General features: G+C 31.1%; 2 protein-coding genes, 2 long non-coding RNA genes and 1 pseudogene across 8 annotated transcripts; 2 read left to right on the forward strand and 3 right to left on the reverse strand.

The window, feature by feature from the left end:
• The first annotated feature begins 24628 nt into the window (after positions 1–24628).
• LOC148176330 (uncharacterized) lies at positions 24629–208058 on the forward strand. 2 transcript variants are annotated; one of them, XM_088034284.1, is made up of 6 exons: positions 24629–24909; positions 91356–91561; positions 100196–100331; positions 113520–113653; positions 132923–133172; positions 207800–208058. In XM_088034284.1, exons 1-6 carry the CDS (start codon positions 24861–24863, stop codon positions 208030–208032), a joined length of 1008 nt encoding a protein of 335 aa, XP_087890410.1. In that variant the 5' UTR covers positions 24629–24860; the 3' UTR covers positions 208033–208058. The 2 variants fall into 2 exon arrangements, with proteins under 2 accessions (XP_087890410.1, XP_087890411.1); XM_088034285.1 differs by lacking the exon at positions 207800–208058 and adding an exon at positions 149849–150351 and having other exon boundaries at positions 24636–24909.
• LOC148176331 (uncharacterized) lies at positions 147984–148815 on the forward strand. 3 transcript variants are annotated; one of them, XR_015769961.1, is made up of 4 exons: positions 147984–148076; positions 148136–148235; positions 148284–148484; positions 148638–148815. It is a non-coding gene; the product is annotated as an uncharacterized LOC148176331 (long non-coding RNA). The 3 variants fall into 3 exon arrangements; XR_015769959.1 differs by having other exon boundaries at positions 148136–148484; XR_015769960.1 differs by having other exon boundaries at positions 147985–148076; positions 148115–148484.
• Positions 148075–149444, reverse strand: LOC148176332 (uncharacterized). Its single transcript, XM_088034283.1, has 2 exons — positions 148803–149444; positions 148075–148743 (listed from the first exon to the last, which is right to left on the reverse strand). The coding sequence occupies exons 1-2, from the start codon at positions 149217–149219 to the stop codon at positions 148096–148098; spliced, it is 1065 nt and encodes a 354-aa protein (XP_087890409.1). The 5' UTR covers positions 149220–149444; the 3' UTR covers positions 148075–148095.
• LOC148176333 (calcitonin gene-related peptide type 1 receptor-like) lies at positions 164834–167046 on the reverse strand (annotated as a pseudogene). Its single transcript, XR_015769971.1, has 7 exons — positions 166928–167046; positions 166273–166666; positions 166106–166231; positions 165593–166057; positions 165341–165548; positions 165105–165291; positions 164834–165057 (listed from the first exon to the last, which is right to left on the reverse strand). The product of XR_015769971.1 is annotated as a calcitonin gene-related peptide type 1 receptor-like (transcript).
• A 74972-nt stretch (positions 208059–283030) lies between the features above and the next one.
• LOC148176334 (uncharacterized) lies at positions 283031–283916 on the reverse strand. Its single transcript, XR_015770060.1, has 3 exons — positions 283817–283916; positions 283357–283757; positions 283031–283206 (listed from the first exon to the last, which is right to left on the reverse strand). It is a non-coding gene; the product is annotated as an uncharacterized LOC148176334 (long non-coding RNA).
• Positions 283917–288358: the final 4442 nt, after the last annotated feature.

Below are 288358 nucleotides of genomic sequence, written 5' to 3' on the forward strand. Positions count from 1 at the left end.
GACTTGTTAATTAACTCTGCCAAATATCAATGTTATAGATCAAAAATAAGTTATTTTAAAAATTTTTATTTTGAAGACGAACAAAAATTCTCGATTAATTTTTGTAAAGGTTTGTAAATAATTAGTAGTTTTGAGGCTTTTATTATAAAATAATAGAAAATTATTAACTTTGATTAAATTAACACGCTCAAGTGTCAAAGTTATAGAACAAGGAAAACAAATTTTACAAATTTTTATTTTGAAAACGAACTAAAATGTTGAATATTTTTGGAAAAAAATTGTAAAAGCGGTAGTTTTGGGATTATTATAATAAAATTTGCAATTTTTAAATTGCTTATTACTTCTGTTAAACGTCAAAGTTTGACAAAATTTTTATTTTTAAGATGGACTAGAATTTAGAATATTTTTTCTAAAACTTTATAAAAACGGTGGTTTTAGTACCATCATAATAAAATTTGAGAACATTGTTTAATTTACTTTTTTATCGACTTTATTAAATAACAAAATAATAAACCAGAAAAATTTTTGTAAAATTTCAAAATTTTTTTGTAAAATTTTGTAATTACAGTCATTTTGGCGACATCACAATAACATTTGAAAAAATTGCTCCTTGACTTGCTTATTGACTTTGTTAAAGTTCAAAGACCAAAAAGAACCAATTTTAAAAATTTTCATTTTTAAGACGCACGAAAATCTTTGATATTTTTTGTAAAAATGTTTCAAATGGGTTGATTTGGGACTATCATTATGAAATTTGGAAGAGTTGCAATTTTTTACTTTGTTAAAGTTGTAGGCCAAGAGAAACAGATTTTAGAAATTTTCATTTTTAAGACGAACTAAAATTTTCTATATTGTTTGAAAAAAATTGTGAAAACGGTAGTTATTTAAATAAAATTAGGGAAAATTGCAATTTTTAACATGCTAATTAACTTTATCAAATGTCAAATTAGTGTACCACCAAGGACAAATTTAAAAAAAAAAAACATTTTGAGTGTTTTTGTAAAAATTTGTAACTACGGTCGTTTCAGCAATATTACAATGTCAATTGTCAAAATTAATGACTACAAGAAACAGAATTGAGATTTAAAAATTTTTATTTGATTTGCTTATTGACTCTGTAAAATGTCGAAAGTCATATTCAAAACAAACCAAAAATTGGATATTTTTTTTGTATCAATTTGTAAAAATTGTAGTCCATTATTGCTTGTATCTTTCAAACTATCGGTCAAATCAAAAAATACTAAGAGACCAAAACTTTTAAATTTTACCTTCGTAGTGTTAAGACAAAAGCACCTTTAATCAATACATGATTGTCCTCCGCATTATTAAATTGCGCCTGTTATCTTAGACTTTTCGCAATTTCTTTGCATTGTAAAGTTAATTTGAAAGTTGTGCACTTTTCGCTCGCAGGTACAGAATTGTCTGGAGAAGGCGGCCATAAATAACATTTTCCATTTAAGTGAGTTGCGATGTAGAATAATAGATGCAATTTTCTTTTGCAAAGACAATATTGGTTTTGGGAACATTTTTATTATAAATTCTCTTCCCGATCCAAAGTTTGTCTTCACCCCGGAAAAATTCCCTAGAAATTAAGCCTCTGATAAGAATATGGTTCCTCCCTCGTGCTCTGCGTGCCCCTTCGCTAATACGTTGTATTAAGCGCGCTGTTCATTTAACTCTGGGTGTTGATGTCACGGTGTAGGGTTTCCAACCACCGCCGCCGCCGCAGCGTGATTGCTTATTGAATCAGTTTGGAAATTTAATATTTCAAAATAGGGGTAGCAATAATCCCAACCCAATTACAGGGAATTCTTTCGTTTCTCGCACTTAATTATCGCAGTGTCACCACCTGCTCTTATTTAATTTGCAAGAAGCTGAGAATCGACTTTATTAGATGAAAAGAATTTCTTAATTTTGATGGTTTCGGTATTTATGTGGAATGGAACTGCCAAGCTGCTGCAGGGCTGATTGGCTCCCCTGAGAACAGTAGCATTTGCGTCACGTCATGAACCGTGCTTCTGTGGAATTGATTGCGGACCTTAAATCATACAAGCAGTTAACCGCAGACAGCCGAAACCCTCTCTGCTTACAGATATTCCAGCCTACAAACTCTTCCAAATCAAGACACCACCTTTAAATAACTCCACGGTGACTTATCAACCCAATTACTCACTCATAAACAAAAACCAAACTAAACATACACTCAGCCGTGAGTTATCGCGCACATAACTCACTCATAACGAAAAACCATATTCAGCTCCGAATATTCGATACTCCTTAGCTCTATTAATAGAAATCGGTCCAACTTTCCCCATTTCGCCATATTTCATAAAAATTTTAACGTGTCAACCAAAATAGACTGCCTGAAGATGTCATGAGTTACCGCGATGATTAACTAGGGCGTAGATAAAGATTAGAGCAAACAAATTTATTTTTGGGTGACAAGATTTTTACGCTTTAATTGGATTTAAGTCGGGATCTATGCGTTCAAAATGGCAGAATGGGGAACATTAAGATTATCATAAGGAAGTTCTAAAGTTGCTAAACTATCGAGCGTACTTTTGTTATCTTGCAGGGGTTCATGCAGAGCGTTGTAAATAAATTTTCGCTAGCGCTGCAGATAGGAGAATACCTGTGTAGTATCATCGGGAAATTTTCAAATTGGATTATTTGTGTAATTATTAATTAGGAAAATTGGGCGAGCGTCTTAGGGCGATTAAAATCGTCGACTTTGCAAATTTTACAATTTTCATAATTTTTACTCTAAAACAAGATAGTTGGGAAGTGTTCAGAATGTGTATTAATTGCGGTGAGGAACGAAAACGATAAAGGTTTTTGTGTTTACACCGAATACAAAATTCTAAATTTTTGTCAACCGTTTAGTAATAAGTGTCATTAATGCACGATTTTTTATGTACTACTGGCGACCACATAAAATAATTTGAGCCGCTATTTTTAAACTTCATCGAAATTTCTGAATCTAATGTGGTCATCTAATCTCAGACTTTTCCAGAAGACGTCCTCGCAAATGCTCGGAAAATTCTAGGAATTCTTAAATAGGTTAATTTAGAATTTTCCAGGTTGCTGAGGTTTTAAAAGACTTTTGTGACGCTTTAAGTTTAAACCATTTGAAAACGTCTGAAATTTTCTGGATTTTCTTTTAGGATATTCTAGTAGAACACACTTTTTATGGTTTGCCTCTGAGATGGGTTGAGATTTTTTACATTTTCTAAGGCTTTACAAAGATTTCTTGAGAACTATAGGATTCCTGAGAATTTTTTGAGAATATAAAATTTTCTACGGTTTTAAGAATTTTTAGAAATCTCAAAATGTTTCCAAATTTTTTGGGATTTTTCAAGATTTTGTGGGATTCTGCAGTATTGTTAAAATTTGAAAGTCCTACAATTTCTTAAAATCCGGCCCTTAGGATCTCTTAAAATACCGCTCAATTTTTCTGATTTATTAGAATTTGGCAAAATGCACTAAGTGAAGAATTTTTGAAATGTTTGGGATCTCTGGAATTCTCCAGGAGTTTTGAAAATTTTACGGAATCGTCACGAATCTTCCTGAGAATCTCTAGGATTTTAGTAAATATTTTTACATTTTTTAGGAATTCATGATTCCTGGAATCCTGCAGGATAGACAAATCAGTAGTATTAACGTGCCCTAAATCCTTTGTTTTTTTTTTTAAAATGATTCCCTAAAATTTTTGAATTTCTAAAAAAACATTGAAACTTTAGAATTTTGAAGAATTAAACTGGATCCTGTGGGATTCTGTAAATCTAGAAATTTTAAGCTGCATAGATTTTAATGAGAACAATTTTATAGAATTATTCTGAGATCCTTTTACTGTTTATGAAATTTAATGCAATTTTCTCGTATCTTTTAGAATTTCTCAAAATTCTTTGGGGTTCTACAGTGTTTGTTACGATTTTCCAGAATATTCGATCCGAGGGACAAAAGTTTATGGTATTTTTTAAATTTTTCTACGATTTTTTACAATTTTTTAGAATCTCCTGGGACTTCTTAGAATACCTATCAATTTTTGTGAATTTTTAGAGTTTTGCAAAATTCACTTAGTGTATGTAGTATTTTTGAAATGTTTGGATCTCTGGAGTTTTACAGAAGTTATTGAAAATTTTTCGAAGTTGTTACTGATCTCCCTGAAAATCTCTAGCAACTCATGATTTTTTTTATTTTTAAGGAATTTGTAAGATTCTGCATAATAAATAGTTCTTTAGTGTTTTATAATATACTCTAAATATTTTAAAAAAATTTCGAAATTTTAAAAGACCCCTTAAAATTTTCTAATTTTTTATTATTCTGAGGAATTCAACAGGCGGAACGGTTTTAATCTAGAATTCTTTAGCCACCTGGTATTAATTGGGTCGAGTTTTATAGAATTATCCTGTAAGGATTTTGTGAGATTTTTTTATATTTTATAAAATTCAAAGCGATTTTCTCGTATCTTTTGAGATTTTTTTGAATTTCTAGTGTTTAACAGTGGTTTGTTACGATTCTCCAGGATTTGCAAAATTATTTTATACAATTTTGTGAGCTAAAAGTTTATGGTATTTTTTAAAATTTCTCTACGGTTTCCTACAATTCCTTAGAATCCCTTGGGATCTCTGAGTATACCGTTCTATTTTAGTGATTTATTAGAATTTTTTAAGACTCACTAAGTGAAGAATTTTGGAAATATAGAATTTTCCAGGATTTTGAAAATTCTATTACATTGACACAAAACTTCCTGAAAATCTCTTGAATATTATAGAATTTTTTTAATTTTTTAGAGATCCGTAAGATCCTGCAAAATAAACAAATCTTAAATATTTTATAAAGTGCCTCATCATATCCTATAAAGTCTAAGATTTTATAACTGCCTAAAAATTTTACATTTTCTGGAGAGCATTAGGGACTTTCTGAAACTTCTTATTGTTTTGAGAAATCCAACAGGATCCTGTCGGATTCTGTAAATCTAGAATTTTCATGCTACCTGGACTTTAATGAAAAGAATTTTATAGAATTATTCTGTTGAATTCAGTAAGATCTTTTCATACTTTATGAAAATATCTTCTGGAATTTTTCAGGATTTTGTAGGATTTTACAGTACGATTCTACAGGATTTTGTTTTTTTATTATTCAGTGAGATAAAAGTATGGTATTTTTTGAAATTCTTCTACGATTTCCTACAATTCTATAAAATCTCCTAGAATCCCGAGAATTTTTGTGATTTATTAAAATTTTGATAAACCTACTAATTGTAGAATTTTTGGAATGTCGAGGATTTTTCGAAAAATTTCAAGGCTTTATGGATTTTTTTAAAATTGTTAGAAAACCGTGGGATCCGGCAGGATAGATAGTCTTTTAGTATTTTACATGCTCTAAATTTTTTGATAATAGTTCTTTAAAAATTTATGAGAATTTTTAGAATTCTCGAATTCCCTGAAAGGTGTCAGGGAGTGTGTAAAATTTTTTATTATTTTGAGGAATTCAACAGGATCCTGAGGGATTTAGCAAATCTATAATTTTAAAGCTGTCTAGAATTAATTGAGATTTTTTTTATAGAATTATCATGCAGGATTCTTTAAGATCCTTTCATATTCAATGAAATTCAAGGTGATTTTCTTAAATTTCGGGTTTATTTTTATTATTCCGTCGATTAAAAATTGATGGCTTTCTTTAAAATTTCACTAAATTTATCAAGGGTCGAATTGAACGTTTGGAATCCCTGAAATTCTTCAGGATTTCTTAAAAATTTTACGGGATTAATACGAATCTTCCTGAAAATTTCCAGGATTTTTTGATTTTTTTTTAATTTTTGTAGGATTCTGCAGGATAAAATTCTAGAAGATCTTTATTCTTGAAAATTTTAATATTCTACGGATTTCAACTGGATTTTGCAGGATTTTAGAATATTTTACGCTGCCTGAAATTAATTAATATTTGAAACTTCAATGCGATTTTCTAGAACTCTTTTCGGTAAAAATTTTTAGAATCTTATGGGATTCCTAGAATGCTCTACAACTTTCTAAGAATCTCGAGGTTCTTGCTAGCAACGTTGTTTAGATTTTATTTTGATGCTTTAAACTGTCTGGAATAATTCAAATTTTTTTGGAATTTTTGCATATTTTGTTTTATGCGATTTTCAATCATTTTTTAATCTTTTAAAATTTTCAGATTTTTCTTCAAATCTCTAGGATCCCTCGGAACTCTTTAGAATACCATGCGATTTTATGAGATTTATTAGAATTCTAAAGAAATTGCAGGATTCTGTGATAATCTAAAAACTATTCTATGGCATTTTAGTATTTTTAAAAAAAATTTTGTTCGGTCTATAATATTTTTTTATGCTCTTCTAGGCTTTATTAAATTCATTAGTTTTAATTATGCTGTGATAACAAATAGGCCGAATTAAAGAAATTTCCGATTTTTTCTAAATTTGCGAATCCTTCTTTAGTAGCTTTAAACGAAAGTATCTCACTTTTTGAAACACGTCTCGGAGCCATACATCTTGTCAGAATAACTTAAAAAATCGAGCTTTTTTCCTTTGAAAGCTCCCTACCTGTCTCAAGATATAAAAAATGATTTTCCTCCAAAGTCCTAATCAAAATTTAATTTTCATAAGATGACTTTAATTCAATTTCGTTGGAAGGAAACTTGTCTCAGAGAAAATCCATTGTACACATTGATTTTCCGTCCGGCACAGCCATATTGCTTGAGGATGTCATTTGTTTTCACATTATAACTTGTAATAAACTTACTTCGCTGGTGCATACGTTGAACATAAAGTTTCTTGGCGAGATGTTTAATTAAATAAAAAGTTTAAGTGCACGCTGGAGGGCGGCGACGCCGCAAGTGCGAAATTGGATAATCCAAAGAGGTTTGAAGAGTTAAATGTGACGCAGTTTTATTTGTTTTTGACTGCAACAATTCGGCAAAAAAAATTTTTCGAAAGTTTATCGTATTGTGCGGCTCTCTCGCACATGCCGCCGCCGCGTCGTAAAACCCCGCTTGCAGCAGCTCGAACGTAAATAACTATTTCTGGTGTAATGCGAATTGTATCGATTCCTCTTCTTTGTTTCCATAAGCACATGTAGTTTCCGCAATTCTCGTTAGTAAGATAACTCTTCGACTTTATTACTGAAAGCTCCAAACTGTACCGCTTTACGTTCAACTCTTAATCCCAAGACAAATATCGTTATAAAACAGTTTTGAGTAATCCAAGTACTGCAAGTTGAAAGCATGTTCCGTGCTGCACTGCTCGTGTTGATCGAGTGCATTAAAAGATTTTAACTTTTGGTCATGATACGTTCAACTAACAACGACTCTTGAACTTTATCAGCGACTCTGAAGTAGTGGCAGGCTTCGAAGAACTTCCCTCTACGGAAACACATTTCTCGCCACCCTATTAACTCCCTTACACGTGCCACTAAATCGATTAAGGTTTATTTAATCTATTAGAGATATCGACCGTACACAAAATTAGTCCCACTACAATTTCTTTCACGTCGTTAAAGCCGATTTCATTATTGACATCTTGACTCAGTTGAACTCGCCGAAAATCGTGAAATTTTAATTCGAAATTGCTGGGCCAAAATGTGCTTTCTCTTATATGCTGTAAATTTCAGATTTTGTAGATCCTGCAGGTTTTTTGGATCAGATTCTCAAAATACTAGATGTTCTCTAATTTTTTCTAGGATGCTTTTCAATTTCCAAGCTCTATTACAACGCAATTTCAGAAGATTGTTATTTTTGACAGGCTAAGGAGCTCGGCCAAATTTCAAATTAATAAACTATGATGGGTAAATTTTAGTAATTTTTGTTTTAAAGTCAAACTAAAAATTTCAAATATTTTTGTACATAACTACGGTAGTTTTAGCACTATTACAACAAAATTTGGAAAGATTTCTATTTTTGAGATGCCAATCGACTTTGCCAAATTTCAAAATTATAGACAAACAAGAACCAATTTTACAAAAATTTTTGACTTCATTTTCTGTTTTTGTGACTATGGTAGATTTAGCTCAATTACAACAAAATTTGGGGAAATTGCTGTTTTTGGGTTGCCAATTAACTTTGTCAGATCCCAAAATTATAAGTCAAAAAGGAAAATTTTAAGTTAATAAACTATGATGAATAAATTTTTGTAACTTTCTTTTTAAGCCAGATTAAAACTAGCATATTTATTTATTTTAAATTTGTAACTGAGGCATCAGTTTTAGCACTATTGCAAAGAAATTTAAGGAGATTGCTAACTTTGACATGCTAATTTGCTCTACTAAAGTTCAAAATTATTAAGGCAAAGAGATACATTTTAGAAATTTGACAAACAATTTTGTATATTTTGGTAAAAATTAGATTTAGCACTATTACATTGAAATTTGAGGAGATTGTTATTTCTAATATTATAATAATTAACTTTGGTAAATTACAACAATATTAACCCAAAAAGACAAAATTTAAACATTTTTGTTTTTAAAACCGCCACATTTTGTTTAATATGTAACGGATTTTCTTGTAGGGCTCAAAGAACAACACCAAAAATTAGAATAATGGATTTATTAACGAATTTGCCAATCAATGATGTACACTCTTCCGGTACTCGGGTGGTACTGCCTGTTTCCCGCGTCCCGTCAGCAGTACCCCTTCCATTTCGGGCGCTCGTATGTTAGGGTTAGGGGCTCCGTTTGGGTTTGTCACAAATATTTGTTAAAATTTGTAACTACGATAGTTTTGGCACCATTAGTCAAATTTTTGGAAATTGCGACTTTTGACATATTCAATAATGTTTGCCAAATTCCAAAATTATAGACCAGAAAAGACAAATTTTTGAAATTTTCGTTTTCAAGTCAGATTGAAAATTTTGTACATTTTAGCTAAAAATTAGTAACTACGTTAGATTTAGCCCTACTTCAATAAAATTTGGGGGATTGCTAATTTTGACCTGACTAGAAGCTGGGTTATAATTTAACATTATTGTGCAAAAAAGACATAAAAGTACGGTAGTTTTAGCACCGTTATTACAATAAAATTTGGGGAGATGGTTTTTCTAGATACGTCAATTATCACTGTTAAATTTCAAACTTATAGTCGAAGAAAAACAAATTTTTGAAATTTTCGTTTTTAAGTCAGATTAAAAATTTTGTACATTTTATCTAAAAATTATTAACTATGGTAGCTTTAGCACTACTTTAATAAAATGTGGGGGATTGCTAATTTTGACATGGTAAGTAGCTGTGTTACAATTTCAACATTATTGTGCAAAAAGTACAAATTTTAGAAATTTTCGTCTCCAAGACTGACTAAACATTTCGTACATTTTTGGAAAAAAAAAGTAACTACAGTAGTTTAAGCACTGTTATTACAATGAAATTTGGGGAGATGGTTTTTCTAGACATGTCAATTATCACTGTTAAATTGCAAACTTGTAGTCTAAGAGGAACAAATTTTTGAAATTTTCGTTTTCAAGTTAGATTGAAAATTTTGTACATTTTAGCTAAAAATTAGTAACTACGTTAGTTTTAGCACTACTTCAATAAAATTTGAGGGACTGTTAATTTTGACATGGTAAGTAGCTGGGTTATAATTTCAACATTATTGTGCAAAAAGAACAAATTTTAGAAATTTTTGTTTCCATACTGACTAAACATTTCTTACATTTTTGAAAAAATTGTAACTACGGTAGTTTTAGCACCGTTATTACAATGAAATTTGGGGAAATGGTTTTTCTAAATATGGCAATTATCACTGTTAAATTTCAAACTTATAGTCGAAGAAGAACAAATTTTTGAAATTTTTGTTTTTAAGTCAGATTGAAAATTTTGTACATTTTAGCTAAAAATTATTAACTATGCTAGTTTTAGAACTACTTCAATAAAATGTGGGGATTGCTAATTTTGACATGGTAAGTAGCTGTGTTACAATTTCAACATTATTGTGCAAAAAGAACAAATTTTAGAAATTTTCGTCTCCATGACTGACTAAACATTTCGTACATTTTTGGAAAAAAAATGTGACTACAGTAGTTTTAGCACTGTTATTACAATGAAATTTTAGGAAATGGTTTTTCTAGACATGTCAATTATCACTGTTAAATTTCAAACTTATAGTCGAAGAAAAACAAATTTTTGAAATTTTCGTTTTTAAGTCAGATTGAAAATTTTGTACATTTTATCTAAAAATTATTAACTATGGTAGCTTTAGCACTACTTTAATAAAATGTGGGGGATTGCTAATTTTGACATGGTAAGTAGCTGTGTTACAATTTCAACATTATTGTGCAAAAAGTACAAATTTTAGAAATTTTCGTCCCCAAGACTGACTAAACATTTCGTACATTTTTGGGAAAAAAATGTAACTACAGTAGTTTTAGCACTGTTATTACAATGAAATTTGGGGAGATGGTTTTTCTAGACATGTCAATTATCACTGTTAAATTGCAAACTTGTAGTCTAAGAGGAACAAATTTTTGAAATTTTCGTTTTTAAGTTAGATTGAAAATTTTGTACATTTTAGCTAAAAATTAGTAACTACGTTAGTTTTAGCACTACTTCAATAAAATTTGAGGGAGTGTTAATTTTGACATGGTAAGTAGCTGGGTTATAATTTCAACATTATTGTGCAAAAAGAACAAATTTTAGAAATTTTTGTTTTCATACTGACTAAACATTTCTTACATTTTTGAAAAAAATTGTAACTACGGTAGTTTTAGCACCGTTATTACAATGAAATTTGGGGAAATGGTTTTTCTAGATATGGCAATTATCACTGTTAAATTTTAAACTTATAGTCGAAGAAGAACAAATTTTTGAAATTTTTGTTTTTAAGTCAGATTGAAAATTTTGTACATTTTAGCTAAAAATTATTAACTATGCTAGTTTTAGCACTACTTCAATAAAATGTGGGGATTGCTAATTTTGACATGGTAAGTAGCTGTGTTACAATTTCAACATTATTGTGCAAAAAGAACAAATTTTAGAAATTTTCGTCTCCAAGACTGACTAAACATTTCGTACATTTTTGGAAAAAAAATGTAACTACAGTAGTTTTAGCACTGTTATTACAACGAAATTTTAGAAGATGGTTTTTCTAGACATGTCAATTATCACTGTTAAATTTCAAACTTATAGTCTAAGAGGAACAATTTTTGAAATTTTCGTTTTCAAGTTAGACTAAAAATTTCATACATTTTTGGAAAATATTTGTAACTACGCTAGTTTCAGCTTTATAACAATAAAACTTTGGAAAATTGTCAATTTTGACCTATTAATTACCTCTGATAAATTCCAAAATTTTTTATCAAATTTATAAATTTTTGTTTCCAAGACTAAATTTTTTTACATTTGTGGTAAAAATTTGTAACTAGGGTAGTTTTAGCACTACTACAATAAACTTTAGGGAGATGGCTATTTTAGATATGCCAATTAGGTTTGTCAAATTTCTAACTTATAGATCAAAAGGAACAAATTTTAAAAATTTTCGTTATTAAGTGAGACTAAAAATTTCGTGCTATTTTGGATAATTTTAATAATAAATTTTGGATAAATTTTTGGAATATTGCAAAATTTTGATCTGCTAATTAGCTCTGTCAAATTCCAAAATTATTAATCAAAACGCACCAATTTTAGAAATTGTTGTTTCCAAGATTGACTAAAAATTTTATACATTTTTGGAAAAAATGTGTGCCTGCGGTTATATTAGCACTATTACAATATTACAATGAAATTTAAAGATATTGCTATTCTGTATAATACTATGTTAATTAACTCTGTCAAATTTTAAACTTATAGACTATAAGAGAAACAAATTTTAGAAATTTTCGTTTTCAAGTCAGATTAAAAATTTTGTACATTTTTGTTAAACGTTTGTAACTACGCTAGTCGTAAGGAACAGGGTATTCTAGATATGCCAATTCGTTCTGTCAAATTTAAACTTATAAACAATGGCGAACAAATTTTAAAAATTTTGGTTTTTAAGACGGATTCAAAATTTGGTATATTTTTGGTAAAAATTTGTAACTACGGTAGTTTTAGCACTATTACAACAAAATTTACGAGAAATGTTTTTTTCAGCTGCGAATTAACTTTGTCAAATCTCAAAATTATAAATTGAAAAGAAAAATTTGTAGAAATTTTTGTTTTCAAGCCGGAATAAAACAGGCATATTTTTGAAAATTTGTAACTAAAACAGTTTTAGCACTATTACAACGAAACTTAAAAAGATTGCTAACTTTGAGATGCTAGCTCTGTCCAGTTCCAAAATTATTGACTAAAAGGAACAAATTTTAGAAATGTTCGTTTCCAAATTACGTAGTTTTTTGGAAAAAAATGGTAACTAATTGTAGTTTTGGCACTATTACAATGACATTTAGAAAAATTGCGTATTTTGACAAGCTAATTAGCTCTGCTAAATTCCAAAATTATTCAGCAAAAGAAACAAATTTTAATAATGCTGGTTTTTAAGTCAAACAAAAATTTTCTAAAATTTTTTATAAAAATTTGTAACCACGGTAATTTGAGCTCTATAACGATGAAATTTGGGAAAATTGCACATTTTGACATACTTATTAGCTCTGTCAAATTCCAAAACTATTGAGCAGGAGAAACACATTGTAAAATTTTTTTAAGACACAAAAAATTTCGGATTCTTTTTAATTTCAACACATGCCAAAAATGAATATATTTGTGAAAAAATGTAACTACAGGAGTTTTAGCAATACTATAATAAAATGCAGGAACATAGGTGTCTCTTAACTTATACAGGGTGTAACAGAAATAGGTACATCAAATTAAATTAGTCGTAGATCTTCCAAAAACAAACAAATTTTTTCTTTGCGGTTTTCCAAAATTCGAGCTCAGTTTTGGGTTATTAATAATTTTGGAAACTCATCAGTTTTCAACACTTTGAACACTTTTTTTTTAATTTCATTCATGGACGGTTTTTTTTAGCAGTTGTTTTTTTATTCAAATTTAATTTTTTTTACTTATTTTCTGTTGTGAATTACTCCATACATTTTTCATAAAAACGGCACGTGTCTAAAAATCGCCTTGAGAGAAATTTGTTGTTGTCCATAATTTACGAAATAATAATAAATTCATTTAAAACATGAAAAGGAACGTGAATTCAACAAGTTTCAAATCACAATTTTTTTTGAAAATACTTGAAAATTTTGGAAAACCGAAAAGGAAAAAGTTGTAATGAAACTAAAATCTAAAAGCTTTTTAAATAAAAATTTTTGAAAAGCGATTTAATACATACATAGATTCTCTAGATCCAATTACTTAAAAAGGGTGCATATGTCATAAATCCCTCTTTTAGTCCTTATCATTTGACGCCCAATTTATTCCATCCTGTACTGAGATTTGTCCACAACTTTGCCCTTCTCCGCCTGGAAATGTTTCTCCCATTTAAATAGCTAATCAAATGAAGAAGGATTCTTCAGCGGGAGGCGTCCCAGAGGACCGGCGACATGAGTAAGGGTCACTTTAAACGAAATCCTCTGAAATTGAGGCTATCGCTTAGAGATTGGATATTGACCAGAGAATCAAACCCGCTTAAATGGATATGTTCGGGCTCATTTCAGGAATGTTTTCTATTAAGGATTTTTCCGAAAGACGTCTCCGGGATTTATCAAAGCAGAATATTAATCATTTCATAAAAAAGAGTGTAACGGACGTCACGACAATTAATGTCAGGTAAATGTCAACAAGATTTAGCTTGGGGGATGAAATTGAATCGACACAAAGAACGCAAACTTCATTATGTAGAATGTATAATGAGTAGTTTGTGTCAAACCACCAGTTATATTCTGTCAAAATGGCTAACCGACGTTGCTTGTGGAGATATCGCATTAAAAGCTAATGGAAATTGCCTCATGCACGAGATTGAATTAGACGATGTCACGGTGTCTCGATTTTGTAATAATAACGCAAGAAATTTAATTAAAGCTACATAGGTCGAAAAGCGGTGCGTAGGCCGTGGCAAAACAGGCTTTTTTGCTTTTAGCACGCGAAAAATATGGGGGCCGTTTGCGGATAAATTTTCAAATAAAGAGATAAAAGAATGATAAAACATGTTCAGGTTTTTTTTTGTAATAATGCTGTGATGTTTATCATGTTCAGAAAATGAAAATTTCTACACAATTTTTAACTTGTTTTATTAGTTTGAAATTTCGCAGTAAGGTAAATTTTAATGAAAATCTTTTGTTCTTTAACTTTGACATTTAACAGAGTTAATAAGTAATAAAACGCCAACTATTTTTCCTAATTTTATTATGATTTTTACAAAAAATACTTTTCTTTTTAAGCCAGATTAAAATTAACATCTTTATTTATTTTAAATTTGTAACTTAGGCATCAGTTTTAGCACTATTGCAAAAAAACTTAAGGAGATTGCTAACTTTGACATGCTAATTCGCTCTACTAAATTTCAAAATTATTAAGGCAAAGGGATACATTTTAGAAATTTGACAAACAATTTTGTATATTTTGGGAAAAATTAGTTTTAGCACTATTACAATGAAATTTGGGAAGATTATTTTTAATATTATGATAATTAGCTTTGGTAAATTACAAGGACAAAATTTAGAAATTTTTGTTTTTAAAACCGACACATTTTATTTAATTTTTGTGAAAAATTGAAACTACGATAGTTTTGGCACCATTACAGTCAAATTTTTGAAAATTGCGACTTTTGACATGTTCAGTAATGTCTGCCAAATTTCAAAATTATAGACCACAAAAAACAAATTTTTAAAATTTTTGTTTTTAAGTCAGACTGAAAAATTTGTACATTTTAGCTAAAAATTAGTAACTACGTTTGTTTTAGCACTATTTCAATAAAATTTGAGGGATTGCTAATTTTGACATGGTAAGAACTGTGTTATAACTTCAACATTATTGTACAAAAAAGACAAATTTTAGAAATTTTTGTTTTTAAGACTGACTAAACATTTCGTACATTTTTGGAAAAAAATTGTAACTACGGTAGTTTTAGCACTATTATTACAATGAAATTTAGGGAGATGGTTTTTCTAGATATGTCAATTATCACTGTTAAATTTTAAATTTATAGTCTAAGAGGAACAAATTTTTAAATTTTCGTTTTCAAGTCAGACTAAAAATTTTATATATTTTTAGAAAATATTTGTAACTACGGTAGTTTTAGCTTTATTAAACAATAATAAAACTTTGCAAAAATGCTAATTTTTACCTGCTAATTAGCTTTGCCAAATTCCAAAATTATTGATCAAATGGAACCAATTTTAGAAATTTTTGGTTCTAGACTGACTAAAAATTGTGTACATTTGTGGAAAAAAATTGTAACTACGGTAGTTTTAGCGCTTCTATAATGAACTTTAGGGAGATGACTATTCTAGATATGCCAATTAGGTCTGTCAATTTTTCAACTTATAAATCAAAAGAAACAAATTTTAAAAATTTTCATTTTTAAGTTAGACTAAAAATTTTGTGCTGTTTGGGAAAAAATTTGTAACTACGGTTGTTTTAGCATAATTACAATAAAACTGTAGAAAATTGCTAATTTTGATCAGCTAATTAGCTCTGCTAAATTCCAAAATTATTCATCAAAACGCACCAATTTAAGAAATTTTTGTTTTCAAGATTGACTAAAAATTGTGTACATTTGTGGAAAAAAATTGTATCTACGGTAGTTTTAGCGCTACTATATTGAACTTTAGGAAGATGACTATTCTAGATATGCCAATTAGGTCTGGCAAATTTACAACCTTTAGATCAAAAGAAACAAATTTTAAAAATTTTCATTTTTAAGTTAGACTAAAAATTTCGTGCTTTTTGAAAAAAATTGTAACTACAGTTGTTTTAGCATAATTACAATAAAACTGTGGAAAATTGCTAATTTTGATCTGCTAATTAGCTCTGTCAAATTACAAAATTATTAATTAAAACGCACCAATTTAAGAAATTTTTGTTTTCAAGATTGACTAAAAATTTTGTACATTTTTGGAAAAAATATGTTATAACTTCAACATTATTGTGCAAAAAAGACAAATTTTAGAAATTATCGTTTCCAAGACTAACTAAACGTTTCGTACATTTTTGGAAAAAAGTTGAAACTACGGTAGTTTTAGCACTGTTATTACAATGAAATTTAGGGAGATGGTTTTTCTAGATATGTCAATTATCACTGTTAAATTTCAAACTTATAGTCTAAGCGGAACAAATTTTTGAAATTTTTGTTTTTAAGTCAGACTAAAAATTTCATACATTTTTGGAAAATATTTGTAATTACGGTAGTTTCAGCTTTATTAAACAATGATAAAATTTTGGAAATTGCTTATTTTTACCTGCTAATTAGCTCTGCCAAATTCCAAAATTATTGATCAAATGGAACCAATTTTAGAAATTTTTAACATGTTTTATAAGTTTGACATTTTGCAGTTAGGTACATTTTAATGAAAATCTTTTGTTCTTTAATTTTGACATTTGACAGAGTTAATAAGTAACAAAAAGGTAGAAATCTTCCCTAATTTTATTATGATAGTGAAAAAACCACCATTTTTACAAATTTTTTAGTCTTGAAAATAAAAAATTTTAAAATCTTTCTCTCTTTTTCTATAACTTTGACATTATTTAACAGAGTTAATAAGCAAGTATTTAGTAACCTTTTTTAATTTTTTTATGATAATGTCAAAATTACAATCTTTATAAATTTTTACATAAAGTATTCCCAATTTTTAGTGTTTTGAAAATGAAAATTTGTTAAATGTGTCTCTTTTGGTCTATAACTTTGAAATTAAACAGTATTAAAAACCAAGTTTAGTAAAACAAGCACACCTAATTTTATTATGATAATGCCAAAACTACCGTATTTACAAATTTGTGTCCAACTTGAAAACAAAAATTTCCAAAATCTGTTCTTCTTGTTCTATAGCTTTGACATTTCACAGAGTTGATAACCAAGTCAAAGCAAGCAATCATTCCAAATTTTATAATGATAGTGTCAAAACTACCGTGATTACAATTTTTACAATAGGAATTCCAAACTTATAGTTTTTCTTAAAAATAAAAATTTCTAAAATCTGTCTTTATTGGTCTTTAATTTTGAAGATTTGCAAGAATAATAAATATCAATTTTTTCAAATTTTATTATAATAGTTCCATAATAACATATTTTATAAGTTTTTACAAAAAAATCTGAAATTTTTAGACTGTTTTTTTTTAAATTGGTTTCTTTTTATCTAATGTTTTGAATTTTAACAATGTTAGTCATCAAGTCAAAAATAGCAATCTGTTATAATTTCATTATGACACTGTCAAAACTAACATACAGGGTGTAACAGAAAAGTACATTGAATAAAACTAGTAGTAGATCTCCATAAAACAACCAACTTTTTCCTCTTTGGTTTTCCAAAATTCTCAAATATTTTCCAAAAAAATTGTGATTTTTTAAGTGTTTCTCGTATGCACATTTCCGAACCCAACAACGTGGCACAGGCTTTGTTTGCAAAAACACCTTGTATTTACAAATTTTTCCAAAAGTGAGTCAAAAAGTTTAGTCAAACTTGAAAATATATATATTTTTTAAATCTGTCCCTATTGTCCCATAATTTTGACATTTTACAGAGTTCATAAGCAAATCAAAAATTTCGTTATAATAATGCTAAAACTATTCCATTTACTAGTTTTTACAAAAGTAATTTGAAAATTTTAGTCTCTCCTAAAAATGAAAATGTCTAAATTTTGACTCTCTTGGTCTATAATTTTGAAATTTGACAGAGTTAATAAGCAAGTCTAAAGTAACAACTTTCTCAAATTTTATTATGATAGTGCCAAAACTACCGAATTTACAAATTTATCCAAAATTTCTAAAATTTGTATTTCTTGTTCTATAACTGACACGACACTTGACAAAGTTAATAAACAAGCTAAAGCTAATTTTTTCTATATTTTTATAATGAAAATGTTAGAACTGTCGTATTGACACATTTTTACTAAAATTATTTGAGAATTTGAGTGGATTTTCAAAATAAAAATTTTCAAAATTTGTTATTTTACATCTATAACACTGACTTTTGGCAGAGTTAATAATAAGATAAAATAAGAATTAAAATTTGATTGTAATACGGACAAAAACACCGGTTTTACAAATTTTTACAAAATTAGCAGAATTTTTTCAAAATAAAGTTGGTATTCCAAAATGTTTGTTTCCTGGTTTACAACTTTGACATTTAACAGAGTTATAAGCTAGTCAAAAGTAGTAATTTTGTCAAATTAAGTCCTAAAACTATTGATTTTACACATTTTTAGATATAATATTGGAAATTTTAGTGCGTTTGGAATATGAAAATTTTTAAAATTGATTCCTTGTGATCTATACCTTCGTTTGACAGAATTAATTAGCAAATAAAAAGTGGCAATTTTCTCAAATTTTATAATGATAATGCTAAATCTGCCGTTTTTATACATTTTTACAAAAAATATCTGAAATTTTTGAGCGTCTATCAAATGAAAAAAGATAAAATCTAGCGCTTTTTGTCTATAATCTTGATTTCAAACAATAAAATTAATAAACAAATCAAATACATATAACAATTTCCCCAAATTGCATTAAAATGGTGCGAAAACTACGGTTTTTACCAATTTTTATAAAAATTATTCGAAAATTTTAGTGCGTCTTGAAAATAAAAATTACCAAAATTCACTCCTTTCGGTCTACTATTTTGACATTTAACAAAGTTAATAATGATGTAAAGATAACAACCTCTTCAAGCATCATTCTGAAATTTTCCGAAGTTTTTGGTCTGCTATCAAAAATATAACGCTTTTGTTCAATAATAACACTAATCAACAATGATTTTGTTGCCCTTGATGTAAGAGTGGTTTCAAATACTTCAATGCCAACAATTCACCAAACTATGGATGGTTTTGAAAGATTGGCTCAGATTTTTTTTTTTTAATTTTCACATTTTACTAAAAATATCGGTAAAAACGAGAAAGAAAAAACAAGAATATTCTTAAATATATTTTTTTTTGAAAATTAATAAACATTGTTTCGTTTAAGTGGTTAATTAATGTACATAGAAGTTGAAAAAGAAAAAAATACATAAAACTAATGTTAAACTTTAATAAAACGCATTTTATAAGCGCGTCTCTTAAATTTTTTGGCAAAAAACTTTTTTTAAAGATCAGCAGTAGTCTGCCATCAAGTGACGATCCCATCTACCCTGATACCATTCTTTTATCACTTTTAGAATGGTGCAAACTTTTTCCTGTTTGTCACTATAATTTCCTAGATTCTCAGAAAATCTATCTAGATGACTAGAGAAAGTGTAACTTTATGCCCATATTTACTGAAACTCTTGGAAAATTCCAACTTTTGTTGGTCACGTGGCGTACACAAAGCGAATTTTAACATGACAATAAACACTTTATTATAATCAAGTCGGCTGAAGAACCGACTCAAAGTCTAAATTATTGAAAATATAAAATACGCCAAACTCAAAAAAACCAGAGCCAGTTCAGTGCATTCAAGAATATATTCGAAAGCTATGGTCTTGAAAACATAGAAATCCGCAGAGATATTCTGGGCAGCAAATAAATATTTTTTTCTATTTCGCGTTCATAATGAAGATATTTCGATACGCGTTTGAGCGTATTTCGGTATCGTAATGAACCAATCCCGTGCCAATATTTCCAGGAACTTATATTTTTCTTAGGTTTGCAGCAGACAAACCGTCACCCTGCCGTCAACGTTGACAATTTAGATTTTGGTTTTGAAAAACCATGATAAATCGATCAATACGCTATTATTTCTTGTTGTACTTGGCTTAATAATTCATCAGAGAAAAACCCTTGGATGCAAGAGAACCATTATGATCATGATCAACATCTTCGCTCTCTTGGCTCTCTTGCGCTCCGGTAACCTCAAAACGTCACACGTGTCAAACTGACTGAAATTAGATTTAGCTACTTCGATTTTTTTTCCTGAACATTTTGCAAATGCCAACTATCCTAAAATTCCCTAGATTTCGAAATCAAGATTTTTCGTTTAAAATAAGGTGAAATAGAAAAAATAGCGTGCGATACTTGTTCATAATGCATTTTGCCGCACTTACTAGTTTATGACACTCCTCGCTGCGCTCGTCGTGTCCTAAAAACGTGCGTGCGGCAAAATGTTCATTATGAAACGCGCTTCATAATATACTATTTTTTGTTGTGCTGTGTAATCTTTCTTAAAGAACTCAATTTTGTTCGCTAGACACGATAGCACCCACGGCGTCATGACTCATAGAAATTCAAAAAGATGCAATTCCACCCACAAAGAAAACAAATGGGGTCGATCTCCAACAACGTGAAGTGACAGCTAAGGGGAAACACATAATGTACTCTAGCGCATCAAAATTGCCAATCACCAGGGAATAGTCAATAAGACGGTCAACCAAAGAGACCTAAATATTGTATTAAGCAAGTCCGAAAAAATCCCACAAACTTAAAAACTAGATTACCTAGTTAAACTAAATATCTGTGGTATTTTTCGCTAAGTAACATTCCGAAAGCTCTTCGCACAAACCTTGTTAAAATGCAACATATCCTTTAAGTGAGACAGTGCGGTATTGTTGCGGGTGTTGTAGATGGGACGTGCAAGTGCCGTGTGACATGAAATAGGCATTGAGTGAAGGCTTTGTGGTGTATTTCCGTCTGAATACATTATTCAAAAGATCGAACTTGGGAGCTTTCATGTTTTGCAACAATCAATCTGAAGTGTCAATTGACGATTAGATTGATCTTCGTATGGACTGGAAACAAGAAATCGGTTGATCACGTTAATTAGTTAGTTTTGCGCGGAAGTGTATTAGGAGCGAGCGCAGCGAGCGAGCGTTAACGAACGACACGTAAAATATACCAAATCGATTTCATCGGAAAATCCTTAAAAACTCTCCGTTTTCCTTCGCTTTCCATATGCATGCAAAACAGTATCAACTCCACAAGCTAAGTGTAAAATAATCATCCAGTTAGTGATCGTATTGTCTCTATGAGAAGAGATGCTCGAGATCCTGCTTTTACAAAATCATGAATTATTAATGCCTCGAGGGAAATTCTGTTTTCTTTAGCTAAAAATATTTACAGTAGAAAACAAACTCATAGATATATGTAAAGTAAATGTACGTACATTAACTTTATTTAATAAAGTCTTTGAATCTCAAGTGTAATGTTTAATTTTGTTATTGGGCTTTTGTGCGGGGTACCTTGAGAATTATTTATGACTTCTTGGATTGTTGATGTTAAATAGAGTGAAATGCAAACTACGAGAGCTAATATTGACAGGCGGAGGAAGCAATTGGAAAACATGAGTATGGATGTAAGTTTTTTATTTTGTCATTTTGTCACGAAAATATTATGAAATATCTAGTTTAAGAGTTTTTTCTTTATACATTACGTATGTACACGCTTCTAATTGTAAGTATGTAGACAATTCCAAAAAAATTAATCTTTTTTTTCTTTCTGATTTTGAATTATTTTTTAATAAAGCCTCTTTGGAAATTATGATTCAAAATACTTTTTTTCAAATTGTGAGCAATCGCTACTTTAAATTTTTTTTGTATTGCCTTTTTACAGTTATTTTTTAAACATTCCAAAATTTTAAAACTCCAGACGCCTCAGACTGTTTTTCATTTTTAAGTTCTTACTGAAGACATAAGAAAAATTCGAAAAATGTTACAAATCCAAAATAAGCGGATCTAAGAATTTTTTTTAATTAGTAAATTTGGCACTTTTGAGTTATCAAGTCAAATTTCAAAACTAAGGGTCAAAAGGGACAAATATAAAAAGTACTTTTAAAACAGATTAAAATTTTCAAATTTGTTTAATTTGTATATTGGTAGTTTTGGCAGTATCATATTGAACTTTGGAGAAATTGCTATCTTTGGCTTGCTCATAAATTCCAACAAACTAGAATATGACGGACAGATTTTAGAAATTTTTAGCTTCAAATCTATCTAAAATTTTGGATACATTTTTACAAATTTGTAAAAGTGGGAAGTAGTTTAAGCACTATCACAAATATATACTATTCACTCTGTCAAATTTCAAAGTTATCGACAAAAAGGCACACCTTTTAGAAATTTTCATTTTTAAGAGAGACTAGTATTTGTGCATATTTTGTTTTTAAATTGTAAAAAAAAGATAGTTTTGGCAGTATCATAATGAAATTTGGAGAAATTGCTATCTTTGGCTCGTTTATAGACTTTATCAAATGACAAAGTTATAGATTAAAACGGACAGATTATAGACATTTTTATTTTCAAATTAAACTAAAATTTTGGATATATTAAAAAAAAATGTAAAAATGGTATCTCTAGCACTATCACAATGAAATTTGTGGAAATTGTTAATTTTTACTTTCTTAATAACTCTGTCAAATGTCAAAGTTACCGACAATGAGGCACAGATTTTAGATATTTTAATTTTTAAGACAGATTAAAATTTTAAATATTTAAAAAAAAATTGTAAAAAGGGTAGTTTTGGCAGTATTATAATGAAATTTGGAGAGATTGCTATTTTTGGTTTGCTTATAAACTCCGCCAAGTGACAAAGGTATAGAATAAGACAGACAGATTAGAAAAATTTTTATTTTTAAGACAAACTAAATTTTGGATTAATTTTTAAAAATTTGAAAAATTGGTACTTTTAGCACTATCACAATGAAATTTGTAAAAATTTCTAATTTTTACTTTGTTATTAATTATGACAAATGTCAAAGTTATCGACAAAGAGGTACAGATTGTAGAAATTGTTATTTTGAAGACAGACCAAAATTGTGAATATTTTTTGAAAAAAAATTATTATCATTATGATAATGTAATTTAGAGAGAATACTGTTTTTGATTTGCTTATTACCTCTTTCTAAATACCAAAATTATAGACCAAGACAAACAATATTTAAAAAATTTTCTTTTCTGTTCAGACTAAATATTTAAATTTTTTTATACTAATGAAATTTGAAGAGATTGCTATTTTTGACGTGCTTATTAACACTGTCAAATGTAAAAAATGTAAACCAAAAAAATATATACATATAAGAAATTTTTATTTTTAAGACAGACTAAAAGTTTAAATTATTTTTCAAAAAATTTGTAACTACATTTTTTTTGACACTCTTATTAATTTTGTCAAATGCCAAAGTTATAGACTTATAAAAGAAACACAATTTCAAAAAATTTGATTTGAAGGCTGTTTAAAATTTGGGATATTTTTTGTAAAGTAGCAGATTTTTTCATTTTCTTGGAATTTGGGAAAACTACTATTTTTGACTTGTTTATTAACTCTGTTAAATGTCAAAGTTATTGACTCATAGGAACAAATTTTAGAAATTTTTAGTTTGAAGACATTTTCAAATTTTGAATATTTTTCGTAAAAGTTTGTAAAATCGGAAGTTTTCGTATTATTTTTTAAAAATTTCAAGAAATTACTATTTTGACTTGCTTATTAACTTTGTTAAATGTCAAAGTTATAGACCTAGAGGATCAGATTATAGAAATTTTTATTTTAAAGAAAATTTAAAATTTTTGATTCTTTTTGTAAAAGTTTGTAAAAACGGTAGTTTTGGCACTATTACAATGTAATTCAGAGAGTTTGCTGTTTTTGACCTGATTAGTAACTCTCTCAAATTCCAAAATTATAGACCAAGAGGAACAAAATTTATAAATTTTTCTTTTCCAGCAGAGAGCAGATGAAAATTTGCAAAAATAGTAGATTTTTTTAAGTTAATTTACTTAATTTTTAAGTCAGACCGAAAATTAAGGATTCAGACTCAAAATGAGGGATTTGTATTCTAAACATTTGCAAATCTGATAGTCATAGCACCATCACAATGAAATTTAAAAAGATTGCCACTTTTGACTTGCTTGGGAACTTTGTCAAATGCCAAAACGATTGAGCAAAAAAAAAATTTTTGTTTTTAAACGGAATTAAATTTCAGACATTTTGTGTTTAAATTTGTAAATCTGGTAATTTTAGCACCATTACAATGAAATGAAGAAAGATTGTTATTTGGGACTAACTTTTTTGATTTGATCAACAATTTTCATATTTTTAATACAACAGCGATTCCAGGAAAATAACTTTTTCATTGAAACATCTGATATTTTCCACTCTTTAATATGTACGTGTATGTTATTCTGATTTTTTTTATTGTGAAATGAATACAATATGATTGTACAATATGCGAACATTCAAAACAATAAATTAGCCTAATGCATATGCATAACCTGATAGCCTGGAAAGCTCCTAAACCTTTCCAGTTTATTTGCCTCCACAGATCTCCATATTTTCCCAACACACATCATCAGAAATCGCAATTTCCTCCCCCCAAACCGTGTTAGCACTCCATGCAAAGTGCAAATTCCCGATAATTTTCCCGCTAATTTCCCATCCACTTCCCAAAGCGCTCCTTTGAAAACCTCCGAAAAATCCCACGACTCCCATCGTCAGTCAATCAAAACCACCGCCGCCACCCCCAAATTCGGCATTGTCGCCGCAAATTGCCTTCTAAATTAACAGCAGTGACACCGCAAATTCCGCCGCCTCGGACACACGCATTTTATTGAAAAAGGCCTCGACGCCGAGGGCGAGATTTCAGTACGGCGGCGGCGGCGGCGGTAGGAGTGGCGTCGCTCTTGCGTCTGTTGAGATGTGCGCGGCGCAGCCTCACCAAACGCTCTCTTTCCAGTTTCCGCGCGCTCTCGCCAACATCAACACGTTGACTTTAAATTCGACCGCGACAATTTCCTTTGAAAAAGTTGCCGAGGGAAAAATGCACACTCTTCCTGTGGGATACGTGAAGTGAAACGTGACAGTGTGTGACCACCTTTAGACGAAATGTGCGACGTGGGACGATGGGTCTTGTTGGGGGTGCTCCTCGCCACCGGTTAGTGCAAAATCATCCCCCGAAAAAAAGGGGGAAATTCCGCGGAAAAATGCTAAAGAGTGTTGATTTTCAGGGCTGTAATTAAGTTGCATGGGAGGGTGGGACAAATCGGGTTAGCTTCAAACAGTATTAACATAGTAAATAAGTTGGAAAGTAATTAAAGGGGGAGACGGCGCGGGAGCGAATTTGAAATTTTAAATAGCCGCGGTTTTATTTTATGAATATTTAATGGTATTTTTATGACGCTCAATCAATGGAGACTTTATTAAACTTTGAATTTAGAAAAAATTATAATGGAAAAGTTCGGAGATAAACATCGGGCGACGCTCAACACACGTCTGAGATGGAAATTTCGACCAAAAAAATTCTTTTCAAATTCCATTTTAGCCTGATTTATTTAAATTAAAAAAATTTTTAGTCTGACGCCAGCTCATTTCTTCTAAAGGTTATCCAAAAGTCAGATAATTATAGTTTATTTAATCATTTTTGCTTCAGCTAATAAATTCTCGGACAAGATTTTGAGGGATTGTTTGCGAAATTAGCATCTAAAATTGGCGGACCGGAACAACTTCCTGTGCTCCGAAATCATTAATTTGAATTAGAATGTGCAGTAATGAAGAGTAAAGAACTCGCATTACTGTATTACTGCAACAGGTATTTAATTACACAACTAGAACTACAATTCTAATTAATTTTTCTCGTGCAGTAACGTCGCTGTAACTTTAATTAAAATAATAAATAAATAACTATCTCGCAATTGTTTGCCTCCAGAAGTTTTATTTTTCGTTCTCATCATCTCGTTTAATGAAAATATTGTCTTAAGAGCTCCTCGTTTCGGTTTTAATTATGTTTAACTGCCACTGGAAGTAAAATTTTTCTAATTTAGAAACGGGATTAATATTTCAAATGTGTGAAGACTGAAATCTATTTATAGGGTGGAAAAACGAAAAAATAAAACTTCGGGTCTGGTTTTGAAATCAGCTTTGAATTTAATTAAAATTTCAATGAAAATGCTGAAGGCTTGTCCGTTGCTGTAAGGAACTTTAATGTGGCAAATGTACGACTGTTTGTTAATTAGTTAGAAAAATGTGTGGAGAAACTGTTTATTTTGGATAGTTTCTGCGGAAGTTTTAGCCGAGTTCCGGTCATTTTAGAAAATGTTTATAATTGTTCTTAACTTACTTCAAAAACTGAGTTTTTTTTACTTTGGGAATTTAAGGTTTTGGTTATTCGACAAACTCTCTGCGGTTATCGCATTCCTGAAAAGCAGTTTTTGTCGAAAATATAGGTGAAATGATAACTTAACTTTGAATTACCAGTGCGCAAAATGTGTTTAGATTGGGAAGATAAGTCAAATACCGTCGTACGCAGAATTTTATGAAAAATAATTTTCGTTGGTTGACATTTTTAATTGAGTGATGGTTCGGAAGCAAAAGCGAAAAACGCTCGACGCCTCTTGCCAGAATTGTTTTTTTTTCAGAAGTGAGACGACGCGGAAACTTAATTTTGATTTGATATTCCGTAAATTGTATGAGGATTAGGAAGATAATTTATACATAGTCTTACGCAAAATTTCATGAAAAATTATTGGTGTGTCTTGGCATTTTTAGATTTGATTAATAGTTTAGAAGCAAAATGCGATAAATCGTGGATATGCCTGGCGAAATGAGGCGATGCGGTTAATAAATTTTGACTTATTACAGCATCAATTCTGATAGGACTAGAAAGATATCTCAACAGTGTTTCACGTGAAATTTTATAAAGAATATTTTTTGTCTTATGGCATTTTTTGATTTGACTGATAGTTAGGAAGCAAAATGCCATAAACCGTCGGCATGTCTCGCGAGAAGTGCCAGAAATGAGAAGGCGCGGTCACTTAACTTTGAATTAATATTGCGTAAATGTTATCAGAACTAGAAAGATGACTTAAATACAAGCTGACGCAGAATTTTATGAAGAACGATTTTTGTCTCTTGACGTTTTTTGATTTGACCGATAATTCGAAAGTAAATTGCGACAATGTGAGTGTTTGATTGTCACTAATGAGGAGAGGCTGTAACTTAATTTCGACTTATTATTGTGTAAATAGAGATCGCACTAGAAAGATGACATGCACACTGTCTTACGCAGAATTTTATGCAGAATGATTTTTGTTTCTTGAAATTTTACATTTTATTAATAGTTCGGAAGCAAAATGCAAAAAACTCTCGACACATCGCGCGAGAAATATTTTTTAATTAGTGGGACGACGCAGTAACTTAATTTTGACTTAGAATTAGTATTACTTAACTTGTGTTAGTACTAGGAACATGGTTTAGACACCATTTTTTGTAAGAAACAATTTTGGTTTTTGGACATTTTTTGACTTGACCGATGGGTCAAAAGTAAAATCCAATAATACGAAAAAAATTGTAAAACTGGTAATTTTGGGACCATTATAACAAAATTTGGGGAGGTTGTTACGATTGGGTCACTTATCAACTCCGCCAAATGCCAACATATACAGCCAAGAGGGATAAATTTTAGAAACTTTTACTTTCAAAACAGACTAAAAATGTGGAATATTTTTTGTAAAAAATTGTAAATTTGATAGTTTTAGCACCACCACGAACAAATTTTGGTAAATTGCAATTCTTGACTTGCTTATTAGTTTTGCCAAATGTGAAATTTATTGACTTAAAAGTACAAATTTTAAATTTTTTTATGTGGAACATTGTAAAAATTTGTAAATATGGTACGCTTAGCACCATCATAATGAAATTTAGGAAGATTGTTATTTTTGATTCGTCTATTATTTTCGGTAACTGTCAAAATAATAGACCACGGAAGACAAATTTTATAAATTTTATTTTCAAAACAAACTAAAAATGTAGAATATTAAAAAGAAAAATTGTAAATTTGGTAGTTTTAGCATCATTACAATAAAATTGGAGAAAACTGCAAATTTTAACTTGCTTATTAATTCTATTAAATGTGAAATTGTAGACTTAGAGGAACAAATTTAACTTTATTTTTTCAAAATGTGGAATATTTTTTGTAAAAATTTGTAAATATTGTAGACTTAGCACCATCGCCTTGAAATTTGTGGCGATTGTTATTTTTGACTCGCTTATTATTTTCGGTAACTGTCAAAATTATAGACCAAGAATAACAAATGTTAGAAATTCTTATTTTAAAGACTAAAATTTACGATTTTTTTTTTAAACTAAATATGGTGATTTTAACACAAAAATAATGTAATTTAGAGATATTGCTGTTTTGACAACGCCAATCACATTGCTCATACCTTGAGAACAGTTGCAAATTTGCGTTGCAAATTAACCTGTTATTGGCTAAGAACAGAATTTAGAAAAAAAAAATTTAAACGGTCTAAAAGTTATAGTTATTTTTTGTAAAAATGTGTAAAAACGGACGGTCTAAGAATGTGGTTCAAATACCATCATGCAAAACTTTATTAGAAATAGTTTTAGCCTTTTGGCATTTTTGATTTGGCGGATAGTTCAAAAGTAAAACTAAAAAATGCGAGTGTTTGTTTGTCGCTAAAACTTAATTTTGACTTATTGCTACGTATGTTGTATTACGCCTAGATAGATGATTCAAAATACGTCAGACGCAGAATTTCATGAAAAATAATTTTGGTCTTTTGCCAATTTTTGATTTGACTAATAGTTTGCAAGAAAAATGCGAAAAATGCACGGCACGTCTCGCCACAAGTAGTTTTGTGTCAAAAGCGACGCCGTAACATAATTTTAATTAAATTGCTTAAATTGTAGCACGACTAGGAAGATGGTTCAAACATTATTTTACACAGAATTTTATGGAGAAAGTTTTTGATTTCTTGATATTTTTTGATTTGACTGATGGTTCTGACGCAAAATGCAATAAACGCTCGGCACGCCTCGCGACACGGTTTCGTTGAGTAAAGCGTCTATTATTGAGAGAAAAAGTTCTCACTTCCTATCCTGGATGCGCAAACGCCATTAATACTAATTTTTTACTCAGATTTTTCAAAATCCTATAAATTTGAGAGTTTTTTCGACATTTTCTAAGATCTTATGAAATTCTATCCAATTTTCTATTTTTCAAGACAAGAAAAACTTGAACTAGAAGTTATTTCCACACGCCAAACTACAAAATCTGCATCCCTCTTCTAATTGAACGAGATTTCCAATAACTCCATGACCTGCTTTCAGTTTCAGTAAATTCCATTTGATAAATTTTCCTATATTTGCTGAAACACAGTCGAGTTTCTCCCATAATCAACCTACACAATTTACGTTTAAGCCAATATTACCAATTTCTGTGTACTCTCCCACAGCTGTCAACAGCAGAAACACTGCAACATAAAGCCCCCATTTTACTCCTCTTTCAGTTTTTCATCAATTGGTAACAAACTCATTTTTCCAATCAATTCACCCGTGCATCCCTCAGCTGTTTTCAATTAATTTCACCCCACGAACATGTTAATTTTTTTTTTAATTTGGGTCTCCTGATTCTAAATATGACGTCCGTTTTGCTCTATCAGGCCCGGATTCAAAGAGTCCTGACCTGAAAAAAACTGTAGGTGAGCGAGCTTTCGCTATGAGCGGTTCGCGAGAGTACCGTACATATTTTTTCCTGCTTTTCATTGTTACTAAGTCTTAAATGTCAAATTCTAAATAAATGGAAAACGTGGAAATTGGAGAATGTTCAGGCTGTGATTATGTTTAGAATTAGAGATAGAGGAATTCCAAATAGTTGTGGCGTGGTATTTGCTTTGATAATAACGGCACGTATCTGATGTAGCAACCGATCAATATAATTAGTGATTGCAATTAGAGTGTTAGATATAAACTCACGTCCATGCTAATCACGTTATCCGTTAACACGCTAACGTTAACGTTTATCACCAAACAGTAAAATAATTTCCCGCTTTTCCTGGTCATAAAAAATCAGAGCGTCCATATTTCGCGTCTACATGCCATAAGTGGCATTAAACCGGGCCGTAATTTCCATAAGTGCTTGTGAAATAAAGTACCCCCTTTAGGTAGCAACCCTCTAAAATTCGCAAAGATAAATTCTAACACCACATAATACGCCCAAAATATGCACCTATTAAGTTGTCGGAAGTGGGGAAATTTGTAAGTAAAGCTCTAAAGCAACAGTATACAATTCTTAAGTGCGCATCACGCGAATTTTTCTTCCTTGATGGAGATGTCGAGTCTCGTCTCGGTGGCCCGGGGCGTCGCGACGCCGAGTTGAACAGTCGACGACGGCAAACTTCGCGTTCATCTCGAGGGACGCGTCACGGCTTTTACGAAAAGCCAACGTCGTTGTGAATATAATTAGCTGAGATTTCAATGTTTCCAAAACTATTGTTACGTACTACACTTTTTCTACCAACTGAATTAATTGCGTGACTTTTGCGAGGCGAGTGTTATTTTCTAATATCCATCTCCATCTAACTTTATGAAGTCGTAAACTGTAAGAAATGTAAGTTTTTACGCGCAAAAACTTAATCACTTTCATTTTTTACAGCGCCGCCACAACACTAATTTAAAATTTTTATTGTCGAAGTTTAATGAAAAGAAAACTGTGTTGGGCTTAAAAAAGCGATCGATGTAACGAGTTTGTATCAATTAACTTAATTAGAAGGGGTAGTAATGTTTGTAGACGCTAAAATAGAGTTTTTCTAGGGGTAATAACCTCCGAACTCGTATATTGGAAACATCTGCACTTGAAGCGAATTGCGGGTCAGAAATTATTGGGTAATTAAATTAATTTGTAGTGTACGATGTCGCGAGATAATGTTGGCAACACTTTTGTTGTGTTTTTCTCATTCTCAGTGTTGGTCGCCCTGATGTGATCGTATTCACCCAGTTAGACAAATCGTGAATTAATTAAAATTGCATTTTTTATTTTTCCGTCAAAATAAAACCAGAAACACGGATCAGAAGATGATTGGCTAAAATTGTCATAAAAACTTGAAAACCTGTCAAATCTGACGCGTAGCAGCAACCTGAAAAGCCTAGAAATTGAACCACCGGAATTTGCGTCTAGGGGAGTTTGGGGATCTTAAACCTAAAAAACCCAAAATATAAACGATTTCAATTTGAATTATAATCTGAAAACTTTTTTGGAATTTTGCAATTTTGCAAGAAACCTAATCAAACCTGAAAACCTAAAAACTTAAATACTTTTCAGAGCCAAATGCAAACGCAGTCGGTAATAAAAAGTCTAAAACCTGAAAGAAAATCTGGAAACTTGAGACATCTAAAAAACAGAGATCTTTATACCTAAAAGCCTGTGAGTTTAAGAGTTTAGAAACCTGGTAGTCAAAAGATCTTAACCTAAAAAATTAATAATTTTAGTAACTATAAACCTAAAAACTCAAAAGTCTAGGACCTAATAACACCTGAGAAACCAACCTAAATAGGACTTGACAGCTGAGAAACCTTAAACCTTAAAATTTTATACAATACAAACTTGAAAAACTCAAAATCTAAAAATTTGCACTTTTGAAATTGGGGGTTTGAGAACCTGAAAACTAAAATTTTGAACGAAATCTGCGAAATAGAAAGTTTAGGAATATAAAAAAAAAATCGAAATTGTAAAAAAGAACTACAAAAGTGATAGTTTGGGATCTTCATAACATGAAAAACACCTGAAAAAACACACCAAAATAGAACCTGACAAACTAAGAACCCAAAAACCTAAAAAATTCATAAAAAACAAAATTGGAAAAATAAAACCTGAAAACCTAAATTTCAAGAATCCAAAAAACTAATTATTTCAGAACTCTAAAATCCAAAAACAGTAAATTTTAAAATCGTGAATAGCCGACATTCTAGTTAAAAAGCCTAAGATTGTGAGATCTGCGAAATCCAATGTTTAGGAACATAAATTTCTAATTTAGGACATTTATAATTTAAAGAACCTGAAAAACACACCAAAATAGAACCTGACAAACTGAGAACCCAAAAACCTAAAAATTTTATCAAATACGAACTTGAAAACTTGAGAACCTGAGAAATTTAAAATCTGATAATTTGCACACATATGAACCTGAATCTGAAAACCTCAAAACCTAAATTTTCAATAATTTGACAACCTAATAATTTGAGAACTTTGAAACCTAAAAATTTGAAAATATTGAAACCTGAAAAACTAAAAACCAAGAAACTTGAGAAGCCTGAAATCCTGAAAACTGAGCAATCAAAAGTTTAGAGAATTTGGGAACTTCAAAGCCTAAAAATCTGCGCCTCTGAAACCGTGAATCTAAAAACCAGAAAACCAAAATTTTTATTAATGTGAGAACCTAATTATTTAATTCTTAAAACCTAAAAATTTGTAAATTTTAAAAACGAGAAAACAAATAAATCTGAAAATTTAAGAGGCCTGAACGCATTCTGGGATTTACGAAATCTAAAGTTTAGCGACTTGAAAACCTTAAAATCTAAAAAACTTGCTACATATTTGCAAAAGTGAAAAATTTTGTATTTCTAAAAGATCAAAACTCTAAAATTTTCATAACTTTTAAACTAGTAAATCTAAAATCTGAAAAATTTTAAAAATAAAAAAGTGGGATAAATGATAAAATAGATAGAAAATTGCAAGTAGGTTTTAAAACCTAAAAATCTAAAATTCAAGAATTTGAGAACCCGAATTAAAAATCGTAAAATCTTCTAGGCAGACCTTAAACCTAAACCTTGAAAAACTTGTGTAAAATTTGAGCGTCTGAAAATTGAAATTCATGAATTTGAGAACCTAATTGTTTTGAATTCGTAGACCAAAAAAAGAAAAATTTTAAATTATCAACTCGAGAGTATATCTATTTGAAATATTGAAAATTTGAAAAAATCAGTAGTTGCAAGTCCAAAACCTGAAAAAAATAAAAATTGTAAAACTGAGAAATCTGAAAAGACTGAGATTGTATATTTGCAAAATCTGAGACCTTAACGAATCAGAAGCCTCAACTCCAAAACTTGCAAACCTTAAACCTGAAAAACTTGATTTGGAAATTTTGGGAGACCTTAGAATTTTAGAACTTGAAATTCAAAGCCTAAGAGTTTGGAAAGTTAAAACTTAAAACCTAGTGGTTTTGTAATTAACAAAACTTTTATAAACATGAAAAACCTGACCTGACCTGACCTGACCTGACCTGACCTGACCTGACCTGACCTGATCTGACCTGACCTGACCTGACCTGACCTGACCTGACCTGACATGTGGAGACCACGCAAATTGCAGCTACAAACCACAGAAACTAAAAATGTTGGCACTTGCAATGCAGAAATTGAAAGAATTCGAAGACTCCAACAAATGCACAGATTTTGTTGAAACCGTGCGCTTTTAGCAATGCAACAAAAATGATATTGCGAACGAAATTCCGCCATAATTTCCCCACATTCTAAATCCAATAGTTCTCCACCCCCATTCGTGCATTTCCCTTTTCACCGCCGTCACAATTGATTCAGCTTTGTCACAGCTCAATCCTTTTTTTTTCGCTTTTTTCCCATTAAAATGCACGATTTGTATGACTTATTTGCGTTTGCGTGCCCCGAATACTTACCAAATCGTCGCGTCGCCCTCGTAATTGGAGTGTTCTGAATGGTGGAGGGTCAGATGACAACCGGAAGTGTCAATATACGTTTAATTACTTCAACTCTTCGACACCACTCGTGATAGTTTTAATTAATTTAAAACTTCAACATCCCACATTCAGTTAAAATTCTTGACTCTGCTGCGCATTAATTAAAGCGACCTCTTTTGAGGGCGTTTCTGTGTTTTCCACCACGCCGTGTTCCATTACGATTTTACAAGTTGGTAAGCTTCCAGTTTGGGAATAAAAATAAAATACCTATGGAATCGTTACGCCAAAACGCCGCAGAGGACTTGTGTACTTTTGCATGCATGGCTAATGGGAGCCGTTTGCTCTCTCTGGAGGTTAATGTCGATGCGGTGAACGGCTTTCAAAACTGCTCGTTATTTTTGAAGGATGATTTTCCACGAAAATCGATTACCAACTATTTTAACACGAGTTCGGAGTAGTTCATATTATGCACGACTGCAGAGTAGTTGGCTTGACCTCCGCGAGAGGCTCTACCACTGCCTATTCCGCAACAAGTGCTGTAATGGTCGTACAAAATGTAGAATCCGCGCCGGTTTTCATTTAAAACCGCCTCACGTGTATCCAACTTAAATACCGAGCACAAAGGTTTTGTTTAAAGTTGAAATTACCATCGATGTTCTTATAATGAAGCCGACCTGGGGATAAGTAAATATCAGAGGGCGCTCGCATAAATTTCTTTACCGCGTAATTATAAACCGACGTTTAAATTCATTTGCATTTCTTCCGTCGTCGTTTAATTTGGCCGACTTGCAATCAAATCTAATTTACCTTTTTTCGTAAAACAAAGAGAATTGTTGCATTAAATCAAATTCAACGGGGCACGCGAAAAATTTCCTTGGAGAAAATGGAAAATTTTAATTTATTTAAAAGTCGAGAATACGTTGGAAAGTCAGGATCTGAAACTGAAAGCCTTGGGGATATGTGTAGTGTAGTGTAAGTTTTGAGATATTAAAATTTTTACAAATGGAGAAAAGCTGAAAGTATTTTTAAACTTAATTCTTTTTAACTTCAGCTTTTAGTTCTTTAATCCAACTTCTGTTTTTTGATTGAAATTTATTTATTTTAGCCTAATCGAATTTTAAATTCCCTAGGGATACTCGACGCATCTTGACAACTTTTTTGGTAATAATTTTGAAGCCATCCTTAGAAGAAATTGCAAAATTTTCTAAAATAGCATGTTGGGTATCAGATTTACAAGTTCAAATTTTTGGTTTTTCGAAGGTTTTTGAATCGTTATGTACAATTTTAATAAGAAATGGTCAAGTAAAATGTTATCATAAGTTTACAATTTGATTCGAATTTATTATGTATAACAATTTTAGATACATATTATAAAAATTTTGGTTTTCTTAAAAAGTGAAAATTTCAGAAATTTGTGTCGTTTTTTGATAATTTTTGTTTTTTAAAAGGTTGTAGTAAGAAAGTTTCAGGCAGTTTTTTTCCTAAATTTCAAAATCATGGTCCAAGTTCAATTTTTTTTTCTAAAAGATTAAAAAATTTCAAAATCTGTTTTTGTAATTCGGTAAATCTACTGAGTAAGATTACTCTTATTAATTTAACCATACTCAAAACATTTCAAAATTTTGATTGCTTAAGTAACAAATATTTTTAAATCTTGTATCGCTTATTCAAAATTTTAAAAATTTTCTGGATGTATTAAGCAAGTTTTATGGAGTATTTTTAAGGTCATACTAATGATTGATTTACAAAACTTTTTTTCAAACTTTGAAATTTTGATTGCTTAAGAGATAAAATTTCTAAAATTTGTCGCAAATTTGTTTTCAATATTTTTGCAATTTTATAGATGTTTTAAGAAAGCTTCTGCCGTCATTTTCCAAAAATTTTGAAATTATACTTATTTTGTTCCAATGTTTGAAAAATTGCAAATTTTGACAAACCTACTGAGAAAGGTTAAGACAGTGATATACCCAAAGTTCAAAGTCAAATTCCAAGGAACAACTGATCTACAAGTTTTTTTTGGGATTCAAAATTTTGCCACCTTTAAAAGATAAAAATTTTCAAAATTTGTTTTGATTTTTCAATAATCTTGAAATTTGGCAGATCTATGGAGGCAGACTTAAGGAGTATTGTCTCCAAAATAAAAAATTATGCATCATTGAATAACCGATTTACAAAAGTCTTCTTGGGAATTCCAAAATTTGCGTCTTTCAAATTATAAAAATTTTACTAAAAAAAGTTAATACAGCATTATTTTCAAATTTCTAATTAAGTTACAATGGACAAGTGATTTACAATTTTTTTTTCAGCATGTTCAAAATTCGGCTTCATTTCAAAGATAAAATTTTTAAAAACCTTTTTCGCTTCTTCAATAATTTTGTAATTTGGCAAACCTACTAAGAAAGGTTAAGAAAGGCAGCATTATCCTCAAGGTCATACTTTAATGAATAACTGATTTATACATCTTTTTGTAAACTCAAAATTTTTACTTACTTTTTACTTTGCTTCTTTAAAATATCAAAATATCCTAAATTTGTGTAAATTCTTCAATGATTTTTTAATTTAACAGATCTACTGAGAAAAGTTAAAACATTTATATCCTCAAATTTCAAAGTCAAATTTTAATGGACTGAAATTATTTTTACAAATTTATTTATTTTTTTCTTTTTAAAAGAAAGGTTAAGAAAGGCAGCATTATCCTCAAGGTCATACTTTAATGAATAACTGATTTATACATCTTTTTGAAAACTCAAAATTTTTACTTACTTTAAAAATTAAAAATTTTGCTTCTTTAAAATATCAAAATTTCCTAAATTTGTTTAAATTTTCAATGATTTTTATTTTTTAATTTAACAGATCTACGGAGGAAAGTTAAAACATTGATATTCTCAAATTTCAAAGTCAAATTTTAATGGACTGAAATTATTTTTACTAATTAATTTTTTTTTTAAAGACAAAAAATATCAAAATCTGTCTCAATTTTTCAATAATTTTGTAATTTGGTAGAACTACTGAGCAAGGTTAAGACAGTATTATCCCAAGATTTCAAAGTCGAATTTCAATGAACAACTGATTTGCAAACGTTTTTTTACAAAATCAAAATTTTTGTTTCTTAAAAAAACAAAAATTTTAAAAACAATTTTTAATTTTTCAATACGTGTAATTTGGCACATTTACTGAGCAAGGTTAAGAGAGTATTGTCCCCAAATTTCACAATCATGCTTTAATGCATAACTGATTTATACGTCTTTTTTTTTAGAAACTCAAAATTTTTGCTTTTTTTTTAAAAATTCGAAATTTGACTCGCTTTTTCTACAATTTAGTGGTTTAGTAAATTTACTAATAAAAGTTAAAACAGCATTATTTTCAAACTTCAAAGTCATGCTCTGATGAACAATTCAAAATTCAAAATTTTGCTTCTATGAAACATAAAAATTTCCAAAAACTGTTGATTTTTTAATAATTTTGTATGTAATTTGACATTTTTACTGAGAAAAATTAAGAGAGTATTATTTCCAAGTTTAATAGTCAAATTTTATTGGACAACTAAATTACAACTGCTTTTTTTACAAATTCAAAATTTTGTTTCTTTAAAAACCCAAAAATTTCTAAAATTTGGTTCGATTTTTCAATAATTTTGTGATTTGCCAGATCTACTGAGTAAGGATAAGACAGTGTCTCCCCAAATTTCAAAATCATGCTTTAATGGATAACTTTAATGGAGTATAACAATTTCCAAAAGTTGTGTTGATTTTTCAAAAACCTTGCAATTTTTTGGATGTAATAAGCAAGTTTCAATTAGTCCTTTTTAAAGAATATAATTTTTCAAAGTCTGTATTTCTTTTTTAGGATTTTTGAAAATTTGTTGTTGGAATCTATTGAATATGAAGAGTTTTGACAGAAAATAATGGCGGTGTTTACTCATCTCGTTTGCGAAGAGCACGTTCTCGTCTAAAATCCAATTTAGATCTCTTTTTAAAATTATCACTTTGACAATAAAAAACAATTTAAAGGATTCGCAGAAATGGACGTCGGAAAACTGTTCCGAGAAAATTGCGCTTTCCATTAGCAAAATGTCTCATTGATTACATAAAGGAAATTTCCCTTATCGATATTGCTATTACGTCGAGAATTCAAATAAGATTCGACAAAAAGCCATATTGCTGACAACACCGAAGGAAGTTTATTACATTTTCCAGGCTGGCCTCTATCGATGCGCATTTTTCCATCCGGTGATATATTAAATCTGTTCTTTAATGATACCGGAAGGATCTTTCAAAGTGATTAAACACAAAAATGCCTTGTATACAAACAACGCTAAAATTCTTATCTACTAAAATGTTAACTACATTCCCCAAATTGGTTGTAACCGATAACGGGAACGCAACCCTCAATTTTGTTTTAAAATACCCCGGAGAGCAATGTTGCGTGTACAAACTTGTCCATTCGCTATTACTGACCAAAAGCTATTTGAATAATTCCATCCCCGTTGACAGCACCCTCAGAAATTAATTGAGTCTATAAACTTGGAATATTGCTGATGTCGATTCGATTTTGAATAGTTATCAATGTATATCTAGGACGCCCGTTTAAGCTACAAGTAGCTTGTTAGTCTAAGCTTGGCAAAATATTTGCTTGACTGAGTGTTGAATGAGAAAATATTCGAGATTCCCCGGTCAAGGATAATAGTTGAAAGTTATTAAAGGACGAAGTTAAGCCGATCGGACACTTTTGAAAAAAAACTTGCATGTAATCCAGTCGAGACTGTTTCGTCGCCGATCTAATAAAGAAGATGAGGAACTAAAGATTAGAATGATTGCTGAACATTCCACACGCCGATCTTATCATATGCCCAGCCGTTCTTTGTTGAGAGTGAATTATCGACTGAGCTTTTCTGAATGGTCCGGAGGAAGAGATTTCTACTCAACGAGAATGAAATTTTCTAGGATCATCATATAGAGGCGAAGGTTTAATCCATCATAAAATACATAGAGAGATAACTGTTAAATTGGGGCTCTATTTTTCATCAGATATGAATGAAAGGGATTTTATTGCCGCGACATGGAAATTTAGAAATGAGGACTAAAACTACACTTTTACTAGTGGCTTGACAACATGTGACGTCTGCTTCCAAACTGTGAAATTAAATTTCTCTCCTACAAGTGTATAAAGAAAGACTATGTTGGATTGCCTATATTAAGTTAAATAAGTGGTTATTTCGAGTCTTTTAAGAGCCAAAAATTTCTAAGCCATATTTAATAGGATAACCAATTTACTCGTCATTTTAAAAATTCCAAATTTTTACTTTTAAAATTCAGTGTTTATTTCGCTTTTTCTACAATTTTGTAATTTGGTTTATATACCTAAAATTTTCCCCAAATGTCAAAGTCAAGCTCCAATAAACAAGTGCTTTACAAAAGTCCAAATGCAAATTCAAAATTTAGCTTCTTTAAAACTTGAAAATCTCCAAAATCTGTATCAATTTTTCAAAAATTTTGTAATTTGGCAGATCTAATGAACAAGAATAAAACAGTGATTTCCCTAAATTTTAAAATAATTTTTTAATAAATTACTGATGTACAAACGCATTTTTGGAAATTCCAAAATTTGCTTCTTTTAAAACATAAAAAATTTTAAAATTAGTCTTGTTTTTTCCATAATTTTGTGTGTGATGGTTCTACTAAGAATAATTAAAACCGTTTTTTATTCAAATTTTAAACTTTGTACTTTAATGGACAACTGATTTACAAAAGTTTTCTTGAAAGTTTAAAATTTTGCTTCTTTTCAAAGTTACAAATTTTCAAAATTTGGCTCGTTTTCTTAATAAGTTTGTAATTTTGCACATTTTTTCAGGAAGGTTAGGATAGCATTTTTCTCAAATTTTAAGGTCATACATTAATGGATAACTGAATTACAAGTTTTTGTAAAAATTCAAAAATTTTGTTTTCTTAAAAAAATTCAAAATTTGTCTCGTTATTTCTATTATTTTGTAATTAAGTAAATTTACTGAAAAAAATTAAAACAGCATTTACACTAGACTTCAAAATCATGCTTCAATTAGCAACTCATTTATTTTAAGTTAAATTCTCAATTTTGCGCATTTAAAACCTTCCAAAATATATGCTGATTTTTCAATAATTTTGTAATTTGGCAGATTTAGTGAGCAAGGTTAAGACAGTATTCTCCTTAAACCTTAGGAAAATGCTTTATTGGAAACTGACTTGTACTTGTCTTTTTGGAAACTCAAATTCTTTGTTTTTTTTTTAATTCAAAATTTGACTCGCTTTTTCTACAATTTAGTAGTTTGGTAAATTTACTGACAAATTTGGCATGATAATGCTGTTTCAACTTACACCATTATCATGCCAAATTTGTCATATTGTTGCCAATAGACAACTATTTTACAAAAGCATTAATGCAAATTCAAAATTTTGCTTCAATAAAATATGAAAATTTCCAAAATCTATGTAGATTTTCAATTATTTTGTAATTTGGCAGATCTATTGAAAAAAGTTAAGACAGTATTAACCCCAAATTTTAACTTCAAATTTCAGCTGATTCACAAAAGTTTTTTTTTACAAATTCAAAATTTTGCTTCCATGAAAAGCTAAAAATATCTAAAATTTGGCTCAATTTTTGAATAATTTTGTAATTTGGTAGATCTTCTAAAAAAGGTTAAGACAGTATTCTCTTCAAATTTAAAGATCATACATTAATAAATAAGTGACTAATAAGTGTTTTTGCAAATTTTGGTTCCATTAATAGATAACAATTTCCAAAATCTGTTTCGATTTTTTAATAAGTTTGTAATTTTGTGGACGTAATAAGCAAGTTACAAATAGTATTTCACGAAACTTGCAGGTCAAATTTACAAAATCTGTGCAGATTTTTCGATAATTTTGTAATTTAGCTGATTTATAGGCTCAAGTTAAGACATTAGTATCTCCAAATTTCAAAGTCAAAGTCGAATAGAAAAATATTTATTTTACAAATTCAAAATTTTGCTTCTTTTAAAAGACAAAGATTTCTAAAATTTGTTTCGATTTTTCAATAATTTTGTAATTTGGCAGATCTATTGAAAAAAGTTGAGTATTAACCCCAAATTTTAACGTCAAATTTCAACTGATTTACAAAAGTTTTTTTTACAAATTCAAAATTTTGCTTTCATGAAAAGCTAAAAATATCTAAAATTTGGCTCAATTTTTCAATAATTTTGTAATTTGGTAGATCTTTTCAAAAAGGTTAAGACAGTATTCTCTTCAAATTTAAAGATCATACATTAATAGATAAGTTACTAATAAGTCTTTTTGCAAATTTTGGTTCTATTAAGAGATAACAATTTCCAAAATCTGTTTCGATTTTTTAATAAGTTTGTAATTTTGTGGATGTAATAAGCAAGTTACAAATAGTATTTCGCGAAACTTTCAGGTCAAATTTACAAAATCTGTGCAAATTTTTGGATAATTTTGTAATTTAGCTGATCTACAGGCTCAGGATAAGACAGTAGCATCTCCAAATTTCAAAGTCAAATTCGAATGAACAAATATTTTTTTTACAAATTCAAAATTTTGCTTCTTTTAAAAGTCAAAGAGTTCTAAAATTTGTCTCGATTTTTCAATAATTTTGAAATAGGGCAGATCTACTGAGCAAGGCTAAACCAGTATTTTTTTCAAATTTCAATATCATACTTAAATGAATAACTAATTTATACGTCTTTTTAGAAAGCCGAAGGCTGCGCTATCATCGTTATACAGAGTGAAGTTAGCTTTTGTAGCTGTACAAGATGGTGTTATTGCTATATGGTGTGAAATTAGGCTGAGTTTATAAGACACTAGCTCAGTCGAAGGGTGAGGTTTTGTAGCTGTATGACATCTGTCTCTTGAGTCTCTAAAATAAAAGCTCAGCCAAACTAAGGCTAAGCGTTGTGAAGACAAGCTCATCCAAAGACTGAGCTTTAGTGGTTGTTGACAATGAAGTTAGATCGAGTCTTTTAAACACCCGCTAAAGACTGATCTTTAGTAATTTTACTAGACGCCATTATTCTGAGCCTTTTATAAAACGCAAGCTCGGTCGAAAAATAAAAAATAGAATTCCCTCCAGAACTAAATCCTAAGCCCGTTTTGCTATATCGCATTGTCAGAACTTCACATTTTTGCAACAGTCGCAAATTGCACGATGAAAATTTCCAGTAACAAGCGAACTAAAACAATATTAAATTTATGCAACTTCTCGTAGTGAAGCGTTCTGCAAATTCAATTCAAATACTAAAAGCCCTTGTTTCAAGAGTCGACCTTTAATAAATAAGTAGAAAATAATGAACGAACTGATATTTACCTAAATAATTAGAGTCCAGATGCACGTCTTTTTTCCTAGAATTTATGAATGATCCTCCAACTCCAGATGTTCGTCTATTAATAAAATTAAATTCCTGAGTGGAGTATGAATGAGCTCCAATGGGACTCTTCAGAAATAGCAGCGAGTGACGGAAGAGGTTGTTGCAGATATGTTATTCCTGTCAACGATGTTGCTGGATGGATACTAATGACATATTTTAAATATAATCCGCCAACGTAACCATCCGGTCGGGTTCAGAAACCCAAGATATTACATAATCACAAAAAGAGAGTCTTATTGCCGCATCATTTTTTAGAGCGATGAGATTAAAAACGATTGATAAATGTAGTGCAGGAGAGATTAAAGGGCATAGCCGGATTAATATGTGAAAGCTGCCCCCGTGGCTTTTTTGACTCACACTTAGTCGATTGGGTGTCAAATAAAAATAATTCACCTCAATTTTTAGCTCTTTAACCCAAACGGTTTTCAAGATTTTTTAAAAAACTTGTTTTTTTGATTTTATTTTTATTTTTATAGTAAAATTTAAAATTAACTAATGGTGTTTTTTTTGCTAATTCTTAGACGTCCAAGACGTGAAAAAAATAATATGATAATTTTTAAACGAAAAGCGGATTTTTGGCGGACGAAAGAAAATTAAAATCTATTTTTTTTAGTCTTCATGAAATATGTCAGTCACCAAAACTTGTCAGAAAATGTCTTCCATATTACTCTACACTCAGGAATTTTTTCGAATTTTCTGAAGTGGTGAAACAATATAAAAAAAATTAAAAATTTTTTTTTTTTAAATCTCGCTTTTTAACTTACATTTTTCTTAGTTCAGAAAAAAACCTACAAAATATTTTTTTTACCAAATGTCTTAAGCTGTCTCGTATTTAGCTGAGATGATGGATCAAAATGAAATAATCACGTTCCATTACTTAAAAATTGGACTTTATATTATAAAGTTTTAAGTCAGATCTCGACATATTAATTCGAAAACATATCGTTGTTTTATTGAATATTAACCAGATAAAAACCAAATTTTTGGAATATGTTGATATTGTTGTGATTGTGCAATTCTGCTATTATCTATTATTTATCTGATGCTCGATACTTGGCGAAAATTGTAAGACCTGCTGAGATACTGAGTCGTCTGTTCATTGATGAAAAAATTAGTGTCGTAGTAAATGAAGATAGTGATGAAGACTAATCTAAAGTCCAGCTCATTGTTATCAGTCCACTCTCTTGTGTAAATTTTCGAAAATTTTTGGGTGTAAATCTAGCTTTCAAATCTTTAGGGAGAAAATTAGGTCAAAAATTGTCAAATTTGAGTGTATTAATCAATAACTAATTAAACATTTGTTGCAACACGAAGTTTTTAATAGAGATTTACCAAGTTTTGGCAGTGTTGTGCAAGACGATTGGCTTGTTGCGTCAAGGTCAAACGCTTTTACTGCCAATTGTTACCGATAAAAATTGCTAGAGGCTGTTGCCACTTAACTTTTGACTGAGTGGACCGATAGTAGTGAGCTCTGGTGTACTTACATTTTCTATTATTATTTTTATTTTTGTTGTCAGGATTTAAAATATTTTCTAATAGTATAAAAATAAAAATGTGTCATGTTTAGGTGTCTTTTCAATCATCAATAACCCTATCAGTTACCTTAAAAAGAAAGGCTCAAAATCTACAAAACCATCACTTTTTATCAAGATTCAACGGCTGAATTGTAAGAAAACAGCAGAAATCTGCACGAAATCATCAAAATATTTAGAGAAATCCGCTCATTTTGATGCTAAACGACGATTTCTCGGTAATTTTCGTTGTTTTCGGGCTTGAATTTGCAAAGAAAGGGTCGAAATCTAAAAAACCGTCACTTTTTATCAAGATTCAACGGCTGAATTGCAAGAAAACAGCAGAAATCTGCACGAAATCATCAACATTTTTAGAGAAATTCGCATATTTCGATGCAAAACGACGATTTTTTGTTGATTTTCGTTGTTTTCTGGCTTGAATTTGCAAAGAAAGGCTCGAAATCTACAAAACCATCACTTTTTATCAAGATTCAACGGCTGAATCGCAAGAAAACAGCAGAAATCTGCCCGAAATCATCAAAATTCTTAGAGAAATCCGCTTCTTTTGATGCTAAACAACGATTTCTCGCTGATTTTCGTTGTTTTCTGGCTTGAATTTGCAAAGAAGAGCTCGAAATCTACAAAACCAACACTTTTTATTAAGATTTAACGGCTGAATTGCAAGAAAACAGCAGAAATCTGCACGAAATTTTCAAAATATTTAGAGAAATCCGCATATTTCGATGCAAAACGACGATTTCTCGCTGATTTTGGTTGTTTTCTGGCTTGAATTTGCAAAGAAAGAGTCGAAATCTAAAAAACCGTCACTTTTTATCAAGATTCAACGGCTGAATTGCAAGAAAACAGCAGAAATCTGCACGAAATCATCAACATTTTTAGAGAAATTCGCATATTTCGATGCAAAACGACGATTTTTTGTTGATTTTCGTTGTTTTCTGGCTTGAATTTGCAAAGAAAGGCTCGAAATCTACAAAACCATCACTTTTTATCAAGATTCAACGGCTGAATCGCAAGAAAACAGCAGAAATCTGCCCGAAATCATCAAAATTCTTAGAGAAATCCGCTTCTTTTGATGCTAAACAACGATTTCTCGCTGATTTTCGTTGTTTTCTGGCTTGAATTTGCAAAGAAGAGCTCGAAATCTACAAAACCAACACTTTTTATTAAGATTTAACGGCTGAATTGCAAGAAAACAGCAGAAATCTGCACGAAATTTTCAAAATATTTAGAGAAATCCGCATATTTCGATGCAAAACGACGATTTCTCGCTGATTTTGGTTGTTTTCTGGCTTGAATTTGCAAAGAAAGAGTCGAAATCTACAAAACCGTCACTTTTTATCAAGATTTAACGGCTGAATTGCAAGAAAACAGCAGAAATCTGCACGAAATCATCAACATTTTTAGAGAAATTCGCATATTTCGATGCAAAACGACGATTTTTTGTTGATTTTCGTTGTTTTCTGGCTTGAATTTGCAAAGAAAGGCTCGAAATCTACAAAACCATCACTTTTTATCAAGATTCAACGGCTGAATCGCAAGAAAACAGCAGAAATCTGCCCGAAATCATCAAAATTCTTAGAGAAATCCGCTTCTTTTGATGCTAAACAACGATTTCTCGCTGATTTTCGTTGTTTTCTGGCTTGAATTTGCAAAGAAGAGCTCGAAATCTACAAAACCAACACTTTTTATTAAGATTTAACGGCTGAATTGCAAGAAAACAGCAGAAATCTGCACGAAATTTTCAAAATATTTAGAGAAATCCGCATATTTCGATGCAAAACGACGATTTCTCGCTGATTTTGGTTGTTTTCTGGCTTGAATTTGCAAAGAAAGAGTCGAAATCTACAAAACCGTCACTTTTTATCAAGATTTAACGGCTGAATTGCAAGAAAACAGCAGAAATCTGCACGAAATCATCAAAATATTTAGAGAAATCCGCATATTTCGATGCAAAACGACGATTTTTTGCTGATTTTCGTTGTTTTCTGGCTTGAATTTGCAAAGAAGAGCTCGAAATCTACAAAACCGTCACTTTTTATCAAGATTCAACGGCTGAATCGCAAGAAAACAGCAGAAATCTGCCCGAAATCATCAAAATTCTTAGAGAAATCCGCTTCTTTTGATGCTAAACGACGATTTCTCGCTGATTTTCGTTGTTTTCTGGCTTGAATTTGCAAAGAAGAGCTCGAAATCTACAAAACCATCACTTTTTATCAAGATTCAACGGCTAAATTGCAAGAAAACAGCAGAAATCTGCACGAAATCATCAAAATTTTTAGAGAAATCCGCATATTTCGATGCAAAACGACGATTTTTTTGCTGATTTTCGATGTTTTCTAGCTTGAATTCACAAAGAAAAGCTCGAAATCTACAAAACCAACACTTTTTATCAAGATTTAACGGCTGAATTGCAAGAAAACAGCAGAAATCTGCACGAAATCATCAAAATTCTTAGAGAAATCCGCATATTTCGATGCAAAACGACAATTTCTCGCCGATTTTCGTTGTTTTCTGGCTTGAATTTGCAAAGAAAGAGTCGAAATCTACAAAACCGTCACTTTTTATCAAGATTCAACGGCTGAATCGCAAGAAAACAGCAGAAATCTGCCCGAAATCATCAAAATTCTTAGAGAAATCCGCTTCTTTTGATGCTAAACGACGATTTCTCGCTGATTTTCGTTGTTTTCTGGCTTGAATTTGCAAAGAAGAGCTCGAAATCTACAAAACCATCACTTTTTATCAAGATTCAACGGCTGAATTGCAAGAAAACAGCAGAAATCTGCACGAAATCATCAAAATATTTAGAGAAATCCGCATATTTCGATGCAAAACGACGATTTTTTTGCTGATTTTCGATGTTTTCTAGCTTGAATTCACAAAGAAAAGCTCGAAATCTACAAAACCAACACTTTTTATCAAGATTTAACGGCTGAATTGCAAGAAAACAGCAGAAATCTGCACGAAATCATCAAAATTCTTAGAGAAATCCGCATATTTCGATGCAAAACGACAATTTCTCGCCGATTTTCGTTGTTTTCTGGCTTGAATTTGCAAAGAAAGAGTCGAAATCTACAAAACCGTCACTTTTTATCAAGATTCAACGGCTGAATCGCAAGAAAACAGCAGAAATCTGCCCGAAATCATCAAAATTCTTAGAGAAATCCGCTTCTTTTGATGCTAAACGACGATTTCTCGCTGATTTTCGTTGTTTTCTGGCTTGAATTTGCAAAGAAGAGCTCGAAATCTACAAAACCATCACTTTTTATCAAGATTCAACGGCTGAATTGCAAGAAAACAGCAGAAATCTGCACGAAATCATCAAAATATTTAGAGAAATTCGCATATTTCGATGCAAAACGACGATTTCTCGCTGATTTTGGTTGTTTTCTGGCTTGAATTTGCAAAGAAAGGCTCGAAATATACAAAACCATCACTTTTTATCAAGATTCAACGGCTGAATTGCAAGAAAACAGCAGAAATCTGCACGAAATCATCAAAATTTTTAGAGAAATCCGCATATTTCGATGCAAAACGACGATTTTTTTGCTGATTTTCGATGTTTTCTAGCTTGAATTCACAAAGAAAAGCTCGAAATCTACAAAACCAACACTTTTTATCAAGATTTAACGGCTGAATTGCAAGAAAACAGCAGAAATCTGCACGAAATCATCAAAATTCTTAGAGAAATCCGCATATTTCGATGCAAAACGACAATTTCTCGCCGATTTTCGTTGTTTTCTGGCTTGAATTCGCAAAGAAGAGCACGAAATCTACAAAATCATGACTTTTTACCAAGATTCAACGGCTGAATTGCAAGAAAACAGCAGAATTCTGCACGAAATCATCAAAATTTTTAGAGAAATCCGCATATTTCGATGCAAAACGACGATTTTTTTGCTGATTTTCGATGTTTTCTAGCTTGAATTCACAAAGAAAAGCTCGAAATCTACAAAACCAACACTTTTTATCAAGATTTAACGGCTGAATTGCAAGAAAACAGCAGAAATCTGCACGAAATCATCAAAATTCTTAGAGAAATCCGCATATTTCGATGCAAAACGACAATTTCTCGCCGATTTTCGTTGTTTTCTGGCTTAAATTCGCAAAGAAGAGCACGAAATCTACAAAATCATCACTTTTTATCAAGATTTAACGGCTGAATTGCAAGAAAACAGCAGAAATCTGCACGAAATCATCAAAATTCTTAAAGAAATCCGCTTATTTTGATGCTAAACGACGATTTCTCGATGATTTTCGTTGTTTTCTGGCTTGATTTCGCAGATGTTGAAAGAAATGAGTTTTTAATTTTTTTCATATTCCACCATTTCAAAAAATTTCTGAGTGTAGAGGAATATGGAAGACATTTTCTGACGTGTTTTGGTGACTGACATATGTCAAAAAGGCTAAAAAAGAAATAGATTTTAATTTTCTTTCGTCCGCCAGAAATCAGCTTTTCGTTTAAAACTTACGATCATATTATTTTTTCATGTCTTGGACGTCTAAGAGTTAGGAAAAAAATCATCATTGATTAATTTAAAATTCTACAATAAAAATTAAATAAAACCGAAAAAGCAGGTTTTTTTAAAATCTCGCAAACCGTTTGAGTTAAAGAGCTAAAAACTGAGGTAAATTATTTTTATTCGACACCCAAAAAAGCCACGGGGGCAAAGTTCATATATTAATCCGGCTATGTCCTTTTCAATGAAATGTCGTGTCGCTCCATTGTCTATTTGGGTTTAAGTTCGACGTGCACTTTATTTTCTTGAGGTATAAAAGCCGTGCCAATGTCAGTCATGCTCGAAAATGCGCAACTCCCAGCAATATGTCGACAATTCGTATGTCGACAGGTCTTCCAGAGCTCGTTTATAAATCAGAACCTGTGCAAATGGCGCATGAAAACATTCCAGTATCAAGGGGTAACAGTGATAAAAGACTGTTTCCATTTTATGCACTCGAACGCCCATTTGATATAAAAGAAAGTCGATTGGGTCCACACGCCCAAAATAAAAATTTCGATGCGGAATTTATGACGAACGTGCCGAGAATCCGCCGTTTTTTCTCCCCGGTCCGAATAGCGTTTAATTACCGACGTTTGATTGAAGTGTTGTAAAGAATCGTACAAAAACAAGATTGTTTCGAGCGACCAATTTAATTTATTATCGCCCTTAGTTTTTGCTTTTACTCTGATAACGTCATTCCAGAAAATGCGAAAGGAATAATACATGAAGACAGAGGAAAGGGTTGATGTCCCTAAAGGAATAACTTTGATGAAGTTATAAATCCTTTCCGTCTAATCCTTTTTTTGAGTGAAATGCAAATCTTGCAAGTTAGAGCGAACTCGTGATCGTTTTCCTTCTCCTCATGCAGTTTTTCTCTTCCGCCATTGTTTTATAATCAATCACTCCCTTGGAATCTGTACTTTATATAAGTCCGTCCACTTCCATTAATCACTGTCTTTGTTTTTGGTGATCCAATTTCGATTCCTTTTGTTTGCTGTAATGTCAAGGAGATGTGATTCGCCACTCCACTGGTTTCCCTAATTTAAAAAAGTTTGACGACTTTTCTGATAGTTTAATTCCTGCAAGATTAATTTTGTAAGTGCATTAGCAGTAGACCTTATCTCACTTCGGTGGACTCTGTATCGATCTGCACACTTTACAAATTAGAAAACTTATTAACAACTCCGGTTAAGCCCATGGATGGGGAAAGAGGGAACGGTTTGTTCCAGCATCGATCAAAATTTGACTAATGGAAAATGATGTTTGCCGAGACACCACTTTTTCAGCAAAAAACGCTTTTATGAAATATTTTTCTGTTAATATTCACAGCGGTAATTCCACAAAGTCATCGAATTTTCGCTTTTTGTATCACTGCAATTTTCAATGATATTGTTCATGCAATGGAGTAGAAAAATTTATGGATTTACAATAAAAAGGTTTATGTAAAATCCACTCCTGGATAACAAAGGTTTAGCATTTATTCATTGTGTAGTAACAAAGTGGAATTTACCTGAAAACAAATAGGAGTATGTTTTAATTCTGAATTTTTGAAACTAGCATTTGGTCTACCCACTTAAATTTTTATTACAAGTGGTTGCAGGGAATTTTAAACCTTAATTATTGAAAGAGTTTAAAGAATTTTAAAGGATCCACGAATGTCTAACAGTTTTCAAGATTTTCGGAGAAACTCTGAGGAATTACGAACTCTAAAAAAATTACAAAAAATTGCAAGATTTAATTGTTCAATTTAAAAATCGTTTTTCTGGCCATAAAATTTTGTAATTTAACACTGTCTATAAACCAGCCCAAAGTAGTAATACATCCAAATTCTACTGCTAAATTTACGAACTTACTTAATTAGAAAATATCGAACATTTTTGGTTCGTTTTAGAACCGTCAAAAATTCTACTTTTTTTTCTAAATTTTAATAGGTACTTTATTACAATTCATAAATAAGTCAGTAGTCCTGTGTTTAAATTTTATTGTTCTATGATTGAAACTAGCAAAATTATGGAATTTAATAGAAAATTAAAAAAAGATGATACATCGGAATAGTTATTTAATAAACTAGTTTGTTAATGAAGGCGATTAATGATCGACACTGTTTAAAGCACGAACGAGCGAGCGAAGCGAGTGAGTGTCTTTAATAGTGGAGATCATTAATCGCCCATTAACAAACGTGTTTATTACAGCGTTTTATCGTTGACCACACAATACCTTTATTTGGGTGACAAAATGGGCAAGAGTTTCACGGTAAAATCATTATGATAAAAAAACATAGTTACCATTGAAAAAAATGACATTACTTCTTCAGTGGAACTGAACATAACCTCAAACTAATTCGATAAAGTGCAAGTGAATGATGCTCACAGCGAAATAACTCTTCCATTTTTAACCTTAAATAATTGTAGTATTAATAATTTCGTTGTAAATATTCAGAAATAGAAACATAGTTGAAGATAATGCCGTAGTTTTTGTTTTATTTCTGGTTGCATATGTCAAAACGTCAAAATTACAAAAAGAGCTGCATAATGAAAATGAGAGCGTTAATGACACCTATTAACGCATCCTTTTTCAGACAAACTGATTCATTAATATCGACATTAATAAGAGGTCAACGATAAAAATTATTATTTTTCACAATTTTATAATTTAGTACAGTCGATAAACAAGTTAAAAGTAGTAACGTATTGAAATTCTACTCTCATTAGACTGCCAAATTTGCGGAATTTATTAGCAAACGCTGGAAAATTTCGAATCGAGTTTCAAACCAAAATTTCTTCCTTGTTCTAAAATTTTGAAATTTGGCACAGTTGTATAACAGAATTATAGTAGTATTACCTCAAAATTCTACAGTTTTGGAATTAATACTGTCAGAGTTAAGACATTTTTAAAGCATTATTGAAATTTTTTGTTTTATTCTAAACATGTCAAATTTTAAAAATTCTCTTTTTTGTTTTAAAATTGAGTAATTTAATACTATAAATAAACATGTCAAAAATAATAGATTAAACAAGTTTTACTGTCTTTTGATTAAAACTGTCATAAATTATGGAATCTAACAGAAAACTATCAAACATATTTCTAGTTCCTTGTTTTTTTTTTTAATTTGATTTTAGTTTTACAATTTTGTACTTTAGCACAATTGATGAACCAATTAAAAGTAGTAATACCTCTAAATTCTACTGTCTTAAGAGTAAAACTGTCAAACTTACGGTATTCAATAGGAATATTTCGAATATATGTCTTCTAAATCAAAATTTTTGAAAATTCTCCCGTTTGGTCTAAAATGTTATATTTTGGCAGGTTAACATTAATATTAACAATTTCACTCTTGTGGGGTTAAAACTGTCAAAGTTATGAAATTTTTTGGAAATCGGTTAAAATTTTTGGTTCGAGCTGAATAAAACAATTTCTAAAATGCTACTAAAATTGAATAATTTGGAACACTCAAAACACGTGTTGAAAGTAGTAAGGCCTTCTAATTTTATTGTCGTACGATTAAATTTGTCAAAATTATAGAACTTAATAACTGTCAAATAAATATCTTGACTTTAAAAAAATAAAAAAAAATTGAATTGAATTTTTTTTATTTTATTATTTAACTATAGGTTAACCATTCTAAAGTAGTAATACTTCTAAATTCTACTGAATTTAGAAGTATTACTACTTTAGTAGAATGTAGAAATATTATTATATATTATTACAAAAAAACGATTTTTCAAAATTTGTATTTGTCTACTGTGTTAAATTATAAAGTTTTAGAACAAAAAAACGATTTTTCAAAATATGTATTTGAGTGAACAAAAAAAAACGATTATTCAAAATATGTATTGACAGTAGTCAAATACATTTTTTGAAAAATCGGTTTATAATTTAACACAGTAGTCAAATACAAATTTTAGAAGATCATTTTTTTTGTTCTAAAACTTTATAATTTAACACAGTAAACGAACCAGTCTAAAGAAATATAGTAATATTTCTACATTCTACTGTTTTTGAATTTAAACTGTCAAATTGACAAAATTTATTAATTATTAAAAAGCGATAGTAATTTTCAGTTCATATTAAAAATCAAATTTTCTCAAAATAAAGTTTTTATTTGTTCTAAAATTTTAAAATTTAGCACAGTTAATTAACTAATCGAAAGTAGCAATATCTTCAAATTTGGCTGTTCTGGAGTAAAAACAACTGACAAATTTACGACCGTTTTAGAAAAATCGATGGAAATTTTTGGTTTTCACGAACAATTATAAACAAACTGAATTTAACAATTTCTAAAAATTCTTTTGTCTGTTCTAAAATTAAGTAAATTAGTACAGTCAATAAACATGTCTAATGTAATAATTTCTCTAAATTTGACTGTGATTAAAACTGTCAAAGTTATATAACTTAAAAAAATTGCTGAATTAACAGAAAAAAAATTTATTTGTCTTACAAATCAATAGTTCTAAAACAATTTCTTCTTGTTCTAAAATTTTGAAAATTATCACAGTTAATTAAGTAGTCAAAAATAGAAACACCTCTAAGTTTTGGTGTTTTGGAATTTAAACTACCAAAGTTATGGCGTTTATAAAAATCGATGAAAAATTTAGGTCTTTGCTGATTGTAATATGCTTTTATGATTTCTAAAAAAAATTTTTTGCTCTGAAATTGAATAGTTTACTATTCTCAATAAACATGTTGAAAGTAGTAATGTCTTCACATTTTACTGTCTTATGATGAAAACTGCCAATGTTATGAAATTTCAAAGAAAACAGTCAAAAACATATTTTGAATACTATATTTTTTTTTTGGTTTGAAGCGTTAAAATTTAGCACAGTAGATAATCCACACAAAATTAACAATATTTCCAAATTCTACTGATTTTGGAGTAAAACTGTCAACTGCAGAAACATTAGAAAATTTTAGTGTTAAAATAGTGGGATTTTTTGTTTGTCTTAAAAATAAAAATTTGTAAAAACTTTAAAATTTCTAAAAACCTAAAAATTAGAGAGACAATTTTGAACGTCAAAAATCTCCAAACCTGAATCTCCGACTTTTGGCTTTTCATCATATTTGTATCACTATCGTATTTGTGACCACCTGTAGGCATAAGAAAAACCGTCAAGACCAGAGCAATTTCTAAAATTTCGATCAAACAACAGAAAAATCGCTCCCAAGCAAGGATACTTTCGCCTTGTTCCCCGCCGCCGCCGGCGGCGGCATCGAGGCCGCCTATCAATTAAAACCAAGTGGTTGTTTGTGCAACCCCCAAAAACAGGGTGTGGTTTGAGCTGGAAAGTAGCTGTTGTGCTATTTAAGGTGATGGAGCGTCGAAGCGTAAAAGGTGACGCTCGGGACTGTCTATGCATAACTAAAGCGTGAAAGGCGTCGAGGCGCACATCAATTTTAAGGAACAGGTGAAGAATTGATTTAGCATCTCGGAGCCGTGCGGTGGGAGAACAGCCGACGGAAACTGGAATGTGTTCCGGATCGAATTCAAATGCGAAAAAAAGAGGGTTTTGGGTAGTTTAGGGATGCGAGGCAAATAAGGTCTCGTATCAAAAGAAAACAAGAGGGAAAATGAGAAAAGATTCGCGATTTAGACAATGTGTATCAACATTTTTAGGGGTTGCTGATGCGAGCGCAGTTTAAGTTTTCATTATAATTTCAGGATTATAAAATTAAACATTGAAATATTTCGGGAGCCATCTCCGAAATTTTCCCTAATTCCGCTTCACTTCCATATTCCCTCTATAATTGTCATCCCTTCCGATTCCACCCTTATAAATAATTCAAAAAACCCCAGTACAGATTCATAAAGCTTGACCACCTGAAACGTTGCAGGATTTTTTGCAAGGCGCGATCCTGCAAGCAATATTTTTGCTCCAGTTACGATTTTAAAATTGATACGGTCGTAAAGGCATATTACCGGCCCGTATAAACGTTTATATTGTTTTATTGATGTCTCTTTAAAAAGTGAAACCGATGGATATTTCAGGCTGTTCTTCATAAAACGTTCATCTCTGAATGAATAAAAGAGAAGTGACATTGAAACTTTACTATTTTTCATTCGAACGGTTTTGTTAAAGTTTTCAAGTATTTCAATTAAAAACTTTAGAAAATACGGATAATCGGGTTGGATGTCTCTTGGAGAGCTGATCGGAGTAATTGAAGATGGCTGAACAGGTTTTATTCGGAATTTGAATGTAGAAGGGTTAAAGTACTCGGGTAATATTCTCAAGAAGGAAATGGAAAATATTTGCGTTTGAAAAAGTTTTCAGCTTTTTTTCGTTTTTTTTGTCTTTTGAAACCTGCAATATTTATTACTTTTTTTATATCTAGAAAATGGTTTAGCGGTTTACTCTAATCATAAACAGTCGTTGCAAATAATTCTATCACGTCTGGGATATTTTAAAACCAAAAAATTAGAAGTATGTACTTGTTATAACTTTTTCTTTTATTTTCAAAAAATTTTTTGTAGCATAATTTATGCTTGTTTTGGGCTACTTTTGGTAGAACAAAATTTTACTATTTTTATTGTACACCCTGTATCCATAATCAAAATTTGAAAAAAAATATAATTTTTAAATACAAAATTAAATTCCCTTTCAAAAAAGGTGTCACATGATTATACTTTCTACTTGATTTTTTTTAGATTATAGTGCCCCCAGCGCCTCCTATTACCCTTTTATAAAATTATAACGTTTATGTAAAAATGTAGTTCTAACAATTAACACTATTTTTACTTAAATTTTAATATCTGCATTTATTTTGAAAAAAACAAAACTTTAAGTAATGCGCCCTGTATAATGTTTGACACTTTTTGAAATAATGAGTTTGTATTAAACCAGTTCTATAATGATTTTTGGATTTAAAGCTCTAAAATTAATCGAAAATTATCAAATTTGATCGTAGGGTCGATTTGTTTTCATTTTGTTCCCTTGAGAAACAATTTTTATTTTTTATTAAATTTCTCAAAAACAAGACGTAATAGAAAATTTTGGTTTTCAGATTTAAATTTCTCAAAAAGTTCGTTCAGATTCAACCAATTTCTTCATGGCATATGAAATCTTCTAATCTACAACTCCAAAGTATATAGTAGAAATAAATTTCTTTAGCCAATATCAAAAATTTTAAAAATTTCGATTTTTTGAGATCCAGGGCCTTCAGAACCTCGTCTTCAGATCAATATTGAATTTATTGAATTGCGAGTGTAATTGGTTGCCTATAAAAAACACATTAAATCATTCATTAATAGCCCACTTTATTGCATGATTTCAGCCGACAAATCATGCATTAATAGTACCTAAAAACAAAGGATCGCCGAAAAAGATTATTAATGTACGATTTTTCTGCAATTGGGTGCAATCGGACAAATATAAAACAATTTTTCGTGAAAATTTGAGAACTGCCTATGTAAATTAAATTAAAAAAAAGTTGAAAAGTGACGTGAGAGTGCGTAAAAATATTTGCCACTTTGACAGACCATGAGTTTTTGAAGATTTCACGCATATTCGAGCCGACTGTTCAAACTCCAACCCTTAAGCTTGCATAAACACACAGTTTATGTTAAAAAAAATTGTCAGAAGTGTCACTTAAAATGTAATGCTGCTCGTTGATGTTCATTAATGAACGATTTTTCTGCCAGACAATACATAATATAGCTTATTACTAAAATGAATGATAGAAATGTTATATTATAACAGAGTCGTAGATAATTAAATTATTAGAACGTCATTTAAAGTATGTACTATTAAATTTAGGTCGATTTTGCTGCAACTGGGGACAAAATCTTTTTTGCTCCTTGTACAAATTGAACGTTACGCACGTGATGTGTTGTGGAAACTTCAATTAATGGTTAAAGCAGTCCCATTTTGCAACTTGTTGCAATAAAAACTATCAACTGTTCATTAGGAAAGTTTAATGAACGATTAATGAACGATTTTTTAATATTCCCTGATTTTGCTGCACATCGCTTGTAGAAAAACTCTTGTTTGCTACTCGTGCGAAATAAAATGTTACTCACACGATGTGTTATACAAACCCTATCTAGTCCGTAAAACTACCATTTCGTAACTTGTTGCGCTATTACTGTCGACTATTCATTACGCAAGTTCATTAATGCACGGGTTTTGATCGAAATGATGCTCATTAAAAGACGATTTTTTTATTACACAAATACATAATATAGCTCATTGGGCAATTAAAATAATTGATAAAAATGTTATATTATAACCCAGTCGTAGAAAAATTAATTAATAGAACTGTCATTTGTATTCATCTTTAAAAATTGCACGCGATGTTTAGTACCATCAGTACTAATTTGAAGCCCGTTGCAAAATATTTATTTTCGTCAACCCTTCAATAATGTACGATTTTTGGTCGAAAATCTTTGATTAATGACATCTATTAATGAACAATTTTTTATGTACTTTTAGCGGCAATTAAACGGATGAAAAATAATTATTTATTATTTAATCAACAAGGATGATAATGAGTGTTTAATAATCTCAATTTATTTACTCATCACTACGTTCGTGTGTTTAAGTATTTCGATTAACAACCGCCTTTATTAACCAACTTGTTCGTTAAATAACTATACGTGGTCTACTACTACGTAAGAAATCATTCATTAAAAGATGTCATTAATGAACCATTTCTGGTAGACACGTTGTACAACTTTGAACGTTTTCTTGTGGAGGTCCATCTTGCTGAAGACAGTCGCGGGAATTCTTAGAAGCGCGAGATTTATTTTCTTCCAGTGGCTCGTCCTCGCTCGTTCCAGATCATCAATCAATTTTCCTTTTTTCTGGATCTTGGACCGACCAAGAGCTCCTCTCCGCCTGTAAAACTACATTCCAGTCCGTGCAACTTGTTAGTCAATATTTCCCACCCGTCCGCGAAGTATTTTTCCATAAAGAAACTAATAAATCGTCACATTACCAAAAAACCTGCGAAACCTCCCCGTGCCATGTATATCGAACCCGCGCAATAAATCAGTCGTTGTCAATATCCCGGTAAAAAATGTGCCTCCGCAATTGCATCAGAAACTTTTCCTGTAATATCCCAGCTCAGATGTGATTAAACTTTTATTGCGCTCAACGTCGAAATTAGCTTTGTAATTTATCACAGAGCGCGATAAACAATTCTTGGGATTTCGTTCCGCGAGTTTACTAATTATGACACAAATTCGTTGATTTTTTTGGCGGGGAATTACAAAGAGTCGTAAATAATGCAGGGTATCAGACGATTGTGCAAGTTTCTGGAGCGGGAGCTGTATCAAGATTTATAACTTGTAAAATACATTAAGCAGATGTCCGTTATTACATGACCGTGATGTAGATGGAGTTGAAATTATGTGAGTTGGAAACAACGATGGGGAGCGTGCTGGAACATCAAAAAGAAGAAAGAAAGATTCGCACTAAAACATGAAGCTGCGCGCTCGGGCTTATATACCCGCGTCCCCACTCCAAGTGGAGTGGGGGCAGCTACCACGCCCCAATGACCTTGCTAATTAATTCCTGACCAATTCGTAGGATTATTGGCTATTTGTTGTAATTACTACGTAGAGATTACACTGTTTAGCCACCCCAACCGTTCTTAATTATTACTGACATTCTGTTTGACGTAAACACACAAACCGGATAATCCGGCGGCTATTTAATCCTCCTAATTGGAAACGAAACAAGTGATCAGCATTTTTCTGGGTCACTTATTCAATGATTTAGATGTCGCGGGGATCCCAGAGACTATTTTAATTCGTCGCGAAGCTCCGAGAATTATGCAAATTCCGGGAAAAAATTTGCATTTGTATAATCTTGGCCGCGATAAATCAAAATTAAATGGACAGCTCTGTTTCTGTTTAGAAAAGGGGATGAAACCGATATTTGCACTTGGAAATTGTCATTCTCCTGTCCCTGAAGGGTTTATTGATCAAAGAGACTCCGGAGTTGTATTTTTTGGATAATTTTATCCGGAGAAACTTTAAGATGTCATCTTTATGAAAGGAGGAAACTTCAAGTGTACACAACCCGAGTCCGACGTAATTATCGGCAGTGTTGACACAATCAACGTCCATTTGTAGTTTACTAAATTTCATCAAGGTATTATTAATTCGCTTATTATAATCAAAGTGTTTCGTTAACACACTAACTTGGACGAGCTTTAAAGTGAGGTCACATCTCGTTTGCATAAATCAATAACTTTACCAAATCTCGAGAAGATAAAACAGAATGAAAGGATAAAAGTTTAAATTTGTTTGTAATATTTGCTGTAAAATGTCTAAGCGGACCGTCGACATCTTCATTTAGAGCAGCGGTTCTCAAACAGAACGAGTTTACTGATCGATTCTAGGCGGCGTTTGCTGGAGAACCGTAGAATATTTACGCTGTTATTTGTGGTTATTGATTCTTCTAATAGATGGCGCCACAACGAAATAATTCTGAATTACTCTAATTTTGTGCGGTAAAGAAGTCAGATTACACTGACCGCTTCGAGGCATTAAAGCAAACCCAAAATCGCCAAATTGTTTTTTAAAATAGCATTTTTAGTAATTTTAGAGTTGCAACGATGACATTTTGGTGGCTTACTCAATGTACGATTCTTAACAGTAGCGTTAAATGTCAAAATTACAGAGTAAAATACTCGTTTATTTTTTGGCTAAAAAATATTTTTGTTTAGAAATTTTGGTTCAAAATTGTTGTCTCTATAAGACTTTTTTGTCTGGGCCACTAGTTCTGGGACAACCTGTATACATTAAATTTTCGAAAATTCTTTCATTCGTTCAAAGTAACTGTGTTAAATGCCAAACTTATAAAGTAAAAAACACTGTTTTTAGAGATTTTTATTTTTAAGACAAACCAAAAATCGTCAAATTTTTCAGTAAAATTTGCAAAATTGGAGATTTTAGAGTTAGACATGAGATTTTGAAAGTTTTCTCCGCCTACGATTCTTAGTAACTGTGAAATGTCAAAAATATAGAACAAACAAGACTAATTTTAGAATTTCTTGTTTTTACGGAAAACCAAAAATCGCCTATATCAAGTAACAATCTGCAATTTCGGTAATTTCGGAGCTATAGATTTGAAATATTGGAACTTGGTCTATGTACGATTTTTAGTAGCTGTGGTAAATATCAAAATTACTGAGCAAAAAAAAAACAAATTTTAGAAAATTTTGTTTTTAACCAAACTAAGAGTCGTCAAATTTAAAAAAAATAATAATTTCGGTAATTTTAGAGCTATAGACATGAAATTTTGGGAGTTTGTTCCATTATTCATTTAAAATAACCGTGTTAAATGTCAAAGTTATAGAGCAAAAGGAATATATTATAGAAATTTTTGTTTTTAAGCCAAACCAAAAATCGTAAATTTTTCCATAAAAATTCATCAAATTGGAGATTTTAAAGTTATAAACATAAAATATTTGGAGTTTTCTCCATGTACCATTCTAAGTAACTGAGGGAAATGTCAAACTTATAGAGTCAAAAAAACAAAATTGAAAAATCGTTATTTTTTTTAAATCCGCAATTTTGGTAATTTTGGAGCTATACAGCTCGTTCTATGTACTATTCTTAATAGCCGTGTTAAATGTCAGAATTATAGTGCCAAAAAGACAAATTTTAGAAATTATTGCTTTTTAGAGTACTTAATCATAAATTGTCAAAATTTTCAGAAAAAATTGCAAAATTTAAAATTCTTTAGCTATGGACACGAAATTTTAAAAACTTGTTTTATGTATTATATTCAGTATATTCAGTCAAATGTTAAAATCATAAAGCGAAAGATTTATATTTAAGAAATTTTTGATTAAGTTAAACCAAAAAGCTTAAATTTAAAAAAAAATGTAATTTTGGTAATTTTGGAGCTATAAAGATACAATTTTGGTAGCTTACTTCATGTACTACTCTTAATAATCGTGTTAAATGTCCAAATTATAGAGTAAAAGGAAAGATTTTTAAAAATTTTGTGAATAAAACATTCGAAAAATCGTAAAATTTTTCCTAAAAATTCGTAAAATCGATAGTGTTATAGCTATATACATGAAATTTTCGGAGTTTGTTTCATATACTATTTAAAGTAATCGCTTTAAATGTTCAAATTATAGAGCAGGAAATGTAAATCTAAAATAAAATTTTGAAAGAAAACCAAAACGTTTTTCGAAATTTTTCGAAAAGTCTGCAATTTGGTAATTGCAGAGCTATAGACATGAATGAAATTTTACGATCTTGTTCCATGTACTTACTATTCTTTATAATTATAACGTAAAATGTCAAAGTTATAGAGGAATAGAGACAGATTTAAAAAAAATCTTTTAATGGCAAACAAAAAATCTCATTTAGTTTTAGAGCTTTAGAAATAAAATGTTAGCAGATTTCTCTATGTACTCTTCTTAATAACCGTATCAAAATTGTAGAGTTATAAAAACTTTATTTTTTAAATTGTTTTTTTAAGGAAAACCAAAATTTGTCTGAATTTCCATAAAAATTCGCAAATTCGGTACTTTTAGAGTAGAAGTAAAAATTTTGGCAACCGTCGAGACGTACAATCTTGCTTATAGTTTCTCGATTGTAAATAACTATTTTGGCCTCATGAATCGTCAACGTCAAATTAACATTCAATTGACATCTTCGGAAACATTATATTTACAAGCGCCGTGGACGTTTACACATGCCGTGCGGTAAAAATTGCCCAAATCTCTGCTCTTCAGATGCGTTTATAAATTAAAATCACTTTACCATAATGAAGATTGATCACCAAAGTGGAATCTACCTAAGTTATTATCTCAATTAAGACAATATTTCTATTTTTAAAGTCATATTAAAATATTTTTTATACAGCGCCATCTTGTGTACTTTTTGTGCACCAACTACAAAATTGACAGAATTGACAGATGATGAAATTTATAAATGTCAGATGTGATCGTTCTCATGAATTTTCGGCCAAAAAGTTTAATACAACTCTTGTGCGTTAACCATTTTACAGCGCTCAATCATTAAAGCACTCCGATTTTGCGCTGTAAAATGTAAGTTACCACACGCGACTGTAAATAACTATTTATTTTGATGTTCTTAATGTAGCCAGACTGCTAGAGCAAAATCAAGTTAAAAAAAAATCAAAATTTGTTAACTTTCCTTCAAAAATTCTAACATCGAATAGAAGCAGTGTTGCCACAAATAGCGTAATTTCTTGTGTCTGAGCACCATCAGACCCATAATCTTGTTTGCGAATTTTCCCTCAAATCCTTTGCTAGTTCCTAATCCTCGAACTAGAATATAATCCACTCATAGCATATTAATTGGATGCAAGAATCCATAAATCTCGTTTACGTGTCAATATCAGAGCCAAAGTGGCTGCATAAGCACCGCTTGTGATTATCAAAACATAGAACCATCGCTGATATTCTAGTTTGAGGGTAATCCGACGCGGAAGAGGTAATTTCTAAACGCTGCTCACTATCCCACATTACAAAGGGTAATACCAGAACACTCAACATGGGAATACTCTCTAACCGGTAAGCATTAAAACATTTACAGAATTCTGTAAATACGTGGTGTACATTATTGTAGAGAATGGGGTTAAACCAATACGAAGTACCGTTAATTTATAATTATTTCAAAAGTTCAAACTAAACGCGAACGAGGGAATTTACGATGATTGTCCACCCGAGGCAAATTCATATTGTCATCTATTTTTTTTATTATTTGCGTATTCGAGGACAAAGTTAAAAATATTCCTATTCAGATTTGTTTCAACAGTATTATTTCGTGGTGTCGTTTTTTAAACTCCATTTGCGGGAACACAAATTAGCTTGGTTCATTTGCTAAACGATTTGTTTGGCGGCAAAAATTTTATTTGACTTCAATACGTCGAAGCTTTTGTTTGTGATTTTACCATTTAATTAACAATTGTTTTAGGGGATTTATTCGTTGCTCATTTAAAATAAGGTCGAACCGTTTTACTTTGACTGAGACGTGCCGAGAGTTTATCGGCTTCAACGAGGCGCTCTCATTAACGCACGCCTCGCTAGATCGGAAGAATTGCAATTATTAATACAAGCAAACCAAAAAATTTTTGGCTGAGCTTTCATATTCAAAACTTGGAGTCAAGCATCTAACTGACTTCTAAAGCTTAGTCTAACTTTAATCTCTGTAATGATAAAAGCGCAACTTTTGACTGAGCTAACATTTAACATCAACAAAAGCTTGTGTCTAATAGACTCAGCCACACTTTACTTCATGTAGCAATGATAAGATGATGATATTATAAGTACCAAGTTTCAACAATTTACATAAATAGGTACAATTTTTGGAAATTTTTATTTTAGGAGCTTTAAAAATTTTTTGTTTTTTTCTACATACTGTAGTATGTTAATTTTTGGTGTTACGATAACAAACTTTGTGGAGGCTACTAGTCTTGAAAGACATATCCAAAATTCCAAATTTTAAAAATTTGCATCAAAGGGTACAACTTTTGGAAATTTTTATTTTTTGAGCTTTGAAAATTTTTTCATTTTTTTTCAACTCTAGAAATTTTTTATTTTTTGTGTTACAACAACAAATTTTGTAATGGCTATTAGTCTTGAGCAACGTATCAAAAACACCAAATTTTAAAAATTTACATCAAAAAGTAGAACTTTTAAATATTTGTATTTTGAGAGCTCTGAAACTTTTGTTTATTTTATTTTTAACACACTGTATTTTTTTTGTTTTTGGTGCTACAGTTATAAAATTTGTAAAAGTTATAGACTTTTAGCGACTTATGAAAAATACTCAATTTCAAAGGATAAAAAGCTTTTGTTTGTGATTTTACCATTTAATTAACAGATTGTTTTGAGGGATTTATTCGTTGCTCATCTAGAATAAGGTCGAACAGTTTTACTTTGACTGAGGCGTGCCGAGCGTTTATCGGTTTTAACGAGGCGTTCTCATTAACGAACGCCTCGCTAGTTTGGAAGAATTGCAAATCTAATTATTGTTGCACTTAAAATGAAAAAATACATATTGTTAAAAAAACATGTGAAAATTTTCAGACCTCTCAATATAAAAATTTCTAAAAGTTTTACCCTTTGATGTAATTTTTTTTGCTTTGGTACTTTTAATAAGTCACTTAAAATTAGCCACATTGACAAATTTTACCACTGTAGCATTAAAAATAAAAAAATACAGTGTGTTAAAAAAAACATGTGAAAATTTTCAGAGCTCTCAAAACAAACACTTCTAAAAGTTTTTAACCCTTTGATGTAAATTTTTGAAATTTGGTATTTTTAATACTTTACTTAAAGCTAACAACTTTGACAGGTTTTATCACTGTAGCACCAAAAATGAAATAATTACAGTGTGTTAAAGAAAACATGTGAAAATTTTTCGAGCTTTCAAAATAAAAGTTTCTCAAAGTTTTACCCTTTGATGTAATTTTTTGAAATTTGGTATTTTTTATAATTCACTTAATGTTAGCAACTTTGACAAGTTGTATCACTGTAACACCAAAAATGGAAAAAAATACAGTGTGTTAAAAAAAAACTTGTGAAAACTTTGAGTTCTCAAAACAAACATTTCTGCAAAAGTTAAAAACTTCTAAAAATTTCATACCTGTAGTAGCAAAAACTAAAAAAATTAGTGTGTTGAAAATAAAATCAGAATAGTTTCAAGCTTCAAAATACATATTTTTAATAGTTTTATTCTTTGATGTAATATTTTTAAATTTGGTGATTTTGATGTGTCGCTTAGACTAGAATTTACCACAAAATTCGTTGTTGTAACACAAAAAATAAAAAATTATAGTGTTGAAAAAAAATTAGAACTTTTCCAGACAACCGTGAATACAAATTTTACCCATTTAAGTAAATTTTTAAAATTTAATATTTAATAGTTGCTTTAAGCTAGTCATTTCCACAAGTTGGAAGTAAATTCTTATAAACGCTCGGCACGCCTCGCTCATTTGTATGTAAGATTTGATGAACGCTCGGCATGCCTCGCTCAATCGAATGAAATATCTTATATGCCTCGCTACTTTTAGTGCTAAAAAAACATTCGAAATCTTTCGGACCTAGCAGTTTTTGATCGCGCGTCTTAATTTTCGCACCCCTGACCCAATTTCCAAGTAAAATTTTCCCCGAATCTATAACCAGTGGAAAATAAATTTCCTTTCTACCCCACCGCGCCATAAACGACGCTCTAAAACCTCCCAGCATTACATTTTTAAACAGCCCCCGATATCAATATTTCATTAAAATCTCTCCGAAAATCGATTTTTATGACAGGGTGCTTTAGAGGCGTTCCGAATTGGCGGAATTAGACAAATTGGTTAAGTATGACAGAGTGACGACCATTGAATGTAATCTCCTGTAAAAAATTGACAGCTTCTAAATAGAAAGCACAGTAATTTCAGCAGCTTTTGTTGGTAAAAAATTGACGCTAGTGAAAAAATTATTTTCAATCTCATGGATTAAGAAGCCGTAAAAAGTAGCTATTGTGTTTTCGTGGAAAACTCCACGTATTCCACACAGCACTCGAAACCGAGGAGAAAAACCACTTCCGTTTCCTGCTCGTAGAATTCCTCCAGAAAAAAGTGCCAAAGAAACGAACGGCGGTGTCATTAAAACTAATAAATCGCCCTGATAGCGGGCGCCTTATCGCGATTAAAAGAACAAAGTTTCAAAATAGTTTGTGCTGTGATAATTGTGCTGTGAAAGGATTTGTTAGAGGACTGTAAATTATTTCACTGGGGCCGTTAAGCGTATTTTCTAATCGATAGACGCTAATTTATTGCTGCTACAGGGAAATTTACAGTTCGGAGAAGTAGGACGAACAACTGTTTGGCTCTGACACTTTGGTGGGTTGCTAGTTACTGATTTTAGCGAAATTGCAACTAATGGAATTGTGGAGAAGTTTGCAAAGTTGGCGGAAAGATGAAGAGATTTATGCCAAAGTTACGAAAGAAAAAACTAGGGACGGATCTTGGATTAAGTCCTAAACTGGCCAGATGGTCCTAAACTCGATACAAACGAAACTGAATTAGTATTCTCTTATTGTGCAAATTGTTCAAGTGGTAGAACAAACTTCATTTCAGCACGATTTTTAGTGTCACAATGAAAATCTCGGGTTTTCACTACTAGATTGAGAACATGACATATTGTCCGTTTTCAAACTGGAAAATTGATTTCGTTCCAACAAGTAAATAAAGAAAAGTGTATGTTGGGTTGCTTAGTAAAACTGAATGCGTGGTTTGTCTGAGCTTTTCAAAAGCAAGTTCAGTTGAAGGCTGCGCTTTCTTCGTTATACTGAATGAAGTTAGTTTTTTAAACATAAGCTCAACCGAAGGCTGAGCTTTTAAATTTTTACCAGATTCTGTTGTACTAAATCTCGTAAATTGCCTGAGTCTATTAGACACAAGCTCAGCCGTAGGCTAAGCTTTTGTTGTTGTCAAATGCTAGCTCAGTCAAAAGCTGCGTGTTTATCATTACACTGATTAAAGCTAGACTAAGCTTTAGCAGTTAGTAAAACGCTATTACTCCAAGCTTTGGATATAAAGCTCAGACAAAGTTTTTTAGGTTGCTTATATCAATAATTGCAATTCTTAACTAGCGAGGCGTGCATTAATAAGAACGCTTTGTTAAAACCGATAAACGGCTTGCCTCAGACAAAGTAAAACAGTTCGACTATATTTATTCTTAATGAGCAACGAAAAAATCCCTCAAAACAATCTGTTAATTAAATGGTAAAATAACAAACAAAAGCTTTTTACCCTTTGAAATTGAGTACTTTGCATAAGTCACTAAAAATCTATAACTTTTACAAATTTTATAACTGTAGCACCAAAAACAAAAAAATTATAGTGTGTTAAAAATAAAATAAGAAAAGTCTCAGAGCTCTCAAAATTCAAATATTTAAAAGTTCTACTTTTTGATGTAAATTTTTTAAATTTGGTGTTTGATACGTTGCTCAAGACTAATAGCCATTACAGAATTTGTTGTTGTAACACAAAAAATAAAAAAATTCCTGTTTTGAAAAAACAATGAGAAAATTTTCAGAGCTCCCAAAATAAAAATTTTCAAAATTTGTACCATTTGATGGAATTTTTTGAAATTTATAATTTAGAAATGTCTTTCAATACTATTAGCCTCCATAAAGTTTATTATCGTAACACTAAAAATCAACAAACTAGAGTATGTGGAAAAAAAACAAAAAATTTTCAAAGCTCCTAAAATAAAAATTTCCAAAAATTGTACCCATTTATATAAATTTTTGAAACTTGGTACTTATAATATCATCTTATCATTGCTACATGGATTAAAGTTTGGCTGAGCCTATTATACACAAGCTCAGCCGTAGGCTAAGCTTTTGTTGTAGTCAAATGCTAGCTCACTCAAAAGCTTGAATATGAAATCTCAGCCAAAGGTTTTTGGGTTGCTTATATTAATAATTGCAAAAGTCGCTAGCTTTAAGTGACTTATTAAAAGTACTAGATTTCAAAAATTTACATCAAAGGGTAAAACTTTTAGAAACTTTTATTTTGAGAGCTCAGAAATTTTTTTAATATTTTTTCAATACACTGTATTTTTTTCATTTTTGTTGCTAAAGTAATAAAACTTGTCAAAGTTGCTAGCTTTAAGTGAATTATAAAAAATACCAAATTTCAAAAAATTAAATGAAAGGGTAAAACTTTGAGAAATTTTTATTTTGAAAGCTCGGAAAATTTTCACATGTTTTCTTTAACACTGTAATTATTCCATTTTTGGTGCTACAGTGATAAAACCTGTTAAAGTTATTAGCTTTAAGTAAAGTATTAAAAATACCAAATTTCAAAAATTTACATCAAAGGGTTGGAAACTGTTTGTTTTGAGAGCTCTGAAAATTTTCACATGTTTTTTTTAACACACTGTATTTTTTTATTTTTAATGCTACAGTGGTAAAATTTGTCAATGTGGCTAATTTTAAGTGACTTATTAAAAGTACCAAAGCAAAAAAAATTTACATCAAAGGGTAAAACTTTTAGAAATTTTTATTTTGAGAGTTCTGAAAATTTTTTAATATTTTTTCAACACACCGTAATTTTTTCATTTTTGGTGCTACAAATAAAACATGTCAAAGTTGCTAGCTTTAAGTGAATTATAAAAAGTACCAAATTTCAAAAATTTACATCAAAGGATCAAACTTTTAGAAATTTTTATTTTGAGAGTTCTGAAAATTTTCTAATTTTTTTTCAACACACCGTAATTTTTTCATTTTTGGTGCTACAGAAATAAAAGATGTCAAAGTTGCTAGCTTTAAGTGAATTATAAAAAGTACCAAATTTCAGAAATTTACATCAAAGGGTTAAACTTTTAGAAATTTTTATATTGATAGCTCTGAAAATTTTCACATGTTTTTTGAACGCTCTGTAATTTTTTTATTTTAGGTGCAATAATAATTAAATTTATAAAAATCGCTAGCCTTAAGTGACTCATTAAAAGTACTAGATTTCAAAAATTTACATCAAAGGGTAAAACATTTAGAAATTTTTTTATTGAGAGCTATGAAAATTTTTTCAACACACTGTAATTTTTTCATTTTTGGTTCTAAAGTAATAAAACTTGTTAAAGTTGCTAGCTTTAAGTGAATTATAAAAAGTACTAAATTTCAAAAATTTACATCAAAGGGTCAAACTTTTAGAAATTTTTATTTTGAGAGTTCTGAAAATTTTCTAATTTTTTTTCAACACACTGTAATTTTTTCATTTTTGGTGCTACAGTAATAACATTTGTAAAAGTTGTTAAGTTTGAGTGACTTATTAAAAGTACCAAATTTTAGAAATTTATATCAGAGGGTAAAACTTTTAGAAATTTTTATATTGAGAGCTTCAAGTGACTTATTTAAAATTCCAATTTTCAAAAATTTACATCAAGAGATAAAATTTTTAGAAATTTTCAATTTGAGTGCTCTAAAATTGTTCACCAGACGTTTTTTTTTTCCGTGCTACAGTAATGAAATTTGTAAAGGTTGCTACTTTTAAGTGACTTATTAAAACAACCAAATTTCAGAATTTGACATTTCAAAGTAAAATTTTTAAAAATTGTTCTTTTGAGAGCTTCGAAAATTTCACATTTTGTAAACTGTAGTTTTTTTCATTTTTGGTGCTACAGTTATGGAATTTGTAAAAGTTGCTAGTCTTAAGTGACTTAATAAAAGTACCAAAATTCTAAAATTTAGGTCAAAGGGTCCAATTTTTAGATTTTTTAGCGTATTTTTAGCCTATATTAAGCTAAATATGTAAATAAAAGTCACGAATACATTAAAAGAGATGTTTTATTGAATTTAGGTTGGAAATTTTAATACAATTGCAAATGACGGTTAACACTAAAAATGTAGTCAACTTGAAAGAATGCAAGCAGATCCCGGCCTTCCCGAATCAACAGTTTCAGCTCCAGGAATAATCCCCTTTTTCCCGGCCCCGTTCCAATAAAACCACATCTTAATTTATGATTTAAGAGTCATCCCATTCCACTCCCCTAATTTCCCCCAATCTCGCTTTTATTAATAAAGGTTAGGAATATGGCGGTAGATATGAGGGCACCGCTTAAATTGTGGATGCTCTCATAATTAAACTAATTTTATCGGCATGTTTGTATTAATTGAGGACACCTACCTTCGCCATGCTTTTCCTCATAAATGACTCATTTCATATCAAATATATTCTCAGCACGAAAGTCCGACGTAATTAAATGTAATGCTTTTAAGGAGCAATTTGGACTTGCAATTGCGGCTATTTTAAGAAAAAAATTACAGTTTAGTTAAATTGAAGCGAGGTCGAACTGGTTCATTTTTGCTTGGAAAAATGAAGTGGAAACTCCTCCTCATTTCGATGAACTCGTATTTACATATAGATGTGATCTGCATTTCCAACTGGAATTTAAAATAAACATCAATATTTTTACTCAACTGTGTAAATCCAGATAATCAAAGTGCTTAACTAGATTTGCATAACTCGAGGAGCTTTGTTGATTAGCAACACTAGACAATTTAGAACGAATCTGTACATACAGGAGAAGTCGTTTTTAATGATTCTGTGGTCCGTTTTCTTTATCAGGTTCGGATGTACTGATATTTTTACAAAATGTTTTATTTTTGAGAACTACTGTACAAAAATGTATTTTTATTTGTTTTTTTCTTGAAAACTTACAAAGTTAGGGAAATGCTTGACGGTGTCTTAGCAATGCAATTTAATGAGCTTTCCAACGTATTATAAAACACATCGATTGCGTTAGTACTTCTTATGATATTTTTAAAAAACTAATCTCTTGTTCCAAATTTTTTTTTTGAGATTTTGTATATAGCTCAACTACTATTACAGCTAGTTTTAAATGAAATGCATTATTAAAAAGACTAAGATCTTGCCTTTTTGGCGCGTTGACAATTGCATTGACATCTTTTATCGTCTGAAGGTTACAGGACAAAATACATTAAAAAGTCTTTCATAAATTTGCAAATTTTTCTTCTCATTTTGTTCAGCACACTGTAATTCCAGTATCTTTGGTGTCAGAGTAATGAAAGTAGGGGACACTATTAGCCTTGACCAACTTATTAAAACTACCAAGTTTGAAAAATTTACATTAAGGGGTTCAGTTTTTGTAAATTTTTGTTTCGAGAGCTCTGAAAAATTTCTCAATTTTTTTCAATACACTAATTTCTTCATTTTAGGTGTAACAGTAATCAAATTGGTGGGAATAATTAGTTTTTAGTGACTTATTAACGTTACCAAATTTTACAAAATTACATGAAAGGGTACCATTTTTGGAAATTTTTAGATTGAAAACACTAAAAATGTGTCCATTTTATTCAACACTCTGTAATTTCTTAATTTTTAATGTTACAATATTGAAATGTATGAAAAGTATTAGTTTTGAGCAACTTAGTAAAAAGCAAAATTTTAAAAAATTATATCAAAAGGAACTAATTTTCATAAAATTTATTTTGAGAGCTCTGAAACTTCTATCAGTTTTATTCAACATTGTATGTAATTTATTTTTGGGGTTACAGTAACAACACTTGTAAGGGTTAACTAGCCTTTATTAACTTATTAAAATAACAAATTTCAAAAAGAATAACAATTTTGAAAATTTTTATTTTAAAATCTTTAAAAATTGTCTCGCTTTATTCAATAGGTACACAGTTATTTCTTCACTTTAGGAGTTTCTATTTAGATTTAAGTGATTTATTAAAATAACCAAATTTTAAAAATTTATATCCAAGGGTAGAATTTTCGAAAATTTTTATTTTGAGAGTTCTCAATTTTTTTTTTCAACACAATTTACATAAAAAGGTACAACTTTTGAAATTTTTATTATATGAGCTATCTTCTCAATTTTTTAACATGATGTAATTCTTTTATTTTTGGCGTTACAATAATAACATTTGTAAGAGTTGTTAGATTCGAGTGTTTTATTAAAAAAAACAAAACTCAAAAAATTACATCAAAGGGTACAATATTTGAAAATTTCTGTCTTGGGAACTCTGAAAATTGTTTCATTTTTATGCAACACACAGTAATTTCTTTATTTTTGATGTTACAATAACAAAGTTTGTAGAGACTACTATTTTTCAGTGGCATAATAATGGTACCAAATTTAAAAACTTTTCATACAAAGGTACAATTTTTGGAAATATTTTATGATGAAAATTTTCTCAATTTTTTTAACGCACTGTAATTCTTTTATTTTTGGGGTTATAATAATGAAATATGTGAAGGTTATTAGCTTTAAGTGATTTATTAAAATAATCAAATTTCAAAAATTTACATCGAAAGGTACAATTTTTTAAATTTTTATTTTGGAAACTCTGGAAATCATTTTTTTTTTCAACTGCAATCAACACACTGCAATTTCTTAATACAAAATCAAAATTTGTTGAAGTTACTATTTAGATTTAAGTAAATAATTAAAATAACAAAATTTTAAAAATTTAGATCCAAGTGTAGAATTTTCGAAAATTTTTATTTTCAGAGTTTTCAATATTTTTTTTCAACACACTTTATTTTTTTTATTTTTGGTGTTAACAATAAGAAAATTGGTATAGACCACTATTTTAAGCGACATAATAAATGTGCCGAATTTCATAAATTTACATAAAAAGACACAATTTTTTAAATTTTTCATTATAAGAGCTATAAAAATCTTCTCATGTTTTTAACACGATGTAATTCTTTTATTTTTGGCGTTACATCAAAAAAATTGTAAAAGTTGTTACATTTGAGAGTCTTATTAAAAGAACCTAAAGTCAAAAAATTACATCAAAGGGTACAATTTTTGAAAAATTCTGTCTTGGGAGCTCTGAAAATTGTCCCATTTTTATTCAGCACACTGTAATTTCATTATTTTTAGTGTTACAATAACAAAGTTTGTAGAGACTACTAGTTTCTAGCGACATAATAAAGGTACCAAATTTAAAAACTTCACATACAAAAGTACAATTTTTGGAAATTTTTTATTATAAGAGCTCCGAAAATTTTCTCAATTTTTTTAACGCACTGTAATTTCTTTATTTTTGGGGCCATAATAACGAAATTTGTGAGGGTTATTAGCCCTAAGTGACTTATTAAAATAATGAAATTTCAAAAATTTACATAAAAAGGTGCAATTTTTTTTAATTTTTATTTTGGAAACTCTGGAAATCATCAATTTTTTTGCAACTTCAATCAACACACTGCAATTTCTTAATACAAAATCAAAATTTTTTAAAGTTACTATTTAGAGTTAAGTGACTAATTAAAATTACCAAATTTTAAAAATTTAGATCCAAGTGTAGAATTTTCGAAAATTTTTATTTTGAGAGTTCTCAATTTTTTTTTTCAACACACATTATTTTTTTTATTCTTGGGGTTACAATAACAAAATTGGTAGAGACCGCTATTTTAAGCGACATAATAAATGTGCCGAATTTCATAAATTTACATAAAAAGATTTTTTATATTTTTCATTATAAGAGCTATAAAAATCTTCTCATTTTTTTAACACGATGTAATTCTTTCATTTTTGGCGTTACATCAAAGAATTTGTAAAAGTTGTTACATTTAAGAGTCTTATTAAAAGAACAAAAAGTCAAAAAATTACATCAAAGGCTACAATTTTTTAAAATTTCTGTCTTGGGAGCTCTGAAAATTGTCTCATTTTTATTCAACACACAGTAATTTCTTTATTTTTGGTGTTACAATAACAAAGTTTGTAAAGACTACTAGTTTCTAGCGACATAATAAAGGTACCAAATTTAGAAACTCCACGTACAAAAGTACAATTTTTGGAAATTTTTTATTATAAGAGCTCCGAAAATTTTCTTAATTTTTTTTAACGCACTGGAATTTCTTTATTTTTGGGGCCATAATAATGAAATTTGTGAAGGTAATTAGCTTTAAGTGACTTATTAAAATAATGAAATTTCAAAAATTTACATAAAAAGGTGCAATTTTTTTTAATTTTTATTTTGGAAACTCGGGAAATCATCTATTTTTTGCAACTGCAATCAACACACTGGAATTTCTTAATACGAAATTAAAATTTGTTGAAGTTACTGCTCTTAAATTACGTATCAAAATTACCAAATTTCAAGAACTTTTATTAAAGGTACAATTTTTAGAAATTTTTATTTTAACAGCCATCAATTTCTTTTCAACACTCTGTGATTTTTAATTTTTGGCGTTAAAATAACAAAATTTGTAAAGGCTACTAATCTTGAACGACGTATTAAACGTATCAAATTTCAAAAAATTTTATTAAAAGGTACATCTTTTAAAAAAAAATATTTTAGGAGCTCTAAAAATTGCCTCATTTTTTTCACTACACTATAATTTGTTAATTTTTGGTGTTACAATAACAAAATTTATAAAGGTGACTAGCCTTAAACGACGTATTACAAGCAATGAATTTAAAAAATTTGCGTCAAAAGAGAACTACTTTAAAAAAAACATATTTTAAAAGCTCTGAAAATCTTCTCAAAGAACGACTTGTGGTGTTCCATGCAAAAAAGTATGGAAAAGTCTTGAGAAGTAAAACGGCCTTCGCATTCAGAGTCAAGAAACGATTTAATACAAATGTCCAAAATTTGTTGACTAGTGCAATAGAGCTGCAGATTTAGCAGCGATCTTATAACGATGTTTTCGTGAATTTCTTCGCAAACATCGATTCACTATTGCTCGTTAAGGTGTCGTCCGTGGAGGGTTGGTTATAAAAATAGGAACTTCCCAAACTACATATTTCCTTAAGAAGTTTATAGCTGAAACTAATCGCAACTTCTACTCGCGGAGAATTCTTTGATGGCTTTCTCCCCACGTTTCATCTGCTCAGATGATTTCTCGCGATGGCTCTTTCGGCTTTTTATGATCTGTTTGGGTGAGACGACCATTAGAAGGCGACAGGATGAGGAGATCATAATAATTATTATAAATGGAGAAATGCTGGCTGGGTTAGCAAGTGAGGATTTTATCGACCAGATTGGAAATAAAAGTCGGCGAACATGTGGAGAAAGAGTCGGGAAATGTAAATATTTCATCTAATTTCCATGTTTTTCGGTGTTGTTTATTAGGTTGGTTTTCTTATTTGTGTTCCGAGCTGGAAACGAAAATGGAAAATAACGAAAAATTAAATTATGTCTTTTTAGGACGAGAATATCGCGGTTACGCTGAAGGATGTGGAAAGTTTAGAAAAAGCACTTATAGCGGTAAAATGTAAGAAGAGATTTCCTTTTTATGATGTGTTCGTCTAGAAGAACTGAAACGATTTACGTTGCAATATCTTTAGTTTTAGTGTTACTGTAATGAAATTTGTGGAAATTACTAGTTTTTAGAGACAAAATTTTCAAATAAAAAAATATATTTAATACTACTTGTGAAAATTTTTATTTCGAAAGTTGAGAAAATGTTCTCAATTTTTTCAACACAATTTTTGGTGTTGCAGTAATAGAATTTGTGGAAAGTACTAGCCTTGACTAACTTATTAAAACTACTAAATTTCAGAAATTTACATTTAAGGGTTCAATTTTTCAAAATTTTTGTGTAAGGAGCCCTGAAATTTTTTTTTTTCAAAACTAAAAACACACTTTTAACAGTGGAAATAACTAGTTTTTAGTGACTTATTCCAAATAACAAATTTTACAAAATTACATCAAAGGTTACCATTTTTGGAAATTTTTAGATTGAAAACACTGAAAATGGCTCCATTTCTTTCAACACAACGTAATTCCTTAATTTTTGATGTTACAATAATAAAATTTATGAAGGTTAATAATCTTAAACAACTTATTAACGGGACCAAATTTTAAAAATTTACAACAAAGAGAACAATTTAAAAAAAAAATTTTTTGAGAGATCTGAAAATTTTGTCGACTTTTTTAAACACACATTTATTCATTTACTTTTGGTGTTACTAAAATCAAATTTGTTACTAGCCTTGGGTGGTTTATCAAAAGTATCAAATTCTAGAAGTTTACTTCAAATGGTACTATTTTTGGATTTTTTTTGTTTGCAAACGTTAGAAATGTCATTGTTTTTTTAACACTTTGTAATTCCTTTATTTTTATTGTTACAATTATAAAATTTATGGAATTGTTATCCTTAAGTGACTTTTTAAAAGTGCCAAATTTCCAAAAAATTCAACATAGAGTAGCAGTTTTGGAAATTTTTATTTCAACACATTGTTATTTATTGATTTCTAGTGTTACAATTACAAAATTTGTAGAAGTTACTAGCCTTTAGTGACTAATTAACTACTAAAAGCAAAATTTTTGGAAATTTTTATTTTTAAGGTTTTAAAATTTTCTCAAATTTTTTGAATGCACTATAATACCTTTATGTTTGGTGCTACAGTAATAAAATTTGTGAAAGTTACTGTTTTAATAAAACTACTAAATGTCAACAATATACATCATTCTATTTTATTCATTTTTGCTGTTACAATAAAAAAATTGTAGGGATTGCTACTCTTGAATGACTCATAAAAATGCTTAATTTCAAAAATTTTTATCAAAAAATACCATTTTCATTTCATTTTTATTCTTCATAATTTTTCAACACTCAGTAATTCTTTCATTTTTGATGTCACTGTAATAAAATTTGTAGAAATTACTAGCCTTGATCAACTTATTAAAACTACCGAAATTCAAAAAATTACATTGAAGCGTCCAATTTTTGGAACTTTAAATTTTGACCGCTCTGAAAATTTTCTCAATTTATTTCATCAAACTGTAATTTATTCCTTTTTGGTGTTACAATAAAAACAACTGTGGAGGTTACTAATCTTAAACGACTTATAAAAAGCACCTAATTTCAAAAATTTTTATCAAAAAGTATCACTACCATTTTTTTTTGAGTATCCCAAAAATTTCTTCATTTCTTTTCAACACTTTGTAATTCTTTCACCTTTGATGTCAGTGTAATGAAATGTGTAAAAAATACTAGATTTAAACTGACTTACCAAAACTACTAAAGTTAAAAAATTTTTATTCAAAACCAAAATTTTAAAAAAAATTAATTTCAAGAGTAGTGAAAAATATATCAAATATTGTTCATCGTTATAGAAAACGTTAATTTTGGATAGTACGTTAACTAAATTTGTAGAAGTTGCTACTAATAACTGTATTATTAAGAGCACAAGTTTTCAAAAATTTAGATCAAAGCGAACAATTTTTTGGCAATTTTAATTTTTGTAGCTATGAAAATTTTAACTTTTTTTTTCAGCTATCTGTAATTCTATCATTTTCAATGTTACAGTAATTAAATCTGTAGAGGTTGCTAGCTTTGACAAAGTTAATAAAACTATCAAATTTCAAAAGTTTCCATTAAAGGATCCAATTTTTGAAAATTTTTGTGTGGCGTGATGTGAAAAATTACTTTTTTTTTTCAACTCACTGTGGTTTCTTTATTTTTGGTGTTACAATAACACAATTGCTAGGAACTACTTGTCTCAAACGACTACTAAATAAACCAAATTTCAATAATTTACATAAAAAGATACAATTTTTGGAATTTTTTATTACAAGAGCTCGGAAAAATTTTCTCGATTTTTTTCAACACACTGTAATTTTGTCATTTTTGTAGTTAAAATTATGAAATTTGTGAAAGTACTTGTCTTGAGTAAATTATTAAAAATCCCAAATTTCAAAAATTTATTTCTAAAACCAAAATTTTTGGGAAATTTTTATTTCACGAACTGTGAAAAGTACACCAATTTTTTGATTAACCTGAAAATTGTAATTTTTTGATCTTACAAAAATTAAATTTGTGGAGATTACTACTAATTACTGTGTTACTAAGAATACAAATTTGGAAAAATTTAGATCAAAGTAAACAATTTTTAAAAATTTTTATTAAGGGAGCTCTGAAAATGTTCTCATTTTTTTCAACATACTGTAATTCTTTCATTTTTGGTGTTACAGTTATTATGAAATTTGTGAAGGATGAAGATTAATAGACCGCAAATGCTTTAAAACAAAGTGAACGTGTCCGCCTCGTTCTAGAATAAAAAACCCAATAAACGTGTCCTTCGCCCGCCCGCCACCCGCTAAAGACCGCGTCCGACTGCTTTATGCCTCCACTTAATACTTTTATTAATGAAATTATAAGCGAGGCGTTGTATTCCGTCCCTCGCACATAACTCTTATAATTAGGAAGCGGCGGCCTTTCTGCAGCTCCTCGTTAACATGTCGATCCTTTGAACAATGGTCAGCTATAAGCAGCTGTGTCTAGATAAGCACCGATTGCGGCTAAGGTCTGTTCTGGGACCTTTCCAACCCTTTATCAACCCCCGCCACTGGCTTCAGTCATATATCTGCTATTTTACACCCGTTAAACAATGAACGTCGTAAAGCGCCGACCTAAATTACGAGATTGCCTCTGTAATGGCCGGCGACTCCCTTGGCATGAACGCTCGCTGCCATACATTTTCCTGGAAAAATTTGTCCCAGGACAAGAGATAATTGTTAAGTTATTGTGCGAAGGGTTGCTCGTCATAAGCGGGGGTTAAGAATACAAATTGGGGTTGTACTGAAAAACGAAGAAATTTGATACGGCGGTGCTCAATGTTGCCACTTTATGCCGGCGCGCACTCCTCGTTTTGCCGGGATTTGGGAGGCGAAGTCGTTTCAGGTTCAATTTACCCCCACACAGGTGCACTTTTGCAATTATTTCGCTCGATAAGAAATAAACGCATTATTCCGATGCAAAATGCAGAACCATCAAAGGAATAATAAACCCATTTCGTATATCTCTATCGTTCGGTAATTACATTTCACTGTATCGCGTCCGTATTTGCTGAAGCTGACAAACTGGTTATCCGAAACTGAGCGAAAATCCAGTGGATATGAGAGAATCGCAGAACAAAGTAAGCAACGGAAATGATACGATAGCTTTGTTTGTGTGTTCTCCTTCGGTACTTTATTATTCTCCTATCCAAATATTGGTTTATATTGCATTCGGAAATGTGCCTTTTTTCATTCTTTGAATATTTATTACGCGAAACACGCAAAAATAGAAAGCATAACTCGTATGTTTTACGAGACGATTCGCTTTTATTTATGATTGATAATCTTGCTAGACCACGCACATAAACATAATTCTTGAAATAATACGCCACGAGCACGACTCGTTTTTTTTCATATTTTTACCCTCGACTCCCTTGTCGCTCAAAAGGAGGATTCTTTTGACAGCGGGGTAAAGCTACACGTCCTCTTTTCCTAGCATTAACCAAATTGCTCGTGTCACCTGTTTTGATGCTTTTTTTTCGTGATTGATGCAGCAGTTAACAGCTCGAGCTTCATTAAACTGCGACGTTTTTGTTCGGTCAGTGGAAAAAGGACACATCCGGCGCCACGGACCATCTGCTTCTCGACACTGCAACTTTTAATTAAATTCTATTTAATTGTTTTACTGATGTCGGTGAGGGGAATCCATCAAATTGGTCGACTTTTAGGGAAAACCCACGGGAGATACATATTTAATAGACAGATGAGTTGGGGAACGTGCGGTCGGGAATGCTCGAGAAAGGAGCGGAAAGGAGTGACATTGGGAGATGCTGATTTAAGGGAACGAAATCCTTGAATAATTAATGGGAAGACAGATTAATAAAAAGGTGAAGGAAAAGACGTGGAAATTTGCGTAGAATTTTAATAATAACTGAAATTTTCTATTTAAAATTTGAGCTGGATAGTCTGGGAGAAAAAAATGTCAAAACTGATATTAATAATTTAGTAGCTTTTATATTAGGACGAACTCAAACATTTGAAACTTTTTTTTATTTTTTTAAGTACCAAAATTTACATTAACTTTTGGAAATTTGGCTATTATTAGCGCTATAATCATGAAATTTGGGGTGATTGCTAATTCTAACTCATTTATTAATTGTACCAATTACAAAATTATAGAGAATATAATTATAGAGAATTTATTCTTCTATGCTTAAGACAAACTTAAAACTTTCAAAATTTTACATTAAAATTTGTATATTTGGTTTTGGTTAAGCTATAGCGATAAAATATGGGAAAATCATTACTTTTAATCAATTCGTTAATTGTATTAAATTTTTACATTTTAGAATTGAAGCGACAAACTTTGAACTTTTTTATTTCAGGAGGAGCAAAAAATTTTCAAAATTTTCAATCAAAATCTGTGTCTTTGGTTCTGGTTACGCGGCAGCGATGAAATTTGGACATATTACTACTTTTATCGTTTATTAACAGTATTAAATTTTAAATCTCTAGAACAAGACACAAATGTTAGAAATTACATATGTTTAGTTTTAGCATAAACCAAAAATTTTCAAAATTCTATTTACAAATTTGTATTTTGACGCGACATTGATGAAATTTAGACATATGTTACTACTTTTATATCGTCTATTAATTGTACTAAATTTCAAAATTTTAGGGCAAAAAATACAAATTTTAGAATTTTTTTGTTTTTCCATAAACTAAAAAATTTCAAAATTCTAAACAAAAATTTGTATTTTTGGGCCTGGTAACGCGATTGTGATGAAATTTAGACAGGCTACAACCCTTATGTCGTTTATCAACTGTATTAAATTTCAAATCTTTAGAATAAAAGACAAATTTTACAGTTTAGTTTTAGAATGAACCAAAAATTTTTTAAATTCTACAAAAATTTTTGGTTTTGATGCCGCGACATCGATAAAATTAGGCAAGTTACTACTTTTATATCGCCTAATAACTGTACTAAATTTCAAACCTCTAGAGCAAAACACACAAATTTTAGAATTACTTAGTTTTAGTTGAAATCAAAAATTTCTTAAATCTGCTTAAAAATTTGCATTTTCGGTTCTAGCGAAGCGACATCAATAAAACCTAGACAGATTACTACTTTTATATAGTCTAAGAACTGTACTCAGATTCAAAATTTTATGGTAAATGGCACAAATTTTAGATTTTTTTAGTTTTAGCATAAACCAAAAAATTTCAAAATTTTTAATAAAACTTATTATTTTTGATTTTGGTGACGTGACCTCGATTTAATTTGGACAGGTGACTACCACGTCTATTAACTATACTAAATTTCAAAATTCTATGGAAAAAGACATTCTTTAGAATTTTTTTATTTTAATGTCAAAAACTTTTAAAATTCTACGGTAAAATCTATATATTGAGTTTTGGTCATGCTAAAATGATGAAATTTAGACTAAATACTACATTTAGATCTAGTAATAATTACAATTAATTTTAAATCTTAAGAGCAAAAGACACTTTTATAATTATTTATTTGTAGCGTAAACCAAAAATTTAAAAAATTTTACATAAAAAATTGTATTTTTGATATATTGTACTTTGATGAGAGTTAGATAGGTGACTACTTTTATATTATCTATTAATTACACTAAATTTCAAAATTTTAGCGCAAAAGACACAAAATTTAGATTTTTTTATTCTAAAGCGAGCCGTCAAAAACTTTCCGTCAAAAAGTTTTAGATCAAAATTTGTATCTTTGGTTACTTACTTTAACATCTGTAATTTTGAATCTAGTAACGCTATTTCTATAAACTTTTAGAAGGTTACTTCTTTTAACTCACTTATTAACTGTATTAAATTGCAATATTTTAGAAAAAAAAAAACACTAATCCTAAAATTTTATCATTTTAGAAGACATTTTTTTTCAAAATTTTGCATTAAAATCTGTATCTTTGCTTCTAGTGAAGCTATGTCAATAAAATTTTAGGATGTTGGTACTTGTAATTCATAAATTAACTGTGTTAAATTGCAAAATTATAGAGCTACTGGCACAAGTTTTAAAATGTGTTTATTTAAGAACTAAACAAAAATCTTTCAGATTATTTATTAAACTTTATGTCTTTGGTTTTGATGATTTTATAATAATATATATAATGATGAAATTTGAAGAGATTTTTATTTTCAACTTATTTATTCACTGTACGAAATTACAAAATTCTACAAAAAGAAAGCAAACTTCTAAAAATTTTATTTTGAAAAAAAAACCTACATTTTTCAAAATTTTACATTAAAGTCCGTATTTTTGATTTTTCTATAAATGCAGCGATAGGATTTATTTATAGTGCCAAATTACAAATTGTTGAACACAAAACGCAATTTTTTTTAAATTTACATTTTTTATATTTGTTGACTGTTGGCGCAATGCCAATGAAATTTGGTGAGGTTCATCTATTTATCACATTTATTGAGAGCGTGGAAGTTTTAAATTCTAGAATAAAAACGACAAATTGTAGAAATTTTATTTCTAGAAAGATCTAAAAATTTTCAAAATTTTATATTCAAATTTGTTTCTTCGATTTTGTTAGAGCTATATTGATAAAATTGAAAGAATTTATTATTTTTAACTCGGTAATTAATTGTACTAAAGTAAAAACTTCGTAGGCATAAATCTCAAGCTTTAGAGCAGAAAAAGTAGGCTAAAAAGTCAGTGTAAAAATAATAATTAAACCCGCTTACTGTTTTTAAAAATATGAAACATCACTAAAGCGGATAAAGCAAACTCACCAAAGCCAAAATCGATGAACACAAAATGCTAAAAAATTCCGTTTTATGCAATAATCCTCCATCTGCAAATAAGAGTCTTCTCCTCATTTGAACTTAGCACAAAAGACTTCAGTTTTAATTAAGACGTGCAACGCATAACACTAAAAAACAGTTATAATAGAATAAATATTCCATTGCGCCATGTCTCCGTGATTGTGCAGCAAAGAACCAAAACGAGCAATTACCGCAATCCGATGACAAAACTGCCCTCCACCCTAGAGCCCTTTTTTGCACGAGCAAATGTGTGCCCAAATTTAAATTGGTTAATTAGCCGCAACCTTGTACATGTCCCATGTTTACACACGAAAAGTTAAACCTCTGGCTTACCCTCATGAATATTCATGTGAGAAATTGGAAAAAGCCTCATTTCCCACTAATTGACACCAGAAAGTCAATTCTCATGAAAAATCCAAGGCGGGAAATAAGTAAAGCGAGGCGAGGATTTCACACGTTGCTGCTGTAAAACACGGTTTGTTCGACACTTCTTGTTCTCTGCGGACTCTCCAACGTGAGCCACGTAATAATCCGGATTACCGGAACTTGTGTTTTATATATGTGGAAGTCTCTGCATTATTTGGTGTTTACGCGACGTTACGCACCGCCAAATCTGTGGGAGGAATTTAATATGCGCCAAGAACCCAGTAAATCATAGATAAAATAAAGGTTATAGAACGCCAACTTCCCGTAATTTTTATGATCTCGTTTATCTCCATCTATTGAGTTGAGTGAGGTGCAAAATGACTGAAGCCTTCTATGACCTTAGGTTTTGTCGCTTTCACACTTTTTTAAATTGATTCATGCCAAAAAAACTAAAAAATGTTTTATTTATACCTTTTTAATCTCTTTCTGTACATATTGATGGCCTTATCATAAATTTTACCGCTATGTTGCACTAAACAAGTGTCTTTTCCACTTAAAATTAAATTTACCCCCTCAACATAAACATACAGGGTGTTATGGAAATGAGTACACAAAATTAAACTGGTAAGAGAACTCACCATTTGCAACAACTTTTCTTAATATTTTTTTTTGAAATCGCATGTTTTTAAACTAAGTTTTCCCCCCTATATTTTGACGAGTCGCCCACCTACCATTTAATTGCTATAAACGAGTTTGTTTAAGCACGAGCGGAGCGTAGCGGAGCGAGTGTTTAATAAACGAGTGACTAAAGAAGTTTATAAACGTGTTGCATACTATATTTTTTTTACGACCTCAAATTTTTCACCACAATAAATAGGTACTGAAGCAAAAATATGAAATACATACTAACTTTCCCAAAATTTAAAATATTTATTTCTCTATTGTTACATTAATAGTGATATTAGACACATTTGAGCAGTTATTGAACTGAATAATAAGCTTACTTGATTTATTAAGGCTCAACTCTGTATTATTGTTAAGTTGACAATGAATGTTGCTTCCGTTATTTTCACTTTGCATCATCTCTTGTATTTCATCACCCATCTCGTTTACGCTATTCCCATCATTATTAATTGACTGTACTGTAGTGTTTACGCTATGCCCATCATCATTAATTGACCCTACTGTATTTAAAATTCGGTTGGCAGTTGTAATTTTGTTATTTAAGGAATGGTCGATATATCCTTCTGCAACTGTGGTCCTACGCCATCCTCCATGTCGTTTAAGAGCTGTTATATCAGCCCCAGAGTCCACTAAAAGTGTCGCGGAAGAACGACGAAAGCAGTGCCCCGTGTAACAATTTGCATCTGGTAGTTGTAGAAATTTAGCAATATTACATGCGAGACTACCAAACTTATTGATTCCAATGGGTTGTCTAGTACACGTACCACGTTGATAATTCAAAAAGAATCGTGAAATAGTTACATCGGGAGGACGTAATTCCATGTATTTTTTACATATATTGTAGAAGGTTCCTCCAACCACGAACTGGCGTTCGGTTTTTGTCTTAGTATCAGGAATATGAATTAACAGGGCTGTTCCCATATCTTCAACATGAGATGTTTGTATTTTCATTAATTCTTCTCTTCTACATGCCCTCATAATACCAAAAATTAAGCCAACCTACAATATTATTTTTAGAAATTTCTGCAAATGGATAATTTTTACCCACCTTCGTAAATAAATAAATTTCATCTGGTGCTGTTGTAATGAATTGCCTAATTTGTTCGAGAGTTAAAATTTTGAACTTCTTGGGCTTATAACCATCAGATGTTCGCTTCAGGAATGCAATTAATTTGGGATATTTTTTTATGTCAATGTTGTTTTTGAGGTTAAGTGTCATCTTTAGCATCGAATAAGTGGCCCATAAAGACGATGGTTTCATTCGTTCACATAAATTTTGAAAATATGCCAGTAAAACATTCTCCGAAAATGAATGCGCCTTCTTAACAGAACACCACTCCATGAAGAGTTTGTAAGCTCTCTCGTACTGGCATTTTGACTTTTTCGGCAATAAATTGGCCGTTGCCGACGCAGCGGCCTCTCGAAGATCAGGTGGGGTACAGTTTTCGAGGTCGTTATCACTTTCCTCTTGCATTGCGAAGGGGAATGAACTAATCTTGAATCACCTGAATCACCGAAATTTTTCGCAAATTGTCAACTGTCAAACTGTAGCTAACTTCAACTCGTAACTAAAATACAACGCTATCTTCAGTCCGTGACTATAGAGCTATAGTTCGTACAGTGAGAGTTTGAATGACAGAAAAGTCACTAAATCTACGCAATAAAAAGTGTTCCATACGCGCGAAATTTAAAATAACAAAGTAACCCCAGTTACTGACAACCCTGTCAACCCATTTCGCGTAGGAATTTAGTGTTTTTAGTGTATTTTGTAGCATAATTTGCTACCAACCTATATGTCAACTGTCGAAATATCCCAATTTCTCACCGGATATGCTATACTTTAGTTACGGGTGGCTCGATGTATTTAAAATGTCACTTAGCATCACTTAAGATGGCCATTTAAAACGGCATTTTAGATACGGTCGTAGAAAAAACACTTTAATGACCATTCTAAACTACTTTGCGGTGGTGTTTAGAGCTATTAAGTTTAACATAAAGTAAAACCATTTTGGGAATTTACAAAAATTTTATTCAAAATCATAACAGGTTATGAAATAAAATACACAAAATTTAACCGGTTAGAACGCATCAAGATCTACAACTTTTCTAGATCATTTTTTTCGTAAACGCATTTTGATTTTCGCCTTTTTCCGCCCTTAATTTGGCCAACCGTTCGATATCTCTAAACAAATTCACTTTCATTTCCGCAACGAGGAGGTTTTTTGACTTCAACCTTATCACAACTTTTGGTCATAAAAACGACTGATCAGCTGTAATTTAATGAAAAACGCTCAGTTTGTTGTGAATTTTCCCAGTGTCAAAGTTATCAGATCGTTCTAAAAGTGCAAAAGGTGGTACAAAATGGTTTATACCAACATGGAATACACGGATATGGTGCTTCTTTTTAGGGATGTGCACTTTGAAAACAAGTGGGTAGGTAGAAATAAACCACTGTTGTGGCCCCCTCCTTCGTCAGACTTAAATCCCTGCGATTTTTTCTTGTGGTTACATATGAAAGAGTTGGTGTACGCGAACCCCGTGAATTCAGTGGAAAAATTAAGTGAACGTGTGAATGTTGTGGCTGAAGCAATTCGCCAAAACCTAGCGATAATTGTGAGAACACCAACTTCAATGGCCCTGAGAATTCAGACATGCATTAACCGTAAAGGACGGCATTTTAAGCAATTTTTATAAACAAATTCGGCACTCTTGTTTAATTGGATTTTCGAGAATTTATTACGGTTTTTTTTCCATGAGCGACGAAATATCAACCTGATGTAACCACTCGATTTTATAAAGTAATGGTTTTTGTCGCATAGACGAAGGTTAGTATCCTTAATGCATAGGCGGGTAACGGTTTTCACAGCAAATTTTCGTTGATTTTTAATTCGAAAACGAAAGCATTTTGGAATTTTTTTTATTAAGAAAAGTTGTTGCATATAGTATACTCATTTCCATAACACCCTGTATATTGTTAAATTTACAATTTTAGTTTTTATTTTGTTTTGAATTTTTGCTTTATGAGAACATTTAAAAGAAAACTTAACATGATAAGGAATTATCTTTAAAATTCGGAATTTAGGGTGCGATTTTGGTTCTCCTAACGATAACACTAGGCGACATGATTTTTCTAACATTAATAAACCCTGGCGGTATAATTCATTTATTGCATTCTAATTACGAATATGAATATAAAATATTTCCAACACGTCACATTTTAAAAATTTGATTTTTTTTGAAAATTTTCAAATAGTAATTTATTTCGCTTTATTTTCATTTTTAAAATTTTTATTTGAATTATTATTTTTTGCATAGTAAGCCGTGATCAATTGTTGTAATGTCATTTTTAAAATTTTTATTTGAATTATTATTTTTTGCATAGTAAGCCGTGATCAATTATTGTAATGTCAAAGCAATTGTCGATTTCATTCTCTAAAATCGGCGATGCAAAAGTTCGAGAAGGAATTTTTGTTGGGCCGCAAATCAGGAAACTGATTAAAGATGAAATTTTCGACCAAAAACTTAACCAACAAAAGCAAGCTGCCTGGAATTCATTAAAAAGCGTTATAGCGCGATTTCTTGGGAATAACAAGCACCCAGAGTACAGAACATTAATTGAAACTTTTTTGGAGAATTATAGAAAATTGGGAAGCCGTGTGTCACTAAAATTTTACTTTCTCCATTCCCACCTGGATTCTTTCCCAGAAAACCTCGAAGCTGTTAGTGATGAACAAAGAGAGCGTTTCCACCAAGACTTTGGTGCTATGGAGAGGCACTATCAAAGCAGATAGGATCCTGCAATGCTTGGAGATTTTTGTTGGAGCCTCTAGAGACAAAATAATAGTCCTCATAAGAGAAAAAAAATAGTCTCTACATTAATTTTTCTATGTTCAAATTTTTTGTTTCTTGATTTTTATGTTGAATAATTGTTGTAATTAGAAAAAAATAACTTTTTTTTTTAATTTTTAACTGATTTTCTACCATTACAGTAAATTACTTTATTTATACATATCCAATTTTGTTAAGTTCTATAACAAAAAAACTGTACGTCATGAAAAAATTTGGTTGTCATATCTGATCTCTATTAACATTATTTGACTGCGCATAGCTTATTCAGTTATTGTTAGAGACCAAAAATTTCAAAATGTCGGCTAGTGTAATTATCGGTACCGAGCATTTCGTTTGTTTCCATCACGTGACCATTTTATTTCTCTGTTTTATCGGTCCCGTGGGCGAAATTTTGCCAAAGAGCGACACTATTCTATGACTTAACACATTGCATGCCGTTTTGGCTCTCAAACGATAAATAAATATTTTTGTTAGTAATTTATCAGAGATCTCATTGAGGTTGGTAATTTGACTTTCCCTAACACGTCAAGCGCTGTTGCCACATATTTTTGTAAACGCTAACTTCAAGTGTATTTTTAAAAGTTAATATCTAACTTAACAAGTGTCGCAGAGCATGTAAACCTGCAGTTTAAACCTTTAAGAAGCCTTTTTATAATAATAACAATACTTGTTTTTGTGAACCATCGCACGAAGCAGTGTATTTTTTTCGATTTCTTAAGTCCGCCGTTACAAAAGTTGGCCTGATAGTTTTTTAACTGTTATATGCCGGTATGTTACTTCTCTTGGGTGTTACTTAACATTTACGAAAACTTCGCTCCTCAGGTTTGATTTTAACAAGGATTTATCGCCAATCTTCCGATTCCATTAGGATGAAGTAAGTTCTTTTGTGCTAACTCAAAAAGAATCTAATTCTTGCTTGCACAAAATTGGCATATGAAACTGTTCAAAGTTGTTGGTTTTAACTAGAATTAGCAACTCTGGCTTCTAAATATTTTGGTTTCACATGGACACCAACGCCTTGAATAAAAATTTTTACATTTTATAATTATTCCAAAGATAACACAAATAGCAAACTCTTTTGTATGGACATAAATGTAAGATTTTGGAACAATCCATCAAAAAGGAAAGAAAAAGTAGTCTTTGTTGTCCAGTGAGTTTCTATACACAATTTTCTTCATGTTTCATCTAAATAATGAAAAACTAACCCTAGAAATAAATATAATACATTCCTTCATTTAGCCATTGTCGCATTTCTCAATTGAATTATGTTAATAATCGTTAATTTGTAATTTTGCTTGTCTTTCGTAGTGCGTAAACAAACTGTTGAAGTTATGTACTACCGAAAACATCTTTTCGTCTGGGTTCAGGCTGCCGAGAAGTTTTTTTGTTGCAGTACCGATAATAGCTGCGAAAACGTAACGAAAACTATAGCGTCAGTACTGTCAACTAGGATGACGTCATTGACTTGTACATTGACTTGGACAAAAGTCAGATAAGAAATACATGTTCTATGGTACGAACTGTCAAGAAAATATTTGGTTATAATGTTCTAAAGGCTTTCTTATGGTTTTGTTCCGTCCAGACCATGGGGCAGACTTACTCCTTTACTTCGTAGTGCCCTTAGACAACATCAATTCGAACCATTTTGCATATTTTTTAAAAATTTTGGATCGGTGGAAAACAAGTGTGAAATTATCCTCATTTCGAATAATATGTGGCAACAGCGCTTCAATTTTTACGGTTGGTGAAAACCGAAAAAGTAACCAAACGAAATGCTCGGTACCGATAATTATCGTTAGAACCAAAATCGCACCCCTGATGTTTGTATGAGAAGTTAAATTTCTTAATACAATTTTGGAAATATTATAAATTCTGTTAATATTTTGAATAAAATTTAAATTGCAATATTGTAATTTTCTTTGTAGAATATCGTATTCTCTTTCGGTAATTAAATTATGTCCATGTACGTTAGCACCTTGGTTGTTAATGATTACAGATTTACATTCATTGCACATTATATTTTTAATTTTTTTGACTAACCACCCAGAAACATAACCAATAATGCCCCTGTGTAGATTTTTTTCTAATTCATAATTTGGTAATTTTGAAATGTATTTACATATATTAAAAATTTCTACATCAGTTTCGGTCCGGTCGTAGCAAAAATTATTCATTTTGTTTGTTAATCCTCGAATATTAAACAAATCTGGAACATTGGTAGCTTTGCAGTTTGTTCCTATCGATTTTGAACCAAAAAAATCTCTTATTAACAGGTATTTAAACGTATCTCTAAATTGTTCAGTAGTTGGATTAATTGCGCGAGAACGATAATTTCTAACTCTTCCAAAATAATTTTCTAAAACGTCCTGATTAAACACCTTAGGTAAGAAAAACTTGCACTTGCCAGTTTCAACTAAAATTTCATACAAGTCCAAAAATCCTTCTAAAGTCTTCACCCAGTTTTTCAACTTTGGAGGTATTGACTTAGCACCATTTGCATTAATGAAGTACATGTTGTTTAAATTTTCTATTGCTTCTTCCAAAAATTTTTGTGGCCAGAATTTTTCGAAACACCATTGCGAAGAGGTTTCCCGTTATATCCTCGAAGTGAACTACCATTAACACTGTCAAACAGTTTGTCGAAGAATTTTATTATTCTTGCTGTTCCAAATGCAGACTGAGGAAAATTACTATCACCTGTAAAATTATTTGTTGTTTATCAAGAAAGATTCCCCTGATGGTACTTACTATTTTTTATCATGAGGGAAAGAGTTGCGCTCATGGAGTGACTTAAAACTTGAGTAGCGTACGAAACTGTCATTTTTCTAATTTTGTTAGGTATCACATGAAAATCCGTAATTTTTGGCAGCGCACGAAGTTCACCAGAAGGCTGATCAATCATATATGCTTGCATTATGTGTTCCCATTCTGCTTGCAGTTTGTGTCCGTTTGTGTCCCAAACCAAATATTTTGTTATTAAATTATTTCTGATTCTCTTGATTAAATGAGGTGGATCATAGAGTGGCACAATTTCCAGATTTTGTACAACTATCCTTCTTCTAACTTTCAATTTTTTGTCAATATAAAATTTTGTCGGTTCCTTTAAAAGAAGATTCATAGCCGCTTGATTGTTTTGGCTCTGGGGTGCGATTCTCGAAATGTGCTGATTAGATTTAGTGCACTAAATATCCATATTTAGTGTGAAATATGAAAAAGTGTATTCTCGACGTTCTGTGAACATTTAGTGTATAAAATTTTCAGTATGAAATTATTAGTGTGGTCGATAGTGGACTAAATTCCATGCTAATTTTTTTAGATTGGCAAAATTTTTGATAAAGCAATGAAATTAGAAGAAGAATCTAGACGAAGGTCTTAACTTCGATGTAGTAGCAGCAAATTTACATGAAACCAAAATATATAAAAAATTCCTTAAAAATGTGGAAGATAGAATACTCCGTAAAACTTTTCGATTTATTGAAGACCCATTTAATTTCAAGACCATGCAAATCCTACTCCAAAAATTGCGGTGGTTTTAGTGTTATCATGATATTTTTCTTCTGCAACACCACTGATTGGAAAAATACTATTTCTTTAAAATTTAACACATTCTGTTTGACTGGATCATTTCGTTCTGTTGTCTGTTGGTGTTTAATTATTATTAAATTTTGAGCTAAGTTTTGCCACGCCTGATGTATTTTTATGTTTTTTTTTCTTATTAGTTATTGGGCATTTTTTCATGTAAAGATAGACATAAACTTGTCTTGTACAAAAATCAAAAGTTGTTCAGAAACTGTAGATAATTTCTTTTGCTTCTCAATAACACGCAAGTTATACTTTTACCCTGCGCTAAAGGTTTGGATCGCGATGAGATATTCTCATGGGATTATGGTTTTACGAGTCAAAAATCGTATCAAAAAGTAGCAAAAACTATAAAATTTGTTCATTTTGCTGTGATTTCTTCTGGGGGACTTCAATGCTGCCTTTATTTTTGTTGAACATTTGACTAGAAAGGTTAATTTTTTGAGTCAGCCTGACAAACTGTTTTTGCGATGTTGTCAAGATAATATTTAGACCACACTAAAATATTAGTGCACTTTTTAGTTTGATGATGGAGAATACACTATTCTTGATAGCACACCGATTTTCTCGTACTAAAAATTTTGTGCACTAAACTTTTAGTGTGATTTCGAGAATCGCACCCCTGGTCACATATTATTGCCATAACATTTAATCCACCATTTTGTACTTCTGTTAACAAAAGTTTTAAAGTTTCAGCCATAACAACCGATTTTGTGGCAGAAGAAGAAAACCAAAAATACACTGGTTGTTTCCATTTCTTAAACAATCCGCAAAGATAAAAAACAAGAGCGTGGTTACCAATTTCCAAAGTATTATTATCATTAGAATTTTGTAAACCAAAAATTTGATCTATATTTTTGTCATAATCCAAATGAGGCATGATAGAAATTTCATCAAAGACTAGTGTGCACATCTTATCTCGCTGGTTCAATTTCAATGTGGCATCTTTTAAATTTTCGAATAGTACTTTGTTAAAACCATGATTTATAGGAATTTTATTTAACATCGCCATAAGTGTTTGTCGATTTGGAAGCGCAAAAAGTTGTCTTAACTTTGAATAAGCTCTTTCTGATTGCTTTTACAGGGTGATTTTTTAAAAACGGCAGGCGTTGTAGAATTTTTATTTATGAACCGATTTTAAAAATTTTCAATACAAATTAAATGGTTTTTAATTTCCTATAAACTGATGATTTTATAATTTTTTCTAAATGTCTTAGTATCTTTTGGGCGATACTCAACTTTCTTATTTTAAATTGATACAAATATGTTTTTTTTTTCATAATTTAGAAGATATTAAGTGTTGAGAAATCGCACATTCGAACCATTTTATTACAAACGATATTTGACAAGAATTGACAATTCATAAAGCAATGTGTCCATACAAACAACACAAAATTTCCATGTCATTTAGGGCGCATGTAGAGATAGACAGAAGATATCGTTGTCTTTCTTATTGATACTAATAGCCGTACCTTATAAAACAGAAACTTTGATCTAGTGACCTTACTAAAATTTCGATGGGAAGGCCATCTATTGACTTGAGTGAGGTGCAAACAAGGAAAAAACCACAAAAAACCAGTGACTTGGCATTCTATTTACTATTTTTCCTATGCAGCAAATTTATCTGTGGCGCCATCTAGTCGAAGATTCGAACATCGCAAGTGACACTTCGGCTCTCCAGCAAATGCCGCCCTAACTACTCCAAGCGCTCGCTAAATTCCGTCCAATTAAAAACGATAGATTAAGCCGCCTCCTTTCGCGCTCTACTTAATTGATAATCTGTACAATCGCCTCCTTGGGAGGCAAAACTGTACGCGTTTCTGTAACAACGCACAAGAAAATTACTAACCCCATTTGTGTAATAGCTCCTGGTTGAGTTGTTCAAGAGGTGTAAGCGCTGTCATGCGTGAGGCAATCTCGCCTGCAACTTCCCTAACGCCATCGTTTGAAAAGTCGATTAATTTTGGTGGTTTTCCAGGTGGGGATGCTCTCAAGGACGTCTCGGTGACGATCCCTCCAGCTGTCAAGATCATGGACACCGTCACGTTGCAGTGCAAATACGATTTGCAAGGGGAGCCGTTGTATACGGTGAAGTGGTATAAAGGGCAGAAAGAGTTTTATCGGTATATTCCGAAGGAGCTGCCCAGTACGCAGGTTTTTGCCCTACCGGGAATAAATGTGGATGTAAGTAGTTGTGGTAAATATTAAAAATTTTGAGTTTATTGCAAAATTTAAAACGCAATTTTCAAAGTTTTACATTAAATTTTGTACCTTTGGTTCCGTTGGCGCTATAACAGTGGTTCTTTTAACCCATTTTTAACACTACTAAATTTGAAATTTATAGAACGAAAGATACAAATTTTAGAAACTTTTGCATTTTGAACGAAATGAAATTTTTAGGCGACTTAAACTAAAAATAGAACCTTTAGGCCTTAAAAGCGACCTAAAAATAAGTTTTTTCTGGCCGCAAACATTTTTGGCCGATCTATGGTGGCGCCATCTATCCATAGTTTTGCATATTACGTCAAGATACCGATATTACCCTCAATCTTATAATTATTTGGGTAAAATCAAATCGACAAACTGCTGTAAAATGCAACAAAGACGTTGAATTTTTGAAAATAAACATGTATAGCAATTCTGTTGCAACAACATCAAAAAGCACATCAAACTTAATTCATACAAATTGTGAAGCTACACATGCCGAAACGGCAAATGTACATAAAGAAAATATGGACTTTTCTGAAGGATTCATAAATATTTACAATTATTTAGTTGTTGAAATCAATAAATCATAAATAAAAATTAATTAACTTGTAAATTTAATAATGTCGCCTCAAAAATCTTGGGTGTATCACGGCCAAAAAGTGATATTTTGCCCACGTCTTCATTAAAAAAGGCTCGGCCTTGGTACACAATTAACTATTTTGTAAATTTTACATTAAAATCTGTATTTTTGGTTTTGTTAAAAATATAGTGATAAAATTTGCGGTGAACAGTTTTTTCTTCTCATTTATTGGCTGTACCCACTGAATTACGAAATTCTAGACTAAGAAACACATTTTTTTTGGTTCTGAACTAAAGAAATTAAACCTAGAATAAGTGCTTATTTTAACTTATTTATTTGTGGAATTTTTAAAGTTTCAAACAAATGACACAATTACAAAAAAGTATTTATAAGACAAACCAGAAATTTTCAAAACCTTACATATAATTTTTTTTCAGTACCGTAAGAAATTGATTAACATTGTTAAATTAGAAAATTTTAAAACAAAAGACAAATTTTACAAATTTCTATTATTAGGACGATCAAAATGTTTTCAAAATTCTAAAATAAAATTTGTATCTGGATCATGTAGCTCTATTACAACGATATTAAAGAAAGTGTTTTTAACACATTTATTCACAGTCCTAAATTAAAAAATTCCAGAAAAGGTAGTACACATTTTAAAAATTTTAATATTTAGAACAAACGAAAAATTTTAAAAATTCTACATCAAAATTTGTATCTTTGCTTAAGTTATCAGGTTATCACCGTAAAAATTAAATTTCTGGAGTTTGCTCCTTTTAGCTTTTAATTGACTGCCCGGAATTATTAAGGTCTAGAGCAAACAGTACAATTTTTAGAAATATTTGATTACTGGACAAACCAAAAATTTTCAAAATTCTACATTGAAATTCGTATCTTGGATTTTGTTCGCGGTATAACAATGAAATTTGCGGAAGGTACTCTATTTAATTCATTTGTTAACAGTAATAAATTAAGAAAAAATTTTATTTCTAGAACAAACAAAAATTTTCAAAATTCTTTATCAAATCGTGTATCTTTAGTCCTGTTAGCGCTACAATAATAAAATTTGGAGTGGGCTCTTCTTTTAACTCACTTATTAACTCTACTCAATTATAAAAATTTAGAGGAAAAGGCATACATTTTAAAAATTTTAACTTTTGGATTAAACTAGAAATTTTCAAAATTCCAAACTCAAATCTGTATCTTTAGTTCTGCTCGCGCTATTGTCATGAAATTTAAGAAAGTGGTTACTTTTAACTTATTAATAAACATTCTGAAATTACAAAATTTTAAAAGAAATCACCCAAGTTTTCAAAATTTTCATTTTTAGAAAAAAATAGAAATTTTCAAAATTTTACAGTTAAATGTGTTTCTTTAGTTCTATTATATCTATAAGTCGATAAAATTTAGGGAGGTTTTAGCTTATAACTCGTTTATTAACTGTGGCGATTTTCAAAGTGCTAATAATAATTCTATATTAGAATTTGCACTTTTAGTTCTATTAGCGCTATTGCGATCTAATTTGGAGAGATTTCTTCTTCAGGCTGACATATTAACAATAAAAAAATTCAAAATTTTAGAACAATTCAAACTTTTAAAAAGTCCGTATTTTTTTAGTTATATTGGGGTTGTAGCGATGTAATTAAAAAAGATTGCTCTTCTTAGAATTTATGTTTTAACAACGAGAAGTTACAAAATTTTAGAAAAAAAGACGCAAATTTAAAAAAAAATGTTTGAGACAAACTATTTTTTTTTAAACTCCACATTAAAATTTGCATCTTTGGTACTGCAGGCGCTCATTCACTGATAGCGCAAAATTACATAATTTTAGAACAAAAACACAAATTTTAGAATTTTTTATTTTTAGAACTAATTAAAGAATTTAAATTTTTGCTTTAAAATCAATATTTTTGATACTGATGGCGCTATAGCGAGGTAATTTGGTATAGTTAATTTAACTCTTTTGTTAATATTGCGTAGTTACAAAATTCTAGAATAAAAACGAAAATTAAAAAAAAAATTTTTTTGAACCCACTAAATTTTCTAAATTCTTCATTAAAATCTGAATCTTTGGTTCTGCTAGAGATATAGCGACAAAATATGGGGAGATTAGTGTCTCAAGCTCATTTATTATCAAAGCAAAATTACAAAATTTTAGAACATAAAACAAAACATAATAATAGCATAATAATTTAGGGTAGTTTGTACTTTTAACTCATTTATTACCATTGAAAAACTACAAAATTCCAAAAAAAAACGCAAATTAAAAAAAAATGTTTGATCCAACGGAATTTTTAAAATTCTACATTAAAATCTGTATATTTGGTTTTGCTAGAGATACAACAAAGGTTAATGTTTTAAGTCTATTTATTAACAGGGCGAAGTAAATTTAAAAAAAATATATTTTTAGAAAAACTAAAAATTTTCGAAATTCTACATAAAAATCTGTGTTTTAGAAGGTTTTGTTGTATTTTTATCAGCAGAGTGAAATCTAAAGCAATCAGTACAATTTTAAGAAAGTTTTATATTTGGACCATCCCAAAAAGTTTCAAACTTCTACCTTAAAATTTGTACCTTTGATTTTGAAAGCTTCAAAACAATCAAATTGAGAAGCTTTGTTCTTTTTAACTCATTTATTAATTGCAAAAAAATGGAACAAAAGATATAATTTTTGGAAATTTTTAATGTGAAGACGAACCAAAAATTTTCAAAAATCTATGTTCAAATCTATTTTTAGTTCAAATAGCGCTATTGTAAAGATTTTTGTCAGGACACCGGCGACAGAAACATTTAAAATTTCAGCTTATCCTGGCCACGGCAGCACCGGCAACTGTCCCATTCCAATAAAAACTCCGAAACTCGCCATTCAAATCTCCCGGACCTCCAGCGCTCGCCTCGGTCAAATTACGAGAATAAATACCGCGAAAGCTCGCACGGTGGCACTTTTATACGGTTCCATTATTCAGATTTGTGAATTTTTAAAGAAATCTAGCGTGAATCCCCACAAATATCTTAAGAGATTACGTGAGCTCCCGCTTGAACTGAGTAAGATTATGCACAGTCTGATGTTCATAACCATAAACACAATTTTCCCCGGAATTATTCATCAACTTAGAATGTGATTATGTAGAGACGTTACGCTGCGGTCATCATCATCTAAAATGTATAATTACGTGCCTAGCAGTTCGCTTATATAAATAGGTGGTCTCCTCTCGTGCCTACGATTATCCTCGCTCCGGTAAATTATTTCGAAATTAGAATTTTCAAACGGGAAATTGCTTTATTTTTCCGAGCTTTTAGAAAAAAGCTTCAATTGAAAAGGCGATTAAAATTTACACTGCGAGGGACTTTTTGGCCGTTTCTATAGATATCCGGAATCTATTAAGGCCCTTAATAATCCCCCGGTATTAAGCAAACTTTACAAAATGACACTAAATCTTGGGAATGGGATATCGATTAGTGGCTATGTTTTCAGTAACCGCAATGTACGTTTGCATTTCAGTTGAGCAAGTCTAGTCCTAATGAGGTCGTTCTTCGAAGTGTGCAACCGGAAGTTACCGGACGATTTTTTATTATTTTTTATTTATTTAATAAAAAATGTTTACCTCTAAAATTAAAATTTCTAAAAGTGTTTTTCTATGTTCTAAATTTTGGTAATTTGGTAAGCCAAAGAGTGCTGTAACGCGTCTACATTTAATTATTTGAAAGCTAGAAATACAAGAGTATTGCAGTAACACCTCCAAATTTTATTACTTTTGCGCCACAGTTGACTAAGAAATGGAAATTATTAGAAAAATTTGTAATTTTTTACTTTAAAATATATATTTTTTTAAAATCGTTGTTCTGCGTTCTAAGTTGTGGTTATTTTGTGTGTTGAATGTAAGAGTTAAGTGCAGTAATGCCTGTAAGTTTTGTAACTTTAGCGCGACGATTACCAAAGAAATTTAATTTAAAAGAAATTCTTGAAAAATTTTGGTTTCCTCTAAATTAAAAATTTACTCAAAATGTTGTTCTACGTTCTAAATTTTGGTAATTTGGTAAGCCGAATAAGAGAGTTTAATGCTGTAACCCGTCTTTATTTAATTATTTTAAAGCTAGAAATACAAGAATAAATTAAAATTTTAAACATTGTAAATTTTTCTTGACTCCAAAATGAAAATTTTTAAAAATATTGTGTATGTTCTAAAATGTAGTAATTTGGTATATTGAATAACAATGTCTAGTGGAGTAACAACTCTAAAGATGGCGCTGCGACTACCATAGAAATGGAATATAAAAGAAAATTTTGAAAATTCTTGTTTGACACTAAAATGAAAAATTCTAAAATTTCTACGTTCTGAAGTTTTAAAAATTGGTATATTAAATAAGAGGGCCTAGTGCAATGACACCTCCAAATTTTACGGTTTTGTCTCTACAAATACCAGAGTAACAAAAGTAAAAAAAAAGTAGAATTATTTTTAGTTACTTCTATAATAAAAACTTCTAAAAATAATCTTCTACGTTCTAAATTTTTCTAATTTGTTGGTATATTGAACATATATATTAACGGTTTAGTGCAGTAACGCCAACAATTTTTATGGCTTTTGCGCCACGTCATCAAAAAAATGGAATTTATAAAAAAAATCAAATTTTTGGTTAGCTCTAAAAGGAAATTTCAAAAAATGTTGTTCTACGTTCTAAATTTTTGTAATTTGGTAAATTGATTAAAAGAGTTCAATGTAATAACTCCTCCAAATTTTATTACCTTTGCGCCACAGTTGTCTAAGAAATGGAAATTATTTTGTGATTTTTTTTCCTCTACAAAATATATATATTTTTTAAATTGTTGTTCTGTGTTCTAAGTTGTCGTAATTTTGTGTGTTAAATGTAAGAGTTAAGTACAGCAATGTCTGTAAATTTTATAACTTTAGCGCGACGATTACCAAAGGAATTTAACTTAAAAGAAAATCTTGAATCATTTTGGTTTCCCCTAAATAAAAAAATTACTAAAAATGTTCTACGTTCTAAATTTTGGTAGTTTGGTAAGCCGAATAAGAAAGTTTAGTGCTGTAACGTGTCTTTATTTAATTATTTTAAAGCTAGAAATACAAGAGTAAATTAAAATTTTAAACAAACATTGTAAATTTTTCTTAACTCCAAAATGAAAATTTTTAAAAATATTGTGTATGTTCTAAAATGTAGTAATTTGGTATATTGAATAACAATGTCTAGTGGAGTAACAACTCTAAAGATGGCGCTGCGACTACCAAAGAAATGGAATATAAAAGAAAATTTTGAAAATTCTTGTTTGACACTAAAATGAAAAATTCTAAAATTTCTACGTTCTAAAGTTTTGAAAATTGGTATATTAAATAAGAGGGCCTAGTGCAATGACACCTGCAAATTTTACGGTTTTGTCTCTACAAATACCAGAGTAACAAAATTAAAAAAAAACTAGAATTATTTTTAGATACTTATATAATAAAAATTCTAAAAATAATCTTCTACGTTCTAATTTTTTTAATTTGGTATATTGATTAAACTGTTTAGTGCAGTAACGCCATCAAATTTTATGGCTTTTGCGCCACGTCATCAAAAAAATAGAATTTATAAAAAAAATTGAAAATTTTTGGTATGCTCTAAAATGAAATTTCTAATAATGTTGCTCTACGTTCTAAATTTTTGTTATTTGGTATATTGACTAAAAGTGTTTAATGCAGTAACTCCTCTAAATTTTATTACTTTTGCGCTACAGTTGTCTAAGAAATGGAATTTATTAGAAAATTTTGTAATTTTTTTTAACTAAAATATATATTTTTTTTAAATTGTTGTTCTGCGTTCTAAGTTGTCGTTATTTTGTGTGTTGTAAGAGTTGAGTGCAGTAATGCCTGTAAGTTTTATAACTTTGGCGCGACGATTACCAAAGAAATTTAATTTAAAAGAAATTCTTGAAAGATTTTGGTTTTCTCTGAATTATAAATTTACTACAAATGTTGTTTTACGTTCTATATTTTCGTAGTTTGGTAAGCCGAATAAGAGAGTTTAGTGCTTTAACACGGCTACATGTAATTATTTTAAAGCTAGAAATACAAAAGAAAATCAAAATTTTAACCAAATATTGTAACTTTTTCTTCGCTCCAAAATGAAAATTTTTAAAAATATTGTATATTGTATATTGTAAAATAGAGTAATTTGGTATATTAAATAACAATGTCTAGTGCAGGAACAACTCTAAATATGGCGCTGCGACTACCAAAGAAATGGAATATATAGGTAAAGGAAAATTTTGAAAATTTTTGTTTGACACAAAAATGAAAAACTCTAAAATTTCTACGTTCTAAAGTTTTGAAAATTGGTATATTAAATAAGGGGGCCTAGTGCAAAGTGCAATGACACCTCCAAATTTTATGGTCTTGTCTCTACAAATACCTTAGTAACAAAACTAAAAATAGTAGAATTATTTTTAGTTACATTTTTAATAAAAAATTCTAAAAATAATCTTCTACGTTCAAAATTTTTCTAATTTGTTGGTATATTGATTAAACGGTTTAGTGTAGTAACGCCATCAAATTTTATGGCTTTTGCGCCACGTCATCAAAAAAATGGAATTTATAAAAAATAAATTTTTGTTTGACTCTAAAATGAGATTTTTAAAAATGTTGTTCTACGTTCTAAATTTTTGTTATTTGGTATTTTGATTAAAAGAGTTTAATGCAGTAACACCTCCAAATTTGATTACTTTTGCGCTACAGTTGTCTAAGAAATGGAATTTATTAGAAAAGTTTGTAATTTTTTTTACTCTAAAATATATTTTTTTTAAATTGTTGTTTTGCGTTCTAAGTTGTCGTAATTTTGTGTGTTGAATGTAAGAGTTAAGTGCAGTAATGCCTGTAAGTTTTACTTTGGCGCCACGATTGCCAAAGAAATTTAATTTTAAAAAATCTTGAAAGATTTTGGTTTCCTCTTAAATAAAAATTTACTAAAAATGTTGTTCTACGTTCCAAGTTTTAATAATTTGGGAAGCCGAATAAGAGAGTTTTGCTGTAACGCGTCTTTATTTAATTATTATAAAGCTAGGAATACAAGAGTAAATTAAGATTTTAAACAAATATTGTAAATTTTTCTTCGCTCCAAAATGAAAATTTTTAAAAATATTGTGTATGTTTTAAAATGGAGTAATTTGGTATATTGAATAACAATGTCTAGTGCAGTAACAACTCTAAAGATGGCGCTGCGACTACCAAAGAAATGGAATATAAAAGAAAATTTTGAATTTTTTTTTCGACAATAAAATAAAAAATCTAAAAATTCTACGTTCTAAAGTTTTGGAAATTGGTATATTAAATAAGAGGGTCTAGTGCAATGACACCTCCAAATTTTATGGTCTTGTCTCTACAAATACCAGAGTAACAAATCTAAAAGAAAAGTAGAATTATTTTTAGTTACTTCTATAATAAAAATGCTAGAAATAATTTTCTACGTTCTAAATTTTTCTAATTTTGTATATTGATTAAACGGTTTAGTGCGGTAACGCCATCAAATTTTATGGCTCTTGTGCCACGTCATCAAAAAAATGGAATTTATAAAAAAAAATTAAAAAAAAGTAGAATTATTTTTAGTTACTTCTATAATAAAAATGCTAAAAATAATTTTCTACGTTCTAAATTTTTGTTATTTGGTATATTGATTAAAAGAGTTTAATGTTTAATTAAAATTTAATGAATTTATTAGATTTTTTTTTAATTTTTTTTGACTTAAAATATATATTTTTAAAATCGTTGTTCTGCGTTCTAAGTTGTCGTTATTTTGTGTGTTGAATGTAAGAGTTAAGTGCAGTAATGCCTGTAACTTTAGCGCGACGATTACCAAAGAAATTTAATTTAAAAGAAATTTTTTTTGACCGTTTTATATAAATATCCGGAATATATTAAGGCCCTTAATGATCCTCCGGTATTAAGCAAACTTGACAAAATGACACTAAATCTTGGGAATGGGATATCGATTAGTGACTATGTTTTCAGTAACCGCAATGTACGTTTGCATTTCAGTTGAGCAAGTCCAGTCCTAATGAGGTCGTTCTTCGGAATGTGCAGCCGGAAGTTACCGGACGATATAAATGCGAAGTTTCTTCGGATGCGCCCAACTTTTACACGTTTATGGTTTCCGCCTACATGTATGTAATTGGTAAGTAACTTTATCAATCTTTTAATTGAAAATTTATCTGGCCGCATTTCGCCCATATGTTGCGCCCTGTCGCCGTAAAACCCGCAAAGAACCTCCGAAAACTTTATCCCTCTTTGCCCATACAAGCAGCCATCAAACCTTAAGCAAGTTAACCAGATTTCAAATCCCTCACCTACGCTCAGTGATTGATGACGATGTACTAAAAGTTTCATCAATCACCGGAACACTGTAAGTACTTTTTCGACACGCATACAGAGTGTCCATAAAGAAAATTAATCGCCTCTCGTTACATCCTAAAAGTAATACCCGATATACCGAGCGTACACAAATACACCGACTTATCTTTACATGTTTAATGTTTGTTCAAGCATGAAAGCATGATAATATTGCAGTACAAACAAAGTCGAGAACCAGGAACGGCCGCCGCAGACCTCAAAGCGTACGCAAAGTAAACCGCAGACCAGAGCTTAAAAGCTAACATCTCCTAGAAGGATATCCTTGATGGGAGTAAATCATGCAAATGTAAACAACAACAAGTTGGAAAAATGGAATCGGAAAAAGGCAGTATGGCTTTGAGGAGGTCGTTTACTGGAATGTACTTGGGGAGGGGGTGGGGGTGTAAAAGGGATGACTGTCTCAGACGCTCTATTAAAATTTATGGGGACATTTACGATCATAACAAACGCAGTGGGCTTATTTTGATGTTTTTAACAACATAAAAATGATTTAGGGGGCAATATGGCGGGGATATTGTTTCTTAGTTGCGCCACTTGATGATTCCACGCGTTGGCTGTCGCAGGAAAAGGAGCTGAGGGCTAAAAAATAATGTTGTTTGTTGATTGGTTCACATATGGCGTCGAACTGATTTTATGTTACAGGGAGTTGTTTAAAAATCAAAATCAAAAATTGTATTTTGTTCTAAATTCTTAAAACAAGGCTAATTGCGAAAGAAGGTCCAATGCAGTAACGCATGTAAATTTTGTTACTTTGATACTAGGATTAGCAGAGAAATACGATTTTATAAAAAATGTTAGAAATTTTTGTTTGCCCCAAGGAAAAAATTCTAAAAATGTTTTTTTACGTTCTAAATTTTTGGAATTTGGTATATTAAATAAGAATTTGCAAGTGCAGTAACGACTCCAAATTTCATTACTTCATATCCAACACTATCAAAAAAACAGAATTTAAAAAAAATGTTGACAGTTTTTAGTTGGCTCGGAATCGAAAATTTTTAAAAATGTTGCTCTACGTTCTAAATTTTTGAAATCTGGTATATTAAATAAAAATATTTAGGCCTCGAACACCTTCAAATGTCATTACTGTTCATTCAACATTACCAAAGAAACAAAATTAAAAGACAGAGTTTGTGGTTGATCCTGAAACAAAAATTTCTAATAATGCTGTTGTACGTTCAAAATTTTAGAATTTGGTATATTAAATAAAAATACGTTCAAAATTTTACAATTTGGTATATTAAATAAAAATTTCTAGGGTAATAGCACTTTCAAATGTCATTACTTTACATTCAACATTTTAAAAAAATGTCGACATTTTAAAAAAATGTTGACCACTTTTGATTAAGCCTGAAACAAAAATTTCTAAAAATTTGGTACATTGTATAAAACTGACCAGTGCAGTAACGCCTCCCAATTTTATTATCATTACTTTAACACGAGGACTATTAGATAAATTGAATATAATAGAAAATTTTGAAAATTTTTGGTTTGCTCTAAAATCTAGAATTCTAAAAATGCTGTTTAACGTTCTAAATTCAAACACTTTGCAGTACAGTAACGCCTGTAAATTTTGTTTTGTATTGCTACGAGTACCAGAGAAATAGTTGAGAACCAGAGAAATGTTGCTGCAATTTATAAATTTGTGAACTTTAGTACACTAAACAAACATGTTTAGCACAAAAAAGGTTCTAAATTTTATAACTTTACCGCCACAATTATTAAAGAAATTGAATGTTGGAAGTTTTGATCAGCTCTAAAACGAACATTTTTAAAAATGTTGTTCTACGTTCTAAATTTTGGTAATTTGGTAGGCCGAATAAGAGGGTTTAGTGCAGTAACGCGTCTTTATTTATTTATTTTAAAGCTAGAAATACAAAAGTAAATTAAGATTTTAAACAAATGTTGTAAATTTTTGTTTCGCTCCAAAATATATATTTTTTTTAAATATTGTGTACGTTGTAAAATAACGCAATTTGGTATATTGAATAACAATGTTTAGTGCAGTAACAACTCTGGCGCTGCGACTACTAAAGAAATGGAATATAAAAGAAAATTTTGAAAATTTTTGTCTGACACTAAAATGAAAAATTCTAAAAATGTTCTTCAACGTTCTAAAGTTTTGGAATTTGGTATAATAAATAAGAAGGTCTAGTGCAATGACACCTCCAAATTTTATGGCCTTAGCGCTATAAATACCAGAGTAATAGAATTAAAAAAAAACTTCCAAAAATAATCTTCTACGTTCTAAATTTTCCTAATTTGGCATATTGATCAAAACGGTTTTAGTGCAGTAACGCCATCAAATTTCATGGCTTTTGTGCCATAGTTATCTAAAAAATGGAATTTATAAGAAAATTTTGGAAATGTTTGGTTGGCTCTAAATTGAAATTTCTAAAAATGTTGTTCTACGTTCTACATTTTTGTAATCTGGATTGATTAAAAGGGTGCAGTGCAGTAACGTCTCTAAATTTTATTACTTTTGCGCCACAGTTGTCTAAAAAATGGAATTAATTAGAAAATTTTGAAAATTTTTTTTACTCTAAAAAAAAAATTCTAAAATCGATGTTCTGCATTCTAAGTTGTAATTTTGTGTGTTGAATGTAAGAGTCAATTGCAGTAATGCTTTTAAGTTTGGTGACTTTAACGCGACTATTACCAAAGAAATTAATTTAAAAAAAATCGTAAAAGATTTTGGTTTCCTCTAAATTAAAAATTTGCTAAAAATGTTGTACGACGTTCTAAATTTTTGTAATTGAATATAATGAATAAAAATGGGTAGTACAGTTTTTACCTCTGAATTTTATTACATTTGCGCTGAAATTAGCAGAGAAAAGGTATTTACAAATTAATTCAATCATTAATTTGACTAAATGCAAAAAAAATCCGCAAAATTCTCTCCCATACATTATTGTAATTGCACATTTCATGAAATTTTATTGTAAACATTCCAAAAAAACACATGTAAACGTGCAAATTGAATTAACTCCCGTCACATTGAGTTATTAGATTGACACATTTGTTACCACTTAATTTAATTATTTGATGCTTTTCCAGTTACTGAAATTTGTCGGTCTAATTTTGATTGTAATCTAATTAAAAATTAATAAAAGTTAAGACTATTTGTCCCAAAAATTCTAAATCAACTCGATTAAACACAATATTAATTCGAAAACTTCAAGAATGCTTCAAAATTAAAATCATATTTGCCTCTATTTTAATTAACGCTCCATTTCTTCATAATGAAACTTTCTATAAAAAGTTTATCAAAATCGACAGCAGCACAAGACGCTTTAATCAGATTCATCGATTTTCCAAACTAAAGAGATTTAAAAGGTTTAATTTATTTTATCCAAACTTGACGCAATCGCAACTTTTATCTCCACAAAGAGGAGTTTCTTGCGGCAAACTTCAGCCCTCTCGGGTATTAGAGTACGTGGCGTTATTAAACATACAAGTGTTCCAAGTTAGTGTGCTTAAGTTACCGACGAGGACCACTCTCTTTGAGGATCGTAAATTGTTTAGGATTGATACTCCTCGAGAAGTGAAGAGTGGTCACTTTTCACATACAAATTTCAAGGCACACGAGTATTGTAACGCACGTGTAACGCACCATGTTTTAGCTACGACCGGTCTTAATGTCACCTAAATGAGTTGTGTAATAAAAAATGAGTCATGTATTATTGAACACGGTCGAAGAGTTTTTAGCAGCACAGGAGTATTGTAATGGGCTATAGCACACGTGTGGTGTACAACGTTTTAGCTACGGCTGGTCTAACGTCACCAAAATGAGTTGTGTAATGAAAAATGAGTGATATATTTATTACAGACGAAGAACTTTTGTCAGCACAGCAGTATTGTAATAGGCTATAGCACACGTGTGCTGTACAACGTTTTAGCTACGAACAGTCCAATGTCACCAAAATGAGTTGTGCAATGAAAAATGAGTGAACACGGTTAAAGAGCCTTGTGCAGCACAGGAGTATTGTAATGGGCTGTATCACAAGTGTGCCGTACAACGTTTTAGCTACAACCAATCTTAATGAGTTGTGTAATAAAAAATTAGTCATGTATTATTGAACACGGTCGAAGAGTTTTTAGCAGCACAGGAGTATTGTAATGGGCTATAGCACACGTGTGGCGTACAACGTTTTAGCTACGGCTGGTCTAACGTCACCAAAATGAGTTGTGTAATGAAAAATGAGTGATATATTTATTACAGACGAAGAACTTTTGTCAGCACAGCAGTATTGTAATAGGCTATAGCACACGTGTGCTGTACAAGGTTTTAGCTACGAACAGTCCAATGTCACCAAAATGAGTTGTGCAATGAAAAATGAGTGAACACGGTTAAAGAGCCTTTGGCAGCACAGGAGTATTGTAATGGGCTGTATCACATGTGTGCCGTACAACGTTTTAGCTACAACCAATCTTAATGAGTTGTGTAATAAAAAATTAGTCATGTATTATTGAACACGGTCGAAGAGTTTTTAGCAGCACAGGAGTATTGTAATGGGCTATAGCACACGTGTGGCGTACAACGTTTTAGCTACGGTTGGTCTAACGTCACCAAAATGAGTTGTGTAATGAAAAATGAGTGATATATTTATTACAGACGAAGAACTTTTGTCAGCACAGCAGTATTGTAATAGGCTATAGCACACGTGTGCTGTACAATGTTTTAGCTGCAACCGGACTTAAGGAGTTGTGTAATGAAAAATGTGATATATTGAACACGGAGGAAGAGTCTTTGGCAGCACAGGTGAATTTCGCATTGTTGAAAGATTGATTTATAGAAACCGCGCCACTGTAACTCATCCCTTGTAATATAGTTTTTCGGTGAATATTTTATGATAATTTTTTTCTCCGGGCGAAATGGACGAATGCAAGAGGAGAAAAATGTGCGAATTCGCAGCTCTATTATGCATTTTAAATTTACGTCTGTGTAAAGTTTTCAGCGAATGCAGGTTCGCACGAAGTTCCTTAATTATTTAAGAGGTGTTGAAACTTTCCTCCGGACGATGAGAGAAGAGGGTTGCTATAATACGAAACATGTTATCGGAAAATATTTGAACAAGGGGTGGAAAAAGTGTCGTTTCGCTTTTTTAATTTCGAGTCCATTAGAAGCGCGATATATAAAATCAAAGCGAGTTTGCTAAAATCAAGCGAAAATTAGCCATTTCATCAGATTTGGAAGAGCGCAAGAGCAAGTTGAATGGGTTAATTTCCTCAGCATGTCCTACTTTATGTGCTTTTTACACGCTTTCCACTTCGGATCCGTGGCAGTGTTATATGTTACAATTTCCATCCCATAATCCGGGTCTCTCTATCCTTTGAGCCAATCTACGCCCTATCGCGGTCGAACTTATGGCACAGCCCCTATTAAGCTTCCCACTTCTCCGTCCCTGGTCGACCGACTAATCAACCAAGCCGACTTGATGGATCGGCCCCTGCACACAACGAATAAATCTTTATCACGTTGCTTTTTTTACGCAGTTTTACATGTATTGAATGTGCAGGTTCCATTTCATCAGTCACGATGGGGATGGGGTGCACGGGACACACTCAAGGAACACTTTAATTAACATGAGGGGAGAAAACGCGAGAATTTTTGGAATTGTAAAATATTTTTTATGTATGCACAAAGCATACTTAGTTGACTTTAGAATGATACGTTACAGTAGTGCCTAATACAGTGGCGTCCCCAAATTCTAAAATTTTTATTCTTTGGTCTAAATTTTTGTAATTTTGCGTGGTGAATAAAACTGCCTAATGAAGTAACGTCTATTTATTTTACTACTTTAATGCCAAAGTTTGCAGAAACACAAAAATTTAAAAATATCTTAAAAATTTTGATTGGTCCTAAAATAAAAAAAATTCAAAAAGTTTGTATTTTTTTCTAAATTTTTGTAATTTGACTTACTAAATAAAAGTGCTCAATGCAGTTTCAAATTTTACTACTTTGACACTTTAATTACTAAAGAAATGTCGAATATTTAATAATATCGTCGTCTTAAGTTGCTAAAGTCCATTTTTGGATAAAATGCGTTTAAAATTTTGAAAAAACGAAAACAAAATGGTTTAGCGTTCGACTCTTTTATGTGTTATTATTTCAGAAATAAGAAACATTCTATTTTTAGTCTACAAGTTTTCAAATCTCAGTTTTGACGACAAATATTTATGAGAAAAATAAAGATTTATCGATATCTATCAACAAAAATTCAAAATGAACTTAGCAACATAACGACTTAAGCCGACGATATAATTTAGACAGTCCATCAAAGTTAGGTCTACAAATTTTATAACTACAAACCTAAAATTACCAGAAAAATGTAAATTAAAAGTGAATGGCGAAATTGTTGGTTTCCTCTAAAGTGAACAATTTCAAAAATTTTGTTTTTCTAAATTTTTAAAATTTGACATACTGAATAAAAGTATCCAATGCAGTAACATCTCTAAATTCTACTGCGGTGCCAATAAAATTACCAGAGAAACGGAAATCAAAAAAAATTTTTGGTTAGCTCTAAAATAGAAAATTCTAAAAGTTTTGTTTTTTGTTTTAAATTTTTGCAATTTGGCATACTTAATAAACATGCCTTAATGCAGTAACACCTATAAATTTCACTACTTTGACACTAAAATTACGAGAGTAGCGAAAATTAAAAAAAACAAAATAATTTTTTTAAGAATTTGTATTTTTTGTTCAAAATTTTTCTAAATGGTTATTTTGAGTAAAAGTGATGCAGTTGCATCTTCAAATTTTATTTGTTTGGTGCTAAAATTACCACAGAGGACCGGAAACTAACAGAAAATGTAGAATTTTTTTGTTAGCTTAACATAAAAATTCTAAAAATTTTGTTTTTTGTTCTAAATTTCTGTAATTGATGAAATTAGAGTGCTCAAGACAGTAACGCCACAAAATTTTACCATTTTGCCCTTAGAATTACCAGAGAGAGATAAATTAAAAACTCATATTGGAAATTTTGGTTAGACCCAAAATCAAAAATTTCAATTTTTTAAGTTTCCAATTTTTTTTAATTAAGTATATTCAAAAAATGTAGCCAATGGAGTAATCTCTTCAAAATTTCTTACTTTGGTATTAGAATTAGTAGAGCAACGGAAATTAAAAGCCAATGTCTACATTCGTTCCAACGTTATAAATTTTTAAAATTTAGTATATTGAACAAAAGTGATTAATGCAGTAAAAACTCTAAATTACGTTACTTTGGCACTAAAATTACCAGAAACACGAAAAGTAAAAGAAAATCTTCAAAAAATTAGTCCGTCCAAATTATAAAAATTCTAAAAATTTGGTTCTGATCTCAATTTTTGTCATTTGAAAAAAATAAAGAAAACGTCTTAGTGCAATAACACTTTGAAATTTTACTACTTTTACATTAGAATTTTAAGAGAAACGAAAATTAAAAAGCAATATTGAAAATTTTAATTTGCCGAAAACAAAAGTTGTTCACCTCGTCTAATTTTTTGTAATTTGCTATTTAAAAAAACGTACTTAATACAGTAACGCATTTAAAGTTAAATGTCACTACTTTGACGATAGAAATTACCTGAGAGGAACGATGGTCGAAATTTTTGGCCCAAAAATAATAAATTCTAAAAATTTTGATTTTGGTTAATTTTTTTGTAACTTGGCATTTTGAATAAAACAGTCTAAAGTAGTAACGTCGTCAATTTTTTTTCTTTATCGTTAAAATTGGCAAAGACATGGAAATAATAAAAAGGTGATAAAAATTTTGGTTTGCTCTACAATATAAAATTTTGAAAAAAATAGTTTTTTGTTCTAAATTTTTTGTAGTTTGGAATTTTAAATAAAACTTAGATTCTCTTTGATTTGCGGAAATTTTTGACGTACTTCTATAGTTTGTAAAAAAAATGTATAAATTACAATTTGAATTTTCCTCTCTTATTGTTAGACCCTTGAGGTGTGTTTGCATACTACTCAATCGATGAAAATTAATTTAACCCCCTCCGGCAAAATTCTATAAAAATATGTCAAGTTTATCCAAACCAGACCTGACTACAATAAGCTCACAACACATACAAAATAACGCTCCATAATTAACAGCGCTTTGTTTGTTGCTTTTTAACAGCGTTAGTTCGGATTTAATAAAGCTTTGACTCGGTAATAAACACAGCCCACAGAGGGCGCAATAGTTGATCAATACAAAGTGGAGGAAGTTAATTTTCTATGTGAATTATCCGTGTGTTTTCCGAAACTTGCAAGCTCAGAATCGCACTTTTCCGGTTGAAAAATTTGTCACAAATGTGGTAAGTTTTCACGCTGCGATTATGGCATAAAATTTTAAACTTAAGCTATTATAAAGTTTAAACTAAGTCGCGAAGTAGCTAACAAAAGTTAACAAAGTAGGTGAATTTGTGAGAAAGTGAAAAATGTGTGTCGAAAAGTTAAATTCGCAGATTGTGCTTAATCGTTGCATCACCTCTATAATGGGGAGAGCGGGTTGGATCCTAAGACAACATAACAACGAGATAATCTTCAGACCTTTCGCCCTTGAAAATGCGATTACAATCTCGTCTTTGAATATGAAACAGGCGGAGTTATTAAAGAACTATTTGAATAGGAAGGGAAAGAACGCCAGTTTTGATCGATCTTATTTTTTATTTAAACATTGCTTTTCATTAGTTGCTTTTTTATGCTTTAAGTGACTCTTTAAAACACTATTTTTTGAGTTAGTAGTCCTGTTAACTGGATAGACAAACTATGACTAAAAAAATTGTTAGAGTCAACCAAAATTTTTTAAATTTTTGTTGTCAATTTTATGTTTCTGGTACCTTGAAGAACTGTGGCAATAAGATTTAGAAACGTTTCTGTTTATTACATTTTTGTTTAACTTGTCAAATTACAAAAACTTAAAAAAAAAATTTTAGACACTCTTATGTGTAAGCCAAATTTCCTTAACTTCCGTTTTAGATTTTAATTTTCTGGTAATTAAAACGATAAGGCAATAAGATTTAAAGAAGTTACTGCACTTTACACTCTTATTTAACCTGCCAAATTACTAAAATTTAAATTAAAAAACATATTTTTTAGACATTTATTTTAGAGGCAACTATAAATTCTCAACTTTCTTTTAAAGTATCTATTTCTTTGGTAGTTTTCCTAATAAATCAATAAGATTTGGACACGATACTTTATTTGGCATTAGCATGCATCCTGCCAAATTGCAAAAATTTAAATCAAAAAACAGAAATTTTAGGCCGATTTACGTTAGTGCCAACGAAAAATTCCCAACTTTTTTTTTATATTCCATTTTTCTGCCAATTTTAGAGCAATAGCTATAAAATTTGGAGGCGTTATTGCGTTTAGCACAGTTATTCTACTTCTTAAATAAAAAAAATAGAACAAAAACTAAATGTTTAGACATTCTTAAATTGGCGTCAAGAAAAAAAATGCAACTTTCATTTTAAGAGTCCATTTCTATGCTAATTTTACTGTTTTTTTTTTATTTTTTTTAGTATTTATGCTCCCAAATTACAAAACATAAGAACAAAAAACAAAATTTTTAGACATATTTATTTTTGAGCTAATGAAAAATTCTCAACCTTTTCTTTCAGTTTCCATTTCTCTGTCAGTTTTAACTTTAATTCATACAATTTGGGAACATTACTGCATTAAGCACACTTATTAAACTTGCCAAATTAGAAAAACATAGAACAAAAAACTAAATTTCTAGACATTCTCATGTTAAAGCCAACGGAAAATTCCCAACTTTCACTTTGAGAATCCAATTCTCTGCTAATTTTACTGGTAAATCAATCAGATTTATTTTGCACTAATATTTAACCTGACAAATTACAAAAATTTAGAACAAAAATCAAAATTTTAGAGCGTATTTACGATAAAGCCCACAAAAAATTTCCATTTTTTTTTAGATTTGATTACTCTCCCAATTTTGGCGCTATTGCCATAAAAGTTAAAGACCTTACTAACTTACTGCTTTTGTTACACATATTCAACTTGCTAAATTAAAAAACAAATAAGAAAAATCTAAATTTTTAGACATACTTAGGTTAAAGCCAACGGAATATTCCCAACCAGTTCCTTTAAGAATCAATTTCTTTGCTAATTTCACTGCTAATTTAATTAAATAATTTAATTGATTTGGAAACGTTACTTTATTTTGCACATTTTACCTGACAAATTACAAAAATTTAGAACTAAAATCAACATTTTTGAGCGTATCTACTTTAGAGACAACGAAAAATTTTAAAGCTTTCCTTTCAGATTTAATTTTTTTCTAATTTCAGAGCTATAACCCTAAAATTGAAAGACGTTATTTGTAATAGTATTTTATTTGTTGAATTATAAAAAATTAGAACAGAAAACAAAATTATTAGACATATTTATTTACTAACCAAAAATTCCAATTTTTTTATATTAGACTCTCTTTTCCCTGTCAATTTTAACTTTAAACCAATAAAATTTGGAGAAAATACTGCATTTAGCACACTTATTAAACATGACAAATTGGAAAAATTTACAACAAAAAACTAAATTTTAGAGCATATTTACGTTAAAGCCTGCATAAAATTACTAATTTTTTTTAGAGTTGGTTTTTCTCCTAATTTTGGCGCTATCGCCATAAAATTTAAAGGCTTTACTAATTTATTGCCATTGCTACACATATTCAATTTGCCAAATTAGAAAACAAATAAAAAAAAATCTAAATTTTTAGACATACTTAGGTTAAAGCCAACGGAATATTCTTAACCAATTCCTTTAACAATCAATTTTTTTGCTAATTTTAGTGCTAATTTAATTAAATAATTTAATTGATTTGGAAACGTTACTTTATTTTGCACTAATATTTTACCTGACAAATTACAAAAATCTAAAACTAAAACCAATATTTTTAAGCGCATTTACATTAGAGACAACGAAAAATTTCAAGCTTTTCTTTCAGATTTGATTTTTCTTCTAATTTTAGAACTATAACTCTTAAATTTTAAAACGATACTTTGTTTTGTAATAGTATTTAATTTGTTAAATTATAAAAAATTAGAACAAAAAATTAAATTTTTAGTCATCTTTATTATAGACCCAACGAAAAATTCGCAAATTTTTATTTTAGCTCCACATCTCTGTCAATTTTAGCATTAAACCAATATCATTTGGAGGAAATACTGCATTTAACACACTTATAAACCTATCAAATTAAATAAATTTAGAACAAAAAACTAAATTTTCAGACATATTTGTGTTAGAGCCAACGAAAAATTCCTATTTTTTTTTTCTAGAATCAATTTTTCTGCCAATTTTAGCCCTATAGTCATACAATTTAAAGACGTCATTGCTTTGGTCTTAGCTATTTAACTTGCCGAAATAGAAAAAATTAAAAAAAAACAAACTAAATTTTTAGACATACTCATGTTGGAACGAACGAGAAATTCCCAATCTTCTGTTTAAGAGTCCATTTCTCTGCTAATTTTACTGCTAAATCAATAAGATTTAAAGACGTTACTTTATTTTGTATAAGTATTTAGCGTGCCAGTTATCAAACGTTTAGAACAAAATACAAAATTTTTAGACATATTTACCTTAGAGTCAACAAAAAATTTCCAATCTACTATTTTAGATCTGATTTCTCTGCCAATTTTAGCGCTATAACTATAAAATGTAGAGATGTTACTGCTTTTATTACACTTATGTATCTAACCTGCCAAATAAGGAAACATTAAGATAAAAAACTAAAGTTTTAGACATACTTAAGTTGGAGTCAACGGAAAATTTCTTATCTTCTTTTTAAGAGTCCATTTTTGTGTCAATTTTACTGCTAAATTAATGAGATTTGGAGACGTTACTTTGTTATGCATCAGTAATAAACTTGCAAAATTACAAAAATTTAGAATAAAAAACTATATTTTTAGACATATTCATGTTAGATCTAACAAAAATGTCCAACATTTTCTTTAGTCTATTTCTCTTCTAATTTTAGTGCTAATTAAATGAGATTTGGAGACGTTTCTTTGTTCTTTGCTAAAATTTAATGTGTCAAATTAAAAAAAAATTTAACAAAAAATAAGATGTTAAGATATGTATATGTCAGAACCGACGAAAAATTCTTAGTTTTCTCTTCAAAATTCCAATTCTCCGGTAATTTTAGAGTTAAAACAATAAATTGTAGAGATGGAACTTGGTTTCTTTTTTTTAATTATCTAATTAAAAACAAAAATAAGAAATCATTTCTTAAATTTTCAAAAATATCCCGGCGCCTCCACCATTTCTTTAAAATTCGACCTCTTGGTATTAATTCGAAACTAATCTCATTAGATCGAGTCGTCTTCCGAGATGACTGTTAATAATCCTGAGGTTAGAGCAAGCCAAACTGACACCGTCCCCATGTCGCATAACCCCATGAGTAATGGCTGGTGCTGAGATATGGGTAACCTGTCTGAAAGCATCAGGCTGTCAAGTCAGAAGCGACCATTTGTTATTAGTTGCCCTAAAGTGGCTTCCTTTCAATATTCCACTACACCACTCCACCAGCTTAAATAGAAAGTTTTCAGGTCAACAATTCCACCACCGAAGCTTAGAGAAATTAATAGAATTTATGTGTTTTTGCACCAGTGGCGAATTTATTGTAGCGTTCCGAGATTTTTCTTTTGACAAAGTTATAAAACAAATTCCTTTGTAATAATTAAAACTAAGGAGAATTTTGCAAACTCGATATTGACATAGTTGTGCTTTTTAGAAATATTTTTTAACGATGCAGGTAATTGAAATTCTTTGAAACTTTCCAGGCGAGCTATGAAAAAACTCAAAGGGGCGTGATTTATTATCATTTTAAAAAATGTCTCAACTTTCTTAATTAATCATTTCTTTTGAAATCTGTGATGTAAAGTAAACTGTTCGACACCGGGTTATCCCTTTTGGCACTTTAAACCCGAAGTTAATGCGCTCATCTTCTTGCAGATGTCCCAGAGGAGGACCCCGTCATGACATTCGAAAAAGATCTATTAGAGATGGGTTACACAGTCCGAGGAAACTGCACGTCACCTCCTGCTTATCCACCAGTCAATATCACCTGGCTGCTGAACGGGAAAAAGGTACAGTATATTAAAGCACTAGCTTTATAATGAAGGTTTTATTTACGACCGAGTATACTATTCATATACCGCAGGTTTTTATTATGCAACTAGTTAGATAATAATAGAGCTCACTAGACATTACAATGATATGACATCGAAGCTATTTACGCATATAATGCGGAAATGGTCTATTAACGCACTCAAAACAATAGTGGTAATATCAAAGTATGTTGCAACATCAAATTATAAAAACTGATTTTTCTATCCTAAAATAAAAAAAAATAAGTATTGATAAAATTTAGCTTTTTCTCATTTTTTTTACAAAATTTCAAGGCTAAATGTAGATTTTGGGGGCAGATTTTTAAAAATTTTATTTTTTGGACGAACCCAAAAGTTTCCAATATCACCTGGAAAACAGATACTGTGTATTAATGCACTAGTTTTATAATAAGTATAACAGTACAAGTTAGTAATAACCAGCATTACAACTCCAAATTCGGTCATAGACTAATGTGTATATTTTATAACGTATCGAGTATATTTTATAACGCATTCTTTCATTACACAACTAGATATAAAATGCAACTCATTAAACAACTTAATTGACTGGTACAATGACACAAAATTATTAACGCATTTGATGCGGAAATAGTCTACATATTATACACTTAAATCGAATGAGGTAATAACTTTGTTTTCACAAGTAATTACAAAAATTTCATATTTGGTTGTTAATGCTACAGCGATAACATTCGGGGAGTTTGCTACTTTTCCACCTTGATAACTAGTTAACTGTACTAAATTACGAAATTTTGAAACAAAATTCACAGATATTAGAAATTTTTATTTTTAGGACAAATTCAAAAATTTCAAAATTTATTAAAAAAAATCGTATTTTTGGTTGAGTCACAGCATCAGCAGTGAAAGTAGGAGGAGTTGCTATTCTTGACTTATTTATTGACTGTGTCAAATTTCAAAATTCTGGAATAACAGGCTCAGATTTTGAAAATTTTTATGTTTAGAACAAACCCAAAAGTTTCAAAATTCAACAAAAAATATTGTAACTGTCGTGGATTTAGTGATACAGCGATAGAATTTAGGGAGGTTGCTACCTTGACTTAATCAGGAACTGTAGCAAATTTCAAATTTTAGAGTAACAGGCTCGGATTTTAAATTTTTTTATTTTCAGAACAAACCCAAAAGTTTCAAAATTCGATAAACAAAATCGTATCTTTGCTTGTGCTGGTCTTACCGCGAATAATTTTAGGGATGTTGCCATTCTTGACCAATTCATTAACTGTGCCAAGTTTCAAAATTTTGGAGCAACAGTCTTGGAGTTTGAAAATTGGTATTTTTAGAGCAAACTCAAAAGTTTTAAAATTCAAAATAAAATATTTTTTTGGTTGTGTAAGTGCTACAACGATCAAATTTGTACAGGTTGCTTCTTTTAATGTTCTAAATAAGTGTACCAAATTTCACAATTTTGGAGCACAAGAGTCTAATTTAAAAAATTTTTGTTTTTAGTAAGGACCCAAAAGTTTCAAAATTTAACAAAAAAAATTGTAACTGGTTGTTTCAGTGCTACAAGAATAAAATTTGGGGAGGTTGATATTCTTGACTTATTCATAAACCGTACAAAATTTCAAAATTCTGGTGTAACAGGTCCGGGTTTTTTTTTTTTTATTTTTAGAACAAACCCAAAAATTTCAAAATTCAATAAACAAAATTAAATCTTTGCTTGTGTTGGTCCTACACAGATTCAATTTAGGGAAGTTGCTATTTTTAACTAATTTATTAAATGTGCCAAATTTCAAAATCTTGAAGCAACAAATGCAGATTTTAGAAATTTTTATTTTTAGGACGGACCCAAAAGTTTCAAAATTCATTTTTTTTTTATTGTGTAAGTGCTACAACGATCAAATTTGTAAAGATTGCTTCTTTTAATGTTTTGAATAAGTGAACCAAATTTCACAATTTTGGAGCACGACTCTAATTTTAAAAAAAATTGTTTTTAGTACGGACCCAAAAGTTTCAAAATTTAACAAATAAAATCGTAACTTTGGTTGTTTTAGTACTAAAAGAATGAAATTTGGGGAGGTTGATATTCTTGACTTATTCATAAACCGTACAAAATTTCAAAATTCTGGTGTAACAGGTCCGGGTTTTTAATTTTTTTATTTTTAGAACAAACCCAAAAATTTCAAAATTCAATAAACAAAATTAAATCTTTGCTTGTGTTGGTCCTACAGGGATTCAATTAAGGGAAGTTGCTATTCTTGATTAATTAACACATGCAGATTTTAGAAATTTTTATTATTAGGACGGACCCAAAAGTTTTAAAATTCAAAATATTTTTTTTATTTTTGGTTGCGTAAGCGCTACAGGATAAAATCTGGAAAGGTTGCTCCTCCTAATACATTAATTAAGTGTACCAAATTTCAAAATTTTGGGACACCAGACTCTATTTTTAGAAATGTTTTGTAAAATTGTGTTTATAGTTGTGTTAACACAACAGAAATAAAATTTAAGAAAATTGCTATCTTTACCTTACCTATTAACTGTACCAAATCACACCAGTCTGGAGCAAAAGACGCAGATTTAAAAAAAATATATATTTTTCGTACAATAGAGCACTAGTTTAGTATTAAGTCTATTATAACATAATTATAACTACGAATGTGGTTGTAGTCCACTGTACTATAGCGTACGTGTGATTCCAGTACACGACTACTTATAGTATAATAGAGCTGATATCACATTACTAAAATGAGTGATGCTTATATCACCTTACTAAAATGAGTGATGCGGTACAACAGGATGACAACGAAACTATTAACGCATCCGATGCGGAAACATTCTATTACCGCATCCACAGCGAATGTGGTAATAGCTCAGTTTCCACATCAAATTATAAAAGCGTATTTTTCTATCTCGAAAGTCGCCAAATCGATGGCAATAACAGACAATTTATTACTACGCTATCTTCTCTTTTAATAATAATGCAGTTAAACACGAAGGTATCACGACGAACACAAACACATTAAGTTATTTGGTCGATAATGTAAGAATTTTGGCTTAGTCATGTGAGTTTTATCGCGAAGTTTGCACAAATTTTAGAAGGGTATGATGTAGGAAATAATGGTGTAATCAGCTTACTCTTATTGGAACTTGAGGGAGACGGAGGCGGCAAACGGGAGCTTTGTCATCGAAATGTTAAAAAGATAAAGTGAAATTGGGCGAAAATTATTTACCAATTTTTTAAGATCCGGCTCGATGGACCAAAATACGCCTATTTCATTTTTTAATCCCCCTGTCAACAATTTAAAAAACATGTTTTTCTAAAACTAATGAAAAAAATCTCTTTGAAATTTGACCGCTCGGCGACAAAAGCGCCAATTACGACGTAATTTCAAAAGTACAAAAGGAAAACTCCAAGAGAATCAGATTTTGTGATGGATGACTCATTACAATTGTGCGCCGACAGAGAAACTTTTAAATCAACGCTTTAACACAACTCCATTAATGTCAGGATCAGATGTGCAATATTTCGCTACAATTATAAAAAGCTCGACATCCGTTTACAAGCGTGTAGTTCTTAGAAAAGCTGCTCGTGTCATGGTGGAGTCATGTTCAAATTAAATTTATGAGGCATCTAAGCGTATTCCGGCTTCCCCACATTTTTTCGGGTTATGTGGGCTTGAAGGCTGTTAATTCAGATTATGTAATCTTGGCGACTTTGGAATTAGTCTCGGAGGTGTTGTAATAACCGGAATTTTAGATTCGAGGTGGTTAACGGTTTGGTTTCGATAGGCAGGGGCGGATTAGGGGAAAGAAGGTCAAGTCATTTTCTATTTTTATAGAAAGGTGTTTGGTTATGAAGAAAAAATACTTTAAAACGAATTTTGCTTATTTTTTTTTTTGAACTAGAAAGGCGAGCTATTGTACAGGGTGGTACTCGATACGCTTCTTCGACATTTTTCTCAAAAAGTACAAACGATGAGAATTTGAAATATTCAGGTTGTATCGAGAGTAGTAGCAAATTTGTTTATTTTTAGTGAGACACTCCGTATATTATTTCATTTTAGGGCGAACTCAAAAATTTAAAAATTCTATAAAAAGATACATTTTCGGTCGTGTTAACTATTTCTGCGTCATTTATTGATTGTGTCAATTTACAAAATTGTAGAGCAAAATCCGCAAATTATAGAAATTTTGATTTTTAGAATAAACTGAAAAGTTTCAAAATGTCAAATTTAGGGAGATTGCTACTTATATGTCAATTATTAAATGTACCAATTAACAAAATTTTAGAGTAAAAACGCCGATTTTAAAAAATTTTGATTTTGGAAAACCCCAAAGTTTCAAAATTTTATAAAAAAATCTTTGGTTGCGTTAAGGCTCTAGCAATAAAATTCGGGAAGATTACTACTTTTAACTCATTTGTTAATAAATTTTAAATTGTTTTTTTTTCTACAAGTTTGTAGCTTCGTTATGTTAATATTGGTTCAAAATTATTTTTATTATTTTTTTTTAAATTGGGTTTTTTTTCTACAAGTTTGTAGCTTCGTTATGTTAATATAACATAACAAATATAACATAACATATATTAACATAACGAAGCTACAAACTTGTAGAAAAAAAAACCCAATTTAAAAAAAAAATAATAAAAATAATTTTGAACCAATCAAATTTTTAAAATTTAAGATTAAAATTTGTATCTTTGGTTCTGCTAGAGATATAGGGACAAAATTTGGGGAAATTATTGAATTAAATCTGTTTATTAACAGGGCAAAATAAAAAAAAATAAACTAAAAAACGCATATTTTCGAAATTTTTATTTTTTAGGACAAACCCAAAAGTTTGAAAAATCTTGAAAAAAAAAATGTGTCTTTGGTTGTTTTAATGCCAAAGCAAGAAATTCGAGGAGACTGCATCTTTTATCTCAATTATTAAATTGTACTAAATTACAATTACTGGCGCAAAAGATGCAAATTGTAAAAATTTTGATTTTAGGACGAACCAAAAAGTTTCAAAACTATTGTATAAAATTTTATTTTTGGTTGTGTTAACGCTACAGTGATCAAATTCGGGGAATTTGCTACTTTTACCTCATTTATTAACTGTACCAAATTATAGAAGTCTGTAGAAAAACCGCAGATTTTAAAAAATGTATTTTTAGTGCGAACCCAAAAGTGTTAAAATTCCATTAAAAAAATGTAATTTCGGTTGTATTTTCGCTACAGCGATGACATTTGGAGAGGTTGCTACATTCACCTCAATTATAAACGGTACCAAGGCATAACAATTTGGTGCAAAATAAACAGATTTAAGAAATTTTGATTTTTGGACAAACTCAAAGATTTCAAAATTTTATAGAAAATTGTGTCTTTGGTTATGTTAATGCTTCAGCGGAGAAATTATGGAAGTTTGTTACTTTTACCTTATTTCTTAACTGTCTCAAGTTATACAATTCTGGAGCAAAAAACACAGGTTTTCGAAATGTTTATTTTTTGGTCAAATTTCAAAATTCTATAAAAAAATTGTAGTTTTGGTTGTGTTGATGCAACAGCAATGCAATTCAAGGAGATTGCTAGTTTTACGTCGTTTATTAACTGTACTATAGTCAGAATTTTATAACTTTGGTTTAACTCCGCCTACCTTTTGGGCCAATTGAATTTTAGCTGGAAGTCTGATTTACTCTGCAACATTTTGATTGTTCGTTGATGTTTGCCAGAAGTCGGGGTAGAAATGTCTACACATTAGAAAACGAAATAAAATCAAAATCGACCAAGGTTTTACGATTAATTAAATTCCCGCAAAACTGCAAATCTTCTTGACAAGTGTGACACTAGAGTTGTCAAATTTTTGATTATGATGTGTAAAGGAGGCTAGCCATTCCTTGATTCGACAAATTCAAATCGTCATTTGTCTAGAGAAATTCTAGAGAAAAAGACGCAGATTTTAGAAAGTTTTACTTTTAGAACGGATCCAAAAGTTTTAAAATTCAACAAAAAAAAAATGGAACTTTGGTTGATTCAGTGATACAAGAATGATATTTGGAAAGGTTGCTACTCTTGTGCATAAGCACAAACTGTATAATTTTAAAATTCTGGAGCAACGAGCTCAAATTTTGAAAATTTTTATTTTTAAAACGGCCTCAAAACTTTTAAAATTATAGAAAAAATTGTATCTTTGGTTGTGTTAACGCTACAGCGATGAAATTCAGGAATGTTGCTAGTTATACCCCATTTTTTAACTGCAGCAAATTACAAAATTCTGACTCAAAGATTTTAGAACATTTTATTTATAGAACAAACCCAAAAGTTTAAAAATTTTAGAAACAAATTGTATCTTTGGTTGTGTTGACGCTCCATCAATGAAATATGGAAAGATTGCTACTTTTACCTCATTAATTAACCGTACCAAATCACAAAATTCTAGAGAAATGAAACGCAGATTTTAGAAAGTTTTATTTTTAGAACTGATCCAAATGTTTCAAAATTTAACAAAAAAAAATTGGAACTTTGGTTGATTCAGTGATACAAGAATAATATTTGGGAAAGTTGCTACTCTTGACTTATGCATAAACTGTATAATTTTAAAATTCTGGAGCAACGAGCTCAAATTTTGAAAATTTTTATTTTTAAAACGGCCTCAAAAGTTTTAAAATTTTAGAAAAAATTGTATCTTTGGTTGTGTTAACGCTACAGCGATGAAATTCAGGAAAGTTGCTAGTTGTACTACATTTTTTAATTGCAGCAAATTACAAAATTCTGACTTAAAGATTTTAGAAATTTTATTTATAGAACAAACTCAATAGTTGAAATTTGAAGAGTTTGCTACTGTTACCTTTTTTAATAAATTTAATAACTGGATTTTAAAAATTATCACTTTTAGGGCGGACCAAAAAGTTTGAGAATTTCATACAAAAAATTGTAACTTTGGTGGTGTTGACGCTCCATCAATGAAATTTGGAAAAATTGCTACTTTTACCTCATTAATTAACCGTAAAAAATCACAAAATTCTAGAGAAATGAAACGCAGATTTTAGAAAGTTTTATTTTTAGAACTGATCCAAAAGTTTCAAAATTTAACAAAAAAAATTGGAACTTTGGTTGATTCAGTGATACAAGAATGATATTTGGGAAAGTTGCTACTCTTGACTTATGCATAAACTGTATAATTTTAAAATTCTGGAGCAACGGGCTCAAATTTTGAAAATTTTTATTTTTAAAACGGCTTCAAAAATTTTAGAAAAAATTGTATCTTTGGTTGTGTTAACGCTACAGCGATGAAATTCAGGAAAGTTGCTAGTTGTACCCCATTTTTTAACTGCAGCAAATTACAAAATTCTGACTCAAGAGGAGCAGATTTTAGAACATTTTATTTATAAAAGAAACGCAAAAGTTACAAAATTTTAGAAACAAATTATATCTTTGGTTGTGTAAATGCTACATCGAGGAAATTTGAAGAGTTTGCTACTGTTAACTCATTAAAAAACTTTAATAACTGTATTTTAAAAATTATTACTTTTAGGACGAAGCAAGAAGTTTAAAAATTTTATACAAAAAATTGTAACTTTGTTTGTGTTGACGCTACATCAATGAAATTTGGAAAGATTGCTACTTTTACCTCATTAATAAACTGTACCAAATTACAATTTTTTGAGCAAAAAACGCAAATTTAAAATTTTTTATTTTTAAGACGAACTCAAAAATTTTAAAATTTTATAACAAAATTATATTTCGCTTCATTGCTTCAACGATGAAATTTGATAAGGTTACTGCTTATACCTCATTTATTAACTGTGACTAATTACAAAGTTCTGGAGCAAAAGTAGACAGATTAAAAAAAAAATAATTTTTATGACAAGTTTCAGAATTTTATAGAAACAATTATTACTTTAGTTGTGTTTACGTCGCAGCAATAAAATTCGGAGAGTTTGATATTTTTACATCATTCATAAAACATACCAAATTACAACATTTTAGAGCAAAAAACGCAGATTTTAAAAATTTTTAATTTAGTAAAAAGATGTACTTATCTTTAATTCGAATTTTTATCTATTCTCTATACATGTTTTAGAAAAGTGATAATTTATGAAGTCAACGCAAAATTTAATTCGACGTTGAGCTATATCAAAAATATAGAGTGTTCCATTTATAATAAAAAAGTTATTTAACTTTAAAACCAAACAAAAACTTACAAATCACACTCTGTGTACAATTTTTTAATTAAAATGTCGGTTTTAAATAGGTCGACAATTTACTTATCTTGTAAACAAAGTTTCACATTTTTGGACCACTCTGTAATGTACTAACATTCCTTTTCCAAACCACTTATTTCCGATGTAGGGTGAAATTACACTTGCAAAAGCGCAGAATTTTTGCTCTTCCAATTTTAAAAATTAAAAACTCCTCTCCAGTTCACTTCGGTCCGCGCACATCAATGAAAATCGTCGAAAAAATCCCTTTTTTTTCAGTTTGTGAAACTAGAAGTGTAATATTTTCCATTTTGGCCTCCGGCAAAAATTCCACAAAAAATCCTCAAAGTGACTACTTTAACAGCAATGCTTTGATGGCAAAATGTGCGAATGTATTTCAAGTATTCCACGGATGGTTCAGCCCCCAGCAGCTTATCCAACCTATTTGAAATTTTTGTTTACATGCCATAAAACAGTTCTCTTTTATTGGAAAGTAGTTACGAAAATGATAAATCAAGCTTTATTCCGCTTCGTGCTGTATTTTATTTCAGCTCGTAAAACTGAAATTTTAATAAAGCAGTTTCACACGTGAAGTAATTTTCGAGAGTAGTTGGTCAGAAAAACGGGCAAGTCGCATTAATTAGTTATGCTTCCGGTCAGCGCCTCCAATCCCCATTTAATAAATATTTATTTATTTATCCCAGTCTATACTTTGCGTATGTTTTATTCAACGTTAAATTTCCGTTTACATAACTCCGACTGACGCCCTTCGAAGTTAATACGGTTTTATCGAATCCTGCACAAACTCAGGAAGGACCTTTGCAGACAATGGGTGGGTACGTGTCAGAGCAAATAGAGTGCTTTATTCGGGTTCACGTTCCATAATATCACGTTGTGTCGAGCAGTTGTGAAAATTTCATATAAAGGAATGTGGAAAAGGTCCAAATACATTTACACACAACAATCGTTTCTTTCGGAGAGGCTTATAACTAGGTTAGGATGTGTTGTTAAAGTGGCTCCGGCGAGACATGTTATCTGCGGTCGCTGAAAATGTTCCTGTAAAATTAAAAACTTGGGGAAAAGAGAGGAAAAAGCAAGACTTTTGCGGCGATCACGATGGAAATGAAAAGCGGATTGCGTGAAAATTGTATGGGGGCGCAATTTTTTTTTGAAATTAGGCTGCGAGTAACCACCAAAAATTTCCTCAGAGAGAATAAAAGTGGAGTCAATTGTAAATGCACCACAAAATTCTCTAGACAGAGACGGATTAAAACGAATCTAGGCTCCAAGAAAAAAATCTAAAGAATTCTGAATAAAAAACTAAACAGGACGAAAAATAATTTCTGCCGTTTCCTATAAAATTTTGTGTCTTTGGTATTTTAATTCTAAAAAAGTACAATTAGGCAAAATAATCAGTTTAGACTCGTAATATTAGCTGTGCTAAATTACAAAATATTACTTGAAGAAATGATGTTTTTATATTTTTTTAATGGAAAGATCAAAAAAATTTCAGTTTTTTTTTAACAGAAGTTTGTAACTTTGACAATTTTCATCCGAAAATAGTAGAATTTGCATTTGTTACCACTACCAAATTGTTTAATAACTGCGCTAAATTACGAAATTTTAGAACAATAATGTAAATTTTTAGAAATTTTTATTTGTGGAGGAACAATATTTTAACCGTTTTCTATTAAATTCCGTAACTTTGGAAATTTTGATCCTAAAGTGGCAGGATTAGGTGGTATTACTACTTTAGATTTGTTAATCGACTGTACGAAATTACAAAATATTACTTGAAGAAATGATGTTTTTATATTTTTTTAATGGAAAGATCTAAAAATTTTCAGTTTTTTTTAACAGAAATTTGTAACTTTGACAATTTTCATCCGAAAATAGTAGAATTTGCACTTGTTACCACTACCAAATTGTTTAGTAACTGCGCTAAATGACGAAATTTTAGAACAATAATGTAAATTTTTAGAAATTTGTATTTGTGGAGGAACAATATTTTAACCTTTTTCTATTAAATTCCGTAACTTTGGAAATTGTGATCCTAAAGTGGCAGGATTAAGTGGTATTACTACTTTAGATCTGTTAATCGACTGTACGAAATTACAAAATATTACTTAAAGAAATGATGTTTTTATATTTTTTTAATGGAAAGATCTAAAAATTTTCAGTTTTTTTTAACAGAAATTTGTAACTTTGACAATTTTCATCCGAAAATAGTAGAATTTGCATTTGTTACCACTACCAAATTGTTTAATAACTGCGCTAAATTACGAAATTTTAGAACAATAATGTAAATTTTTAGAAATTTTTATTTGTGGAGGAACAATATTTTAACCTTTTTCTATTAAATTCCGTAACTTTGGAAATTGTGATCCTAAAGTGGCAGGATTAAGTGGTATTACTACTTTAGATCTGTTAATCGACTGTACAAAATTACAAAATATTACTTAAAGAAATGATGTTTTTATATTTTTTTAATGGAAAGATCTAAAAATTTTCAGTTTTTTTTAACAGAAATTTGTAACTTTGACAATTTTCATCCAAAAATAGTAGAATTTGCACTTGTTACCACTACCAAATTGTTTAATAACTACGCTAAATTACGAAATTTTAGAACAATAATGTAAAGTTTTAGAAATTTTTATTTGTGGAGGAACAATATTTTAACCATTTTCTATTAAATTTCGTAATTTTGGAAATTTTGATTCTAAAGTGGCAGGATTAAGTGGTATTACTACTTTAGATCTGTTAATCGACTGTACGAAATTACAAAATATTACTTAAAGAAATGATTTTTTTAATGGAAAGATCTAAAAATTTTCAGTTTTTTTTTAACAGAAATTTGTAACTTTGACAATTTTCATCCAAAAATAGTAGAATTTGCACTTGTTACCACTAACAAATTGATTAATAACTACGCTAAATTACAAAATTTTAGAACAATAATGTAAATTTTTAGAAATTTTTATTTGTGGAGGAACAATATTTTAACCGTTTTCTATTAAATTCTGTAATTTTGGAAACTTTGATCCAAAAGTGGCAGGATTAGGTGGTATTACTACTTTAGATCTGTTAATCGACTGTACAAAATTACAAAATATTACTTAAAGAAATGATTTTTTTAATGGAAAGATCTAAAAATTTTCAGTTTTTTTTTAACAGAAATTTGTAACTTTGACAATTTTCATCCGAAAACAGTAGAACTTGAACTTGTTACTTCTACCAAATTGTTCAATAACTCCGCCAAATTACAAAATTTTAGAACAATAATATAAATTTTTAGAATTTTTTATTTGTGGAGGAACAATATTTTAACCGTTTTCTATTAAATTCCGTAACTTTGGAAATTTTGATCCTAAAGTGGCAGGATTAAATGGTATTACTACTTTAGATCTGTTAATCGACTGTACGAAATTACAAAATATTACTTAAAGAAATGATGTTTTTATATTTTTTAATGGAAAGATCTAAAAATTTTCAGTTTTTTTTTTAACAGAAATTTGTAACTTTGACAATTTCCATCCGAAAATAGTAGAATTTGCATTTGTTACCACTACCAAATTGTTTAATAACTGCGTTAAATTACGAAATTTTAGAACAATAATGTAAATTTTTAGAAATTTTTATTTGTGGAGGAACAAAATATTTTAACCGCTTTCTATTAAATTCCGTAACTTTGGAAATTTTGATCCTAAAGTGGCAGGATTAGGTGGTATTACTACTTTAGATCTGTTAATGGACTGTACGAAATTACAAAATATTACTTAAAGAAATGATGTTTTTATATTTTTTTAATGGAAAGATCTAAAAATTTTCAGTTTTTTTTTACAGAAATTTGTAACTTTGACAATTTTCATCCGAAAATAGTAAAATTGGCACTCGTTACCACTACCAAATTGTTTAATTACTGCGCTAAATTACGAAATTTTAGAACAATAATGTAAATTTTTAGAAATTTTTATTTGTGGAGGAACAAAATATTTTAACCGTTTTCTATTAAATTCCGCAACTTTGGAAATTTTGGCAGGATTAGATGGTTTTACTACTTTAGATCTGGCAATCGACTTTACAAATTACAAAATTTATAAAGCAAAAATACTTTTTTTTATTTTTTTTGTTGCGGATCGATCTAAAAATTTCTAGATTTTTTTACTAATACTTTTTGAGGCAAAGGCAGTAAATTTTAGAATCATTAGATTGCTAAATAGTTTTTATAATTATCGTGCAAAATTACAAAGTGTTAGAACAAGAATGTAAATTTTTAGGAATTGTTATTTTCTAAATAAAAAAATTGAATATTTTTCTATTAAATTTATAGCCTTGGCAATTTTGATTCTGAAACAGTATTAATTGGGGGTAATACCTAGTAGTAGTAACTAAAGACTTTCTTGTTTACTGTACAAAATTACAATATTTTCGAATAGAAAATAATTTTTTTTAGATTTTTTTACAGAACGATTCAAGAATTTCTACCTTTTTTATACTAGATTTCATTACTAGAAATTTTGATCCAAAAACAGTAGAATTTTGCGATGTTACTATAGGTATTTCTCAAGTAGTTTAATAATTGTGCTAAGTTGAAATTAAAATTATGGAATAAAAATGAGGATTTTTAGAATTTATTTTTAAAGACTTTCATTAGTATTTTATTAACTTCTCTAATTTTGGCAACATGGATTCTAAAATTTTGCGATGATACCATCTTGGACTTGTTCATTAACTGTACTAAATTACAAAATAGTACGATAAAAAATGGATAATTAAAGAAAAAAAATTTAATCGATTCAAAAATTTTCAGATTTTTTCTATAAAATTTGATTGACAATTTTGATCGTAAATCTATAGAATTTATAGTGGTTATTTCTACCGATTGGGGGTTTATTATACGTATAAGTTAGACAATTTTAGAACAAGAATAATAATTTTTAGAAAATATATTTTTAGAACAAACCAAAAATTTCCTGTTTTTTTAACTAAATTATATATCTTTTACAATTTTGTTATTAAAACAGAATTTGGAGTTAATACATCTGACTAGTTTTACAAACGGACTAAATTGTAATATTTTAGAACAAACATTTAAACGATCAAAAACTTTTTCTCAAAACGGTTTTCTTTTAAATTCGGTAGCTTTTCCAATTTTGGCACTGAAGCTGTAAAATTTGGCGACATGACCACTTTAGAATTGAATATCTACTGTACTAAATTACTTAGTCTTAGAAAAAGAAATAAAATTTTGGAAGTTTTGATTCCTCCTATTAATTTTTTTTATTTTATCTTTTTAAGTAATAAGTCATTTTGATAGTGAAACATTAAATTTAAGAACCAGTGCTAGTCTCCTAACTAGTTTTAGTAACTACGCTAAATTACAAAATTTTAAAACATTAATCTGAATTTTAGAAGTTTTTATTTTCTGAAAAACCAAAAAGTTTTATAGTTTTCTATTAATCTATTGTAACTTTGGCAATTTTAATTCTAAAACAGTAAGATTTGGCGCTGTTATTATTTTAGGCCTGTTTACCAACTGTATTAAAATGCAAAATTTTTATAGTTTTTTGTTCAAATCGATCAAAAAACTTTCACATTTTTTCGACAAAATTGCATAACTTTGTCAATATTGATTCTAAAACAGTAAAATTTGGAACTATTACTACTAATAAGTAGTTAAATATAAAGTGCTTAGTTACAAAATTTTAGAACAAAAATGTGAATTTTGAAAAAAAAATTGATTTTCTGAAGTATCGAAAAGTTTTTAATCTATGTCTATAAAATTTTATATATAAAAAACTTGAATTATATTGACTCTAATAGTAATATTTAGTGGAGCTACTAATTAGACGCTATTTATCAACTGAATTAAATTTCAACAGTTTATGACAAGAATGAGAATATTTAGAAACTTTTTTCCTAAACAATAGAAGATTTTACAAATTTTTTTTCAAAATTTTGTAGCTTTTGCAATTTTGATCTCAAAATCGTATAATTTGAAGGCGTTGTTACTAGAGAGTAGCGTAATATCTGTGCTAAGTTACGAAATTTTTGATCACATTTTTAGAAATTTTTATTTTTTGAATAATAAAAAATTCCAATTGGCTTATATTCATTTTTCTAACTTTGGCAATTTTCATTCTAAACTATAAGATTTGAAGGCATTACTGCTCTAGACCTGTTTATCTACAGTACTAAATTATAAAATTTTACGACAAAAAATAAACTTTTTAATTCTTTTTTCTTTTGTAACAATCTAAAAATGTTCAGATTTTTCTACAAAGTTTTATAACTTTGCCAATTTTAATCAGTACGATTTAGCGTCGTTTCCCCCTTTAACTTGTTTGTTTACTGTGCTAATTTACAAATTTTTTAAACATAAAATGGAATTTTATGCGGTTTTTCCAATTTTCATGTTTTTTTTAGTAAGTTTTATAAATTTGGCTATGTTTCTAAAAAATAGACAATTCAAATTGGACACCTTAAAAACACTCAATTCATTTTTAAGGTGTCCATTATTTCGTAATCTCACTCAAATCTCATTCAAATGTCAAAAATTAAGACCACCAAATTTTTAAATAATTAATTAATTAATTAATCAACAAATTTTACTCTGCTCAAATACGTCATTTTTTAAAGAGGGGGAAAAATCGATAGACAATTTTAAAAAAATTTAATGAGAATAAAAATTAAAACAGAAGCAAAGAAGAATCAATTTTCTTAAGCCCAATTTTTCTCACGCGACCCCCTTATTCCGCCTCTGCTAATAAATATGAAAATCTCAGCCTCAAAATAACACTGTCGATCGCATTTTTATAGATCGAAGCTTTATTAAAAGCTCCGCCATTCACGTAAACGCGTTTTATCGGCTCAGTTTTCATGGCAGTCGGCAATATTTCAGCAGCTGAAAACAAACAGTTCAAAATGAAAGAAATTATGAATAATTTTCAATTTTAGAATTCCTGCGTTCAAACGTTTCCTGTACATATGAGTTCGTGACTTTAATTTTGATCGTGCGGATCTTTCAACTTCTTAGGAGTGTCAGAGGCAGGACTCGAGCCATCTACGTGACTTCATTATTGTCACCACAGGCGTTTTTCTTCGGGAAACTTTATAACATCTTTTCATTTTCTACCGGAATATGTGGATATTAACTTAGGAAGACAATTTGCGGCGAATCGATGCGGTAAAAATGATTTTCTTCGACAACACGAGCGGTGGCGGCTAATTAGAACTTCACCAGCGAACATCTCCAGCGTTTATCCATCAAACGTGTCGTTGATGTGTCGGACAAGCTCCCATTAATTTAATTTGTTAATTAATTGCGGCCTACTTGAATTCAGCAAACGCAAGCAAGTATGTAACAATTAAAATGACAAATGCAATTGCTGCCATAAATTTAAATTTAATAACGCCACAGTAAACAAGAAATGATATATTGTGGGCCGCACTCAACTTCACTCTCCTAATAACTAATGAAATGTAGTTAACGGTGTATTTTTGTTGGCAACGCACTCGGAGTGATTAATCGGTAGGTGTTGTTGTCACTTCGGGAGCGGCAATATGGCGGCGGCATGTTGACAATACGAGATGAAACATGTAGCGATGTTGTCGGGGGTGGGGACAACAATTACACGTTTATTTGGGGGATTTTTAATCACGGAATTTTTGGATTCTTAAGTACCTGTTTTTAAAGTTCTCAAGACAACCAAAAACTCTAAATTTTAATTATTTTTAACTATCCTTCTTACATCTTTAGATGCTTCCTCGGTTCCGTTTAAGTTTTTGCTTAAAATTTTATTTAAATTTTGATTTCAAAACAGTCAAACTTGGAGTTGTTACTATTTTCGAGCAGTTTAGTAACCGTGCTGAGTTACAAAATTTTAGAACAAGAATGCGAATTTTTAGAAATTTTTATTTTCTGGTCGAACAAATTATTTTTCTACTTTTCTAATTTCTGTAACATTGGCTAATTTAAAGTTATAAATCGGCTTTACTAAATTACAAAATTTTGGATCAAGAATTTGAGTTTTTATTTTTTAGGCAAACCAAAATTTTTTTAGTTTTCTTTATTTAAATCTTTGATATCTGTAGAAATTTTGGTCCTAAAACAATAAAATTTAGTGAACAAAAGTTAAACAATAAAGATTAACTGTGCTCAGCTAAAACATTTTAGAACAAAAAGACGAATTTTCTCAATTTTTTATTTTTGAGATGAATAAAAAATTTTACCGTTATCTATAAAATTCTGTAACTTTGGCAATTTTAATACCAGAACAGTAAGATTTGCCGTCGTTGCCACTTTAAATTAGTTTATTAACTGTTGAAACATACAATATCTAAGGTACGAAATAGAATTTTTATAATATTTTTTTAGGAACGATCTAAAAATTTCCAGATCTTTTCCTACAAAATTTCGATTTTTTGACAATTTTGATCCTAAAACAGTAGAGTTTAGAGTAGCTGCTACTACTGAGTAGTTTATTATCTGTGCTAAGTTACAAAATTTTAGGACAAAAATGTGAATTTTTTAAAATTGTTATTTTTTTGAGTATTTATCAACAAATGTTATTCGTTCTCTATAAAATTCTGTAACTTTGACAATTTTCACTCTAAAACAGTAACATTTGGCAGCGTTATTATTTGTTTATCTGCTGTACAAAATTACAAAATTTTACTACAACAAATTTTCAATTGCTGAAGAAACAAAAATTTCAAAGGATTTTTATAAAATTTTTTAACTTTGGCAATTTTAATTCCAAAAAAGTAAGAATAAGCGATGTTCACTTTGGATCAGCCTGTAATGCCATTTAAAAAAAAAATGTTTGTAACATTTTAAGAAAGAAATTTAAAATTTACCGCTTTTTTTGTACAAAATTTAATATATTTGAGAATTTTGATTCAAAATCAATAAGATTTAGTCAATTTACTACTGTTGGGCACTTTAGTAAATGGGTTAAGTTACAAAAGTTTCGAATCAAAAAGAAAATTTTTGCAAATACTTTTTTTTGGATCAAAAAAAAATTTAATCGTTTTCTGTAAAATTTTATAACTTTGTCAATCTTGATTCTAAAACAGTTAAATTTGCGAAGGTTGCCATCTTAGACGTGTTTATTAACTTAACTAAAATACAATATTTTGCAACAAAAAATAGAATTTTTAGAATTTTTTTCAAAATTGATCTAAAAATGTTCTGATTTTTTCTACAAAAGTTTATATTGTTGGCAATTTTAATCCTAAAACAATAGATTTAAGAGTCGTTTCTTCTACCAAGTTGCTTAACATTTATGTTAAGTTATAAAATTTAAGAACAAAAAAATTTTCTGAAATTTCTATTTTCTGGAGTATCAAAAAATTTCATTCGTTTTCTTTTAAATTATTTAACTTTGACAATTTTGATTCTAAAACATCAAGAGTTAGTGGTGTTTTTACTTTAAATTTGTTTATTCGCTGAACTAAATTTGAAAATTTTAGGGGAAGAAACACAGTTTCTAAAATTTTGTTATGCCGTTGTTTACAAATTTTTAGATTTTTTTCTACACAATTTTATAATTATTGATAATTTTCATTCTAAAACAGTAGAATTTGGTGCCGATTTTACCTATAAGTAGTTTAGTATTTGTGCTAAATTACAAAATTTTTGAACAAGATTGTAAATTTTTAGAAATTTTTATATTCTGAATGAACAAAAAATTTCAACCGTTTTTTATTAACTTCTGTAAGTTTGACAATTTTTATTCTAAAACAGTAATATTTGGCAGCATTATTATTTTGAACTTGTTTATCTGCTGTACGAAATTACAAAATTTTACCACAACAAATCGAATTATTAGAAATTTTCATTTACTGAAGTAACAAAAATTTCATCGGTTTTCTATAAAATTTTGTAACTTTGGCAATTGTGCTTCCAAAATAGTAAGAAATAACTATGTTACTACTTCAGTTTAGTCTGTACACTGTGTTGAATTAAAACATTTTAGAATATAAAATGGAATTTTTAGAAATTTTTATTTTTGTGACATAAACTTTTTAGGAACGGAACTAAAAACTTTCCGCTTTTTTCTACAAAATTTATTATGTTTGGTAATTATGATCCAAAATTAATAAAATTTAGTCAAGTTACTTCTTTTGACCAGTTTAGTAACTGGATTAAGTTACAATAATTTAAAATCAAAAAGAAACATTTTGCAAATACCTCTATTTGGCTCGAAAAAAGCATTTAATCGTTTTCTATAAAATTTGATAATTTTGTCAATTTTGATTCTAGAACAGTTAGATTTGCCAAAATTCCCATTTTTGACGTGTTTATTAACTTTACCAAATTTTGCGACAAAAATTAGTGTTTTATTTTAAAGCGATCTAAAGATGTTCTGAATTTTTCTACAAAAGTTCATATTGTTGGCAATTTTGATCCTAAAACAATAGATTTGAGAGTTGTTGCTTCTACCAAGTAACATTCATGTTAAGTTACAAAATTGAAGAACAAAAAAAAATTCTATTTTCTGGAGTATCAAAAGATTTTATTCGTTTTCTTTTAAATTATATAACTTTGGCAATTTTGACTCTAAAACAGTAAGATTAGATGACAACTTCAAATTTGTTTATCTGCTGCAGCAAATTATAAAATTTAAGAACAAAAAATAAAACCTTAATAGGTATACTAAATTTTAAATTCTTGATGCACATAAATCCTTAATTTTTTCCAGATTTTCTAAATTTCATTTTTGTTTAACTCTTTTTTTGTTGGACACTTTAAAGTCCTCTTTTTGTGCAGTTTTTTAGATTGTCTTTAAAGAAATTAACATTTTTGTTTCTTACTACGTCTGTTTTAAAAAAAGTTGTAAAGTTGGATTTGTACTCTTCCCAACTAGAGCCCAGGGCGCGCTTTCCTCCAAACCCGTCTCTGTAATAATTACCCCGTCTCCCAAAAAAACCAAAGCTCTCAGTTTTTGATGTTTGAAGAAAAAGCTCTACACTGAGCAATTCCCGAAAGCTTTTGATAAAAAACGCGCCGGCGAAACCCGCGCTTTCTTTATACTTCAAATATATTCCCACCCCCTTTAAAAATAAAATAATTGTTTCAGATCAATGAAAGCTCCTTGAAACACATTCCAGTACCCAACGCAATTGCAACAGACAACCGCCGCCAACCCCGCATCACCCAGTCAGCCCTTGAATTGGAAATTGACAGTAACACGTTCGAAGGTGGTAAAGCTCGGCTTCAATGTGTTGCGACTTTATTCCATTTATATAAAAGAGAAGTAGAGCTGGTGCTGGAGGAGGAGAAGCCGAGGCCAAGACCGTCCTCGGAGCTGCGGACCAGAGATGCCTCAGGTAAAAAATTATTTTCTTAATTAATCATCCTCCGTTTTATTTTTCTTTCAACTAAACAAACAAAATTTGTTGTGATTTCGTTATTGAAAAATCGTCCAGTGTTTGGGGACTTTTCATTGACGCAAAATGCTTGTTTCGATGCAAATTCTGCCACAATTTTAGTCGCGTCATTAAAACGTATTTAAAAACTTTTAATCACTTTTTAAAAGCAGCGTTTCATTAACTGTTGTTTGGAAAGTTGGAATCGGTGTAATAATTTCGTGCTATTGCTTTCTTTCTATCTGTTTTATACGCTTTGGAGCCAAGCAGCAGATTTTTTTATTTTTTATTGTCTACCTGTTTTATTTCACTTTTGCCACTTTATCTGACTAAAACATATTCAGAGGCTATAAAACTCAACATTACAAAGGAGCTGTACCAATCAGTACAACTACAAATAAGGAATTAGCTTCGTAGTAATTTCATTAGTATTGTAATGTGCTATAGACACTTGTAATGTACAACGTTTTATCTACGACTGCTCACGGGTGAAGAAAGCAAACATTTTTACAGCTGGACAAAATCGAATGTTATCAAATGAAAAATAAGTGACAATAATATAACTAATATAACTGACTAGTTATATTAACCAACTTGTTCGTAAACTAGTTATTAAATCACTCATTTTAGTTGCGTAATGAGTAATTGTATAACTAGTCGTATAATGAAAAATGCGTTATATAATATACTCATTATACAACTGTACAATTTACAGTATATTATATAACGCATTTTACGCATATACTAGTTATACAATTACTCATTACGCAACTAAAATGAGTTATACAACTTTATAATGCGTAAAATGCGTTATAAACTGTAGAATGAGTATATTATAAAACGCATTTTACGCATATACTAGTTATAAATTTACTCAGTACGCAACTAAATTGAGTTATACAACTGAATAATGCGTAAAGTGCGTTATATAATATACTCATTATACAACTGTATAATGCGCAAAATGCGTCATATAATATACTCATTACACAACTGTATAATGAGTAAATTATATAACGCATTTTTCATTATACGACTAGTTATACAATTACTCATTGCGTAAATATAATGTGTGATTTAATAATGTGTGAAAAGAAATGCGTTGTATAATATACTCATTATTCTCACCTCTAAATAACTATCTATAATCTCAATACTTCATATTTTTCATTAACCAACTTATTTGTAAACTAACTATTAAATCCCTTATTTTAGTTGCGTAATGAGTAATTGTATAACTAGTCAAATAATAAAAAATGCGTTATATTACGTTATATTACGTTATATTACGCGTTATATTTTACGCATTATACAGTTGTATAATGAGTATATTATATAACTCATTTTACGCATTATACAGTTGTATAATTCATTTTAGTCATTCTAATCGTATAATGAAAAATGCGTTATATAATATACTCATTATACAACTGTATAATGCGTAAAATATAACGCGTAATATAACGTAATATAACGTAATATAACGCATTTTTCATTATTTGACTAGTTATACAATTACTCATTACGCAACTAAAATAAGGGATTTAATAGTTAGTTTACAAACAAGTTGGTCAATGAAAAATATGAAGTATTGAGATTATAGATAGTTATTTAGAGGTGAGAATTTCAGCTTCCAGTGGAAGTCGCGGGTTCGATTCCCATTCAAGTCGCATTTTTTTCATATCTCTACAGGTCTGAACAAAACACACACCTGTGATCACCATTAAAAGTTGTTCAATAATGAGAATCATTAATGAACGGTCGCAGGAAAACAGTAATTAATATAGTCGCAAAGCATAATTTAATTAACGAGTAAATAACGTGTAATTGAATTAAAACCAATCTGTTTCAATTGTAATTACCTCTAACCTGTGGCTGTGTATTAAAAATTCCACCTCCCACGCTTCGATCTAACTCCGAAGATCCCAACAATTCGTTTCTTTGCCCAAACTCCGGTGTTTGTTCAAGAGATGCTCGAACTTTGAGTTAATTTTATATTTTTGTTTACTTGAGCGAGCTAATTGTTTTCTCAATGCGAAATGAAATATTTTCTCTGGAAATTAGTTAGAATATAACCGCACTGTGCTTTGTTATGGCCACGAATAAACAAACGTTTCGAGGTTTTATATAAATATTGACGATGAATAGGAAAAAAAGCGATAAAATAATATGTCAGAATGACGTGACGGACGTCAAGAATTTTTATCGGAAAGGAAACATGTGACATCATTGTCATGCAATTTATTCGAAAGACAGGAAAAGACGCGTTGCATAAATAATTTCGGGGGTTAGGGGGGGAAAGTGGCCGGGGAAGTGGAACGTAGAAAAACGTTTGAAAACCTCGATGGGAATTAAAATCGGCACTTTGCACCTGCGCGAGCTCCTGACTTTGGAGGCATGTGGGAGTCTCACTTTCAACTCCTATATCTTCGTTATTTATGAACGGATTTTAATGAAATTTGAAACTAACATAATTGAAGAGGTAAAGATTGATTTGTCGGTGCGAACGTCACCTTTTTCAATAATGTCGTACGAGGGTCACCTTGTCACTTTGTGTCGCCCACGGCTCCTAACGTTGGAGGGATGTGGGAGCTGCGTTAATAATTTTCAGTCCGCCTCGCTTCTTCTGCAAAAATCCGAAAATGGGTTAACAGTTTTATCGATTTCTAATTACGGCGTTCCTCTCCCGCCCGAATATCTCCTTCTCATCCCGATCCGTAATAAAACCATGAAACATAATGCCTTCGGACATTTTAAGGACAGAGTAGCTGGGTGTTAAGAGCACATAAAGTGGGGTACTTTATAATCATTATCTGCGAAGCTCGCGGACTGGGCAATTTTACTTATTCAGAAGATGGGAAAGCCTGTTTATCTCTGTCTCCATCTTAACGCTTTCGCCAAGAACGCCGACATAAACAAGTGTTTATTCTTTTAGTTATGCTGATACGATTCAGATCTTTTTACGTAATGGCGCACTATTTATGGAGCATAAAGATAAAGTTTGCGTAAATATGTAGACACCTCCCTAAAAAGCTGAAGGCTCTTCTGAAAGCAATATTGTGGAGAAAAGTCCGGTTTTACATTGTGACTAAATGCACTCAAGGGCACTTCTGCGCTTCAACACAGAGGAAATTAATTTTTATTGTAATCTCTCGGAGTTGTAATTTCCAACGTTTTGTTATTTCAGTGGAAATATTTTTTTAGGAAAAATGAAGTTTTGCTCCGACGTAAAGTAAGCAAACGCGCGCTCGGAATCAAATTTACGATGCTCTTAAACGAATTTCTTTGAGGCCTAAAATATTCACAAACTACAACTAGATGATTTGAACATGTTCATCTGTCGGTCCAATTTCCAATTATATCGCAATTTTATTTTATAAATTTCCGCCTCACTTATTTAGGGAAATAATGAATGTTAAATTGAATTTTAATTGCAAACAATTTTATTGGCTACTCTTTATGCGTGCATATTTGCCATGTGATGATTAAAATTTCATTTCGAAAGTGATTAGTTTGTGCAATTTTTAGGTTCTACCGCCATTTGGTTAACTTTATGCAAACGTAAACTTCGAGATTTGGAAGCTTATGTCCCTAAAGCTATTACGTGAGAACATAAAAATGAGATGTTATATTGTTGAGTAAATTATACAACAGGTCTAAAGTACGAGTTTATGATGTATTTAATAAGAACTGTTTTCACCTTTTACGTGCTGGAGTAATGGAAATGGACTGCTGTATATGAATTAATTAGCTTATTAGAGAGACAATTGTGTGGGAGGAAAGCTCATAAAGCGAGTCGTTATGGCGTAGTTTTAACAGACTTGTGAAAATTTAAAAGACATCAATCCTTAGTGCGGCCAGGTAAATCAAAAAGCGGGCACACGAATTAAACAAATTCCCAAGTTTTTAACTTATTTGCATAGTATTTGCAATACTGAGCCAGTAATTTATATTGCCCGGCGCATCCACCATTTTGGCTTTCGATGATTACATTCAAAGCACTCGTCTAAATTAGCAACTATTCGCATTGGCTCGTTTAAATTAAAATTTTAATTGAAAAAGTCACCTAAAATGGTCTATATTATATAAAAACAGTGTCGTCTACATTTTGTTCCGATTTTAAACCAAAATAAAAAAAATTCTGAGGCTTTTCCAAAACAAAATTTCTAAAATTGTTATCTTTGGTTTACAATTTTTAAAGTTGATACACATTATGATTGACCTGGGAGTAGAATTTTCCCTAATTTTCATGGTTTTAGTATTAAAACTATTTCAATTATGGAAGTCTTCGTTTTGTTTAGCATTTAGTGTCTGCTTTAGTAACACCGAAACATTTAAATTTTATGGTCGTACTATTAAATCGTCCAGAGCTATGTAATTTTATAGAAAATTTCTGATGTTTCTCAAAAATAAAAAATTTTAGTATAAAATGTCTAATTTAGTACACGTTATAATGAATTTTTGGGTAGTAAACTTTTTACTCTTTCGCTCTAAAATTTTGTAATTTCGCCCAGTAAATATGCATATCAGCAGTACTAAGGCCTCAAAATTTTATGACTTAACTATCAAAATTTGTAGAATTACATAATTTTATATAAAAATAATTAAAAACTTCTGATGTTTATCCAAAACATTTCTTTTAGAATTGTTAATTTTTGGTATAACAAAATAAAATGTTTAAAATTATAATTGATTTAGGTGTAGATTCTTCATCTTCAGGATGGCAATACTTCATTATTACAAATATTCAAAAAGTTTATTAGATATTTGGGAGTTTTCTATTTGAGCTAAAAGTTAAAAATTTTAAACTTTTTTTTCTTGTTCTAAAATCTTTTAACTTAATATAGTGAGTGTGCATCTCAAAAGTAATAAAGCGTTCTAATTTTCTGGTCGCACCATCAAAACTTGCAGAATTACGTAATTTTATAGAAAATTTTGAAAATTTCTAATGCTAAAATACAAATTTCTAGAAATGTTATTTTTTGGTTTGAAAAGATTGAATTTGTTCCACATTATAATGGACCTAAAAGTAGCAACTTCCTCAAATTGCATTAATTTATTTTTAAAAGTATTCAAAATACTACATTTATTATACTTTGATGAAAAGTTTTTTACTCCATCCAAAAACAAAGAATTTAAATTTATTTTTTTTTTGTTCTAAAATCTTTTAATTTTGTACAGTGACTGCGTACATTAGCAGTACAAAAGCCTCTAAATTTTATGACCGTACCATCAAAACTTGCAGAGTTACGTAATTTTCTAAAAAATTTTGGAAATTTTTGATAATTCTCCAAAGAATAGAATTTTTATTTTTTGATCTAAAATTTTGAAATTTGGTATACAATATTACTATAACAAATTTAAGTGCAGCAACTTCCTCAAATTGCATAGTTTTATCATTAAAAGTATTCAAAATATGGAGTTTATTACACAATTAAAAGTTTTTGATTCTATCAAAAAACGAAGATTTCTTAACTTTCTTCTTTTTAGTTCTAAATTTTTCTAATTTTGTATACTGAGTGTTTGTATTAGCAGTACCACAGCCTGCAAATTTTAAGACCGTACCATCAAAACTTGCAGAGTTACGTAATTATATAAAAAAATGGCAATTTTTTATTCTTCTCCAAAATAAAAAGTGCTAGAATTCTTATTTTTTAGTCTAACATTTTTAAATTTGGTACACATTATAACCAATTTAGCTGTAGTAAATTCCCCAAATTGAATAATTTATCCTTTAAAGTATTCAAAATAAGGAGTTTATTATCCATTTGGAAGTTTTCGATTCGATTTAAAAACGAAGAATCCTAAACTTCCTTTTTCCGTGTTCTAACATTTTCTAATTTTGTACAAATAGTGTGCGTATTGGCAGTACTAAACTCTACAAATTTTATAGCCGTACCGTCAAAACTTGCAGAGTTACGTAGTTTTATCAAAAATTTTCAAAATTTCCAACGCATCTTTAAAATTAAAATTTTAAAATTGCTCTTTTTTGATCTAAATTTTTTAAACTTTGTACAAATGTAGACTAGTTTAAGACACTTGCTACGTAGTCAAGTTGCATTGTTTTATCTTTAAAACTCTTCCATTTACGGACTTTATATCATTTCAAAATTTCTTGATTCTACCTAAAATTTGTACAGTTAATAAGCGGATTGGAAATACTAAATTTTCTAAATGTTGTAGTGATTCCATTAAAATTATATACCATAATTTTGTATAAAATTTTGAAAATTTCCTATGTGTTTTTAGAATTTAAATTATTGAATTGCTATTTTTTGTTCTAATTTTGATTTTTGCTACAAATAAAATCTAACTCAAACGTAGAAACGTCTTTGAATTGCAAAATTTTGTCTTTAAAACTAATCAATTCATGGGTCTTATAAAACATTTGGAAGTTTCTGATTCGACGTAAAAGTGAAAAATTCTTAACTTTTATCTTTTTTGTTCTAAAATTGTCAAATTTCTCAAAGTTAATATGCATATTAAAAGTAGTAAAATTTCCGAATTTCAAACTCCCACCATCAAAACATGCAGAGTTACGTAATTTTCTAAAAAATTTTGGAAATTTTTGATAATTCTCCAAAGAATAGAATTTTTATTTTTTGATCTAAAATTTTGAAATTTGGTATACAATATTACTATAACAAATTTAAGTGCAGCAACTTCCTCAAATTGCATAGTTTTATCATTAAAAGTATTCAAAATATGGAGTTTATTATACAATTAAAAGTTTTTGATTCTATTAAAAAATGAAGATTTCTTAACTTTCTTCTTTTTAGTTCTAAATTTTTCTAATTTTGTACACAGAGTGTTTGTATTAGCAGTACCACAGCCTACAAATTTTAAGACCGTACCATCAAAACTTACAGAGTTACGTAATTATATAAATAATGGCAATTTTTTATTCTTCTCCAAAATAAAAAGTGCTAGAATTCTTATTTTTTAGTCTAACATTTTTAAATTTGGTACACATTATAACCAATTTAGCTGTAGTAAATTCCCCAAATTGAATAATTTATCCTTTAAAGTATTCAAAATAAGGTGTTTATTATCCATTTGGAAGTTTTCGATTCGATTTAAAAACGAAGAATTCTAAACTTCCTTTTTCCGTGTTCTAACATTTTCTAATTTTGTACAAATAGTGTGCGTATTGGCAGTACTAAACTCTACAAACTTTATAGCCGTACCGTCAAAACTTGCAGGGTTACGTAGTTTTATCGAAAATTTTCAAAATTTCCAACGCATTTTTAAAATTAAAATTTTAAAATTGCTCTTTTTTGATCTAAATTTTTTAAACTTTGTACAAATGTAGACTAGTTTAAGACACTAGCTACGTAGTCAAGTTGCATTGTTTTATCTTTAAAACTCTTCCATTTAAGGACTTTATGTCATTTCAAAATTTCTTGATTCTACCTAAAATTTGTACAGTTAATAAGCGGATTGGAAATACTAAATTTTCTAAATGTTGTAGTGATTCCATTAAAATTATATACCATAATTTTGTATAAAATTTTGAAAATTTCCTGTGTTTTTAGAATTTAAATTATTGAATTGTTATTTTTTGTTCTAATTTTGATTTTTGCTACAAATAAAATTTAACTCAAACGTAGAAACGTCTTTGAATTGCAAAATTTTGTCTTTAAAACTAATCAATTCATGGGTCTTATAAAACATTTGGAAGTTTTTGATTCGACGTAAAAGTGAAAAATTCTTAACTTTTATCTTTTTTGTTCTAAAATTGTCAGATTTCTCAAAGTTAATATGCATATTAAAAGTACTAAAATCTCCGAATTTCAAACTCCCACCATCAAAACATGCAGTTAGGTAATTTTCTAAAAAATTTTGGAAATTTTTGATAATTCTCCAAAGAATAGAATTTTTATTTTTTGATCTAAAATTTTGAAATTTGGTATACAATATTACTATAACAAATTTAAGTGCAGCAACTTCCTCAAATTGCATAGTTTTATCATTAAAAGTATTCAAAATATGGAGTTTATTATACAATTAAAAGTTTTTGATTCTATCAATTCTTAACTTTCTTTTTCTAGAATTTTAATTTTTTGATTTAAAATTTTGAAATTTGGTATTATTCATATTACTGTAGCAAATTTAAGTGCAACTTCCTCAAATTGCATAGTTTTATCATCAAAAGTATTCAAAATATGGAGTTTATTATACAATTAAAAGTTTTTGATTCTATCAAAAAACGAAGATTTCTTAACTTTCTTCTTTTTAGTTCTAAATTTTTCTAATTTTGTACACTGAGTGTTTGTATTAGCAGTACCACAGCCTACAAATTTTAAGACCGTACCATCAAATCTTGCATAGTTACGTAATTATATAAAAAAATGGCAATTTTTTATTCTTCTCCAAAATAAAAAGTGCTAGAGTTCTTATTTTTTAGTCTAACATTTTTAAATTTGGTACACATTATAACTAATTTAGCTGTAGTAAATTCCCCAAATTGAATGTGTGCGTATTGGCAGTACTAAACTCTACAAATTTTATAGCCGGACCGTCAAAACTTGCAGAGTTACGTAATTTTATCGAAAATTTTCAAAATTTCCAACGCATCTTTAAAATTAAAATTTCAAAATTTTTCTTGATCTAAATTTTTTAAACTTCGTACAAATATGTACTAGTCTAAGACAAGACTTGCTACGTAGTCAAGTTGTCTTGTTTTATCTTTAAAACTCTTCCACTTAAGGGCTTTCTGTCATTTCAAATTTTTTTGATTCGACCTAAAATTTAAAGCTCTAAACTTTTTATTTTTTTTATTCTAATTTTCTTTAATGTTGTACAGTAAATAAGCGGATCAGAAATACTAAACCCTCTAAATGTAGTAGTGGATCCATTAAAACTTGCAGAGTACATACCATAATTTTGTTTAAAATAGAAAATAGAATTGCTTTTTTTGGTCCAATTTTGATGTTTCCTACAAATAAAATCTAACTCAAACGTAGAAACGTCTTAGAATTGCAAATTTTTGCTTTAAAACTAATCAATTCATGGGGCTTATAAAAGATTAAGAAGTTATTGATTCGACGTAAAAATGAAAATTTTTTAACTTTTAGGAGTATCTTTTTTGCAAATTTTGCAAAGTTAGTATATGCGTATTCAAAGTACTAAAAACTCCGAATGTTAAACTCCCACTATTAAAACTAGCAGAGTTGGTAAATTTTACACAAGAATTTGAAACTTGCCAAAAAAAAATTAAAATTCTAAACATTCGTTTTAGATAATATCTAAAATAAAGTTACATAAAATTTCAAACTATCCGTCCTGGAGTGGCAGATTTGATCCAAAGTCAAGTCTCGATGTCAGCTTTTCCACTTTCGCCCCGAATAGTTCCCATAATTCCCACTCTTTGCAAATGCTAATCATCTGAACTCTCCTAACACAAAACATCTGCATATTTGTGGCCCGTTTGCTCTGTTTGCATTGCTTTATTTATCACGCGCTTGTTCAAGCTCTCAAAATTAATTAACTCGATCACAGCCCCTGAGCGATTTTCGGCTGATCTCTCCCTCCCCGGATTCCAGGAAATGGTCTGCCATCTCTCTGTCACAAACTTCGTCTAGGCAACGTTATCTAGTTCAGAAGTGACATTAAGGTAGCGGAAGTATAATGCGGTGAGCTTACTGTACTCTGTTCACGTTTGACAAAGCTACCAACTGTCTGTATTGGTTTTCTTCTCGAGGGAAATCATCCCAATTTTTGTCTTTTGAGGGCGATATTTATACCGAATGCAGAACGTAATTGAATTCCTTTGACAACTGATGTAATGAAAAATACATATCTTTCCGGAGATGGGCTTTTTCTTTCACAGAGGAGCAAAAAGTTACCACGTAATTACATTTCGTACGATAGGGAGACACTTATACTACTTCCATTATTTCCTAGACTCCAATCTTTGGAATTAAGATCACCCGGCGCCTCCACCATTTTTCTAATCCACAGTATTGTAAAATTGATTTTAGAAGTGCTTGTGAAAAATAATTTCAGAATATTCCGGCTCCATCGAGCTTCCATTTGGACCCGAGTGTGATATTTGGGTCGGATATGGTCCTAATCTGAAATCGTTTTTCACTTACTCGAAGACAAGGATCCCTCAGGAAATAATAAAACCCTGAAAATCCGAAGGATTTTGCACATAAAAACACAAGAGAAAATCTGAATATGAAAGATCAAGCGAAAAATTTCATTTAATGCTTTGTCGAAATTTTAAAGTTACTCCAGGAACTGCTTATGAAAGTGGAAATGGCTTAGACAGGTTATTTTAAGAAATTATATTTCCAGACAAAATAGTTATTTAACGCTCTAAAGTTTGTTAATAAAAGCGATTTATTATTATTTATATATTATTTAGAATTATTTATATACAGGGTCCGGCAACACTTGTGTCCACCCCCAAAATCGTCTTTAATTTTAAAGTTACAATTTTGAAAATTTGCATACGCTTATAGTTGACAAAGCTCTAGAAACTAACGCAAAAATTTGTTTTTTATCACGGTTTGGTTGGCGTCGCGACGTCTAAGAAGTATAATTTTTAGCGATTTTTGAGTTTTTGCGGAAATATTCGCAAATTCATTTTTTTTTTCAACATAGTTGTGATACAAATATCTGAGTTTTTATTTTAAATCTAATGCAAATTGTGTTTAAAATTTGCGAAAAAAACTCTGTTTTATCAAGTTAGTTTTCAAAATTCTGACAGCGCAGCGGCAAACTACGTTTACACCAACATTTCACAAGTCACTTCATTCACTCTTATAAAGGTTAATTTTGATTATCACGGGCATGTTGCACTTTATGGACACTAGAAATCGTTAATTAACATCGACAAAGCGACAAAATAATTAAATTAGGGGTTGAAGTCACAAACCCTCACAATTAACTAAAAATTACATTTTTAAGGCGTCGCGACGCCAAAACTATCAGTGATAAAAAACAAATTTTTGCGTCAGTTTTTAGAGCTTTGTCAACTGCAAGCGTACGCAAATTTTCAAAATTTTATCTTTAAAATTAAAGACGATTTTGGGGGTGGGCACAAGTGTTGCCGGACCCTGTATATATTTATTATTATATTTATTATTATTAAAAATTTGTTATTAAAAGCGAATTGAGAGTGTTGTGTTGTGCTATAACCCAACTTTACGTTAAATGTATAGCAAAATTATTCCGTCAAGCGTATTTAGAAAAAATATAAGAAAATGGAATTTGTTTGTCTTACAATTTAAAAATTCTTAACTTTCTTTTTTGTTCTAATTTTGCACTGCTAGTGATCGTAATATAGGAACTAGAGTCTCCAAATTTTATATCTGTACCATTAAAACTTAAAATTAAAAAAAAAATAAAAATTTTTGAAAAATTTCCATGACTTTTAAAATTAAAATTTTAAAATTGTTTTTTATTTGGTCTAAAATTTTGGTTCAAATAATGACAATCTTAAAAGCAGTAATATATTCAATTTGTAGAAATTTATCTTTAACAATGTTTAATGTTTAAGAATAAGAACATTTTAAAGTGTTTTATTTGATCTAAAACTTGAAAATTCCAAACTTTCTCCTTTCTTGTTCTAAACTTTCTAATTTCGTACTATTAGTACTAAAGCCTTCAAATATTATAGACGCATCATTAAAACTTGCAGAGTTACGTAATTTTACATGAAATTTTGAAAATTTTTAATGCGTCTGCAAAATAAAAATTTTAAAATGGTTCTTTTTTTATCTAAAACTTTGAGTTTTAGTATGTTACAAATGAGGAACAACTCTAGAGTAGTAACATCTCTAAATTGCAAGATCTGTAAGACTATTTAATTTTTATGTATTACAAGACATTTGGGAGTTTTTGATTTGATCTAAACTTCGATATTTTTAATCTTTCTTGTTTATTGATCTAAAATTTTGTAATTTCTCACAGATTGTAATAATATTTAAGTACCAAAACCTGCAAAATCTACAAACGTACCATTTAAATTTGCAAAGTTACAAAATTTTGTAGATTTTTTTTTAAACGTCATAATTGTGACACATTATCTAGTTCGACTGTTAGGGTATAAGTTTCATTTATATGCTTAAAAAGAACACAGCACTTTATATGCTTGGGTATAAATAGATGTTTCCATTCCACTATGATTCTGCATCAAAATAATTTTTTTAAAGTAAAACATAGCAATTTCCTATCGTTTGCAAAAAATCGTACATGCCATTCAGAGCAAAAATGGCTTTGTGTGCTTCACTACGTTTGGCAAACACACAAACAGGCTCGGTACACAAAGCTTCATTTTCACTCTTAATGACGTAATGTACTATTAACTTCCAATGTGTCTTCAAAATAAAAATTTTAAAATGGTATTTTTTCGATCTAAAATTTGAGAACCAACTTAAAAAGTAGTAACGTCTTTAAATAGTAGAATTTTATCTTTAAAACTATTCAATTTTTAGAGATTACGAAACATTTAGAAGTTTTCGATTTGGACTAAAATTTGAAAATTCGAAAACTTTTTTTTTGTTTTAATATTTTGTTATTTTGCACAGTTAGTAGGCGTACTATAAACACTAGAGTCTCCAAATTTTAGAGTCGTACTATTAAAACTGACAGAACGACGTAATTTAAACAAAATTTTTAAAATGTCTTAAATTTTAAAATTCTAAAATTGTTTATAATAGTCGTTAAGTTTTGAACATTAGTACAAACGAGAATTAACTCAAGAGTAGTCATGATCTTGAATTGCAGAATTTTATCTTTAGGACTATTCAATTTTTAGGGATAACAAAACAATTAAGAGTTTTTGATTTGATCTAAAATTTGAAAATTTTAAACTTTTTTTTCTTGATCTAAAATCTTGTAATTTTGCATAATTAGTAAGAATATTATAAGTACCAAAGCCTCCAAATTATAATTACCGTTAAAATTCGCAAAATTACGGAATTTTATAGAAAATTTTAGAAATTTCCAATACGTTTTACTTGCTAATTTGTAAAATTGTTTTTCTTAATTTAAAATTTTAGATTTCAGTACAGATAAGTAATAAGTAATAAGGGTTTTAAACTGCAGAATTTTATCTTTAACACTATTCAATGTATACGGATTAAAATACATCTGCGAGTTTTTGATTTGATCTAAAATTTAAAAATTTTAAACTTCCTTCTTTCTTGTTCTAAAATTTTCTAATTTTGCACGATTAATGATCTTATTATAAGTACTTAAGTCTCTAAAGTATATAGATGCACTATTAAAACTTGCAGAGTTACGTAATTGTATAAAATTTCTGATGCGTTCTTAAAATAAAATTTTCAAAAATTGTTTTATCTTAGTCTAATTTTTTTTATTTTGGTACAAACGAGAGCGAACTGAAGAGTAGTAACGACTTAAAATTGCAGAATTTTATCTTTAAAGCTACTCAATTTATAGAGATTACAAAAATTTTAATTAAAAAATGTTTAAATTTTGAAAGTTATAAACTTTTTTCGTTTTTTTTTTTTAATTTTGCACAGTTAGTGAGCGTATTATGAACAGTATAGCCTCTAATTTTTATATCCGTACCATTAAAATTGACAAAGTTACGCAATTTAATACAAAGTTTTGAAAATCAAATGTGTCCTCAAAATTAAATTTCACAAATTATTCTTCACTGGTCTAAAATTTTGAAGTTTTAAACAAACTAGGACTTATTCAAAAGTAGTAACATTTTCATATTGTAAGATTTTATATTTAAGCCTATTCAATTTTAGGGATTACAAGACATTTGCGAGTTTTTAATTTGATCTAAACTTCTGTATTTTTTGTATTAAAATGTTCTAATTTTTGTTTTTTAGCGAAGTAAGTACTATAATTTTTAAATTTTATATTCGTACCATTAATACTTGCAGTCTTACGTTATTTTATAGAAAATTTTGAAAATTTAATTGTATTTTGGTACAAATGAGGTCCAACTCCAAGTATCATCTGGCAATTGCAGAATCGTGTCTTTAAATGTATTAAATATGAAGGATTCTGCACATAAACACACTAAACACACAAGAAAAAATTAACTTTATTTAATGCTTCGTCGAGTTTTAAGATAATTCCGGAAACTAGTTATGGAAAGTGGAAATGGCTTAGACAGGATATTGTGTAAAATCATATCTTTAGACAATAAATGGGTTCTTAACGAACAGGTTGGTTAATAAAGGCGACTATAAATCCAGCGAATTACAATGTGCTATAGCGTTTGTGTGATGTACAACGTTTTATCGACAACTGTTATTTTTTTTTACTTTGACAGATAGATTGACAGGTGAACTAATGTTTTTGACAAGTTTTGTCAAAATATGTCAAATGTTACCTTTACATAACTAGTGTTATAAAAGCATACATAATAGGGCTGATTAAACAACTAAAATGAGTGCTTTAATAGTTACCTAACAAGTTTACAAAACGAATGCTTACTTAAAATTTCAATGGGTATCAAAGTTTCAAATACTTTTTTTCACTCATAGATCAGGAACAACGATTTCGCGCATAGCAACCATCACCGGTAACTAAGGCTTTCGAGCACTAGTGCGGGAACATGCACGCAAAAATTTTGCCATAGAAGCCATATAGAAAATATCAGTTACTACAAATTTAAAGAAACACGCATTGGGATCCTCTTCCCCTAATATTTATTTAAATAAGTTAACAAATTACAAGAAAATTAATATTTTTTGAGAAAAAGTTCATCAGCGCCATCTATTAGCAACTTAATAATTGTTGCTCTTTTGTAAAAACATAACCTCAAAATAACATTAACAAGTTTTATGATTTTAACGATTAATAAAATTAAGCTTTTGTGAAACGTTTTATTTTACAAATACTCAAGTAATCGATGTTGGTCATCAAGTAAGTATACTCAGTACTTTTAATTTTTATTATTATAGATGTTTATGTTGAATGTGCAGTTGCTGCACGAAGCAAACGACACACCAGAAACTCCAGCAGTGTTTTCAGTTCTCACGGCGTTACTAATATTGTACGAATTGTTGGAATTGGATCTTACAGGTTCCGTGTCTGTCAAAGTGTCTGCTACTTCTATTTTATTTTTTAAAGAATCTTGGATATATCCCTCCGCTACTGCGGAAGATTTCCAACCACCATGTCTTTTAACGGCTAGAAAGTCAAGCCCCTTGTTTGCTAATAAAGTAGCACTGCTCCTACGAAAACAATGGCCAGTATATTGATGAGGGTTTGGAAGTTCAAGATATTTGGCGATCAATGATGGAATTTTCCCAATGGTGTTTATACCAATAGGTAAATTTATACATTTTCCTGCACGATAAGTTAGAAATAGTCTCCTGTTGTCAGTCACAACTTGTAGTCTTAATTTCACAAATTGCTTTATTATTTCGACCCATTCCCTTTTGGTTATGGCAAATTCCCGTTTAACCTTAGTTTTTGTTTCAGGAATAGAAACCAAAATTATGTCATCTTTAAAGATAACATCACCAATCATCATCTTACAAATTTCTTCTCGGCGGCAGGCTCCAGAAATTCCCATAATCAAAATCGTCTAAAATATAAATGTTAAATTTTTGAATGTAAATTTCTGAATAAAGACAAACCACTCACTTTCATCAAAAAATATTCTTTGTTAGGGGCCTCTGTCAAAAATTTTGTAATATGTTCTCCTTCAAGTATTTGTGACTTTTTTGGAATGTGATGTTCCGTTTTCCTTTTAAGAAGGGCAAGCAATTTTGGATATTTCGAGATATCTATATTCTTCTTAATATTCAAGCAAGATCGTATCATGCTATAAATTGGCCACAATGTTTTTTTAGTAGAACCTATTTCTTCAAAATAGGCCACCAAGACGTTTTCAGAGTAACTTTTGATCTTTTTATCTTCGCACCATTTGACAAACTGAGAAAACGTACTCTCATATCTGGGGCGTGATTTTGTCGGCAATAAATTGTTTATTGCAGCTGTTGCCGCACTTTTCACTTCGGGTGGTGTACACTCGAATTCAAACTCTTCTTCCGAAGACATGGTACAAATCAATACAAATCTTTATTTTTGAACTTTTTGCTTGACAGAATTGACAACTGTCAACTGGAAACTTCAGCGACTTGATTTTTTATACCAACAAATGCGAACTATATATGATGGCGAAAATTTGTTACAAACTTCGTGCAAAAAATGTTATACAAGAGACGTGCGGGAATAATTTTGCCTGATTCGTGCGACATTCCTTCACTCGTGCGCGGGGCGCACTCGTGTTGAAAGAGTCGCACTTATCTGCAAAAATTGTATTCCCGCACTAATCATGTAAAATACTATTGCGCACGGTGATGTCACTTTTACGCACTAGAACGTCACATTAACGGTACAGATTCCCACATTTCTTCAATGTAAGGAGCTGTCGGTGGCACAAACCCTCCCATTTAATTTTCACGGCAAACTGTTCCACTCTTGTCCCATTTAGCCAAATTGCAGAAAAACTGCTCGTGGTCTTTGCCGTCTCCCCTCGCAATTAGTGGAAAAACTTTTGGGCAAATCCCATTCCGGTCAGCCGGGTTTCCACCAGAGACTCAGAATTTAGTGTCTGACATCCAGGTTGTAATCTCTGGTCATAAATTTAAGCGTTTCCCGATCAATAATTCGTATTTTTGTTGCAGATGGCGGTCAGTTGCAGCAGGGCCAACGGCCTCTTCTTCTGCTCCTCGTCCTCTTTGTGGGTCTACGGTAACAATGAAGCTAAATGAAAGTGTCCGCGTAACATAAATACAATCAAAAAAATAGGATGTAAATAAAGAATGTAAATAACGAATAGGATTATGCGTAGATTTAACCATTTTCTACCAAAGAGCGAGTTTTGAGTTGTACGATTTTAGTGCGTTTTTTTCGAAAGGGTATGACAATGTGATAAACTGTGAAAAGTGTATATAATAAGAGACTATCAGTGTATCATAACTAGGTGAATATTTAATAGTTTAAATGTATTTGAGACAAAAGTGTTAACTTCTTCTGTCGATGAAAACTAATCGACACGACCTAAATCAAATCTACCATCAGTAGTTAATTGGGTGTTCAATCCATCATAAATATTGTTGTAATGTGTAATGCATATTTGTTACCTACTGTAAAACCCGAGCTATAAAATAAAGTATTGTTAAAAATATGCAATTTTCTAGTTTCGTTACAAAAGAAGACGTTTAAAAGAGCGAAAATGTAAGAAGCACTGTTTTATTTAGATAAAGCCGCACGTTCGCCGGTTAGAGCTGTGTAGTCGATACTTTTATTTTGTAGAATAATAAGATAAGAGGGTGGTTGAGGAATCGACCTCGAAAAACGAGATTTTTTCTTGAACATTTATGGAATGAGTTTAGATTGCCACCTCTGCAACTCAATAGTTTGGCTCAAATTAGTATTCGTTATGATTTAAGGTTTTTCCGGCGTTTGTGTTATAAATAACGATTTGGTTCTTTCTAAAATCGTTTTTTTTTATTACTTGCTGTAGAATATGTAATTATGCGGTGAAATCACTTAACGCACCGAAATTGAAGACAATATAGTTATTAAAGTATAGTAGAGCCGCGATTATCCGAGCTGCAGGTTTCGGATTATACAAACGCGTTTATTCGATTATCCGTGCATTACAAAAAACAAACAAATCAAAGACCAACTACTTCGTATTTTTGCCTGCAATGTTAGAAAACCTAAAATTTGGAATTTCACGAGTAACAGTTGGTGTAGTTTAATGTGATTTAAGTCAGTGCAGAGAGCTAAAACAAAATTATGAGTTAAAATTTTTGTCTTTGAATAGTAGTGTTTGCTAACATTAACAAAAATGCTTGAAATAAATTTTTTTGCAATGAAAACCTTCATAATTATGTTAAGGAAACCAAAAACTTAAGTGGCAGAAAAATTTCAAATAATTCTCTTGCTTTAAAACGTATGTTTATTGAACAACTCGATTATCAGTGTTTTTCGATTATCGATCCCGAGAAGCACGAATAATTTGTACTGCATTAGTTTTATAAGACATGAGTTTTGAAGTCAAACTGCGTCGTTAAATCATTCTATAAATACAGGGTGTATCCGAATAAAGTGCAGACATTTTAACCCAAATATCAGACAACGCAGTTTAACATAATGGCCAAATTTGGCGTTCCAAAATGTCACTGCTGCCGAGAAAAAAAAGATTTTCCTGCAGAAATCGCCGTGCGCCACTGATTTGTTGGGGTAGGCCAGTTTCAATGCCAATGTCACTTCAGACCATCGACAAGTTTAGAATAAAAACGGTGATAGACAAGTAACAAAACTGTCTTTATTGAAGTTCCCGTCAGTTTAACAATAACTGTGGTAGAGAAAAGTGGGTTTTACAGTGCTAAATTAAAAGTGTTGTAGTGAATCTAAATTTTAAAAAATTGTTTTTATTACAGAATAAACTGAATTGAATTGTACAATGAGAAGCATTTGATCTTTTTCGTAACAACCTCAAGTAAGGGTTTTGTCCCATTCAAATTTTATTTATTTTTTATGTAAATGCTGACCTGACCTTTTTTTTTTCTACCTGGGGGAAATGCCTTACGCACCTCCCGTGCATGGTTCCACCCGCACGGGAGAGTGTGGGACTCGGTTACCCATCCAGGGACCCATACCCACTAAAACCCCTCCATTAGCTCTTTCTCAGCACTGGAACTGTTTCCACATTGCTTCAGTGCGGGAGCTCGACCCGAATGGTCCACCTTGCTGGATCAGAGCTCAACGATCCGGTTACCGCTCTGCTTCTGCCTTTCGTAGTGATCTTTCTGTTTCAGGATGGATTCGACCATGATGGAGATTATCTCCCAGTTCTCCCGTTTCCTCAACATCAGCTCGATAATGTTTCGTGGGGAGAGTTCTTCTTTCAGTTTTTCTTGCGTCTTTTCACGCAGCTCATTTCTCACACCTGAACAACGTATGTTCAGGCAAGTCTGCCTCCTTGCAAAACCAGCATTTGTCGCTGTCCAACTTACCTATTCCCTCCAGGTAGTTGGAAAAACACCCATGTCCGGTGAGCGCTTGGGTTATGTGGTAGTTCACTTCCCCCCAGTCTCTTCAGCCCATCCTGATGACGTCAGGAATCAAAGTCCGCGTCCACGAACCTTTGCTTTCCTCCTTCCATCTCTCTTGCCATTTTTCTATGGTGACTTTCCTTGCGTGACTTCTCGTCAGCCCATCCTTCTTGTCGCGGTAGAGGGCGCTCCTCTCCTCGGCCAGAAGGTCGATCGGAGGTACGCTTGCTACCACCGCGAGTGCCTCCGTCGATACTGTGCAGTACGCGCTACAGATCCGGAGCATCATCTTTCTCTGCGTCCTCTCGAGTCGCTCCTTGTACTTCTTTATCTGCCAGGCTCTCTCCCAGGCAGGAACTGCGTAAAGGATAATTGAGTTTATCACCATTCCGATGGCCCTTCGCTTGCTCGATTTGGGTCCCTTCACATTCGGCATTAGTCTGCTCAGCGCGACGGCCGTCTTTTCGGCTTTCTCAGCCACGGCGACCGCGTGCTCTTTTCCCGTTCGGCTTCTGCCAACGTAGACTCCCAGGTAGTTTACTGACTCCACAGGGAGTACTTCACTTCCTTGTATCTTGAATCGTACACCTGTCAACCTTCTCTTGCCGATCAGGAGTACGCTCTCCGTTTTTTTCAGGGGCAATTTCCAGGCCATTCTGGGCCATCCTTTTGCCCTCGAGCCCTTCTTGCGTTCTGGCCGTTGCCACCACTGCCAGATCGTCTGCGAATCCTATCAGAGTCACTCCCTTGGGCATCTTTGCCCTCAGGACTCTGTCGTAGTAAATGTTCCACAATGTCGGTCCTAACACTGATCCTTGTGGAACTCCACTGTTTATTCTTACCTCTGTCTCATCTTTGAGTATTAGGTATCTGTCTTTCAGGTAGTCTCGAATCATCCTGATAAGGTATGGCGAGATTTCCAACTTTGCTAGCTGTTCAAGTATCCCCTGCCAAGGGGCTGAGTTGAAAGCATTCTTCACGTCAATTTTCACGAGTGCGCAGTAGCTTCTCGTTCCCCACGTTCCACTGTTCGCTTTATCAGCAATTTCTTGCACCTTCAAGACGGCATCCACTGTCGACCTGCCTTCACGGAATCCGTACTGGCATGGTGACAGTCCGTTCTTCTGTTCTATTTCGTCCTGCAGTCTTTGTAGGATCATCCTCTCAAGTAGCTTGCTTATTACATTTAGCATGCAAAGTGGCCTGTACTTGCTCTCCATTTGCCCGTCTTGTCCGGGTTTCCCGATCAACACCAGTCTCGTTTTTTTCCATTCGCGATGAAAGGTTCCCTCATCTAAGAGTCTGTTAAAGACTTTCGCCACATACCCCGGGCATTTCTCAGCTAGGGCTCTCACAACTTCCGGGGGAGCGCCGTCGGGCCCTCCCGCTTTGCCTCTTTTAATTCGGCCGGCAGCTTTGGTGACCTCCTCCTCCCTGAAACTCGGGACGGTTTCCACAGTCATTTGTTGCCACACCACCTCTTCGTGTCTGGGAAACAGCAGCTCTATTTGCTGTTCCATCTGTTCTATCGTCAGCTTGATTGGCGAGCTGGGCTTCATCTTACCTGTTACGATCTTGTAACCCTTTCCCCATAAGTCGTCATCCAGTTCTTGGCAGACTTGCTCCCATGCTTTGGCTTTTGACGCCGCAATCATCTTCCGAAGAGTCGCTCTTGCACTCTTGTACTTCCCGTTTTTTTCCTCGTTGAGAGGGTCTCTCGCCGCTCTCCTGTTGCTGCGCACTGCCTGTCGTTTTGCAGCCAAACATTCTTTCCTTGCCCTTGCGATTTCAGGCGTCCACCAATAGACTGCTTTCCTGCGGTCCTTGCCTCCGCCGCTTCTGCGGCACGCAGCCTCACACGCTTCTCGGATGATCCTGTCGCATCCCTCTGGTGTGCACGTGGTCTTGTCTTCTGTCTTACTTACCAGCTCCTCCATTAGACGAACTCTATTCGCCTCCCTGTATCTCCAGTAGGGACTCCTAGGGGCCTTCTGGCTCCCTGGAGTCTCGCTACTGACCTCAAAAGTTATGTTCTGGTGGTCGCTCAGGTTAACGTAATCCGTGACCTTCCACCCCGTAACTCTACTTACCAATTCTTCGCTGCACATCGTGACGTCAATGTGCGACACCCCATTATGTCTGATGCACGTCGGTGCATCCCCTTGGTTGAGGATACACAGGTTCATCGCCGCTGCCCATTCGCTGAGGATCTTGCCCCTTTCATCTTCTATTCTGGACGCCCATTCCCGCGACTTCGCATTGAAATCGCCGCATATTATGACGCTCTTCCCTGCTGTCCTAACGCTATGGCGGATAGAGTTTAGGACCCTACTCAGTTTCTCTATGTGCACATTTGGTGAAACGTCGCACGCGTACAGGACGCATACGTCTACGTCCACCCACACATATCCCTCCCAGCCACCAGTGTACTTACCTTTGTACTTGGTACTAGTAAACCTTATCGCTGCATCCCGGTTGGGTTCAGTCAGCCACCCTCTGTCGTCCGCCTTCCGGATGTTTGGCTCGGCCACCATCACGACGTCTGATTTCCTCTCAGTCGCCGTCCTGAGCAGCAGGTCCTGCTGCACACCTGTTCAAGTTGACTTGGAGGACCCTCATGCGTTTGATGGGCCCCCTGCTGCCTTCTTGCTCCCGAAGTAGCTTCCTACTATGGATTTCGATCCCACGAGTATGGGGGATTGGCTGTCGTCACACGCGGTGCCCCCTGCACGTGCAAAAGGCTTCCTCCGACGGGGTGCGCCTGTTTCCCCGAAGTTGGCCGCTCCTGACTGGTCCGCTCTCCAGCCACGCATCGCTTTGGCGCGTACCTCACCGTGGGATTGAGGAGTTTTTTATAGTGGTAACTCCTCCACTTGGCCCAGGCAATTAAGCCAAGACCCCCGTTCCCCCTGCCAGCACGTACCCGGTTTCCCGGGGTCGTTGCACTAGCAAGCGGTTTACGGTGTGTTCTTTTGAGTCATTTTTTCGTTCGTCGCTGCTGCCTCCCACACTGAGCATGGACTAGCTAGCAGCTGACTTAAGCCCCCCCACCACGGCAAGGTAATGACTCTAGGGCGAGACCTGACGTGACCTGACCTGACCTGACCTGACCTGACCTGACCTGACCTGACCTGACCTGACCTGACCTGACCTGACCTGACCTGACCTGACTCATTATCAATAGTGGTGGCTGCAATTGGGGTTAAAATCTTTGAACTTTATTCGACTGCACCCCTGCAATTATAAATGATAATATGTACATAAGTCTAAACTTTTGAAAATCTAAAGAAATAGAAAATAGAATAAGAAAATATTTCTGTTTGGCATATAGATATAAATTAACAAAAAATTAAAAAACATTGATTCGGAACAATTCGCTGGTTTGAAGATTTTATGCGAGAACGGCACTCGGCATGCCTCGCTAGTTCAAAGGTTAAATGAGAGCAACTCTCTGCACGCCTCGCTGGATTGAAGGTAAAATAGAGCTTTGCTAGATCAAAAAGAAAATGCGACCAAAGCTCAGCACCGCTCGATAGATTAATAATAAAAAGCGAGCAACGCTCAGCACGCCTCACTCGTTCAAAAATTCAATACGAGCTACACTTGGCATGAGTCGCTAGTTCAAAGGAAAAATAGAGCAACGCTCGGCACGTCTCGCTAGATTAGACAGAAAATGAAGCAACGCTAAGCACGCCTCGCTGGAACGAATTAAAATAAATAAAACGCTCGGCACGCCTCGTTTTTAATGGTTTAATGCGAGCAACGACGCTCGGCATGTCATGCAACTAATGCTCGGCACACCTCGCTAGTTCGGTTCTAGTTGGCACGATTTGTTATTTCGAAGAAAAAATGGAGCAACGCTTGGCACGCCTCGCTAAATTAAAAGCAAAACGAAGAAACGCTCGGCACGCCTCGCTAGTTCAAAGACAAAATGCGAGCAACGCTCGGCACGTCTCGCTAGCTCGCAAGTAAAAAGGAGAAATGCTCGTATCTACAGAAAAACTACGCTACGGCGGAATTTTATAACAATTAATGCACAGGTGTCCGGAAAATCGTTAATGAGCTCTTTGGTTTCAGTTAGAAAAAAACTTACAAGTGGATTAATGTTGCATTCAATTCATTTTAAATAGTTCAGTTTATTCCATTTTATTTTGCATTTCTGTTTCTCAGGGCAATACAAAAAGATTTAAAACTACAAGAATTATGGCATTTTTATCTCCTTTTAAATGCAGATGCATTTCAGAAAAATCCATTTTAAGACATTTTATTATCTCGACTTCTCTCTCTTAAGCTCTTCAGTCTAATAAAGTGAATGTTCAAAAGAAAGTGAGACTTAAACTTTAAACGAGATGCAAAAATGAAGTTACATTATATGTAGCAATGATTTCCAACTGTTCCCGATGCTTTAAGAAACGCTTTAACACACTGTTTTAAGAGTTGATATTCCTGTTTTTTGCTTGTCAACAAGTTAAAATAGTAATTAGACATGGCAAGACCGAGAAGAAACTTTTTTAGCCCGAGCGTAATTATTTCCCGAGAACCGAAGAATCGAGAAAAATTAAATACTTATTTAAGTCCGCAAAGACAGTTTGGACGTCTTATATTATAAGACTTGTATTTTAATAAATATATTGTTTTCAATTTTGGTACGTTAAGAAGCTTTTTAAAGCACTCTCTCTGAACACAACGAAACATATTGTCCTTTCATCCCCTTAATTTTCTATTTTCAGCGATTAAAAGTAATACAATAAAGCCCCGATTTCCATGTCACAACTGCGGCATTTTTCTGCACCATTACTCCCAAATGTCCCATATATTCGCAAGTTATAATCACACTATCACACCGCTTAACCAGTGTCACTCGTCAAAATAAATTGTAAAGAAAATGTAGGAAATGAAGCAGACGGAATTTATTATCCAAACAGCAATATTACCCTCATCCCTCATCGTAATTAGTTCGATAAGTCATGCACTCGGGCATCCAGGAATGCAACGATTATTGGAAATTCACAACAGTTATTTATTGGAACGAACCAATAAATACTTAGACGATGATTTACGAGCGAGAAAGAAGAGGCGTAAGTCAACACGAAACGCTTTTGTAATTTTGACATTAATCACGACATGACGAGAAGGGTTGATTCGCAATTCGCAATTTAATTATGGAAAAGGTTAAATGAGATATAGGGGATTATCGAGCTGTTTACGAAGGCTGCCTGCTAATTTATTACGATAACAAGTGCGGATTTTGCATGTTTTAGGACTGCCGTACATTAACCCATGCGGCATTTGCTGGCGAGCACCACGTGTGTGCTTTGCTATTCAAGGGTCCACAAAATTTATATTCAATGCATTATTAAAAAGTCCTCCGCGCGTCGAAACGATTTTAGGCCATTTATTTGATGTGTCATAAAATAAAATCCCTTTCACTTTTTAACGGGGACTTAACGTTTCACTGAAACAAGCAAAATATGACGGGAGCTTAAAAAAGAAAAATAAAATAAAAATTAAAAAGCTTCCTAATGGGTAAAGTCTCCAGAAAAAACATTCATTTTCATTAAGAGCAGTCGCGCATAAATCTAAATAGAAGGCAGTTAAAGCCCATTTTGCCACTTAGGATCCTAGATAATTCCTCATTGTGTACATTAAAGGAGGGTCAGATTTACAGAGGGTTGCACTCGGGAGGGAAAGTATATTTAAATCAGAGAAAAAAAAGAGATGTAAACTGAAGATTTTGGAACAATTTACTTGTTGAGCTTTGTTTTCCTGGATTCTAGAAATTTTCACTTAATCTCTTCTGTTGGCTTTTCGGTTTTTAAATGTGAAAATTGTCAATCATCTAAGTTGTTTTCTAAGTAAAGTTGAAAACTGATTGTAGTAAAAAGCGTGTCCGGGTGAAATACGATTTGTCTTCCGGACAGTTTGTTCCCGGACGAGACTGAATTTAAAATGAATCCAAATAGAAAAAGATGACACTTTTGAAAAAATTCAATAGAATTGATAGTTTTTTATAAAAATTGATAAAATTTATAAGCGTCCTAAAAATTTTCTAATTTAGAAAAATTAATAAACGACTTGGCTTCTTGGAAATAAAAATTATAAAATTTCTGTCTTTCGATCTAAAAGTATGAGAATTAATAAAAAAATCTACAATAAAACTCTCTTAAAATTTTGGTGTAATAACTGTAAAATTGATGAAGTTTCAAGATAACATTTTTTTTAATTGTTGATTCGTCTAAGTAGATATAATTTCTACAATTTGTTTCTCTAGGTTTAAAATTATAAATGTTAGTGGATTCATGAACGTCTCAAAAATTGCAATATCAACAAATTTTGTACAAATTACGCTAAAATTGTCGGAGATTTAATAAAAAATTTTTGACTAGTCTTAAAATTTTGCACTTTTGCTATACAATTTTTTAACATGACATACTAAGTAAAGCACTTCAGAAAAAAGTCAAAATTTTGAACCAAAGAGGCCGAAATTTCTGAAGTTACAAAAACAAATTAAAAATTTTTTAAAATTCTTGCCCAAAAATTTGCTTGGCAGAAAAATAAAAATTCAAAAAAAATATCTTTCTCTTGCTCTACACCTATTTAACTTACGAAAAACAGACAAAAGTCCAATAATAAAAAACTGGCAAAATTTCGAGTTAATAGCACCAAAATTACATTAAGTTACCAGACTTAATAAAAAAGTTTCAAAATTTTTGACTTGGAAATAAAATTTTGCAAAATTTCTCTCTATAGCAGTAAAATTATTTAATTAAGCAGAATTATTATAAAACCTTTAAATAAACGTGTTTCAAAACGTTAGGTATTAACGGCAAGATTATAGAAGGTACAAGATTCGACATAAAATTTTTGAAATTCGTAGCTCGCCTTAGAAATAATAAATTCTAAAATTTTTGATTTTTAGTCTAAAGTATCTGATTTGGCCGGATTACTAAATAAATTTTAAATCAAACAATCCTAAAATTTCGGTTTAATAACTCTAAAACTCTGGAGTTTTAAAGTTTTTTTTTTTTAATTTTGTGTTTGTTATCGAGCAGGTACTGATAATTTCTAAAATTTGATTTTCTGATTCAAAAATTACGTTGTTTGTTGAAATATAAAAACGCCTCAAGAATTACAATTTCTAAAATTGTGTGTTATTTAGGCGTACATTCTCAAAGTTATGACATTTACTCAAAATTTAGAAATATTTTTGGCTCGTTCTAGAAATAAAAAATTCTAAAATTTTGTTCTTTTTCTCTAAAATTATGTAACTTGACATAATTAGTGAAACGCTTCAGAGAAAACGTTTTTCAAAATTTCGAACCAATGGCAATACAATTGCCGGAGTTACAAAATTAAATAAAAAAATTCGACATTATTTAAAAAAATATTAGCTTGTAGTAGAAATAAAATATAGGGTGATTTTTAAAAAACGGCAGGCGTTGTAGAATTTTTATTTACGAACCGATTTCAAAAATTAAAAACAAATTAAATAGTTGTTAATTTACTATAAACTGATGAATTTAGATTTTTTCTAATTATTTTAGTATCTTTTGGGCGATATTTAACTTTCTTATTTTAAATTGACACCCATATTTTTTTTTCATAATTTAGAAAATACTAATTTTCTTGATTCAGAAATGTGTAGTATGTTCTACTTTTACAAAAAATATTTTTAAAAAAATTATCAAAAATGAAAAAATTTAGGCAATTTTTAAAAATATTTTTTTGTAAAAGTAGAACATATTTCTGTATCAAGAAAATTAATATCTTCCAAATTATGCAAAAAAAATGAAGGTGCCAATTTAAAACAAGAAAGTTGAATATCGCCCAAAAGATACTAAGACATTTAGAAAAATTTTAAATTCATCAGTTTATAGTAAATTAAAAACCATTTAATTTGTTTTTTTCATTTTTGAAATCGGTTCATAAATAAACATTTTACAACACCTGCCGTTTTTTAAAAATCACCCTGTATAAAATATCTTTCTCTGGCTGGCAAAAATAGTCACAAGCCCAATAATAAAAGTGTGTCAAAATTTCAGGAAAATAGCATTAAAATTTCCGAATTTAGAAAATTTATTAAAAATTTTTAAAATTTTTGCTTTGTTTTGGAAATAAAAATTTGTAATTTTTTTTACCTTCGCTACAATAATGTAACTTGGAGAAATTAGTACAAAGTGCTCAAATAAGAGTTACTTAAAAGTTAAAGACATTAGCGCCAAAATTACTAAAGTACAAGATTTGTTCACAAAATTTCAAAATTTTGGATTCGTCTTAAATGTAATTTCTTAAAGTTGTCTCTCTTATTTAAATATTATGTAATTTAGCGGGTGTAGTAACCGTTTAAAAAATTATAACGTCTAAAAATTTTGTAGCAATTAGGTTAAAATTGTGGAAATTGTGATTTATCAAATTTTGAAATTTTGTCTTGCCTGGAAATAAATATTTTTCTGTAGCGCTAAAATTATGTAATTTGACAGAATCGTTATAAAAACCCTTAAATAAAATTTTCTCTAAATTTATGCGAAAATTACAGGAGTACAAAATACGCCAGAAAATTTTCGAAATTTTGAAACTTGTTTTTTTTTGTTTTAAATTTATGTAATTAAATGTAATTAATGATAATCGCAATGCAATTTAATTTTTTTTGCACGACTTCGAAATACATACTTACTATTTTCTTAACTTTTTGTGTTTTGCGCTAGAATTGCTAGAGAGCTTTAAAATAAAAGCTGTTGAAAATTTTGAGTAAATATTACATTAAATATTACAAGGTTTGATACATTTTTTTTTAAATTTTGCTATAAAAATATGTGACAGAATAATTAAAAGAACTAGAATAAAACTTTTTTAAAATTTAGAAACAGTAATTCAAAAATTGTCAAAGTTTCAAAGTTTAATAGAAATTTTTCGAAATTTTTGGTTTGTCCTAGCAATAATAATATAATTTTTAAAATTTGTTTGTCTCGTTAGAAAATTATGTATTTTACTGGAATTAATAAGCGCCTCATAATTTATAACGGTTCAAAATTAAGTGCTAAATACTACCACAAGACCACAACTGTCAGAGTTATAAAAAAATTCTTCCACCTCGTTCTAAATTAAGTACTAAAACTCTCAAAGATAAAAGTCGCAAAAACCCGGTTCAATAAAATTCAAGAAGATAACTTCACTTTTGGGCGTTTTGTCAAAATTTTAGTTTTAATGCAATTTCAGATCCTGGAACTGAAAAATAAACACCAAAAAAAAATTAGCATAAATTCTAATAAACAAGTTCGATGAACGCCGTAAAAACTTAATTTAATTCATTCGTTTTTCCCTCTGGCTATAAACTTCCAAAGCTCTTAAGTTCAGTAACGTGTAACATGGTCATTTACAACCATGCTTCCATTCAAAAATCAAACAAAGCTTCCCTCTTGATTAATTACGTCGTCGCCGTCGTCTTTGCATTATTGACTTTCCTTGGATTAAGTGAAGTGACTCGTGAATACATTCCCATTTTCTTGCTGAACAAATCGGTGTAATTTCCCCCCGAAAAAATCACACATCCAACTGCGGGTTTTAATTAAAACGTCACGAGAGAGTTGCTCGATTTTATGTTATAAATTGATAAAAATTTCAAGTGTCTTAAACACAGAACGAAAGATTTACTCATTCCGAGTTTTAATTTAGTTGCGCCAGCTCTTAGCGAGCACTCCCCCTTACGCACAATAAAGTTATTTCCAACCCCTCGAGTAATATCAATGACATCAGCTTTCCATTTTACCAATAATGCTGGAGCCGCTGCTGGGGTTGATAATTGGTTTTTGCACTCTAAATAGAAAACGAACAACCACATCGGGGGCTAATTAGACGCTTCGCTTGTGTGTGAATTTGTTGGGGGTTGTATTTGGTCGTGGTTGGCAATACTGATCGACTAACGTAAATTAAGTTAGACCCTTAAATCAAAATAAATAAATAAATGAATAAATAAACAGGATGAGGGCGACGAAGTTCAATTTTATGTTAGATTTCTTCCTTACTGCAAAGATTTTGATTTGTTTTTCTGATTTCTTCTTTTCATTTCTTCAATTTTGTGTTTTTAGATTCTCTTTTCGCTTTTGCTAGATTCTCTCTACATTTTCTTTAAATATTTTCATTTATACTTTTCTAGATTTATTCACAAATTTTCTTTTTCGTTTTTATCTAAAATTAAATTTTTTTATAAAGTTCAAACTTTGACAGTTTTAGTATACTTAACGTTATTTCTTTAGAGGCGCTTATTAATTCTATAAAATTACATTATTTTAAAAGAATAGAAACAAAGGATTTTGAGGATTTGAACTAATTCAACCGAGTTCTACCGAGATTAACTTTAGAAATTTTAATTTTTGAGACGTGCCTAATTTTTAATATTTTAATATTTTATTTAATTTTTGGCATAATTGCCAGAAAATTGATAGTGATTATTATTTATGAAACGTTTAATAATTTCACTAAATTACATAGTTCTAAAATAAAAGAGACCAATTTTAGAATTTTTTACTGCCAAGAAGGACCAAAAATTTTATTAAATTTTGTAACTCTAGCAATTTTGACACTGTTGGACCAGAATTTTGAATCTTTTTTATTCTAGAGCCTTGTATAAACTAATTTTGCCAAGTTACGTAATTTTGAACCTAAAATTTTCAGGAAAATCTACATTTTGTCATGCGTAATTATTTGTATCAAAGTTTCAAAAATCGAAAAACACAAAATATGAAGTTATCTTAAAACTTTTTGCTATATGTTAAATGTTTTGTAGATTTCGAGCTTTTCTTTGGGAACCCAAGCCAGAAAACGGCGACAATCAGCGAGAAATCGTCGTTGAGCATCGAAATCAGCGGATTTCTCTAAAAATTTTGATGATTTCGTGCAGATTTCTGCTGTTTTCTGGCAACTCAGCAGTTGAATTTTGATAAAAATTGATGGCTTTGTAGATTTCGACCTCTTCTTTGCAAATTCAAGCTAAAAAATGGCGAGAATCGGCAAGAAATCGTCGTTTAGCATCGAAATAAGCGGGCTGAAAATTTTGATGATTTCGTGCAGATTTTTGATGTTTTATTTTGAATCTTGATAAAAATTGGTGGTTTTGTAGATTTCGAGTTCCTCTTTGCAAATTCAAGCTAGAAAACGGCGAGAATTAGCGAGAAATCATCGTTTAGCATCGAAATAAGCGGATTTCTCTAAGAATTTTGATGATTTCGTGCAGATTCCTTCTATTTTCTTGCAATTCAGCCGTTGAATCTTGATAAAAGTTCATGGTTTTGTAAATTTCGAACTCTTCTTTGCAAATCCAAGCCAGAAAACTGCGAAAATCAGCGAGAAATCGCCATTTAGCAAAAAAAATAAGCGGATTTCTCTAAGAATGTTGATGACTTCGTGCAAATTTCGGCTGTTTTCTTGCAATTCAGCTGTTAAATTTTGATAAAAATTCATCGTTTTGTAGATTTCGACCTTCTCTTTGCAAATTCAAGCTAGAAAAGGGCGAGAATCAGCGAGAAATCGTCGTTTAGCATCGCAATAAGCGGATTTCTCTAAAAATTTTGATGATTTCGTACAGATTTCTGATGTTTTCTTGCAATTCAGCAGATGAATTTTGATAAAAATTCATGGTTTTGTAGATTTCGACTTCTTCTTTGCAAAATCAAGCCAGAAAACGGCGAGAATCGGCGAGAAATTGTTGTTTAGTATCCAAATAAGCATTTCTCTAAGAATTTTGATGATTTCGTGCAATTTTTTGTTGTTTTCATGCGTTCAGCCGTTAAATCTTGATAAAAATTGGTGGTTTTGTAGATTTCGGCCTCTTCTTTGCAAATTCTAGCCAGAAAACGGCGAGAATCGGCGAGAAATTGTCGTTTAGCATCGAAATAAGCGAATTTCTCTAAGAATTTTGATGATTTCGTGCAGATTTTTGATGTTTTATTGCAATTCAGCAGTTGAATCTTAATAAAAATTGGTGGTTTTATAGGGTTCGACCTCCTTTTTGCAAATTTAAGCCAGAAAACGGCAAGATCAGCGAGAAATCGTTGTTTAGTATCCAAATAAGCGGATTTCTCTAAGAATTTTGATAATTTCGTACAGATTTCTGACGTTTTCTTGCAATTCAGCAGTTGAATTTTGATAAAAATTGATGGTTTTGTAGATTTCGACCTCTTCTTTGCAAATTCAAGCTAGAAAACAGCAAGAATCAGCGAGAAATCGTCGTTTTGCATCAAAATAAGCGGATTTCTCTAAGAATTTTTACGATTTCGCGCAGATTTCTTCTGTTTTCTTGCAATTCAGCCGTTGAATCTTGATAAAAATTGGTGTTTTTTTAGATGTCAACCTCTTTGCGAATCCAAGCCAGAAAACGGCGCGAATCAGCGAGAAATCGTTGTTTAGCATCAAAATAAGCGGATTTTTAAAGAATTTTGATGATTTCATGCAGATTTCTGCTGTTTTTAACAAAAAAGCGAGATCTACAGAATTCCGAGGGCCACCTTATACCAACCTAATTTTCATTTTTGTACAAGTTGCCTGGTTGTTCACCTTGACTTTTGATAAGATACTCCATTTATAATCTTATCAGTATTATTGACAAAGTAATGAGTAACTTTTATTTGAGTTGAATAAAAAATGCACGTTACACAACAATAATTTAAATAAATACGCACAATAAAGAAGAAATTTCAAGTTTCAGATTTCTCTAAACTCTCAACATAAGTAGACTTTTTTTTGATGTCTGTCTCTTTATCCAGGTAAAATCCAAATTGCGACTCCAAATACAAAACAAACTTTCTATAGGCGTTCTTCAATTCTGATTGCACCTAAAATGTTATTTCAATACCCATTTTTGTCGTCTTCATATACAAACATCGGTGTTCATGTAACAGAAGAGTGTTGCCACCATAACACCCTGAAGACCCTCAATTGAGTAACTGACGTAGTAATAGACATCCACTGCATCGCACGTGTTACTTGGAACCATATTTCGGTCGGTTATAACAATGATGTAGACTCCAAAAAGTGGGATTAAAAATAGAGTGGCTCTCAACATCGACCTAAAGTTACAATTATAGTAGAGGTAGGTTTGATAAATAATCATCTTACGTTGTCTGTTGCGACAAACTTCCTTGTCTCAGCTTCATGATCATGACTCTGATAATATCCAATAAAAGTAAGAAATTTACCACCAAAATGGTAATGCGAAAACCATCTATAATCCACTGGTCGCCAGTTTCATCGACCATCCAACAGTACTCAGCTCCATGTTGGTCTCTCACAACAGCCCATATAAGCGATGGTAAAAACGACAGAACTACAACTCAAAATAATGTTAATAGTAACAACATTCTTTCTTACCAAAGACAATGGAATAAACGTAAATTAACTTAGGTTCTTCTGCGAAAGGTCTAACTATAAGCTTGTGGAGGTAAAACCCATCAGCCAACATGCACGCGTACATTCCATTCTTAGCGGCGTTTTCAAAAAATGCCAAAACTCTGCAAGACACCGAGTTACCAGCCATTACACCATCACTGTTCGAAATAGCATCCAAAATGATAATTTTTTTAGTCATTATAGACAACAAGTTTCTTATAACTATAACAAGAATTAAGTTCCTATGAAGAACAAACCGCAGCTTCTTTCGAAGACCACGCAAACTAAAGAAAACCACCACAGCGGGAAAAGCGACGACTGCGGCTACTCCTAAGACAATAACATTGAACATGTGGCGGTTACGAAGAACCGGTGCCATTGAACAAACGGAATAGTCAGTTTGGGAGTTCCAAGTGCCATTGGGAAAACATTCCTTCTGACTTTGTACTGAAAATCCATTGTAATTTTTTGTTGATTTGGTCAAGACTTATTTACATTCACATACGTCGGACTCTGTAGAGTACGCTTGACTTGAACATGTTTTCTTAGAAATAGTTGCGTTTTTAGCAGGTGGGAAACAAGTCCAACCATCCCAGACCATGGGACACGGAAACTCAGCACCTAAAAAAATTAGCGAACAATACTAAATTTTTACAACTTACTTGGTCTGATATTAGAGTTTGTCATCTCGTTGTCGCAACACATTGCGGCTTCATCAACGCAACTTTCCCACATTTTGAAGAAGTAAGTGGTTTTGAACAATTTTTGAATGTGTAGGATCGAATAACTGTCTTTGTAATTAAAATAAAAAGATTCGTTTTTGAGCTAAAAATAAGTTATCGGTAAGTGTAGAAATTTATAACTTCTTACATTAGCACGCGGAACTGTTTCTTCTTTTGGACAATCCGGTGGTGTAAGAGATTCTACCGTGATGTTGGGTCTCAGTTCAGTTAATCTAAACTTATTTGTGTAACTGTAACAATAATATCCTGTCCAGTAGTCGAAGATACAGCGAGGAAAAATTTTGTCTCTAAGAAGGCATAATTTTTCTTCGTTCTGGAAGCAAAAGTAATAATAAAATGAACAAAGTTTTGCAATTTCTCTTGTATTTAAAACAAAAAAAATTAAGTGAACAGTAAAGTTTTAGACTTTAATCATAGAGTTAGACTACATTTCAAACCAAAATTCCAGGAAATCAGTTAAACCAACGTTTTCCTTTCTAATCTTTCAATAATAACAGAGAGTAAACTGATTAAATTCCAAGATCCATTCTAATCCGAGAGACAGATTTTCGATCAACATTCGCTAGAAACGTACCTTCTGTGCACGTGAAGAAAAAAACAACACAATAACACCAAGAATAATGATCACACTTGTCCGAGACAACATTTCGTGTTTTTTTTTTCGAACAGAGCTATTTTTGCGATGTCACTTCAAGTTGATCCGCAATCACACTGACTAAGCCTCTGGAATTGTATCTTATCAATCAGAAAAATCTTGCTAACTCTATACTAAAACGCGTGCAACCTTCTCGCTTGGATTTTGAGATATTCGAGTTCGACGAAATACGAATTTAAGGAAGTTTTCACGACCGAACTGTACCTTTTTCGCTTTTTTTGCCGCGCTCCTAAAGTCGACGAGTTTCCAAACTAACAAAGTGTCGGGTTTTGTCCTCTTCGGCCGTTTGGTTTTTGCGAAATAAATTTTTTAAAGTCCGGATAATTTCCTGTGGTCTCTGGAATATCGCCGAACGTTGGTTGACGTGGGGACCAAACCATAAGCATTAAGCCGAGAGGCAGTCATAAAAATCTCTCAACGTATCAGAAAAGGGTGATTGGTTTTTTAATCGAATTCGGCTTATTTTTAATACAGGGTCTCTACAAATTTTTGACCATCAAGGTGTGTTTTCGGTATGTGTAACTTACACTTGAACATCTGAAAGCATGTTTTAACACTCCTCTTTACAAGCGCGAATTTATTATTGTTTATCAACGATCATCATTTGATAGACAAACATTTGTTGACATTCTGTATAAAAAGTTTGCAAAGATACCAAGTATTTTTAAAAATTCCGACTATCAAAAAATAGATTGGCGCAATTTTATCTAAAATCAAGGCAGATGTATAGATAAACAACAGATAAACAACAGATAAATAAAATGGACGCAACGAGTATCGAATTTTGGTGACCATATATTTAGACTCGGTCGATTTTTAACGGCAGTAGATATTAGAGAGACTAAAAATGCAAGTGTGTATGGCTTAATTGCGGGAATTCTTTACACAAAAGGAGTAAACCACCCTAGTATTTGATTACAAAATTTTGTTATTTAGGTACTGACATCACACTACATCCCTCCTCACCTGGAAAAACCGACCAATAGACAAGCGGGTGGTGAATTTTTCCGAATCCGCTAATTTTTTTTGTGAAATCAATTACAAAGAAATCGGGGGAAATTAGACGAAATCCCAAAAAAATCAGGAGAATTTGGACAAAATTACAAGAAAATACAAGAAAGTTAGCAAAAACACAAGAAAATCTAAGGATATTTGGCGTCCGCCATTTTTTAAAAAATAATAACTTCTAGGATTAACCTTCGTAGGAAATCAGTGTATCAGTCTTAGGAAATCACTATAAATCAGAAGAATTCGTTAAGAAATCAGGAAAACTTGTACAAAATACGAAAAGTTAAACAAAATTACTGAAAAATTCAGGAAAATAATTAGGACATCAGGGGCATTCAAGAAAAAGTTAGGCAAAATCAAAAGAAAATCAGAGGAAATTAGCGAGGAAATAAGATGTTAAATGTGTGTCATTTTTGAGAAGCATTAACAACGCTTAATACCAGTTTATAAATAAATAGACTTAGATAATTTTAACACAAAAAAGAAAAAGTTTTATTTCAAAGTTGTTAAAAATTTCAAAATTTGAGTTTAATCTTATAACTTTGACCATTTTAGCTTATTGACTTAAAATTCTTACACATTATAGTCTTTGAGACGTTTATCAATTCCACAAAATTACATAACTTTAGAACAAACGTAACAATTTTTAAAAATTATCACTGCTAGGACGAACTAGAGAAAATTTTTGGAGATTTTTATTTTCAGACGTATCAAAAATTTCTGTCATTTTACTTCAAAAGCCGTATTTTTGGCAGTTTTAATCTCCATACAATAAAGTTAGTACTAACTTTAACTAACGAAATTTTGAGTTAAAAGCATCAATTTTTAAGTAACAAAAAATTTCTGGCATTTAACATAAAATTTCCTAACTTTGACAGTTTTAGTCTGCATGCACTAAAAATTTGAGGCATCATAAACTTTGACTTGTCTATCAAATCTGCCAAATTACATTTCAGAACAAGAAACAACATTTTTTTGAAATTTTAATTTTTAGATAGACCAAATATTTTTGCTTTTTCTTATAAAATTACGTAATTCTCACAGTTTTAATCTCCTAACAGTACAATTTATAAGCATTACTATCTTCGACTTGTTTATGAACTCTGACAAGTTACAAAATTTTAGAACAAAAAATAGAATTTTTAGCATTTTGTATTTTCAGGCACACTAATTATTTTTACCTTTTCTTTTATAAAATCCGCAACTTTGTCAATTTACATCTTCAGATAGTAAAATTTTAAAACTTCCTTATTATTGACTTGCTTCTCACTTTGCCAAATTGTCTAATTTTAGAACAAAAATAAAATTTTTAGAAACTTTTATTTTTAGATAAGAAAACCAAATATTTCTGGCAATTTACAAACAATTTTGAATTTTTGGTAATTTTAATCTCTAGCAGCCAGTAAAACTTAGAGACTAGACGATTTTTGACTTGTTCAAATTACAAATTTTTAGAACAAATAAAATATATATTTCGACACACTAAAAATTTCAAGGATTTAAAAAAATAATAAGCTATGACAGTTTTATCTGTGAGATAGTAAAATTTCAAGGTTTTACAATTTCCAACTTATTTATTTACAGCGCAAAATTATAAGATTTTTGAATATAAAACAAAATTTTTAGAAAATTTTATTTTCATTCGAAGTTAAAATTTGTCATTTAATAAAAAATTACCACTTTTAATTTGTTTATAAACTCCACAAAATTACATAGTTTTAGAGCAAGAAACGGAATTTTTAGAAATTTTTATTTACAGACAAATTATAACGTATTTTACATTTTTAGACATCAAAATTTTGAAGCCTTGTAATTTTAACTTGTATATAGGACTCTGTGCCCAATAACAAAATTTTAGAAAAAACAAAAATTTTTAGAAAATTTTATTTTCATCCCAACTCAAAATTTGTGTAATTTTACATAAAATTCTAAAACGTTGACAGTTTTGATCTTCAAACCGTAAAATTTTGAAGCATTACTACTTATGATTTGTTTATTAACTCTCCAAAATTACAAAATTTAGGAGCAAGAAACGGAATTTTTAGAAATTTTCATTTTTATCCGAACCAAAAATTTCTGTCATTTTATTTAAAATCCAGAACTTTGGCAGTTTAAATTTTCAGACATCAAAATGTTGAGATTTTGCAAATTTTAACTTGTATATGTATAAGACTGAATTAAAAATTTTTAGAAAATACAAAAATTTTTAGATATTTTTATTTTCAGGCGGACCAAAAATTTTGCGGGATTTGGAAATTTCACTTTTTTACTGTGCCAAATTTTAGAACAAAAAACAACAATTTTAGAAAGTCTCAATTTGTTAGAATAAAGAAATTTATTGAATCAAATCTTGGTGTTGACAAAATTTATCAAAAATACAATTTATTTCCAAACACCAAATTTCGTCAAAAAAGACCAGTTTAATCATCGCTCTGATGATGGTAACCATTGCTATCGAAACGCGCGTCTTTTTTGACGAAAATAAATTGTATTTTTGATAATTGTTAGAACAAACTCATGGAACATCACCCTGTATAAAGTGTTGCATTGAAGTTACTCCATCAGTCTAGACCGCCTGTAAAAAACCCGAGCGTACTCACCTTTCCTGCAACGATACTTCAGTTAACCGCCTCCGGGGATGAAGCATAACAAGCCCGACCTCACCCGGAAATCATATGCAGTTCCGGTTTTGCACGTTGGCTCCGGATTTAACGCCAGTTTTCCGCACTAATTAATGTCATCGGCTTTACTTATTGTTCAGCGTAGACTCCTTAATTAACTGAAATCTGTCAGACCGTCTAAAATCTCGCCTTTGATTCCGAACATAACAAAACTTTTTCTCATTAAAACTTATGGAGCAAGTTTTTCCTTGTCACGTGTGCTTTATAAATGTCATCCGAGTATTTCAAAATGTGCGAAAGTAACTCACATAATCTGCCCGTTTTTTGGAGTGAAATGTAATTTCCGTCCGTATAATTGAAACTTGTTCAAAGAACCTGTGACACTTGTGTGGTAAGTTCAGCTTCCTGTTGGATTTGAATGGAGAAGTTTATACCTGAGATAAGTAGTTTAGAGACTAAACTGCGCGATTACATTCGTTGTTTTCTTTATCGGGCTCAAAGCGGCCTCATTACTCGTTTCCATAAGCTGTCAAGAAACCAACACAAAGCTTCTTCCACTCAAAAGCTCGAAATTGAAGAAAACATCCGACGGACATATTTCAAGCTTCCCAATAAAAATATTAAAACAATGACTGCGTTCGACGGCAGGATATAATGTAAACAGTGGAGATATGCGGCGGCGAATGAGGCGGTGGGGACGGCGTGCACATACAGCTTCCAATATCAGCTCACCGCAGACTGTCGAACAATAACGAGCTTCATCAATTTTAACCCTAAATTGTTTATTTTCTTTTTGTAAAACAGTTTGCACCAACACACTTCCGGGGAACATTACAAAGGGATCACTCAATAACATTTTCTTTGCGTCTACTAATTGGCTATAGTCGTCTACAAATGGACCGGAATTTGCATCTCACAGAGCTTTTCGCCTCAATCGGCAGTGGCTTATGGGGAGTTCCAATAGAAAACTACACAAAAAACTATAAAATGCATAATAAAGCAAAAAACATTAAAACTAAAAATTCTAAATTTCTTTTTTAGACCTTACATTATGAAACTTGGCAAAATTACTAAAAGTTTCAAAGATAAGAATCTCTCAAAATTTTACTACAATAGAACTGAAATTGTTGAACTTACAGACTTAGAAATAGAATAGAAATTTTTGGAAATTTTCAGTAATAATTTCTAAAATTTGTCTTTGTCGTTTTAAAGCTGTGTTATTTGGGAAAATTAATAATCATTTCAGAAACTATAATACCTTACAATTTTGTTGAAATGACACTAAAGTTGTCAGAGTTCTAACATTAAATAAAAAAAAAATGTCTAAAAAATCCTAAAATTGTTTGCTCTCGAACTAAAAATAAATAAGTAAATTAGCCAAATAACTAATTGTTTCAAAAAAAAACCTTTAATTTTATTACAAAAAAACTAAAATTACCGAAGTTACAAAATTAAATAGACGTTTTTACAAAATTTTTGCTTCCAAAAAATATCCTCCTATATTTTTAAAATTTCATTCTTTTGCGCTAAAATAATGTTAACTGAACAAAATTCGTCTAAAAGACAAAAGTTTCTCTGACTTTTGGTAGCATCAGACCAAAATTACTGAAGATAGACGGTTTAACCAAAATTTTTGGAAATTTTTGAATCGTTCTTAAAGTGATAAATTTTAAAATTTGTTTTTTTTGCCCTAAAGCTGTGTAATTTGCGAAAATTAATAAACATCTTAAAAACTTAAATAGAAATCACACCAAAATTGTCAGCGATATGAAATTAAATTTAAATTTTTTAAAAATTTGACTTTTTCAGAAATAAAAATTGTTAAAATTGTTTGTTCTTGATCCAAAATTATGTAAATTGACAAAAAAATTTAATTAGTTTAAAAAATACAGTTAAATAGAAGTTAAATAAAAAAATTTCAAAACTTTTCTCTTCTCCCAAAAATTCCAAAAAATTTTTAGTTATAAAATTAAATCACAATTTTTAAAAAAAATTTCAGAAATCAAAATTTGTAAAATTGATCGCCCTTGATCTAAAATATGTAAATTGACAAAATAACTAATTAGTCGCAAAAATACAAAGCTTTCAAAATTTAATTGCAAAAGAGGTGAAATTTCTGAAGGTACAAAATTAAAAGTATATATTTTAATTTTTTTTTTGTTTTTGTTCTAAAATTATATAACCAGATCAAGATTTGTCTCAAAGACAACAATTTTTCACACTTTTAGGGGGATCAGGCCAAAATTACTAAAGTTAAACGGTTTATTAGAAATTTTTGAAAATGTTTGTGTCGTCCTAAAAGAGATAATTTTTAAAAATAGAATTTTTTGTTTTTAAATTGTGTAACTTGGGAAAATTATAAACATCTCAAGAACTCTATTGCCTTAAAATTTTGTTGAAACCACACAAAAATTGTCAGTGTTATAAAATTAAATTAAAAGTTTTAAAACTTTTAACTATTTCCAAAAATAAAAATTGTTAAAATTGTTTACTCTTAATTTTAAATTATTTAAATTGGCAGAAAAACTAACAGCTTAAAAATTCCAAAAAAAAATTATTGCAATAGGGCTAAAATTATCGAAATTTCGAAGTCAAATAAAAATTTTACAAAATTTTTGCCTGCTAAAACTATACATTTACAAAATTTCTATTTTTTGCTTAAAAATAAAGTAATAGAACCAAACTATAAAAAGATTTAAAAATAAACATTTTTAAAATTTTTGGTGGGATCAAATTAAATTTTTTAAAAATTTTTGGATCGTTCTTAAAGTAATAATTCTTAAAAATTGACTTTCTCGTTCGAAAGCTGAGTAATTTGGAAGAATTGATTAGCATTTCAAAAACTCTAATGTCTTAAAAATTAGTTGAAATCACGCCACAATTGTCAGAGACATGAGATTAACAAAGAGTTTAACAAAACTTTTTGGATCTTTATAAATGTGATAATTTCTAAAACTTGTTTCTTCAGTTATAAAGTTTTCTATTTGATGCCATAAATTGTACAAATTGCACCAAAATTGTTAGACTTATGAGATTTAACAGAAATTTTTCCAAAATTTGACTTTCTTAAAATAAAAATTGTTAAAACTTTTCTTTTTAAATCTGAAATTATTTAAAGTTGCAGAATTACTAAAAATGTCTAAAATACAAAACGCTCAAGGTTTTGAAGCAGGAATGCTAAAGTTACACGGTTCGAATAAATATTTTTCGTAATTTTTGGATTGTTTTAGAAATTTTTCTAATTTTTCATTTTTAGTTAAAAGAAAGTCAAAAGTCAAAAGTAGTCGAATCTTATGTGAGGACTAAAACCTGTGATCTCCAATTTTGATGTACAATCTCAGAAATGCAATAACATATAGGTGTACCAACTAAAATTTGCAAGTTAATAACTATTACTTTCGGGACAACCAGAAATGTCACAAAAACGTGAATACCGACTTTTGTTCCCAAAATTTCAAATTTTATCAGCTAAGCTCATCTAGGATCACCCTGTATAAAAAAAGCTTTTGAGGTAAAACTTGATAGGAAATCCACTGAAATTCCTCCACTTTAACCTAAATATTACTCAAATGTAATAGTGAACTAGAATCCTTTGTGCATTTCCAATCTCCATGATTATTGCACAAATTAATTAAAATTGTTATCTGCGACAATAACAAGAGAAATACACATGTGGCGGTAGTTCTATCTAGATTTACGATAGCTTTAATAGAAAATAATCAATGAGGTGGTGGAAACAGGACGTAATTAAAACCAACTTTGCCTATGTTGGAAATGGAGGTAAACGAGTTTGGGCAACCGTGATAAAATTTATCAGTTATAGGAAGCTATGAATGAATTTTAGAAGATAGCAGTTTGGGTGTTAACGTGATGGAAAAATAAAAAGGTTTTTCGAACAATGGTTTAGAATTAAATTACATTCTGTTCGGAGAAATTATTATTAAAATTAGTTTGTTATTAAATATGCTGACGGATTAAGGGGATGCTGAATTTTGAATTCAACATTTAAATTAAGGGATTCTGTTGTTAATGAATAATTATTGTGAATGAATAGTAAATGCGTCAAAATTTGTGATGTTATTAAATTTTCAATAAAGTTTCATTATTTTAATTATTTTTTAGTTAAGTACTTTATATTTTTTAAATTTTCGAAAATTTGACAATTTTTTCTATTAGAGAAGTTTGTTTAAAACAGTAGAATATTCTGGTTCGTCAGAAAAAAATATTTAATTTTTTTTTTTTAATTCTGTTGTCAATAAATAATTAGATATTTAGATAAAATATTTAGAAATAGTCATGACTTCAAATTGTCAAAGTTATAAAATTTTATGTAAAATGGCAGATGATTTTATGCATTAATCTGTTACGAAATTTTATTGAAAACAGTAGAAATGTTTTGTTCGCCTTCAAAATAAAAATTTACTAAAAATTCTGTTTCTTAATTTACATTTTAGAAATTTGGCAGTTAATAAGTAAGTCAAATATCAAGAAGCCTCAAAATTTTACTGTCTAGAGATTAAATCTGTCAAAGTTATAAAATTGTATATAAAGTGAAAGAAACTAACTAAAGAGACTGAAAGTAAAATTTTCAAAATTTTATAAAAATTCCTTTTTTGTTCTAAAATTATCTAATTCGGTGCCATAAATAGGAGAATTACAAGCGGTAAAAGCTCTTCAATTGTGTTATGTATAAAACTGACAAAATTACGGAATTTTTTTGAAATTCGTAGAAATTTTTGGTTAGTCTTTAAAATTTTTTTTTTTTTTTTTTTTTTTTTTTTTTTTTTTTTTTTTTTTTTTTTCCATATTGTGCGATGGGTGAAGACGTGATTGTGTGTGCTTCCTGTACTTCTGGTTTTAATGAGCCCAAAGGGGTCATACAGTGCACTTTGTGCAACAAATACTACCATGCAGCTTGTGAAAAAATAGACTTAAGAGGATTTCATCTAAAAAAAGCATTATGGAAATGCAAGAAGTGCGAATTAATTCAACCGTCGCCATCCACGTCATTCGCTTTTAAACATCAGAGTAAAAAACGTCATCTGAGCGATAGGGATGACATACCGGAAGGTGATATCAACATGCTTCTAGAAATGATGAGAAACATGCAGTTATCAATCAATGACATGAAGCTACAAATGGAGGCATTGACCGCCGAAAATGAAAAACTGCGACAAGAAATCATGAATTTTGTGCATACTGATAAAGTTATCGTCAACAAAACGCCGCCGAAAACTTACGCTGACGTCGCAAACCGGAATGTCCTAATTGTTCAACCAAAAGGAAAAGTGGAAAATGCTAAGGATTCATCTGAGAAGGTTAGATGCAAAATAAAAAATAAAGTAAATCCTGCTAATGAAGGAGTGGGTGTTTCTCTTGGGAAAACTACAAAGAGTGGAGGAATAGTCTTAAAATGTGGGAAAGAAAAAGATGTGTCAATTGTCCAGGACATTGTATCAAAAAATCTTGGCGAGGACTATTATGTTAGAAAACCGACAATACAAAAAAATAGATTAAGAATCTTCGGAGTAGAAGAAGCAGAATATTCTAGCAGTGACGACGACATCATTGCTAAGATTGTAAAACAAAATGATTTGTGCCCAGTAGAATCAGAAATCAAAATTCTGCATAAGTCCAAAGTCTTTAAAAAACGCTTCAGTATAATTATAGAAGTTAACAAATACGTCCATAGTGTACTAACAGCGGTTGAGAAAATTTATCTTGGTTGGAGTCGCTGTTACATTAAGGAAGATTTTGGAGTTCTTAGGTGCTTCAAATGTAACACATACGGTCATAAAGCAAATGAATGCAAAAATTCGTTGGTTTGTCCAATTTGCTCCGAAAATCATGAATGGTCTGAATGCAAAAGCAAAGAATTCAAATGCAGCAACTGTTCCAACGCAAATATAAAATTCAAGCTTAAACTGGATACGACCCACAAAGTTTTTGATAAAAATTGTACGATCTTAAAACGCGTTATTCAAACTCGACGAACTAGGTTTGACAAATAGCAACGACAGTTTATCGATGTCAACAACAGCACTCACTCCCCGAAAATACCTACAGTTTTATGTCCATTAGACGAAAAGAAGTCTATCTCCAAAATCAAGATAATGTTCTTTAATATTCAATCTCTGAGAAATAAAGTGGGCGAATTAGAGTGTTTTTTAAACCAAAGTGAGAAATGTCCAACTGTGCTGTGTTTCAGTGAACACTGGCTAAAGTGCTATGAAGTGGAGATGCTGAGCATTGAAAACTTTGTTTTGAAATCGCACTATTCTCGTGGTGTCGAAGGTTATGGTGGGTCTATAATCTTCACACACAAGACCATCACGGCAACTGATCTGACGAAGTTATCTGGACTTTCGGTCTCAGGAGTATGTGAAATAGCGGCAATCATCCTAACGCATCACCAGGAGACAGTCATTTCTGTATACAGACCTCCATCAGGTGATTTCTGTCTATTTCTACAAATTATGTCAAATTTACTACAAAAGATCGATATGTTAAAACCGGTGATTATCGGTGGAGATTTTAACATTAAGTTTAATTCAAGTGATAACAATAGAAACTCCTTTATAGACCTAATGCTGAGTTTCAATCTAAAACCTATTGTAAATTCTCAAACTCGTGGTGCTCATTGTCTGGACAATGTTTTTGTAAATGTAAACTTTTATAACGTCCATGTAATTGATATTTACATGTCCGATCATCATGCTATTTTTGTAGAAATAAATCAAACTTATATAGGCAGAAAAATCACAGAATGTAAAAAAATTAGGCCAATTACTAAAATTGGAAAGTTTTATTTATACAACTCATTAGAACTCATAGACTGGTCATCTGTAATAGTTGATAACAATGTCTCTGCTAGTTTTAAGAACTTTATAGATATTTTTCAAAGCTTAGTTTTTAAGTGTTTCCCCGAAAAGGAACTCAAAATTAACCCTTCTGAACCTATAAAATGGCACAATAGTAACTTAAAATCCCAACGAGAAAAAGTAACATTTTATAGTATGCTCTACAATCAAACAAAAAATGAGCAAATTAAGATCTTAAGAAATACGTTACGTAAATCATACAGGAAGGCAATAAAAACGGCAAAAATAACAGCAACTGATAACTTTATCAAGAATGCACCATCTACAGCTAAAGCTATGTGGTTTGTCATTAATCAAAAACGAAAATGTAACATCGATACAAATCGTAAAACATGTAATGTAGATGTAAACGACCTCAACAAATTCTTCACAACTATTGCCAAGTCTATCATAGATAAACTACCACATCCAAAATGCGACCCAGTTGTTTTAATGTGTTCAAATGTAAAAGTCCAACATAGTAATACATGTCAGTATTTTCAATTTAGCAAGGTGTCCTGTGTCATCGTGCGTGATGTAATAGATAAACTGAAGAATAGTAAGAGCAAAGATATTTATGGTATAACTGTGGAAATCATAAAAAGCATTAAAGATCAAATAATTGCCCCTCTTACCCGACTAATCAACATTTGCATTGAAAAAAACATTTTCCCTGACTGTTTAAAACCCGCAGTAGTAGTACCCATTCTTAAAAAAGGAAATAACCAAGATCCAAATAATTACAGGCCCATCTCGCTGCTTCCTATTATATCTAAAATTTTTGAAAAAATACTGGCGACACAGTTACATGATTACTTTGAAAGCTCGAACTTACTAAGCCCTAGTCAGTTTGGTTTTAGATCACATAAAAGCACTTCTGATGCCCTGACTGAATTATGTAATATAATTGTTGAAATTTTCAATGATGGAAAGTATGGAACAGCGGCATTTTTGGATCTCTCAAAGGCGTTCGACTGCGTGTCTCATACAATATTATTACGTAAGTTATATTGCTACAATTTACACCCAACAGCCTGCGGACTCATATCATCCTATCTGAGCAATAGGACACAACAAATTCGAAGCAATGACCAATTATCGCGACTATTAACAATAAAACACGGTGTGCCTCAAGGATCCATTTTAGGACCTCTGCTGTTTATTATTTACGTAAACGATCTACCATCACACCTAAGTAGCTCAAAGGTGATACTTTATGCCGATGATACTACGATACTAAACTGTGGAACTGATGCAAGACAACTGCATATATTGAGTGAGCAGACCCAGTCGAACGCCTTTGATTGGTTCTGTAGCAATGGTTTATCTTTGAATGATAAGAAAACTTCCAAACTGTTATACACTCTTAATAAAAATACACATGAAATTAGCAAAAATTATGAAGAAAGCACTAGATTTCTCGGGTTAAAGTTAGATACTAAGTTGCTGTGGAACTATCATGGAGAAGAATTATGTAGGAAACTAAGTTCAAATATATTTTTATTACGGCAACTAGCAACAAGCATGTCTAAAACAACCCTTCTGACTGCCTATTACGCGTTAATTCATTCTGCACTTTCATATGGTGTCTTGGTCTGGGGAAACTCTTCATGTACTCAAAGAATCTTTGCTCTTCAAAGACGAGCTATACGTATTGTTTTTCACCTAGATTACCGTGCTGACTGTAAAGAGATTTTTATCAAAAACAATATACTAACGTTTCCGGCTATATTTGTGTACCAATGCATTCTGTACGCCAAACAGAATATAAACAATTTTGAGAGGTTTACAGATGTACATGGACACTATACTAGACACAGAGAAAATCTAGTCCCGATATATAATCGGTTACGCAGGACACAAACTGGCTTCCAATATTCGTGTATAAAATTTTACAATGTGCTGCCGACAAATTTTAGGTGTGCTACTGAAAAAGTTTTTAAATCCAAACTGAATTTTTTTTTATGTAAACATGCTCTATTTTCAATAGACGGTTATTTTAATTGTAATTTTAACATGTTAGTGTAGTGAACAGCTTTTGATTGACTCATTTTAATCTTTTCAATTTCTAAAACTGTGTGTGTATACTTTTAAATATGTTCAATTGTTATATTTTGTATTATTTTTTATTTCTTGCGTATCTTGACCTGTGTATGCTGTTGTTTCGGCTTTTAACATTAATAAATTACTACTACTACTACTACTAAAATAAATTTTTTTAAAAATTTTGTTTTTTGTTCTAAACTTTAATATTTATCATAGTTAAGCAAGTCAAAGATTGTAAAGCCTTAAAATTTATTGTTAGAAGATTAAAAAAAATAAAATTTTATGAAAAAAATAAAGAAAGAAATTTTGAGTCGGGAAGAAAATAATGTTTATACAAGGTCCGGCAACACTTGTGTCCACCCCCAAAATCGTCTTTAATTTTAAAGATAAAATTTTGAAAATTTGCATACGCTTACAGTTAACAAAGCTCTAGAAGCTGACGCAAAAATTTGTTTTGTATCACTGATAGTTTTGGCGTCGCGACGCCTTAAAAATGTAATTTTTAGTTAATAGTGAGAGTTTGTGATATCAAGCCCTAATTTAATTTTTTTTCAATATAAATGTGTAAAAAATATTTCAACTGTTATTTTAGATTCAATGCAAATTGACTTCAAAATTTGAGAAAAAAATGCGGTTTTATCAAGTTAGTTTCCAATTTCATTACGTCAAAATTGGGAACTACGTTTACACCCATCTGTCAACATCTTGTGTCACAAATGACATCTATCCTTTGGCTCGCTTTAGATTGTAACAAAAGTCTTAATTTGTGAAATTGTCACTTTGTCGATGTAAATTAACGATTTCTGGTGTCCATAAAGTGCAACATGCCCGTGTTAATCAAAATTAACCTTTATAAGAGTGAATGAAGTGACTTGTGAAATTTTGGTGTAAACGTAGTTTGCCACTGCGCTGTCAGAATTTTGAAAACTAACTTGATAAAACAGCGTTTTTTTCGCAAATTTTAAACACAATTTGCATTATATTTAAATGAAATCTCAAATATTTGTATCATAGTCATGTTGAAAAAAAAATTAAATCGCGAATATTTCCGCAAGAACTCAAAAATCGCTAAAAATTATACTTCTTAGTCGTCGCGACGCCAAACAAACTGTGATAAAAAACAAATTTTTGCGTCAGCTTCTAGAGCTTTGTCAACTATAAGCGTATGCAAATTTTCAAAATTGTAACTTTAAAATTAAAGACGATTTTGGGGGTGGACACAAGTGTTGCCGGACCCTGTATAACGTTTTTTTTTGTTTTGAAATTTTATAATTTGGTAAAGTAAATAAACAAGTTTGAAATGGAATAACTATTAAATTCTACTGTCATATAAACAACACTGCCAAAGTTACAAAATTTTATTAAAAACAGTAGAAAATTTTGGTTCGTCTTCTGTGTGAAAGTTTTTAAAAATCCTGTTTCGTGTTCTAAAATTTGGTTATTTGGCAAAACTAATAAACAAGTCAAAAATTGTAAAGTTCCAACATTTTACTACCAGATAATTAAAACTGTCAAAGATACGGAATTTTAGGTAGAAAAAAAATAAAATTTTCTAAATGTTCTGTTTTTTGTTCTAAAATTTTATAATTTAGCAGAATAATTAGAAGTTTGAAATTGTAACATCTCCAAATTCTACTGTCATATAAATAAAGCTGTCAAATTTACGAAATATTCTTAAAAACCGTTGAAAATATTGGTTCGTCTTCTGAATACAAATTTCTAATAATTCTATTTCGTGTTTTAAAATTTAATTATTTGGCAAAATTGATTAGTAAAATAAAAGTCGTAAAGCGTCAAATTTTTATTGCCAGAAGACTAAAACTGCCAAAAATTAAAGAAATTTTTAGTTAGAAAGAAAATAAATTTGTTTAAAGTTCTGTCTTTTGTTCAAAAGTTTTATAATTTGCAGAAATAAATAAACAAGTTTGAAATTGTAAAACTTCCAAATTCTACTGTCATATAAATAAAGCTGTCAAATTTACAGAATTTTATTGAAAACTGTAGAAAATTTTGGTTCGTCTTCTAAATACAATTTTTTAAAAATTTTGTTGCTTGTTTAAAATTTTGTAATTTGGCAGAATTGCTAAACACATCAATAGTAGAAAAATTTCAAAATTTTTTTTTAGATTACTGCTAAAGTTAAGAAATATTACGACAAATGGCAGAAATTTTTGGTTCATCTCAAAATCAAAATTTCTAAAAACTCTATTAATATCTATTTTGCTAAAAAAATTTTTAGTTTGGTAGAATTCATGGGCATGTCAAAAGTGGTAATGTCTAAAAATTTTAATGCCTACAGATTTAGGGGTCGATTTCAAGTGCGACTTGCGTTACTGCAAATCCCATTTGCAACATAGCAACGCCAATCACATTGCTCATACCTTGGCAACGGTTGCAAATTTGCGTTAACGCAGTGACTTGAAATCGACCCGTAAGACTATTAAAGATACAAAATTCTATATAAAGCGGTGGAAATTTCAATGTTTTATGTTTAAAACAGTTAAAGTTACATAATTTTATTAAAAAATGTAGAACTTTATGGTTGGTCTTCAAAATAAAAATTTCTAAAAACTTTGTTTCGTATTCTAAAATTTGTCAATTTGGCAGAGTTGATAATCATGTCAAATGTAGTCAGCCCTAAAAATTTTATTGCTTGAAGATTTAAACTGCCAAAGTTACAAAATTTTATGTAAAATAGTTGAAATTCTTGGTTAAACTCGAAGTAAAAACATTTAAAAATTTAGTTTCTTATTCTAAAATGTTGTAAATTGCCAAAGTTGATAAACTATTCAAAAGTAGTGAAGCGTCAAATTGTTATTGCCTGTCAAAACTGTCAAAATTACAAAATTTAATGTAAAATTCCTTCATGATTTATCAGCAAATAAATTTCTAAAAAATTGCCTGCTCTAAAATATTATAATTGAGCTCAGCTAAGGAACAAGTCAGAATTAGTAAAGCCTTGAAATTTTATAGTTTTAGGATCAAAAACGACCAAAAGTCCTGAAACTTTTTTATTATTTTTCCTGCAAAATCTAATTACTGTTTGACCACAATTTGAATTTCAAACTTTTCGAATAACCGACCCTTCGAAATTCGCTCCCTCTTCGAATTTAATCCTTTGTGTGCCAGTTTGATAAGCGCAACAGATTTCCGCCCTCATAAAAATGTTTCATAAATATGTAAATACATCTGGAACCGCAACTGCATCATAAATTGTCACTCGATACATTCTGCCAACGTCTCAACAAGAAACCGTTTATTTTAGCCCACGCAAGACAATCCGCCTCTACAAATTTATCACCAAACTTAGATTCGTCGTATTCCTACGTAATCAGAAAGTTAGTCGGAAATTATCCTGAAAGGACATTAATGCACTTTATGAAACATTTATAGGCCTGTAGTAATTTCATTATTAGCGTGCTTGGCAAAATACGCCGCTTTAATCATTGGAACGTAATTCCTGAGTTTTATTTTTCTCGGGTTTCATAAATATTTGCCTTTGAAAATGCACGATCCTGTTTATCATTTATGTAGTCCCGAGTAACGGCTTACATATTACAATGCACAATACAGGAATGCAAGCAGGAATTGCAGCGGATTGCAGGAATCGGAATTCTGCAGTGGAGCGAACCGAAAGAGGTGTTTCCACAACTGTACGATAATCTAAATTTATATGAAATAAATTTTTATTATGGAACCTTTTGGCCAGGTAATTTAAATTTTCAGCTCCGGTTTTCTGAGGTAATTTGAAATTCATGATTGCGCCGAGAAAGCCCGACGAGGCCAATCAAAACTTGAAAGAAGCTGAAGAAATGAAATAACCGAGTTTGGCGGAATCATATGTGGAAGCCGCGGAAAAGCGAACGAATAAATTTTGTTGCGAAAAAAATTATCTCAGTTTCTTAACTCTCAACTGAAATCCTGTTCGGACTTCGGTTTAACAGAATTAAGAGCAAATGAATTGACTTTCTGGAGATTTAATGATTGTGTTTTGCCTCGTTACCCTTCCTAATGATTCAAACGGACGCTAAACTATGGAAAAGTCAATTAAAAGTTGGACGTCCAGTTTTCGATGTAATCAAATAAATTTTATTTTACATAAAACTGTTACTGCTATTGATAGGGTTATTTTAAATGGTTGTAACTACGCGACAATCATTGATATAAATCAGATTTAATGTAAATTTGTAATAGGCACAATTTTACGTAATTTTATTTATTTTGACGTCACTTTAACGCACGAGTGAAGACAGTTTTGTTGTGGTTTGTATAAAATTTTGTAACTGTGGCAGAAAGTCAAACTTTAGGGTTTAGCTGATGTTAATTTTGACTGGTTAATCAACTGCACCTAGTTTTAATTCAAAAGACGTACCAAAGATTTCTACGGTTTTCAATAAAATTTCGTAACTGTGACAGTTTTATTTATATGACAGTAAAATATGAGGTTTTACAATTTCAAACATGTCTATTTATTTTGTCAAATTATAAAAATTTAGAACAAAAAATAGAACTTTTAGAAAATTTAATTTTCTTCGAAAATATTCTGTAATTTTATACACGCAATTTGTGACTTTGGCAGTTTTAACCTTTTGACAGTAAAATTTAGAGACTTTTAACTTGCTCATCAATGCTGCTAAATAACCAAATTTTTGAGCAAAAAACAGAATTTTGAGAAATTGTTATTCAGAAAACAAACCAAATTTTTTTACGGTTTTCAATTAAAATACCGTGACAGTTTTATCTCTAGGTACAGTAGAATTTTGGGGTTTTACTATTTTAAATCTGTCTATTTGCTACGCCAATTTCCAAAATTGTAGTGCAAAAAATTAAATTTTTGGAAAATTTTATTTTCTTTCCAAGCAAAAATTTCTGTAATTTTACATAAAATTCCGAATCTTTGGCAGTTTGAATCTATTCGATTCAATCCAATCGATTTTTAACTTGGTCATCAACCCTGTTAAATAGTCAAATTTTAGAACAAGAAACAGAATTTTTAGAAGTTTTAATTCAAAAGACGTACTAAAGTTTTCTACGGTTTTCAATAAAATTTCGTAACTTTGACAGTTTTATCTACATGACAGTAGAATTTAAGGGTTTTACAATTTTAAACTTGTTTATAAACTTTGCCAAATTATAATATGTTTGAACAAAAAACAGAACTTTTAGAAAATTTTATTTTCATTCCAACCACAAATTTCTGTAATTTTAGATAAAATTCCGTATTTTTGACAGTTTAAATCTTCTGAAAGTAAAATTATAAGGATTTACGACTTTTGTCTTGCTCATCAACTTTGCTAAATTACCATACTGTAAAACAAAAACAGAATTTTTAGAAATTTTTATTCAGAAAACGTACCAATTTCTTTTACGGTTTTCAATAAAATACCGTAACTTTGACAGTTTTACTTATAAGGCAGTAGAAATTGAAAGTTTTTCAACCTCAAACTTGTTTATTTACTTCGCCAAATTATGATATTTTAGAACAAAAAACAGAACTATTAGAAAATTTTAATTTCTTTCCAATCAAAAATTTCTGTAATTTCACACACAATTCCGTAACATTGGCAGTTTTAATCTTCTGATAGTAAAATTTAGAGGCTCTACGACTTTTAACTTGCTCATCAATCCAGCCAAATAACCACATTTTTGAACAAGAAACAGAATTTTGAGAAAGAAACAAAATTTTGAGAAATTTTTATTTAAAAGACAAACCAAAATTTTCCATGGTTTTCAATAAATTACCGTAACTTTAGCCGTTTTATCTATAAGACATTTGAATTTGAAAGTTTTAGAATTCCAAATCTGTTTATTGACTTTGTCAAATAATTTTATAATTAGAACCAAAAACCAAATTTTTAGACAATTTTGTTTTCTTTCCAACCAAAAATTTCTGTAATTTTTACATACAATTTCGTAGCATTGACAATTTTAATCTTTTTTTTAATCAAATAACCAAATTTTAGAACAAGAAACAGAATTTTAAGAAAATTTTATCTAGATGAAAAACCAAAATTTTCCATGGTTGTAAATAAAATACCGGTTTTACCTATAAAACAGTACAATTTGAAGGTTGTACAATTTTAAACTTGTTTATTTACTTTACCACGTTATAAAACTGTAGAACAAAAAAATTGAATTTTTAGAAAATTTTATTTTTTTTCAACCATAAATTTGTGTAATTTGGCATAAAATTCTGTATTTTTGGCTATTTTGATTTCCTGACAGTAAAATTTTGAGGCTTGACAACTTTACAAACTGGTTCCATCAGTCATACAACAAAACTAGTCCATTATTACCACAAATCGTGCATTAATGACCTCCATTAATAAACGGTCAACACAAAGCTCACAAAAAGTCCGATTTTTGCTTCCTTCTAATTGGTGGTATTAAAGTTTTAACGCAAAATTCGAAGAACAGCATTAAAACTTCGAGTAAAAAAGTAGGACTGAACGAAGTGAATTAAATTTACAGTCTGAAAGAGGAAAGAAACGCTTTTAGCTGCGCTCTTCATCGCGAACCTCAATCCATTATGTTTTTCTCCATTGGGACGGTGAAACGTGCGCATTGTCATTGATCGGCTATAAACCCTCGTACTCATTGCATTTCGTCGGAAAATGGAAGCTCTGACATAATTGAAATTGTTTAAAAAAGTTTGGCTTGTCACATTTAATAGATCTGTCGTGTGGGATCTGAATTCAAGGGAATGGAAAGAGGGAAGTATTGCAAATATTGGTTTAAACAGACGATGGATAAAAGTGCAAGAAGACAAATATTTGGGAGTTTTACAGTTAATTAAAATTCATGCATTTTGGATAAACAGGCAGATTTTTTGGAGATGTTTGTTTGCTCATCTAGAATAAGTTGTAAGATAATTTCTTTTTGATGGTAGTTTAAACAATTTTGTAGAAATTATTGTCTTTTGTATAATTTATTTAAAAAAGCACCTATTTTTTATTTGTCTGAAAATGAAAATTTCCAAAAATTTAATTTTTTCATCTAAAATTTTCTAATTTGAGAAAGTTGATAGACAAGTAAAATGTAGTTCAACACTGAAACTTTTTGATCTGGTGAGTAAAACTGCCAAAGTTACGGAATTTGTTGTCAAATGGCAGAAAATTTTGATTAGTCGCAAAAACAAAAAAATTCAAAAAATTAAGTTTTTTCGTCTAACATTTTTTAGTTCGACAAAGTTCAGAAACAAGTTAAAAGTAATATAACCTCTAAATTTTACTGCTTGGAGATTAAAACTGCCAAATGTACGGACTTTTATCAAAAAAAGCACCAGTTTTCGATTAATCTGAAAATAAAAATTTCCAAAAATTTGTTTTTTTTATTTAAAATTTTCTAATTTGATAGAATTGATACAAATGAGTCAAAAGCAGTCTAATCTTGAAATTTTATTATCTGGTGATTAAAACAGCCAAAGTTAGAAAATTTAACGTAAAATGACCAAAAATTTTGATTCGCTTAAATAAAAATTTCAAAAATTTTGTAATCTTTGTTTAAAATTTTCTAATTTGGAAAAAATGACAAACAAGTCAAACGTAGTAAAACCTCAAAATGTTCTGTTTGGAGATTAAAGCTGTCAAAGATACGGAAATTTATGTAAATTGGCATAAATTTTTGACTCGCCTAAAAATATATTTTTTTTAATTTTGTCTTTTGGTCTAAAATTGGCAAATTTCGCAGAGTTAACAAACAAAGCATTAGCAGTAAAACCTAAAAATTTTACAGTCAAAGCTGTCAAAGTTAAGAACTTTTATGTGAAATGACACAAATTTTTTATGCGACTAAAAATAAAAATTTTCAAAAGTTTTGTTTTTGTGTCTAAAATTTTGTAATTTAGCAGAGTTGACAAACAAGTCAAAAGAAGTAAAACCTTAAAATGTTACTGTCTGCAGATTCAAACTGCCAAAGTTACAGGATGTTATTCAAAATAGCATACATTTTTGATTCGTCTAAAAATAAATATTTTCAAAAATGTAGTTTTTTTGTCTAAAATTTTCTATAATTTGGTAGAGTTGACAAGCAAGTCAAGTGTAGTAAAACGTCGAAATTTTACTTCTGGCTGATTAAAAACTTTAAAAAAATGGCTAAAATATTTGATACTTCTGAAAATAAAATTTTTAAAAATTATGCCTTAGTGTTAAAATATTCCAATTTGCCAGAGTTGACAAACAAGTCAAATGTAGTCAAATCTTAACATTTTACTGTCTAGAGAATAAAATCGTCAAAGTTGCGAAATTTTAATGTAAAATTTTTGGTTTGAAAATAAAAATTAAAAAAAAATTTGTTTGTTAGTCTAAAATTTTCTAATTTGGCAGAATTGGCAAACAAGACAAAAGTACTAAAACCTTGAAATTCTGCCATCTACATACGATATGTAGAAAATTGAAACTGACAAAATAACGAAACTTTATGTAAAAAGATAGAAATTTTGTATTCGTTTGCAAAAAAAATAACCAAAAATTTAGTTACAGATAAAAAAATGTGTCATTTGCCAAAGCTAATAAACAAATCAAAAGTAAACGAGTTCCAAAATTTTACTAGATAGAGACCCAAACTACCAACTATAGAGAATTTTATGTAAAATAATAGAAAAATTTTGTTTTGTCTAAAAATTGTTAAACTCAAAATAAAAATTTCTGAAAATTCTGTTGCTTGTTCTAAAATTTTCTAATTTGGCAGAGTTGACAAGCAAGTCAAACAGAGTAAAACATGAATATTTTACGTCCTGAATATTAAAACTAGCATTGTAACAAAATTTTAGGCAAAATGGTAAAAATTTTTGATTTGTCAAAAACATTTTTTTTTAATTATGCCAGTTGACAAACCGGCTAAATCTTAGTATTTTACAGTCTAGAGAATAAAAATGTCAAAGTTACGGATTTTTATGTGTAAAATATCAATTTTTGATTCGTCTGAAAAAAAAAATCCAAAAATTTTGTGGCCTTGTTTAGGCTTTTCTAATTTAGCCTAGTTGACAAAGAAGTTAAAAGTAGTAATCTCGAAATTTTATTGTTAGAAGCTTAAAGCTGCCAAAGTTACGTATTTGATCTAAATGGCAGAAATTAGAAAAAATGTTCTTTTTTGCCTCAAAATTTTTATTTAATTTAACCTGATTTAATCAAAATTGTAAAAACAGTTCAATTTATATTGACCAGTGTAAAAATAATAGAATTTATCCCGGCGCATCCACCAATTTTATTCGAAAGAACGAATCTCTTTCTATTGGGCATAAATCAGCGGAATTAACAAGAAACGCGACAGATGTGCATTCAGAACACGTGAGTTTTTCTAGTTTTTTGTCTTTTCATAAAGCGAGCGTGGTAATATCGATCTGCCTCAGTAAAAACCCTCCATTAACATTTTTTCCCTTTGAAAGTTCGACAATTTTCTCTTTACGATCCCATAAAATGCATTCTAGTAAAAGTGTAACAGTGCGAGTTTTGTTTCTCTATTTCATCAAGATCTCGGAACAAATAGGCTCATATGAACCAATATCCAGAAGCTCAACGTAGCCAGGGGCGGCGGTCTTTCCGAGCAAACAAATGACGCTTGTATCCCGCTTCAGCCGCCGATAGATTTATAGTCCTGGTGGATTCAACGCATCGAGTTTTTTGGTGGAATAGAGTAACTAGTACTTTTGCTTTTACAAAGTTTTATCATGCTAGACATATAGTAGTGTCATATGTTACAATTTCCATCGTATAATCCCAGACGTTATATCCTTTGAGCCAATCTACGTGCTATCGCAAATACGACCTTACCATTAGACTCTGACCGTCCCTTTAGTTGAATTTCGTCGGCTAAGTAATCAACCACGTCTTGCTGATGGATCGTCTGTCCGTTGTTCAAGACGGCCAATGCCTCTTTTGAATCCTCGGACATTGTTAGATACAATGCTCCCTATGAAATACAGCATTGATAATTGCTATTTGCTACTGACCTGTAAGATTACACGAAAGGATCATTTTATCAGTACATTTGATCTCTGTGTGATTGTCACACCAACTTTGGCAATTAAATGACGATTTTCATGCTTGGGGGAGCTTTGAGGTCATTCGGCTATGTCTGCCTATTTAACATTTCGACAGATAGTTTGCAATTTTAATTGCCTGTTATGAACTGTATTGACTGCATGGCTGCTCCTTTTATTCATTGCTACTATACTTTTACTTTATCTACAAGCCAACTCATTATAACGAAACGTTAACATTTTTATATAAATTTTGAGCTCAAGAAAAACTTTTGCAGTTTTTATTTCAGTGAAATTTCAAAATTTGGCTACTTTTGACTTGTTTGTCAACTTTGCCAAATTACAAAATTAACAAAAATATAAAATTTTTGGAAACTTTCATGTTCAGACAAATCAAAAATGTTAGTTATTTTATAGCTATTTCTGTAACTTTGACAGTTTTAATCTGTAGACAGTAAAATTTTAAGAGTACTACTTTTGACTTCTTTATTAATTCTGCAAAATTGAAAAAAAATACAAAAAACAAAATTTTCAAAAATTTTTATTTTCAGAAAAATCAAAAAATTTTTTGTTTTTATTTTACGAAACACTCCGTAACTTTGTTCAATGAGAGTAAAATTTTGGGGTTCTACTACTTATGACTTGTTTGTCAATTAATTAATTAAAGCAAATTTTATGATTTTACTACTTTTGATTTGTTTGTTCACTTTGCTAACTTAGAAAATTTTAGACTAAATTATTGGAAATTTTCATTTTTAAAAAAATTAAAAATTTCTACCATTTTTTATAAAATTTTGTAACTCGGGTAGTTTTAATCTCCAGACAGTCAAATTTTATGATTTTACTACTGTTGATTTGTTTGTCAACTTGACCGAATTAAAAAAGTTTAGACCAAAATATTATTAGATTTTTCCACTGATGATTTGTTTGTCAACTTTGCCAAATTATAACATTTTTGATCAAGAGTGAGAACTTTAAAAAAACATTTTTTAGATGAATTAAAATTAATCTCCAGACAGTCAAATTATTAGATTTTACTACTGATGATTTGTTTCTCAACTTTGCCAAATTAGAAAATTTTTGATCAAGAGTGAGAAATTTTGAAAATATTTTTTTAAGATGAATTAAACATTTCAATCGTTTTATCTCAAATTTTGTAACTCTGGCAGTATTAATCTCTTTACTTTTAACTTCTTTATCATCGCTGCCAAATTTAAAAATTTTAGAACAAGCAACAAAATATTAAAAAAAAAATTTAAGTTAAACATTTTTTAAATAAATCAAAATATAATAAATAATAAATATAATTCTCTAACGTTAGTAGTTTAAGCGATTATCTAGTAAAATTTTAGGAATTTTTTACTTTTTATTTGTTTATTAGCTATGTCGAATTACAAAATTTTTGAACATGAAACTGAATTTTTGAATATTTTTTTGCAGACGAATTAAAAATCATTTTACATAACATTCCGTTATTATGTTAGTTTCAATGTTCAGATATCAAAAGTTGTAGGTTTTAGTACTTTTGTCTTGTTAGTCAACTTTGTCAACTTAGCAGATTTTAGACCAAAAAACAGAAGTTTTGACAATTTTATTTTTAAACGAATCAAAAATTTCTTTCAATTCAATTTCTTCAAAATTCCGTAACTTTGTTGATTTTAATCTGCAGATAGCAAAATTCAGATTTACCACTTTTGACTTGTTTGTCAACTTTGCCAAATTACAACATTTTAGACAAAAATATAAAATTTTTGGAAACTTTATTCATGTTCAGGCAAATCAAAAATGTTAGCCATTTTATAGCAATTTCTGTAACTTTGACAGTTTTAATCTGTAGACAGTAAAATTTTGAGGAGTATACTACTTTTGACTTGTTTATTAATTCAGCAAAATAAAAAAATACAAAAAACAGAACTTTTGAAAATTTTAATTTTTTTAGACAAATCATTTTTTTATTTTTTATTTTACGAAACACTCCGTAACTTTGCTCACCAAGAGTAAAATTTCGGGGTTTTACTACTTATGACTTGTTTGTCAACTGTGTTAAATTCAAAAATTTAAACGAAAAGGCAAATTTCCAGAAAAAAAAAATTTTGCCTTCTTCATAAAATTCAAATTTGTCAGTTTTGATTTCAAGACGATAAAATTTTTGAAAATTAACCACTTTTGACGTATGCATCAACTCTGCCAAATTACCAACTTTTAGAAAAAAGATAAAAATTTTGATTTTTAAACAAACCAAAATTTATAACCGTTTTTTTCTAAAGTTTTGTAACTTGGGCAGTTTTAATCTTCAAATAGTAAAATTTAAAGAGTTTAGTACTTTTGACTTGCTTAACAACTCCAAATTTGAAAATTTTAAACAAAAAAATCCAAAAGTTTTAAAAATCTTTTTTTCAAGTTAAACAATTTTTGGACGCTTAAAATGTAGTTATTATTTTACATAAAATTCTCTATTGTTAGTAGTTTGAGTCACTATCTAGTAAAATTCTGAGAATTTTTTACTTTTAATTTGTTTATTAGCTGTGTCAAATTACAAAATTTTAGAACAGGAAACAGAATATTTTGACAATTTCATTTTTAAACTAATCAAAAATATCTTCAATTTACATAAATTTTTGTAACTTTGTCGATTTTAATCTTCAGATAGCAAAATTCAGATTTACTACTTTTGACTTGTTTGTCAACTTTGCCAAATTACAAAATTTTAGACAAAAATATAAAAATTTTAGAAACTTTCATGTTCAGACAAATCAAAAATGTTAGCCATTTTATAGCAATTTCCGTTTTAATCTGTGGACAGTAAAAATTCGAATTTTTGAAAGAATTTTTAAAAATTTTTATATTCAGACAAATAAAAATTTTTTTATTTTTTATTTTACGAAACACTTCGTAACTTTGCTCACTAAGAGTAAAATTTCAGGGTTTTACTACTTAGGACTTGTTTGTCAACTGTGTTAAATTCAAAAATTTTAGACAAAAAGACAAAGTTTATGAAAACTTTTATTTTCAGAAGAAAAAAAATTGCGTTTCTCATAAAATTTAAATTTGTCAGTTTTGATCTCAAAACGATAAAAATTTTGAAAATTTACCACTGGTGGCGTATGCATTACCTCTGCCAAATTACCAAATTTTAAAAAAAAGATAAAAATTTTAATTTTTAGACAAATCAAAAATGATAACCGTTTTTTCTAAAATTTTGTAACTTGGGCAGTTTTAATCTCCAAGCAGTAAAATTTTAAGAGTTTAGTACTTTTGACTATCTATTAAAATTCTGAGAATTTCTTACTTTAGATTTGTTTATTAGCTATGTCAAATTACAAAATTTTAGAACAAGAAACAGAATATTTTGACAATTTTATTTTTAAATAAAAAATTTCTTCAATATACATAAAACTCCGTAACTTTGTCAATTTTAATCTTCAGATAACAAAATTCAGATTTACTACTTTTGATTGTTTGTCAACTTTGCCAAATTAAATAATTTAGCCCAAAAAAAATTTTTTGTAAATTTTTATTTTCAAACAAATTAAAAATTTTTACCGTTTTTAATAAAATTTTATATCTCGGGTAATTTTAATCTCCAGACAAGCAAATTTTATGATTTTTACTACTTTTGATTTGTTTGTCCACTTTGCTAACTTAGAAAATTTTAGACCAAGAGACTAAATTATTGGAAATTTTTATTTTCAAAAGAATTTTAAATTTCTACCGTTTTTTTATAAAATTTTGTAATTTGGGTAGTTTTAATCCCCAGACAGTCAAATTTTAAGAATTTACTACTGCTAATTTGGTTGTCAACTTGACCAAATTAGAAAAGTTTGACTAAAAGACAAAATTTTCATTTTCGAGCGAATAAAAAATTTCCACCGATTTCTATAAAATTTCGTAACTCGGATCGTTTTAATCTCCAGACAGTCAAATTATTAGATTATACTACTGATGATTTGTTTCTCAACTTTGCCAAATTAGAATTTTTTTTATCAAGAGTGAGAAATTTTGAAAATATTTTTTTCGGATGAATTAAAAATTTCAATCGTTTTTTCTCAAATTTTGTAACTCTGGCGGTTTTAATCTCCTTACTTTTAACTTTTTTATCAACTCTGCCAAATTTAAAAATTTTAGAACAAGCGACAAAATATTTAGATAAATCAAAATTTTTCTACTATTTTAAATAAAATTTTCTAACGCTGGTAGTTTGAGCCACTATCTAGTAAAATTTCGGGAATTTTTTACTTTTGATTTGTTTGTTAGCTTTGTCGAATTACAAAATTTTTGAACAGGAAACTAAATTTTTGGATATTTTTTTGCAGACGAATTAAAAATGTCTATCATTTTAGATAACATTCCGTTACTTTGTAAGTTTCCAACGAATAAAAAATTTCTCCCATTTTCTATAAAATTTTGTCACTCGGATAGCTTTATATTTTGGACAGTCAAATTTAAGATTTTATTATTTTTGATTATTTGTTAGTCAACTTTGTCTAATTAGAAAGTTTTAGACCAAAAGACTATAAATTTTTGGAAATTTTATTTTCACACGAATCAAAAATTTCTACTGTATTACATAAATTCCGTAACAAGGTTTGACCTCCAGGCAGTAAAATTTGAAGATTTTATTTACTACCATTGATTAATTGTCAACTTTACCAAACTGAAAAGTTTTAGACAAAAATGCAAAATTTTTGGAAATTTTAATTTTCAGGCAATAGGAATATAAAATTTCGTAACTCAGACAGTTTTAATCTCTAGACAGTAAGAGAAAAGCTAGTAAGTAATCGATTAAGAAGAAGGAAGACAAGAAAGCAAAAAAAAATGAATACAAAATATGTGGATAAGAAATAGGTAATTGGACCTAAATCTTGCAACCCATTTAAAATTGTCCCTTTTTTCACTTCGTCCCTTCGCCCTTCCAAATTTATTTGTTCCCTCGAATCTTTCATTTGATTTGGTTTTGTGTTGTCGTTCGCAGCTGACACGGCCATAGATCGCGAATTCGAGGTCGCGTTAACAGCAAATAGCCCAAAAGGGGACAATAATTCGCAACCGACGGTCTGACGGTGATACATTCTCGACTCGAAGGGACGAAAAGATTCACGATAATGGCAAGGATGGCCCGGGTTTAGTCATTGACAGATGTCTTGATAGAGCTGCCAATTAACACACTTGAGAAACTAAAGTTTCAAAAATGCCATTTGCTCGTCAGAGAAGGATTATGGAGTTGAGGTTTTATCAGCTATAAATTTTCCTATTTCTGTTTTGCATCCGTAACTCAATTAGTTTTTGGAATCCATTTTGGGCGCTTTATACGATTAATTCTAACAATAATTGTTTAGAGCAGAATTGGAAATAGCTGCAGGCGAAGCCAATTAATTATTGCAAGTGCCAATCCGGCGCTCCTGATTATAAATCTCGCTTCAAAAAAGGGTTATTAATTAAATTCCGTTTTGTTCTATCCTTCAAACAAAGTCTAAAATTTGCACCGTCAGTGTTTACAGAAATTTGAAACTCCTCGAAAAATTTTAATTTACTTTCGGCTGATCGAGCAATTTCAAGTTTTTTCATCGTTTATTATTCCATGATTATTCGCTTTAGAGTTATGAACATTGGCTAAGTTTGCCTCAAAACTTAAATTTCAAGTTCTATGCTCGACCTCAAATTATCTGTAATTGCGGAAGCTCATTTACTAAAATACTTGGCTAAGTTGAATTTTCAATGAACTGTGAGTGTCACAGCCGGATTATTATGAAGGGGCTTTTGATGTAAGACAATTAAACACTAAGAGACGCAACAGCAATTTATACTTGATGGTAATTTGCAGATTGGATTTTATGGAAAAGCGAACGTAAATACGCAAATAATTGCAGATAATTTATTAAAGTGCTTACGTCACTTTCAGTTGCTGACTATAAACATATTTACGACGACACTACCTGCAACTTTCCTCTCTAACTAATCTGTTATTCTCTTTCGTTCCGTTAAGATCGCGAATGATAAAAACGGAATAGAGGAAAATTCGTGTTGAAACGACTGGCGAATTGAAAACAACGGTCTTAGAAGTGTCGCTGAAAGCAATCTTTTTGTAGGCAAGCTGCCTTGTCACCGATCGAAAAATGTGGCGCTGATTCAAACTGACTTTTTAAAAGACAATATGCAAACTCAGTTTAACACAAATTTTCAATATAAGAGACATCGATGCGAACTTTTGCCAACAGTGAAAGACGTATTACATGTGAATAGCTTTTAAGTAGTTGGCACGACTTTTTCTTTCTACCATTGGCCAAAAAAAAAACGAGGATTATTTAGTTATGTGAGCGGACTATTACGTAATTAGCCCGGCGCATCCACCATTTTTTTATTATTATTTTTTTTTTTGGTGTTAAGTTTATTAAAAGTGTAACAATTATGAAATAATTCCAACAAATAATAGTGTTAGTAATCAAATACAAATGGGTTTAATATGAACTTCCGCGAAAGTAGCCATCGATTTTGTTATTTTGAATAGATCATTACAATTATTTACAGTGTTTGTAAAATGTCACTAAAATTTATCGTTTTTAAAATATTTTTTTAATTAGTCAAATATTTTTTAAAACAAATTTATTAAGGTCAAAATATGTTCGTTATTGACTAAACACTGGTTTACATATTTTTAACTTTACTTTTTTAAAATGTCATACAAAGTGTTTGCAATTTTAGATTTATAATACCACAATCTAAATTGTCTAAGATTGTTTGACCAAAATTTTGAAAAGAATAAATTGTAAACCTTGCTTTTTATTCACCGTTTTTGACTAAAATTTATAATAAATAATAATTTTACAAATTTAAATCAAAATAATTTAAAAAACTTGTGTGCGAACTTCTATTTTGATGTTTGCCATCTCGTCCATTTCATTTGTTCAAAATATATTATGACCTATATTGTCAACTTTGTGAAGAACCTGAACAAAATGTTTCAAAATATTTTGAAAATTTTTTAAAATTGCAAATTTTCGTTCCAATGCGTAGCCGACGTTTGCGATTTCTCCTTTTAATTAATTTAAAATAATGACTAAAATATATAATGACCCATTTTCCAACCTTGAAGAGACCCAAATCAAAATATTTTGAAAACTATTAAACAAATTTCCGTTGCGAGACGTAACTAAGGTGTGGGAATTTAATTCTTTTATTAATTTATATTTATGACTACAATCTACGATGGTCCAGTAAAAACTTTGTAGAAACCGAAATCAAATTATTTTGGAAAATACTCCTATTAAATAATTTTGAAAATGTTTAAAAAAATTAAAATGCAAGCTTGTAGTTTTGTCATTTTACTTTTTTATTAATATATATTCATGACTAAAATAGGTAATGTCTCATTTTCCAACTTAGTAGAGACCCAAATAAAAATATTTGAAAAATTTTGAAAACATTAAATATTATACCTCGGCTACTGTTCGGTTTGTATAATAATTTAATTTATAATTGTGACAAAAATTTAGCAATTTTATTATTTTCCAAGAGCAAATTAAAATAATCATTTTGAAATATAAAAAAAAATGTAGCGAACTTCTGTTTCAAGACATAGTTGAGGTTTTCGACTTCAGTTTATTCTTTTTACAACCGAAGTATTTATCACTTTCGATTTGTTTTCTTACACCGCTAAATTATAATATTTTAAAACAAGTAACACAATTTGTAGAAATTTTCAATTTCAGACAAAACACAAATTTCAAACATTTTCTAGATCAAATCCCAAAATTTTTAGAATTTACTAGCAGTGGCTTCTTGATCAACTGCGCCAAATTAAAAAAAATGACAGAAAGAAATGGAGATTTTAGAAATTCTTGTTTTCACACAAAACAAAAATTTCAACGGTTTTTTTATTCCGTAATTCCGTAATTTTGAAAGTTTTAATCTTCAAACAATAAAATTCCGTAATTTTGAAAGTTTTAATCTTCAAACAATAAAATTTTGGGAATTTACAACTTTTGCCTTGTCCATCAACTGTGCCAAATGACAAAAATTTAAAACAAAAAACCAAATTTTTGAAAATTTTTATTTTTTGATAAACCAAATATGAAGAGAAAATATGTTGGTAATTGTATATTGGTTTATACTTTATTGTGACTAAAATTTCTATTAAAACATTTAAATTAAAATGTGTATTTTGATAAATAAAAAAAAGTTTAATTGCAAACTTTTCTCTAATTTTCGAGAATCATTCAAATCACAATATTAAAAAAATAATAATTGCAGTTAAAGGTAAATGTTGATAAACGATTTTATTTGGCGGTACGAACTCTCATTTGTGTCGAGAAATAATCATTTTAGTTTCAATATAACAAAAAAAAATTGCATATTAATTAATAATAAATAACATACAGATTTGCAATAAATTTTAATGAAAAAATTTCCATAAAAACTTGAGATAATTATTTGTATTTGCTCATTGCACAGATAACGACGTTGTCGTAATCAAATTTGAAGGTCGTATTACTTCAGACATGAGCATTAATTGTACTAAATTTCAAACTTTCTGAACAAAAATTACAAATTTTAGAAATTTATCTTTTTAGGCGTGAATAAAAATTTTGACCATGTTTTATTTAGTTCTCTAATTTTGTTAGTTTTATCGTTAAAAAAATGAAATTTGAAGAAAATATTGTTTTTTATGTGTTCATCAAGTACGCCAAATTACAATTTTGCAGAATAAAAAATGCGAATTTTAAATTACGATTTGTAGAATTAACTATGAATTCCCAAAATTTTGCATTTAATCCTACAACTCTGGTAATTTTGATGCTGAGGTAATAAAATAAAGATTATATTACCTCAATCATAACCATTAATTTTGACAAGTTACAGACTTTTCGAACAACTATTACAAATTTTAGAAATTTAATTTTTTAGCTCTGGTCAACAATTTTGACCACATTTTATTCAATCCTGTAACTTTAGTAGTTTTATCGTTAAAATAGTAAAATTTAGAGTAAATGCTGTTTTCTCTCTGCTTATCTAGTGTGCCAAATTAACAAGTTATACAATAAAATACGCACTTTATAAAATGCTACTTTTGGAACAAACTAAAAATTTCGAAAATTTTGCATTAAATCTCACAATTCTAGAAATTTTGATGTGGTAATAATAAAATTTAACGATCGCATTTTTCTAAACATAGACATAAATTGAGCCAAATTCAAAATTTTTAGAACAACAAATACAAATTTTTGAAACTAGAGTTATTAGGTCTGATTACAAATTTCGACTAAATTTTATTCAATTCTGTAACTTTAGCAGTTAATCTTTAGAAACGTTAAATTTGGAGAAAATGCTGCTCCTTATCTGCCCATCAAGTGCGAAAAAATACAAGTTTTTAAGATAAAAAATAAAAAATTTTTTCGAATTGTAATTTTTGGATGCAATTAAGATTTTTCAAAATTTTGATAATAAATCTCACAACTTTAGTAGTCTTAATGTTTCAATAATAGAATTTGGAGGCTACATTACTCCAGGCACAAGTAATAACTGTGACTAATTCCAAAATATAAGAATAAAAAATGTGATTTTTAAATTGCTATTTTTAGAACAAACTGAAAATGTCCAAAATTACAAAATTGCAGGGATATTAAGGAAAACATTAAAAGTCTTACTTTTTTACACATTATAAAGAAAAAAGTATAAATGCTTTAAATAGAAAATTTAAGAATAAAATTAATAATGAATCTTAAAAGAATTCAGAAGATCTACATAAATTAGAAAAAATCAAAAAAATCAAAGAAAAGTTAAGAGGCTTTAAAGACAGTCAGAAAATTTAAAGAGTAAGTGTTATTGAAAAACTTGAATTAAAAGAGATTTTAGAGAAAAACTAAAAACAATTCAATAAAACCAATTTAAAAAAGCTATATTTTTTGGTCATTTCCTTGTTTTTGTCTTTAAATACTGTTTCTGTTATATCATTGTTTATCAAAAATGTAAAAGACATGATGTGTAATTGAACAAAATGTACGTTAAAAACGCCCAAATAAAATAAACTTTTGATTGCACATGTTGAAGCAAAGTGAAAACCGCTTCAATTCCCACAATAGATAATGTAATTGTACCATATATCCCCATTTGGTCGCTCACTCCGCTTTGAGTAAATGACCCAACTGTCAGAGAAATTGGACATGTATTCAATGTTGCCAACCTTGTCGGTTTAATGACGTGTCGTGCGATTACCCCATTGCGACTCTCCCAAATCGATATCAAAATAGGGATTTGGTGAGTTTTTCGTTGAAAACGTTGTCGAGTAGCTGTTATGCTGTAGTAAGCAATAAGATGAATTATGTCCCAAGTATGTACCAAGAACAGATTTTATTCAAAAGAAAGCTTCAAGTGACTTTGGCGAAATGTAGCGAAATCAGACAGAAAATTTTAACAAGAGACGTTTAGTTCAATTTTGCCATATCAAAAAATGGATTTTTATTTTTGATGGGCTCTGTAATGATTTATGAGAGAGAAATGTTGCGGTGCCAAAACGAGTTCGTGTCTATACATAAAATAGTGTATAAATATCAGTTACAACGTTGCGGAACGACAGGTCAATGAATTATGTAAGAGCAATATGCAGCACACGAAACGTTATAAATTATTTAAAGAAATAAGCAATTTTTAACGACATTTCGTGTTAAATAACGTGCCTGTGTTTATTATTATCAAATTCTGCTTTTAATGACTTAGTTTTTCAAGATCTCAAATTCTTTAGCTCTGCGATTCTTAGCTCCGAAGAACACTAAACTGAAGCAGTGGAAGCAGTAAAATTGTTTTTTGTCCAGGTCTAGACTGAATATTTGTAAAATTAGTTAGTTTTGAGTATCGCGTTTATTTTTTTTTGTTCTGCTTAACAACTTGCAAAATTAAAACACTGTATAATACCTTATTGAAAAAAAAGTATATAAGATTTTCTTTGCTCTGGACATTTAATTTAAATTAAATTTAAATTTAAAAAATTATGAAATTTTTGATTCAATTTCTAAATAAACATTATTTCTAATATGAGTTCCCTTTGCTCTAGAATTTTCCAATTTAGCACAGTTAATATATTATAAAAAAACTAGCAATTTTCTTAAAATTCATAACTGTCGCATTAAAACTCATAAAGTTACAAATTTTAATTTGAAAAATAATAAAATTTTTGGTTCAATGTCTAAATAAAAATTTCTAAAATGAGTTTTCTTAAATTTCATAGCTGTAGCCTGAAAATTCCCAAAGTTAGAATTTATATTTAAAACATCATAGTTGAGTAACATTTTTGATTCGATGTCTAAATAAAAATTTCTAAAATGGGTTTTCTTTGCATTAAACTTTACAATTTAGCACATTCAATAATCTATAAAAAATTGTTATTTTCTCAAATTTTATAGCTGTAGCGTAAAAACTGCAAGAGTTAATTTAAAAAATAATTTTTAGTTTGATTTAAAAATACAAATTTCTAGAATGGGTTTTCTTTTGCTTTAGGATTATATAATTTAGCACAGCTGATAAACTATAAAGAACAAGTAATTTTACTAAATTTCATATGTGTAGCGTTAAAACTGATAAAGTCACAAATATTAATTAAAAAAATAATAAAATTTTTGGCATAATTTCAAGATAAAAATTTCTAAAATGGGTTTCTTTTGCTTAAGAGTTTTACAATGTAGCACAATTAATCAACAATAAAAAAGTAGCAATTTTCCTAAATTTCATAGATGTAGTCTAAAAACTGCAAAAGCTACAAATTTTAATTAAAAAAATTAAAAAATGTTTGGTCCAGTTTTTAAATAAATAGAGTTCCCTTTTTCTTTATAAGTATACAATTAAGCACAGTCAATCAAATATAACAAATAAGTAATGTCTTTAAATCTTATAGCTGTAAGGTAAAAACTAACAAAATTACAAATTTAAATTGAAAAAAATCATAAAACTTTTGATTTAATTTCTAAATAAAAATTTCTAAAATGGTTTGCCTTTGGTCTAGAACTTTACGACTAAGCACATTTTTTAAAGTATACAAAATAAGTATTTTTTTGAATTTCATAACTGTAGGCTCAAAATTAATAATGTTACAAATTTAAATTTAAAAAAAAATAAAATTTTTGGTTCGAATTTAAAACAAAAATTTCTAAATTGAGTTTCTTTTGGTCTAGAACTTAATAATTTAACACAGTTAATAAACTATGCAAAACTAGTAATTTTTCAAAATTTCATAAATGTAGCGCCAAAATTTTTGGTTCAAAATTAAATAAAAATTTCAAAAATGGGTTCCCTTAGCTCTAAAATTTTACAATTTAGCATTTTTTTTAGTTAATAAAATATAAAAAATTAGTAATTTTGCTAAATTTTATAGCTGCAGTCTAAAAACTTCAAAAATTACAAATTTAAATTGGAAAAGTCATACAATTTTTGGTTAACTTTCTACATAAAATTTTCTAAAATGAGTTTCCTTTAATGTGTTTGCTTTAGAATTTTACAATTTAACACAGTTACTAAACAATATAAAAGTAGCAATTTTCCCTAATTTCATAGCTGTAGTCCAAAAACTCTCAAATTTACAAATTTAAATTAAAAAAGTAATTGCTTGCTTGTCAAATAATCTATTCTAAAATAGATTCTCTTTGCTTTGCAATTTTACAATTTAGCACAATTAATAAATGATAAAACAAAAGTAGTTACAATAAATTTCATAAATGTAGGTAGCCTAAAAACTGCCAAAGTTACAAATTTAAATTAAAAAATTCATAAAATATTTGGTTCGATTTTTAAATAAAAATTTTTAAAATGAGTTGTATTTGCTCTAAAATTTTACACAGTTAACTAAATATGACAAATAAGTAATGTCTCATAATCTTTTAACTGCAGTGACAAAACTGACCAAGCTACAAATTTTAATTTAAAATATAATAAAATTTTCATTCGATTTCAAAATAAAAATTTTAAAAATAGGCTCTATTTGCTGTAAACTTTTACAATTTAGTGTAGTAACTAAAATATAAAAGGGTAATAATTTTCCAAATTTTATAACTGGACACTACACGTTGCTAAAGTTACAAATTTTATTTAATTGGAAAAATAATAGTAAAATTTGTAATCCAATTTGAACATAAAAGTTTCTAAAATAAGTTTTTTTGTGCTTTAAAATTTTACAATTTAGCACAATTATTAAACTATAAAAAAGTAGAAATTCCTCTAAATGTCTCATAGCTGTAGAATAAAAAGTGACTTTATTAATTTTCCAGGATCTTAAAAATTTCATTTTTGTACTGAGAAATGTTAAAAAACTTTAAAAAATCTCACCTAATTTTGTATAGATAGAGGATTATAAAGTTTCCGAATACAAAAAATTAAAAAAATTCTTAAGAAACCTAAAAATTGTATAAAAAAATGAAAAAAAAATTAGCAATCCTAAGGAATCTTAGAGAAACTATAAATCCTAGAAAATAAAATTTTCCCCTGTAAAAGTTTATTTTTTGTATTTAATTTTTTGAAATATCTGATACTGTGTTAGGTTTTTTATATATTCATTGAATTAAGAGAACCTTCAAAGTTCTAGAAAATCCTTCTTCTCAGAGACTTTTTCGATTCCCAAAGCGCCGAACCGAATTATCCCGAAAATCCTTTTTATTCCCAGTTTTTCGCTTCTTGTCCACACCATTTTAATAAAACATTTCATCCCCTCGCACTACTCTCCCATTAATAACCAATAAAGATCAATCAAGTTTTTGCTATGTTTTAAGGGTCGCTATATGCAAAAGCTCGATATTGAAAATTTCTGGTGCTGAACGACGCTTCCAGCTGCGCCCTGCAGGTATAATGTCGCGGTCCGGATATGAATTCAACATTCGCTTTTTCATCAAACCACTTCCATCTTTCACCACCAACAAATAATGAAAGTTTGCAGTTTCATTTTTATTTCAATGAGAAGGAAAAGTTGTTCGCTTTCAGCCAGATAATTGCTTATACAACGATCAAGTTATCCCAGAAGTAAATAAACAATGTTTTCATATTGAAATTCATTGGTTTGTGTATAATTAACACGGAGCGCTCCGGGGAAGCCCCGGATCAAACATGTGGTAGGACACACGGTCAGATATCATTGGATCGATGGCGTGTTTATCAAGTTGTAAAACGACGGGGTCTTATAATTTTAGCTTTAATGAAAACATTCTTGTATTCAGGTGCGCCGTAAGTTTCCAATATAAAAGGTAATTCCAATGCAGTGGAGCTTTCATGAGGACGCTTTAAGGATAATGTGTGCGGAAATAACCCACATACGATTCAAGAATTAAAGAGGAAATTACAGCAGCTGTAAACAACAGCTTTCGAGGAATCTTAACTGTTTCCCAGATAATAGTTTAGCTTTATATCACTCTACAATGTATAAAGTTGTCAGTTTGCCCAATTCAATTACAACTTTGTTTTCAAATTCCTACACCTGTATGTGCGTTATGCCGATCGAAACGTTTATTAAAGTATTTGTAGAAGCTAATGGAAAGAAAATTTCTCTCATTTAAGCATTTACTCAAGCTGAAAGAAAAAACAAAATTGCGAATTCAGCAATATAAAACGTTTTTCCCTCCAACTTAATTATATTTTTCGCTATAAGGGTCAAAGTCGGAGATTGTTTACGCAATCTCACTCCAATTCTCAAAACTGCTTCGGCGACAGTTGATGCAAATTCTGCGGGAATATAAAGAGGGGAATTAGCAGGAAACTTCGATGGTCATTGTTGCAATTGCATACTCTCCTTCCTAGAAAAGCTGGTTTATAACTCAACCTTTTGTATGTTTTACGGTCAAAATCTTCAAGCGCATTTTCGGTTGCAAATTGTGCTTTTACTCGAGGTTTTTAAGAAACGAATTTTAATATTATTTGCTTGTCGATGCTGATTACTTAATTGCTAATTACCATCCTCAAGAGACCCTGAAATCAAACTGCGATTAAGAACACTAATAAATCTTGGAACTGCCCATCATAAAACCTTAAAAAAGGTTTACAACAGTTTGCTTGCTCACCGCTGTAATTCAAACTTCGCGCCAAAACGTCAACACTTACTAATTTCTCAGTAATGTTCATAGTCAGAGTAAAGATTTTTGCATTTTTAAAATATTTGTGCGCCACTGGAAAAGTCCATGAGTAAAATAGAGTAAACTGAGTCATACTAAATCTTGCACTTGACGTCGCGTTTTTCTGACCAAACTTAAACTACTCGATTGGAAAGCGGAGCTTAGATATTCCAAACTGCTTTCTGGACAAAACGGACAGCGCAAAAATTAACGAAAATGCTTCTTTTTTGTGTGCCGGTCGAAAGATAGTGAATGCGGTAAAAATATCTAAGGGCTTGTGAATTATAGTAAAATTTGACCACACAAAAACGTCTACAACTCTAAGAACAAGAAGAAAGCAAAGCGGAATGTCGAAATAATCTGTCACTTTAATAAATATGTAATATATTGTTTTTTACTTCCCTGTCTAAAACGTCATTTTAAGTTGCCATTTTGTTGTCAACTTTGACTTTTTTTTGTTTTACCCATTGTCTTTTCCTTCTCATTGAGAATTTTAAACTTTCCGTAGATTTGATTGCATTTTTTTGTTTTCATTCTTTTTTGAAACTGTTTGCTCTCTTCTCATTTGTTTCTTTTCTAGTCTTTAATTTTAGTGTTTCGTTTTAACCTACTTCTTTTTGTTTTACTGCTTTTTTAAATTTTTAAATCTGAGCAACTTCGACATGTTTTTACTCATTTTATGATTTTAAACTTCGATTTTTGTCGTGTTCAATTATTTTGATTAATTTTTTCCTTTTTGTTTATGTCTAAATTTGACGTTTTATTGTCCTTCTTTTATACATTCTCCTTTATTTTTCTTTGTAAATATTTAAAATTTCCTTGGTTCGAAGTTTTTTATATTTACTTTACGTGCTACCTGCTTCCGTATTCGATTTTAATTCTTTTATCAGTTTTTCTTTTTCTAAAAAACGTTCAAAATACGTTCTTTCTTAGAAATTTTAAAATGTTTATATATTCGGTGTTGTTTCGCATGTTTTTAAATTTTTTTTAGACTTCAACTTCAGTTTTTTCATTATTTTCACTTTTTCTTACATTTTCGTGTATTTAATCTGACTTTGTCTTGTTACTTCTTTTATTCTTTCTATTTCTCTAAGATTTTTAAAATTTTCGTAATTTTCGTGCTTTTGGCATTGATTAACTCTTTTTATTACATTTTTTAGTTTCTGATTAATATTACTTTTGATATTTTTCCTTCCAATTTTTTTCTGCTTTTTAGGAATTTAAAAACTGCGTAAATTCGTAAATCTTTTATGTTCTGCAGTTTTAGATTTTACCCTTTTTATTGATTTTACTGTTTTTTACGTTTTGTGTATTTTCCATGTTTTCTCTCTTCTTTCTTCTTAGGACCTTTTTCCATCTTCTCCGTTGAAATTTGTGTTTTTCTTTCTTTCTTCAGTGTCATTGTTTTCCTTATTTAATTTTATTTTATTTGATTTTAAGACTTTTTATTGATCTTTCATATATTTTTTTTCTACCTAAGTTTTTATACCAATATTTCGTTTTAGTATTTCAATATCATCAAGTTTTGAGTCGTGTTTGAACTCCGCTTTAAGTACGAGCTGATATGATGTAAGTTTACTTTAGGTACGAATTATGTGATTCAATCTAAATATTTATGTTAAGCCAATGTTAATGTTAATTTTTTGTTGAAAAAGTATAGTATGTAACAAGTGTATAAAATTCTCTAAATATTTGTTTTTTAAAGACTACGCTCGAGTCTACAGTAGTCTTATGTCTACAGTAGAGTTTAAGCCACTAGTTACATAATAGTATGTAAAAACATAGAGTTTTAAAACAGAAATTTTGAAGAACGAATTCAAGTTTATAAAACGAGAAGCAACGCCATAAAAGATGAGTGCCATAAAGTTTTTATGAATGAGATTTTGTACTATTTTTCCTAACTTACTTAGTTATTTCCGCTATTTCAGCATTCGTTTTGAATGCTTTAATAGACAATTACGACACCGAATTTATAATAGCTTTGTGTCTACAGCAACGTGAGAATCTTAAAAATACAAATTAGAAAATAGACTATTTTCTACTCCCGTCGTTTTAAGTTGCCATCTTAATAATTCTAAGTGACATTTTAAACCCGTGACTAAAGTGGCGCTTTAGTTACGGGCTGAGAATAACGGCGTCATTGTAGTCACGAGTTGAAGTTAGCTACTGATGAAATTGATAGTTGGTTAGAATTTGATTTGCTTTTGTAATTTTCAATAAAGTTTGGTTTCAATGTTTATAATGGTAGCAATTTAAGGTCGTTGAAAAAGTATAGTATGTAACACATTTATAAACTATTCTGGACACTTTAAATGTGTACTTGTTCTGCGCGTGTTTAAATAAAAAATCGTGACTAAAAAAATGCTTTTCTAATTTGTATTTTAAAGATTCTTATGCTGCTATGAAAACAAAGCTATTATAGCATTGCGTATCGAAATGGGATATTATAGCACTGAAAACGAATGAGAAAATAGCGAAAATAGCTATGTTACAAAAACAAATTAAAAAAAATTGTATAAAAACCTCGTTCATAAGGCCATTAAGGCACTCATCCGTTATAAAACTCGCGGCTTTGCCTTAAAATTTGCCTAATAATACTCGGTGTTTTAAAATACTATTATAAAACTTGTTAGATAATGTACTCGGTGTTCCGCAAAGTAACAAAAAAGTTAGAAATTTTAACTTTATTCTTTTTCTGCCTTTTTCCAATCTCTAAATTAATTTTGATTAATGGTGGATTGTGCTTAAAAAAATTCATTTTTTGGATTTATTACCATAAAATTTTAAATATACCACTTGAAATTTTAAGCGGAAAATTTGAAATTTAAAATTCTTAATTCTATTTTTTAATAATGCTGTAATACCGTAAAATTCTAAAAATAGTTTTCAGATTAAGAATTATTTAAAGCAATAATAAAATTTTAAGCAAAGAACAAATAAAATAAAATTCAAATTTAAATTCTGGATTACAAATGATATAAATTCTAAAAATAGTTTTCAGATTAAGAATTATTTAAAGCATTAATAAAATTTGAGACAAAGAAACAATAAAATAAAATAAAACTCAAATTTAAAGTATGGATTACAAATGATAAAAACTTAATATTTCAAATCAAAATTTTTAGTTTTTTTTATATTCTCGTTATTTTTTGTCTTAATCTTCAATAAGTGGTTAGAATAGTACGATTGACTGCTAATTTCAGATGGACTGCTTGGACCGCCAAGACTTCCCAGGATTCCCGCCGCGACTGTGCGAAATCCCAAGCAGACAGCAAAGAGTGTCCTGGATTTGCAATTACTTCATGTAATTCCGCCGAATCGTGGAAGACCGAAGCATAGAACGGTTGCTCTGTCGTCAACCCAAGCTGAATATTGCATTAAAATGCCCCACGTTGCGCCTTTGTGGCTGAACGCGGTATTACAAGAGACATTTTAGAATTCTAATAGAAAACTGGCATCATATTTCACCTGGAACCGCGTTCAACACTGGAAATTATTTTAATGCTGGTAATAAAGAGTTTCATTATTTATGGAGCCGTTTGTCTTTCCCGGACTTTTTGGTCTCATTTCATGAAAAATCGCCGACAAAGGCGTCTGCGATCACAAAACGATTAAGACTGGTATTAATAAACAAAATTAATTTAGAGCGGATCCGGGCATTCCTGGAATCGAGCTAATTTCGCCCGAGTTTTTTAAATAGTCTCACTTTTCGCAATATGCAGTTTCTTAATTGAATCAGTGAACCGGCGTCTGATGACAACTTTGAAAGAGGAATGCTTATAGGGACAGAGTCGGGTGAGCGGCGTCCTGAAGGAATTCGGATTTAACATTACACGGGGAATTATTCTGGAACTTTACAGCAGTGATGTTCGACAGAGTTGCTTGTTTAATTGAATTCCATTGTATGTTAAACTTGTTTTAAAGCAGTAACTGAGCCGAACATTCTCAAAGTTATACAATTTTAACTCATACCTTCAAGTTTACTCATTTTTCTAAGATTAGTTGGAAAAGTTCGCTTTATCAGGACTGTAATGGTACGACTTTGCGATCGCGAACGGAATTTTTTCGGACATAATTTTGTTAAAACTGTACATTTTGTCACCGCGACAAGTGCTGCAGTTAGGAGCATCTGGAGACTTTTTGTTTTGGCCTGCATTCCTCTTGTCCCTTCCGGGAGCAGGTAGAACTGGAAGACGCTATTTGCTTTCAGCCAGATGTGGTAATTTTCCATTCAATCGCGCTTCGATGACGCGATAATTCAAATAAATAAATTAAGGCGGCGATTTACCTCCAGAAAAATGTATGTTTTCAGGTCTCACAAAATTCGATATTACTCCGTTGTCTGTGAAAAAAATCAGTTCAAATTTTGTGAAACTGCAGTTAAGATAGTAATTAATGTCGGGACGTTAAGTTTTTTCGAGAAAAAGTAATGACAATATGATAAAAAAAATGTTGAAAATCGTTAAATTTGGCCAAGTTTAGAACTAAATATCTCAGGAAATAACATTCCTTTTGTAAAAAACTCTTCGTCCCGACATAGAACCATTGTTTAACAAAAAGAATATCGTATTTGTTCCACTGTTAATTCTTTTATAATCATGTAGGATCTAATTTACATGAAGCCTGCATCGCCCAAATTGTGAAGAAATTGCGTACATCTTAGGTTGAAACCAACCCTCTGTGACCATGATGGTGGGGGAAAAAATAACATGTGTCCGAGAAGTGAGATGAACGAAATTGTACGATAATAAACGACTAACTTTCTTTTCTTTGCCCATTTGGTCTCGAGATCGACTCGATGTCCATTCAAATTTAAAGACTTGACATACCTAAATAACGGGCTCAGCGGCAAGTCACATATTTTGAGAAATTATTTAAACTAGACATTGTCACATTAACCTGACTGCAAAAACTATATTATTAAGCTTTGTTAATAAACTTGCAGTTTGTTTTGAGAGTTCTTAAATATTGTCTTCTTGACAAATGAGGAAAAAAATATTGACGTTGAAATTCAAAAGTCGTTCTAAGCGCCATGATATTAATTATAAATAATGAGATATTCACCAATACAAATTAATCAATAATTTTATTAAATTTTATTAAAAAATCGTAAAAATAATAGCTAATTTTTTAAAAATAGAAAAAATAATGATAAAAAATAATAATATAAAAATAAAAACAAAAAATATAAAAGCAACAACAAACTAATTATTTAATAAAACAAAAAACAAACAAACACAAAATTAGCCGAAATTATGAAAACAAAGGCATTCCTTTGTCGCAACGCGAATTCACAAGCTTGGGTAACAAATTTGTTCAAGTAATGTTCCAAACTTCAGTAAAACTCGTATAAAAAGGAATTGCAATCCGATGTTGCTGTTTAAGCAGTTTTCCGTTTTATACAATTTTTTTTAAGCATTGACATGTCTTCCGCAAAAAATTTCCAGTCAACAATTTGAAGCTTTCAAATTTTGATGTTCAAAACGTTCGGCGATAAATTTGGTTTGCGATTATAAAAGTAGACCTGATACATTTAACTAGTTTAATTACTTCTTCGTTCTTGGTAACACAAATTTTCCGTAATAATTTTTTGTTGAACTGATTTTAATTTTTTTTTATATTTAAATTGAGTTATTAATTGTTAAACACTTAAATTATCACATTCTTGAACTCGGTGTAACTCTATTTATTCTTTTAAAGTGAACATGTTTTTCGTCCATCCATTCAATGCCCTGAATTCTCAATATCTAAATTTTTATTTGGAAGTAAAATTCTTGTTAGCTACAATAATAAAAAAATATAACTTAAAACTTCAGCTGAAGTACAATACGAGGTAAACAATATAAACCAGACAGTCGGCGTGTGAATTGTTTTTTAAACAATTCCCAATTGTTTCTAAGAAAATTTAAAAGAGTAAACAAAAAATTTCCCTTTTAAATATGCAATAGTCCGTTTTTTGGCTTCCGTGTTGGCGTAAATTCTGCTGTTTTTTTTAAAGGTTTCATGTCTTTAAAATAGTCAATTTTGTAAAAATCCAAACAGTTTTACAATAAATATTTAAAATTATAAAATAAGTTATAGTAAATACAGACTTAACATAGAAACCGATCTAAGAGTCAAATATTTGAAAAATTAGATGATGTAATAAAATAATTCTAAATAATATCGCCCATATTTGATAAAAAAACCTTTCAATTCCTTAATAAATTAAAATTGCAAGACAAGAAATATGTAACGAATACCGGAAAGAAGGTAAAAGAAGAAAAACTAAGTGGAATGTGCCATGTATTTGTCAAGTGCCCTCGTTCTAAAGAATCCAATCTGTAAATAAAAATTTGCTTCTTATCTAACTGGACTTTAAATGAACCAAACAACAAACAGAAAAACTTGATGTTGTCTAAATTCGTAGTAAATTATTAATAAAGCCAAGACACAAATCATTTTTGTTGTTTCTAACACTTTGGTCAATGGTCCTTCAACAAAGACATTTTTACATCAAGTAATCTCTTCAAATTGTGACACAACGTGAAAGTTATCCTATCACATCTGTTTTAATTTATTCTAATTGTTAAAAGTGTTCTAGGGGTATTTAAATGTGCGCTAGCATTGGCACAATTGAATATGAACAATCAATAAAATTGCAAGCAAAATAACAATCTTCAGCAGATTTTACCATTTTTTAAACCTGCCAACAAAGTTTTATAAATAAACTTTTAAAAAATTTGTTATTATTTTTACGATTTTTTAATAAAATTTGATAAATAGAAGATTTCACACGAGTTTTGCAGAATTGAACCACGAGCCATAGGCGAGTGACTTAAGCAAACGAGTGTGAAATCGAATTTTCAACACGTGTTGTACACGATATTTTTCTGACGACCACAAAAATCGCAAAGTTAATATTTATTTTTTTAATTAAAGTTTATGGTTTACGCTCTTCCACTTGCTAATAATGGTGCGTCAAGTTATAGTAAATCCAGCGAGTAAATAGGATGATTTGAATTGTGTGGCATGAAACATGGCAACTTGAAATACTCTAGAATTTTCCGTCTTTTTGGGGATATTAATCTCGATTTAAGTTGGTTATGCAACTACGCCTTCCCGCCTTTCTTAGAAATTTGTCAATGATTTGACATTCACTGACATTCGTCATTTTTGACCACTTTAAGATTCACTTTTTGCACTGTTCCTTGAGTTTTGTTGTTAAAATAGTGTCTAATTACTAGTTTTTCGGTTTTTCTGTTGTGCAAATTGTCATTATCAATGACAATGATGTGAAATTATCAACTGGAAAAGCAATTACCGACTTCAACAACTTGATTTTTTATACCAACAAATGCGAACTAAAGTCCGTTTGTTTTTTTAAAAACCACCAACACCGCAATCTTCCCCTGCATTACAACCGGCAACGTTGCCTAGGGAGATTTTTGGTGAGAAAATAGTTGTCATTTTTTTGAAATTTCTGAAAATTACGCAGTGTTTCCGTTAAACACGTTTCTTTTACAGTCTGTTGGATTGCAAATCAAATGATTTAATAGTGAAAAGACTCGGTACAGCCTGAAAGGCCGTTTTGTGTAATCAAATTGTCAATTAGGCAGCTAACCTATTTGATTTTATCACCAAAAAGTCACCATCGACGACGTTGCCGGTTGTAAAGTGCTGGGAGAGTGCGGTGTTGGTGGTTTTTTAATAAAAAAACGGACTTTAGATATGTTGGCGAGAATTCAACTCACCATAGATTCGACCAGTGAGAGACATTTATTTTTTCAAATAAACCAATCACAGCAAACTTTTTTTGGAAATTTTCACTACTGAAATTTGCGTGACAATTCCACGCGAGCTGTCAGTTGCTTGTCAGTTCGTTGAATTCTCATGACGAATATAACTCGGGAGTTCGAAATTGTGGGAAATTTCGAGCTCACTCGTTATATTACTTATGAAAATTTGTTACAAACTTCGTGCAAAAAATGTTATACAAGAGACGTGCGGGAATAATTTTGCCTGATTCGTGCGACATTCCTTCACACGTGCGCGGGGCGCACGCGTGTTGAAAGAGTCGCACTTATCTGCAAAAATTGTATGCCCGCACTAATCATGTAAAATACTATTGTAGTCAACTGTGGGATTAAATTTCTCTCCTATAAATAGATAAAAAACCGTATTTTCAGTTGCCTATATTACAATAACCCAAACGACCATTCCAGCACTCGTGTGTTAATACGCGTTTTACAAAACTCGTTTTTTAATATAGTGTGGTGTGTTGCGGGCGGAATAACAAGTGGACAACGTAAAGAAAGCAGGCACCGCGAAATGAAGATATATAAGGGCTTATCGGTGACGTTGTTCTTCATTAATCCAGGGTCGAAGCGTCCTGACCCAACCCTTGACTGATGGACGCCCCACTCCAGGGAAGGAATATTAATTATCGCGGTTCCCAGAGCGCTTACGCTTTGATAATAAATGACAACCCGTAAATTTCTTTTACCTTCGTAGAAACCGCCAAGTAAAGATGTTAGTTTTATTAGGATTTATTTATCTCATTTCAATTTCCAAAGTTTGGAAGAAATTAATTTTCCGTTTGCCGAAATTGATCCAATCTAAAGCTGCAGCTCGGAGGAAATCGTTAATCCTCGATTTAAAAATTTCCGGCGCGCCAGTCTTTTACTATCTGAGTGGCGGTTTGAATTTTTTATTATCTCGAATCCCATAATCACGTTGTTGTCTTCCAGATTATCGCCCTTTAACGTCTCCATACAGAAAAACAATTCGCATGTAAATAAAGGAATTTGTATTGGCTAGTTTCCAGAGCCGGCGAACAAGGAGAAGATCGCGAAGCTATGGAAATGGATTCCATTATCGAGCTTATAATAGGGTTTCTGTGTCGGGGGCGGCGAGCTTTTCCCGATGAGATGAGAACAAGTGTTATATGGCCACTCGTTCGAAATTGAATTTCGCGCACGCGTACGCTAACACGTCAACCTGATTGCTTTCGGACTATTGAAGAAAAAGAGGACGCATTCTTGCACGTGTGCATTCTTACCGTTGTTATTGAGGACTGGGAAAATTAGAAAAACGACGGGAAGTTTCAGACTCATCCTTGACGTGGCGGTGGCGATACTCTCAATAGTTGAGTTATTATTGGATTTGTATTTGTACCAGAAACAACTTTCACGAAGAGTCCTTCAGGACTTTGAAGGATATTTCAGAATATTTATTATTTTATTTTGAAATTTCTTAAATGCTCAGAATCTATTGAGTTTATTTTAGTACTTTTCATTCGAGACTCTTTAATGCACGATTTTTGATCGAGATTCGATTGCTTTTAATTCATTTAGTTACTGAGTCAGAGTTTTGGATTTTGCGTGAAATTCTGTGTGAAATGAGAGCTTTTGGAGGTCATTTTTAAGGAGCTTTTTCGAGGGGAAAACGATCAAAAGTTTAAAAAAACATAAATGACAAACTTGTTATCCTATGTTTAACAGCGATCAAAATCAGAAATTATTAAACGTCTAACCGGCTTTGATAAGTTTGAAACTAACGAATTAAGGTAAATTTATTGACAATTTGGGGGGTTTTTATAACTTTTGTTTTTATAAATAAGTTTATGTTAAAATATTTATTTTATTTCTGATTCGTTTGAAGAAAAAATAGTGTAGAAGGTCTTTTTGCTCTTCGCCCAGTTGCCTCGGCTCTCAATTTCTGGGCTTACCACAAAAGACTTACTTCTACCCTTAATGATATAATCTACTATTACCGTTGAGTTTATAGTTTTACTGTTTTACAATAAGAATTTAATGAAAAACAATTTTGGCGTTATTTTTTTGCAATGTACCACAGTTGATAAACAAGTCAATGTGAGTAAAACATCCAAATTTTACTGTGTTGAAATAAAAACTGCCAGAGTTACGGAATTAAACAAAAAATATTCAAAAGTTTTGGTTCATTTTGAGAATAAAAATTTGTAAATTTTTTTTATTTAACACCAATTTTCCCATTTTTGTTTTGAAAAAAAAAATTCAAATTTTTGTTAGCTCTAATTTTTTTGTAATTTACTACACTTAATAAACAAAGTTAACAGGAATAAAACCCTTAAATTAAATTTAACTGTTTTACAACAAAAATTGACAAATGTACGGATTGTATAGAAATCATTTAATTAATCATTAATTTTGAGTCGTCTTAAAAATACAAATTTCTAAATGTTTTTTTATGCTTTTTTACTGTAATTTAGTAAAGATAGTAAACAAGTAAACAGAAGTAAATGTTCCAAATTTTATCGTCTTAGATTGAAAGCTGCCAGAGTTACAAAATTAAATAAAAAAATTCAAAATTTTTGAGTCGTCTTAAAAATAAAAATTTTAAAAATAAAATTTTCTTTGCGTAATTTTTTTGTGATTTGCCACAGTTGATAAACACACCAAAAGAAGTAAAACCATCAAATAATTTTACTGTCTTAGAATAAAATTTGTTACTATTACAGAATTTAATAGAAAACATCGAAAAGTTTTGGGACGTCTATTAAACGCCAATTTTCTGAAATTTAGCACACGCGATAAACAAGCAGTTAAAGTTACAGAATTTTTAAAAAATCTGTAAATTTGACTTATAAATTTTTTGTTTATTAAGTGTGTCAAATTTTGTAAATTTAAACTTAAAAGTGCCGGAGTTATGGTACTAGTGCAAATGAATTAAGATTTTGTGTTTTTTTTTAAATAAAAATGTTTGCAAAATCTCCAATATGGGGTCCACACTATTGAATTTCTGCTCACTTTATAAACTGCTTGAACTTAATAAGTGTACTAAATTTCAGAACAATCGGCTCTCAAATACAACAGTTAAGACCCAATTAATCTAGATTTCGCATCCTGTAAACATTTACACATTTTGGAACTATTTTAAAAAACTTTTTCGGGCCGAAAACGACGTCTAATTCCTTTTAGTTACATATTAATCAAAAAAGCAGTTTAAGATCTATTGCCTACTAAAATCTCAGACGCGTAGCTCGAGTAGTTTACGAGGGGCCATCAAAAACCCAAAATTGCATTTTTTCCATAGTTTGATTCAAAATTTTTTTTTCGAAAAAATTAAATTTTAAAAATCCAAACAATGTAAAATTAAAAAAAATAAAATACAAACAAAGCGATGGCGAAAATCCAATCTCTTTATCTGTCGTGGTTTTCGAAATATGGGGCACTGAGATTTCAGGACCAAAATGTTGGTTCTCTGACAACTCTGAAATTTAACAGACTATAACTTAGTCATTTGTTGACATATGGAAATTATAAGCACGATTTTGGATTTATCGTTGAATTCTGCATTAAATGAGGCCGAACAACATAGATATTCATTATAATTAGACTAGATATTGATCGAAATGGGTTTCGAGAAAAATTTTTTGAGTGATTTTTAAAAAACTTTTTCAGAATGAAAACAACGTTCAATTATTTTGAATTCTAAACGAATTGAATGAGCAGCTCGAAATCTATCAAGTAGGAAAATTTCAGATCGTTAGGGCAAGTTGTTTACCAGAAATAGTCAAAAAACGCAAAATTCAATTTTTTATTGCTGGAAAGTGCTGAGAAAATATTGGTTACTAGAAGTTTAGATATTTGAGAGCGCATTCTCAGCAAGAAAAAATAATGTTGAAAACCGCATCTTTCATCTGTCGTAATTTTGATGATATGGAGCATTGAAAATCAAATTAAAACTAACAATTCAAGACGGATTCTGCGCAAAATGAGCACTTATAACTTAAAATTACTCTACAATTAAACTAGATATTTTTCGAAACAATTTTGAATCGATTTTTGAGGACTCTTCATTGAAAATGTCTATTTTAGCACTGGCTCATTTGATAGGATGACACGAATAAAATCATGAATGTTAATGGCAACAATGAAATTGTCAGCAAGCGTAAAATAAAATCAACGTTAATGTAATTAGTTCATTACAGTGTAGGGCGATGTTTCCATATATCATACATAGGCATGCAACTGAAATCTGTAATTAACAACAATTAACAACCATTAAACACTTTTAAAATTGATTTATTTCCACGAACAGCTGCAAATTTACAAACCCCATAAACAATTATCATGTTTGGCAAAGCCGCGACAAGGTTCAAGTTGAAAAGAATTTTTAATCAGGATTTAACTCCCTATGCAAAGTCACGACCTGTTAATGCTACTTAAGGTACAAAGGACACGTAGAGACGAGGAATTAATTAAGTTACAGCCAGATACGGGGCAAAGATAATGAAAGTCTACGAGTGGGATGACAACGTCTTGCTATAAGTTAATCAAGGACATGAATATGCATTGACTTTTTCCCCAAATTTAATTAACGCTTAAATCATTTGAAACTTACTTATCTCGTGATTTGATAACAAAGCTCTAGCCAAACAATTTTTTAAGTTATAATCCCTGCAGACTGTGGGATAATCGTAAATTTGAGGTAACAAAAACTGGGCTTTCATTCGAGATAATTAATCATGGGGTGAAGATAACAAAACGTATCAAATGAGGTCTTTCTCATTTACACGGAATTTTTTTGAGGGTAGTTTTGTATTTCCGGGAAAATTTATTTTTGCTCTCAACTTATACGCAGTTCAGAGTATGGAATAGCTATTTGTGTATTAAGAAGGGTAAATTGCACATTGTCAATTGAGACAGACAGTTTTGACTCAAAGAAGTCAACAAATCCGATGCCATTTATGTGATGTAGTGAACTCAATAGGTAAACACATCTGAAAAATACGTCCAAAAAATGTCACTGATTTGGCGTTTAAAATGTCGGAGTTAAAAAAAATTCGTGTTCGTCTAAAAATTCTTCTTATTGTGCTACATTTCTAAAATTTTGTACACTAAATAAACGCCTTTTGGGTTATAAGTACGCAAAATTATACAGCTTTATCCAAATTTCAGAGTTTAATAAAAATTTTGAATCTTGAAAATTTTTAGAATTTTTATTTTTAATTCAAAAAAATTCTGTAATTATGTACACTCAATAAACACTTAAGTTAATAAGTCCAAAAATGTTTACAATTTTGACGTTAAAGGTTTCAAAATTACGAGACAAAATAGAAAATGTTGGTTTAAAGTTTGTATTATTATATAAATTTTCTTTTTTGTGCTAAATTTTTAGAACTTTGTACACTTTATAAACGGTTTTTAAGTTATAAGTGCACGACATTACACAGGTTTAGCGTTAGTATGATTGGATGAACAAAATTTATTAAAAATTTTGGATTTTGACAGTTCTCTTCAAAAAATTTACCTACTATAAAATTCTGGATTACAGTTTGTATTGTTTAAAAAATTTTATTTTTTGTCCACTTAATACCGCCTTTTGAGTTAAAATTACTCAAAATTATACAGGTTTATTATCAAAATTTTCGAAATTATAGGATATAATAAAAATTTTCAGTTTTGATTGCCCATCTCAAAAGTTCTATTTTTTTTAAATTGTGTAATTGTGTACGCTTAATGCCTATAAAGTTATAAAAAAGTTTTTTCTACATTGATATTAAAACTAAATTTTGAATCTAAGTTAATAGTTTTCTATTAATTTGTTTGTTGACACTAAAGTTAGCACAATTATACAGCTCTAGCGTTAAAACTATTAGAATTACAGAATTTAATTGATTAATTTTTTGTATTGATTTTCATCCAAAAAAATTATACAGGGTGTCCGGAAAGTGGCGCACCACCTTGAAAGGGGGTAATTGGGTGGTCCTCCAGAGTACCAAAAAAATGTTAAAAAACATGTTTTCTAAAAATGCTTTTTTTGTTCTAAATTTTTGACATTTTGTTGACACATTTTGACACGTCAAAATTGTTGGAAATACTGAATTTTATGGAAATTAATTAATTTTTCCTTAAAAAAAATAAAATTAATTTAAAAATTTTGTATGAATTTAATTTCTTGTAATTTTGTGCTTGTGGACACTCAATAAACGACTATGAATTAATAAGTTTATCTAATTTTACCGCTTTAACATTAAAATTGTGCGAATTACAGAAGATAATAGATATATTTTTTTTAATTTTGAGTTCGTTTAAAAAAAAAAATTGGCAGCTTAAGAATTAAAACCGTCAAATGTAGAGAATAGAAAAAAAATATTTGTCAGATTATTTTTCAAATAGAATCTCGAAATTATTCCTTTTTTTATTTTGCAACTTCTTATGCCAACAAACTCCTTTTAAGTAACTTTTTTAGAAATTTGAGATTTTTTATTTGAAGAACAGACTCAAAAGTCAAAAATTTCTATTAAACTTTGTAATTCTGACAGTTACATTTAATAAAACTTTATTTAGCATTAGGTTAGTAATTATAACTTAAAAGAAGTTTATTCAGAATAGCAATTTCAAATTTGAGAAAAAAATGTAGTAATTTCTTTTTTCTTTTTTTTAAAGTTTACTAAATTTCTAAGGTTTTTATTCTAAAGCTTAAATAATTGGTAGAAATTTTACTCCAAATGCGTTCATTAAGTGTACTAAATAAGACGCTTTTACGACCAAAAGTAAAAATTCGAACAACTTTTTTTGATGAACAAACTCAAAACTTAAAATTTTTCATTATGTTCTATAATTTTCACAGTTGTTGGGTCAGAGCATTGAAACTTAGTGGAGTTGTTTCTTAGAAAGAGTAGTTTACCGAGTAACAAAATTTTAGAAAAAAAAATTAATAGAAAAAAATATTTGGTGGACAAACCGAAAATCAGTTTTTTTATGTAACAACTCACCAAATTTCATTACTTTAATGTTAACTTTATGAGCATTTTGGAAATAAAATGAAATGAAATGCCACTGATATAAAAAACGATAAACGCTCGGTGCGCCTCGCTAGGATGCCTCAGAAGTATATTGCGATATATTTTCAACACGCGTCACTTAATTAATTTAAAACTTTCTTATCTCCTGATTCAATAAGAAAGCTCTAGCTAAGCACTTTTTGAGCAACAATCTCTGGGATAATCGTAAATTTAGGCCTTTCATTCGTGATAATTAATCACGTCGCGAAGATAACAACCCGTATCAAATGATGTCTTTCCCATTTACACTTTTTTTTGCGGATGTTTTCATATTTCCGTGAAGTGACATGAAATTTAATTTCGCTCAAAACTCATATGCAATTCTCTTGATAACGGTTTTGTTGCAAAATTTCAATCAATACTGCCAGTTGCAACAAATATGAAATTTCAGACGATGGAATCCGTGTCAAATAAATTTCATCCATGCAAAATCACTCGTATTATGTTCGAAATTACCGTTTGCAAGTTCCGAGAATATATTGAGTGAGAATAGACTTTTGGTCCATTGGTTTCGGTTGTGGAATCGAATGTACAGTGCGGTCAGTCGACTGAAAAATAAACTCCTTGGTCACGAAACATATATTCTGAAGAGCTAAGGTAAACATAAACTCTTCTTTCAGGAACTTAGGTGATTTCCGCGCGATCTCACAACTTTTTGCTTGTCGGTGGAGGATTTATCACCGAACTGCACATAATGAAAGGCAGGAGAGCTTGTTGTTTTAATGTAGCTGAAGATTTCTTAATTCGGAGATTTTAAGTGATTTATATCCGTGTCGAATGAAGTGTAAACAAGGAGGATTTATTTTCGTGCGAAAGTAACGATTTTTTTGCAACGTGAGCCAGGAGGAAGAGAAAGGGAGCGATTTCAGAGTTTATCATTACTACATGATTTTGTTCTGTTAAGTTACCTCTTTTAATCCCTATCATTTGTTGTTTTATTGTCTTTGCTTATTTCCTGAAAATTTTAAAAATTTTAATATTTGTGCAAATTCTTGGATTTTTCGGAAAGGACGCATAAAATGCAATTTGAATTTTTTGAAGCAACAGTAAGACGATTAAGAAAATAAGACTAAACAAATAAAAACGTTTTCAAATCTTAATTATTGTTATTGGTATGCTCAATAAACTCTTTTTAAGCAACTCCCCAAATTTCACTAAAAATTTTGAGTTTTGAGTTTGTTCTTCAAACGATAGTTTCAAAATCATTACTTTTCTTTCTAAAATTTTCTAACCTAATGTACTTAAAAACTTTTTTGTAATTTAATTTTTGTAATCTTTTAAGTAACAACTCCATCAAATTTCACTGCTTTGACATTAAAATTGTAGAAATCCCAGAATTTAAAAAAAAAATTGAATTCTCAGTTCGACACCTATAAATATTTTTTTTAATTAGTATGTTTATTTCTAAAATTTTGTAACTTAGTATACTTAACAAACTAAGTTTAAGCAACAACTTCACTAAATTTTACTGCTTTGACGTTAAAACTGTAGGAATTATAGAATTTAATGAAAAATTTATACTTTTGAGTTTGATTTCCAAAGAAAAGTTTCTTGAATTTTTACTTTTAGTCTCAAAAGTGTTTAATTTTGTACACTAAATAAACATTTTTAGAGAAAACTGTCACCAAATTTGACACTCTCGGAATTCAGACTGTTAAATTTAGAGAAGTTAAAAAAATCGAAATATCAAAGGAATTTAAACATTTATAATATAAAAATGTTAAATTTATGAGAACTCGGGGCTCTGCAGAAAACCAAACAGAACTCAAAAAAAAGTTAAAAAATCCACAGGAAATTATGCAAAATTTAGAGCAAATTTGGAAAAATCTCAAAAGAATAAACTGAATCAACGCCATTTTCGATCCAAAATCGTACATTAATAGTTATTATTATATTACTATTGGTCACATCAGACAGTTCGTGCCGAAATGAATAAACTTGACCTGAGTGAGAATCGAACCTACAATAGTCCGAAATGCCAAGAAATAAATTTTCCATTTTATTAATTTTTTCAAAATACGATTGTCGGAAAAGGCACTCGTTAATTAAATCGTGTTTATATACCAACTTTTTCGTTAAATAACTATTTTAAACAACATGCCTAGAGAAAAAAATCACACTTTTCATTCAGTAAATGCCAATATTTTTCCTTCTAATTGTCTTATCAGTCATCCGACAGCATCCATTGTAATGAATGGCTTTTCTCAACACCTTCCACCCTCGTAACACAATGCATGTGCATAGTGCGCTTTTCTCACTCTAGGAGATAAAAGCAGCTATTCCTCCTGCCACCAATAATTTACGACTCTAGTTTATAAAGCTTACATTAAATGTATTTGTATAAAGTCTATAAACAAGTCTTGTGATTTTTGATTTATCACCACAACAGGGAATAATAGAAAGCGAAAGCTTTTTAGACCCGGCTTTAACAACACTCGACTATACCAAAAAAAGCCTCCACTATCCATCTTGTTTACGTCCTCTGCGGAGCGTTTATTGTTTAATTTATTTCCTGTTTATTTTTCTCCCGAATAAAATTGTTTAAAGTGTTTCTGAAATATGAACAAAATATCAGAGCCGAAGATCTTTTGAACTTGAGCAGAGACAATCCTTTACACTTGAGACTCGCCAACTTTTTATTTTAGACAAAGTTTTAGATATATTTTAAGAGTTCGTGTGGAGGGTGAGGAATAGAAAAGCGACCACTAGAGTCGAGCCGCGACAGGGGTGAATTATCGCCATTGTGTTTCCACCACCAACTTCACCTGTTTTCTGATGGAAAAAAAAGGTTAAAAATTAACAAGATCAAACGAACTTACCAAGTGATGTTCGATCTTGATTATGCTATCATCTTGCACAACGACATCATTAGTGTATAAGTAGTCCCCTCATTGTCTCCATAACATGCACGATATTTAAAGTAAGCAAATTCAAAACTCCCGCCACCAACCCTCTTGGTGGGCCTGCTTGCTGGCGGTTCTGTCATTATTTTAAAGTCTTCGATGTCCCAACTTGGGAAGATCAGGGTTGCATCTTTTTGAAGATGCAAAGGGTGGGAGTGATGTCGTTGTGCAAGATGATAGCATAATCAAGATCGAACTTCACTTGGTAAGTTCGTTTGATCTTGTTAATTATGCCACTCATCTTGCACTTCGACATCATTAGTGTATAAGTAGATGTTTAAAGTACGCTGCGACTCGACTTTTATTTATTCCATTCTCAACTTAAACTGGAATAAATATCGGTAAACGTTAACATAAAAATTAAAAATAAAGATGAAAATAAACTATGTAAGTGTCACCAATGACAAGGCTAACCTAATATAAACGTATATTAGGGATAATTGAAAACGACCTTAGCAAAAGAACCACTTCTATTTTACATAATAGAACGGTTTTAATGCCGCCCACAACGGATTTTTGGACCAACCTAAGAATAGTCCTTTCCTAAAGGCTGTGAGATGTAGCGGCATTTGCTCAGAAAATAGAGGCGTCAACAGCTGCTGTTTCCAAAACATCCTTTATGCCTCGACTAATTGTAGCGAAAAAGGCATTCTTTTGGAAAGTTGGAAAAAAGACGAAATCAAAACTTCTTATCTTCTCCGTTTGGTGAAGTGCAAGCTTCAATGTTAAAAAACAGAGAGATATGTCTGCGTTTAATGAAATTGTGCGAAGGTGTGCTAAGGCAACACTGAGATCCAAACTTTATCATACTTGGGACTTGATGACCTCAAGTGATAGATGTGCTTAAAAAAAAACCGTTTAATTTTGTGATCCTCACCTAATTTAGGAGTACAAAGAAAGGCCAAAGCCGAATTGAAACTGTTAAGACTCCCGTACGAAAATCCGTCTTAAATTCGTATGTCAGAAAGGACAAAACATTGTCTACTGATTTCAGAATTACGTTTAACGCAAAAGTGGCTCCGTGACTACATCTCTTCCACGCCACGCCATTGTTTGTATGTTGAATTAGGAATAGAAGCTACCATTTTGTTAATGCAGGTATTCCTCTGGACTTCTAATCAGCCATGGCATTATTTAAAGAGCTTACATAAGAAGCAAAGATCCATAGTTCTGCTGCTCACAGAATTGTGAAATCTGGATAATTTAGAAACTAATGGAAATTGAATACCACCCATCCTATTTATTTTAACAGTGGCGGTAGCTTTGTCAAGCCTTAATAAATTTTCTGCATGACGTGGTTCGGAAGCTAACCACCTTAGACCAAAAGGTGCTAGGAATTCAAGATAATGGAAGTGACACTTCTTTTTCTTCATCCAATGTCTAAACGCCCGTTGATTTCCATTTACAACTCACCAGCCGGTCCGCGAGGCATCAGAGTAAGTCTTAGTTGAAAAGTCAAACGACTTTAATCGACAATCTGATAGAGAAACTTTGAGCTGCCACTTAAGATAATCTTCTGTTAAAGAGGGAGATAAACAACATGCGAGCGGCATATTTGTCCCAAAATTGTTGAAGGGCGAAACCTTCGCTCTTTCCATATACCTTGTATTAAGCCAGCCATACTGTACAGCTATACAGACGGGTGTACAAACTAGTATATTCTTTAATTGTGCAAGAAAGTTTCTTTGAAAACTGTATAACTCTAGCTCTAACTTTGATCCTCTTTTCCGGTTGTAACTCTACAGTCATTCGTTTCGAATTTAAAAGAATTCCTAAAGATTTTCACGACCTTGCAGGATGGACTTGATTTTTTAATATTAATTAGAAATCTGAAAGATTCTAGCAGTCTTGGAGATACCAGAGCAAGATTCATCGTGTCATCAAAGAGCAATAAGTCATCTTATTATAAAACTGACAAAGAACAACAACAGGTTTTTAACTTGTTGAACAGCTAAGAACGCTAACCTAAAGGGTAAAGGCGAATATTCATAGTTTTCCATTTAAACAAAAGCGAAGAAATCGCCTATCAGTCTGAATAATTAAACAAGGAAATATGCAACCATTAGATCAATTAAAGCTAAGAAGCAACTTAGGGCAAAAGACCTAATGCTTAAGTGTTCTAACTTTAAAATTCGTCGCTGAGAACCATTAGGCTTACAGACTGTAAAAACAGTAGAAACGAACTGTCCTTCAACTGGTTTGGTTTACTTGGTTATAAATTTATAACACCCTTCTTTAGTAACATGAACTGCGACCTAAGTCGATTGATTTTCTGAGAAAGACATCAATCTTTCAGCAGAAGATGACTTTGGTGTAGAGGATTAAGAAAAAAAGGATTTTAAAACCCCAAATCAACGACAAAATTGTCTAGTTGCTGGTGATGGACTGTCAAGCATCAATAAAAGACTGCAATCGTCCGGCAAATCTTACAGTGGAGGCCGCCACTGCTAATCTCAAAACCTCCGTGACTGGTCTTTTGTGGTTTGGATCGTTTAAGTTGTGTTTTCTAGGGTAAAAATTCTTTGTCCGTTTCTGATTGGTGCGCCCAAACGGGATGACAAGTGCTGGCATGAACCTCGGCAGTTTTAAGGACGCCCTGACAAAGTCAGATCCCTTGGAGAGGCCGTCTTTTCAAGTGTTTTTGTTTCCTAAAGTCATTCTTCAAGATTATTACCAAAAAAGGGAACGAGACTCGACTTTTTAACGTTTGAGAATTAATTCTAGACGGGAAGCAGTTTTAAGTGTAATATACATTTGCCAAAAGACGAGCTGCACCCTATAATCATCCTATAATCTGCACAACACTGTCGCCCCTCCCCTTCTTTTGCAAAAGGTGGTATAAAACCGTTTGATATTGAAGAGGGCCGCCCCATCTGAACTTGAAGTCCAGCTTAACGAGTGTCGCGATGGATTAGCCTTTCAAAGACACAGACGACTAATTTTGGATTGGATTTTTGCGCGTTGAACAACGGACAATTACCATCCAATGGGTATTTGGGACCAAAGCGGAGCGAGATTCAGAAGGCAAACCTTGTGTTAGAATGGAGGCCCAACGCGCCGACAAATTTGCATGAACAGAGGATCACCTATCGTTGACGCCACAACTGGCATCTGCACAAGAAGTGACAACACTTCTTGCTCTAAAACAGGCGCATCCTCGGGCTCACCTCATCCGTTAGGATAGTCTCAGTAACGTACCGCAACCAGCAGGATAACCTCCAAGTTGCAACGCAATTCTCTATAAGAACGCAACTATAAAGAAGATAGATACTCCGCAATCAGCAATTTTTCACCGCAATTTTTCATAAAAAAGCACAACGGTGAAGAAAGGTCACCTTGTTCAGACAACGTGATAGGGCATACGAAAACATACACCGCAATCAATTGGAAAACCTGCAAGTTGCAACGCAATTCTCCATAAAAAGGCGCAAATCAGACTACGCTGGAAAGGTATTCGAAAACGTACACCGCAACCAACAGGATAACCTGTTGCAACGCAATTCTCCACAAGAAGAAAGCGCAATTGCGTTCATTCTGCAACGAGTCTGGAGTCAAGGAAGTCGGAAGATTCCTGAAGACGCCGCAACATAACCTCTTTTTCTAGGCGATGAAATTTCTGACGAGTTCGCTGTTCTCTCTCGTTCCTGAGGACGGACTGCAACTCGAAGTGTGGCCACGATGTCTACTGGAAAAGGTATACGAAAACGTACACCGCAACCAACAGGATAATCTGCAGTTGCAACGCAATTCTCCATAAGAAGAAAGCGCAATTGTGTTCTTTCTGGGACGAGCCTGAAGTCAAGCCCGAAAAGTGTCGTCAAATTCCTGAAGACGCTGAAACATAACCTCATTTTTTAGGTGATGAAATTTCTGACCAAGTTCGCTGTGCTCTCTCGCTCCTGGGGACGGACTGCAACTCAAACTGTGGCCACGATGTCTTCTTCTACGATATTTTCCCATTGCCTAACGTTTGTTGGCTAATTTCTTCAAACTCGAGAAAAAAAACGTGAACGTGTTATGACACGAAAATGAAGAATGACAGAACCGCCGGTAAGCAGGCCTACCAACAGGGTTGGTGGCGGGAGTTTTGAATTTGCTTACTTTAAATATCGTGCGTGTTATGGAGAGAATTGGGGTACTACTTATACACTAATGATGTCGAAGTGCAAGATGAGTGGCATAATCATGTACGGTACTCTCGCGAAACGCTCATAGCGAAAGCTCGCATCACTGAGAAACGTAGCGAATTAGCCATACCGGTGTTAGTGCACTCTTAAAACTTTATTCATCCTCGTAAAAAGTGGACGAAATCGTCCGCGGATAATGAGTAAAGTTTTATTTCCGCGGAGCCTAAAGTGTAGTTTTTCGAGCTTCCACGAGATATTAATAATTTCAAATAGTACGGATCAAGAATATCCCCAAGTCCGCTTTTCCCTTCACAAAGCTAACGAGTCAGCAAAGTTCCTTTGGCGTGATTCAGAATGAAATGCACTCAACCATCATATAATTCTAACTCTATCGGACCGAGGATTTTGTGGAACATAATATTACCGTTCATTACGCGACATTTGCAAGCTAAATTTTAGATTTTTAACATTGTTCGGGTTGAGACGGAGCTTCTCTACGACTCCTCTTTATTCATTAAACTTCCTCGGATTTAATTAATGAGGAGCGTGTGCTGTTTATTCAAAAGTTGAACAATGCGTGGATATACAGGTTTGCTCGTTATATAAAGTGTGTAAAGAGTAGGAAGAACAAGGGTCTGAACGTGGAATTAAAAGTTTTTTAACGATTCGGCCCGGCTGTTGTTGTAGTGTCAGGGCTAGAATGCTAAGCAAAGAGCGGGAAAATGTGTCTATTTTATTACTTTGATCTTTTAGTTCTTATATTTTTTTTAATCTTTAGATGAATTGTTATTCCTTCCAATCTCTGGATTTAAGAAAAGATTGCAAAATTAAATTAAAAAAAAATATTTTTTTAATGTAAGACCGGATTCTTTTGGCAACAAAAGTGCGAGAAAAAGAATGGCAAAAACCGCATTTTTCTATCTGTCGCAGTTTCAAAAATGAAGACACCAAAAATTTCCAAGTTATTCACAAATAATCGTGATATTGACCGAAATAAATTATCTAAGGATGTTTTTTCGGTATTTTGAACAAGCTTTTGGAGGTGGGATAGACGTTTCATACTTTTTCGTTATATATCGATTGAAAGAGTAGCTCAACATCTATCACCAGCCCAAATTTTAGATCAATACCTCAAGTACTTTACGAGAGACAGTCAAAAAACAAAAATTCAAATTTTTACATTGCTTAAAATGTATTTTTTTTTTCAAAAAAAAGTAATTTTTAAATTTGAGAAAAGTAAGGCGTTTTCTTTAGCAACATGCGAGAAAAACGATGACAATAACCGCATCCTTCTATCTGTTGTGAAAATTACGAAACTTCAAAATTTTTGAGATTTGACGCCTCCCGAAATTTCAATGCTTTTTAATTCAGTTATTTGTTAATCTATGCAAAAAATGGAATAATTATGGATTCTGCATAAAATGTTGCATGAAATGAGCGTCAAAAACTTAAGCTTGCTTCACAAATAAACAAGATATATAAATAAAATAATAAAAAAAAATTATATGGTGTTTTTTTTCGTTATTTTGGCGCAACTTTTTCGAGGTGAAAACGACGTTGAATACTGTTTCAATTATACAAAGTGTCCCAGAACTCGTGACCCAGAAAAAATAGGCTTGTAGAGGCAACAATTCTTAACCAAAATTTATAAACAAAAATTTTCTAGCTCAAAAAATAATCAACTTAAGAAGAAAAAACGGTAGCCAATCTGGAAGCTGAACAGAATTTGAAAATTGGTAACTATGGGCACATAACATCGTCCATTGGTCAGACTCTTGTTACCTAGGAAATTGGAATGGCTTTTTACTCCACCTCTTGAATAAGCTTTCAGGATTGGTTGTTGATTTTTTATCTTTTCTCGAATACTATTAAACTTAAGTAATTTTTGTTTTGAAATTTACCATCTGTATTGCTGTCGGCACTCTCTCTTGCTTTCTGGGTCAGGAGTTCTGGGACAGCCAGTATATCTATCGAAAGAGTGGTTCAGGATCTATCACTTGTCCAATTTTCAGATTGACAGCTCAAGTAGTTTACGAAAGGCGGTTAAAAAATATAAAGTCAAATTTTTACATGGTTTGAGTTGGAACGTTATTTCCAAAAACAAATTTTGAATTTTAGAACAATAATGCGCCAACAAAATCGTCAGAAGTAAGGCTTCTTAACAATAGAAGTGCAATAAAAAAACGATGGCGAAAACCGCATCTTTCTATCTGTCGTTGTTTCAGCGATTGGTACAAAAATTTCAGAACCTATTAGTCACTATTTGAAACTTCAACTACTTTTAATTCAGTTATTAGTTAACGTACAAAGAAAATTGACATTTTTTGATTTTGCGTTAAATTTTGCATGAAATAAGCGCTAATAACTTAAGTGTGCTTCACAAACAAACAAGATATTGACCGAAACAGATTTTTTATGGTGTTTTATTTTGTCTTTTTTTATTATCTTTAATTTATACATTAGTCGAAATAATATATTAACCAGTCAAATTCCATATAGATAAATCAAATAGTTTACAAGTGGCGGTCAAAAAACAAAAATTCAAATTTTTCGGTTTAATCGAATTTTTTTTTTCAAAAAAAATTGTTTTGAACTTTGGATATTTAAGAGCGGATTCTAAGGCAATAAATCCGCAAGGAAAATAATAGCGCAAACCACATCTATTTATCTGTCGTAGTTTTGGAGATACGGAGCATTGAAAATTTCAAAAATAAAATCCAATTATCCGAAACTTTAGTTTGCCATGCCATGCCAAACTTAGTAATTTGCTGCGTGAAATTATGCGTAAAATAAGAATGCTATAACATAAGTTTGTTCCAAAATTAAGCGTAATATCTACAAAAATAGATTTACATAGATTATTAAAAATCCGAAATTTGAATTGGCTATAATTCAGTTATTTGTTAACGCACTAACATCTTTACAACAATTTGGATTTAACGCAAAATTTTGGGTAAAACGAATAACAACTTTAGTTTTGAATTGGAAAAAAAATAAATTTTTGCATTCGGGATAATATGTAACTCCAAATTCTTAACAACAAAATTGCGAAAAGATGCAAAGATGTCTCTTAAGAGTTTTTAGAGAATTCTATGGAAATTTTGAGAAGATTCAGATCTTGTGTGGAATTTTGAGAACTTTTTAGAACTCTAACGATTTTTGAGAACTCATTATTGATGACAAGAATAAAATTATAAATGTTAATGGAATCTTTCTAACTGTCGTAGTTTCAGAGATGTTAATTTCGAAGTTTCAAAGTTTTCGCCGATTGGCAACTATCTAAAATTTTAATTGCTTTTAATTTAGTTATTTGTTAGCGTATGGGAAAAATTAGCAGTTACGAATTCTGCATACAATTTTGTGTAAAATAAGCGCCAATTACTTTAGTTTGCTTCACAAATAAACGAGATATTAATCAAGATCGATGTCCAAAGGTATTTTTTTTGCCATTTCAAAAAAGTTTTTTTGCTTTTTAGTTTAATTATCGCTCTGATGATGATAGCATTGCTATAGAAACGCGCGTTAGCATTTTTTGACAAAATTTGGTGTTTAGAAATAACTTGTATTATTGAAGTAAAAACGACGTTTAATATTTTTAAATTATATATCAATCAATCAACCGAAAGAGACCTATCTTTTGAGCAAATTTCAGATTAGTACCTTAAGTAGTTTACAATGGGCCGTCAAAAAAACAAAAATTCACATTTTTTAGTAAGATTTTTTTTCCAAAAAATTTATTTTAAATTATGTATAAGTAAGGCTGCTCTTTATAGTTGGCGTTGTTTCAGAGATATGGAGCAAAAAAATTCAGAATATATTTAAAACTTCAATTGCTCCTAATTTCGAAATTTGTTAACGTACGGAAAAAATTATTACTGTTTTGGATTGTGCGTGAAATTCTGCATAAAATGAGGATAGCAACTGAAGTTTGTTCCACAAATAAGATAGTTATAGAACGAAATAACTATGAGTAATTGATTATTTTTTAGAAAAAAATTATCTTTTGAGTTTGAAACATCTAAAAAGTTAACAATAACAATTAAACAAAATTTTGAGAATTGAGTCTCTGCAGACCACTTACAGCTTTTATAAAAAGAAACATCGAACAATTTCACTCTGTTCTAGACACATTTTTTATAACTTTACATTACAGTTTCCACATCTAATACCTCGTTAAAATAATCGAACCGAAGATGCATAACACTTGGAAAGACGTATTTTTCAGAATTATAGCCATCCAGGTTGATGGTTCAATCGCCAGTGGACACCGCAAGTCTCTATTGCCAGTAATGGACGAAATTACCCACAGAACGTGATTTCGAACACTAATAGAAGGCTTAGTGAAACCGCATGTTTTCTTTATGAGGCACGTATACTAAAGCCTGGACCTTAAAAGGTGCTTCCAGCATTCCTACATGTAAGCTATCTGTGATACAGACCACGTGCCCAATTCATTCATTTGAAATTTTCATTTATTTACTGAAGCAGAATACGAAAACTGGATGTGAAAATTACATGATGTGATGAGAAATTAATTTTCTTAACGAGTGCTTGCACAAACTTCAAAGAGAGGATTTTCTTTAAGGTAGCTGAACATGAGTTTGCCTAAGAGAGATTCTTATTGTAGTTGTTGAGCACGGTGTTTCCGATTTTTACTTTTTAGTTATTGATAAGTTTTCTATTGAAAGTCTCTGTAAAATGGGTATTGTGTTGCTGAACAACTCAAACTCTGTTTGAAATATCGACAGCTGGATTGTCTGCGCCACATTTAAAAATACTCGAGAATTTAATATTAACACTAAACACAAAATGACTGTTAACTTCAGAAAAAAACCGCCGCAACCGCGTCATCCGCGAGTAGAGTGTATAACTCGTGCGGATTGAACATTTCACACCGTCGTGTCGTGAATCAACAGTCACATTTGTGTGAAATATCCTGCTTTTAGCATTAGTTATACAAACTGATAGTTAACTTCAGAAATTAGTTATCGCGATTCCGTCATCACCTCGCAAGAACCGCGGCAACCGCGTCATCCGCGAGTATAGTGTGTAACACGTGCGGATTGAGCATTTCACACTGTCGTGTCATAGATCAACACTCCCATTCGTGTGAAATATCCTGCTTTTAGCACTAGTTATACAATGTACTATTTATGAAAAAATTTTTCGCCATTTAGTTTGTCGCGTACTTTCCCTCCTTTGTCCTTGCGCTTGCAATTTGGCGGTGTTATCTTGACAAATGCGTAAGTCGGATTAATCCCACATCCCGTATTCGAATCTCGCAATCTTTAATTGGCTTCGACGTGGTTTCGCATTCTTTATTCCTTCTGTCGGCGGTTCGACTTTATTTGAAACTCACACATTCCCATTTCCAATTTCTTTCAGCTTTATTTCGCTGTCAAGTTGAGTCAAAGTTCTCAACACGCATGATGAATTTGAAATGGGTTTTGTTTGATTGTGTTCTTTTTTTCCCAACTTGGCATTTTCAACAACAAGTGTAAAAACTTGTCGCTCGCGGCGGTGAAGATTGTGGGTGAAAACAATGCTAGAATGCACAATGGAGGAGATTTTCTTCATGAAAAAATCGTTTCGAGTTGAAAAGCCAACAGTAATAACGTTTGAGAATAATCCATTTGTATCGTTTTATGAAAGGAATATGACAGAAAATTCAGGACGAAGCGAAGGGTTCCTTCTCCAGGGTCCTTACTTAGGTGGAATCGACAATAAATTTCGACAATTCCGAACTCGGATTCCATCCAGCATAAGGTAAACAACTTGTAAAGTAAACACTCAAATAAAAAGAACTCGACGAAATTATACAAAGTTCTCAACTAAAAATTGCATATCAATTTCGGCGTTGCTGGAAAACTCATACTCGTATGATATCACATTTTTTATTGGTTCGTAAACTGAAAAAACTTCGCCCTGCACTAAAATATTTCGGTGGAGGTTTTGCTTTCGCATATTGGATATTACAAAAGTGGATCATATTTTCATACGTTATCGTTTCAACCCGAAAAAAACTTGTCGCAAATGCCGCATTTGTACGTGAAGTTTGCTTTTTACGCCCTCACTTTTTGATACAATTTATCTCGATATAACCCTGCGTCCCCTTCGTAAGAAACAAAAAATACGGCTTTGCTGCGCCATCAGATTTCAATCGAGTAGGCTCTGTTCACAATACAAGCCTTTATACAACCATTTTATTGTGGTTGTACAGAAGGGAGGTCGAGTTAAAAACGGAAATTTCTTACCGATTAGAAGACGAAATCGAGGACTGATCGGAATGACAATGAAATAGATTTTTTATTAACTATAGAAAATTTAATTTTAAAGACTTGGGGAAGACGCGGTTTTAGCGGTTTGCGGGACCGCGGAAATTCTAGCAATTAACCATACAAAGTTTTGGAGACAAAGTATTTTTATCTTTGTTATAATTGTACCAAATTACAAAGTTATCGAGCACGACTTACAAATTGTAGAAATTTTGCTTTTGAAAAAACTACAATATTTAAAACTTTTATATTTATTGGTCTAAATTTTGACTCAAGATCATTCAATTTTGTTTGCAATATTATTCTTAACACAGTTATTAAACACACAAAATTAAAAAACAATAAATAAATCAATTTTAAAAATTTTTATTTTTGAACGGACCAAAAATTTCATTTTTTTTAACATTACCTATTGCATTAATTCTATTAGTTTTGTCAACTAAAGTGATCAAATTTATAAAAGTTGCTCTTCTTAACAAAATTAATTATTGTATCAATTTACTCAATTTATCGGTCCCAGAAAAAAAAATAAAAATTTTAATTTTTGTGACAATTTCAAAATTTCAAAAAATTGAATTTGTGCTTTAATTTTGTAAATTTTAACTTTGTTGTAACTGTACCAAAGCACAAAATTCTAGAGAAAAACTCCCAAATTTAAAAAAAATTATTTTAGAAAGAAGAAATTTTTTTTAAAATTTTGTATTTATTGTGAATTTTGACTCTAATTCATTCAATTATTATTATTAACATTCTTATTAAACATGCAAATTTAAAAAAATTGTGGACCAAAATAAACCACAATAAACAATATTTTTGTATGGATCAGAAATTTCAAAATTTGAATTATTATTGCTTGAATTTTATTATTTTGGACATTGAAGCAGGCAAATTTATAGAAGTTACTCCTCTTAACTGACTTGAATACTGAGCCAAATTACTAAATTCAGCGCCCTAAGAAACAAAATTTGAAGATTTTTATATTTGTGACGATTTCAAAGTTTCTAAAATTCTAAATTTTTTTCTTTAATTTTGTCAATTTTGGCACCAGGCTTTTAAAATTGATAGAGATTTATTATTATTAGCTTAGTTCCAATTGTGTCAAACTACAAAATTCTAGAGCACAACAGACAATTTTTAGAAATTTTCTTTAAGAAGAAACCTTAAATTAACAAAAAAACAATTTATTGTTGTGAATTTTGACTCTAAATCTTTCAATTTTGTGGACAACGATATTTTTATTAAACATGCAAAATTAAAAAATTATGGACCAAAACAGACCAATTTTAGAAATTTTCATTTTTGGACGAATCAAAGATTACAAAATTTTTGTTATTAGTGCTTGAATTTTATTACTTTTGACACTAAAGTAGAGATATTTATGAAAGTTACTTCTTCTAACTGAATTAATTACTGGGCCAAATTACCAATTTCCGCTTGTTCAAGAAAACAAAATTTGAAAATTTTTATTTTTTTGACGATCTAGAAGTTTTCAATGTCTGTATTTTTTTCTTTAGTTTTGTTAATTTTGGCAATAAAGTATTTAGATTAATAGAAATTTATACTTCTTAACTTTGTTGTAGTTGCGCCAAATTACAAAATTGACAAATTTTTGAAATTTTGTTATGATGGAACTGAATGAATTTAATATTTGTTGTTCTAACTCAGTGAATTTAATTTTATTTAATTTTATGCTTATCTTTACTCTTAACATATTTATTAAATAGACAAAATAATAAAAACTGTAGACCAAAATAGAACAATTTTAGAAATTTTTATATTTAGGCGGACCTGAGATTTCAAAATTATTATAATTGCTTTAATTCTATTAGTTTTGTCACTAAAATAGTTAAATTCATGATAGTTACTTCTTAACTCACTAAAAAACAATAGCAATAAAAACATTAAAAATAAAAACAATAAAATTTGAAGAATTAATTATTTTTATTTGCTACCTAACTGTGCTTAATTCCAAATTTTTTTTTTAACAGGAAAACTCAATTTTTTGGAATTTTTATTTTGAAGACGAACAAAAATAATTTCTTAACTTTGGCAGATTTACTCCTGAAACAATAAAATTTTGGGGTTTTGCCACTTTCATCTTATTTATCAACTGAGCCAAATCCCAAAATTTTAGAGCAAGAAACAAAAATTTTAGAATTTATTTTTAACAAACCAAATTTTTTACAAGTTTAGGCATTCGAAAACCGAAAAATTTTGAAATACTCAAACTAAAAAAACTAAAAATTTTAAGCGCACAGTAAAAACTCTAACTAAAATAAGAACTTGTAGACACAGAAAAAAATCTAAAGATTTCCAACAGCAAAAATTAAAAAATGAAATAAAAAGTCAAGCCATAAATTTTGCAATTTTGTTTCATATTTTCCGTTTTTAACTTCGAAATAATAACTCCCGAGTACAAACTTTTAATCTTAAAGTTGCTAGAGCTATATCCAAGTTAAAATCATTTAATTTAAAGTGCTTTATATATTTTCCTCCAGCATTATAAATCTCCACGAAAATTTCCACACTTAATGAATTGGTGTCTGTGGTGAAAATTAGAGTCAATTATTTGAGAAAATACACTTCTCCGCTTAAGCATTTTCAACCGGAATAAATGTTTTAATTATTTCAATTGTGTCGTTTTAGTATCAGTCATAATTTCAATGTTAGACGAAGAATTCTCCCGGCGCCTCCACCATTTATTTCTTCGTTGATTTGGCAGTAATTTCTTTGCCAAATAAGGTGAGATTAAAGCAAGCTATGGATGAATAAATTTTATGGATTTTACAGTTTTATTTGATTTAAATATTTTCTTTAGTTTTTTGCTTTCTGAAAGTACATTCTATCAGTTCTATCAAATTGTAAGAATTTTTTTGCTTATTTTTACATTTTTGATTTTTTTTTATTCTTGGCAGAAGTAGTAGTTTAATTGCTTTTCTGCAATGTTTCTGTTTTTTTAAATCTAGATTTTTGGTTTTGTTTTGATTCATCAGTTTTTCGGGTTTTATCATTTTTTTTGGATTTCTTCTATTCTTTAAAAATAAAATTATAAATATTTGAAAAGTCTAGAAAAAATTTCGTAAAAAAAAATAAATTTAAAGCCTAAAAAAAATTGATCAAAACAATTGATCATAAAAACAGAAAATTTAATATTTTTCCAGATTTTTTTCTTGACTTATCACGAGCATTGTAAATTTTGTGCTTCCCAGCATTGATTTCTTGATGAATATATAATATAATATATAATATAAGACAAGAAGCGAGAAAAACGAACCAAATGTTTGCACTAAATTTCGGCGAAACAGTAAAACTTTCATAATTTCGCAGTTAAAAGGTCGTTTGACGTATTAGTTTTATTTCTAATGTACTAAAAGCAATTAAATGTAGACTTTTAAGTTTTAGAGATTTTTCGAAATTGTTTTGAAGAATAATGAGATTTTTAATAGATTACATAATAAAATGTGAAAGTTTGGTCTCAAGACAATAAGAAGAGAGAAAAACGAATCAAATTTTTGCACCGAATTTCGACAAATTTCTGTTTTCATAGCTCCAAAAATCGATTAATAGTAAATGTTTCAATTATTTCAATTGTGTTGTTTTAGTATCAGTCATAATTTCAATGTTAGACGAAGAATTCTCCCGGCGCCTCCACCATTTATTTCTTCGTTGATTTGGCAGTAATTTCTTTGCCAGGTAAGGTGAGATTAAAGCAAGCTAATTAAAACAATCCAGACAATACAAGTGAAATCAAAAAAATTTTTAACGAAAAGACGAAGGAAAAAACTGAAATAAATACAAAATTGAACAAATCTCCAAATAAATTAAAAATAAAAAAAATTAAAAAAAAAATTCTGCAGGATCACAAAAAATTCAAAAATTAAAAAAATTCTAAGCATTCTAATAAATCCAAAAAGTTAAAAAAACAAAATGTATCGAGAGTTCAAACATACACTTCAAATTGATCCTAAATTATTCTAAAAAAACAATCTACGATTGAAAAAAATTTAAAAATCGAAGTAGTGTGAAAAACCCAACAAATCCGAAAAACCCAACATATTAAAAAAAAAAACAAACATTTTAATAATTCAAAATACTTTTTAGATGCTTAAAACTAAAAAAATTAAAAAACCTGTCAAAATATATTTTATTTAGAGTCCCGAGGGCTTTTTAAATTTTATGGATTTTACAGTTTTATTTGATTTAAATTTTTTCTTTAGTTTTTTTGCTTTCTGAAAGTACATTCTATCAGTTCTATCAAATTGTAAGAATTTTTTTGTTATTTTTACATTTTTGATTTTTTTTTATTTTTGGCAGTAATAGTTTTATTGCTTCTCTGCAATATTTCTATTTTTTGAAATTTATAGATTTTTGGTTCTGTTTAATTCATCAGTTTTTTCAGTTTCGTATAAGTAAGAACCAAAATAAATTTAAAAATATTTAAAAAATCTAGAAAAAATTTCGTAAAAAATAAAATAAATGTAAAGCCTAAAAAAAATTGATCAAAACAATTGAACATAAAAACAGAGAAAATTTAATATTTTTCCAGATTTTTCTCTTGACTTATCACGAGCATTGTAAATTTTGTGCTTCCCAGCATTGATTTCTTGATGAATATATAATATAATATATAATATAAGACAAGAAGCGAGAAAAACGAACCAAATGTTTGCACTAAAATTCGGCGAAACAGTAAAACTCTCATAATTTCGCAGTTAAAAGGTCGTTTGACAACGTATTAGTTTTATTTCTAATGTACTAAAAGCAAATAAATGTAGACTTTTAAGTATTAGAGATTTTTCGAAATTGTTTTGAAGAATAATGAGATTTTTAATAGAATACATAATAAAATGTGAAAGTTTAGTCTCAAGACAATAAGAAGAGAGAAAAACGAATCAAATTTTTGCACCGAATTTCGACAAAATTTCTGCTTTCATAGCTCCAAAAATCGGTTAATAGTAAATGTTTCAATTATTTCAATTGTGTTGTTTTAGTATCAGTCATACTTTCAATGTTAGACAAATTCTCCCGGCGCCTCCACCATTTATTTCTTTGTTGATTTGGCCGTAATTTTGTAAAAATCTCGCGTTGGCAGCTCCTTTGCCAAATAAGGTGAGATTAAAGCAAGCTAATGGCGGCCATTTCTGGCCAAAACGGCCACTTCTTCCGGTCCAAAACCGCCCGATATTGTTGTTAGATGTTTGCTCTGGAATCCGAAGCGGGTTCACAACATGCGAAATAAACTTCCGGTTCGGTTAACAAACATCGGTCGTATTTGGCATTCGCTCTCCTCGTTGTTTATATTTTTTTTGGGCGTTGACCGGCGTCCAGTCGACGTGCATCGGTACAATTTGCGTTCGTAACTTGAGGAGAAGTCAAAGTTGAGTTCGCCAGTATCGGCGGTTACGAGGGTAGTTTGGTAGCTCGGGAATCCATAACAGTAAATATCAACGGCGCTGGAGCTCGTTTAGCCTTGCAAGTAAACGCGTTACACTTGGAACTTCCGAGCTACTTTATGTCCGGCTATTCGCAGGACGGGACATAAATTAGCAGGAACAAATTCAGCTGCGCGGCAGGGTTCAAATCGGCACATATCTTCGGAATTTTGTACGGAAAAAATCAAAGTCCTTTTAGAATGAGGTAATGAGGAAGAACGTTAATAACAAAGTAAAACACATTTCGTCTGTAATTGAATACGGGAGCGAATTTTACGGTCGAAACTTGGAAAAACAATCCAAGTCGAGGTAATTCAGGTAAATTTTTTTGTTTGATTACGTGTTTCCGCAGGCGTCAGATGTTCAAACAACTCAACTGAATAAAATGTTATGCAAGGAGTCCGGTCCTGGCGTAGGCAGCGGTACAAGCAAATAAAGGAAAGAGTTTCTTTTATTGTTACATTCTTTGGTTTGCATTTCTTACCCAGTTTTTCAATATAACTTCAGGATTTGAGTGTTTATATCTCGCAGATTTTAAGGTTACGTTATTTATGAGTTAACAGTTTTGTAGTTTTAGAGGTTTAGATTTTCAAATTTTTATTTTTTTAGTAAAGTTACAAAGTACACAAAATTCAAACAAATCCAGAAAATCTAGAGTCCAAATGCTGATAAAAAACAGAACTTTCTGAATTAATCCACAAACGATATAACTGGTTAAAACTCATTAATAAAATGTACAAAAATAGCAAAAAACCGACGAATTAAGAAACACTGAAAAAAATGTAAGAGATTTTAAAAATTATTTTTTAGTGTATGTGAATTTTCAGTCATACCAAAACTACAATAAAAAAAACAATTTATGGGTTTTGTTTCAAAAAATTCAAAAATGCAAGAAATAACAACAATTCGAAAAAAACAAAATATAAACTACAAATTAAATAAATTAATAATTGCAAGAACCAAAAGAGTTCCGTAAAAACAGAAAAAAAAATCGAAAAAAGGCAAAAACGGAATAAGAAAGAAAAAAACTAGAAATTCAAAAAATCCATTATTTTTTATTTTTCTTAATTATTTTAATTGGCAATTTTTTTACTCTTTAAATTCTCTTAAATGTTTGTATTTGTTTTTCTGTTTAAATTTTTTAAAATTTTCAAAAATTTTGGCATTTTTCCTTTTTTTGGATTATATTAAATTCGAAAATTATTGGATATTTTGATACAATTTTTTATTTCTACGGTTTTTAATTTTTTTTTGGGTCAAAAAATTGGATCTAATCGACTGCGCAGATGAAATCGAGGATGAAATAAAATCTCAAAAATAATACAATATAAAAAAAAATAATAATCTTAAAAATTGAAAAATCTTTAAAATTGAGTTTCCAGTAAAATTACAAAATAGAATAGAGTTGAAAAATTCTTGTGCGAAGAAACAAATCACACTGGAAAAAATTCAAATAGGAAAAACCCAACAAAGCAAAAATTTAACCTTATGTCCTTAAGACTTTTAAAAATTAAGAAAATAAATCTCAAAATTTGAAAAAATGTTAGCAAAAGAAAATAAGAGAATCCAAGGAATCCTTAGCAAAGAGAAAAAAACAGAAAACTGGAACAATTCCAAATTTGGAAAAAACTAAATAACCAAAAAGTAAAAAATACAAAAATGTAACTAAACAATCTAAAGAATTGAAAAAAGAAATCAAAACTCTTAGCTTAGAAGGGAATCTAAAAATCTTCAGCGAAATGACAAAAACAGAAAACTGAAACAAATTTAAAATAAAAAAGTTAATATCTCAAAGTCTAAAATAAATAAAAAATAAAGAAAATTTCAAGATTCTAAAAAATTCATAAAAATATTTAAATGCAGTTTCAAAACTATCGAGAAAATGGAAAATGGAAAAATAGATTCTTATCAAAAAGACAAAAAAAAATTGAAATAGATCCAAAATCGGAAAAACCATAAATTCAAAAAATTCAATAATTGTTAATCTCTCGAAGAATAATTATCAAATTTATTTCCAAATTTCGTTAAAAAATGCTGCTATCATCAAAGCGATAAACTTTAGGAAAATTTTAAAATTTTATATTTATATTTTCTTAGAACTTTGGAAGCTGAAATGACACGTTGCTAAACGATCATTTAAGACGGAAAATGTGAAAGTTTTGCAGTTTGGCCAAAATTTAGTGTTCGTTTTTCTTACTTCTTGTCTTGAGATTTGCAGATTACATTTAACCATTTGTTCTGAAAATCTGTTTCAAAGACATAATTGAGAAATCTCTAAATCAGCTTCACAATTTTTCATTTATTGATTTTTTGAGCTTTGGAAGGAGTAATGATGCACAGTCAAACGATCTTTTGACAGCAAAAATATGGGAAAATAGCTGTTTCGTCAAAAAACGGTGCAAAAATTTGGTCCGTTTTTCTCGCTTTTTGTCTTGAGAGCGAACTATCACATTTTGTTATATATTCTTCTAGAAATCTAAAAAATTTAAAATTTTTTTGGGGAAATTTCTTAGACAGCATTAAAATTTTTCATTTATTTATTTAGAGCTTTGAAAACAGAAATAATGCACTGTCAAACGACCTTATGACAGCGAAAATATGAGTGATTCGATGTTTCGCCGAAAAACGGCCCAAAACTTTGGTCCGTTTTTCTCGCTTCTTGTTTCGAGAGCAAACTATCACATTTTATTATATGTTTTTTTAAAAATCAAAAAAATCTTAAAAGCAGCTTTACAGTTTTCCATTTATTAATTTGATCGTCTTCGAAATTAATGAAGTGCTGATTGACAAAGCAGCTAGTTCATCTAATCTAATACACTTGCTAAATCTGAATTATGAATGAGCAGTTAGTGTCGTATACGTGGGTTATTATGGAGTGTAAGTTTTCTAAAAAAAGAAAAAATAGATTCGAAAGAAGGCAAAAGCAGAATAAGAAAGAAAAAATCTAGAAATTCAAAAATCCATTTTTTTTTATTTTTCTCAACTATTTTAATCGGCAATCTTTTTACTCTTTAAATTGTCTTAAATGTTTGCATTTGTTTTCTGCTTAAATTTTTTAAAATTTCAAAAAATTTTGGCATTTTTTTCATTTTTTGGATCATATTAAATTCGAAAATTATTGGATATTTTGATACAATTTTTTATTTCTACAGTTTTTTTAGTTTTTTTGGATCAAAAAATTCGCTCTAATCGACTGTGCAGATGAAATCGAGGATGAAATAAAATTTCAAAAATAATACAATATAAAAAAAGTAATAACCTTAAAAATTGAAAAATCTTTAAAATTGAGTTTCCAGAAAACCTACAAAATGGAATAGACTTGAAAAATTCATGTACGATGAGACAAATAAAAACTGGAAAAAATTCAAATAGGAAAAACCCAACAAAGCAAAAATTTAACCTTATGTCCTTAAGACTTTAAAAAATTAAGAAAATAAATCTCAAAATTTGAAAGAATGTTTGCAAAAGAAAACGAGAGAATCCAAGAAATCCTTAGCAAAGAGACAAAAACAGAAAACTTGAACAATTCCAAATTTGAAAAAAACTAAAAAACCAAAAAGTAAAAACATACAAAAATGTAACTAAACAATCTAAAGAATTGAAAAAAGAAATCAAAACTTTTAGCTTAGAAGGGAATCTAAAAATCTTCAGCAAAATGACAAAAACAGAAAACTGAAACAAATCCAAAATAAAAAAGTTAATATCTCAAAGTCTAAAATAAATAAAAAATATAGAAAATTTCAAGATTCTAAAAAATTGATAAAATTACTTAAATGCAATTTCAAAACTATCGAGAGAATGCAATAGATTCTTATCAAAAACACGAAAAAAAATTTAGATAGATCCAAAATCGGAAAAAACATAAATTCAAAAAAATCCAATAATTGTTAATCTCTCGAAGAATAATTATCTTTATTTTCAAATTTCGTTAAAAAATGCTGCTATTATTAAAGCGATAATCTTTAGGAAAGTTTTAAAATTCTATATTTATATTTTCTTAGAACTTTGGAAACTGAAATGACACGTTGCTAAACGATCTTTTAAGACCGAAAATGTGAAAGTTTTGTAGTTTGGCCAAAATTTAGTGTTCGTTTTTCTTACTTCTTGTCTTGAGATTTGCAGATTATATTTAACCTTTTGTTCTGAAAATCTGTTTCAAAGACATAATTGAGAAATCTCTAAATCAGCTTCACAATTTTTCATTTATTGATTTTTTGAGCTTTGGAAGGAGAAATGATGCACAGTCAAACGATCTTTTAACAGCAAAAATATGGGAGAATAGCTGTTTCGTCAAAAAACGGTGCAAAAATTTGGTTCGTTTTTCTCGCTTCTTGTCTTGAGAGCGAACTATCACATTTTGTTATATGTATATTCTTCTTAAAATCTAAAAAATTTCAAAGTTTTTTTTGGAGAAATTTTTAGACAGCATTAAAATTTTACATTTATTTATTTAGAGCTTTGGAAGCAGAAATAATGCACTGTCAAACGACCTTATGACAGCGAAAATATGAGTGATTCGATGTTTCGCCGAAAAACGGCGCAAAACTTTGGTCCGTTTTTCTCGCCTCTTGCTTCGAGAACAAACTATCACATTTTATTACATGTTCTTTTAAAAATCAAAAAAATCTTAAAAGCAGTTTTACAGTTTTCCATTTATTAATTTGTTCGTCATCGAAATTAATGAAGTGCTGATTGACAAAGCAGCGAGTTCATCTAGTCTAATACACTTGCTAAATCTGAATTATGAATGAGCAGTTAGTGTCGTATACGTGGGTTATTATGGAGTGTAAGACAATTACACGGGTGAGAGGAAGGAACTTAATAATTCATCCCGTGTCCCAAGCATTGTGTTTAAGTATGGGTACTTAAAGTCGGGAGATGACAAAGTTGGCTTTGGATCGTCCTTATGAGGTTAATGTTTCAGGAACTACTTCCATGTATTTTGTTCAGCAATACACTAAATTTTGTTCACGAAGGGCAAATTCCGGACGATTTATGAAGCAATGAAGTGTGGGACAAACTTAAAGTGGGAACATAAAGTAGGATTTTCTGTTGACCGGTCATTAATACACCATTTTAGTTTGAAATAAAAATCATTTATTAATATGTGACCTAAAATTGTTTATTAACGACCCTTATTAATAAACGATGACATGACTGCAAAGACACGACCGGGTTGTTATATTACTTATTTTAGCTGTTTAATAATCTTCATTATATAACTAGTTGTATAAAAAATATAGTTATTCTAAAACTAGTTATTCCATGGAGCTGCATGATATCACTCACTTTTTATTGTACAACTCAATTTGGTAATTATATCACATGTTAAACTTAGCCGTAAGCGGTCGTAGGTAAAACGTTGTACAGCACACGTGGGCTATAGCATATTACAATATTCGTAAATAATAATTTAACGCATAAACGTATTAAGTGCGTTAATAAATCGAGATAAAGCAGCAGCACAAATTGGCTTACCTAGATACTTGCCAAAAGTACTGTAATGACCCTCATTAAAAAACGGTTTTTACATTAGTCCATTAGACAGCCAAAATGAGTGATATAAATGGCAGAAAAAGTCCTTCTAGAGTTTGTGGGCTGATTGTTGATAGCCGCAATTTCCGCCTCCGCCCGTAAATATTGTAAATAAATTAATATTCGCATTTTGTTACCATAATTCTCTCGTTTCCCTCTGCAAACGACATTTATTATTACGAAGTACCGTCGCTACATAAACAGCAAAACAGATTAAGTACAAATGACAAAGATACAACGGCATTGGACTAGAGATATAAATCGTCGTCTGTATTGCAGGGAAGGACTAAGAAACTTGCGTAATAAATCATGCCGTATAATGGGTGTGTAATTTAATTACAATTAGATACACAAGTTTAGTCGACTTTGAGAAGCCCCAGGATATGAATTAAGGCGACGAATTCAATTATTTCAAGTTGGCACTTTACACACCAACACACAAATTCTGCTGGCACGTCACTCCAGATTGACTATAAATTAATAAAGCAAAACCGAATATATTGTTTTAGGTTGTGAGAAAAGAACGATTATTGCTGCGTTTTGCTGAAGAGGAACGAAATTTACAATGCTAGTGGTAACTCAAGAGGGAAATGTGGAAGACTATCAAATTTTCTCTGCTCTTATGCTTAATTTTTTAGATGAATTTTTCAGATTCTGAAGATTTTTTGTGTTTACGGAATTTTTTTTTAATATGTTTTTACAAATTTTTTGGGACTTGAATTAAAAGAAGCTAACAAAATTGAAAGAATACAAGAAATTCAAATAAATTGAAAAATCCAAAAAACTAGAGAATCAAAACAAGGCAAAAAATCTGTAGAATACAGAGAAACAATAAAACTACTATTTCTACTGTCAAGAATGAAAAAAAACTTTCGGAATGCTAAATAAAATTTTTAGATTTTTTTCCGGTTTGTGCATTTTTTCCAAGCTGATCAAGCTTTCTCATTGCTCAAAATTAACAGTTTAATTGTTTTGATACTAATTAATTTTCCAAAAAATACATAATAAAATGTGATTGTTCGCTCTCAAGACAAGTTTTTTTGCACTAAATTTGGACGAAGCGGCAAAATTCTTACATTTTTGCTTTCAAAAGATCGTTTGAGCACGCATCATTTTTGTTTCCAAAGAACCAAAGATAAATAAATGTAGAATTTTTAAGTTTTTCAGATTTTTTAAAAATGTCTTGAAGATTAATTGGATTTTTAAAAGAATACATAATAAAATGTGATAGTTTGCTGTCAAAACATGAAGCGAAAAAAACGAACCGATTTCGGCAAAACTGTCACATTTTCGCTCTTAAAAGATCTTTTGAGACCGCATTACTCAGCATCTAAAGCTCCAGAAAAAAAAAAGTTAAGAATTTTAATGCCGTTTCAGAAATTAGAAAAATACTATTGGGATTATTCAGATTTTTAGAAGAATATATAATAAAATATGATAGTTCGCTCTCAAGACAAGAAGCGAGAAAAACGAACCAAACTTTTGCACCGTTTTTTGGCGAAACAGTTAATTCCTCATATTTTTGCTGTCAAAAGGTCGTTTGAATGTACATTATTTCTGCTTCCAAAGCTTCAAAAATAAATAAATAGAACAGTTTGAATCCGATTTAGAGATTTTTTAATTATGTATTTGAAAATATTCAGATTTTCAGAAAATATAGTTAAATGAAATAGTTTGTTCTCAAGACAAGAAGAAATTTTTGAACCGATTTCGGCAAAACTGTCACATTTTCGGTCTTAAAAGATCGTTTAAGACCGCATTATTTCAGCTTTTAAAGCTCTAAAAAAAAAATAAAGTAAAGGATTTTAAAGCCGTTTCAGAATTTTTTTTAATACTTTCGAGATTATTCAGATTTTTAGAAGAATATACAGGGTGTTCAAAAAATGGCGGACCAACTATTCACTACGTGAATCTTCAGATAATAACTAGTAGCTAAATTAAGTTTTTTCAATTGTATGGCGGTTTCTCGTCCTCTAATCACTTATAATAACTTGTAGTAACGCTCTAGCGTGGCCCAAATTCGCGCATATTTCTAAGGAAAAAAAATCAAAAAAATAAAGCAATTCAAATATACCGCCACATTCTTGCCAACCCTGGCACAACTATATCTCTAGGCGGCAGCCATACTTCATTACGTTTTGCGCGCCCAAACCGCAAGTGTGTTTGTCACCATATTCAGGTATTAATTCGTTTTTGTGTAGCTTTAGAAGCAAAAATGGACAAACATAAACAGCATAGAGTCACCTCCGACTCAGAGGATGAGCATGTTTCCCGCAGGAATTTTGCAAAGCGCTTGAAAACCCGGGAATTGAGGTTAGATGAACGGGGCTATCCAGAACCTCTACATCCTGGGATTTAGGGGGTTCGCGTGGCGATCCCAGTCACATACGGGTAAAGCTCTTGCAGAGTACAAACCCCAGAACCCCGCACTATCCACGTGGCAAACCTCTTTCACCCCAAATTCGTGGATAGTGTTAAAGTGGCATCAATTAACTCCAGTTTCTCAAGATTGGAAATAAAACTGTCGAGTTGCTGGGGCCGGAAATCCTGAACACTCTTGAAGAGGACCCATCACGTTCCCAGCTTTAAGAATTTCAACTGCATCAATCTTCAGTAAAACGGGTCCTATGGTCCTAGGGAGACAATTATGTCCAAAATAGCCACTTCAACAAATTGCTCAGTCCTCAAAGCCCCGTAAGTTGGTTTAGAACGTCCTGCTGTCATCTGCCAACAACTTATTGCTGTCATCCGCTAACAAACTACGCCAGGATTTGACTTTTGCAGGTTTCCAAAACCAGTTGGAAAAGGTAACCGTTTTTCAGGAAAGAACGATGACAACAATTGCAGTATAAGGAAGGAAACTATGAGTATCATGAACCATGTAGACTCATGTCGTTTACTAACTGACCCCTGTTGAAATTATCTGTCGAACGGCGGCAAAGCTTACTTACTTACCCTTCAACATCTGTAGGACAGGTTGTAACAGTAGTACCAAAATGTATTTTATTCAACAGATGTACAAGTCAAAGTAAACAATACCATCGCCGACTCCATCTTATACCAAGCCTGTTCAATAGCTTCTGAGATCTGTTCCCGCGAAGTAGGCCATGAGTACGTGAGGCGTGCGTACGCTAGCGCCACTCTCGACAATTTCTTGAAACACAGTTCGGGCATTTTTTGATTTTTAATTATATATTTCTGATTAGTAGCCGTTTCCGCGAAGAGAATGATCTGTTTTCTTTATGGAAGTTCGGAGAAATCGCTTTCCTTGCATTCCAGATGCCGTAATTTTTGATGAATTTACCCGACATACCTAACCTATCATCACTTCAACTTTCAAAGTGACGGAAATGTCACCAAAATGAAAGAATTATCACCAGAATTTGATACGTTTTTTCGTCGTTGGGGTCGCTGGCGTATGTACGGCGATGACCTTGAGGGAACTTTTTGCAAAGGGGAGAAATCAAAATTGAACAGGCTTGGTATAAGATGAAGTCGGCGATGACAATACAGACAAAGATGTATTACATACTGTTGAAAGCGCCGCTTTAGGCTTATGCCTCTTCAGCGCCGTTGTAGCTGTCCCTTCCATCAAACCAAGTTTTTTGTTCAGGTCTATGAGAACGTATCAAAGTGGCCAAGACTATGGAGCTAGCACGCCAAACGTTGAGGGTGTCTCTCAACCAAGGTTTCCAGCTAGGTTTGTTCAAAGAAAAGGGGGGGGGGGAAGTAAGCGAACCTAAGGAGACAGCCATGGGCATCGTTAAACCGGAGAGCCTCGTCGTATTGAACGAGAGAGTCGCGGTACAAGACGGAAATATACCGTAAGTATATTCGTTGTAGGTGCCACAGCACTCTTCAGAAATGGAAACAAATTACCAATCACTTGGTCATCTCTGATGGATTAAGGGTTAAAAATTCCCTTTCTTAAAACTCCATAACAAACTGGTTCTTCAATCACTAGTCTCTCCAACAAAACACATAGGAATTTCAAGGCCATTGACGATTTAATTCGCAAGGGGGCAATCTGATTATGGAACCTCACCCCAAACTACCACTTCCTAGTAGAAAAGCCCTGTGACAGTAATCGGTTCATACTGAACCCTAGAGAGCTGATAAACATTGTTGATTCTTTTCATTTAAAATGGAGGACTATCGTACAGAATCAAGTCCATGAAGCGAAGTAATTTTATGGCAAAATTAACCTATTTTGTTGTTTCCGTTCGTAGTGGACACCGAAAGTATCTTTCAGATTTTGGTTTCAGGATATACTGTATGAATTTGGCTGGTTGATTTTGAGCTGAACTCAGCTCTACTGGTTTTTTACTAAAATGAAACTCGTTGCAACTTGGCTAGGAAACAAAGGCATCCTCTAGGAAACAAAGGCATCCTCTGTATCATCTATTTAGATGTTACCCCGATAGGATACTTGGAGATACTCCCACACAGTGTTCATCCAATCCGATACTAACAACAACTCTATTAGAGGAACTTGGTTTCATTACAAACAGAGACAAAAGTAATCTACTTCTCTTCCAAGACAAATTTTTAGGTCGTCTTTTTTGATACTATCAACATCCTTATTCTTTTACTTGACGACAAGAAAACTAAAATCTCCAAGAAGATTTGATGTTTTCAACGACACTTCACGTGTACCGTTGGGACATTTACTTATTGGTTAGCATTTTTGGTATCAGTATATCCAGCAATAAAATACGGTTAGCTCTATGTGCAAATTTTTCAAGGGGAATTTACTTATTTTTCACCAAGTCCTCAGAAAATATAATTCCAATATGTTGATTGCTAAAGCAGTTCACAGGATCTTGAAGGGTGGCACTCGAATATTGCAAAAGCATATATTTCAATACGAAATGAATCATTGGAAATTGAAAGTACGATGCATCCAGCTCAGGTCGGGCACTATGGATGGTGGAGTTCTATGTTAAAAAGTACGATCTCTTTCGTATATTGTATGGAGAAAAGACTGCTTACAATGTGTTTTATTTCTACTGACAGCTAGGGTGACGACGCAGTGACCAAACTGTTCGTACCGACTGCTGGTTACAGAATCTGGTTTGCAGGAGTTTGCAGGCATAAACTGAGGATATATGAATGGGTTTTTTGATGTCTTGTGGAATTTCCACAGTTAGGAACTCCAAAATAGAAACAAAAATGTCGCTGAGGCTCAGCAATGAACCAAAAACCCTTTACAATAATGATCTTGAACTTTTGACAGTTATTTAGGTACCAAGTGCTTGGTCAAAGTTTACGAAGCTGTAATGAGGTAATGTTTTTCATTGAGAAAGGACAACACAACAGTCTTCTCTTACATAAATTGAATGGGAATTCACAACTTTTCAGGCTAACAAGAAGGATTGGCAATTTTGCGAGCATAGGAAGATGGTTGGATGCTTTGTACATTTCTTCTAACGAAATGTTTTCGCTGATCTCGATCCTTGAATAATCTCGATGGAAACCAAATTATACAATTTTTAATCAGATTGTACAGGTTTTTGGATCAGTTTGTGTTCAATTTGAAATACCAATATGATACATATTTTTCGTGGCTAAGAGATTTAAATTCCTTAGCGATAGATGCATTTATTAACAGTAACTTGGACAATTTTTTTCTTACCCTAAATAGATCTTTAACGACCAAGCTGAAGGCATATTATTGGTTCCCAACTGGCCGTTACAAGCATGGTTTTGATGCTATTAGTAAACCTTGTTTTTTAGTATCGATTACAGATCAACACACACAATTGGTGGTAGGACTATTGTGAAAAGAAGAAGGAGAATGAAGTCATGCTTGTCTTTCCTACAAAATGTTTTTATTTCCAAAACAATAGTTACGATGTCACAGATCAGCACGTTGCTTTGTTTGGTTATACCAGATTGTCTGTCATTATCCCCTCTTAATAATATATGTACCTAAAGGATCTGTAAGTTGAGAACAGGAAAGTTCAAATATGAAGACGTATGGATGCAGCTTTTCTCCAGTGCTTCAATATATCTTATTTTTGGTTTTAATTCTAAAATCTTAAATTGTTTCATTAATTTGTCCTACAAGCGAGGTAAACACTGACTTTTGGGTACTGCTCATCGGGTGCAAATTTTTTGTTACCAAAATGGAGAGGATAAAATCAAGATTTTAAATGCATTAAACACTAGCTCACAAGCGGATATTCACCCCTGTTGCAGCTTCTCTTTTTTTTTTAAGAAGATGAAAACTTACTCGTAGCGTCCATTTTACTACGTTACAAGATTTCATTCATGGAGGTATTGAATATTCATTCTTAGGTACCCATATAAACCTCAGGAAGGCAACTAGTCAAAACATCAGTAGATGGATCAAGAGTACTCTCTTTCTCTGCAGCTGGTATTGATACTGAGAAATATTCTCATTTTGCAAGACATACATCTAACTTAGTTGTTAAAAGACAGGGAATTTCCATAGGTGTAATTTGGAAGACCGCTGGTTAGGCAGAACAATCCTTGTCCTTCGAAGGGTTTTATAATTGACCTGTACAAGGTACCACCTTTGGAAGGAGCACAATTAATAATAGGGTAGCATCACTATTTTTTTAGTAAATCCTTTTAATCGTATTCATGTATTCTTCGACGCATCACTAAATAGTTTTATTTTTTGATGATTGTCTAAGGGAAAAATCGCAAAGCAGCTTTAAACATCTACAAGTTATTATAAGTGATTAGAGGACGAGAAACCGCCATACAATTATTTAATCAAATGAATTTAATGAAATTCGATTATAATTGTATAAGGTTTCTCGTCCGAATAATCACTTCCCTCCCATCCCAACATATCTGCCCCAATTGGAGAATTTTAGCTAAATAGGGCTTTATGCTTTAAACATAATGAAGTATGGCTGCCGCCTAGAGATATAGTTGTGCCAGGGTTGGCAAGAATGTGGCGGTATATTTGAATTGCTTTATTTTTTTGATTTTTTTTCCTTAGAAATATGCGCGGATTTGGGCCACGCTAGAGCGTTACTACAAGTTATTATAAGTGATTATTCGGACGAGAAACCTTATACAATTATAATCGAATTTCATTAAATTCATTTGATTAAATAATTATTGAGTGCTTCGTTGGAAATCTACAGCCACTTAAAGGGGCGCTAATTATGGCACAAATTTTTCCTTATAATGAACTCAAGGTTTACAAAATTCTACTAGAGTTCATGTTTTGGGTGACATTTACATACTTACAGTCCTTAAATGCCTTAAATGTTGATGCAAAACGTTATTTTGCACTTTTAAAATTAAGCTCAAAAGCGCAAAATTAATCTGGCAACATTTCACTTCAAGAATTCAGTAATTAATTGTTGCCTAGTGACTGACAATGACCATTTTTTTAGAAAAGTCAAACATTTTTTAGGTGTCACAAACTAGAGGAGTTTATTTCTCTAATGATGTATAATTTTGCTGAATGTACCGACACGTGAAGGAAACAGTCGAGAAGCACTAAGGGGCAGTAAGGCTTGTGAATTTCCTAACTGGCAAATTCCCTCCAAGAATACTTTTTCAACGAGTTTATCAACAGGTACGTGAGATGGGCCGATTGGAACCAAATTTATCAGGATCATGGAGGACCCAAGACTATTCGCACACCAAAAAGAGAACAAAAAATGGTTCTTGATCTACTTTGTGACTTTTACTGGTCAGGTGTTATCAAATTTAATTGCAAACCATAGTAACCAATTACATGATTTATTAATAAAATTGTAACTACCAAAGTGTTGCTCTGGTCTCAAAATTATACTCCTAATAATTACCGAAAGAATTGAACACTGTTGCCGTTTTTCGCAATATTTAAAGTTATTTTGCTCCCGTACAAAGCTTCAAATAAAAATTTTAAACAGCATTTCCAATTTACAGCGTCTTGGAGTTTGACGTTCTTATCAGTTGGTCCGCTATTTTTTAAACACCCTGTATAATAAAATGTAATAGTTTGCTCTCATAATAAAAAGCGAGAAAAACGAATCAAATTTTTACACCAAATTTTGGCGAAACGGCAAAAGTCTTATATTTTTGCTGTCAAATAGTTGTTTCATTATTTTAACATTTGTTTTGAATGCCTTAATATCCCATTTCGAGACCAAGTGCTATAATAAGTTTCCATAACAATGCGGGAATGTGTAAAACACAAATTAGAAACCAAAATTTTTGAGATTATTTAGATTTTTAGAATAATATATAATAAAATGTGATAGTTCACTCTCAAGACAAGAAACGAGAAAAACAAACCAAATGGTTGCACTAAATTTTGGCGAAACAGTGAATCTTTCATATTTTCGTTGTTAAGAGGTCGTTTGACAACGCATTTTTTCTGCTTTTAATAGCTATTTATTTGAGAAGGATATTAAGTAATTCATAACTAGGTGGCCCTCGGAATTCTGAAAATGTCGCTTTTTTCGTGAACTTCGCTTTTCCGTGGCGTTGAATTTTAATTTGAGATTGTTTATTTGTTATAATATGAAACAAAGATGGCCTCGGAAAAATTAGGTTCCCAAAAAAACTGATACAGAATTCTGAGGGCCACCTAGTTAATTGCATTTTGTCATTTAACATTTAGCAAAGAAAGTGTTAAGAGAACTTCATATTTTGTGGTTTTCGTTTTTTAAAACTCTGATACAAATAATTACGCATGCCAAAATTTGGATTTTTCTGAAAATTTTTAGAATCAAAAAAAGAATAAGAGGTTTTAAAAACCAACGGGCTTCGCTATTAAAAATTTAACAGTACCACGAAGAAAATTCATAAATCAGACAGGCTGCGCCTTTCGTGGTTTCTGAACCCATTGCAAATGCTATTACAATAAAAGAACAAAAAATATATGACACACGGCATAGTCTCTCATTTGGGTACCACGTCATACCAAGAAAAAAGATACAACAAAATCTCGCGAATTTATATAAATTGGTGAGTTTCTAAGAATACAGGCGATTTCTAAGTTGGTGTCCTCTAAGCCATAAAATGAGGCTGTTGTAAATCAGTAATAATCAGCTCCTAATTACCCAACTTACGATTTTCTTTTGTGAATGTGATGCGGTACGACTCTCGGCTAAGTGTTGTCGATCTTCGTTTACAACATCTGGTAACAGGGGTTGGAAAAGGAAAACAACAAACCATCGATAATAGAGCACCATTAACAAAACTGGTTCAAAAAAGATTATGAAGAATAACAGAGTTCGCTCTCTTACTAAATTTCTATTTAATCGAAGAAATAAAAAAATTATAAATAAATAGAATGTTGACGTAGCGATGATGTTAACGGGGATAATTGAAGTTAGAAAATTTGTCTAATCTTTTACGGTCGGTTTTGCGTTTGAGAAGCTCTGGCACCTGTCATGGGTTCCAACCATTTTATGACTTAACAGAAATCGCCTGTAAATTCGGTAATTCCCAAATAAGCATAGCATTTCAATATCTTCGATAATAAGAATTATTATACACATTCAGGATGTTCGCTGTCATATTTAAAACGGACATACAGAAAAATGGTCGAGTCAAAAAACTTTAGAACATTTTGAGGTTTCAACAATAATTATAAATGGGCTACAATAATTTATATTTTGGGACCTATTGTTTGGAAACGACCTGTTTGTTTAAGTTTATTCATTCATAAATTGGTATTGACCAGTGGCTGAGTTCACCTGATTTTGTTGCTGATTTTCTTGTGATTTTGTCTACCTTCCCCTGATTTCCGTGTGATTTCGTCTGACATTTCCTATTTTTTTATTGAATGAACCTGATGATCTAATAATTTTCCATCGATTTCGTCTAACTTTGTCTATTTTTTTGTATTGCGTCAAAGTTTCCCTGATTTCGTAACGAATTCCTCTGATTTATAGTGATTTCCTAAGACTAACACACTGATTTTCCAGGAAGATTAATCCTAGAAGTTAATATTTTTCAAAAATGGCATACGACAAACTTCCCTTGATTTCCTTGTGTTTTCGATTAACATTCTCGGATTTTCTTGTAATTTCGTCCAAATTCCCCTGATTTTCGTGGGATTTCGTCTAATTTACCCTGATTTCCTAGAAATTTTTTCTGATTTTCTAATGATTGGCCCCCGATGTTCTAATATTTTTTCTTGATTTTTAGTGATTTTCTCGAACTGTCCCTGGTTTTCTAGTGACTCTCGATAAGCAGACCGGCTGTTTGCAAAAAAGGTTTATTTGCGCTTTTTCTTGAACTGTTTGGACAATCACACAATAGATTCTCAGTTTATGAAGAAAAAATGCTGTTGATAATTTTTCATGGAATTCCCCAGTTACCTTTCAAAACATTCTTTTTTTACCGAAATAGGGACCTAAAGAACTCATTTAGCACACTCAAAGCAAATACTTGTATCCGAAACATGCGTGAAAAATCGTATTTTTTTGTAAATTGAGAGTACGGATCCGTAATTAATTAATGTCAGATTATGTTTTCTTCACAGCTCGGGCTGATTTTAATAAGTGCCGTTTCTCCCGAGGAAAACAATATTTTATGTATTTAAACATTGTTTAATTATAGACGTACTTTTTGAGGTATTTAAGGTTCTGTTTTTTTTTGTTAGATTAAAATAAAACTATTTTCAGGATGTCCGGTCCCATTCTTCAGAAATTTCGCATTCTTCATTCCTTGTGAATTTATTGTTTTCTTCGAATTCATATTTATTTATCGGTTTATTTATAGTGAACATTATTTTAACAAATCCTTATATACCTCCTCCTTATCTCTGCTTGAACAGTGACTTTAAGTCTTAATTGGAGTACTCACTACACAATAGTACCAAACTACCAAATAGCAGATTTTGTTATTGATGAAAAATATCGGTAAAATGAGCCACCCGACTATCCCTGTCTGATGGTCGTTTTTTTTTCTGGTGAGAAAGGGTGTGAAGTGGATGTTGGTACTTATAAATACTCATAAATAACAAAACTCAAGTGCTGTGATAGTGTACTCCTTTTGTGTAATAAGTACGTTAATTAAATCATACACATTTGCATTTTTAGTCTCTCTCTAATATCTATTATTTACTGCTTTAGAACGATTAAATGTCGGCCGAGTCGTAAATGGAACGTACTTACGTTTTGGGGTATTTATGATGAACGGTTCGTTTTTCTTTTTTTGTTAAACTACAATAAAACGACCATCAGGACTTCTTAATCCCTTGTTAATTTATTGTTTTAGTCAAATTCATTTTTGTTTATCGCGACTATCGCTGTGTGATGGTCGTTTTTTTAATTGTGTGAAAGGGAATGGGGTGACGCCGATTTAGAACTAATAATTAAATTATGAAGAATATTTTATTTATATCATCAGAACAGAATAAGTTAGGATTTATTTGTAGATATGTTTTTTTTCTAACTTCTCCCCGTGCCAAAATCACACGCTTACAATAAAATTTCCATCCGTAACTGTTTCGAGAAATATCCCAATATGCGAAAAATTAATGAAAAATCGTATTGTTTCGAAACGCTATTGTTGTAGTAGTTCGGGAATGGATTAAAATTTAGAAAGTCGAAATTGATTACACGTTCGTTTCTTTGATTATGCTTTAAAGTCTTCGTCACCCGGAAGGGGCAGTTTGTTTAGATACCACTTCAGATCCCAAGAAGAGAGGTAAAAAATACTGGTCATAACACTCGGGCAGTATTTGAAGCTCCGTTGTCAAGTTACAGTTACAGCAGGTACCAAATAGTGATTTTATGGCTTAATTGCAGTACTCACTATACAAAAGCATTAAACGGGTAAATTAGCAGATTTTTAAATTTTCTTATCTTTTACATCTTTTGTGTAATGAGTTCCCGCAATTAAGCCTTACACACTTGCATTTTTTATCTCTCTAATATCTACTGCCGCCGAACGATTAAAAATCGACCGAGTCGTAATAAAATTCGATACTCGTCGCGTCCATTTTATTTATCTGTTCTACTTTTGCATAAGTACCCCTAAAAAGAGCCTGTTAGATACTTTGTATTTATGCAAATTTTTTATACAGAGTGTCAACAAATGTTTGTCCATCAAATGATGATCTGTAATTAAACAATGAATACGCGCTTGAAAAGAGGAGTTTCGAAACATGCTTAAAGATTTTCAAGTGTAAGTTACGCATACATACCCAAAACACATCTTGATGGTCAAAAAGATCCTGTATTAAAAATAAGTCGAACTCGATTAAATAAATCAATCTCCGCTAATGTTTTCTTCGTTGCTCGGACCGATTTAAATAAGTGCCGAGACAAAAAAAACCGCTACCGTACATGTTGTGTGTACAAAAAAATCAGACCCTTTTGAGATGTTTATGACTGAGTCTCTCGACTTAATGGTCATGGTTTTGTCCCCACGAAACCGACGTACGGCGAGGCTCCAGAAAACACAGGACTCGTACCCAGAGTTTTAAAAATTTATTTCTCGAAAACCAAACGGCCAAAGAGGATGAAAATCGGCCACTTTGTTAGTTTGGAAACTCGTCGATTTTTCTAGCGGGGCAAAAGAAGCGAAAAAAGTACGGTTCGGGAGGAGATAATTTTGAAAGTACGTACACGCTCGAACTCGAACATCTCAACTTTAGAGTGAGGGTTACCCTACACGTTTTAGTATAGAGTTAATGAACGAGGACGTTACTCGGTAACGTCCGAGTTTTTTATGAATTGTTAATATCCGTAGCAAATACAAAGCTTTATCGAAACATGCACAAAGAAGGCAATGGTATTACCTTAGCGACATCCAAACAGTTCCGCAAATTTTTTGAAACTGAACGCGATGATCGACTCTGAGGGCATTCCCCAAGATATTTTGTCTGAAGCTGATGAGATAACTTCAAATTTATTACCAATACAATCAAGAACACTTTATGAGAAAGAATATATAGAATTTTGTAAGTGGCGAGAAACTCGAGGGGCAAAAGGGGCTGCAGAACCAATACTTTTGGCATATTTCAAAAATAAGGTAATTTTCCTTATTTTCCTCATTGCATTTTACATTGATATAATTTTGTAGGCAGAAAAATATGCAGCTTCTTCGCTATGGACGCATTATTCCATGCTTCGGTCGTGTTTAGAGATAAAAGAAAAAGTGAAAATTAAGCACTATGGCGCTCTCATTGCTTTTATCAAGCAGCAGAACGTTGGGTATGAGGCTAAGAAGGCCAAAGTTTTGGAGAGAGATGATATAACTAAATTTTTGTGTCACGCACCGGATAGGCTATTTTTGATGATAAAGGTAAAACTGTTCGTGTTTACTAATAAATAAAGACAGTTTGTTTTTTACATGACAGGTTGCTTTCCCTTTTGCTCTTTCTGGTGCGTTACGAGGAAAAGAGTTGGCAAATATAACTATTGACGATATTGAAGACAAAGATACATTGCTTGTGGTACAAATCCCGAAAACCAAAACACACGTGAGACGTGTCTTTACCGTTATTTCTGAAGGTGTCGTTAATGCTGTTGACTTATACCGGAAATATAAAGCACTGCGGCCCTTAAATATGGAAAATCGTAGATTTTTCTTATCGTTTAGGGATGGAAAATGCACTAGACAAGTTTGTGGACAGCACTTTTTTGGCAGCATTCCGCAAAGAATCGCCAAGTTTTTGAAGCTTCTAGACCCGCAAAAGTATACTGGACACTGTATGCGGAGATCAGCTGCCACATTGTTAGCAAACTCCGGAGCCGATATTTTGCGTCTAAAACGTTTGGGTGGTTGGAAAAGTAGCAAAGTTGCGGAGTCTTATGTAGAAGACAGTGTTTCTGAAAAAATTAAGACTACCAAAAATATATTGGTTGATAATGTCTCTCTAAATACAACCAATTTTGTAAAACGAACGAGCTCACAATTTGAGTTTGTTGAGCCTGCCACATCTGCTGTTGAGAATTTCTTTGCCCCAGGTTTGTCTGTGAATGACAATATATTAAGTGTTTGTCCAACGGAAAATAATTCTGTTAATTTTAATTTTAACAATTGTAATGTTACAGTTAATATCAATAAATAAAAATTTTCAGATTGTTTTTAATTGTGGTATGGGAAGTTGCTTTCATTTTCGTAAGAACATTGAATATTATGAATTGATGGTAACTATGTTATTATGAAACGGTAACTATGTTATTATGAATTATTTGTATTATCACTATTATGATGTACTTTACATGTAAGCATACAAACGTATTAGATACATCTTAATATTCATGTTTCGATAAAGTTTTAAAAATAAATCAATAGAGAATGGTAAAGCTTTTTTGTTTTGATACTATTCAATTTTCCAAAAAAATACATAATAAAATGTGATTGTTCGCTTTCAAGACAAGTAATTTTGTGCACTAAATTTTGACGAAACGGCAAAATTCATACATTTTTGCTCTCAAAAGATTGTTTGAGAGCACATCGTTTTTGTTTCCAAACTACCAAACATAAATAAATGTAGAATTTTTAAGTTTTAGAGATTTTTCAAAAACGTTTGGTGGATTAATTGGATTTTTGAAAGAATACATAATAAAGTGTGATAGTTCGCTCTCAAGACAAGAAGAGAGAAAAACGAACCAAGATTTTGCTCCGAATTTCTACAAAATTTCTGTTTCCAAAGCTCCAAAAATCTATTAATAGTATCAATTGTATCACAGCTCTAAAACTAAAAAGGGATCCAACATTTTATATTGATGAAACCTCACGCAAAATGATCAATTTTGCGTGTACTGGACAAAGTTTATTAATAAACAATGAGGATAAAAAGCGTTTTTATAATTTATAGAGCGCTTTTTTCGATAATTGCATAAAATGGACGTTGAATTTTTGCCTCTAGATTAATACACAATGTTGCTTTATCACCGTAATGCTTCTAGTGTCAGCTTCAAAGCTTCACAATAATTCGAATTAATTTAATTAAAACTGAGCCAGCTGACAGGATCAAAGAATGCACCCGTACATAGAGGAATACAGTTTACGTTCCACAAAAGTTAGCGAAAATACAAAACGCTGAGTTACTCATGAAAAGTAAAACTAACTTTTAATTGGATGGTGGTAAAGCCAAGCGTAAATGCGGACTAGTTCGCATTCATTTTTGCTTGTAATGAGCTCAGCACGTAACTGTATTTATCGAAATATTGATTTAGCGCCAACACAAATATTTGGGAAAAGGGAGGCGAAGTATTAAAGTGAAAAAGGGGGAAGCAAGAATTAATAATGGAAAACACAAATTGAAACAACAATGCTTGTATCCGGTTCTTTTCAGTTGAGTTGTTTAATGAACATCTGATGCCTGCGGATAACGCGTAATCAAACAAGAAAAAAAATTTGTGAAAAATTTTACACGAATTACCTCGACTTGGATTATTGTTTTTCCAAGTTTCGGCCGGAAAATTGCGCTCTTGGATTCAATTACAAGCGAAATGTTTTTTATTTTGTTATTAATGTTCTTTCTTTGATTTCCACATTTCCATCACTCGTAATTTGTAATATTTGAAATTCTCTAAACCGTTTGCAAAGCGATGCATTTTCAAACACACCTCAATTTACTTCGCTCACGTTTGAAAGTTATTAGGCTTGTCTGTTTGAGGAAATATCTTGCACATGCCGAGCTGCAGAATTATAGACGTCAGTGAGTATGTAGTAGGTCTTTCTTGACAGAAACGGAACGTTTCAATTTAAGTAATCCGTTTAATATTTCCCGGGAGTTTGAAAACCATTTGTCAAAACCATATTCATAAATTATTTAACGTAATTTTGGTAATTGAAACGAGAGGTGGCGATAAATTGTTCCCGGACTCCGATCAGAAGCCAATCAATGGCAAGGGATCTTCATTCAAAAACTTTTGAATTAGTCGACTACTTCTACCGCGTGCGTTTGGAACCAAGGGCACCCTTTTTTACACTGACTACACTATCACTAACACTGACACTAACTCTCTGAATTAATTAATTCTGCAATTTAGATTTTATTTCAAAGCACATTTAGAACTCAATTTTATAATCGCTCAGTCAGTAAGATTCACTCGACTGACGTGTTACTTGAAATAATCTTTTTGGCTTGTGTCTTTTCCACCGAATTCATTGAGGTCTTACGTATTCATTTCATCCTTCAATTATGTAACTAGTTGAAGGGCAGTCAAGTTGAGCGGTACCGCACCACCGACAAACAATTCGTTTCTTTTTGGCAAAAAAAGAGTTGGATAACTGAAAAATTTGCGAATATTTTGGCCAATTTCGAGTTCAATTATACAAAATAAAGCCACACTAATAAACCTTTGTTGAAATAAATGTCTTTTGCTAAAAATCCTGGTGTGAACCAGGCGCCTTCTTGCATCTTAACAAGAAATCAAAATCACTTGCGGTTTCTCGAAAATCAAATGTTTCAATTTTGTTGCTTCGTGAAATTAGTGCTTCATCGCTTATTATTTGGAGTTCGGAAATGCGTTTAAAAAAAGCGTCCGTTAAAAATTCGAAATTTTGGTAATTTTAGTGTTACAGCTAAGAATTTTGGGGACTTTACTAGTTTTCGATCGTTTATTAACTCTGTCAAATTGAAACAATGTAGATCAAGACACAAATTTTAGAAATTTTTATTTTCAAGGCGAAGCCAAAATATGAGAAATCTTTCCCTCTAAAATTCGTAATTTTGGTAATTTTAGTGCTACAGCTATGAAATTTGGGTAAATTACTAGCTTTTAATCGCTTATTAACTCTGCCAAATTGCAAAATCGTGTATCAAAAACACAAATTTTTCAAATTTAAATTGTACATTAGCTCTCCTAAATTGCAACATTGTGGATCGAAAGACACAAATTTTAGAAATTTTTATATTTTCAAGGCGAAACCGAAATATGAGAAATTTTTCTTCCCTCTAAAATTCGTAACTTTGGTAATTTTAGTGCTACAACTATGAAATTTGGGAAAATTTCTAGCTTTTAATTGTTTGTTAACCCTGCCAAATTGCAACAATGTAGATCAAAAGACACAAATTTTAGAGATTTTTATTTTCAAGGCGAAACCGAAATATGAGAAATCTTTCCCTCTAAAATTCGTAATTTTAGTAACTTTAGTCCTACAGCTATGAAATTTGGGAAAATTACTAGCTTTCAATCGCTTATTAATTCTACCAAATTGCAAAATCGTGTATCAAAAAACACAAATTTTTAAAATTTTTACTTTCAAGGTGAAGCTGAAATATGAGAAATTCTCCCTAAAAATTCGTAACTTTGGTAATTTTAGTGCTACAGCTTTGAAATTTGGGAAAATTACTAGCTTTTAATCGCTTATTAATCTGCCAGATTGCAAAATCGTGTATCAAAAAAGACAAATTTTAGAAATTTTTATTTTCAAGACGAAGCTGAAGTAGAAGAAATCTTTCCTGAAAATTCGTTATTTTGATAATTTTAGTGCTACAGCTATGAAATGTGGGAAAAAAATTACTAGTTTTAAATTGTTTATTAATTCTGCCAAATTACAACATTGTGGATCAAAAGACACAAATTTTAGAAATTTTTATTTTTAAGGCAAATTCGAAATATGAGAAATCCTCCCTTAAGATTCGTAATTTTAGTAATTTTAGTACTACAGCTATGAAATTTGGGAAAATTACTAGCTTTTAATCGCTTTCAACTCTACCAAATTGCAAAATCGTGTATCAAAAAAGACAAATTTTAGAAATTTTTATTTTCATGACGAAGCTGAAGTATAAGAAATCTTTCCTGAAAATTCGTTATTTTGATAATTTTAGTGCTACAGCTATGAAATGTGGAGAAAAATTAGTAGTTTTAAATTGTTTATTAATTCTGCCAAATTGCAACATTGTGGATCAAAAGACACAAATTTTAGAAATTTTTATTTTCAAGGCAAATTCGAAATATGAGAAATCCTTCCTTAAAATTCGTAATTTTAGTAATTTTAGTGCTACAGCTATGAAATTTGGGAAAACTACTAGCTTTTAATCGCTTATCAACTTTACCAAATTGCAAAATCGTGTATCAAAAAAGACAAATTTTAGAAATTTTTATTTTCAAGACGAAGCTGAAGTAGAAGAAATCTTTCCTGAAAAATCGTTATTTTGATAATTTTAGTGCTACAGCTATGAAATGTGGGGAAAAAATTACTAGTTTTAAATTGTTTATTAATTCTGCCAAATTGCAACATTGTGGATCAAAAGACACAAATTTTAGAAATTTTTATTTTCAAGGCAAATCCGAAATATGAGAAATCCTTCTCTATCATTCGTAACTTTGGTAATTTTAGTGCTACAACTATGAAATTTGGGAAAATTGATATTTTTGATTGTTTATTAACTCTGCCAAATTGCAACAATGTAGATCAAAAGACACAAATTTTAAAAATTTTTAATTTTAAGGCGAAACCGAGTTGTCATTTTTTTCCAAGAAAAAAGAATTAAATAATCGTTATTTAATAACGCCCGCAAAGACATTATTTATTTAGTTGTGCTCCGAGTTTTGAGTAAGAAAGACGTGCCGCGGACTCGAAATTTATTTTAATGTGTTTTACTGATTGCCAGGACTTAAAGTTAGGACTTGTACGATGGTTTAAAAAAGAGCGTGTATTGTTTGTACATAAATATTCGATATAAATTTATAATAAAATTTTGAAAACACCTTCGTAATTTATAAGCTTTTATTTCATTTATTATTTAATAATAAATAAAATAAAAGCTTACAAATTACGAAGGTGTATACAGGGTCCGGCAACACTTGTGTCCACCCCCAAAATCGTCTTTAAGTTTAAAAATACAATTTTGAAAATTTGCATACGCTCACAATTGACAAAGCTCTAAAAGCTGACACAAAAATTTGTTTTTTATCACTGATAGTTTTGGCGTCGCGATGCCTTAAAAATGTAATTTTTAGTTAATTTTGAGGGTTTGTAATATCAACCCTTAATTTATTTTTTTTTTCAATATAAATGTGTTAAGAATATCTCAGTTGTCATTTTAGATTCAATGCAATTTGTCTTCAAAATTTGAGAAAAAAATGCTGTTTTATCAAGTTAGTTTCCAATGTCATTACGTCAAAATTGGGAACTACGTTGACACTCATCTGTCAACATCTTGTGTCACAAATGACATCTATCCTTTGGCTCGCTTTAGATTGTAACAAAAGTCTTAATTGGTGAAATTGTCGCTTTGTCGATGTTAATTAACGATTTCTGGTGTCTATAAAGTGCAACATGCCCATGTTAATAAAAATTAACCTTTATAAGAGTGAATGAAGTGACTTGTGAAATTTTGGTGTAAACGTAGTTTGCCACTGCGCTGTCGTAATTTTGAAAACTAACTTGATAAAACAACGTTTTTTTCGCAAATTTTAAACACAATTTGCATTAAATTTAAAATTATATTTCGGCGTCCAGTCCTCGATATCACATTATTGAAACCATGTAGTCAGGCCGATTCTGTTTGTATTATATTAAAGTTAGCAATGATATTTATTGTTATCTTAAAGACAGTTGCTACTGTTAACAATCTTGCTACAAATTGCTATTCTGTTTCTGTAAATTAGCAATTCAGTTAACAATTTTAAGAAAAAGATAATTGCTATCTTAGCAACACCGTTTTGACCATTAGTTAAGCGTAACAATCGGGGTATCTTGCTTTGATTGTGTTATTTTTATTCATAAAACATGGATCCTGTTGGTTGGAATTTTTTCGTTAATTTCCACAACATGTTTGAAAACGTTAATCAACGGTAAGTGTTATTTAAAATATAATAATCAAATTATTGCTTTTGATTTTTATTTAGTGAACAATTAAGATTGAAATATAGGTATATAAGGGACCACAGTAATCCCTTTGAGATACCAGACCGTAAATTTATAAAGCTCTTCCGATTAAACAAAGAATTGTCCAGAAGAATTATAAATGAGCTGGAAGAATTGAACAATGAACAAGATAGAAGAAATAAAATACCATTTTTTTTACAAGTGTTCGTATGTCTACACTTCTACGGCCATGGAAGCTATCAGACATGTGTAGGAGAAGACATAAATTTAGCAATGAGCCAACCAGCGGTAAGCCGAATTTTGGCTAAAATAAGCAGACTATTTACAACGCACCTTCTACCCAGATATGTAAAATTTCCTACAACTCCAAATGCAATTATCGAAGCCAAGCAAAGGTTTGTACAAAATCTGGACTTTCCTACAATCGGGGCAATCGACTGTACTCATGTTTCTATTATTGCTCCCAATGGAATTAATGCACCTTATTTAAATCGAAAAGGATACCATAGCATAAATGTCCAAGCAATTTGTGATTCAAACATGATGTTTATGAATGTAAATGCCAGATACCCTGGAGCCACCCATGATGCGGCTATTTGGGAGGTGTCAACCATTCACCAACATCTTCAAAGACGGTATGATGCCGGCCAAAGAGACACTTGGTTAATTGGAGATGCTGGTTATCCGTTGCAGCCTTGGTTAATGACACCAATTGCTGGTGCTGCTCCAAACAGTCCAGAAGGCTTATACAATACTAGGCATGCCCACGCTCGGAACATAATAGAACGCAACTTTGGTGCATGGAAAGCTAGATTTAGATGTTTATTAAAACACAGAGTTTTGCACTACAGTCATGCCCCAGCTGGGCGCATTATTTATTCGTGTGCAGTGTTACATAACCTATGTAAACAAATGAATGTACCTGAAATTGACGAAGAGAACAATGACAATGACTCTAGTGATTCTGATGATGACCATGTTGATCAACCAGAGGACAACAACATCCACATTCTTACTGCAGGACGCGTAGTTAGAAGGGGGCTTGTAAATTTACTTAATAATCATAATTAATATAAATTTTTATTAAAAAACAAAATAATGTTATATTTATCAGTCTTAAAATCGCAAATAAATAATCTTTCGATATATCTTTCTTAATTATTAACATACAACAAAGGAGACTAGAAGCAAACAAAAAAACAAAAAAACAAAAAACTAGAGTATCTCTGTTTTCAGTGCTTACTCGATTTAATGAAAGCAGTACCGACTAGATTTATAGCTTGTGCTAATTGACTAAAACCATAAGCCATCTCTTTGATGGCAGCTGCCATCTCTGTCAGAGCAGAGGCCATTGCTTTGTTCCCTGTGGCATATAGTTCAGCAGAGTCTTGGAGCTAACTACCGTGACTTTTCCTTAGATTTGTAGCCTCCTTTTTGCGAAATACCCTTGTTTTCAGAGAAGGCTTTTTTTGCCCTTATTGCTAGTAACTTTTGAGGTTGGATAAACTTCAGCCTCAGAATCTAGTGGTGTTCTCTCAAGGGATAGCTCCTTTTCATTAGAGGATAGCTCTTTTTCTTCATCAATTACAGTTACTTCAATCAGATGATCAGGAATAGTTAAAATCTGAATATTTTCTTGGGAGGAGGGGTTTTGTGGTGGTCGGTCTTCGTTAGTAGTTGTAGAGTTATCGTTACTTACTTCATCTGGATCAATTTCAGGCGGAAGATCATCACAACCGACAACAGATACCCATCCTAAAGCACCCATCAATTTATTTTCAAGATCTGTCAGAGCATTGTTCGTATACCCACCACCACCTGTTTTAATCAGCGAATCTTTTGCAATGCGGGCCTTTTTTTTTACTTTTGATTTCCATTCAGCCAAAAACTAGAAAGGATATTATAGAACGAACGACAAATTTCACATTATTTTATGATATTTTAGCCGTCTACTAATTCTAATTACTCACATGTTTCCATTGCTGTATATCTTTTACCGCCCCATCCTTTTCCTTATTCAATAAATTCATTAATTCATTCCATTTTTCTTCCAATTCCTGCGTTTGTAAGGGGTGGCATTTTCCATGGCTGAGAATAGGATGTTTTATCATGAAGTCTACCATCAGCGTCATCTGCTCTTTCGTCGTCCTTTTGCTCCTTCTTTTTCGGACACTCATCACAATAATTAAATGTAATAAATAATAATGAATAATAATGAAATAATTAAAAGTCAGAAGTTAGGTTAAAACAGCCTGCTCTATCCAAATAAAAATGTCAGATTTCTCCATGCACCTGCGCAGGTAAGGTTTAATCCCTTGGATGAGGCTAGTATTAAAATACAATGTTAGCAATATCTTTCCGCTGGAGGTAATAACAACTTCTTTTAAAACTGCATGATCAGAATAGCAATTTCGCATCCTAAACTTAGCAATGTTGTTATGAGTTACAAGCTTAACAACATTGTTACGTAGCAATGAAAATAACAATCAGTAAACAGAATCGGTAAGAATAAATATCATTGCTAACTTTAATATAATACAAACAGAATCGGCCTGATTATTGAAACCATGTAGTACGTGTTGTCTAGTACTTGGCGCACAATATTTAAAGAAAGAAATCCTCCGTTCCCCACTCTTCACTCGTTGCTACACGCTTCCACTCGTCATTGTGTTTCTTGTGCTCTGGCGCTTCGGATCGCACCGCATCTCGTAACATTACAAAAATGTAAGTATCTAATAAGAATGGATTATTTTAGAATTAGCGAGATGGGAAAATCAAAGAAAAGAAGAAGTCGCTCTTCTAGCTCTGAAGAGGACTCAACTGGACTGAGAAAACGAATTAAAAGGTTGGAAGCGAGATTGCTGGGGAGCATTCAAGGTCTCCCTTATATTCACACGTGCACACTAGACGTGAGCGTTCTACGTATCGTTCAGGGTCACGGATGCACCATGTACCAACTGACGACAACAAATATGCTGACAGGCACACGTGCAGTGAAGCCTCAAGCTCGCCTTCCCCGTGTAGGGATGCAGGCAGTATCTTCACCGGTGACTCTGCAGGTCACTCGAACACCATCCCAGATGAAAATGAACTTATAATTCATAATGACGAAGTTTTACCAAAAACGAGATTTTGACAATTCTGGGTGACAATCCCGAGGACAGCACTCAAACAACCCTCACCCTTCATGAGGCGTTGGTAAATAGATGGCGTCACATACTTTGGTATGGTCTTAAAAAAGGAAATTGCACTTCCTCTTTTAGACAGTTATCCCATACCAGACAATCTCTCCAACCTAGCGCCTCCGCAGTTAAATGCAGAAATTTCCCAAATTTTAACGAAAACTAATGTCACTAGAGTCTAATCTCATGCAGAGATGCAGAACCAGCTAAGCCGCGGCATGTCCGCCCTTGGTAAAGGAATTAACATTGTGCTCAATGGAGCTGACAACATCCCAAAAGATGTACAGTAAGAGCTGTTATCCTGTTTGTCAGATTCAGGGCGTATTTTAGCCAATGTTTCCACCGGGTATCTGTAATACGCCGAAACTTGATCACTCCTCTAATAAATAAGAAAATATGTGAGCAGGTTGATAAGTTACCCCGAATTTTTATTCGGTCCCGATTTAGGGGAAAGAATAAAAACGGCAAAGAATTTGGAGTCTTTAAGTAAAGTCATAAAAATCACTCATACAACTCCTACCTCTACTTACTTGAGTCGTCAAAAAGGCGGCAGACAGACAAAATACGCGGGAAGTTTAAACAGTTATCGCCCGAGCCGTCGACTGGGAGAGACGAGCTCTGCAAAAGGGCAAGTCCCGAAAACCAGACGTCGCAAACATTATCGCAGACGCACTCCCCAACGCAAGTACAAGAAGTAGGAGAGACAGCTGTTTCAGTAAGTACAGCCTATGCAGGGCGACTTGGTAAGTTTTTCGAAAAGTGGAAAATGATAACATCGAATCCTATTGTCCTTGGTTGGATTAGGGGTTATAAAATACCATTCATTCAAACTCCAACTCAAGGGAAACTACCTACAGCCACAGTTTTTTCCTCCAAAAGAGTTGGCAGACGTAAAAGCTGAAATTTCAAATTTATTAAAAATTGGGGCGGTGCAAAAATGCAATAACGAACCTTATCAGTTCATCTCTAGATTTTTTCTAGCAGATAAACCTAACGGCCAAAAACGCTTTATTTTAAATTTGACAAACCTGAACAACTTTATAGAAGCTCCTCACTTTAAAATGGATGACATCAGAACTGCATCGAGATTGATGCAGAATAATTATTTTGCCGCAACCTTATATCTCAAGACGCGTATTATTTAATACCGATCAGAGATAACAACCGAAAATTTTTGCGCTTTCAGTTTGAAACAGAAACATTCGAATTTACGTGCTTACCGTTTGGTTTAGCTTCAGCTCCTTATACATTTCATAAACTGACAAAACCTATTGTACAATCCTTACAATCGCAAGGAATTATTTCCATTAATTACCTTGACGATTTTTTAATATTGGGAGCTACTTATGAAGAGTGTAAATCTTACGTAAGCGTAGTCTACAATCTTTTAATAAAGCTGGGGTTTATCATTAATAGGAAGAAAAGCGTTCTACTACCAAGCCAACACTGCAAATTCTTAGGGCCGGTTGCAGAAACGCGGTTCAAAATTTGAACCGGTTCAAATCTGACTTAACCCAGGCTTAAATGATTTTTGCGTTGCACAAACATTTTTGAGCGGTTCAAATACAAGTTAGCACGGTGTTAAACTAACCCAGGTTCAGAGGTGGGATAAGCCGGTGTTAAAAGTGACAGCTGGATTTGTGAGTTTTCAAATTACAAAAATACACGAATTAAAAGCTAAGTTTTTACATTTTATGCGTAATAATTGATTTTGCAATACCGCAGTGGTTTCTGGTGCAGTTTTTAATCAACCTTAAGTTCAAAATACAATTGTTTATTAAAGGTTATGTAATACAAAATTTCATGTTTTATTTTATTTTTTTTTTCAAGACGAGGTTTCGATTTTCCAAAGCTACAGTCATGGTTTCACAACATAAAATCGGTAGAAATCTTGAACACCACACGCACCGGAACAAGTCATTTTCTGCCCTCCTTCAAATACTGGTTGCCCTCCGGTTTTATGCACGGGCACATTTCAAGGAGTTGGCGATACATTTGGAGTTATCCACAAGAGCAGTGTCTTCAGGATTATCAAACGCGTCACACACCATCTTGCTTTATTGAAAAACAACTACGTGGAAATGCCAACAACGAGAAGGGAACGCCTGGCAGTGAAGCAAAGTTTCTTCCTTCTAACTGAATTTCCTGGTGCGATTGGTGCGATAGATTGGTGAAATTTTGACCCCTTTTCCCCATTACTTTTATTAACAAAAACTTTATCACTGTAACAAACTGCTCTACACAAGAGATAACATCTCTTAACCTCACTTTTTAAGCGCGAAACCCAGAAATTGACAGAATTGCAGCGTAGCCAACCGTGGAATCGCAGGGAAATTCAATAAATTGACGTATAAAACAAGGTAGATCTCCCGTTTTAATGTTTTGAACCGGTTCAATTAATCCTCACGTGAATTTTGTTTGTGCAACGCGACGGTAGGTTAACCCTAGTTCAAAATTTGAACTGGATCAATTGAACTAGTTCAAATCGAAATTTGAACCGTGTTTCTGCAACCGGCCCTTAGGGTTTATCTTTAGCACCAGCAATATGACCATAGAATTAACAAAAGCGCTGCGAAATTAGGAAATTTGCCCAACTTATGGGGACACTCGTTTCAGCCTGTCCTGCTGTCAAATATGGGTGCCTCTACACCAAACTATTGGAAAGAGCAAAATACTTAGCTCTATTAAAAAATCAAGGGAATTACAGCACAAAAATGTCAATAACAGACGAGGTTGTTTCTGACCTAATCTGGTGGCAGAAAAGTGTAGACAATTCTGTCAACGATTTAAGAAAGGACAGCTTTGAAATCAAAAATTTATACAGATGCCAGTCAAACCGGCTGGGGCGCATTTTGCAATGGAGAAAGTATTAATGGTTGGTGGAACAACTCCCTAAAAGAGAATCACATAAATTTTTTGGAGTTGCAAGCCATATTGCTAGGTGCACAACATTTTACAGAAAAAAAAAATTGTATATTTGCAATATACTAATAAGATCTGATAATACCACTGGAATAGCATACATTAATAAAATGGGTAGTGTTCAATTTTCCAAACTGAACAACTTATCAAGGACAATCTGGCAAAGGTGCGAATCTAAACAACTATGGCTTTTCGCATCGTATATAAGTTCCTCAAAAAACACGGAGGCAGACCAAGCTTCCCGAGTCTTGCCACCGGAAACTGAATGGTCCCTAAACACTAACTTTTTTATCATGATAATTAAACAATTTGGTTACCCGGATATAGACTTATTCGCATCAGCCAGCAACACAAAATGTCCTAAGTTTATATCACGTTATCCAGACACAGAAGCTTGGGGAGTTGATGCGTTTACTTTGAGTTGGAAAAATTGTAAATTTTATGCTTTTCCTCCCTTTGCGTTAATACTGAGGGTACTACAAAAAATTATTACCGACAAAGCCTCAGGGATCATTGTAGTCCTCTTTTGGCAGACGCAAACATGGTATCCACTTTTTGTAAAGCTTACCATAAGTAAACCGCTCTATTTTGGACCGTCAGATAACCTTCTATACTCTCCTTTTAGCAATCAACATCAACGACATCCTTTGGCATCGACCCTTATCCTGGTTGCTGCCAGGTTATCCGGCGAGCATTTTTATTAAAAGGTACTCCAGAAACCGCATTAGACACCATATTGAACTCGCTATCTTCAGCAACTATTACTCTTATGGCATTAGCCACGGGTCAGCGAATACAGACATTGTCTTTAAGAAAGCTGACAAATATTTTCTTCTCAGAAGAGGGTGTTCGAATCCTTATTCCAGATTTGGTAAAGACGAGCGGACCAGAAGCCTCGCAACCAGGCTTAAATTTTCCTTACTATAAGAAAAAAGTGAGTTTATGGGTCGCTACATCGCTAAGGGAATATATACTTTTAACACAGAATTTTAGATCTAATACAAGTGACAACTTGTTCATAACATTTAAGAAACCTTATGGACCTGCCTCCAAGCAAACATTAAGCCGTTGGATTAAAGATACACTTTTCTTATCAGGCGTGGACTGCTCAATTTTTAAGGCCCACTCAACGCGACGTGCTTCAACGTCGGCTGCATTTAGTAAAGGGCTACCTTATGACACAATTAGAAAATCAGCAGGTTGGACAGAATCTTCTTCAACTTTTGCTAGATTTTACATTCGTCCAGTGGTACAATCCACTATCTTAGAGGCAGTGTTTGAGTCTGATTAAATAACAAACTTTTACAAATTCTGTTTTGTTTAATCAATTATACGATTAAAAAACAGAATAACCAGGTGGACTTCCAATTCCTCATTAACATCATTTTCAGGCAAAATTCTTTAAACAACTACATGGTTTCAATAATGTGATATCGAGGACTGGACGCCGAAATATAATTACTAGATGAAAAGAACTTACCTGAAGTTCGATCGTAATTATATGAGGCGTCCAGTCCGAAGATATCACACACCCTTCCCTCCCTTCATTACCCCATTGCCTTCAATGTGTTAATGGGCTTCTTTAAAACAATGACGAGTGGAAGCGTGTAGCAACGAGTGAAGAGTGGGGAACGGAGGATTTCCTTCTTTAAATATTGTGCGCCAAGTACTACATGGTTTCAATAATGTGATATCTTCGGACTGGACGCCTCATATAATTACGATCGAACTTCAGGTAAGTTCTTTTGATCTAGTAATAAAAATTCAGATATTTATATCACAGTTATGTTGAAAAAAAATTGAATTCGCGAATATTTCCGCAAAAACTCAAAAATCGCTAAAAATTATACTTCTTAGGCGTCGCGACGCCAACCAAACTGTGATAAAAAACAAATTTTTACGTCAGCTTCTAGAGTTTTGTCAACTATGAGCGTATGCAAATTTCTAAAATTTTATCTTTTCGGGGTTTTCGGCTAATTTAGAAAGGAACCTGCCCATTATAACACAGCTTTTGGGAATTTTTTTCGCGGTTGAAGACAAAGCTGGAAGCAGAGATGACAATGAGAAAAAAGTTTCCTAAGACAGATTCCACGGCACCGACTTGTCTAAGTTTATGGACGCCAGTTTTACCACAGAGTAATGAAGATGTTGGTCCAGCAAAAAGACAATAAAGTTCCAAATCTGATTGTTTAAATTTTGATCTACATCTTAATGTGGATTAATTTATTATTATTTATGAAACTAATTCGAATTTTAACAATATTAAAATCGTTTTGAATGAGGCGCCGGTGTTCTTAATTTCAAATTTGACAGTGAACTCTGTTGGTTTCAACTCGAAAACTGTCGTAATAAATTTGAGGCATTTTCGATGAGACCGAGTGAAGTTAGATTACCGTCAGTTCTACCAACTTTAACTGTCAAGTTTTTTACTAAACCCAAAATATGACGAAAAACTTGTTAATTCGCACCAAAATTAACTAAACTTTTATTATTATTATTCGGTGGCAATTCAACTATTACAGTCGCGGTCAATTCATTTCGGGCATCATTTCATTAACATTTCAAAAATTTGAGTGTAGTCGATGCATTACTGTCAATTTAACGCGCGAAATTCAATCAATTCTGTCAAAAGTGACATTATAGTCAGGATTTTATAACTTTGGTTTAACTCCGCCTACCATTTAGGCCAATAGAATTTTGGATAAAAGTCTGATTCAATCTGCAACACTTTGATAGTTCGTTAATATTTGTCTGAACTCAGGGTAGATCTGTCCACACATTAGAAAATGAAACACCATAAAAATCGACAAAGATTTCACGATTAATTGAATTCCTGCAAGACTGCAAATCTTCTTGACCAGTGAGACACTAAAGCCGTCAAATTTTTTGGAGGCTAGCCATTCCTTAATTCGACAAATTCAAATCGTCATTTGTTTATGTGGGCGGGGTTAAACCAAAGTTATAAAATTCCTACTATAATAATGAATGATCTAAAGGATGCTTTACATTTTACGACAATCAAACCACAGTTTTGCCACGATTGTATGACAGTTCTCGTTTGACATTCCGCAGGAGTTAAAAAATCACCATCTAGTAACTCGCTCTTCTGAACGACCAATCACAGAGCAGGAAAAGTCGCCTTTATTGGTTATTTTCACTGGCGAGAACCCACCGATTCACAATGGAGCAATTTTTGACATAGGCAGGATTCGCAAGAGAGAAATTAAATACCTGTCAATTTTGGTTGACAGGACCCACAACTAAATGTCACCTTTGACAGTTATTCCTTTATTTAAGGTTGTAATCTTGATGAATCTCGTCACATTTTTCCCGAATTTTGAACTGAAAGCCTGATTTACACCCAAGAATCTCTCGATTTACACAGGAGCTTTATTAATAATCGTAATATAGGTTGCAACGGCCCACTTTGACAGTCATTTTATTATAATTTAAAGTTGGAATCTTGATAAATTAGTTTTGGAAATTTTAGGATGAGACGGTTGTAATTATTGACTTTTTAGAATTTAGTGTTATTTCCGACACATTCCATTGACAGAACTTCCACGACCGTCTTTTGTACCCCAAAACCTCCAATTAACAACATTTGCAACCGGAGCGTTAATACTGTTTTTTTCCTACAGACAAATGAGCGGCAAAGTATCACCCGATGTAACTACTCGTTTTTATAAAGCAATGGTTTTTGCGGCATAGATGAGGGTTAGTATCCTTAATGCATAGGCGGGTAACGATTTTCACAGCAAATTTTCATTAATTTTTAATTCGAAAACGAAAGCATTTTGGAATTTTTTTATTAAGAAAAGTTGTTGCAAATGGTGAGTTCTATTACCAGTTTAATTTTACGCACTCATTTCCATAACACCCTGTATGTATCGATCTTTGACCACCCTATTTTATAAACAGTTACTTTAGCGACTGTTTTATTTAAAAGTAAACAAATCAAGTGTGTATCGAACCAATGGCACACTATTTTTCTACACAGTTTTCTAGCAACTGTTTCAATTTAAGACTAATCCAACCATGTGTATGAAACCAAGGGCATTTTTTTTGCACAGATTACACTAGCGACTGTCTTATTTACAATAATTGAGCCGCGTGCGTATCAAAACAAGCCACCTTATTGTTTTATTATTGTTTACACTGTTAGTTCAGTGACAGTGGTATATACAACTAATCTTACTGTGCGTATTGAACCTAGGGCACTTTTTTATAGTTACTTTAGCGACTGTTTTATTTACAACTAATTCAACCTTGCAAATTGAACCAAAGACCCAACAAATCGTATTTACAACAAATGCAACTATGTGTATCGAACCAAGGGCGCCCTATTATTACACTGATTACACCAGCGATTGTCTTTTTTATACTATTTTAACCGAATATTTGATATTCGCTTTTTAATATTGTATTTTTTGAAGCTAACACTTTAATGTCTAACTCAGAGACGGATTAAGGTCGGCCAAGGCCCTGAAAAAATTTGACCCTTTTAAAAAAATGTTACAATTTTTTACAAATTTTGGGATGCTTTGTCGGTTCTTAGATTTATTTTAAATATTTTAGATTTTAGATTCTTTAGATTTGCCTCAAAGTCTTTAAATTGATTTTAGGTTTTTCAAAATTTATTTTGTATACTTTAGAAATCTTTGATAATCTACTCAGACGTTTAAATTTTTCAGATTCGATTTTTTTCGATTTTTTTTGACCAACTGACCAATGGATGATAGTATGTGTCCAATTACCGATTTTCAAATTCTGTTCAGCTTCGGGATTGGCTACCGTTTTTTCGTCTTATTTCAATTATTTTTTTAGTTAAAAAAATTTATTTTCGAAATTTTGGTTCAGATTTGTTGCCTCCATAAGCCTTTACTCTGTGTTCTTTTCTCTACGTTGATTCTTATTGTATTATTAAGATTGTCTATTATTCTTATATCCTTTTTTTAATTTATGTTAAAGTGTCCTTATAATCGTTTATCTTTTTTTTTGGATTTTTTAGATTTTTTTGCTTTGAATTTACATTAATCTGCAATCGTTTGATTTGAATGGTGTGCTACCAACCTATTTCCCAGCTGATGAAATTCCCCTAAATGAGGGAATGACGTTTCAAATTCAAACCAAAAGTCAAAATAAATAACTATTAATAATTGTCGGCGCACAAAATTTCGTGTTTGACACGGCTAGAAAATGTTTTGGAAATGCTCGGAAATTGAAATCCTCGCCCTCCGGGCTCGGATTTCAATACTTTCCTTGCATTTCCAAAAGACCATTTTCTAGCCTAGTGAAACAAATAACTATTCCGTACAGGCCGCTTCGCGGTGTGGCGGACGCGCGGTCGGCGCTTTCCCCGTTCCATGCGCGCCTCCAAGACAAAGCCACAGACGACCGACCGTTCAATGAGAATGCGCTTAGTTGTGTCGTCCAAACAGCACCAATGCTCTTGGTAATTTATCACCGCTTGGATTACCAATTTTAATTTTCGTGCCATCAAAATTGAAACACGTGCGCACTACAATAATTAAAATTTGATTTAAGACGTGGTGTGTTTGTAAATTTCTCATAAATCGTTGGTAAAAATTGCCTTCGAAACAGACATCCGAATAAAAGCAAATAATACATTCGTTGCATTGTTGTAACGAAAATTCAATTTATGTCATGCATGCAAATCCAATTTACGTGATTTACGAGTTGCGGTTATTGAAGTAGAAATTATGAGGCTTTCTAGTCAATTGGTCATAATTATTTTTCTTTGGAGGCTCTTGAAATCTGTTCAAATTCAGGATGTTTCACTCTATGATACGAAAAAAGCCTCGTTCCGGTCCATTAGTTTTAATATAATAAATTTCAATGGGCGAAAAACAGCGATTTGTTTTTATAGACTCCCTTCGAAAGCGGTTATTTCAACTTTTTGCTTGTTTGTAAACTAATAAATTTCAATTGGACACGTTGCGAACAGTAATTGTTTAGTATTCGAAATAAATTGTTTCGCCGAGACGAATGAAAATAAATTAAAGATTGGAAATTAGGTGCGAGCGTTTCGCGTTCGGCGGAAGCCAGCTTTGCATACGAATTCCAACTGGAAATTGAGGAAAGTAAAGCAGCTGTTGATGTTGTGTAATTAAAACAACACAAAAGAAAAAATCAACAATTGAAAACTCCTTGTTTTTCCATTTGATTGCGTTTAATTAAATCCTCGGAAAAAAATAAGAACGTTTTGAAAAAATGACAGATATGAAGCAATAAACTTCCATTTTTGAGCACCGCGGCTTGGCCCGGATCGAAATGACATTCAAATTCATTCCAGAGCCATCCCAAGACTCCCATATCCAGATATCTGGCCCTGTCTCAGGCGAGTCATATCGCCTTAATCGTGTTTGAAGTGGAATAAGAACGAAGGGAATCCTGGAGAGAGCCGCTCGACCTTTTGTGGCTGCAGACGCTGTCTGAAAGCAATTGTCAAATGTAATTTCACGCCTCCACTGGCAACAGATATTTGGGTCATTCCCTTCCGGCTGTGCTATATAATATGCTATTATGACACGACCTACCTGCACTTAAGCAACTTTCATGCATTTCTCAGAAAATAAAAGTGGAAAAAAGATCGACGTTTGATGTGCTTTTATTGGAGGCTTTTGAAAGGTACGTTTTTCGAATAATCTGCTTCATTAATCGTTAACATGTCCCATAGGTCATTTGAGGAATTATGAGCCCCATTAGAGCAATTTTCTCTTGATGTAAAATCGAACCAACGACCTGTAACGTTGTGTTTAACCGAGCGGAAGCGATGTCAGTGGCTTTGCTAATGTTTGACAGTCTGGTGTCTCTGTGTTTAAGGTTATTAAAGAGGAACGGAACTTTACGTTAACTTATTTTATTAGAAATTTTGGTCACGTTATTTGTCAACTCTGAATTCTAAATTGATTCTAATCTAAGAGATCTGCTTTTAGAAATATATATATGCGAGGCGAGGCAAGGCAAGTAGTTACTACAGTTTAATTGTACACGAGGCGAGGCAAAACAAGCAGTCATTACAGTTTAATTGTAATTGTTTATACAAGGCGAGGCAAGTATTATTAACTGTTCAATTTTATGCGAGCGTTTATCGCAATATACTTTTGAATTCTTCAGCGAGTCGTGCCGAGCGTTTATCAAAGTTTACTTCTAAATCTTATAGCGAGGTTTAAAACGCCTCACTAGAAAGTTCGAAAATAAAATGCCATAAACGCTCGGCACGCCTCGTTCAAAAGTTTAAAAATAAAATAGCTAAATACGCTTAGCTAAATTATTCAGAAGTAAAATGCGATAAACGCTTGGTACGCATCTGTAGTAGATTCAGATGTAAACTGAGATAAACGCTCAACTCGCCTTGCTGGAAGGTTCAGAAGTAAAATGCGATAAACGCTCGGCACGCTATGGTAGAATATTTAGAAGTAATGAGCGATAAACGCTCGCGACACGTTTTGCTAGAAGTTTTAGAAGTAAAATGCGAAAAACGCTCGGCATGCTTTGCTGAAATGATTCAGAAGTAAAAAGCGACATACACTTGAAACGCTTCGGTAGAATATTTAGAAATAAAATGCAAAAAATGCTCGACAAGCTTTGCTGGAAAATTTAAAAGAAATCTGCGAAAAACGCTTGGCACGCCTCGTCGAAAAATTCAGAAATAATATGCGTAAAACGCTCGGCACGCTTCGTTGGAAAGATTCAGAAGTAAAATGCAACATAGGCTCGTAACGCTTCGGTAGAATATTTAGAAATAAAATGCAAAAAACGCTCGACACGCTTTGCTAAAAAAATTCAGAAGTAAAATGCGAAAAACGCTCGGCACGCTTTGTTGAAAAATTCAGAAATAATATGCGTAAAACGCTCGGCACGCTTCGTTGGAAAACTTCAGAAGTAAAATGTAACATAGGCTCGCAACGCTTCGGTAGAATATTTAGAAATAAAATGCAAAAAACGCTCGACACGCTTTGCTTGAAAATTTAAAAGTAAAATGCGAAAAACACTTGGCACGCCTCGTTGAAAAATTCAGAAATAATATGCGTAAAACGCTCGGCACGCTTTGTTGGAAAAATTCAGAAGTAAAATGTAACATAGGCTCGCAACGCTTCGGTAGAATATTTAGAAATAGAATGAAAAAACGCTCGACACGCTTCGCTAAAAAATTCAGAAGTAAAATGCGAAAAACGCTTGGCACGCCTCGTTGAAAAATTCAGAAATAATATGCGTAAAACGCTCGGCACGCACGCTCGGCACGCTTCGTTGGAAAAATTCAGAAGTAATATGTAACATAGGCTCGCAACGCTTCGGTAGAATATTTAGAAATAAAATGCATAAAACGCTCGACACGCTTTGCTGGAAAATTTAAAAGAAATATGCGAAAAACGCTTGGCACACCTCGTTGAAAAATTCAGAATTAATATGCGTAAAACGCTCAGCACGCTTTGTTGGAAAAATTCAGAAGTAAAATGTAACATAGGCTCGCAACGCTTCGGTAGAATATTTAGAAATAGAATGAAAAAACGCTCGACACGCTTCGCTAAAAAATTCAGAAGTAAAATGCGAAAAACGCTTGGCACGCCTCGTTGAAAAATTTAGAAATAATATGCGTAAAACGCTCAGCACGCTTCGTTGGAAAGATTCAGAAGTAAAATGCAACATAGGCTCGTAACGCTTTGGTAGAATATTTAGAAATTAAATGCAAAAAACGCTCGAAACGCTTTGCTTGAAAATTTAAAAGTAAAATGCGAAAAATGCTTGGCACGCCTCGTTGAAAAATTCAGAAATAATATGCGTAAAACACTCGGCACGCTTTGTTGGAAAAATTCATAAGTAAAATGTAACATAGGCTCGCAACGCTTCGGTAGAATATTTAGAAATAAAATGCATAAAACGCTCGACACGCTTTGCTGGAAAATTTAAAAGAAATATGCGAAAAACGCTTGGCACACCTCGTTGAAAAATTCAGAAATAATATGCGTAAAACACTCAGCACGCTTTGTTGGAAAAATTCAGAAGTAAAATGTAACATAGGCTCGCAACGCTTCGGTAGAATATTTAGAAATAGAATGCAAAAAACGCTCGACACGCTTCGCTAAAAAATTCAGAAGTAAAATGCGAAAAACGCTTGGCACGCCTCGTTGAAAAATTTAGAAATAATATGCGTAAAACGCTCAGCACGCTTCGTTGGAAAGATTCAGAAGTAAAATGCAACATAGGCTCGTAACGCTTTGGTAGAGTATTTAAAAGTAAAATGCAATCAACTCTCGACACGCTTCGCTGGAAAATTCCAAAGAAATGTGCGAAAAACGCTCGTCACGCATCGCTGAAAAAATTCAGGAGAAAATGCGATATACGCTCGACAGACTTCAGTAAAATATTTAGAAGTAAATCGCGAAAAACGCTCGGCACACAATCTTAGAAAATTCAGAAGAGGTAAAACACGATCAACACTCGCCACGCCTTGCTGAACAGTAAGAATGCGATAAACGCTCAGCACCCCTCGCTGAAAAATTTAGAAGTAATATGCAAAAAACGCTCAACAATCCTCGCTGGAAAGTTTAGAAGTAAAATGCGAAAAACGCTCGGCACGCCTCGCTGAAAGAATTAGAAGTAAAATGCGATATACGCTCGACAGGCTTTGGTTGAATATTTATCAGTGAAATACGAAAAACGCTCGACACTTCTCGCTAAAAAGTTTAGAAGTAAAATGCGAAAAACGCTCGGCACGCCTCGCTAGAAGGATTAGAAGTAAAAAGCGATCTACGTTCGACACGCTTAGGTTGAATACTTACCAGTAAAATGCAAAAAACGCTCGGCACGCCTCGCTGGAGGAATCAGAAGGGCACGATTTCGACACGATATTTAGAAGTGAAATGCTAAAAACGCTTGGCATGCCTCGCCGGAAAATTGAGCAGTAATAAGCGAAAATCGCTCAGCACGCCAGGTTTGAAAGATCAGAAGAAAAATGCGATTTATGCTTGATACGCTTCGGAAAAATATTTAGAGGTAAAATAATAAACGCTCGACACGCACGTCAAGCTTCCAAATTAAAATTCGATAAACGCTCGGGGCGTTTTGATAAAAAGTAAAAATTTAAAAAACTATTAATAAACGAAAGTTTATTTTAATAAATATGTGTTTAAGAACTATAAAAAAAATTACCTCATATATTTTAAACCATTTTTCACGTCTTCTCACCTAGCATATTTATTTTTGCTTATTCTGCATTTTAGCGACGCAGAATGCAGTTTTCTATCATTATTTATCCTGTCAACAAAAAATAAAACAAAGTGATGGAAAAAAACCGTCTAAAAATGTAAAAATTTTGAACAAAGAAATTTGATATTGTAAACCAGAAAAGCTCTTGTGACCCTCCAGGTTGCCATTACCCCTCCTTCGTCCTCGTCCAGCATGAAGACACCCTGTAATCTGTAAAAGTGGCATTATTGGACTCCCAGCCGTAGCAGTTTGGATAAAGCGAGCGGTTTGATGGGCGAACCTTCCAATAGTCCAGGAGTTTTACAACCGCAAGCTCGGTTATACGATCGCGGGACCGGACAGCTGTCTTATCTCCCCGTTCGTGCACAGAAATCTAATTATTGACTTACATGGCGTGCTTCCTGTCAAAGCCGAGTTTTAATGATCAACCGGTGGTCATTACACGCCAAGAGAACCGATATACGCTATATTTGTAAGTGCCGGTTTCATGTCAATTAAATTACTTTGGCTCGGGCTAATGGCTTTCAGGGGATGAAACGAACTAACAAGTCACCATCCAGATGTATCTGGATGGGATTTAAATGCGGGGATGCACGAGCTGGGAGGTATTAAGGAACAATTACGCTGTTTCGGGAGAAATTGCTGGTTTAGGGAAGACGATTATCCGGATGGAGGTGCTTCATATTTTGATGATATTTCCGCTCCGACCGCTGAGTAATCAACGCGGCCCCGGGCTGCGGTGGACCTCGCGGCCGCGCGGACCTCGCTTATTTCATATTCTAAAATTCCAGTTTCGTCCTGAAATAAGTCGAAGATGCCCTCCTGGAGGTTTTGATGCCTCCAAAATGGAATGGTATGATGCCTTAAGGCGGCGATTTACCTCCAGAAAAATGTATGTTTTCAGACCTCACAAAATTCGATATTACTCCGTTGTCTGTGAAAAAAATCAGTTCAAATTTTGTGAAACTGCAGTTAAGATAGTAATTAATGTCGGGACGTTAAGTTTTTTCGAAAAAAAGTAATGACAATATGATAAAAAAAATGTTAAAATTCGTTAAATTTGGCCAAGTTTAGAACTAAATATCTCAGGAAATAACATTCTTTTTGTAAAAAACTCTTCGTCCCGACACAGAACCATTGTTTAACAAAAAGAATATTATGTCCGTTCCACTGTTAATTCTTTTATAATCATGTAAGAACTAATTTACATGAAGCCTGCATCGCCAAAATTGTGGATAAATTGCGTACATCTTAGGTTGAAACCAACCCTCTGTCACCATGTTGGTGGGGGAAAAAATAACATTTGTCCGAGAAGTAAGATAACGAAATTGTACGATAATAAACGACTAACTTTCTTTTCTTTGCTCATTTGGTCTCGAGATCGACTCGATGTCCATTCAAATTTAAAGACTTGACATACCTAAATAACGGGCTTAGCGGCAAGTCACATATTTTGAGAAATTATTTTTACTAGACATTGTCACATTAACCTGACTGCAAAAACTATATTATTAAGCTTTGTTAATAAACTTGTAGTTTGATATTAAGAGTTCTTAAATACATATTGTCTTCTTGACAAATGAGAAAAAAACTATTGACGTTGAAATTCAAAAATCGTTCTAAGCGCCATGATATTAATTATAAATAATGAGATATTCACCAATACAAATTAATCAATAATTTTTCAACACTTGTTATACAATATACTATACAGAGTCCGGCAACACTTGTGTCCACCCTCAAAATCGTCTTTAATTTTAAAGATAAAATTTTGGAAATTTGTATACGCTTATAGTTGACAAAGCTCTACAAGCTGACGCAAAAATTTGTTTTTATCACGCTTTGGTTGGCGTCGCGAAGCATAAGAATTATAATTTTTAGCGAATTTTGAGTTTTTGCGAAAATATTCGCGAATTCAATTTTTTTCCAACATAACTGTAATACAAATATCTGAGTTTTTATTTTAAATCTAATGCAAATTGTGTCTAAAATTTGCGGAAAAAACGTTGTTTTGTCAAGTTAGTTTTCATAAGTAATATAACGAGTGGGCTCGAAATTGTCGGAAATTTTTCCGACAGACGAGTAGTTTTTTCGACGATCAATTGCACGAGTGAGCGAAGCGAACGAGTGCCAATTGTCCGGAGAAACAAACTACGAGTACTGGAGGAAAAATTTCCCACAATTTCGAGCCCCCGAGTTATATTCGTCATGAGAATTCAACGAACTGACAAGCAACTGACAGCAATTGTCACTCTCGCGTGGTATTTCCGCTGAAAATTTCACTAGTGAAAATTTCCAAAAAAAGTTTGCTCTGATTGGTTTATTTGAAAAAATAAATGTCTCTTATTGGTCGAATCTATGGTGAGTTGAATTCTCAAAATTATGACAGTGTAGCGGCAAACTACGTTTACACCAAAATTTTACAAGTCACTTTATTCACTTTTATAAAGGTTAATTTTGATTAACACGGGCATGTTGCACTTATGGACACTAGAAATCAGAAATCGTTAATTAACATCGACAAAAGCCAGCCAAAAGCGAGCCAAAAGATAGATGTCATTTGTGACACAAGATGTTGACAGATGGGTGTAAACGTATTTCTCAGTTTTGACGTAATGAAATTGGAAACTAACTTGATAAAACAGCATTTTTTTCTCAAATTTTGAAGACAATTTGCATTTAATTAAAAATAACATCTAAGATATTTTTAACATATTTATTTTGAAAAAAAATTAAATTAGGGGTTGATATCACAAACCCTTTCAATTACCTAAAAATTACATTTTTAAGGCGTCGCGACGCCAAAACTTTCAGTGATAAAAAATAAATTTTTGCGTCAGCTTCTAGAGCTTTGTCAACTGTGGCGGTATGCAAATTTTCAAAATTTTATCTTTAAAATTAAAGACGATTTTGGGGGTGGACACAAGTGTTGACGGACCCTGTATTGCCGACAAAATCACGCCCCAGATATGAGAGTACGTTTTCTCAGTTTGTCAAATGGTGCGAAGATAAAAAGATCAAAAATTACTCTGAAAACGTCTTGGTAGCCCTATTTTGAAAAAATAGGTTCTACTAAGAAAACATTGTGGCCAATTTATAGCATGACACAATCTTGCTTGAATATTAAGAAGGATAATATAGATATCTCGAAATATCCAAAATTGCTTGCCCTTCTTAAAAGAAAAACGAAACAAAAAAAAAACGGATCATATTCCAAAAAAATCCCAAATACTTGAAGGAGAACATATTACAAAATTTTTGACAGAGGCCCCTAACAAAGAATTTTTTTGATGAAAGTGAGTGGTTTATCTTTATTCAGAAATTTACATTCAAAAATTTAACATTTGTATTTTAGACGATTTTGATTATGGGTATTTCTGGAGCCTGCCGCCGAGAAGAAATTTGTAAGATGATTGGCGATGTTATCTTTAAAGATGACATAATTTTGGTTTCTATTCCTGAAACAAAAACTAAGGTTAAACGGGAATTTTCCATAACCAAAAGGGAATGGGTCGAAATAAAAAAGCAATTTGTGAAATTAAGACTACAAGTTGTGACTGACAACAGACTATTTCTAACTTATTGTGCAGGAAAATATATAAATTTACCTATTGGTATAAACACCATTGGCAAAATTCCATCATTGATCGCCAAATATCTTGAACTTCCAAACTCTCATCAATATACTGGCCATTGTTTTGGTAGGAGCAGTGCTACTTTATTAGCAAACAAGGGACAGCAGTGCTACTTTATTAGCAAACAAGGGACTTGACTTTCTAGCCTTTAAAAGACATGGTGGTTGGAAATCTTCCGCAGTAGCGGAGGGATATATCCAAGATTCTTTAAAAAATAAAGTAGAAGTAGCAGACACTTTGACAGACACGGAACCTGTAAGATCCAATTCCAACAACTCGTACAATATTAGTAACGTCGTGAAAACTGAAAACACTGCTGAAGTTTCTGGTGTGTCGTTTGCTTCGTGCAGCAACTGCACATTCAACATAAACATCTATAATAATAAAAATTAAAAGTACTCAGTATACTTACTTGATGACCAACATCAATTACTTGAGTATTTGTAAAATAAAACGTTTCACAAAAGCTTAATTTTATTAATCGTTAAAATCATAAAACTTGTTAATGTTATATTGAGGTTATGTTTTTACAAAAAAGCAACAATGATTAAGTTGCTAATAGATGGCGCTGATGGAATTTTTCTCAAAAAATATTAATAGTAATTTGTTAACTTATTTAAATAAATATTAGGGAAAGAGGGTCCCAATGCGTGATTCTTTAAATATGTAGTAACCGATATTTTCTATATGGCTTCTATAGCAAAATTTTTGCGTGCATGTTCCCGCACTAGTGCTCGAAAGCCTTAGTTACCGGTGATGGTTGCTATGCGCGAAATCGTTGTTCCTGATCTATGAGTGAAAAAATAGTATTAGCGATTCACGTTCGGTAGAAGTAACAGATACTTTTGTGTCGCTATGTTGAATTTCTAAAATAACTAGGAATTAAACATTGGCATCATTGTCTATCAAATAAATTTGTCATTCAAATTTGACAATATAACGAGATGGAATCAACTATTACAAGATAAGCAGTTTCAAAAGGAAGAAAACAGGATCGGAAGGAACAAAGTCAGAAATTTATGGTTAAAATCAATTTCGCAAAAGCGCACCAAACATCTGAAAAAACTTTGTTTCACACTGCGAAAAATTAATTAGGCAAGACTGGACAGCACTCATGGGAGACGCACTGTAGACAATAATATTCCACCAGTCATTGTAATACTAACAAAGTTAGATTTAGAAGATGAAATCGATGCACTAGTTTTGAATCTGATTCGAAGCTCTGATGATTTTCTTCTTTGTCGTTTGGAAAATAAATATTTACCTTTAATAACAAACCAAAAACTGTCATTTGGATGTCATTTATTTTACAAGACATTACACTAGAAAAATTATAACCTTAGTTACACAGCTCAAAAATAAAAGTTACTAAATTTAGTTACTTCTACCGAACGTGAATCTTTAATATATTAAAGAACGTGTTTTATAATGGCCAATTTGGTGCACGAGTTGTCGGTGTATGGGACGAGTGCACCAATGCCATTATAAAACAAGTCCTTTATACTATTTTTTCGAATTTGCACCCTTTTTTTAATAAACAATTTAAATATTCCAATTTTAAGACTTTTCGTTTTACACGATTGGTAATGGTTTTGTAACCCCGACTTGCCACTTGATTTTCGAATTCAATTTAAAATTCGACATTTATTGAGTTTCACTGTCACTGAATTTTGACATAACATAACCTAACCTCACAGCCAGTATTCATATCTACTATATTTAGGTACAATTATTGTTGGCCGCAAAGGACAATTCAATTATATTGATGCATTTTTTGTTCACACAGCAATTTATTAAACACGAATCGTAAAATCCAAATTGACCAAGAACTTGACAGGAAACGGGTGACAGCCATACTAATTAGTTCTGCCAATTCTTAAAAAACAAAATTTCCTACTTTGAGTTCTCTTATAGATACCTATAAACGACTTCAAATTGAGTACTTTAATGGACCTATTAAAACGGCAAATTCGAAAAATATAATTTTATATCGTAACGAAGCTATTAACGCACTCAAAATCAATGCGGAAAGAGCTATGTCATCACAGCGAATTAGGACAAATGTGCTTTAATCGAATTGCATATCTACATGTTTGACGACATTACTGTGGAAATTTATTACTTGTTGACAAGTCAGGTTTTATTACTTTTAGTCTGGAATGGTGGCACTGACCTGAAATATTGTTACCAGGAAAGCGTCTTTCTCCGGGGAACTTGTTGAAGGATTGCTGCAGTATTAGCAGTAGACAATGTCGGGATGATAACGTATAAATATGAATAGAGAAAATAAACAAGGGGTTGTGTTCGTGGTGGGAATTCGCCAAGATGTCGCAACGATAGCTCTGATAATCCGACTCAAATTAAATAGATACATTGAGATACCACCGAGAGATCAAATGGCATAATTCTGAGTTGTGGATTTATTATCATATGCAAAATATTGTTTCTTAATTTTTAAAATTGTAGAAATGACAATGTTAAAACAAAAATTAAAAATGTCGACTTTTGTTTCATAGTTTTCATTTCAAGAGTTGGCTAAGCCCCTAACTCGAAAATTTAGTTTTTTCAAATAAACTTTAAAATCAAACATATTTTGGTCTAAAAGTATTAAACTTATTTGTGGAGCACACTCAAGTTATTGATACTCATTTAACGCAGAATTTTGCACTAAATCCAAAACTGTGATAATTTTTGTGTATAGCATGTAGTGAACTTCCAGCTTAAACTTAGGAAAACGTTAAATTTCTGTTTTTTACAGGCCCCTCGAAAACCACGTAAGTTTCATATCTAAAATGGGCAGTTGATAGATTTCGAGCTAATTTTTCGATTGATATAAACTCAACGATATTAAATGTTTCAAAAAAAAGTTTTTAAAAGTGATCCCGACAATACCCCCAATCAACTGCAATTAATATCTAGTTTAGTTGTGCATCAAACTTGAGTTGTCGGTGCTCATGTTACACAGAATTTCACGCAGAATCCAACACTGTCTTAATTTGTCTCATAAGTCTACAAATAACACAATTAAGAGCGATTAAAATTCCGAGTAGTCGCCAAATTTTAAAAATTTTGAAGATTTTTGAATATTTTCAGTTGATAAACGAGTTGAAAAAGACAAACTGTTTAATTTTTACGTTTTAGAATGAAATTTCAGAGAATTAAGAGATTTATTAGACAACATTGAAAATGTTTGTATCGTTTTGAGAATAAAAATTTTTAAAAAATTTTCTTTTTTACTCTAATTGTATGTAATGTAATACATTTATTAAACAAGTCTAAAGAAATCAAAATTTTACAGTTTAGAATTAAAACTGCAAGACTTATAGACTTATTTAATGAAAAACATAAATATTTGGGTTGTCTTAAAAACAAATTCTAAAAATTTTTGTTTTTGCGCATATTTTTTGTAATTTGCTGTTGTTAATTAAGTCCAAAGCAGTATAACTTCTAAATTTCACTGTTTTAGAATCAAAACAGTCAACGTTACAAAATTTGATAGATCAGATTAAAAATTGGTGGATCGCTTTTGAAACAAAAATTTCTAAAATTCTTCTATTTGACGCCAATTTTCTGTAATTTACCCCACGTGATGAATCCTTAAAATTTTGTTGTCTTGGAGTGAAAAGTGCCAAAGGTATAGAATTTAATAGACAACATTCAAAGTTTTTGGATGGTCCTGCAAACAAAATTAAAATATTTTTTTTGTTCTTTTTTTTGTAATTTACTTCAATAAATAAACTAGTCGACAGAAAAAAAACTTTCACATTTCACTGTTTTACAATAAAACTGTCAGTTACGAAACTTAAGAAAAAACATCGAAAATGTTTAGGTCGTTTTTGAATAAAAATTATTTAAAAATTTTTTATTTCACGATAATTTTGTGTAAGTTACCACACGGTGATAAACAAGTTAACAGCAGTAAATCCTCCACATTTAACTGTCTCGGAATAAAAATTGCTAAAGTTAGGAAATTTAATAGAAAATAGAATTTTTAATCGTCCTGCAAGTAAAAAATTTTAAAAATTGTCTTCTTTGTTTAAATTGTTTATAATTTACTTCACTTAATAAACAAGTCACAAAAAGTAAAATCTCCAAATTTGACAGTCTTAGAATGACAGTTGCCAGAATTACGGAATTAAATAGAAAACATTTAAAATTTTTGGATCGTCCTGCAAATAAAAATTTTCAAACATGTTCTTTCTTGCTCTAATTTTTTGTAGCTTGGTACACTCAATCAACAAGACGACAAGAGTAAATCCTTCAAATTTTATTTTTTTCGAATGAGATCAGTCAGACTTATTTAATAATAAAAAACATTGAAAGTTTTTGGTTTATTTTAAAAATAAATATTTCTAAAAAAATTTATTTCTAGTTCTAGATTTTTATAATTTTCTACAGTTAATAAACAAGTCACAAAGAGTAAAATCTCTCCAACTCTTACCGTTTTCAAATAAAAAACTGTCAAAGTTACGAAATCAAATAGAAAACTTTGAAAATTTTCGAATCGTCTTGCAAATTAAAATTTTCAGAAAATTTTTGTTTGTTTTCATTTTTTGTAATTTGCTACACTTAATAAACAAATCGCCAAAAAAACTTTCAAATTGTACTGTTTTACAATCAAAACAGCCAAGAGTTACTTAATTTTATAAAAAAAACATTAAACATTTTTCGATCGTCCGGCAAATATAATTTTTCAAAAATTGTTTTTGCGCTAATTTTTTGCAATTTACTACAGTTGATAAAAATGTTGATAAGAGAAAAACTTTGGAATTTCAATGAATTAGAATACAAACTGCCCAAGTTATCGAATTTAATAGAACAGCGAAAATTTCTGGGTCGTCTTAACAATAAAAATTTCTAAAAAATTTGTTTTTTTGTGCTACCACAGCTACTAAATGAGCTAAAAATAATATAATCTTTAAATTTTACCGTTTTTTACTGCCACAGTTACAAAATGTATTGAAAAATATTGCAC

The sequence above is a fragment of the Gnatocerus cornutus genome, chromosome 4, assembly GCF_029298725.1.
Source record: "Gnatocerus cornutus isolate USDA-ARS CGAHR chromosome 4, icGnaCorn1.1, whole genome shotgun sequence".
Classification (NCBI taxonomy): Eukaryota; Metazoa; Arthropoda; class Insecta; order Coleoptera; family Tenebrionidae; genus Gnatocerus; species Gnatocerus cornutus.

What these genes read in the sequence shown, in the direction of transcription:
- LOC148176332 (XM_088034283.1), bottom strand. Translation starts at nt 149,219, where the DNA reads ATGTCTTCGGAAGAAGAGTTTGAATTCGAGTGTACACCACCCGAAGTG. An exon ending in AAGAATATTTTTTGATGAAA is followed by an intron (nt 148,744 to 148,802) that starts GTGAGTGGTTTG and finishes TTTATATTTTAG; the next exon opens with ACGATTTTGATTATGGGAAT.
- LOC148176330 (XM_088034284.1), top strand. Translation starts at nt 24,861, where the DNA reads ATGTGCGACGTGGGACGATGGGTCTTGTTGGGGGTGCTCCTCGCCACC. An exon ending in CGCCTACATGTATGTAATTG is followed by an intron (nt 100,332 to 113,519) that starts GTAAGTAACTTT and finishes ATCTTCTTGCAG; the next exon opens with ATGTCCCAGAGGAGGACCCC. An exon ending in GCGGACCAGAGATGCCTCAG is followed by an intron (nt 133,173 to 207,799) that starts GTAAAAAATTAT and finishes TGCTAATTTCAG; the next exon opens with ATGGACTGCTTGGACCGCCA.